Source organism: Bos grunniens, chromosome 9 (assembly GCF_055505025.1).
Source record: "Bos grunniens cultivar Pamir isolate PY7600 chromosome 9, Bosgru_T2T1.0, whole genome shotgun sequence".
NCBI classification, from domain to species: Eukaryota; Metazoa; Chordata; class Mammalia; order Artiodactyla; family Bovidae; genus Bos; species Bos grunniens.
Genome location: NC_141173.1, coordinates 30,951,942 through 31,240,299, shown reverse-complemented (window position 1 = coordinate 31,240,299; position 288,358 = coordinate 30,951,942). Strand labels below are relative to the sequence as shown.

The following is a 288,358-nucleotide window of genomic DNA, read 5'->3' as shown; positions in this document are numbered from 1 at the left end:
TTCATTTTTCTCATTAGCTTTATTGAACTTAAATCAAGCTACCAGAGAATATCCACAATGAATTCGTTTGAGGCCTTTTTTTGAACATGTCTTTATACTGCAGATAATGTTTGTTATCTTTCAGATAAAGTGCTATATTGGTAGAAATTAATTTTGAGAATAATAAGTATTACTAGTATACACTTAATTAATTCCTAAGGTACAGATTCTTCCTACCAAGAATGAGGTACAAGTCATTATCTTTTATCAAATCATTATATCTTTATGTTTTTTACTTTGTTTTTAAAATCATTTTTATATAAAAGTAATATCACTGAGAAATCCATAACTTAGAATTAGTGTACACCAAAAGATATAATGGAATTCAGAAACAGTTTCAGTTACTTCTTTTTAATGACTAGTGCCTTATATGAATAATCATTTCCAGGGTAGGATTTGTGAAACTAGCTATCAGGTGGGAACTTGATAGAGAACATCTTATACTAAAATAATATAATTGCTAAAATATCTAGCTAAAAAAATCTTGCTAGAAAGCAGTTTTACTTGAAAAATATCTGGAACAACAGAAATGAGTAAATTCAGGGGGACATCATAATAGAAGGCTTGAAATCACGTGTCCTGAGCCATCAGAGATTTATGGTACTGGGATAAAATTTTTTTTATGGGTTCAAAAATATGTATAGAATTCAGATTTTAAAAATAGTGAAATACTAAAGAACTGGTCCAGAATATAGGTATACTATACTAATTTAGACACATACATCTTTTCACCTTTTAGGTTTTAAATTGAGTCATTTGTTGCCATATTAGCTGATAAATACATCCTAAACACCAGTTTTTCACTTAGCTCATTTATCTTGAAGATAGCTTAAAAATATCATTAGGCACACACACACACATATACACAAATATGGACAGATAAAGTTTGTCTAATGCTCCCTCTTTTTCTTTTACAAATTTAACTCTTTCCCCGCTGCAGTATTTTTGTGGTTGTCGGCATTGTAATCCCCCACCACCGCCTCACTTGTTCTTAGTTTACTTCAGGAGTGATGAGAACAGTTAACCTATATATTGAAGGTGCCATTTCCACACTCAATGACCAATAAAGCCTCTAGGGAAGAGGATGCAGTCACCAGACTACAATTAATTAGTGTTGTTTTGACACATTTTTAGGACAAAATGACAAATCACCAGAGACAGGGTGCGAAGAAATATATTCAGTTTGACTGAACAATCATGACTCACCAGGCTATAAACATGGAACAATTTTATTTTCCAATAAATTCTACAGATTCTGGTCTGTTATCCATCGCTCACCTCTCTCCTACTGAATGGGAGTCATTTTTCCTGATAGTTCAATCTGATTCTATATATTTTTTCTGTTACCTTTGGTTATTAAAAGTGTCATTCCTGTCCTTAAGACTCGGTTCTCTTCCTTTTAAAACTAAGTATTACCATGATTGTTTAGCCTCAGTCAAATTGTTTACCTTAACCTTTTGCATTGTTTCCCAGAAGCACAGAAGATTCATACACCTTCACCATGCTGTCTCTGCACCCCTTGGCTCACCTTTGTCAGCTGTTCCCACTCCTTCTATGTCCTGACAGAGTCCAGCACATCTGCTCAGTAATGGGAGACAACCACTCACGAGTCCTTGAATTACAATAGGAGGGTTGATCAGCCCCAATTTTGTAAGAATGGTCTGTCTCTACTGAAAACAAGGAGCCTGTTTTTTAAGAAAAATATAAATAAATGCAAAAACACAGCCCTGTTTTTAGAAAAGGTTACCAAATAAATTTAGTTTTTCTGGTTCTAGGATCTCTCAGGAATCACAAACCAACAAAAAGCCTATTAAGAAAATTTCTCAGAAGTCTCTATTTTTGACACAATCAAATAATATCGTTTCTGTAATTTCTGCAGGATTCTTACCCTCATTTAAAAGAAAAATATTTTGCAACCCAATGATAATAATATATTGCTGCTGCAGATGTTTAGTTGCTAATTTGTGTCCGACTCCTTTGTGAATCCATCAACTGTAGCCTGCCAGACTCCTCTGTCCATGGGATTTTCCAGACAAGAACACTAGAGTGGATTGCCATTTCCTTCTCCAAGAGAACTTCCCAACACAGGGATAGAACCCATGTCTCCTACTTGGCAGGCAAATTGTTTACCATTGAGCCACCTGGGAAGTGCAATGATATTCTACAGGTAACTTTTAAGGCTATCTTGTAGTCAGTACACATTTAATTCTAAGATTAAGACCAGTAATTCTGAGGATATTTATACAGTATCCTCAGACATTGAGGAGAAATTAAATACATTTTTATTAAAATTATAATTAACAAAAAATAATGAAAAAATTTAGTAAATGTTAAATTCAAAATGATATTTTCTAATTACCATGCTTCCTATGTTTCAATTCATTGAAGAGCCACTGATTATATTCTGCAGGGAATTAGAAAACAATAGAAAGCACCATCCCTAAATGCCAAAACTTCTAATGCAGTTCATAAGTATCTGTAGAGCATCCTTCTGAACAAATTAGATTCATTGATTCTACTCAAATCCAACAGGGTGAATTACTAAGAAGTCAACTAATGTTAGTCACTTTTATTTTTTTTCAGTTTCACCCAAGAAAATAACTAGCTTTGCATATCTTAATGAGCAAACTTGGTCTTACTATATCACTGACTAGGGGTATAATAGAGAGATAACAATTGTCAGAGGTAAAGTCTATGTTTCCTGATGATTGGGAAGCATTTAGAATGGTGGTTGATGTTTTGAGTGGGAGAAAATGAAGTTGAGGACAATAAAATATTTGAGGTTTTCCAAAAGTTGAGAAGTCTGACTTCATGCAAAGGGTTGGAGTCATCCAAAGACTTATCCACACACCTATTGATGTTGGTATGTTGATAGTAAGAAAGCTCAAACAACTGGAGTCTAGAAGACTTCCTCTTTAGGTACCTTTCTCTTATGTAGTTTCAATATGGTCTCTTTAGAATGGTTGCTTCCGGGTAGCTGAATTGCTTACTTTCAAAAGCACAAGTTCTGAAAGGCAAGGAAAGAGACAGAGAGGTCAAGCAAGAGGTATATACCTTTTACCACGTACCATGACGGAGAAGGCAATGGCACCCCACTCCAGTACTTTTGCCTAGAAAATCCCATGGACGAGGAGCCTGGTAGGCTGCAGTCCATGGGGTCACTAGCGACTTCACTTTCACTTTTCACTTTCATGCATTGGAGAAGGAAATGGCAACCCATTCCAGTGTTCTTGCCTGGAGAATCCCAGGGACGGGGAAGCCTGGTGGGCTGCCGTCTATGGAGTCACACAGAGTTGGACACGACTAAAGCGACTTAGCAGTAGCATGTACCATGAATGCCATTCTCAACTCATGCTAATAATGAGCAGCAAGTTTCTAAGCTCAGGCTACATTCCTATATTCAGGAGGAGGGAAATTAGGTTCCACTTTTTAATAGGAGAATGCCAAATAATTTATAGAAATATTTTTAATCCTCTACAGCTTATAGGAAGAAGGTGATGATAATGATTGTACTTTAGGAATATCACAATTTATGTCTATGCACATTCAAACCGCAGGCTTAGAATTTTATTTGGCATAGGGAAAATTACCTTCATTATGTATTTAATCATCATCTCTATTGAAATAACATATAAAATGGAGACCTGACTTGCAAATTCCTTGAACACACAAAATCAGTTGAGAAACCTAATTTAGCTTATCTTGCAACATAAGCAAAAGTTAATGTGTGTTATTTCTTGTAAATGCCTCTGAAAATTATAAACAGCACCTCAATTGTTTTCCAAAAATGTCATAACCTTTTAGCCAACCTCTTGTCATTGGAAAAACCCTAATGCTACAACCAATCATTACAAAGATTAAAGAGGTTTCACGTTTCCACCATATAAGCTGTCCTATAGCAACACGCCTCTGAGCTTCATCCCACTGCTTATCTGAAGGCTCCCAGTTCATGAACTGTTCTTCTATGTCCATTAAACTCTTATCAGATACAATTATCTTGATTTTTCAAGTTTCTGGGATTTGACATCTTCATATGATCATTTTTACTTTTGTTTTTATTTCCTTCTTTTCATAACACTGGTATCCTGGATCTGCCATCCAGATTTCTTATCTTTTCCACTATATTTGCCATCATACTTTTTTTCCTCAGTGCTTCAAGATATGTTTTGCACTTGATATTTCAGAACTCAAAATTTTCTTTACCTTGAACTATTTCATTTAATTGTTTCTTAAGGAATTATGTTTCAGGTTCCTAAAAGTCCTTTTAATTCTACTTGGATCGGAAACACAGAAGTCATTCTAATATCTTTTCTTTATTTCACTGGATGTACATAGTTTGTTCTACCTAAATTTCCTCACTCTAACAGATGGACCCTTAATGTGATGCCTTTTTCCTCTGTAGGGTCACAGACCAAAGACTTTGTTGGGTTCCATCTTAAATGGAGTTTAGCTCCCAAGTTTTGGAAGGTGATGTGTTCTCTAATCCAAGGCATTGTTAGTTTAGATGCAGCAGACTACTGTTGTCCTGCTAAGGTACGTACAGCACGTCTCATTGCCCCTTTGTCTCCTCATACTCTCAGAATTTGAGTCATGAGAACACGCAGCCACTCTACTCCTTCTTGTTCTCTTGGGAGAACGAGAGAGAGAGAGGGCACGTTCATGGGGTAAGTGTGGGGTGAGGCCAACTCTACTCAAAAGGAGTCTGCAGATCTCTGTGGGTCAAACTTTCTGGGGTTTAATTTTCTGTCTTTTATTCCAGAACACCCTTAAAACTAATCTTCAGGTGTACTTTTCATAGAGTACGCAAGCCATTCTTTTTCTTTTCTTCTTTCAAGGTTTAACCTTAAAAGATCAGATAAAACAAAAATATTCATTTTACATTTAAATCCATTATGTATCCACAAGGAAAGAGTTCTTGGCACAACAAACCTTCTTAGTATCCACCTTTCTCAATCCCAATGTCAGGAATCTTAACTTTCAGCTGTGAACAAGTTACCTGTAAATTCCAGTTGCCAGTTAAAATGAAATTGCACCATTGTAACATGTGCTTCCTTTAGGCTGTCTACACTACTGAGTTCATATTCTTCCTAACAGCCTGTTATTGAACATTTCTTTCCATTGTTAACCTAACAATTTTAGCTTTTTTAGCAATTTAACTATTTTGTTGGCACAATGGCTTTCAAAAGGACCAGCCATTTTCTTTTCATGACTTAAAATCATATCTTGAATATGGAAAAATAGAGCAAACCTAAAAAAATTCAAAGCAGTAATTTCCTCATAATTGCTTAAAAATTATTTGTGTATGAAAAATACAAATCGCTCTGTAAATTTCTTTTCATAACTTCAAATTATATCAGAAAAGATGTTGTAAATAGTGGCTAAAGAAGATGGAAAATTCAACATTAATTTCGTTATACAAACAGCAAGTAAAAAAAGTAAAGAGAGAAAAATTAAAGGAGAATTAGAAGAGGTCCTATCAATTCCCTTTCTAAAAAGTTAAAATCATATATGTTTCAATAACAACAACAATAACAAAACAGTGAGAGGGGAAGCCCAGCTACTGATATTTCACGTCTCTTCTATCCAAAAAAGGAAACCAGTCTAGAGGGAAATTATAATTAAAAGCTTTACTTTTATTAAAAGTCTATGACAACTAAAACAAAGAAAGCTGTTGCTATAGAATGCCAAATCATAGGGAAGGATTTTAATATCAAGCTGGCCCAAGGCAGAGTTATCCTTGCATGGGATTTACTCCAAGATAAGAATGATAAATAATTGAAAATAATCACTTTTTTAATGCTTGGGAATAAATCTGTGGTTAATATAGATTGTGGAGAAAAATGTCCATAAACTTAGTTCATTTTGTTTAAATTTTATTCTGAGATTTCATGTTCACTTCCAGTTATAATGTTCCTTAATATTATTTTGCCTAGCTTATTTTCATAAAGGATTATTATGTACTTAAAAGGGCAATTCATGTGAAGGAGTGCTATTGGTTTCTGATGGTTAACTACACCTTTTGAATGAACCCTGGTGATCCAGATTATGTGAATAAAAGGACAGGTAAAGAGTCCCAAGTGCTGAATTTGAAATGCAAACAAAAACCAAACAAGAATCAATTTATTTACACAGTGTTTATTCAGCAACTATTGTGAACTCAGTAGTGCTGAGCATTAGCAATTCAAAACATGCTTCCTTTCAGTGAACATCATCAGTGTCTACTCTGAAGGTTAAATTATAAGTAATATAAAATTCAAGTGTAGATCTGCAGCTTAATTATTTTAAGCAGATTCCTATATTGAAAAGAGTGGGTGAGAATATTATCTTTTAATATTAAACTTTTATTTTTGGACTAACTTCAGAGTAATAGAAAAGTTGCAAAATAGTACAGAGTTCCTCTATCTCCTTCATCCAGCTTCTCCGAAATTAACCTATTATATAATCAACCACAGTTCATTTGTCAAAATTAAAAAAAGATTAACATTAATAGAAAATGAATTCTAATAATGAAATTACAGATTTTATCCATATTGTACCAGTTTTTCCATTCTTTCTCTTCTAGGATTTAATCCAGGATATCATGACATTTAATCATCGTGTCTCCTTAGTCTCCTCTGGTCTGTGATGGTTTCTCAGGCTTTCTTTCATTTCACTACCTTACACTTTTGAAGATTACCAGTCAGACATTTTTTTAGAAAGTTCATCAGTTTGACTTTGTGATACATTTCTCATGATTACATACTTAGAGGTGAGGTACCTTTCTCATCTCATTATATGGTAGGGGAGAAAATTTGCTTTCCCAAAATGTGTGTCTTTTTGTGTTGTTGTTCCAGTCTTATTGAGATATAATTGGCATACTGCGCTGCATAAGTTGAAGGTGTACAGCATAAACTTGACTTACATACATCATGGGATGTTACCACAATATTTGTAGTGAATATCCATCATCCCATATTAATACAAAATAAAAAGAAAACAAACATTTTCTTCAAGATGAGAATTCTTAGGAATTACTCTCTTAACAACTTTTGTATATAATATAAAGTAATTTTAACTATGGGCTTTCCAGGTGGCTCAATGGCTTTCCAGGTGGCAGGCAAACTCCTGCCTGCCAATGCAGGAGACATGGGTTCAATCTCCGGATCAGAAAGATTCCCTGGAGAAGGAAATGGCAACCTACCCCAGTATTCTTGCCTGGGAAATGACATGGACAGAAGAGCCTAGTGGGCTACAGACCACAGGGTCAAAAAAGAGTCAGAAATGACTTAGTGACTAAACAACAGTGATAATTATATTTATCTGCTAACTGGAGGTTTCTATCTTTTGACTACCTTGATCCAGTTTTCCCCTTGCCCCAAACCCACCTTTGGTACCGCATATCTGATCTCTTTTTCTGTTGGTTTAATTGTGTGTTTGTTTCTGAAGTGTAACTGACCTACAATACTATGTTAATTCCTACAATACAACATAGTAATTCAATATTTCTATACATTTCAAAATGATCACCACAGTAAGTCCAGTTACCATTTATCATCATACAGAACTATTATATAATTATTGACTGTATTCCCCACACTGTGTATTTCATCCCCATGGCTCATTCCTTTGTAATATTCAGCCTCTGATAATTTTCACATAAAAGTCCAGCTTCCTGAATTTTTTTTGAGAAATTAGAAGATGCTATGCTGTCAGCCTACTGGGCTACAGTCAGCAGGAGCTGGGTGCTTAATGCCTCCTTTTGTGCTTTCCAGGATGCATTATTTTCTAGAGCTTCCCTCATGCTAGGGCTCACAGTCAGTGCCATTCGATAAACTCATGAGCTATTTGCTTTATTAATTTTCCCAAATGGCCCCGGTGGACATTTGAGCTTCTGATCTTCATCTGACATTCACCTATGACTGTCTTTTGGATAACAAAGTTTGAGAAGAGCTTGTGTGTCTTTCTGACTCATTTCCTTCATAAATTTGAAATTAGCAGTCATTCTTAGGATAGAGGACACTTTTTAGTATTATCAGAGACTTGGCAGCCAACAGTCTGAGTTATGTTCATCTGTCCTCAGCGTAATGACATATGGCACATTCAGCTTCTAAGTCCTACATTGGGTCTCTCAGCACTAACGCATCTTATTTATAAACCTGACCTTCCTATCTACACAGAAATTCCTATCAACCCTTTAAAGTCACCTTTTGTAAAAACTTTTGACTATTGTCAAATGCTTTGATTATTTTAAGTGCTGTACCTTTGAAAATGTAATCTCTGCAATAATGTCTTTGGTAAGATAACCAAATTTTAATAATTTTACTTTTAATCTATTTTAAAGGCAGTACTTGCTCTTAAGTTTAGAACTTGATAGAATAATCCAGTGCTTAACGTCCTGTTCAGTTGTAAAACCCCTGGATTTTGCCAAGTGCGCCTTGCTCTTTAATACATGAAATCTTCCACCCTCCAGATTCTCCAAAATATATGCTCTAACTGTGAAAGACATTGAATATCATTTTTCTTTCACCTCAAACAGTAGGAGAATTATAGGGTTTAGCACAGGATTAACACCTCTGGTAGAGGTCATACCTGAAAATTAAAATACCATTGTTCATTGTTCTGCCTTATACATTGCTACTGAAGCTGCAGAGAAGTTCTCATTACTTCTCTTCAAAAACACTGTAAATTTTGTTAATGCCTGCATCCTGCCATGAATGTCAATGCACTATTTGATGTTTTTACACTCTGAATTTTCCCTTTCCTACAATAAAGGGCAAATGATCAAGTACTGACCTACATATTATTACCCCATCTATGCCTCCTTTCTTTAGGAAATGGCCTGTGTATATATAAGAACTAATCTCTAAAATATTTCTGCCCTCACTATTTTTACAAAAGTCACTGATTAAGAAATGAGCTGTGACAGACATTGTAATTAGATTAAATCACTAATCAGTAGCAAACTGCTTTGTGTCCAACAACACTGTCTCATTTGACTGTTTGTATCCAAGGACATTGTCTGAGTTGATAATTTTAACTTCAATCTAAAATGTCTGCCTGCTAATTCTAAGAATAGCAAAGACTCTACATAAGTACACTCAATAGTCTATCTAAATTAAACAATTTAAGTCTTTGACTTTAGTCTCAGTTTCATTCAAGTCCCCAAGAAAACAGAAGGGGACCCTCTCATATTCAATACAGGGTGGTAATTCCAGATTTGCAAAGGACAGTTCCAAAACAAATATTTTTGCAGTTATTTTTCCTCATCCACATTAAGGGTCTAAAGATTTGGGGTAAAGAATGACATACACTTTGAATTCCACCATGGAGAAAAGATGGATTCTCTGGTGGCTCAGTGGTAAAGAATCCACCTGCCAATCCAGGAGATACAGATTCGATCCCTGGGTCAGGAAGATCCCTGGAGAAGGAAATGGCAACCCACTCCAGTATTCTTGCCTGGAGAATCCCATAGACAGAGGAACCTGGAGGGCTACAGTCCATGGGTTTGCAAGAGTTGGACACAACTTAGTGACTAAACCTCCACCAGTTAGAACACATTCCAAGCCCAGTGGCACCAAGGTCAGGCCATTTAGCCCTGGAAAATTTATAAATGTTCACCCCTTATGTCTACTTCTTCTGCCATTGTTCTTTCTCCATGCATATTTAAGCCAAGGGAGCCAGAAGCAGCCTTTTGAATGGGAAGGAGAGATGGGCATATAGAGGAGAAACTATCCAATCTTTTCCACTTTAGGGGGGTAGTCTTCAGAAGTCCCAAACTAGAGAAGGAGAAAAGACACAAAACTTTTATAAAGCTACAGCCATTTGACCATTATTCCATATTAGACATAGTAATTACTGAATTAAAACTTGTTTTTTTTAAATAAAGACCATAAAATATTTTTGATTACCTAAAAATAACCAGAAATACAATGAGACTTACGCTAAGTTTCATCTAAGTTGCTGAAAAACTAAGCAACTCTTCAAGGTGAGTCTGAACCACCAGGACACTGATTTAGGGTGATTTATGATTACTGTTACCACTTCTGCTTCTTCCAAAGGACAGTGACAACTGTCATCTGAAACACCCCCTCATGTGGCAAAGTCACACCTAAGTGTCTGTCAAGTTTGGGATCAGCTATGTGTGGCGTGACCTGCATTGTGACAATGGCCCCGCAGGGAGGGTTGCCAGATTTAGCAAATAAAATAGAGGACTTCTGGTTAAATGTGAATTACAGAAAAGTAAGGAATATCTACTTTAAGTATAAGTGTATGCCAAAACACATCACAGGATGCACTTAAACTAACAAAAAAATCATATGTTTATCTGGAAATCAAATTTAAGTGGTGTCTCGTAGTTTTATCTGACAACCATAACAGGGCCTCTTGTAGTAACTAGAAAAAAGCAAGGAACAGATTCCTGAATGGCTCTCCTATGAAAGGCTGTGAGTGGTTGGGGTTAGAAGAGGTGTTCAGGAAAGGAGCAGAGATCGGGAAAGGGGGAAAAAAATAGAAATCGGGGAAATCGTGAGAAATGGTTAAGGGAAATAGCATTGTCCCAAGATGTCTAAGGTAAATGTGACACCATTTAAAACATAACATTTCTTTAAAATAAAGAAGATTAGTAAATGCTGGTGAAGGCCGGGATGATAAGACCTGGCCTCTACCCAGCCTAATATATTGTCCTATACGTTTTATAAATTTTCATTCTATTTATAGAAATAATGGAAACAAGGGTTTTCATAGACCTGTGATAGATGGGTCCTGTCAATATTCTGGTTTTCACTGCCTGTCAATGTCATGCTTACTCTTCCTTGTTTTTTGAACTGTGAATTTTGTGTGACTGAAGTTCAGCTTGTGATTCGCTATAAGCCCTGTTTCATTTATTTATTTATTTAAACCTTCTCTCAAGATTTTTCTTCGCTCAATTAGTTAAATTTTTGGTCCTGTGTGCATATCTTTTAACTTCTACTTATTGAACTTTATAAAAATCACAGGTACATTGCCATTTTGTAAATTATATTTCTATTAAGTAAATAAAGCCAGCAGGAAACAAACTTGCAGTCAAATTTAAAATTTAATACTTAAATTGTGTGTTACTTTGATTTACAGTCAAGAACATATTTCTTTATCCATGCACCTGTAAATCAACATTATGGAGACAGCTATCCAAGCATAAGAACAACTGAATATGTATAAGCCAAATTGTGTTTGTAAATATGTAGATTGAGGTAGTAAACACCTTTAACACCAGTTAGAAATCTGTCGCTGATTATACACAGGGCAGAAAGCAAGTATCATATTTTTAGTAAATAGCTTAAGAATCTTGGAAATATGAGCAGTCCAAGCAAAGTTTCCATTCCATACTGATAGACTGGATAGAATCTTTGATTACAGATACAGAGACATGCATGCAGGTATATAGTCATATTTACAATATGTTGCAAACTTGCAAAAATAATTATTGACACTTATAAGGCTCTGAAAATTTTCATCCGTAATTGAACTTTTAGAATATCATCCAAGAACACTGTCCTTTTCACCCTGTCTTATTTAAAATAATAATGAATGGGGTTATCAGATAAAATATATTTTTTAGTATTCAGTGACAAATAATAGCTTAACATATTTTTTGTTCCAGTTTAACAGTATCTTGGAACAACTGATTCAGGCTTCAAAAAATATTTTATGGCTTAAGGGCTAAAGATCATCAAGCTCATGCCTGCCGCTCTTGACTCATGCTCAGGTTTGTCTCCACCAGCCAGCCCTTATTTCAATTCAATGTCTTTTTCACAAAGGACTTTAACACCTCTAAGTCGATGGCATGGCTCATCAGCTCACAATGCTAAACTGCTCATTTTTTCCAAAGAAACATCAAGAAAGTTCCTTTCTTTACTTGTAAACAATTTCATTAAAAAATAATGATCATCTACAGTGAAGAATGGGCTTCCCTGGTAGCTCAGACAGTAAAGCATCTGCCTGCAATGCAGGAGACCCGGGTTCGATCCCTGGGTCCGGAAGACCCCCTGGAGAAGGAAATGGTAACCCACTTCAGTACTCTTGCCTGAAAATGCTATGGAAACAGGAGCCTGGTAGGCTACAGTCCATGGGGTAGCAAAGACTAGGACACAACTGAGCGACTTCATTTTCTTTTCTTTCTTTCTCTACAGTGAAGAATGGGCTTCCCTGATAGCTCAGTTGGTAAAGAATCCACCTGCAATGCTGGAGATCCTGGTTTGATTTCCAGGTCAGGAAGATCTGCTGGAGAAGGGATAGACTACCCACTCCAGTGTTCTTGGGCTTCCCTTGTGGTTCAGCTGGTAAAGAATCCTTATGCAACACAGGAGACCTGGATGTGATCCCTGGGTTGGGAAGATCCCCTGGAGAAGGGAAAGGCTACCCACTCCATTATCCTGGTCTGGAGAATTCTGTGGAATGTATAGTCCATGGGGTCACAAAGAGTTGGACATGACTAGTGACTTTCACTTCACAGTGAAAAATATCACAGTGAAATAATGAACATTCTCTTGTCAAAGTCACATGGAACTTTGTGCATTTGAGGATGGAGAGTAGTATGGAGGGGCATACACCAAGGGAGTAAGGAGAGAGGGGCAAAGAAGACTGTTAACTGTTTTTAATGTATTTTTTACTTTATAACAATAAGGATATTTTAATTTTAATAAAACAATTAAGAAAAACATGTGGAAATAAAGACAGGGTAAAATAAAAGGAGCAGGGAATTTTCTCAGTCTATGAGTCCTCTTAAGAGAAAGTTTGAGAAGATTTGCAGAAACTCGGTGAAATACAAGATTTTCTCAATCTAGTTACAGAAAGGATTTTCTAGAGTAGCAAGGCTGAGATATTTGGACCCCACTTCCTTGCATTAGTTATATTTCCAAATCTCTAAAATAATTTGTAAAATTCAAAATCTTTAGAGAGTAGCCATGATGCAGGTGTAAGAAGTTCCTGGGTTTAACCTCTTCCTATAGGCACATCATGGAGAAGGAAATGGCAACCCACTCCAGTGTTCTTGCCTGGAGAATCCCATGGACGGAGAAGCCTGGTAGACTGCAGTCCATGGGGTCACACAGAGTCGGACACGACTGAAGCAACTTAGCAGCAGCAGCAGCATAGGCACATCAAAATTACAATTACATACAGAGCAACAATTGATGAGAATGACCTGATGTCTAGCATAAAAGATATTCCAAAACTAAAGATTAAAAAAAGGAGCCCAAATGAGATGAGCAAGAGGGACATAGACGGGGTATAGACAAGACCTATAGCCCCAGATGGACAATGCATAAATGGGAGAATAATTGCCAAGGTTCTCTGTAAGAAGTAAGGGATCCAAGCTCCACATTGGGTCCCCCAACTCTGGGATCTTGCACCAAGAAGATGAGCTCCCAGAACATTTGACTTTGAAGGAGAAGCAGGGCTTACTTTTGGGAGACCCACAAGGCTTTAGTAAATAAAGACTAAATTCTGAAAGAATGCACATAAAATGTCACCCACTCCAAGACCCAAGGCAGAAGCAGTAATGTGAAAGAAGCCTGGGTCAAACCCACAAAAAATACTTCTAAAATTTATATAGAAACACGAAAAACCCTGAATAGCCCAAAGGATCCTGAGAAAGAACAAAGTTATAAACATCACTGTCCTTGATCAAACTATATTACTGCTGCTGCTAAGTCACTTCAGTCGTGTCCGACTCTGTGTGACCCCATAGACGTCAGCCCACCAGGCTCTCCTGCCCCTGGGATTCTCCAGGAAAGAACACTGGAGTGGGTTGCCATTTCCTTCTCCAATGCATGAAAGTGAAAAAGTGAAAGTGAAGTCGCTCAGTCATGTCCGACTCTTAGCGACCCCCATGGACTGCAGCCTACCAGGCTCCTCCATCCATGGGATTTTCCAGACAAGAGTACTGGAGTGGGGTGCCATTGCCTTCTCCGAACTATACTACAAACCTACAGAAATCAAAATAGTATGCTACTGAAACAAAAACCAACCAAACAAAAAAGACATATTGGCCAATGAAACAGAATAAAGAGCCTAGCAATAAACCCAAACACTTGTGGTCAATTAATCTATTACAAAGGAGGCAAGAATATACAATGGAGAAAAGACAGCCTCTTTAGTAAATGATGTTGGAAATACTTGACAGCTACATGCAAAAGAATCAAACTAGGCTACTTTCTCAAACCATATACAAATAAACTCAAAATGGATTAAACCCTTAAATGAATGTAGTATCTGAAATAATAAAACTGCTAGAAGAAAACATAGGCAGTACACTCTTTAGTATTGCTTTTTGGATAAGAATCCCCAAGCACAGGAAATAAAGCAAAAATAAACAAATAGGACTATATCAAACTAAAAAGTTTCACACAGGAAAAAAAAAAAAAGATACAAACAAAATGAAATGATCATCTACTAAATGGGAGAAGATATATGCAAAGGGTATATTAGATAAAGGGTTAATACTCAAAATATACATGTAAGTCATAAATATCAAAAAGAAATTATACAACTCAACATCAAATAAACAAACAACCCAAATAAAGAAGAAGCAGAGGACCTGCGTAGACTTTTTTCCAGAGAAGACATACAGATGGTCAACAGGCACATGAAAAAATGCTCAACATCACTAATCATCAGGGAAAAGTCATAACCAGAATGAGACATGACTTCCCATTTGTCATAACAGGAATAACCGAAAGATAATACAAAAAAAAAGTGATGAGAATGTGAAGAAATGAGAATCCATGTGTGCTGTTGGGCAAATGTAAACTGGTGTAGCCATTGTGGAAAAAAAGTATGGAGATTCCTCAAAAAATTAAACATAAAACTACCATCAGTTCAGTTCAGTTCAGTCGCTCAGTCGTGTCCGATTCTTTGCAACCCCATGAACTGCAGCACACCAGGCCTCCCTGTCCATCACCAACTCCCGGAGTTCACCCAAACTCACGTCCACCAAGTCGGTGATGCCATCCAGCCATCTCATCCTCTGTCGTCCCCTTCTCCTCCTGCCCCCAATCCCTCCCAGCATCAGGGTCTTTTCCAATGAGTCAACTCTTCACATGAGGTGGCCAAAGTTTGGAGTTTCAGCTTTAGCTTCAGTCCTTCCAAAGAACACCCAGGACTGATCTCCTTTAGAAGGGACTGGTTGGATCTCCTTGCAGTCCAAGGGACTCTCAAGAGTCTTCTCCAACACCACAGCAAAAGCATCAGTTCTTCAGTGCTCAGCTTTCTTCACAGTCCAACTCTCACATCCGTACATGACCACTAGAAAAAACATAGCCTTGACTAGACGGACCTTTGTTGACAAAGTAATGTCTCTGCTTTTTAATATGCTATCTAGGTTGGTCATAACTTTCCTTCCAAGGAGTAAGCGTCTTTTAATTTCATGGCTGCAGTCACCATCTGCAGTGATTTTGGAGCCCAAAATAATAAAGTCTGACACTGTTTCCACTGTTTGCCCATCTATTTGCCATGAAATGATGGGACCAGATGCCATGATCTTTGTTTTCTGAATGTTGAGCTTTAAGGTAACTTTTTCACTCTCCTCTTTCACTTTTATCAAGAGGGTTTTTAGCTCCTCTTCACTTTCTGCCATAAGGGTGGTGTCATCTGCATACCTGAGGTTATTGATATTTCTCCAAGCAAACTTGATTCCAGCTTGTGCTTCTTCTAGCCCTGTGTTTCTCATGATGTACTCTGCATATAAGTTAAATAATCAGGGTTACAATATACAGCCTTGACACACTCCTTTTCCTATTTGGAACCAGTCTGTTGTTCCATGTCCAGTTCTAACTCTTGCTTCCTGATCTGAACTACCATAGCATCTGGAAATTCTACTTCTCAGTATTTACCCAAAGAAAACAAAAACCCCTATGTTCATTAGAGGATTAGTCACAATAGCCAAGATATGTTGTTCAGTCACTCAGTCATCTCCAACTCTTTGTGATGCCATGGATTGCAGCAAACCAGGCTTGCCTGTCCTTCACCATTTCCCGGGGCTTGCTCAAACTCATGTCAGTGATGCCATCCAGCCATTTCATCCTCAGCTGTCCCTCTCTCCTACCTTCAATTTTTCCCAGCATCAGGGTCTTTTCTAAAGAGTCAGCTCTTCACATTAGGTGGCCAAAGTATTGGATCTTCAGCTTTAGCATGAGTCCTTCCAGTGAATTTTCAGGGTTGATTTCCTTTAGGATTGACTGGTTTGATCTCCTTGCTGTCCAGGGGATTCTCAAGAGTCTTTGCCAACACCACAGTTCAAAAGCATCAATTATTTGGTGTTCAGCCTTCTTTATGGTCCAACTCTCACATCCATACATGACTACTTGAAAAACCGTAGCTTCGAATAGATGGACCTTTGTAGGCAAAGTAATGTCTTTTATTTTTAATATGCTGTCTAGGTTTGCCATAGCTTTTCTCCCAAGGAGTAAGTGTCTTTTAATTTCATGGTTGCAGTAACCATTTGCAGGGATTTTGGAGGCCAAGAAAAGAAAAATCTGTCTCTATTTCCCCATCTATTTGCCATGAAATGATGGGACTGGATGCCATGACCTTAGTTTTTTGAATGTTGAGTTTTAAGCCAGTGTTTTCACTCTTCTCTTTCACATTCATCAAGAGGCTTTTTAGTTCCTCTTCACTTTCTGCTATAAGGATGGTGTCATCTGCATATCTCAAGTTATTGATGTTTCCCCTGGAAATCTTGATTCCAGTTTCTGCTTCATCCAGCCTGGCATTTCCCATGATATTTCACATATGTTAAATATGCAAATTTAAATTCAAATTCCCTGGCATTTCACATATAAGTTAAATAAGCAGAGTGACAATATACAGCCTTGATGTACTCCTCTCCCAATTTGGAACCAGTCCGTTGTTCCATGTATGTTACTAACTGTAGCTTCTTAATCTTCATACAGGTTTCTCAGGAGACAGGAAAAGTGGTCTGGTATTCCCATTTCTTTAAGAATTTTCCAAAGTTTGTTGTGATCCACACAGTTGAAGGGTTTAGCATAGTAAATGAAGCAGAAGTCAATATTTATCTGGAATTCTCTTGCTTTTTTTATCATCCAACAGATGTTGGCAATTTGATCTCTTGTTGCTCTGCCTTTTCTAAATTCAAGTTGTATCTGGAAGTTCGTGGTTCATGTACCTGTTGAAGCCTGGCTTGGAGAATTTTGAGTATTATTTTGCTAGCACATGAAATGAGCACAATTTGTGGTAGTTTGAACATTCCTTGGCATTGCCCTTTTTGGGGACTGGAATGGAAACTGATCTTTTCCAGCCCTGTGGCCACTGCTGAGTTTTCCATATTTTGGCATATTGAGTGCAGTACTTTAACAGTATCATCTTTTAAGATGCTGGAATTCCATTACCTCCACTAACTTTGTTCATAACTACTTCCTAAGGTCCATTTGACTTCTCACTACAAGATATCTGGCTCTATATGAGTGATCACAACATCATGGTTATCTGGGTCATGATGATTTTTTTTGTACAGTTCTTCTGTGTATTCTTGCCACCTCTACTTAATATCTTCTGCTTCTGTTAGGTCCATATCATTTCTGTCCTTTATCGAGCCCATCTTTGCATGAAATGTTCCCTTGGTATCTCTGATTTTCTTGAAGAGATCTCTAGTCTTTCCCATTCTATTGTTTTCTTCTATTTCTTAGCATTGTTCACTAGGAAGGCTTTCTTATCTCTCCTTGCTATTCTTTGGAACTCTGAGCTCAGATGGATATATCTTTCCTTTACTCCTTTGCCCTTCACTTTTCTTTTCTCCACTATTTTTAAGATCGCCTCAGATAACCATTTTGCCTTTTTGCATTTGTTTTTCTTGGAGATGGTTTCGATCACCACCTTCCATACAATGTTAAGAACCTCTGTCCATAGGTCTTCAGGCACTCTGTCTATAAGATCTAATCCCTTGAATCTACTTGTCACTTCCACTGTAAAATCATAAGGGATTTGGTTTAGGTCATACCTGAAATGGTCTAGTGGTTTTCCCTACTTTCTTCAATTTAAGTCTGAATTTTCCAATAGGGAGTTCATGATCTGAGCCACAGTCAGCTCCTGGTCTTGTTTTTGCTGACTCTATAGAGCTTTTCCATCTTTGGCTGCAAAGAATATAATCAGTCTGATTTCAGTATTCACCATCTGCTGATGTCTATGTGTAGAGTCATCTCTTGTGTGCTGAAAGAAGGTATTTACTATGATCAGTGTGTTTTCTTGGCAAAACTCTGTTAGCCTTTGCCCAGCTTCATTTTGTACTCCAAGATCAAGCTTTTCTATTATTCCAGGTATCTCTTGACTTCCTACTTTTGCATTCCAGTCCCCTATGATGAAAAGGACATCTTTTTTGGGTGTTAGTTCTAGAAGGTCTTGTGGGTCTTCATAGAACCGTTCAACTTCAGTTCTTTGGCATTAGTGGTTGGGGCATAGACTTGGATTACTGTGATATTGAATGGTTTGCCTTAGAAACGAATAGAGATCATTCTGTCATTTTTTTAGAGTGCATCCAAGTACTACATTTTGGACTCTTTTGTTGACTATGAGGGCTACTCCATTTCTTCTAAGGGATTCTTGCCCTCAGTAGTAGACATAATAGTCTTCTGAATTAAATTACCCATTCCAGTCCATTTTAGTTCACTGATTCTTAAAATGTTGATGTTCTTGCCATCTCCCATTTGACCACTTCCAATTTACCTTGATTCATGGACCTAACATTCCAGGTTCCTATGCAATATTGTTCTTTACAGAACTGGACTTTATTTTTACCACCAGACATATCCACAACTGGGTATTATTTCTGCTTTGGCTTAGACTCTTCATTCCTTCTGGAACTATTTCTCCACTCTTTAGTGGCATATTGGATAGCTATCGACCTTGGGAATTCATCTTTCAGTGTCATATCATTTTGCCTTTTTGTACTGTTCACGAGGTTCTCAAAGCAAAAATACTGAGGTGGCTTGCCATTCCCTTTTCCAGTCAACCACATTTTGTTAAGATATGAAAGCAATCTACTTGTCCATTGACAGATGAGTGGGTAAAAAATGATGTGATATATATAATATTACTCAATCATAAAAAAAATGAAGTCTTAATTGTGAGAAAATGGATGGGCCTAGCTTAGAGAAACAGAGACAAACACTACTCAGGTTTAAGGAATTTTTCTTGGAAATTATAGGGTTTTGTGGTTAACTCTTAATGCATTACATTTTTTTCCCATAGAATATACAGAAATAGGCTACTGCATAAAATTTCCACACAGAATGTCAATTCCCAGAAATATATTTATGGTATTATGTGGAGGGAAAATTTCTCTGTATATTTCTAACTTGCTATCCTATTGTAATCAGTTTTCATTATAGCTCTCTTTCATTTGAGATATACAAGTTTTGTAACCTTCGTTAATTATTATGATGATCTTGAATCATAGATAGTCTGTTTGTGTGTGAATGTGTAATGGGATTGGGTAGGGGAAGCCCTCAGACACTTCTATATTGTTAATAAGAAAATTCATGGTCACTGTAATTTCAGTGACATTTATGTGTCTAAGAAATCAGGAAAAACTAAGTGCTTGACAGAAGTTGATGCCACTGCTTTGTCCTTTACATTTACTTTCTGTTTCCTCTCCCTCCTATTTGCCTCACCTGAACTCGAAGCTGCCCCAAAGCCTTTTTACTGCAAAGGCCATCCACCTGTGTTGTGATGTCAGACACTTTTGTTGAAAAGAGCAAATGCTTCAGACCCATTTTTGAACATTCAGATCATAGCTATACTGATTTTAAGTAGTCTTAAGCCATTTTTTTTCCACAGATGGCTCATAAATCTATAATCTATTTAAAAGGGCCAGATAAGCTCTGTTACTCACAAATAATACTGGCTTCTGTGTTCTTGTGAGTGCTAAAGGTTCATGTGACAGTTAAACAATCTGTTGAGACAATTGAAAATGAATTGATTTTAAGTGGAAAAAAAGACAAATATTGTATGATTCTATTGATATATGAAATCTAAGAAAAAACAATTGAATAAATACAACAAAATACAACTCAACTCAGATATCAGAACAAAGAGGTGGTGGCTGAAGGGCAGAGTGTTGAGGTGATGCATAAAACAGGTGAGGGAGATAGAGAGGTATGAACCTCCAGTTACAAATTAAATGAACATAGAATAAAGATTACAAAATGTGGAATATAGTCAATAACACAGCAATAGCTTTCATGGTGACAGTAACTACACTTACTTTGGTGATAATTTTGTTTATATATGGAATTACTATGTTGTGCACCAGGAACCGACATAGTGTTCTAGGTTAATTTTACTTCAAGAACAAAAACAAACAAACAAAAACTCAAAGAAAAGGAATCATGGTGTTGGCAGAGGGGATATGCAGATGACACCACCCTTATGGCAGAAAGCGAAGAGGAACTAAAAAGCCTCTTGATGAAAGTAAAAGAGGAGAGTGAAAAAGTTGGCTTAAAACTCAACTTTCAGAAAGCTAAGATCATTGCATCTGGTTCCATCACTTCATGGGAAATAGATGGGGAAACAGTGGAAACAGTGTCAGACTTTATATTTGGGGGCTCCAAAATCACTGCAGATGGTGACTGCAGCCATGAAATTAAAAGATGCTTACTCCTTGGAAGGAAAGTTATGACCAACCTAGACAGCATATTGAAAAGCAGAGATATTACTTTCCCAACAAAGGTCCGTCTAGTCAAGGCTATGGTTTTTCCTGTGGTCATGTATGGATGTGAAAGTTGGACTGTGGAGAAAGCTGAGCACCAAAGAATTGATGCTTTTGAACTGTGGTGTTTGAGAAGACTCTTGAGAGTCCCTTGGACTGCAAGGAGGTCCAACCAGTCCATTCTGAAGGAGATCAGTCCTGGGTGTTCATTGGAAGGATTGATGCTGAAGCTGAAACTCCAATACTTTAGCCACCTCATGCGAAGAGTTGACTCATTGGAAAAGACCTTGATACTTGGAGGGATTGGGGGCAGGAGGAGAAGGGGACAACAGAGGATGAGGTGGCTGAATGGCATCACCGACTCGATTGACATGAGTTTGGGTGAGCTCTGGGAGTTGGTAAGGGACAGGGAGGCCTGGCGTGCTGAGATTTATGGGGTCGCAAAGTGTCAGACACGACTGAGCGACTGAACTGAACTGAACTGAACCCAAAGGTACGAACTTTAAGTTGTAAGAGGAATAAGTACCAGGCATGTAATGTAAGAAGTTTTTTTTTGCTTTTGCTTTTATTTTGGAATTTTATGAGATGATGGATGTTCACTAAACTTACAGTGATTTTCATTTCATGATGTATGTAATCAAATCATTAAGTTGTACACCTTAAACTTACAAAGTACATATATCAATTATATCTCAATAAAATTGGAAGAGACAGATTTAAAATCTCCTTTGTGGAAATAATAATTCAGTGAAAGGTGACTAAAACCACATTGTATATTTTAATACTTATTGATCTCTACTTGCTCTATTTCTTATTGTAGATTTTAATCTATTCCAAAGGGAAGCTCTCTCACAAGTATGACTGCCTGGATCCAATAACATCTGTACATATTGTTACCTAATTTCTTTGTTCATTGCAAAGCACAGAAAAGAGAAGAAAGGATTATATAAATAAATACTGTGTGATCCATGGCAAGAGTATAATATAAGAATTAAAAATCATTTCTTCCACTTCATATTACATACAGTTTTCCTCTTATCCTGGGCTTCCCTGATGGCTAAGTTGGTAAAGAATCCACCTGCAATGCAGGAGACCCCAGTTTGATTCCTGGGTGAGGAAGATCCCCTTGAGAAGGGCTAGGCTAGCCACTCCAGTATTCTTGGACTTCCCTTGAGGCTCAGCTGGTAAAGAATCTGCCTGCAATGCGGGAGACCTGGATTTGATCTCTGCGTTGGGAAGATCCCCTGGAAAAGGGAAAGGCTACCCAATCCAGTATTCCTGCCTGGAGAATTCCATGGATAGTCCATGGGGGTCACAAAGAGTCAGACACAACTGAGCAACTGTCAGTTTCACTTTCCTCTTCTCCTAATGTATAACAGCTTAGATTACTGAGCATCATATATTATAGTTTTTTTTTAATATCAAATCTGAATTTGATTCATTGTGTACCAGTAAGTGATTAACCTAAAAAACTAGCTTGTGTAAGATTAACTTCAATATGTGAAATATCCAGTGGAATGGAGGAGAAGTTGCAAAGCTATTTTTTGCAAAGTTCAATTTCAGTCAACATCATGAAGCTGATTGGGTTTTCAAAACAAGAAACAGATTCTTTTACAGACAGTTCAATTCTCAGCTGAGCCTTAATGGGCAGTAAGAAGTAGCTTTTAAAAGAAGCTGCCAGGAGCAAATTAATGAATACAAATAAACAAATCATCAAACAAACATAGGCTTATATGTCACTTCTCCTTGTTATTCTACTGAATATTCCCACTGAAATGAAACATTGTTCAGTATCCTCTAAATCAAATTTCAGGCTTCATGATAGTATAGCAGGAAGTTAAAGCTTAATCTATGATACAGAAATGTAGCTGAAGAGTAAAGAAACAGATATGAGAAGAATTCATTTCTTTGAGGACAAGAAATGTCCACGAGGGAAAAAAAAATGAGGGAACTGTGTTTAGGCAAATACATTCAATTTAAGAACAACATGCTAGGGAGTGAATTAAGATCATGCTGATTATATCATAGCAGTCTCTATCTTATCCCCCATAAAGTAACTTCCAATCAGTAGGCTACACTAGCCAAAAACAGAAAAATAAGGAAGAAACAATTGAGCTAGGACAGAGAGAATGCAAGACACCAAAAGGATATTTTCAGTTTTGCCAGCAACTGGAGATAGGGTTCTCTGCGCAGGTATTAAAATACTTTCTAGAGGTACAGAGCCAGAACTAATAACTATTAAGGAGGCAGCCCCAAGTTATCCCAAGGTTATTACTGTAGACAGCCTTCGAGGTGTGGTCTGAAAGATATTAAAAATAATCTACTGCTACAATCCTCACATCCAACTGAAAGCAATTAGGTACCATCAAGAATGGATAAGGGATTGCCTACAATCCAGCAATTCTGCCTCCCCCTATACTTTCTGACATACCTTTTCACCAATGTTCACAAAGAGATACTCAAAAACATGCTCATAGTAGTAACTTTTACAACAGAAAACTTAGGAGACAACACACACACACACACATACACACACACACACACACATATATATATATTTCATAATAAAATCAGAGAAGGCAATGCTTCCCTTTCACTTTTCACTTTCATGCATTGGAGAAGAAAATGGCAACCCACTCCAGTGTTCTTGCCTGGAGAATCCCAGGGACGGGGGAGCTTGGTGGGCTGTTGTCCATGGGGTCACACAGAGTCGGACAGGACTGAAGTGACTCAGCAGCAGCAGCAGCATAATAAAATATTTATAGTATTAAAAATGAATTTAAATAAGATAAGTAAAATACATATACCAAAAATATAAAAAGATCCTCCCAGAATATTTCTAAGAAGGACAAGAAAAGATACAATCCTGGAGGCCCAGGTGAAGGTGGTAATAAAGCAATGTTTCTCTAGACCAAGTTAAAGAGACATGACAGGCTATGAGTACACCGTACCCAAAACATTCCTGGTGGTGACTTTAGTGTCACTTTTCCTCCTTATCTGATCATGTCTCATATGATCTTGATTCTCATACTTTGGTTTTTCCAAAACTTGAGTTATGTGCACACTCAGTTCTTTTTACAAAACATTCTCTTTCTCCAGTTTCCCTAAAGTTTATTTTTGTTATTAGTTCAAGTGTCATCCATTCAGAGTTTGCTCGAACAACCAAAATTAGATTCCTAGTTATCAACCCTCCTATTATTCTGTTTTATCTTCTCTGAGTTTACCTATGTTGTGTATTTATCCAGCCCACTACTGCTGCGCCCCCCAACCCCGGGTATCCCTGACAACTACTGGAATTTAAGTTCTATGGGAACATGGATACTATCTCATTCACTGCTACATTTTCAGGCTCCAAAATATTGCCTGGCATAGAGAAGGCCCTCACAAAATATTTTTAAAACATTTTTAAGTCAATTCACTCAAAAGTGTAAATAAGGAAACTGCACTTTCAAAGTTTCTCCTAGAGATTCTGACAATCACTTAAAAACAAGTTACCAGGAGGAGGAGCTAAGATGGCAGAGGAGTAGGATGGGGAGAACACTTTCTCCCCCACAAATTCATCAAAAAAAAAACATTTAAACGCCAAGTAAATTCCACAAAACAACTTCTGAATGCCGGCAGAGGACATCAGGCACCCAGAAAAGCAGCCCAAGTCTTCGAAAGGAGGTAGGAAAAAATATAAAAGACAAAAAAAGAGACAAAAGAGGGAGGGACGGAGTTCCGTCCTGGGAAGGGAGTCTTAAAAAGAGAGAAGTTTCCAAACACCAGGAAACCTTCTCACTGCTGAATCTGTGCCAAGCTTTGGAAGCACAGAGGGCAACATAACAGGGAGGAAAAATATATAAACAATTAAAACCTGCAGATTGTGAGCCCTATGGTAACTCTCCCAGCAGAGAAGCAGAGCAGATGCCTGCACACGCCATTAGCAAGTGGGGGCTGGGCAGGGAGGCGCGGCACGGGCTGCAATGCTTAGAGTAAGGATCTGACCTGAAAACCCTGAGCGCTATCTGAGCGAAATAATTTGGGCTAGCAAACCAGACTGGGATATCTACCATGTGAAGAGCCAGCCCTAACCTAAGACACCGCTAGGCCTGCACATGGAACAAAGGACTGAACAGAGATAGCCAGCTGCAGACCATCCCACTCCGGTGACAGGCAGCCAGAGCTAGAAGGGGACAATTGCAGCCCCAGAGACACATTATCTATAAAACTGTAAGCAGGCTTTTTTGCTAACTAAAACTTCTTGGGGATCTGGACGGTCAACATCTGCCTGAGAAGGTGCGCCGGTTGTACACCTAGATAACCGAGCGGTGGGGAGGCGATAAGTCGCAGCAATCATGCTCGCCAAACACCTCATCACCTGAGCTGCTCGGACCTGGGAAGGGCACAAAACGCAGGCCCAACCGAGTCTGTGCCTCTGAGGACTACCCGAGTGCCTGAACCTGAGCAGCTTGGACCTGGGAGGTGCAGGCAGCCCAGGGCCGGCCATGGATGGTTCCCGGCGGAGCAACCTAGAGCCTGAGCAGTGTGGGCAGGGAGGCTACACGTGCCATGAGCGGGGGCAGACCCAGTGTGACTGAGGCACTGTGAGCACATGCCAGTGTTATTTGTTTGCAGCATCCCTCCCTACCTCCCCTCAGCGCGACTGACCAAGTGAGCCTAAAAAAAAAAAAAGTGTCCTCCACCCTATTCTTTTTTAAAGCAAACTTCATATATATTTTTGATAATTTTATTGACCTTGTTTTTTTTTTCTTCTTTTCTTTAACATTGTATTTTTGAAATTCCAAACTCTACTCTAGATTTTTAATTTTAGCTTTTTGGTATTTGTTATCAATTTTGTACCTATAGTTGTTTTTATAATTTCTGTGACACTTTTTTTTCCCCTCTGTTTCTTTCTCTTCTTCTTTTATATAACATTGTATACCTGAAATTCCAAACTACTCTAGATTTTTAACTTCTGCTTTTTGGTATTAGTTATCAATTTTGTACCTATATTTTCTTTATAATTTTCTCAACCTTGTTTGTTTTTGTCTGTTTGTTTTTCCTCTCTTTCTTTTCCTTCTTCTTTTCTTTAACATCATATTTTTGAAATTCCAAACTCTACTCTAGATTTTTAATTTTTGCTTTTATGTATTTGTTACCAATTTTTGTACCTTTAAGAACCCAATCTTCAGTACCCATTTTTCACTAGGGAGTGAGATTACTGGCTTGACTGCTCTCTCTCCCTTTAGACTCTCCTTTTTCTCCACCAGGTCGCCTGTGTCTCCTCCATAACCCCTCTCTACTCTACCCAACTCTGTGAATTTCTGTGTGTTCCAGATGGTGGAGAACACTTAGGGAACTGATTACTGGCTGGATCTGTATCCCTCCTTTTCATTCCCCTCTTTTATCCCCCTGGCCACCTCTGTCTCCTTCCTCCTTCTTCTCTTCTCTGTATAACTCCGCTAACATCTCTGAGCAGCCCAGTTGTGGAGTGCACATAAGGAAGTGATTACTGGCTAGCCCACTCTCTCCTCTATTGATCCCACCTCATCTCATTCGGGTCACCTCTAACTCCCTCCTCCCTCTTCTCTTCTCCATGTAATGCTGTGAACCTCTCTGGGTGACCCTCACGGTAGAGAAACTTTTCATCTTTAACCTAGATGTTTTATCAATGGTGCTGTATAGAAGGAGAAGTTTTGAAACTACTGTAAAAATAAGACCAATAACTGGAAGCAGGAGGCTTAAGTCCAAACCCTGACTCCAGGGAACTCCTGACTCCAAGGAACATTAATTGACAGGAGCTCATCAAACGCCTCCATACCTACACTGAAACCAAGCACCACACAAGGGCCAACAAGTTCCAGGGCAAGACATACCAAGCAAATTCTCCAGCAACAAAGGAACACAGCCCTGAGCTCTAAGATACAGGCTGCCCAAAGTCACCCCAAAACCATAGACATCTCAAAACTCATTACTGGACACTTCATTGCACTCCAGAGAGAAGAAATCCAGCTCCACCCACCAGAACACCAACACAAGCTTCCCTAACCAAAAAATCTTGACAAGCCACCGGTACAAACCCACACACAGTGAGGAAACACCAAAATAAAGAGAACTCTACAAACTGCCAGAATACAGAAAGGACACCCCAAAATCAGCAATTTAAACAAGATGAAGAGACAGAGGAATACCCAGCAAATAAAGGAACAGGATAAATGCCCACTAAACCAAACAAAAGAGGAAGAGATAGGGAATCTACCTGATCAAGAATTTCAAATAATGATAGTGAAATTGATCCAAAATCTTGAAATCAAAATGGAATCACAGATAAATAGCCTGGAGACAGGGATTGAGAAGATGCAAGAAAGGTTTAACAAGGACCTAGAAGAAATAAAAAAGAGTCAATATATAATGAATAATGCAATAAATGAAATTAAAAACAATCTGGAGGCAACAAATAGTAGAATAACAGAGGCAGAAGATAGGATTAGTGAATTAGAAGATAGAATGGTAGAAATAAATGAATCAGAGAAGATAAAAGAAAAACAAATTAAAAGAAAATGAGGACAATCTCAGAGACCTCCAGGACAATATTAAACGCTACAACATTCGAATCATAGGGGTCCCAGAAGAAGAAGACAGAAAGACCATGAGAAAATACTTGAGGAGATAATAGTTGAAAACTTCCCTAAAATGCGGAAGGAAATAATCACCCAAGTCCAAGAAACCCAGAGAGTCCCAAACAGGATAAACCCAAGGTGAAACACCCCAAGACACATATTAATCAAATTAACAAAGATCAAATACAAAGAACAAATATTAAAAGCAGCAAGGGAAAAACAACAAATAACACACAAGGGAATTCCCATAAGGATAACAGTTGATCTTTCTATAGAAACTCCTCAAGACAGGAGGGAATGGCAAGACATACTTAAAGTGATGAAAGAAAATAATCTACAGCCCAGATTATTGTACCCAGCAAGGATCTCATTCAAATATGAAGGAGAAATCAAAAGCTTTTCAGACAAGCAAAAGCTGAGAGAATTCTGCACCACCAAACCAGCTCTCCAACAAATACTAAAGGATATTCTCTAGACAGGAAACACAAAAACGGTGTATAAACTCGAACCCAAAACAATAAAATAAATAACAATGGGGTCATACTTATCAGTAATTACCTTAAACATAAATGGGTTGAATGCCCCAACCAAAAGACAAAGACTGGTTGAATGGATACAAAAACAAGACCCCTACATATGTTGTCTACAAGAGACCCACCTCACAACAGGGGACACATACAGACTGAAAGTGAAGGGCAGGAAAAAGATTTTCCATGCAAATAGGGACCAAAAGAAAGCAGGAGTAGCAATACTCATATCAGATAAAATAGACTTTAAAACAAAGGCTGTGAAAGAGACAAAGATGGTCACTACATAATGATCAAAGGATCAATCCAAGAAGAAGATATAACAATTATAAATATATATGCACCCAACACGGGAGCACCGCAATATGTAAGACAAATGCTAACAAGTATGAAAGGAGAAATTAACAATAACACAATAATAGTGGGAGACTTTAATACCCCACTCACACCTATGGATAGATCAACTAAACAGAAAATTAACAAGGAAACACAAACTTTAAACGATACAATAGACCAGTTAGACCTAATTGTTATCTATAGGACATTTCATCCCAAAACAATGAACTTCACCTTTTTCTCAAGCGCACATGGAACCTTCTCCAGGATAGATCACATCCCGGGCCATAAAGCTAGCCTTGGTTAATTCAAACAAATAGAAATCATTCCAAGCATCTTTTCTGACCACAATGCAGTAAGATTAGATCTCAATTACAGGAGGAAAACTATTAAAAATTCCAACATATGGAGGCTGAACAACACGCTGTGAATAACCAACAAATCACAGAAGAAATCAAAAAAGAAATCAAAATTTGCATAGGAAACGAATGAAAATGAAAACACAACAACCCAAAACCTGTGGGACACTGTAAAAGCAGTCCTAAGGGGAAAGTTCATAGCAATACAGGCATACCTCAAGAAACAAGAAAAAAGTCAAATAAATAACCTAACTCTACACCTAAAGCAACTAGAAAAGGAAGAAATTAAGAACCCCAGGGTTAGTAGAAGAAGGAAAGAAATCTTAAAAATTAGAGCAGAAATAAATGCAAAAGAAACAAAAGAGGCCATAGCAAAAATCAACAAAGCCAAAAGCTGGTTCTTTGAAAGGATAAATAAAATTGACACACCATTAGCCAGACTTATCAAGAAACAAAGGGAGAAAAATCAAATCAATAAAATTAGAATGAAAATGGAGAGATCACAACAGACAACACAGAAATACAAAGGATCATAAGAGACTACTATCAACAATTATATGCCAATAAAATGGACAACATGGAAGAAATGGAAAAATTCTTAGAAAAGTACAACTTTGCAAAACTGGACCAGGAAGAAATAGAAAATCTTAACAGACCCATCACAAACACAGAAATTGAAACTGTCATAAAAAGACTTCCAGCAAACAAAAGCCCAGGTCCAGACGGCTTTACAGCTGAATTCTACCAAAAATTTAGAGAAGAGCTACCACCTATCCTGCTCAAACTCTTCCAGAAAATTGCAGAGGAAGGTAAACTTCCAAACTCATTCTATGAGGCCACCATCACCCTAATACCAAAACCTGACAAAGATCCCACAAAAAAAGAAAACTACAGGCCAATATCACTAATGAACATAGATGCAAAAATCCTTAACAAAATTCTAGCAATCAGAATCCAACAACACTTTAAAAAGATCATACACCATGACCAAGTGGGCTTTATCCCAGGGATGCAAGGATTCTTCAATATCCACAAATCAATCAATGTAATACACCACATTAACAAATTGAAAAATAAAAACCATATGATTATCTCAATAGATGCAGAGAAAGCCTTTGACAAAATTCAACATCCATTTATGATAAGAACTCTCCAGAAAGCAGGAATAGAAGGAACATACCTCAACATAATAAAAGCTATATATGACAAACCCACAGCAAACATTATCCTCAATGGTGAAAAATTGAAAGCATTTCCTCTAAAGTCAGGAACAAGACAAGGGTGCCCACTTTCACCATTACTATTCAACATAGTTTTGGAAGTTTTGGCCACAGCAATCAGAGCAGAAAAAGAAATAAAAGGAATCCAGATTGGAAAAGAAGAAGTAAAACTCTCACTATTTGCAGATGACCTGATCCTCTACATAGAAAACCCTAAAGACTCCACCAGAAAATTACTAGAACTAATCAATGATTATAGTAAAGTTGCAGGATATAAAATCAACACACAGAAATCCCTTGCATTCCTATACACTAATAATGAGAAAACAGAAAGAGAAATTAAGGAAACAATTCCATTCACCATTGCAACGGAAAGAATAAAATACTTAGGAATATATCTACGCAAAGAAACTAAAGACCTATATATAGAAAACTATAAATCACTGGTGAAAGAAATCAAAGAGGACACTAATAGATGGAGAAATATACAATGTTCATGGAATGGAAGAATCAATATAGTGAAAATGAGTACACTACCCCAAGCAATTTATAGATTCAATGCAATCCCTATCAAGCTACCAACGGTATTCTTCACAGAGCTAGAACAAATAATTTCACAATTTGTATGGAAATACAAAAAACCTCTAACAGCCAAAGCTATCTTGAGAAAGAAGAATGGAACTAGAGGAATCAACCTACCTGACTTCAGGCTCTACTGCAAAGCCACAGTTATCAAGACAGTATGGTACTGGCACAAAGACAGAAATATAGATCAATGGAACAAAATAGAAAGCCCAGAGATAAATCCACACACGTATGGACACCTTATCTTTGACAAAGGAGGCAAGAATATACAATGGATGAAAGACAATCTCTTTAACGAGTGGTGCTGGGAAATCTGGTCAACCACTTGTAAAAGAATGAACCTAGAACACTTTCTAACACCATACACAAAAATAAACTCAAAATGGATTAAAGATCTAAATGTAAGACCAGAAACTATAAAACTCCTAGAGGAGAACATAGGCAAAACACTCTCTGACATACATCACAGCAGGATCCTCTATGACGCACCTCCCAGAATATTGAAAATAAAAGCAAAAATAAACAAATGGGACCTAATTAAACTTAAAAGCTTCTGCACATCAAAGGAAACTATTAGCAAGATGAAAAGATAGGCTTCAGAATGGGAGAATGTAATAGCAAATGAAGCAACTGACAAACAACTAATCTCAAAAATATACAAGCAACTCCTACAACTCAACTCCAGAAAAATAAATGACCCAATCAAAAAATGGGCCAAAGAACTAAATAGACATTCCTCCAAAGAAGACATAACAGATGGCTAACAAACACATGAAAAGATGCTCAACATCACTCATTATTAGAGAAATGCAAATCAAAACCACTATGAGGTACCATTTCACGCCAGTCAGAATGGCTGTGATCCAAAAGTCTACAAGCAATAAATGCTGGAGAGGGTGTGGAGACAAGGGAACTCTCTTACACTGTTGGTGGGAATGCAAACTAGTACAGCCACTATGGAGAAGAGTGTGGAGATTCCTTAAAAAACTGGAAATAGAACTGCCTTATGATCCAGCAATCCCACTGCTGGGCATACACACTGAGAAACCAGAAGGGAAAGAGCCACGTGTACCCCCAATGTTCATCGCAGCACTGTTTATAATAGCCAGGACATGGAAGCAATCTAGACGTCCATCAGCAGATGAATGGATACGAAAGCTGTGGTACATATACACAATGGAGTACCACTCAGCCATTAAAAAGAATACATTTGAATCAGTTCTAACGAGGTGGATGAAACTGGAGCCTATTATACAGAGTGAAGTAAGCCAGAAAGTAAAACACCAATACAGTATACTAACGCATATATATGGAATTTAGAAAGATGGTAACAATAACCCTGTGTATGAGACAGCAAGAGAGACACTGATGTATAGAACAGTCTTATGGACTCTGTGGGAGAGGGAGAGGGTGGGAAGATTTGGGAGAATGGCATTGAAACATGTATAATATCATGTATGAAACGAGTTGCCAGTCCAGGTTCAATGCACGGTACTGGATGCTTGGGGCTGGTGCACTGGGATGACCCAGAGGGATGGTGTGAGGAGGGAGGAGAGAGGAGGGTTCAGGATGGGGAACACATGTATACCTGTGGTGGATTCATTCCAATATTTGGCAAAACTAATACAATATTGTAAAGTTTAAAAATAAAATTAAAAAATTAAAAAAAAAAAAAAAAAACAAGTTACCAAAAACATATTTCCTCTACTATCACTTGTCTTTCTGACTTTTAGAAAGATTCCCTGTTGAGGGTTCTAACAAAATGAAACTAAATCCCCCTAACCTACTAATACTCCCTGGCAAACTTCTGATCTTAACAATCAAGATAATCCTATTATAGTGTAAAGAGGCAAGTCTCAAGACCAAGTATTATCTCTATTCTTGTCTGTGAAATAAATACGTATTGGGAATGAAAATGGAGGGGAACTGATACAAAAGCAGCGATCTCTTAATTCATATGATTCACTTCCCTCTTCTACTTTAACCAAGTTCTGACTCATAATTAGCTCTTAAGAAGATGGTTATTTCGATTTGCTGCATACTTTCAAATTCATTTTAATTCCCTCGATGTCTTGGATGTATTCTATTTTGCTTTATATATTTGAAAAATGAGAATCTACCTGTAGGTAATGCAATAAAATATACCTGTGTACTATGCTTTGTGATAACATACTCTATTTTTGTTGACATCACCAACTCAATGGACATGAGTCTGAGCAAGCTCTGGGAGTTGGTGATGGACAGGGAAGCCTGGTAAGTGACAGTCCTCGGGATCGCAAAGAGTCAGATATGACTGAGCAACTGAACTGAACTGACTCTAATTTTCAACATGTATAGGATTTGAAATAAAAGTTTTCCCTCTGAAAAAAACACCACCTATATCATCTCTCATGACACTGTAATCTGACTTTTCAAAGCATTTGTATGGCTTGCCAGGCTTCAGAGAAAATACTTCTTGTATCAGTAAAATATTCTCTCTCTATATTAAATATTTAATAGACAAAGGGTGAAAGTAGAAAATTGTCACTGAGACTAGAACTTATGACAAAGTTAAAAGATTAGGATTTCAGCTTTACTGTATAATCAGTTAATAATAATATTAATGGCAATATGAATATTAATAAAAGGTAGAACTTATACCTGATATGACATAGGCACTAGCTTTACATATTAAACTTATACCTAATAGTCACTCCACAGGTATAGGTACTATTATTTTCCCAGTTTACAAATGAGAGTGCTGTGATACAAACAAGTTGAGTAGTTGGTCCTGAGTCACAAAGCTAATAAATTTAGGATTCATACCCAAGCTTTATATATCCGGAGAAGGCAATGGCACCCCACTCCAGTACTCTTGCCTGGAAAATCCCATGGATGGAGGACCTGGTAGGCTGCAGTCCATGGGGTCGCTGAAGGTCAGACGCGACTTCCTTTTCACTTTTCACTTTCATGCATTGGAGAAGGAAATGGCAACCCACTCCAGTGTTCTTGCCTGGAGAATCCCAGGGATGGGGAAGCCTGGTGGGCTGCCATCTATGGGGTCACACAGAGTCGGACCCAACTGAAGCGACTTAGCAGCAACACTTATTTATAGCCAATTATTACGCTGAAAGACCATTTGCAAATATTCTTATTTTACAATGCAGTAATTATAATCACAATATGTGATTTTAAATATATTGTTATTAATATTGATATAGACTTTTGAATATTTATATTGACATAGACCCAGATAATCACGATGGTGTGATCACTCACACTCACCTAGAGTCAGACATCCTGGAATGTGAAGTCAAGTGGCCCTTAGGAAGCATCACTATGAAACAAAGCTAGTGGAGGTGAAGGAATTCCAGTTGAGCTATTTCAAATCCTGAAAGATGATGCTGTGAAAGTGCTGCACTCAATATGCCAGCAAATTTGGAAAACTCAGCAGTGGCCACAGGACTGGAAAAGGTCAGTTTTCATTCCAATCCCAAAGAAAGGCAATGCCAAAGAATGGTCAAGCTACCGCACAATTGCACTCATCTCACATGCTAGTAAAGTAATGCTCAAAATTCTCCAAGCCAGGCTTCAGCAATATGTGAACCGTGAACTTCCAGATATTCAAGCTGTTTTAAAAAGGCAGAGGAACCATAGATCAAATTGCCAACATCCACTAGATCATGGAAAAAGCAAGAGAGTTCCAGAAAAACATCTATTTCTGCTTTATTGACTATGCCAAAGCCTTTGACTGTGTGGATCACAATAAACAGTGGAAAATTCTGAAAGAGATGGGAATACCAGACCACCTGACCTGCCTCTTGAGAAACCAGTATGCAGGTCAGGAAGCAACAGTTAGAACTGGACATGGAACAACAGACTAGTTCCAAATAGGAAAAGGAGTATGTCAAGGCTGTATATTGTCACTCTGCTTATTTAACTTCTATGCAGAGTACATCATGAGAAACACAGGGCTGGAGGAAGCACAAGCTGGAATCAAGATTGCCAGGAGATGCAGATGACATCACCCTTATGGCAGAAAGTGAAGAAGAACTAAAGAGCCTCTTGATTAAAGTGAAAGAGGAGAGTTAAAAAGTTGACTTAAAGCTCCACATTCAGAAAACTAAGATCATGGCATCCGGTCCCATCAACTCATGGCAAACAATGGGAAAACAGTGGAAACAGTGGCTGATTTTATTTTCGGGGGCTCCCAAATCACTGCAGATGGTGACTGCAGCCATGAAATTAAAAGACACTTACTCCTTGGAAGGAAAGTTATGACATACCTAGACAGCATATTAAAAAACAGACATCATTTTGTCAACAAAGTTCCATCTAGTCGAGGCTATAGTTTTTCCAGTGGTCATGTATGGATGTGAGAGTTGCACTATTAAAGAAAGCTGAGCACCGAAGAATTGATGCTTTTGAACTGTGGTGTTGGAGAAGACTCTTGAGAGTCACTTGAACTGCAAGGAGATCCAACCAGTCCATCCTAAAGGAAATCAACACTGAATATTCATTGGAAGGACTGATGTTGAAGCTGAAACTCCAATACTTTGGCCACCTGATGCGAAGAGCTGACTCATTTGAAAAGACTCTAATGCTAGGAAAGATTGAGGGCAGGAGGAGAAGGGGACGACAGAGGATGAGAGGGTTGGATGGCATCACCGACTCAATGGACATGGGTTTGGATGGCCCCCTGGAGTTGGTGATGTACAGGGAGGCCTGGTGTGCTGCAGTTCATGGGGTCTCAAAGAGTCGGACACAATGAAATACTGAACTAAACTGAGACTTTTGAACAATTATCTTTTTGCATACACACACATTGCCTAATTGTTTCTCTCAAAACATAGCAATTATTAACAGCAGTCTCTGTTTATTTACTGAAGCCTTTTTTAGGTAAATATCATCATTGCCACACAGAGTTTAAAATTCAAGGAGGGTTACATCCTGAAAGGTGCAATGCAGGGAGAGGAGGTTTAAGAATATTTAAGAGATTTTAATTTCTGCTTGTGAGATTTTGGAAATTACCATCAGCTGTGAAGTATGACTCATATCTGAGCATTCTAAAAAATAATTTTTTTCTCTTTCGAAAAGAAATCCTTTTAACAAGGCTGAGAGGAAGCATATAACTATTTAAGACATAGTATTTGTTTTTTCCTTTCAATGCATTTGACCTCTAGCCTTGCACTTGAGGATGATGGTGGTTATTATTGAAGAGAATGAGAATCAAGTAGTGAACACAAGTGTCCTGCAAGGAAACAGACTTCATCTGAGTGGCAAAAAAAAAAAAAAAAGAGAGTGACTGTGGTGCTTGGCAACCATCTTATGGGTAAAAAATGGGCAAACAAATATTAAATTCCTTTATATTCACTGGAATTTACCTCTGGATTTTATTTAGCCTCATACAGAGAATATCTTTCAAGTCCATATCTTTGCTCACAATAATTTTACCACTGTTTCCTTCTGACCTTGGCAATGCTATATTTAGTCACAAGAGTGATGGGTAAAGGAAAATGTTTATTTTGCCTTTTATGATAGGGGAAATAGGTTTCTTATAGATATATATAAAAATATAAAGCCTAGGGTATCTAAAATTAATTATATTAGTGAGTTGTATAAATGTTTATTTTATTCAATACTTTCTATTTGTATGTTTATCTATACTGTATTACTTACATCATCCCTACATTGTACACTGTCTACAGGTGGTAAGTAAAAATATTTTATTCTTGCAAATTATTTCTTCAATCCTCTCTTTAGTGGAAGAAGTAGGAGAAATATATGATCAAATGTAATAACCTGCTGTTTTTATGATGACCCAACCTCTCTGCTTCTGGTCTAAGGCACTTATAGTTTCTAAGAATATTGATTGCTTTATGACTTCTGTCTTGTCTTATTTCACCCTCCCACAGAAATGTATTACCTGAGGACAGGGATATCTCAAGCTTTTTTGTTTCCCTTTAAATATCCATCATAATGTTTTCCACATTATGAGAACAAAATGAATGACTAAAGTTAGTATGAAAAGAATGAATAAAAAGTGTTTTAAACAGTATTCTACAAAATTGTGCTTTTAAAAACACTCTAGAACTTTCTGACACATTTCTTTTCTGTAAAATTTTATCTTTCTGTGTGATTTCTACTTTGGGCAGAATCTGTATTCCTATTTTAATTATCTCTTAAGCCCAGATTCAACCTTCTTCTTACTATTAACAAAATTAGAAATTATCAAATATATTCATCCCTCCTAAGTTATAAAACTCACCAACTTGATGGACATGAGTTTGAGCAAGCTCCGAGAGTTGGTGATGGACAGGAAAGCTTGGCATGCTGCAGTCCATGGGGTCGCAAAGAGTCAGACATGACTGAGTGACTAAACTGAAGTTAGAAAAGTAAAAGATAAAAAATTTAAAAAATACATAAAAATTGTAAAGGGAAGAAAAACAAGATAACATAGCATGGTGGCTAAGAATCAAACAAAACTGCATTTAAATTCCGTGTAGCAACTTACAAGCTAAGTGACCTTGGACAAGTAAACCAGCCTAATTCTCGGTTTCCAACTACAAGAAAGGGAAACAATATATATTTCATAATGGTCATTTTGAGGGTTAGACATCAAATGCAACCAGTATGGTGCTTGGGATACTACAAGCATTAACTTATTGGTATTCAATACCATTAATATTGTATTTTATTATCATTATTAATTATAAAAATTTTATCAATATTTTTGGTCATAAAATATCAATAAGTTGATTAGTATATTAACTGATTGATAATATAAGTATCAATAACAATATAATAATTGTCAATAACAACAATGAAAATATAATGTAAACCAGGGCCAAATCTAAAAATTAAGAGACTCCCTCTGGAAATTTAGCTGTCTGAGCATCTCCTAATGGGTGAGAAGGAGGACTTTCTTCCGCCTGCATTCAAGATGTCATCAAAGGAAATAACTGTGTTCCCATCTAAAATGATTCCCATGTAAACATTGTGAGAATCTAGCTTAGATAACATTTAGAGAAAGAAACTGAACACATACAAAAGGTAACTGATGATAACAAAAGATCTTGCTCTATAATGTAATTGTTTTCATCTACAGAGCTCCAGTACTGGGGGGAGCCAGTACTGGAGAGGCCACACAGAAGAGCTCCCTGCTGCTGTTACATGGCAACTAACTGTCTGAGCTGCGTTTGTGAGAATATGTTTTAAAGTGAGCATGCTTCTCATTTAAAAAAAAAATATTTTCAAAAGAAATATATATGAGATTACTTATTATCAGTGACCCAGTTTTTCTGAACAATAAATCAAGTGGTGGTCTCAGGTTTTCTTTGTTTAGGATTGTTCTGGAAATCTGGAGAAAATATCGTCCTCATATAAAGTTAGACTTATGGAACGGAGAGACGTCTACTTCTTTTGCTAATTTTTGCTCTCCCCATGAAAATAAAATGATTTTTACCACCAAAGGAAAGACAAAAATCATAATTTCAACTAAGAGCCCTGCGTGCTGAAAATGAACAGTATGTGTTAAAGATTTGTGTTTAAAGTTCAATGCTCTCTGAATCAAGTCAGTGACAATTTATCTAGTTTGCAATGCTTTCTTATTTCTCTCGGTGCTGATGCACAGTTTCAAAACTTATTTCTGTCTTTTTTATTTAACAATGACCAGTTGTCAAAATATTACCTTGCAAATCAAGGCAAGAAATAAAAGACCATTCATTTGACCAGACTCTCTTCTTCATACTCGCCTCCCCGACTCTTCAATCTTCTAAAGATTTAAATAGAATGAATTGAACTAAATGAGTTCTTGAGTACTGTTTTTTATTATTATTTTTGTATTTTCTTGGATCTAGAGCCAAGTATCACTCAGAATAAAAAAGTCTGGCAATGCCTTGAGATTAGATTGATATGCAAGGACTAGAGGCAAAGTGAAAAGGCCGTCTTTCTCAAATGACAGACTGCAGATGCTTCAAAAAGATGTTTATTTCCAAGAGGCAGCCTTCTATGCACAAAATTATTATCATCCTTGAATTCAATTTACCACAGGTTGAACTACAAGGACAGTTTGGTATTCTCATAATTATCTGACTTAAACACTGACAAACTTTGATTTGAAGAGGTCTTTTTTTCTTTTTTTCCCCTGAATTCAGTAGATTCTAAATACGCACAATACAATGACAGAGCAAGTATTTCGGCCAATATTCTATGCAAGCATTAGTATTGTTATAAATTTTAATATGTCATGTTAAGATGCATACTGAGATTTAGAAGGAAAGTAAATCACACCTTAAGAATCATAAAATATATAAAGCAGTTGTAGACTGTGGGAGTTATGGTATCTGGAGAGAAACGTCTGGACTCCCATGGTTTCTTCTGGCCAGACCACTGAGTCTCAGTTTTGAACCATGATAAATACCGGACTACTGGATTTACTCTGTGAGTCCTGCATGTGAGATTGCAGCTCCCACTTACGTGCTCCTCTGGTCTCTTCTTGTTTAAGTATGTATACTCTGTCCATCTGGAGGAACTTTCATAAATAAGGGCAATAACCACAGGCTGTCAGGATTAGAAAGCTGACTGGGAGAGAGCATGTGAGAGACTCAGAAGTGATTTCAGGTCACTAAAGAAAAAAACTACAAAGAGAAAAAGGGGAAATAAGTTTTTCTTTCCTAAAAGTAGAAGAATTTTAAAGTTAATCCCTGATTTGTTAGGAAAAGGAAAGATAACTCTATAGAACTCTGACTGTTAATAATTACAGAGTAACTTTCAGATTTCTGCAAAGTGGGAAAGATGCCCACTTTGATTTCATCAAAAGCATTAGAAAAAGCAATTTCTTGAGGCATCAAGAATGAGAAACTTCTCACCTTCCTCTCCCCTTCTCAGCAAGGCAATGATTCTCACAGGACCAACAGTGGTGACACTGGAGGAAAAAGGAGACGGACAGCTTTGTATCACTGACTGTATCAATGTTAAGCATGATTTTCTGATTAAACATTAGTGTCATACTCTGCCAATAAAGTTTACAAGAAATGCTCATGAGATAAGGCACTATTAGTAACTTGTTTAGGGTCAAACAGTTTTCTCAGATTTAAAATACACTGAAGAAATGAAGGTATTTAATAAAAATTTTATCCAGGGCCTGTTGCTAATGCAAGAGTAGTTATGAGGTCATACACATAAGTCACTTTAATTTCTCATTTAAGAATATTTAGATCAAGCTGAAAAGGTTTTTTTTTTTTTTTCTCAAAAGATTTTGGACAATATTTTTAAAACTAATATTACATAGAACCTAAGCTGCAAGGTATTCTTCCTCAAGACTCTATAGAACTCCCATGGTTCTATAGGGTTGAAGGGTTGAAGACCTTTCATTCTTCCCCAAAATGCATTCTGGGGCAAATTCAGTTTGAGAAAGGTACACACTCAATTTCCCCACCTAGATTATAATAGAAACTTAAATATGCTTACAAAGAAATACTTTTCTTGCATTTCTATATAGTAACAATGAAAAATCAGAAAGAACAATTAAGGAATCAATCCCATTCACCACTGCAACCAAAAGAATTAAATATCTAGGAATAAACTTACTTAAGGAGACAAAAGAACTGTACAGAGAAAATTATAAGACACTGATGAAAGAAATCAGATGACATAAACAGATGGAGAGATAGTCCATGTTCCTGGGTAGGAAGAATCAATATTGTGAAAATGAATATACTACCAAATGCAATCTACAGATTTAATGCAACCCCTATCAAATTACCAATGGCATTTTTCACAGAACTAGAACAAAAAATTTCACAATTAATATGGAAACACAAAGACCCCAAATAGCCAAAGCAGTCTCAAGAAAGAAGAATGGAGCTGGAGGAATCAACCTTCCTGACTTCAGGTTATCCTACAAAACTACAGTCATCAAGACAGTATTGTACTGCCACAAAAACAGAAATATAGACTAATGGAACAAGATGGAAAGCCCAGGAATAAACCCATGTACCTATGGGTACCTTATTTTTGACATAGGAGGCAAGAATATACAATGGGGCAAAGACAGCCTCTTCAATAAATGGTGCTGGGAAAACTGGACAGGTACATGTAAAAGAATGAAATCAGAACACTTTCTAACACCATACACAAAAAGAAACTCAAAATGGATTAAAGACCTAAATGGAAGACCATACACTATGAAACTCTTAGAGGAAAACATAGGCAGAACACTCAATGACATAAATTAAAGCAAGATCCTTTATGACCCACCTCCTAGAGTAATGGAAATAAAAACAGAAGGAAACAAATGGGACCTGATGAAATGTAAAAGCTTTTACACAGCAAAGGACACTACAAGCAAGGAGAAAAGACAACCCTCAGAATGGGAGAAAACAATAGCAAATGAAACAACTGACAAAGGATGAATTTCCAAAATATACAAGCAGCTCATACAACTCAATACCAGAAAACCAAACAACCCAATCAAAAAGTGGGAAAAAGACTTAGACATTTCTCCAAAGAGGACATACAGATGGTTAACAAACACATGAAAAGATTCTCAACATTGCTCATTATTAGAGAAATGAAAACCAAAACTACAATGAGATATCACCTCACACAGGTCAGAATGAAGTTCAGTTCAGTTCAGTTTAGTCACTCAGTCGTGACCGACTCTTTGCGACCCCATGAATTACAGCACGCCAGGCCTCCCTGTCCATCACTAACTCCTGAAGTTCACTCAAACTCATGTTCATCGAGTTGGTGATGCCATCCAGCCATCTCATCCTCTGTCATCCCCTTCTCCTCCTGCCTCCAAACCCTCCCAGCATCAGAGTTTTTTCCAATGAGTCAACTATTTGCATCAGGTGGCCAAAGTATTGGAGTTTCAGCTTTAGCATCAGTCTTTCCAATGAACATGCAGGACTGATCTCCTTTAGAATGGACTGGTTGGATCTCCTTGCAGTCCAAGGGACTCTCAAGAGTCTTATCCAACACCACAGTTCAAAAGCATCAATTCTTCAGCACTTAGCTTTCTTCACAGTCCAACTCTCACATCCATACATGACTACTGGAAAAACCATAGCCTTGACTAGACGGATCTTTGTTGGCAAAGTAATGTCTCTGCTTTTGAATATGCTAACTAGGTTAGTCATAACTTTCCTTCCAAGGAGTAAGCGTCTTTTAATTTCATGGCTGCATGGTCCTCATCAAAAAGTCTACAAACAATAAATGCCGGAAAGGGTGTGGAGAAAAGGGAATACTCTTGCACTGTTGGTGGGAATGTAAATTGATACAGTCACTACAGAAGACGGTATGGAGATTCCTTTAAAAACTAGGAATAAAACCAATATATGACCCAGAAATCCCACTCCAAGTCATGTACCCTGAGGAAACCAAAATTGAAAGAGATACATGTATCCCATTATTCATCGCAGCACTATTTACAATAGCTAGAACATGGAAGCAACCTAGATGTCCATCGACAGAGGAATGGATAAAGAAGCTGTGGTATGTATACACAATAGAATATTACTCAGCCATAAAAAGGAACACATTTGAGTCAGGTCTAATGAGGTGGATGAACCTAGAACTTATTATACAGAGTGAAGTGAGCCAGGAAGAGAAAGACAAATACCATATTCTAAAACATACAGGCAGAATTAGAAAAATGGTACTGAAGAATTTACTTACAGGGCAACAGTGGAGAAACAGACATAGAGAATATACTTATGGACATGGGGAGAAGGGAGGAGATGGTGAGATGTATGGAAAGAGTAACATAGAAACTTACATTACCATATATAAAATAGATAGCCAATGGGAATTTGCTGTGTAGCTCAGGAAACTCAAACAGGGGCTCTGTAAACTAGAGGGGTGGGATGGGTAGGGAAAGAGGACAGAACATCAAAAGGGAGGGGATATATGTATACCTATGGCCTATTCATTTTGAGGTTTGACAGAAAACAACAAAATTCTGTAAAGCAATAAAAAATAAATTATTTTTTTAAAGAAATGCTTTTAATATAGAAATTTCCAAGTCTTTTCAATATGAAATCTTCACACTTTTCTCAACAATCATAAACACCTACTGGTGTCTCTTAGTACTGATAAACCACAGAATATATTATTAAAATGCTATTTTAGAATAGGTAAAAAAAATTGTTGACCTGTGAATATGAAGAAGTTACTCAGTCCACAGAAAACTGAGAGGCTGTCTCATTTCTCTCGCCAACACCGTCCATCTCTTCAGGTTGAATCCCTGGTTGCTGGAGTTGGACTCCGACAAGTGGTGTCCAGAACAGAGGACACTGAAGATCTCCCTTCAGCTAATTTTAAACAACTGCCCACTAAAGCACAGCCGAGAGGAGCTGCCTCACATCCGGGGTCAGGGGCAGAAGCCAGGAGGACCCCATGCCCGAAGGGCGGCAGCCAAGAGGAGTTACCCCACTGGTAACTGGTCAGGGGGAGCGGCTGAGAGTGCCAGACTGTGACCGCGCAAGAATGGCCGAGAGGAGCTACCCAAGTCTGAGGTTGGGGGTGGCGGCTGGGAGGAGCTACCCCACACCCGAGGCCAGGGGCGGCAGCCAGGAGGAGCAACCCCATGCCCGAGACCAGGGGTGGCGGCCAAGAGGACCAACCCCACGTCCAAGGAGCGGTGGCTGCACGGGCACAGGAGGGCCTAGAGGAGCTATCCCACACTGAAGGTCAAGAAGGACGGTGGTGAGGAGATACCTCTCATCCAAGGTAAGGAGCAATGGCTGCTCTTTGCTGGAGCAGCCTTGAAGAGATACCCCACGCCCAAGGTAAGAGAAACCCAAGTAAGACGGTAGGTATTGCAAGAGGGCATCAGAGGGCCCACACACTGAAACCATACTCACAGGAAACTAGTCAATCTAATCACACTAGGACCACAGCCTTGTCTAACTCAATGAAACTAAGCCATGCCTGTGGGGCAACCCAAGATGGGCGGATCATGGAGGAGAGATCTGACAGAATGTGGTCCACTGGAGAAGGGAATGGCAAACCACTTCAGTATTCTTGCCTTGAGAACCCCATGAACACTATGAAAAGACAAAATGATAGGATACTGAAAGAGGAACTCCCCAGATCAGTAGTTGCCCAATATGCTACTGGAGATCAGTGGAGAAATAACTCCAGAAAGAATGAAGGGATGGAGCCAAAGCAAAAAGAATACCCAGCTGTGGATGTGACTGGTGATAGAAGCAAGGTCCAATGCTATAAAGAGCAATATTGCATAGGAACCTGGAATGTCAGGTCCATGAATCAAGGCAAATTGGAAGTGGTCAAACAAGAGATGGCAAGAGTGAATGTTGACATTCCAGGAATCAGCGAACTAAAATGGACTGGAATGGGTGAATTTAACTCAGATGACCATTATATCTACTATTGCAGGCAGGAATCCCTCAGAAGAAATGGAGTAGCCATCATGGTCAACAAAAGAGTCTGAAATGCAGTATTTGGATGCAATCTCAAAAACGACAGAATGATCTCTGTTCGTTTCCAAGGCAAACCATTCAATATCACAGTAATCCAAGTCTATGCCCCAACCAGTAATGCTGAAGAAGCTAAAATTGAATGGTTCTATGAAGACCTTCAAGACCTTTTGGAACTAACACCCAAAAAAGATGTTCTTTTCATGATAGGGGACTGGAATGCAAAAGTAGGAAGTCAAGAAACACCTGAAGTAACAGGCAAATTTGGCCTTGGAATATGGAATGAAGCAGGGCAAAGACTAATAGAGTTTTGCCAAGAAAATGCACTGGTCATAGCAAACACCCTCTTCCAGCAACACGAGAGAAGACTCTACACGTGGACATCACCAGATGGTCAACACTGAAATCATATTGATTATATTCTTTGCAGCCAAAGATGGAGAAGCTCTATACAGTCAACAAAAACAAGACCCGGAGCTGACTGTGGCTCAGATCATGAACTCCTTATTGCCAAATTCAGACTTAAATTGAAGAAAGTAGGGGAAACCACTAGACCATTCAGGTATGACCTAAATCAAATCCCTTATATTTATACAGTGGAGGTGAGAAATAGATTTAAGGGCCTAGATCTGATAGATAGAGTGACTGATGAACTATGGAATGAGGTTCGTGACACTGTACGGGAGACAGGAATCAAGACCATCCCCATGGAAAAGAAATGCAAAAAAGCAAAATGGCTGTCTAGGGAGGCCTTACAAATAGCTGTGAAAAGAAGAGAAGTGAAAAGCAAAGGAGAAAAGGAAAGATATAAATATCTGAATGCAGAGTTCCAAACAATAGCGAGAAGAGATAAGAAAGCCTTCCTCCGTGATCAATACAAAGAAATAGAGGAAAACAAAGAATGGGAAAGACTAGAGATCTCTTCAAGAAAATTAGAGACACCAAGGAAACATTTCATGCAAAGATGGGCTCGATAAAGGACAGAAATGGTATGGGCCTAACAGAAGCAGAAGATATCAAGAAGAGGTGGCAAGAACACAGAAGAACTGTACAAAAAAGATCTTCATGACCCAGATAATCACGATGGTGTGATCACTCATCTAGAGCCAGACATCCTGGAATGTGAAGTCAAGTGGGCCTTAGAAAGTATCACTATGAACAAAGCTAGTGGAGGTGATGGAATTCCAGTTGAGCTATTTCAAATCCTGAAAGATGATGCTGTGAAAGTGCTGCACTCAATATGCCAGCAAATTTGGAAAACTCAGCAGTGGCCACAGGACTGGAAAAGGTCAGTTTTCATTCCAATCCCAAAGAAAGGCAATGCCAATGCCCAAACTACTGCACAATTGCACTCATCTCACATGCTCCTAAAGTAATGCTCAAAATTTTCCAAGCCAGGCTTCAGCAATACATGAACCATGAACTTCCTGATGTTCAAGCTGGTTTTAGAAAAGGCAGAGGAACCAGAGATCAAATTGCCAACATCCGCTGGATCATCGAAAAAGCAAGAGAATTCCAGAAAAACATCTATTTCTGCTTTATTGACTATGCCAAAGCCTTTGACTGTGTGGATCACAACAAACTGTGGGAAATGCTGAAAGAGATGGGAATACCAGACCACCTGATCTGCCTCTTGAGAAACCAGCATGCAGGTCAGGAAGCAACAGTTAGAACTGGACATGGAACAACAGACTAGTTCCAAATAGGAAAAAGAGTACGTCAAGGCTGTATATTGTCACCCTGCTTATTTAACTTCTATGCAGAGTACATCATGAGAAACGCTGGACTGGAAGAAACACAAGCTGGAACCAAGATTGCCGGGAGAAATATCAATAATCTCAGATATGCAGATGACACCACCCTTATGGCAGAAAGTGAAGAGGAACTCAAAAGCCTCTTGATGAAAGTGAAAGTAGAGAGTGAAAAAGTTGGCTTAAAGCTCAACATTCAGAAAACTAAGATCATGGCATCTGGTCCATCACTTCATGGGAAATAGATGGGGAAACAGTGGAAACAGTGTCAGACTTTATTTTTCTGGGCTCCAAAATCACTGCAGATGGTGACTGCAGCCATGAAATTAAAAGACGCCTATTCCTTGGAAGGAAAGTTATGACCAACCTAGATAGCATATCAAAAGCAGAGACATTACTTTGCCAACAAAGGTCCGTCTAGTCATGGCTATGGTTTTTCCTGTGGTCATGTATGGATGTGAGAGTTGGACTATGAAGAAGGCTGAGCGCCGAAGAATTGATACTTTTGAACTGTGGTGTTGGAGAAGACTCTTGAGAGTCCCTTGGACTGCAAGGAGATCCAACCAGTCCATTCTGAAGGAGATCAGCCCTGGGATTTCTTTGGAAGGAATGATGCTAAAGCTGAAACTCCAGTACTTTGGCCACCTCATGAGAAGTGTTGACTCATTGGAAAAGACTCTGATGCTGGGAGGGATTTGGGGCAGGAGGAGAAGGGGACAACAGAGGATGAGTTGGCTGGATGGCATCACTGACTTGATGGACGTGAGTCTGAGTGAACTCCGGGAGTTGGTGACGGACAGGGAGGCCTGGTGTGCTGCAATTCATGGGGTCACAAAGAGTCGGACATGACTGAGTTACTGAACTGAACTGATTAGTTTGAAAATAAATTTAAAACTAAAAGCAATTTTTGCTTCATTGATAATTTCTGATTATATTTAAAATTACCAGACATACTTTCCTTTAGAATCAAGTTAAACCTTATTCTGACAAGTTCTTTTAATTTTTTCTCGAGCTCTACTATTTTATTAAAGCATCTTTGTGTATTTATTGATTAGCTATATTCCCAAGTTTAAAAGTTTATTTGATTGAACTTAGTCAACAGTTTATATCAATTCTACCTAAAATAGATTTTACTCAACACTTCATCTCAATTTAAACTCTTCATTTATTCATTTACCAACATGGTTAGTTATTTTGATTACAAGAAAATCAGAGTTTGACTATCCACCATGAGAAGAGAAATAACACTGGTCACTGACGCTCAAAAATAACAACAAAAGTCATATTATTTTGCATAAACCTTCTCTAATATGAAGTTTTTCTAGACAGAGCAGCTAGCAAGTAGACATGCATATGTTTTAATCCCTTTGCCCTTCAGTTTAATTTAAACAGTCACAATAAAAGATGCTTTTCTAAGTCACATGTCTGATAATCAGTCTGAGAGGAGGTAAGAATGAACCATAACTTTAAAATGGATTAGTTCTCAACATCCAAACTTTCTCTATTTATAATGAGAAATTATGGCATTTTGCTTTCATATTTGAGAACTGCAGGAGAAGAGAAGCGAAAGAAGGTAAATTGATCTTCATTAACCTACCCACAGAGCCAGCTGCTTTAATTTGAAATATTCATTGCATATGTGTGCAATAACCATGGCTAGACCAAATGTATTTCAGGAGATACAGCTACTTACTATGTGCATGAAGTTCTGCCAATCTACTCTATTTGAAAGTAGGACATAATTAAAATGTAATCACTTAGTTTCACTGGAACTTCTGTTTAAGCTTAAGAGTCAGAATTAAAATCACATTAAGAGGTACTTCTACAAAAGCAGGAGAGATTTGTCTTCCTTTTAAACCAGGCTTTTAGCTTATTCTTCAGTGTTGCTTTTTCCATGACATTTTTTTTTTCAACAAAAAGATGGTACAAAGGATGAATGGACTCACAGGGATGTATGATATATTAGGCATGGATATTACTTATGCCCATTTTCAGGCACTTTTCAATTAAGGTTTTCCTTTGTAAAAGTTAAGGAATATCTCTATAACCTAATTTATATTAGTTATAGAAGACGCTGCTGCTGCTGCTAAGTCGCTTCAGTCGTGTCCGACTTTGTGCGACACCATATACGACAGCCCACTAGGCTCCTCTGTCCCTGGGATTCTCCAGGCAAGAACACTGGAGTAGGTTGCCATTTCCTTCTCAAGTGGATGAAAGTGAAAAGTAAAAGTGAAGTCGTTCAGTTGTGCCTGACTCTTAGCGACCCCATGGACCGCAGCCTACCAGGCTCCGTCCGTGGGATTTTCCAGGCAAGAGTCCTGGAGTGGGTTGCCATTGCCTTCTCCGATAGAAGACACTTAGCTACTGAGAATAGTAGAGTAGTATATTTACAATTCTAGGGAATTCGTCTGAGAAAAGTCAAAAGAATATTTAAAACTTCAAATTCTGTGAGTAAGTCAACCCTTCACAACATCTGGGTAGAATAATTTGCAAATGATATAAATTAAATACTATAAATATACATGATAAAAAGATACAATATTAACTATTAATCCAAGTAATAGCTGTATAGTACATCCTGGAACTTTTGAAAAAACTTTGTGAGGATCCCTATCTTAATTTCAGGAAATTTATTCACTTGGAGATCTCTTCAAGAAAATTAGAGATACCAAGGGAACATTTCATGCAAAGATGGGCTCGATAAAGGACAGAAATGTTATGGACCTAACAGAAGCAGAAGATATTAAGAAGAGGTGACAAGAATACACAGAAGAACTGTACAAAAAAGATCTTCATGACCCAGATAATCACGATGGTGTGATCACTCATCTAGAGCCAGACATCCTGGAATGTGAAGTCAAGTGGGCCTTAGAAAGTATCACTACGAACAAAGCTAGTGGAGGTGATGGAATTCCAGTTGAGCTATTTCAAATCCTGAAAGATGATGCTGTGAAAGTGCTGCACTCAATATGCCAGCAAATTTGGAAAACTCAGCAGTGGCCACAGGACTGGAAAAGGTCAGTTTTCATTGCAATCCCAAAGAAAGGCAATGCCAAAGAATGCTCAAACTACCACAAAATTGCACTCATCTCACATGCTAGTAAAGTAATGCTCAAAATTTTCCAAGTCAGGTTTCAGCAATATGTGAACCGTGAACTTCCTGATGTTCAAGCTGGTTTTAGAAAAGGCAGAGGAACCAGAGATCAAATTGCCAACATCCGCTGGATCATCAAAAAAGCGAGAGAGTTCCAGAAAAACATCTATTTCTGCTTTATTGACTATGCCAAAGCCTTTAACTGTGTGGATCACAACAAACTGTGGGAAATTCTGAAAGAGATGGGAATATCAGACCACCTGATCTGCCCCTTGAGAAATTTGTTTGCAGGTCAGGAAGCAACAGTTAGAACTGGACATGGAACAACAGACTGGTTCCAAATAGGAAAAGGAGTACGTCAAGGCTGTATATTGTCACCCTGCTTATTTAACTTATATGCAGAGTACATCATGAGAAACACTGGACTGGAAGAAACACAAGCTGGAATCAAGATTGCCGGGAGAGATGTCAATAACCTCAGATATGCAGATGACACCACCCTTATGGCAGAAAGTGAAGAGGAACTAAAAAGCCTCTTGATGAAAGTGAAAGAGGAGAGTGAAAAAGTTGGCTTAAAGCCCAACATTCAGAAAACTAAGATCATGGCATCTGGTCCCATCACTTCATGGGAAATAGATGGGGAAACAGTGGAAACAGTGTCAGACTTTATTTTCTGGGGCTCCAAAATCACTGCAGATGGTGACTGCAGCCATGAAATTAAAAGACGCCTATTCCTTGGAAGGAAAGTTATGTCCAACCTAGGTAGCATATTCAAAAGCAGAGACATTACTTTGCCAACAAAGGTCCATCTAGTCATGGCTATGGTTTTTCCTGTGGTCATGTATGGATGTGAGAGTTGGACTATGAAGAAGACTGAGCGCCAAAGAATTGATGCTTTTGAACTGTGGTGTTGGAGAAGACTCTTGAGAGTCCCTTGGACTGCAAGGAGATCCAACCAGTCCATTCTGAAGGAGATCAGCCCTGGGGTTTCCTTGGAAGGAATGATGCTAAAGCTGAAACTCCAGTACTTTGGCCACCTCATGAGAAGTGTTGACTCACTGGAAAAGACTCTGATGCTGGGAGGGATTTGGGGCAGGAGGAGAAGGGGACAACAGAGGATGAGTTGGCTGGATGGCATCACTGACTTGATGGACGTGAATCTGAGTGAACTCCGGGAATTGGTGATGGATAGGGAGGCCTGGCATGCTACAATTCATGGGGTCGCAAAGAGTCGGACACGACTGAGCGACTGAACTGAACTGAACTGAAGAGAATATGATTCATATTATTTTATAAGAAGAGTCCTCTCAACGTTACTAGGATTAAAATATCTATCAACATCAAATTTATAGTCAACAGCCAAAATGCAGTAACACGAACTGGACCTTTTCCTTCTACCCTAAACAACTAAAAATACAAACAAACAAACAAACAAAAAAACAAAATAAACACACATGTATATAGAAAACAATGATTTTTTTCAGGCAGCACAGGACTAAAAATTCGTTGAAAGAAGAATAACAAACAAGCTGATTCACATGATTGCACTAGTTTACTGGTGCTAATGAAAGCAATGTCCCAGCTGAAGCTCAGGGTGGGCAAAACTACAGCAGAGCCTAATGGTTTTAGTATGGATTTAGTTAAATTTAAAAATACAGAAACTAAAGGATACACAGTTAAGAATTGAGCCAGTTTGTCACTACATATAAACAGGACCCTTCAGAGCCTTTACTAAGATCGTTATTTTGTTGTTGTTCTTTAGTCACTAAAGTCATGTCCAGCTCTCTTGCGACCCCATGAGTGAGCTTCCCTCAGGTGGCTCAGAAGGTAAAGAATCTGACTGCAACGTGGGAGACCCTGGTTTGATCTCTGGGTTGGCAAGATCCCCTGTAGAAGGGAATGGCTAACTATTCCAGTATCCCTGCTTGGAGAATTCCATGGACAGAGGAATCTGGCATGCTACACTCCATGAGGTTGCAAAGAGTCGGACACGACTGAGTGACTAACACCCACCCATTGACTGTAGCCTACCAGACTCCTCTGTCCATGGGTTTTCTCAGGCAAGAATACTGGAGTGGGTTGCCATTTCCTTCTCCAGGGATCGAACCTGCATCTCTTGCCTGGCAGGCGGATTCTTTATCACTGAGCCACCAGGGAAACTCAAGATGGTTATTAGAATTAGTGATAAAAGAACTATTTACCAGCCTCTTTAATTAGGGGTTTTTTTGTTGTTGTTGTTGTGGGTTTTTTTTTCTTGTTTGTTTGTATAATGTAAGGTTCACAATTAGTATCCACTTGCACATGACTGAGAAATTCAAAGGATGGACAAACGTTCAACCTATGGAATTGAATTAAAGGAGGAATAAAAGTCGGACACGACTGAGCGACTTTCCTTTCACTTTTCACTTTCATGCATTGGAGAAGGAAATGGCAACCCACTCCAGTGTTCTTGTCTGGAGAATCCCAGGGATGGCGGAGCCTGGTGGGCTGCCATCTATGGGGTGGCACAAAGTCAGTCACTACTGAAGCGATTTAGCAGCAGCAGCAGCAGCATACCATATTTATAAGGAAAATTAGAACTGTCTCCCTACCACTCTGATCTGAAATAGAATGCCTCCATTGAGGGAACAGAAATGTTGTCAGTGCAAGCTATCTTAAAAGTCTGGCAGTTTCTGAATTGGGTGAACCAGCTTAAGGTCTGTGGCTACACATCAGTCAAGTAAGAGGTCCCAAAGTATCCTTTCTAGATTTCTGCTGCTTTGGAAGGTAAGCCAGACAAACCACATTCTCCAAACTCAAGATTTTACTACTGCATAGTATGAGTAATACAGGCTCTGAAATCCTGGCAGGTTTACCATATGATTAGAAAATGTGGCAAGCCAAGAATTTTTTCCTGCAGGAAGAAGGCATTTTCTGTCACTGTTTTCTCTTAGAGAGGTAATAACTCTCAGTCATATCTGAGGTGGGTATATGAAAACCTAATCTTGCAGTAGTCTATGGATGGTTACATTGATTTAGATAAATAAATGTATTAGTTTGGGCTCTTAAGCCTCATCCTGAGCAAGTAAATTAGTGGCATTTATGCAGTAAATGTAATTCTAAGAAAAAAATTAAAAATAAGTTGGATTGTCAAAAGAGAAGTTTGAGGGAAATGAAACAGAAAATGTGATAATTAAAAAAGCTCTTTGCCTTTCACAGAACCCTCCTATCTCTACTGTTCCTCCTCCCTTGCATTGCTTTATTTTTTCCTGCCCCATACTGACTTTGGTGAAGGGTGAGGTGATGAGTTTTTAAATCAGTAGCTCCCTCCACCAGTAAATTTCCCTGTAAAGAAGATTGAGGTACAACTTCATTACCTGTTCTGCTTACGCTCACAGGCTTTGAAGCCTTGTGGCCCAATATGATCCATTTCCTGTCTTTGCCCATTTCCACCTTCAAGCATCACATATGATCCAAAGACCATTTAGCTAGGGAAGCAGACATGATGGAAACTTGATCAGAGAATAACTGAGAATTACATAAAAGATTTCAACCCTGTGTGAACACAATGGGATGGAGAGTCACTATACTAATCTCTTGCGAAAAGGCAAACAAACAAATGACTAAGCTGATGAATAAAGGGAAATGAAAGTGTCATATAACTTACTTTTTTCTTATCTCAGTGGGAGGAAAATCAGTCTCTCCAATTTGGTTAATTTTTGAAAAGCTACCCAGGACCCACAATCAGCTACACACATTCAATACCAGCTGGTATTAGTCACTTAAAGCTTTCTTTTCCTTGTGCCCAGAACTTTGCTGAAGAACCCAAAACATGTTTTCAGTTTATAAGCCCATGAATGAGAGGTAGCCTGGCTCCTGTATACAGTTCTGCAAACAGCACACTTTGCTACTTTGATAGAGTAATATGAATGTCAGGGTCCAGATCTCCCATCAAGGGAAATAGTAGCTGAGGGAAGCTGACTATCCATGCACGCATGCTTAGTCACTCAGTTGTGTCCGACTCTCTCTGACACCATGGAATGTAGCTCACCAGGCTCCTCTGTCCAAGGGGATTCTCCAGGCAAGAATACTGGAGTGGGTTGCTATGCCCTCCTCCAGGGGATCTTCCTAACCCAGAAATTGAACCCAGGTCTCCTGCACAGCAGGTGGATGCCTTACCACCTGAGCCACCAGAGAAGCTCAAGAATACTAGCGTGGGCAACCTATTTCTTCTCCTGGGGAATCTTCCTGACCCACAACGCTCTATGAGATGATCCCTTGCAATGGCTTTGATTCCACGTCCCTGAAGAACTCTGCTGAGTCCCCACTCCTTTCTGTTTTTATTCCTGCAGGGAGACTCTCTGGATGAGTGTTCATTAGAGCTGAGAAATCTCAGGTTAAAAACTGTGTTACCGTATGACTCTGATAACATTTTGACATAGCATGACATGGCAGGGTGGCTCAACAAATAGAAGGACTGCATCTTCATTAATTTTTGATAATGACAACGCAAAAGTAACTATAAATGATCCAAGTGCTTAAGCCTTAAATTTGACACAAAAACATTTTGGTAACTGGCTTTAGGATGATGTAGAAAAGGAAAAAATCTAATTTAAAGACAATCAAATCTGGCATTATAGAAAGAAACTGTGAAAAAAATATTGATCTACTATCACTTGATTAATTGGGGGATATAAGGTCTGCAGACCCAGAGTATATAAACAAAATGAAATCCAGTTTTTCATTGAAATTTGGTTGACAGTTATTTAATATAATAGTATAAATAGTAATTTATACCAGATGCAAAAAAAAGTACTATAGGGTAAGCGTGTCCTCAACACCTAAACAAACACATATAAATTAAACACTGGAAGTTTAATTTGTACCTTTCAATGGATGTCTCACAATAAATCTGACACTAGATGATGGCTGTAGGTGTCTTTGTATTTCAATTTTGGGAAAAATTATTGGAGTAGAACTGGAATAGATAGAATAATTTTTTAAAGGCACTAAATCAACATATAATGCTACTTTGGGACTTCACAGGTGGTTTAGTGGTTAAAAATCCACCTGCCAAGCAGGAGACGCCTACTTAGCAGGAGATAAGGGCTCATTACCTGGTTTGGGAAGATCCCCTGGAGAAGGAAGTGGCAACACACTCCAGTATTCTCACCTGGGAAATCCCATGGACAGAGGAGACTTATGGGCCACAAAGAGTCCATAGAGTCACGAAGAGTCAAGATACAACTTGAATGACCTTACAGCTGCAGCAACACCTGCTGCTGCTGCTGCTGCTAAGTCACTTCAGTCGTGTCTGACTCTGTGCGACCCCACAGACGGCGGCCCAGCAGGCTCCCTGTCCCTGGGATTCTCCAGGCAAGAACACTGGAGTGGGTTGCCGTTTCCTTCTCCAATGCATGAAAGTGAAAAGTGAAAGTGAAGTCGCTCAGTCGTGTCCGACTCTTAGCGACCCCATGGACTGCAGCCTACCAGGCTTCTCCATCCATGGGATTTTCCAGGCAAGAGTACTGGAGTGGGGTACCATTGCCTTCTCTGAGCAGCAACAGCAATACTACTTATATGATTGGCTAAACCTTAAGAGATATTTACTACACCTTTCAAGGAAACCTCTTAATCAAAATTTTAGATTATCAATCTCAAAAGTTAAATACTCTTTGGGCTTGGATAGAGTAAGACTTTATAAGGAACTACCAAATAATTACTTTACTAGAGTGTGAGATGAGTGCACGCTAGTAAAGTAATGTTCAAAATTCTCCAAGCCAGGCTTCAGCAATACGTGAAACGTGAACTTCCAGATGTTCAAGCTGGTTTTAGAAAAGGCAGAGGATCCAGAGATCAAATTGCCAACATCTTCTGGATCTTTAAAAAAGCAAGAGAGCTCCAGAAAAACACCTACTTATGCTTTATTAACTATGCCAAAGCCTTTGACTCTGTAGATCACAATAAACTGTGGAAAATTCTGAAAGGGATGGGAATACCAGACCACTTGACCTGCCTCTTGAGAAACCTGTATGCAGGTCAGAAAGCAACAGTTAGAACTGGACATGGAACAACAGACTGGTTCCAAATAGGAAAAGAAGTACATCAAGGCTGTATATTGTCACCCTGCTTATTTAACTTCTATGCAGAGTACATCATGAGAAACGCTGGGCTGGACTCAAGATTGCCGGGAGAAATATCAATGACCTCAGATATGCAGATGACACCACCCTTATGGCAGAAAGTGAAGAGGAACTAAAGAGTCTCTTAATGAAAGTGAAAGAGGGGAGTGAAAAAGTTGGCTTAAAGCTCAATATTCAGAAAACGAAGATAATGGTGTCTGGTCCCATCACTTCATGGGAAATAGATGGGAAAACAGTGGAAACTGAGAGACTTTATTTTTAGGGGCTCCAAAATCACTGCAGATGGTGATTGCAGCCATGAAATTAAAAGATACTTACTCCTTGGAAGGAAAGTTATGACCAACCTAGACAGCATATTAAATAGCAGAGACATTACTTTGCTGACAAATGTCCATCTAGTCAAGGCTATGGTTTTTCCAGTAGTTATGTATGGATGTGAGAGTTGGACTATAAAGAAAGCTGAGCACAGAAGAATTGATGCTTTTGAACTATGGTGTTGGAGAAGACTCTTGAGAATACCTTGGACTGCAAGGAGATCCAACCAGTCCACCCTAAAGGAGATCAGTCCTGGGTGTTCATTGGAAGGACTGATGCTGAGGCTGAAACTCCAATACTTTGGCCACCTGATGTGAAGATCTAACTCATTTGAAAAGACCCTGATGCTGGGAAAGATTGAGGGCAGGAGGATAAGGGGATGACAGAGGATGAGATGGTTGGATGGCATCACCAACTCAATGGACATGGGTTTGGGTGGACCCTGGGAGTTGGTGATGGACAGAGAGGCCTGGCGTGCTGCAGCTCATGGTGTCACAAACAGTTGGACACGACTGAGCAACTGAATTGAACTGAACTGTACCAAATAATATTTAGATATTAAAAGAGATCAGTTCTGGGTGTTCTTTGGAAGGACTGATGCTAAGGCTGAAACTCCAATACTTTGGCCACCTCATTCGAAGAGTTGACTCATTGGAAAAGACCCTGATGCTGGGAGGGATTGGGGGCAGGAGAAGAAGGGACTGACAGAGGATGAGATGGCTGGATGGCATCACCGACTCAATGGACAAGAGTTTGGGTGAACTCCAGGAGTTGGTGATGGACAGGGAGGCCTAGCATGCTGCAATTCATGGGTTGCAAAGAGTCGGACACGACTGAGCGACTGAACTGAACTGAACTGAATCATTTGACATTACAATAATGTGTAAAATTAATGTATGAGTAAGAGAAATATTTGTGCATTGCTAACTAAGAATATGATTCAACCATTCACCATTCGTATGATATATTCAAAGTTTGGGCTTCCCTTGTGGCTCAGATGAAAAAGAATCTGTTTGCAATGCAGGAGACCCAGGTTCAATCCCTGGGTTGGGAAGATCCCCTGGAAAAGAGAAAGGCTACCCACTCTAGTATTCTTGCCTGGAGAATTCCATAGACAGAGGAGCCTGGTGGGCTATAGTCTATGGGATCACAAAGAGTTGGACATGACTGAATGACTCACACCTTCACTCCAAGTTTCATTCAAGGTTTATTCCTTCAAAGCAAATGTGTTAATTTTTTAAAAAATCAGTAATTCTGTTTTTCTACAGTGACACTGAACAATATATTCATGACATAGGTATAGTCATGGATTGTTTTGTCATATCACAAATAGGAATAAATATAAAAGAAAGGAAAGGAAAAGGGATAGTCTTCATTAAAATTAAAAATAAGGCCTCATCAAAAAACATAATTAAGAAAATGAATAGGCAAACCAAAGACTGGAGAAAACATTCCCAAAAGATATACTTGACATATTTTTCTGGGACATACCAAGAAACCTTACAAGTCATAATAATATGAAGCTTAAAAAAATAGTCAAGAATTGGAATATATACTTTCAGAGGAAGATAAACAAATGATTGATGATTACATGAAAAGATAGTCAATATCACTAGAAAAATGTGTATTAAAACTCACATTGAAATATCATTACACAAACAGTGAAATTACTAAAATGAAAACAATTAACAGCTCCAAGTGTTGAAAGAACGGGGAGTAACTGAAAATCTTCTGTGTTGATAACAGGAGTGTAAAATGGCACAATCACTTTCGAAAAAGGTTTGGTAGTTTCTTTAAAAAAATTAAGCATATGTCTACCATAAGACTCAACAATTCCACTCCTAAATATTTACTAAAGACAAATGAAAGCATACATCCACAGAAAAAGACTTTCACAAGGGCTCTTTTATCATCATAATAATTTTTTAACACTGATTTGATCATTTGGATAAATGAGGTGTTGTGCGTGTGCTAAGTCACTTTAGTCGTGTCTGACTCTTTCCGAACCTATGGACTATAGCCCACCAGACTTCTCTGTCAATGGGATTTCTCAAGAAAGAATACTTGAGTGGTTGCCATTTCCCAACACAAACTTCTACTCAATGGGAAACACCTATTTAAAACCAGTTGTTTCAGAAGATAGAGTTCCCTACCCTGACCTAAACAAAATAGAAAACAGTATTGAAGATACTCTGGGCTCCAATCTCAATTTAAAATTTTATGTTACAAAGATTTTCCAAATACATGATTGAAAGGCCCTTTTAGTTTGGTTCATATATGTTAATTTTAATTTTCTAAATGCATTTCACCAACCAATAATGTAAGAAGGAAGAAAATATATCCTTCAGAAAACAAAGGCACATAAGAAAATAATAAAAATAAAAGGAAATGGTTAATAATGTGTGCTGTGTGCTTAGTCACTCAGTTGTCTGACTCTTTTGCAACTCATTGGATTGTGGCCCACTAGTCGCCTCAGTCCATGGGATTTCCAGGCAAGAATACTGGAGCGGGTTGTCATTTCCTTCTCCAGGGAATCTTCCCAACCCAGAGATTGAACTCACATCTCTTGTGCCTCCTGCATTGCAGGTGGATTCTTTACCTGCTGAGCTGTAATAATACTCTATTTTTAATATTTATTGTCTCTCCTCTTCCACAGACTTGTGAGCTTTTATTCTTTCTCCTTCTGGGAAAAAGATAGTTGGAATAGTTGGAAAGACAATTATGTTTTCCAAAATATTCTCTGGAGAGTGATAGTCTGTCCTTGGTCACAGGAGCTGTAGTTAATTTTCCAGGAGTGATGATGACACATCACTGTACTAGATTATGCTGGCCTGGCAGTCTCAGTTTAAGTAATTCACTATGTGTCATTTCCATTCCAAGGAGTAGCAGTGTTTCCTCTCCCTCAGCCAAAAGCCTCCTCGGGAGGGAGCTACTTCTGACTTGCCAAAGGTTTAGCAGCTTCAGGCATTCTCCAGGGAATTGCCTAATGACCTCATTACCACAAGTGATATTTAATGGTGACAAAGTCATCGATCCAGAGATGTGTTACAAGTTGTATACTCATCGGGTAGAGATAAAGCAAACACACCTCTGTCATTCAACATGACCATAAATTTGGGTGACCAACTCTTCATTCCTGCACAAGAAACAGTTTCATCATTAATTCTGCAGAACAGATAGATGGGCAATGTGGAGATTAAACTAGTCTATTTTCCCATAAGTGCTAGTTATCTTTCCCCAATAAGAGGAAGAATTAATATTTATTGAAAGCCTAGCCCCATTGCTAAGCATCTACTATAAATTATCTCATCAATTTTCCCCTTTACAAATGAAGAAACATACCTAAGAAGTTTAAAGTTGTCTGAGGTCACACAGTTAATAGGTACTAGAGCCCAGGAATTAACCTTAGGACTATTTGATGTTCAAACTCTCCAAAACCAACTACTGCATTTTCTCCCTGCCCCTTTAAATTACATGGGAGAAGATCTTCATGAGTGAGCCCCTTACGGAGCAAATAAAAACACACATTTGAAGGAATACTTTATCAGGGAATCCATTTAGAAGTGTTGACTGAAAATTTTCTTTCTTTTTTTTTTTTTTTTGGTCAGTTTTATTTTTTATTTATTTATTTTTTAATTTTATTTTATTTTTAAAACTTTACAATATTGTATTAGTTTTGCCAAATATCGAAATGAATCCGCCACAGGTATACCCACGTTCCCCATCCTGAACCCTCCTCCCTCCCCTACTCTCCCTCTGGGTCGTCCCAGTGCACCAGCCCCAAGCATCCAGTACCGTGCCTTGAACCTGGACTGGCGACTCGTTTCATACATGATATTATACATGTTTCAATGCTATTCTCCCAAGTCTCCCCACCCTCTCCCTCTCCCACAGAGTCCATAAAACTGATCTATACATCGGTGCCTCTTTTGCTGTCTTGTACACAGGGTTATTGTTACCATCTTTCTAAATTCCATATATATGCGTTAGTATACTGTATTGGTGTTTTTCTTTCTGGCTTACTTCACTCTGTATAACAGGCTCCAGTTTCATCCACCTCGTTAGAACTGATTCAAATGTATTCTTTTTAATGGCTGAGTAATACTCCATTGTGTATATGTACCACAGCTTTCTTATCCATTCATCTGCTGATGGGCATCTAGGTTGCTTTCATGTCCTGGCTTTTATAAACAGTGCTGCGATGAACATTGGGGCACACGTGTCTCTTTCCCTTCTGGTTTCCTCAGTGTGTATGCCCAGCAGTGGGATTGCTGGATCATAAGGCAGTTCTATTTCCAGTTTTTTAAGGAATCTCCACACTCTTCTCCATAGTGGCTGTACTAGTTTGCATTCCCACCAACCAGTGTAAGCGAGTTCCCTTTTCTCCACACCCTCTCCAGCATTTATTGCTTGTAGACTTATGGATTGCAGCCATTCTGACTGGCGTGAAATGGTACCTCATAGTGGTTTTGATTTGCATTTCTCTAATAATGAGTGATGTTGAGCATCTTTTCATGTGTTTGTTAGCCGTCTGTATGTCTTCTTTGGAGAAATGTCTATTTAGTTCTTTGGCCCATTTTTTGATTGGGTCATTTATTTTTCTGGAGTTGAGCTGTAGGAGTTGCTTGTATATTTTTGAGATTAGTTGTTTGTCCGTTTCTTCATTTGCTATTATTTTCTCCCATTCTGAAGCTTGCCTTTTCACCTTGCTAATAGTTCCCTTAGTTGTGCAGAAGCTTTTAAGTTTAATTAGGTCCCATTTGTTTATTTTTGCTTTTATTTCCAATATTCTGGGAGGTGGGTCATAGAGGATCCTGCTGTGATGTATGTCGGAGAGTGTTTTGCCTATGTTCTCCTCTAGGAGTTTTATAGTTTCTGGTCTCATGTTTAGATCTTTAATCCATTTTGAGTTTATTTTTGTGTATGGTGTTAGAAAGTGTTCTAGTTTCATTCTTTTACAAGTGGTTGACCAGTTTTCCCAGCACCACTTGTTAAAGAGATTGTCTTTAATCCATTGTATATTCTTGCCTCCTTTGTCAAAGATAAGGTGTCCATATGTGTGTGGATTTAACTCTGGGCTTTCTATTTTGTTCCATTGATCAATATTTCTGTCTTTGTGCCAGTACCATACTGTCTTGATAACTGTGGCTTTGTAATAGAGCCTGAAGTCAGGTAGGTTGATTCCTCTGGTTCCATTCTTGTTTCTCAAGATAGCTTTGGCTATTCGAGGTTTTTTGTATTTCCATACAGATTGTGAAATTATTTGTTCTAGCTCTGTGAAGAATACCACTGGTAGCTTGATAGGGATTGCATTGAATCTATAAATTGCTTTGCAAGTCAGAAGAGCCTAATCTTTGCTACCTGCAAAAAATGACAGCAAACAAAGGGTATACACATTCAGAAACTAAGATGCAGCTCTTCAAAATGGGAATGCTGCAGTAAAAAATGCTAAATGTGCAAACAGCTAAAACTAAAGAGGAGAAAACATTGCACCATAAAAACTAAAAGAAAAGAACAGCTTCTGAAAATCAGTTAACAATGCTGCTCAGACATCAACGATATTTAACTATAGAGTACAGACTAGATCCATTATGCTACTGACAGACTTGTGCTTTAAAATTCATTAAACTCAAAGGACTCAAACTCATGGGAATCAACATTCACAGTGATATCAAAGGAAATGAGCAAATTGCAAACGAAAAAGACAATTTAGCAATATTAACTACTGACTTTCTGACAGAAAGTTAATCTGACAAATTAACAGAAAAATAGAGCTGTTACTGCAAACATCTAGATGAAAAGTAAAAAATTCAATTAATAAATTTTTTGTCTATATGATGCCTGACACTAGGTTTAATAAGCTGATGTATCAGTTCATCAAAAACAAAAGAAAAAGAGGGGAAAGCATGCTTTTTTTTATTTCCTTATGGAAAAGCATGCTATAAAGGATTGGTAATAACAAAACAGACTTGAAGAAAGTATGGTTGCAACAAATTTGACAATACAGGGTCTTAGGAAACAATTTAGTTTTCTAAATTTCAGTTATTTTCCCAAAGACTCAGTGATCTAGGACTCAGGGTTTATTTCCACTAATTCTGCTTAAATTTTGTCTAAAGAGTTACTAATCCCAAGATATTCATTAAAAATTGTTTGTAGTATAAAATCACAAAGGGCCTTGGGTAACTACAAGGAAAGACAAAAAGATTAGACATTTTGATGTCTAAGGTCTGTCAGAGCAAAAATTGCACCAAACACTCAAACGAGTAAGGGAGAATTTCTTCAAGTTTGCTGTAGTAAGAGAGACCACAACCAAAATCTGAACTCAACCCGGCTAAAGCAAACAGTGGGAGGATTTTTAAACCCTGGGTAAAAATCAGGTCCTATGTGTTTGCTAATCTCTTAACCTAAAGGAAAAAAACAACAACTTTGCATCTTCATGACAGGAGCTAGTTTTAGAACTTCCAGTAAGGTGCCCACCAGAAGTTAGGCTCTTACCCTCCCACAAAGCTAGAAGATAAATAAAACTGGCAAGAGGCTTAAATATATCTCAAAAGGGCAGATAAATAATTTTTAATTATAAGTTTAATTTTAAAATCTTTTAATTTTTTTAATTTATTTATTTTACTTTACAATATTTTATTGGTTTTGCCATACATTGACTTGAATCCACCATGGGTATACATGTGTTCCCCATCCTGAACCCTCCTCCCACCTCCCTCCCCATCCCATCCCTCTGGGTCATCCCAGTGCACCAGTCCCGAGCACCCTGTATCATGCATCAAACCTGGACTGGTGATTCGTTTCACATATGATAATATACATGTTTCAATGCCATTCTCCCATATCATCCCACCCTCGCCCTCTCCCACAGAGTCCAAAAGACTTTTCAATACTTGTGTATCTCTTTTGCTATCTCGCATACAGGGTTATCGTTATGATCTTTCTAAATTCATATATATGCGTTAGTATACTGTATTGGTGTTTTTCTTTCTGGCTTACTTCACTCTGTATAATAGGCTCTAGTTTCATCCACCTCATTAGAACTGATTCAAATGTATTCTTTTTAATGGCCGAGTAATATTCCATTGTGTATATGTACCAAAGCTTTCTTATCCATTCATCTGCTGATGGGCATCTAGGTTGCTTCCATGTCCTGGCTATTATAAACAGTGCTGCGATGAACATTGGGGCCCACGTGTCTCTTTCAATTCTGGTTTTCTCAGTGTGTATGCCCAGTAGTGGGATTGCTGGGTCATATAGCAGTTCTATTTCCAGTTTTTAAGGAATCTCCACGCTGTTCTCCACAGTGGCTGCACTATTTTGCATTCCCACCAACAGTGTAAGAGGGTTCCCTTTTCTCCACACCCTCTCCAGCATTTATCGCTTGAAGACTTTTGGATCGCAGCCATTCTGACTGGCGTGAAATGGTACCTCATAGTGGTTTTGATTTGCATTTCTTTGATAATGAGTGATGTTGAGCATCTTTTCATGTGTTTGTTAGCCATCTGTATGTCTTCTTTGGAGAAATGTCTATTTAGTTCTTTGGCCCATTTTTTTTATTGGGTCTTTTATTTTTCTGGAGTTGAGCTGTAGGAGTTGCTTGTATATTTTTGAGATTATCTTTGTTGCTCAATTTGCTATTATTTTCTCCCATTCTGAAGGCTGCCTTTTCACCTTGCTTAGAGTTTCCTTTGTTGTGCAGAAGCTTTTAATTTTAATTAGGTCCCATTTGTTCATTTTTGCTTTTATTTCCAATATTCTGGGAGGTGGGTCATAGAGGATTCTGCTGTGGTTTATGTCGGAGAGTGTTTTGCCTATGTTCTCCTCTAGGAGTTTTATAGTTTCTGGTCTCATGTTTAGATCTTTAATCCATTTTGAGTTTATTTTTAGAAAGTGTTCTAGTTTCATTCTTTTACAAGTGGTTGACCAGTTTTCCCAGCACCACTTGTTAAAGAGATTGTCTTTAATCCATTGTATATTCTTGCCTCCTTTGTCAAAGATAAGGTGTCCATAGGTGCGTGGATTTATCTCTGGGCTTTCTATTTTGTTCCATTGATCTATATTTCTGTCTTTGTGCCAGTACCATACTGTCTTGATGACTGTGACTTTGTAAGAAAGCATGAAGTCAGGCAGGTTGATTCCTCCAGTTCCATTCTTGTTTCTCAAGATAGCTTTGGCTATTCAAGGTTTTTTGTATTTCCATACAAATTGTGAAATTATTTGTTCTAGTTTTTTGAAAAATACCATTGGTAGCTTGATAGGGATTGTTGAATCTATAGATTTCTTTGGGTAGTATACTCATTTTCACTATATTGATTCTTCCTATCCATGAACACAGTATATTTCTCCATCTATTTGTGTCATCTTTGATTTCTTTCACCAGTGTTTTATAGTTTTCTATATATAAGTCATTTGTTTCTTTAGATAGATTTATTCCCAAGTATTTTATTCTTTTCATTTCATTGGTGAATAGAATTGTTTCCTTAATTTGTCTTTCTGTTTTCTCATTGTTAGTGTATAGGAGGAATACAAGGGATTTCTGTGTGTTAATTTTATATCCTGCAATTTTACTATATTCAATGATTAGCTCTAGTAATTTTCTGTGTAGTTTTCTTTTTTTGTGGCATCTTTGTCAGGTTTTGGTATTAAGGTGATGGTGGCCTCATAGAATTTAATTTTTAAAAATGTTATTTTATTTTTTCTTTAAAAAGCTTTTAATTTTTTATAAAATTTCAGAAGGTTACTTTCCATTTACAGTTATTACAAAATATTGGCCATATTCTCCCTGTTGTACAGTACATCTTTGAGCCTATCTTACCCTAAAAGTTTGTGTCTCCCACTCTCCTATTTTTATATTGCCCCATCTCCCTTGTCTCCATTGGTAACCACTAGTTTGTTCTCTATGAGTCTTTTCTGTTAGAGTCACTAGTTTGTTGAATTTTTTAGATTTTAAATACAAGTGATATCATACAGTATTTATCTTTCTCTGTCTGACTTATTTCACTTCGCATAATGCCCTCTAAGTCCAACCATGTTGCCTCAAATGACAAAACTTTCATTCTTTTCCTGGTGAGTAGTATTGCATTGTACATATATATATATATATATATATATATATATGCCAAATATTCTTTACCCATTCATCTGTTGATGGGCATTTAGGTTGCTTCCATATCTTATCAATAGCAAACAATGCTACTATGAACATTGGAATGCATTCATCTTTTAAAACTAGTGTTTTTGTTTCCTTTGGATATATATCAAGAGGTGGAATAGCTGGGTCATATAGTAATTTGATTTAGTCTTTTGAGAAACCTCTATACTGTTTTCTACAGTGGCTCCACCAACTAATATTCGCACTAGGGTAAAAGTGTTCCATTTTTTTTTTCCTACTTTTTTTTTTTCCCTTGCCCACATTTGTTATTTGTGTGTGTGTGTGTGTGTGTGTTAATGATAGCCATTCTGACATGTATAAGGTGATATGTCATTGTATTTCCCTGATGTTTAGAATTGTAGAGCATCTTTTTATGTGCCTGTTGGCCATATGCATTTCCTCTTTCAAAAAACCATCTATTCAGCTCTTCTGCCATTTTCTTAATCAGTTGTTTATTTTTTGAACTCTGAAAACTATGAAATACTGATAAAAGAAATTGGAGATAACATAAACATATGGAAAGATATACTCTGTTCTTAGACTGAAAGAATCAATACTGCTAAAACATACCTAATGGAATTTACAGATTCAATGCAATCTCTATCAAAATACCAGTGTCATTGTTCACAGAACTAGAAAAAAGAATTTTAAAATGTATATGGAAACACAAAAGACCCTGAATAATCAAACCAATCTTGACAAAGAAGAACAGAGCTAGAGGAATCATGCACCCTGGCTTCAGACTATACAACAAAGCTACAGTAATTAAAACATTATGGTACTGGCACAAAAACAAGACACAGATCAATGGGACAGGATACAGAACCCAGAAACAAGTTTTCTAAGCTAAATGTGTAACTAAATCAAACTTGGGTCCATTCACCATATACAGTAAATCCAATCTACTCACACTGAGTTGTGGTGAACAGAACTGCAGCATTTATTGCAGGGCACCAAGCCCAGAGTCTGGGACAGCTCATGCTCAAAAAGTCAACACTTCTCACTGGATTTCAGCAAAGCATTTTAAAAAGCAAGGTAAGGTAGGGGAGTCCCATGATCTATTAAAGCTCATGCATCATTGGTTAATCATGAGATCATAGGGCAGTGTCACAGGGGTTAACATCATCAATTTTTAGGCTCCAGTAGGCCTGGGTGTTATGGGCTCATGGTCATCAAGCAGCTAACGTGTTCCATTTGGTGGGGGTCAGATACTATTATCTAGGTACTTCAGAGAGGAGTTTAAACAGAGGATATGGGGGAGAGGCCTCTCCTGAGATGGCCTCATGGTATCCTACAATTTCTCTAAGCAAAGGGAATTGAAGGCTTAGAGTCAGGAAGCAGCCTGTTGAGTCAAGCTGATGAACATTTAGTCTATCTTAGTAAGTCCTAGAGCTAGAAACTCTCCTATAAAGTACAAGGATCTAGTAAGATCATTGCATCTGGTTCCATCACTTCATGGCAAATAGGAGAAGAAGTGGAAGTAGTGACAGATTTTATTTTCTTGGGCTTCAAAATCACTGAGGATGGTGACTGCAGTCACAAAATTAATTAAAGACACTTGCTTCCTAGAAGAAAAGCTATGACAAATATAGACAGCATATTAAAAAGCAGAGGCATCACTTTGTTGACAAAAGTCTGTATAGTCAAAGCTATGGTTTTTCAAGTAGTCATGTATGGTTGTGAGAGATGGATCATAAAGAAGGATGAGAGCCAAAGAATTGATGCTTTTGAATTGTGGCTGGAGAAGACTCTTAAGAGTCCGTTAGATAACAAGGAGATCAAACCAGTCAATCCTAAAGAAAATCAACCCTCATTTGCTACTCATTTGAAGGACTGATGCTGAAATCAAGGCTCTAATATTTTGGCTACCTGATGCAAAGAGCTGACTTTGAATTGGAAATGACTCTAATGCTGGGAAAGATTGAGGGAAAGAGGAGAAGGGGGTGGCAGACAGATGGTTAGATAGCATCACTGACTCAATGGACATAAGTTTGAACAAACTCCAGGAGATAGTGAAGGACAGGGAGGCCTGGCCTGCTGCAGCCCATGGGGTCGCAAAGAGTTGGACACAACTTAGCAACTGAACAACAACGAGATAAGTTATAATCACTGGTCTCTGATCAGGGAGACATCCTAACAACCAATGTTCCCCAATGATAGGCTCTAAAGCCTCTAAGAAGGCAATGATGATATTGACTATGTTTTAAATTTTGGGTTGGGTCAACAGCATGAAAATGCATTTTCAAAAAGTGACCAGTTATCAGTGGCATTAATGTGTGTTTCAGTTTCACCTCTGGTCTTATTTTCTATTTCCTGCTCTAACTATTGCTAGTCTCTTCCTACATTTACTCTTACTTCCACTCTAGCTTTGGTATTTGCATTTGAATCCTTTGATCTGAGATATGAAACTAATCACAGAAAGCTTCCATTGTTCCTTCTCTTTGTCCACTCCTACAATAAACCATATGACTGTGTGAATTGATTCCAAGGACTAACCATTACACCAAGGCTACAATGAGTGCAAATAATTTCTATCGAAATATGAAATCAGAAATTGGTTTTGTGGGTTGATGGGTAAGCAGAGTTCATGAACAGAAGGATAAGTTTAATGACAAGCAAAAGCAATTTGGGCTGACACCTGGCAAATGTACTGTGTGTTTATTTGAATGATCACATCTGTGGCCAGAAATTAAAGCCCCAATATAAAACTGATAGCATTAATGCCAACTGAGAAAGAGGTTTTTAGCAATGTATTAGCATCATAGTTGACCCTCAAAATACATGTATGGTAATGAAATTGGAATAACACTAAGAGACCAGCATATTTTCAACCTGAAATAGTATTGTCTTAGTTAAGTGACAGAGATGGCCAACACACATCATCATCATTTTCATTTCTCATCATTGCCAGGATTCTCCCTATTCACTCTACCTTAATAATTTTCATCTAGTATTAAAGACCATAGTATCATTCCATATAAAAGAGGTAAATGCCAAAATCTTTTCTGTAACCTGCTCTCTTTAGTCACTTGCTTTAGTCTCTTTACTTTAAGTCTACAAATATATTCAGAATTCCCATCTTTAAAACTTTTACTTAAGCATGTTACCTACCTACAAACTGCTATCTTGCTTATCTTCTTGATTTTACAACTAAAATTCTTAAAATGTATACCCCACTTATTGCCTACCCCATCTCTACCATGCACACTCTTTAATCCACTGCTTCAGAAGTTGGTCTCCGTTATTCTAGCAAACCTTTCTAAGAGCTCACCAGTGACTTCTGATCCTGAAATGCAATGACCTTTTTTCTCAGATCTTATCTCTTTGAGCTAGCATTTGGCAAAGCTGACCAGTCACCTCTTCCTTATAAATATCTACTATTAGAAGAAAACTTCCATATTTGAAGTACTATCACTTGCAGTATCCAATTTTGTTCTACTTTGAAAGACTTCAAAATCACACAACTAATGACTGTTTGTTGATTCTTGGTCCAGTGCTACTGTCGTTACATCATGCTGTTGAGATAGCATGGTTCAGTGACTAAGACCCCCCAAGCTCTGTAATCAGAACAAATTCCTCATTCTATTAACTCATTTTAGCTTAAATTTTCACAGTATTCTTATATGTGAAATGGAAATAGCCATGCCCACATCCTAAGATTATGGTTGGGATTATCATAAAACATAAAGACAAATAAAGACCCCTAAATAAGTTCTATCATACATAATACATAGTAGATATGGCTATTTTCATCTCCAAACCATAATCTACATTCTCAGCAATTTAGGCAAATAGTAACTGTCTCTTTGTGCTTAGAGAAAAACCAGAGATTAAGCAGAATTGGAGTTTATAAGAGTTTGCACTCTGACTACTCTTCACTTTTCTCTCCACTTTTGTGACTCTACACTATCCATATTCCCTCCTACTGTTTGCTTACACCATTCCACTTAGGCTTTTTCTAGTGAATCTAATTCCTTCTTCTTATATTAGGCCATAGCCTAGCATCAGTCCTCCAGTGTCTGTTATTCTCCATGCAATGTCTCTTATAGGTATCTAAAACTTCTCATTGTCCTGCTGCAACTACAGCTTTGTACTCCTCCTAAACTTCAATTTTATATCACTAACTGCTGGCTGTAAATCTCTGCTATACAGCCAATGTCTCAAACAAACCTATAACCTAACCTTAATCAGATTCATCTTTAATACTTGACTATTTTTACACTGAGACCAGGCCTGATGCCCTAGAGGAGTTTCAAACTCAGCACTCACAAATCCATCATCCTACCTTCTCATAAACTTGTAATTTTTTTCATATTCCCCAGGTCCCAGATGAGTCCACCTCGACCTGACTTCTAAAGCCAGAAACTATATGGTTGTCTACTATCCCTGCCTCTCCTCAACTCCTCTATGTTACTTCCTTAATTTCAATTTCATCCCCCTAAACTTAACTCCAGTGTTCAACATTTCATACCTGAAGTGCTAAATAAACAGAAACAAAACTCCTTTAAATCACCTTATCTGATACCCATTCTTCTGACTTCAAACCTGTCTTGCACCCTCGCCATTTGCAACATATCTACTCTGCACCAGCAAATTGATAATGTGCACATTTCATGTCATTGTCCATCAAACAGCTCATATTTATCTCTCCATTGCTTCATGATGGAGCAAGACATTGAGCATGTGTTCAAGAACATGCTTCATGAACAGAGTTCTTCTATCTCCAAAGTAAAATTCTTGCAACCAGACTCCCCTGCCATTGTCTCCAGCCAATAAGCAGTGCCACACGCCTTTCATATCTTTCATAACTATGCTTTCATACATGCTGTTCATTTGCTCAGACTGGACTTCCCCACATTCCCCACATTGTGTATAGAAAAAGCCTAGTAATCCTTCAAATTTTTGCTATAACAATGACTCCCTCACTTCAAAGCACTCACTATAAGCCTGGCCCTTTGTGTATTCAATTAACCTATTAGATTCTCACCACAATCTGTTGAAATAGGCCCTGTCATTATTCTCATCTTATAAATGTGAATACACAAACTTTGACACAGAGAGATTAAATAACTCACTACATATTGGTAGGGTTAAGATTCTGTTTTTTTTTCAGCTTGATCCCAAAGTTATCTGAACTATGCTTGCCCCACAGCGTTGATCCTGTCTCCAGGAAAGCTGTTCACTCCACCCCCACCTCCACTATGTCCCGTTCCCAACCATTTATCATTTCCTTTTTTGTAGCCTTCTGTACCTTGCCTGTGCTCACACTTTCTATAAAATAACAATAATAGCTACAAATACTTATATATGTCTGGCAACTTCCAAAGTGATTTTACAGTGTAATATTTTTCAATCCTCACAGTAACCATATGAGAAGGAGTCTCTCATGATACCCAATTTTCAAACAGAAAAACTGAGGTATAGAAAAGTAATTTGTCCTAAGAAACACATAATCATAGTCCAGTGGGCATTTTGAGAAGAGAGCTGTCTTTTTATCATTTTATCCCCAGAATGTAGAAAATACATGTGCCTGGAAGGGACTTCCACATATATTTATCAAATTGGCTATGCTTGCTTGTCCCTGTCTACTAACCCTACCTGCCTCTGCAACTTCATTTCACAACACACATATAATTCATGTATTGAGCATATACTCTGTGTTCAGTACTCTACAAGCATTTCACAAACAGTATCAAATTTAAAATTTAAATTCCATTTTATAATAAGGAGGCACAGACTCAAAAGAGATTTTTATACCACCCAACATGGTTCTGGAGCCCCAAACACACCCCAAATGTGTTTCTGGGCTTGAATGTTCTCCAATGACTTAGGACGTTTCAGACCCAGGTATCATCAGGGATAATTTTCTAATTCTTTGATTTTCATCACCCATTCTTCAATTCTCTTCAATTCAACCAAAGGTTAATGCCTTGTTAAAACTCTTTTAATATTCATTATTTTTGTTATTTACCAAAATACAATATGAGATGAGCCTCATTGTTATTATGCTCATTTTATTTATGTCTTTCTTCTAGAACTCAAGTTTAAGCCTCCTTAATGCAGGAATCGTGTATAAACATCATTTTATCCATATAACTTTTCATAATGCCTTGTAAATATTATCTGCTTATAATGACAGGGCATTAGATATAGATGGTACCTAAGAGTTTTAATTCTCCTATAATCACTTTGAACACTGGGAATGTGATGCAATTTAAATATTTACATCAGGAAAAATGGTAAATCGATGTAATTAATTCATAAGACTTTTATGAGAGGAAAATGTAAATAAGATATTTGACAGAGTACAAGGTTTAGCAGAGCTAGGTTGTCAAATAGATAACTTCTTCTCTCTTTTTTTTTTTTTTTTGCTCTGTGGAGATGCCATATATATTTCTGGTAAGTTCTAATTTTTCTCTGCAATATTTAGATAACTTTTTGAGATATCAATTAATGCATACTCTTTTAGTGAACATAACCACAAATAAGCATGTTCATGGAATCATTATATAAAGCTTTGCATCTTCAGTGAATAAAAATTTCCCTTCATATGCCCTTTCTTAGATAGTTATTTTTGGAAGAAAAAATTCAGACTCAGTAATGCCTAGTATTATCTGAGGAACAATCTTATAAAGATTTAAATGAGTTAAAGGATGTCACTGAAATCATCAAAATTTTAGGTAGCTAAGTGATGTCCAAACACAATGGCCTTATAACAGATGAGAGCAGCATAAAAATACTTTCCATTTCTCTTAGTTTTAAAATAAAAGAATAGGTCTATTATCATGAGAAATAAAAAGGTTCTAGCATGAAAAGACTATAAGAATGCACCTCTAGAAAACTAAATCTCCCTGAGAATTCAATCAGAAAGAAAAACTGCTTGTAAATCATTTTAAATTTGCATTCATGATTTTGACTTAAAAAAACCTTCAGCTTCATCTATAAGAAATATGTAATTAAGAAACTATATTCTTCAATACTCTAAAATGATACTATTAATCAATTCACCATTTTTAAAGAAAGACTTTCTTTCCTCATAATTATAAAATTTGTGCTAAATTTCTAACTAGCTTAAAAGAGTGGCCATTGAATTTTTACAGCTGGAATCAATAGATTTTAAGTACTAACAGAATGCATGTGTTTGGGATGTGAATATCCCCGGTTATGAGGTGCTATCTAGTGAATAAATTACATTATGAAAGATGGATAGTTTGAATTTTAATAAATAATAAGAATGTTGGAATTTTAACCTAAGAAGAAAGTAGGAATAAAGTAAATAGTTAGATAAAATAGAATTCACATGATTAAACTACAGTCTGCTAGTACCTTGAGAAGTTTGAAAATATATCTGGCACATCATTGGTAGTTTTGTTATTTTAATAATGAGTATTCAGTTTCGATAGTACTGATATGCGACACAAGTCAACTTTTGAGAGTTCTTTCATTGCTATTTTAGGGGATTTGGGTTGTCTTTAATCTACAGTACACGAAATATGTGGCACACTGAATTTGGGGAGAACAGGGAAAGCATATTTATTTGATGATATATAGCATATGGAAATGTGCTCTTCATTTGAAAAATTTATTGAAGCTTGTCAGTAGCTGACTTCTTTTGTTTATAGCCTACCTAACCTGTTGGGAAAGGGGTTTAACGGCCAGCCTGAGCAGATAAAGAATATACAAAAGTTCAGCCTGACTGGAGCTTAGAGTTATAATCAGTTCTGGCACACCACAGTGTCTTTTTGACATTGAGACTCAAAAAAATGATCCTCCAAAGTAGACTGAAAAAAATTATCTCTATCCATTTCTGAAGTGTTTGAAATGCTACCAACGTGTTCACTTTATTTTTTGTTTTGAGCTTTTTTCTTCAAATGCTGTTCCCTCAAAAAGCAATTTTGGGGCCTTCATTAGCCCCATTTTCATGATCCCATCTGTTTATCTATATTGTGCTTAATTCTGATTTTAAATCCAAAGTCAGTTGACTGTTTTTCTGATTGTTCATTTAAACCATGTAATAAAGTTCTGTAGAAATTGTTTTAAAATCAGATATTATTTTTAGTCCAGATATTCTCAGCTTATATAAACAGAAGAAATATGTGTATAAATATATATATATATATTTATTTATATACACACTTACATATGCACATATTTAAGTAAAATGGGATTTTTAATATTCAGTTTGAGATTAACATTTTAATTTTGAATTTAAAAAAATAGATGAGAAATGCAGGAAACAGATTTAATGGGAGCTTAGAATAATGTATGAGAAATTTCAAAGTTGTCATAAAAAGTGTGTCTTTAAACCTTCTAGCATCTTCTCTGCCATTTAGAGCACTGCTCATCAATATTTCATTTTGATCAAATCATAGAATTTTTCATCCCCAAGTAACATCAGAAACTTACAACTAAGAGTGCCACTTCTTGAATTACCAAAATATTCTAATGGCATATAAAATGAATGAATTCAAAGAGCAGAATAAAAAGATGTTTCTTTATAGTGAAGTCTTGTTTTCCAGAAATTCTTTAGTTTTATCTGTAAATTGTTCTCTTTAAGTCAAAGAAAATCTGCCTGTATCATGGCACACTACATGACTTTTTGTTTCCAAGATGTTCAGAAGAAGATTCAAGTAAAATTTTACTGAACATTTAACTTTAACTTCATATGAGTAAATTATGAGTAATAATAGGTACACTTCAAATTACTAAATTGCTATGAAATTTTAAAAATAAATTTTAGATTTAATTTTATTTTCTGTCTCCTTGAAAATTCACTGGTATTGAACTTTCAAAGTTTGGGACATACTTCCTCATTAAATTCAGCTTAGCAGTTCTCCCTAACATCAAAAGAATATTGCATTGCCTATATAGCTAACAATTACTACAAGTGAATCTATATTCATATTCAATATAGAAAATTATAAATAATGACATTTATATTTACTCTAGACATCCAGGTTCTTCAACATGAAAGTGTGTCAAGGGTTCACAGTACTTTCATAGACATAGCAGGCTGAGGGAGACACCAAGCAGAGCTGATTCTATATTATTAAATAATTCAAACAGTGCCCTCAGTCCCACCTCACCCAGGGTATCTCATTTCAAAATGAAGTGAAGTGAAGTGAAATGAAAACGGATCAGTCATGTCTGACTCTTTGCAACCCCAATGGGGTATACAGCCCATGGAATTCTCCAGGCCAGAATACTGGAGTGGGTGGTCTTTCTCTTCTCCAGGGGATCTTCCCAACCCAGAGATCGAACCCAGGTCTCCCGCATTGCAGGCAGATTCTTTACCAGCTGAGCCAACAGGGAAGCCCAAAATATCACTGCTGAAATTTCACCTTCATATTCATTTATCATTAACAAACTCTCCTGTCAACTGTAAATATACTCAGGAGATTTATGTATCACTTATAAGGTAACATTTAAATCAATTCCTTTTTTAGAAAAGAGTTCTGGCCATTTCAGAGGCTAGCCACAACCACTACTAGCCAGCAAGTATTAGCTAAAAAATTAAAATATCCTCTGGAGCACAGACCTGCCTGTGTTTTGAATTGGGCACAAGTGGTTAACAAAAAATCATTCATGAAGAAAAGGAGCTGGAAAGACAGCAAATTAAACTTCACCTAATACTGGCAAATAACCCTCCTGCCAATGCAGGAGAGAGAAGAGACATGAGTTCAATCCCTGGGTTGGGAAGATCCCCTGGCGGAGGAAATGGCAACCAGCTCCAGTACTTTGCCTGAAGAATCCCATGGACAGAGGAGCCTGCTGGGCTACAGTCCAGAGATTGCAAACAGTTGGACACAACTGAAGTGATTTAACATGCATAGCACACAAAGATCCTTGCAGTCAGATTTAATTATTTATATATATATATATATAAATTATATATTGTGTAATATTTGCCATGTTGCTTTCTTTTCAAGAATTTTGCTAAAGAATAATCTATTAATTTTGTAAAAATGATATACATTCTGTATTAGATTTGGAATGCCATAGTAAATCACAAAGAAAAGTGAACATTAAGAGAACATTATCTCATATATGGGCTTCCCTGGTGGCTCAGAGGTTAAAGCGTCTGCCTCAATGCCAGATACCCGGGTTCGATCCCTGGGTCAGGAAGATCCTCTGGAGAAGGAAATGGTAACCCACTCCAGTACTCTTGCCTGGAAAATCCCGTGGACGGAGGAGCCTGGCAGGCTACAGTCCATGGGGTCACAAAGAGTTGGACATGACTGAGCGATTTCACTTCACTTCACTTATCTCATATATATCTTTATGTATATACCGAGCTAGAAACAAATTGAAAATAAATTTTTAAATTTATAAATAGTACTGTGTTATATAGACATTAATTTCACTTGAGATTCATAGGTGAAAAATCTGAAGTGAAGCTAAGAAAACTGATAAACTTCAGATAGCATTTTAGATAAAATAATAATTTTTAGCAAAAGAATTTCTCCTAAAGATCCAAATAGTTTAATAGCAATTAGTAAATGAAATCTTTGTGTTTTAACACTATTTTTCAATTCTGGACATTATTAATATATCCTCCACTTAGAAAAAGAGATGAAGAAATGTAGCTACCACCCAAATATATTGTTTATTGTATTTAGTCTTCAAATGCTCTTCCAACAATTTTTTAAATCTACTTCAATCACGCTCTCACTCCACCCACACCACTGAAGCTATATTAATGATCTTCACATTGCTAAATCCCATATTTAATTAATTGTCATTTTTTACATGAATCAACAGCAGCATTTAATGCAATCAATCCTTCCCTCCTAGAAACACTTCATTCAGTTGTTTTCAGGAACACCAGACTTCATAAATGGTTCTTTTCTGTCTTCTGCGCTTGTTCCTTCACTTTGACCTTTTAACATTGTAGAGTTCTAAGACTCAAGTGTTTGGACCTCCCTCTGTTTACATGCATTTCCACTTACATAGCTGTAAAACCAGTTATATATGTGCTTTCTAATAACTCATGCCCTGTGCCTTTAAACTCATGTATCAAATTGTTTACTTGGACTACCATGCATCTAGATGTCTAGTAGATACTTCCAATATGACATGCCTCAAACTGAACTTTCAACAGACAAGAAAAACCAATAAATAATAAATAAGTAAATAAATAAAGCTTGTGTTCCATTTGTTTTTCTTTAACATCCTCTCTTATAGACAGCATTAATTCCATCAAAAAAGTCCCACCAGGTCTATATATATAATATATCCAAAATTTGACTTCTTCCACCATGTCTACTGTTACTGCTTTCCTATGATCTACCATAATCTCTTGCCTGGATTAGCAAAATCACTTTCAGTCATTTTATGGAAAAGACATTGCGGATGTTATAGCCTATCATTCTTTCATATTCTGGATGGTCTAGTACCTATAACTGAACCATAACTGCTCTCATTTCTTCAATGTAGAAACTGCTCAGTTATCTTCTGGCACTGACTGAACTGTTCCTCATTCGTTTTGTCATTAAGTGACTTGTTTCATTCAACCTGGCTGCCTAAAGAGCTCTTTGTAAATGCAATTCAATAACTTTAAAAGGATATGTCTCAATGTTGATCATTTTATACCAACATGTCCTAGAATAATGAGTTCCTTTGATTTTCAAATTCACTTCTCTCTTTATTTCAGAGAAATTATTTTTTTTTCTTTATCAGTTTTATTTATTTTTTTTAATTTTATTTTATTTTTAAACTTTACATAATTGTATTAGTTTTGCCAAATATCAAAATGAATCCATCACAGGTATACATATTTCAGAGAAATTATTAAATCATATTTTTTTAAATAGCATCTCTTAGTTTTTTGTGTTCTCTCTCTTGGGGACTCTGCTAACAGTTTTTTTGGCACCTCTATCTTCTTTTTAACTACTGTAACCTCTTTGTCTCTTTTTCTCATTTACTCGCATTATACCACACTTTTACTCTGAACTTGAAACTCAGTCTTGAGCAATATATAGTCTATTGCATTATACATATATTGTATATGATTGCGTGCAGGCTCAGTTGGGTCTGACTCTTTGTGACTCCATGGACTGTAGCCTGACAGGGCCCTCTGTCCATGGATTCTTTTGGCAAGTATACTGGAGTAGGTTGCCATTTCCTCTTCCAGGGGATCTCCCCAACTCAGGGATCGAACACACATCTCTTGTGTCCCAGCATTGGCAGGTGGATTCTTTACCACTACCGCCTCCTGGGGAGCCCATCAAGTCTTTTTGATATATCACATCAATGAATTATTATACTAAAATAAGTTTTGTAACTTCTATAGAAAAAGTCACAAGTATTTTTTTCTTTTCTTTGAAAAAAATACTTTTCAAAGTATTGTCTGTTTGCCCTTTGGGATTTTTGTTGGACTTTCCCCCCACACCCCCCCTTAGAAAGTTCATTTAATTGCCAGACTATCTATTTTCTTTCTCATGCTTAATATTAGCAGTTTAGCCCAAATAATCTATTTTCTCCTATGTAATTAGGGTGAATTTTCCTTGACAATGGTCACACTTTACCTGGTCACTTGTTGACAGTCTCTCTTGAGCTACAGTTTGAGAACTGGAGTTTTGCTAATATATGTACATTTGGTATATCAAAGGTATGGGCAGATTAGAGATAAAAAGCTGTATTGTTTAAGGCCAAATATTTTTTGAACAGCCAGGTCCCTGCACTCTCTTTTGAAACTTTGTTAAGTGTCTTTAGCAGAATTCATTTCACGCGGTTCAAGTGTATATTTTTCTGGAGGAAGGCGCCACATGGATTTTCGATCATTCTCATGGAACACAGCGGCCCCTGGTGGTTGTTCCTGCCTCTGCTGAGAGCCTGAGAACCAGCTGGTAGCACAAAGGTTCTGTTCTTAAGGACTTTTTCTCAAGTTTTCTCTAGGCTGCCTAATTATCCTCTCAATCTGCTTTTCTAAATATTTTTAGAATGGTTTCAATTCATCCTCTTTGCTCTTTATGGCATTTGAGAAACAGAGACAGGGATGAGGATTAAACTGTTTCGTACCAAAATCAGTTATTTTTAAAATTTATAAGGTTGAATCACTTTGCACATCTGGATTCTGCTAGTGAATTCATTGCTGGTTATGCCAGAGAATGGTGGCTGTCTACTCTCATTATATCTTCTTCATTTCTTCCCTAGTAGTAGAACATTTGCTCTATTACTGTATATATGGCTTCTTAGAATGGAAATTACATATGCCAGCATCTGCCATAGCTAAGTTAGGCATGTGACTAAGTTTTGGTTAATAAAATATAAGAATAGATATTTTCTGGCACATTTTACTAAACTTCCCTAAAAGATAGCAGACATGCTCCCTTTGCTATATTCTCTCCTCTTCATCCTGCTGCTGGCCTAATACAAGGAGATGATGGATAGAAATCTAGTCACCAGTTTTGAGCCCAAGAAAAACATCACATTTTATGGATGAAGGAATCAAAAGCTGAAATAAGCCTGGGTCCTGCCAGTTCCATGGACTCACCTAAATTCTCTCACATGGGAAAAACAAACAGCACATTGTTAAATCAACTACAGTTTGGGGCTTTTTATCACATAGAGTTAAATGTAATTCTAAGCAATATGCTAATTTTACTCATTTCTGTTCGTTGTTCTGGAACAGAAGTATTAGAAAAGGGAAGACTCTGTGATCCAACTTTGTCCCTCTATTATTATCTAGCGCCTAGTTTTTTAAGCCAACTTTTGTGTGGTGACTTGTTATTTTTAAAGTATTTCATATATACATGTAAATTTAAATTTACATATACTGTTTACATACATAATTTTTGCTACGTTTTCAGATTTTTTGACATTGTTTGCCATAGTATTCCTTTACTATGTTTTAATCTCTTCTAGTCTGCATTTCTGTACCTTTTTTATTCCTAATATTTTATTTGTGTTTTTTCATCGCAAAATTTATCTATTTTATATTTTTTGAAGAATAAACTTTTGGCTTTTTTCATACTATTTTAATTTTGTTTCCTGTTTCATTCATTTGTTCTTCCTTTTATTGTCTTCTTTCTTCTGCTTCTTTAGACTTACTTGACTCTTTTATCTTTAATTTCTTAATTTAGATTCCTAGTTCATTAATTTTTAGCCCTTTTTAATTTATAATTAGAATTTAATTATAATTCTAAAAATTAGAATTTTCTTTAAGATATCAATACTCTTCTAACTACACATTTTGATATGTTCTAGCTTACTTACTATTTACTTTAGCTCTTTTACTTACTACATATTTTGATATGTTCTATCTTACTATTTAGTTAACATTATTTTAAATTTCATTATGATTTCTCCTTTTACCTATGAGTAGTTTAGAAATGTATGTTTTACATTCAAATATAAGGAGAGGGTCAAATTTATATCGTGTCAATGATTTCTAAACTAACTGCATTATACTAAGAAATCATGGTCTAGTGTTACTCTAATGTAATTAAAATATGTTTATACTTGATTTGTAACCAGGCAAATGGTCATTTTTGTTCATGTTTGTCCTGTTATATAATTGTTACATGTTGCTATTGTTCAATCACGAAGTCATGTCTGGCTTTCTGAGACTGCATGGACTGTATCACACCAGGCTCCTCTGTCCTCCACTATCTCCCAGAATTTGTTCAGATTCATGTCCATTGAGTCTGTGATGCTATCTTACCATCTAATCCTATGCTGCCCTCTTCTCCTTTTGCCTTCAAGCTTTCCCAGCATCAGGGTCTTTTCCAGTGAGTCGGCTCTTTGCATCTGGTGGCCAAAGTACTGGAGCTTCAGCTTCAGCATCAGTCCTTCCAATGAATTTTCAGGGTTGATTTCCTTTAGGATGGACTGGTTCGATCTTCCTGCAATCCAAGGGACTCTCAAGAGTCTGCTCCAAGCACCACGATTCAAAAGTATTAATTCTTTGGTGCTCAGCCTTCTTTATGGACCAACTCTCACATCCATGAATGACTACTGAAAAAACAATAGTTTTGACTATTGAGACCTTTGTAGCCAAAGTGATATCCCTGCTTCTTAATATGCTGTGTAGGAGAAGGCAATGGCACCCCACTCCAGTATTCTTGCCTGGAAAATCCCGTGGACAGAGGAGCCTGGTAGGCTGTAGTCCATGAGGTCGCTAAGAGTCGGACACGACTGAGCAACTTCAGTTTCACTTTTCACTTTCATGCATTGGAGAAGGAAATGGCAGCCCACTCCAGTGTTCTTGCCTGGAGAATCCCAGGGATGGGGGAGCCTGGTGGGCTGCCGTCTATGGGGTTACACAGAGTCAGACACGACTGAAGTGAATTAGCAGCAGCAGCAGCAGGTTTCATCACAGACTTTCTTTAAAGGAGCAAGCATCTTTGAATTTCATGGCTACAGCCACCATTTACAGTGATTTTGGAGCCCAATAAAATAAAATCTGTCACTGCTTCCACTTTTTCCCCTTCTATTTGCCATGAAGTGAGAAGACTGGATGCTGTGGTCTTAGTTTTTGAATGCCAAGTTTCAAGTCAGATTTTTACTCTCCTCTTTCACCCTATCAAGAGGCTCTTTAGTTCCTCTTCACTTTCTGCTATTAGAGTGGTATCATCTGCATATCTAAGGTTATTGATATTTCTCCTGACAATCTGAATTTCAGCTTGTGATTCATCCAGCATTTGTGACATCATGTGACATTCATCCAGCTTGTTACATCATGCCCAGCATTTTGCATGATGTACTCTGCATACACGTTAAATAAGCAGGTTGACAATATACAGCCTTGTCATACCCCTTTCACAATTTGGAACCAGGCAGTTGTTCCATGTCCAATTCTGTTGCTTCTTGAACCACATACAGGTTTCTCAGAAGACAGATAAGGTGGTCTGGTACTCCCATCTCTTTAAGAATTTTTCAGTTTATTGTGATCCACACAAAGGCTTTAGCGTCATCAATGAAGCAGAAGTACATGTTTTTTTCTGAAACTCCCTTGCTTTCTTCATAATGGTAGGTTCTGTATAAGTAGGGTTTTCATAGGACCAATTGGTCTATGCGTATCTTAGTTATGCTTATTGTCCCAATTATAATCCTTTACAGGACCCCTCTCACTCACAAAAGTTTACCATAAGTTTTTGGCTGTAAACATTATACTATTATAAAATCTAGCATAAATTAAAACTTATCAATTGTGAAATTCAAGTCTTCCATATCAAAACTAAATTTTTTTTCCATTTGATCTGATAAATTAGAGAGATTTGTTGAAATCTCCACTATGGTGATGTATTTATCACTTTCTTCCTGCAGTTCTATTGATTTTGGCTTTATTTATGCTAAATATATTTTTTTAGATACATAGATGTTTACAATTGTCATAGCTTCCAAGTGCATTGAATCTTTTCTTTTTTCATTGATTGCTTTCTCTTACTAACTCATTTTTTAAATAGATATTTCAGCTAAAAAAAATAATAATAGCCACAAAACTTTATCTTAGTTTGTATTTTCTTATTTTTCCTTTTTTTACTTTCATAGTTCTGTTTTATGTTTTACACAAGGCAAGTCTAAAAAAGGATACCTATGTACTTAAGAATACCTATGTATTTTTACTCTATAAGAGACAGAGATAAAAACTGAAAACAAGGTTCAGTTCAGTTCAGTTCAATCGCTCAGTCGTGTCCAACTCTTTGCGACCCCATGAATCGCAGCACGCCAGGCCCCCCTGTCCATCACCAACTCCCGGAGTTCACTCAGACTCACGTCCACCGAGTCAGTGATGCCATCCAGCCATCTCATCCTCTGTCGTCCCCTTCTCCTCCTGCCCCCAATCCCTCCCAACATCAGAGTCTTTTCCAATGAGTCAACTCTTCGCATGAGGTGGCCAAAGTACTGGAGTTTCAGTTTTAGCATCATTCCTTCCAAAGAACACCCAGGACTGATCTCCTTTAGAATAGACTGGATTGATCTCCTTGCAGTCCAAGGGACTCTCAAGAGTCTTCTCCAACACCACAGTTCAAAAGCATCAGTTCTTTGGCGCTCAGCTTTCTTCACAGTCCAACTCTCACACCCATACATGACCACAGGAAAAACCATAGCCTTGACTAGACGGACCTTTGTTGGCAAAGTAATGTCTCTGCTTTTCAATACGTTATCTAGGCTGGTCATAACTTTCCTTCCAAGGAGTAAGCGTCTTTTAATTTCATGGCTGCAATCACCATCTTCAGTGATTCTGGAGCCCCCCAAAATAAAGTCTGACACTGTTTCCACTATTTCCCCATCTATTTGCCATGAAGTGATGGGACCAGATGCCATGATCTTTGTTTTCTTAAAACAAGGTCAGCTGATTCAAAAATCCCTTGTTGTCTTCAATAATAATCATAAACATTGATTCAGTGCCTGAGACAGGTACTATATTAAGATATATATATATATTAAGATATATATATTATATATATTTAGATATATATATTCCCTGCTATTTCCATTAAATGCTAGTGCTTAAGATCATATATGGCTTTAGTATGTGATAGATGTTTTAATATAAATGAAACAATAAATAGAAAACCAAGGGAATCATTTGAAGGTGTTTTCTTTTCTTCTGCCAGATAAATGCTGCACTATGAAATCAGACTGAAGGAAAAGTTAATGGATTTTAAATCTAGGTTAGATGTACACATGATTTCTTCCATTTCCAGTTATTGTTGGTGAGCACTTTAGGTCAGCCTGTCTGTACTTCGGCACCTCTTAGATAGGAATAACATGAGTATGTTGCTATTTTTGAAACTGCTAATAGTGATAGGGATGGTCCTCTGGTGTGACAGTCATCAGAAATTCAACTACTTTATTTTAACCTACAATCTCAGTCATTTATGAAACTGCTGGTTTGATATCAGAGCCTCAAATGATACTTCTTAGGAAACTGCTCCAAAGGCTAGATCCCATGGAACTAGAAGCATTCTTTTCTTTTTCCTTTCTTTCTTTCTTTCTTTCTTTTTTTTTTTTTTTTTTGAACTTTTATGTTTAGATTAGGTCTGGTTTGTAATTGGAAGACCTTAAAGTCTCCTAGATTGACCTTTTTCAGCAGTCACGTAGAATATGACAGCACAAGGTCCATTTGAATATCTTTGATACTTACTTACCTTCATCTGACTTTCTGTTTGCAGCCCCTCAAACTTAATTTTTATTGAATGGATTGTTTTTTTTTTTTTTTAATGGGGGAAAATTCTGTACAGTATAATGGAATTATGTCCTTACTTACTTTGCTTCTCTCTGGAAAACAGTTGTCACATTTACTTATCAACAACACAGCTGCTACCCCACATGACTGCTGGGTGACAAGCTCTCAGTGCAGGCTGACTGTCCCCTAGACCCTAAAGTCCCTTCTGTCCCAGGCCAGGAGGCTACAGGACTTCACAAGCTCATTACTGAGGCTGTTGGGTTAGGTTCCTACTTGAACTTTACCTTACTCCCTTATTCAACAGACTTTATTCTTTGAGTACCCTGTGTGAGCTAAGTGTTTTTCACCATCTAGTAGGAAGACAGGCAAGGGATATAGTAAGTTTAAAAAACTAGAGAAGTATAACATCAGAGACAATAAGTAATATAAAGAGAATCCTCTAATATACCAGTTTTCTTGTTACCGAGTTCCTTACTTATTATCCATGCTCATCTCTGGTATCTCCACTGTAGGAAGTCACTACCAGTAACTGGCTTAGTCCCATTTTTAGTTTGCTGCACTTGAACCAATATTCTCCTTCACTCCTGCTCTCAGATGCCTTTAACAGTAATCTTTGTTAGGACAGTGACCATGTCTGTCTTGCTTAACCCAGTGTTCTCAGCAGCTAGCACAGTGCCAGCTAGCACATGGTTCCATGTTTAATAAATATATACTAAGTATATAATCAAAGAATAACCTTAGAAATCACATGAACCCTTGCTAAGCACTCATATCCCATCTTCTCCCCACGCCACATCACCACATTATTATATCAGTTCAGTCAGTTCAGTCGCTCAGTCGTGTCCGACTCTGCAACCCCATGGACTGCAGCACGCCAGGCCTCCCTGTCCATCACCAACTCCCGGAGTTTACTGAAACTCATGTCCATTGAGTCGGTGATGCCATCCAACCATCTCATCCTCTGTCGTCCCCTTCTCTTGCTGCCTTCAATCTTTCCCAGCATCAGGGTCTTTTCAAATGAATCAGTTCTTCGCATCAGGTGGCCAAAGTATTGGAGTTTCAGCTTCAGCATCAGTCCTTCCAATTCAGGACTGATTTCCTTTATTCCTTTAGGATATATTCTCATATCACATATTTCTATTTTGGCTCACATACCTTTGTGGCCACACTTGCCACTCCCTGGCATGCTCCCTCTTTTCCATTCTCTGACTCAGTGGCTCCTTTGGGATTCCCATTTTTCATCCACTAACCTGACTCTGACATGTTCCTTAAAGATTCAAAGCTGTGCGAACACAAAACCTGCCATGGAAGAGAGCCAGATCTTCCGGAAGAAGATTGCATACTAGTGGGTATTTGACAGTGCTGCCTTTGTAAATAATAAGTGATTTGACATTCAAGACTATTTAAGAAGTGTACAGTCAGCTGCCAGGGAGGTTTAATTATCACAAAGGTTACGGCTGTGCTGCACATATTTTTTTAAGATACCATATCTAATTGTTAGGCAGTTAGATTATACTTTTTTCAGACTGTTGGGGTTTTTTGGTTTAATGAGACACTGCACTGCATCTTCACAGATCACTGACCATTGTTTGAAGCATTGTGATGATAAATGCAGTTAAAGTTATTGAGCTTGAGTTTAAATAAATTATACAGAGGTCAAAGAACACATACTTGGTGTTTCATAAAGAGACAGAACCAGTGACTCACAGCTTCCAAGAGAAAGAAAAATGTTTTTTTAAAAACTCATTCCAAGAGAAAGAAAAACATTTTTAAAAAACTCATACTCTGCATCTCACTGCTGGGTTTTTCTATAGGCATTCATTGTTATGTTAAAATAAATAATTTTTGTAAACGATCCCTGAAACTTCTCTATAGGTTATATGAAAATTTTCACATCTTTTATTTAATTGGGTTGGGACTAAGTAATAGTACTAAAATTAAGCTGACCAAACACTCTGAATTATAAGGTTAAACAGTAAGAATTTTCTATTTATTTTCAAGTAGGTAGAAAACAAAACTCATCACTGAAACATGCTTATATAAATGATGTTGCTTTCTATAGATTTTTAAAAAATATTATCGTTTTGTGAAAATTGTGAAAATCAGTCATTTTTATAAACCTTGTTTTGGTATCCTCCTAATTTACATATTAAGCACATTTAAAATTAGATAATGACATTTAAATAAACAATATCTTCATAAAATAAAAGTGGGTGAGTTGGTAATTGAGCTCCAACTATTTACCAGACACTGTATTCAGTTCAGTTCAGTTCAGTCGCTCAGTCGTGTCCTACTCTTTGCAACCCCATGAATCGCAGCACGCCAGGCCTCCCTGTCCATCACCAACTCCCGGAGTTCACTCAGACTCATGTCCACCGAGTCAGTGATGCCATCCAGCCATCTCATCCTCTGTCATCCCCTTCTCCTCCTGCCCCCAATCCCTCCCAGCATCAGAATCTTTTCCAATGAGTCAACTCTTCGCATGAGGTGGCCAAAGTACTGGACTTTCAGCTTTAGCATCATTCCTTCCAAAGAACACCCAAGGCTGATCTCCTTCAGAATGGACTGGTTGTATCTCCTTGCAGTCCAAGGGACTCTCAAAAGTCTTCTCCAACACCACAGTTCAAAAGCATCAATTCTTTGGTGCTCAGCTTTCTTCACAGTCCAACTCTCACATCCATACATGACCACTGGAAAAACCATAGCCTTGACAAGACAGACCTTAGTTGGCAAAGTAATGTCTTTGCTTTTGAATATGCTATCTAGGTTGGTCATAACTTTCCTTCCAAGGAGTAAGCGTCTTTTAATTTCATGGCTGCAGTCACCATCTGCAGTGATTTTGGAGCCCCCAAAAATAAAGTCTCACACTGTTTCCACTGTTTCCCCATCTATTTCCCATGAAGTGATGGGACCAGATGCCATGATCTTCGTTTTCTCAATGTTGAGCTTTAAGCACTGTATTAGAAGCTCCCATATGTGATCCTGTTTAGCCTGTACCACAACTTTATCATATCAGCACAATTATCTGTATTAAGAAGCAGAAAAGAAGCTTCAAATTATACAGCTAGTAAAAGGGATTCCGATGACTTAAATAATAAAGAATGGGTTCCTTTTACTTGATCACATTCTCTAAATTTCAAATTTTACTTAATGCTACATTTAGGAAATCTCAGATATATCTATCTAAACAAGATATGTTATAATGTTTATTTAAGTAACATAAATATTGTAATAATTAGTGGCACCATTACAGTCTGTTTTCTTACAAGATATTAATATATAAATACACACATATTATACCTGATTTATCAAAATGTTACCTAGAAATTTGTGTTAGATGCTATAAACTCTGTCATTTAACTCCTTTCACTGAGTCCTCTATAAACTAGGCTAAAAGTTAAAACGATGAATTCTGTAGTACCCCTTACTAGTCTTAGTCATATGACACAGTTCTTGCTAAAGAAACATAAGTACGACAGTGAAGGTTCTGCGTTTTCTACTTCCCTTTTGATCTTGCTTGGAACAGATACATGAGGCTGGACTTGCAGCCATCATCACTAGGATGATAGCCCTGGAAATCAAAAGGAGCCTGATTTCCACAACAGCTTATTCAGAAATGGACAGAATCAGCCATCAGACTGGAGAAACATGGGGTTGCCTTGTCATCAAGCCTGGAATTACGCAATGTTGCAAGGGGACCCTGCCCCTATCCTGAACTTTAAGCTCCTCGTAACAAATATCTTTAAGATTTTTCTACAGAAATGGTATGTGGTAAAGACAGTCTAAAGAATAGTTATTGCTGGCCAATAAAAGTCACTATGAATAGCCCAAGAGCAATCAGGAGACTAAAACCATCTAAGTCTTTACCAATAAAATAATTACCATTGAAATTTCTTATCTAATTTTAATTTCTCAGTTGTTACTTACAGAAATATTTGTACAACTTTGGAAAGAGACATATACCTGTTCAGAATGTTAGAGACCCTCAGACTCCAAACTATCTCCCAAACAGAACAAAATATTCTAATAAGACTTTCTAACTCCAGGTACAATTCAGTCTACCATTCTAAGATTATTAGAGCATCAAATATTCCCTCTAATTCCCTAACAGAACTTAGTTACACAAATTTTTAGAGTGTCATTGCATCAGCACACAAATTATTTCATCTTTATTCCCATTATGTTTAAGCATTTTTGCTTCTGACACCTCAGAACGTTCTCTCAACTGTCTTAGTAAATCAGTCTTCCATTTTCATATGGTTCTAAACTCTACAGGTTTAGGTTAAAAAAAAAACTAAGATCATGGCATCCAGCCCCATCACTTCATGATGAATAGAAGGGGAAAAAAAAAAGAAAGAGTAACAGACTTTATTTTCTTGGGCTCCAGAATCACTGCTATGGTAACTGCAACCATGAAATTAAAAGATGCTTGCTCCGTGGGGAAAAAAGCTATGACAGACCTAGACAGCATATTAAAAAGCAGAGATCACTTTACTAACAAAGGTCAATATAGTCAAAGCCGTGGCTTTTCCGTATGTTCATATCCATTTTCCAAATGTTTTTTTTTTTTTTTTTTTAATGTACGGATGTGAGATTTGGACCATAAAGAAGGCTGAGCACCTTCTTTCTTTCAAACTGTGGTGTTAAAAAAGACACCACAGGACTCTCTCAAGGACTTGAAAGTCCCTTGGACAGCAAGGAGATGAAACCAGTCAATCCTAAAGGAAATCAACCCTGAAAATTCATTGGAAGGACTGATGCTGAAGCTGAAGCTCCAATACTTTGGCCACTTAATGCAAAGAGCTGACTCAATGGAAAAGACCCTGATGCTGGGAAAAAGTAAGGTCAGGAGGAGAAGGAGGTGACAGAGGATGAGATGGTTGGATGGTATCATCAACTGAAGGGATAAGAATTTGAGCAAACTCTTGGAGACAGTGAAGGACAGGGAAGCCTGGGATGCTGCAGTCCACGGGGTTGCAAAAAGTCAGACACCGACTGAGCAACTGAACACCAAAAAACTGTATAGAGAGTGAGGAAATGGAAGAAGACGGGACAAAGAAGAGGGAAGAAGAGAGGAGTCAGCTGGTCAACCAAAGGACTTTTAAGAAACAGGATTAGATATTCTAAGTGAAGGTAAGAGCTAAGTTTCATGATGAAGTTAATGTCATACATATTGGAGAGACATATGTGTGCTTAGTTGTTCAGTCATGTCCAACTCTTTGTGACCACATGGACTGCAGCCCTCCAGGCTCCTCTGTCCATGGGGATTCTCCAGGCAAGAATTCTGGAGTGGGTTGCTATGCCCTCCTTCAGGGGATAATCCTAACCCAGGGATTGAACACAGATCTTCCGCATTGCAGATGGATTCTTTACCGACTGAGCCACCAGGTAAGCCCAAGAATACTGGAGTGGGTGGCCTATTCCTTCTCCAGGGGATCTTCCCAACCCAGGAATCAAACCCAGGTCTTCTGCATTGCAGACAGATTCTTTACCATCTGAGCCACCAGAGAAGTCCATTTAGCTCCCTGAATGATTACAAATTTAAAATGCACATGTATATATATTTTTGTGAAGTAAACTAAAACACAGATATCACAGCTATTGTTTCAGAGGATTCTAGATTTGAAAAAATGCATTAACTGACCCAGAAATAATTTGTTTGGAAAAGTTGCTTTAGAGTTACTTTGAGTAAAAGAGGTGTGAACTGAAATGTTTCAAATTCAAGACTAACTCTGTGGCTGAAAAGATAAGATTCAACATCTTCTGGAAGTCCCTTATATAAATTGGTGAGCTAAGTAAGTTAGACGTTTTTAAAGAGATCAATTGAATAGATGGCTAAAGTGTCATCTGTAATTTTATGTATTCATTATGAGTGACTTGAAGATATAGGTTAAAAGAGTATTTTCTTTAATGTGCATAATGGAATTTCTAATATTATTATGACACAGTCCTTCAGGATGTGCCTGGGTTGAAATGCCTAGACAGTCTTAAGCTGCCAAAGAATGTTAGATCACTGCAAAGGTACCTAAAAGATCAGATATATTTCTCCCTGGGGGTCAGAAAGGAAAATAAGTTTTGTCTTTTTTCTAAATACTTCTTATAATAAAAATGTACCTTATAATAAAAATGAATGACAGATTATCTTTGAGTTACAATTAGAGCTTACATTCAAAGAGAATATGCATGATAACTACTAAAAAGCATAAAAGATAATACTGCTCTAACTATATTAATAATGGATTATTGCTTAAAGAATTCATCTAAAACTTTAGAAATCCAGATTTTAACTGAAAGATAAAAGGAAAATCTTTAGGTCTGCTGCTACCTACTTTGAATGCACTTTTAAAGGAATTAGGAACATTCTCTATTGCTGTTATAGATTATTAACAAGAATGAGAACCATTTGATTAATTCCATATTCCTCTTCACTTCATATTAAAAACAACAACAAAAAATAATGAGAAAGAGAATTTTAAAATATGAAAGAATTTTTAAACAGATTTTCAAAGTAAGGCAGTGCTTACTTTGAAAATAAGTAAAGGGAAATAGCTTTAAGACAATTACAATCCAAGAATTACGCACAACTCTTCTAATACTTGAGAGTATTTCCCTTTGTAAAAGAGAAAGGATCAGAGAAGCAATACTTGATGTAAAAGAAAGTATAGCTTTTTTCTTCAAATGCTTTTTAAAACCACTAGAACTGGTATAATTCAATAATTTGTATTTCTGAAAGGTTAACCTTTTCAGTATCTTGTAATTAATCTGATTTTTCTGTCTCATTTCTGTTTGGTCCATACTTTATGTATCACTATAGCAAAATTCAGATTGAGTTCCTACATTATTCTAAAATGTCTTTCCTAATATAAGTATCTTAGAAAGCAGTTTACCAGTAGAAAGTCCCGAGGCTATTCCCTCATGTATATAATTCTCTTACGTATCAAATAGGACCTCAACTGGGTTTTAGAGGCTTCCTTTCTCTTTTTGCTGTAACAATACAGTTTTTGCTCTCCAAAGTAGGAGACCATTTTCCTTCTCCTGCCCTTGCCAGTGTTTATCAATTCCTGCAGCTTCAGATGCCATTACTTGAACTAGGGGGAAAAGACAGAACTCTGCACTACTTCATAAAATGAAAATATCCTTCCTTCAGAACTACCTCTGTTAACTATGAGCAAGGCTTTACTGAAGGAACAATAAGAGAATCAAAAGATGGTCTGGCAGAGGTGAGAGACTCATACAACTGAGCATTTCATAGTGTACATTCTTAGCGGCTGTTCAATAAATGGACCAATTAGTGAAAATTAGGAAAATGTCCCACTCCTGCACTGAAAAAAGAGGATAAAACTGTTTGTAAAATCCAAACTCAAAACATATTTTATTATAGAAAACACGGTACTAAATTGTGGCTAAATGCTACTCATATTATAGTACTTTTTAAACAAATTTTTATATAATACTCTTAGCTTCTATAAGCCATTATCTGAGTTTTAAATAAAGAATAAGCATATGCTATATGCCAACCCTATTAGTCAGGGTTCCCCAAAGAACAGAACTAATAGAGTTTTACACACACACACACACACAAATATATATACAGTTCTCTCTATATAGAGAGAGAGTGAAAAAGCTGGCTTAAAACTCAACATTCAAAAACTAAGATCATGGAATCTCAGCCCATCACTTCATGGCAAATATATGGCAAAAAAAAAAAAAAAAATGGAAGCTGACAGATTTTATTTTCTTGGGCTCCAAAATCACTGCAGACAGTGACTGCAGCCACAAAATTAAAGACACTTGTCCCCTGAAGAAAAGCTATGACAAATCTAGACAGCATATTAAAAAGCAGAGATATCACCTTGCTGAAAAAGCTCCATATAGTCAAATCTATGCTTTTTCCAGTAATCATGCATTTGAGTGTTGGGCCATAAAGAAGGCTAAGCACCGTAGAACTGATGCTTTCAAACTGTGGTGCTAGAGAAGACACCTAAGAGTCCCTTGGGCTGCAAGGAGATCAAACCAGTCAATCCTAAAGGAAATCAACCCTGAATATTCATTGGAAGGGCTGATGCTGAAGCTGAAGCTCCAATACTTTGGCCACATGATGCAAAGAGCTGACGTTAGAAAAGACCCTGATGCTGGGAAAGATTGAGGGCAGGAGGGAAGAGGGATAACAGAGAATGAGATGGTTGGATGGCATCACTGACACAATGGACATGAGTCTGAGCAAACTCCAGGAGATGGTGAAGGACAGGGAAGCCTGGCATGTCGCAATTCATGGGGTCACAAAGAGTTGGACATGACTTAGCAACTGAACAACAGCAACAAGAGATTGATTGATTAACTCTTTATATTGGCTCATGTGTTTATGGAGTCTGGCAACTCCCAAATCTGCAGAGCCAGAGCCAATGTACTAGTTTGAATCCCATGCCTGGCATGTTAATGTAGAACCAGGAAGAACCAATACCCCAGCTTGAAGGTCATCAGGAAGGGGGATTCTCATGAGAGGGTCAGCCTTATGTACTTGTCAAGCCTTCAACTGATCATCAGAGACTCAGCCACTTTATGGAGGGCAATATGCTTTATTCAGTATACCAAATGGTACATTTATCTCATCCAAAAACACTCTCACAGAAGTATCCAGAATTTTTGCCCAAATTTTGAATACTATATGGCCCAATCATGATGGTGTGATCACTCACCTAGGGCCAGACATCCTGGAATGTGAAGTCAAGTGGGCCTTTGTTTCACTACAAACAAAATTAGTGGAAGTAATGGAATTCCAGTTCAGCTATTTCAAATTCTACAAGATGATGCTGTGAAAGTGCTGCACTTAATATGCCAGCAAATTTGGAAAACTCAGCAGTAGCCACAGGACTGGAAAAGGTCAGTTTTCATTTCAATCCCAAAGAAAGGAAATGCCAAAGAATGTTCAAACTACTACACAGCTGCATTCATCTCACATGCTAGCAAAGTAATGCTCAAAATTCTCCAAGCCAGGCTTCAACAGTACATGAACCATGAACTTCCAGATGTCCAAGCTGGATTTAGAAAAGGCAGAGGAACCAGAGATCGAATTGTCAACATCCATTGGATCATTGCAAAAGCAAGAGAGTTCCAGAAAAACATTTACTTCTTCTTTATTAATTATGCCAAATCATTTGATTGTGTAGATAACAACAAACTGTGGACATTCTGAAAGAGATGGGAATACCAGACCACCTGACCTGCCTCCTAAGAAATCTGTATGCAGATCAGGAAGCAACAGTTAGAACTGGATAACAGACTGGCTCCAAATTGGTAAAGGAATACGTCAAGGCTGTGTATTGTTACACTGCTTATTTAACCTATATGCAGAGTACATCATGCGAAATCTTGGGCTGGATGAAGCACAAGCTAGAATCAAGATTGCCTAGAGAAGTATCAATAACCTTGGATACACAGATGACACCACCCTTACGCATGCAGAAAGTGAAAAGGAACTGACGAGCCTCTTGATGAAAGTGAAAGAGGAGAGTGAAAAAGCTGGCTTAAAATTCAACATTCAAAAAACGAAGATCATGGTATCTTGTCCCATCACTTTATGCAAATAGATGGGGAAACAACTGAAACAGTGACAGACTTTATTTTCTTGGGCTCCAAAATCACTGCAGATGGTGACTGCAATCATGAAATTAAAAGACGCTTGCTCCTTGGAAGAAAAGCTATGACCAATCTAGGCAGCATATTAAATAATAGAGACATTACTTTGCCAACAAACGTCCATCTAGTCAAAGCTATGGTTTTTCCAGTAGTCATGTATGGATATGAGTGTTGGACTATAAAGAAAGCTGAACACTGAAGAATTGATGCTTTCGAACCGTGGTGTTGGAGAAGACTCTTGAGAGTCCCTTGAACTGCAAGGAGATCAATCCAGTTCATTCTAAAGGAAATCAGTCCTGAATATTCATTGGAAGGACTGATGTTGAAACTGAAACTCCAATACTTTGGCCACCTGATGTGAAGAACTGACTTATTGGAAAAGACCCTGATGCTGGGAAAGACTGAAGGTGGGAGGAGAAGGGGATGACAAAGGATGAGATAGTTGGACGACATCACCAACTTGATGGACACACGTTTGAGCAAGCTCTGGGAGTTGGTGATGGACAGGGAAGCCTGGTGTGCTGCAGTCCATGGGATCACAAAGAGTCAGACACAACTGAATGACAACTGAACTGATGGCCCAATCAAGTTGACACATAAAATTAATGATCACACCTACTAAATGATAAGTCATAAACTTAGTTTCTGGAATGTTCCATTTCTGTGTGAAGAACAATAGTGAAAGTGTCAAAAGATATAGTATGGATTCTCTGTTCATTAAATACAATGTATATTATTTTGGGAAAAGATAAATTTTTCTCTGAAAGTGTCAGTGTTTCATTTGTGAAATGCATGATAGTTTAGCTAAACTGTGTCAATGGAACAACTAAAAGTCCAAAAGAAATTCCTGAGTTCAATTTCTCTCATTTTAATATCTGTAAAAATGTTGTGATCAATCATATAGAAAGAGCCAATGAAAAAAATAATTCAGCTTCCAATCAGATTAGAAGTTTTAAGCCTTGCAATAAAGGTATGTGTGCTTCCCAGGTGATGCAGTGTTAAAGAATCCACCTGCCAATGCAGGAGATGTGGGTTTGATCCTTTGGTCAGAAAAATCCCCTGGAGTACAAAGTGGCAACCCGTTCCAGTATTCTTGCATGGAAAATTTCTTGGATAGAGGAGCTTGGTGGGCTACAAACCATATGATTGCAGGGAGTCGGACATGACTGGGAAACTAAGCACAGCACATAAAGGTGTGTAAACATGTCAAATAGTAGAATATAATATTCAGATATACTATTTAAGCCATCTAGGTGGACATTACCTTTGGAGTAAATGGAAGAATTAGATAATAACATGATCATAATCAGAGAGGTGAGTCATCATACAACTATAAGACAATTGCACATTAAGAAACATCAGTTTCCTATATTTGATAAGTGTGCACTGTCTGGTTCAATAGTCTCATTTGTTAGGCAATATCAAACAGCAAAAAAGGGATTTCCAGATATTATTTAGAATGAAAAATGTTTCTTTGGTGGGCATGAATCTTTAAAAAACATTTTAAAATAAACTTTACACAGAGAAAAGTGCATGGATATATTTAAGTTCACAGATATTAATTGTGCCATTTGATGAGTTGTTTGTTACCACTTGTAATCACCCATGTAACCACCATCCCAGTCAAGATGCAGGCAATTTTATCACACCTTAAAGTTTCTTTTTGACCCCTTTTAGTTAAACTTCACTGCCAAAGGAAACTAGTATTTTGATATCTATAGTGATAAATTAGTTTTACCTTGCTTAGCCTTTGGTGTGTTTATGTGTGTGTGTGCTCAGTCACTCAGTTGTGTCCAACTCTTTTGTGACTCCACAGACTGTACCCCACCAGACTCATATCTGTGGAACATTTTAGGCAAAAATCCTGGAGTGGTTTGCCATTTCCTTCTCCAGGGGTATCTTCATAACCCAGGAATGAAAACTGTCTCTTGTGTCTCCTACATCAGTAGGATGATTCTTTACCATGGCACCACCTGAGAAGCCCTACTTTAGAACCTGAAGTAAATTAAATCATATGATATATACACCCCTACAGCTTCTTTTACTTGGTATAATGCCTGTCAGATTCAACGATGTTGTTGAGAATATCAGCAGTCATTTCTATTGCTGAATGGCATTTTATTTTATGAATCTGCTATGATTTGTTTATCTACTTTTCTATTAATTGACATTCAGGCTATTTTGGAGATGTCTCATCTTTTTTTCAACAAGGCCTTTAATCTACATATTGACTGAATGAAAACTATGTCTTAACCTAGCAAAACAGAGTCACTGCCTTTAGGATTCCTTGAGCATGATATGGTGTAAACTATAATTCTGGTCTTTGTGATAAAATTTGTTAAACCCAGAACTGTATATATACTACAACTGTTTGTAATAAACTGATAAATCCAGGTCTTTGTGAAGCTCCTGTGACCTGGGTCATCTAAGCCAAATTGAGAGCATTTTAAAGCATATCTCCCATCTTTCCTCCCATCAATCTCTTTTTAATCTCTTAAAATTTCTTTTAACTTGACCTCTAATATCTCTAGATCTGGTGGTTTTAGATGCTTCTAAAGCATCCTAAATATATCTAGGGAAAAGTTGTATGTCTTCAAGTAGAGATAGCATTTCCTCCTGAGAGGTAACAAGCACTCTAATTTTGGATACTGGCAATAATTCTCAGATGTTTAATGATTTGGGGCTGCTCTATATTTGATATTAAAGATATAAGCATACCTGTTCTAGTATTTATTCCCCAATATAGAATATAAAATGCTTTCTATTTTGTTACATTATATAATCATAGTATTTTAAAGGTGTATGAGAATATTGTGGCTATAGTAGGAGCTACCACATTATTTCCAGCCCCTGCCACAGTGTAGTAATCATGGAGTTGGGGAGGAATTGATCCATACACCCAGATCCAAGTGAGGACCTGGATAATACAAACCAGTCAATTATAGTAAATATTGGGTCAGCCAAAAAGTTCATTTGGGTTTTCCAGACTATCTTAGGCAAAAATCTCAATGAATGTTTTGACCAACCCAGTGTATATGTATGTATGTACAGTAAAAGCTATTAACTTGTCTCAAACAACAATAACTGTTTCAGGAGTTGACAGCTGACACATAACACAAATTGGACTAGTCAGAGTGAGGCACGGTGTTTTTGATGATGAGGGGAAGAAATGCAAACAAGGAGGCAGGTAACTCGGGCTTCTGCTGGGAGCCGCTCTAAAACTTTGATGGGAACCAACACACTGAAGCTACAGGTGGAATATCTGAACAAAACAGTTCCTATTGACATTTTAAGCCTCTGAATAAGCCCTCGCCTAAGCCCTCACTTACATGAATAGAAATTTCCCTTTGTGACTTAAGTCAGTTTAAGTCTTCTGTTATTTGAAGTTGAAAGTATTTTAATTTATACAAGAACCTTAATACACATCATCTGGTGAAGCCCTGGTTCGGAAGAGTTCACCTAATGACTTACAGGCACAGTGAAGACCGCAACTCAGACGCTGAGACCGTCATTCCTGTAGACGTTCACTAACTTTCCTCATTAGGTACAAATCCTCATTTTCATCGCTAAATAACTGTCATTCTCTTTAAAACTTAGATATGTTAACTTCAGATCCCCATGAAAACAGTTTTATTATTTGTTCTTGGAAAGAAATTTTAAAACACTGAAATAAATATCCATATAAAAATGAAGCCCTTACTATTTCCCTCAAAGCTATTCTATTACTAAATGTTAGTTAAGTATTTAATATAACCGGGTCCTATTCAAGAAAATGGAAACAAAATATCGCTCACAGTCTGATTGTTAAAGAAAGTAAATGAATAGATAATTAAGGCAGGCATGTTAGGTACTATATAAGAAAGAGAATTGCAAAAAGTGCTAAAAAAGTTCTGTCGGCTAAACTGTAAAAATTGGGAAAAGCCTGAAGAAGAGTGGTTTTCTTAGAGGGCTGGAAAAGGCACACCATGCATGAAGCTAAGCACAAATATGAAACTGTATTTGCTGTATGAAGGGATATAGAAGACCACAGTGAAATAAAATCTATGATTACTTATTAATTAACTATACCCTATACATTTAATCTAAAAAAATACCAGGAATACAAAATACAATAAAAAATTACTTATAATCTCACAGTTCTGTATGAGGCTAGAGATGAGATTAGGAAATAATAAATGAAACTTCCCTGGCAGTCCAGTGGCTAAGACTCTGCACTCCCAATTCAGGGGGCCCAGGTTTGAGCCCTTTTCAGGGAACTAGATCCCACATGCTACAACTAAGAGTTTATGTGCTACAACTAAAGATCTCACGTGCTACAATGAAGATCAAAGATCCTGCGTGCTGCAACTAAGATCCGGCAAAGCCAGATAAATAATAAAAAAAAAAAGAAAGGAAAGAAAAATAAAGCAATGGAATAGTCAGGAATGGTGCAACTCTAAACAGTGTGACCACAAAGGAACGTAAAGACTCACAAGTCAAGGACTGTCTACCTCACTGATCTGCCACAGCGCTCCTAAATGTATTTTCAAAACAAAGCCCTGGCAGAATAAAACCTTTTATCAATGAAGAATAATCACTTTATTAAAGCAACAAGAAGCAGAGACTCTCAGAGCCTGAAGGAAAGGATCACAGGAGATGGTCCACGCAGAATACAAAGGACAGCAAAGTCTTGTGGTCCTGGAGGATGGGATCACCAAAAGGGAACAGGAGAACAAAGGAATCCAAGTCATTTGTTACTATTCCTAGTAGGTAATCATGGAAAGATATGGGTGGAAAGTGGTTGGCTCACACAGTTGAATAAAGAAAAATTTAAGGGAATACAAAAGTTTTAGTGGGTAAAGTGAAAGTGAAGTCACTCAGTCATGTCCGACTCTTTGAGACCCCATGGACTGTAGCCTATCAGGCTCCTCCGTCCATGGGATTTTCCAGGCAAGAGTGCTGGAGTGGACTGCCATTTCCTTAGTGGGTAAAGCATAGATAAAAATATCTCCTTTACATTTTTCAGGAAATGATCAAGAACAGAAGAATGTAAAAGCAACTTTGTCTCTTTTTATCCACATCATTTCCGGTTACATGAAACAAGATTAAATAGACTCCTATATTTTTAAATAAAGAATACAAAAAGTAAATGATACAGCTGATGCAGAAAAATCACCAATGGAAAAATGAGTCTTTAACTGAAAAAGGCTTGTTAAGGTTGAGGGTTGGCCCATCCATCCTACCCGAGATGATTTACAGCCAGTCAGATCTCATCTGCAATTCCAAAACTGCAGACTTCTGTTTTCTAATCTGAATAAGAAGTAAACTTCATCATAGATTTTGGAAGAAAATCATTGTTTTGGATTAAAGTTTCTTAATTATATTCACAGACCTACAGCTGATGAAAGCTTAGCGGCTAGAAGACTATACTGGTAAGAATAATAATAGCTCACTGAGTGATTACTCTATGCCGGGCTTTGTTCTAAATTATTTACTTTTATTTTTTCATCTTATTCTTTCAACAAGACTATGAATTAGGATATTTTATCTCATATTTATAAGATGGGTTTCATCGGGCAGAGTGCCTCTGGTCCAAGGCCACATAGTGAGTAACACAACTGAACAAGAGCCAAGAAGGCAGATCCACCCTATTCTCTGCCTGCCTGTTAGGTGGAGATTTTCTGTGCTTTTTCTTCTTTAATCTGCATTTTGCTACTGCTGCTGCTAAGTCGCTTCAGTTGTGTACGACTCTGTGCGACCCCATAGACAGCAGCCCACAAGGCTCCCCCATCCCTGGGATTCTCCAGGCAAGAACGCTGGAGTGGGTTGCCATTTCCTTCTCCAATGCATGAAAGTGAAAAGTGAAAGGGAAGTCGCTCAGTCGTATCCGACTATTAGCAACCCCATGGACTGCAGCCCACCAGGCTCCTCCGTCCATGGGATTTTCCAGGCAAGAGTACTGGAGTAGGGTGCCATTGCCTTCTCCGAATCTACATTTTAACATCACAGGAAAAATAACAATTGTGAATGTGTTTAGGGTGTATTAACTGTATATTTGTGTGGACCCAGGAATCAAGAAATTTGAGTGTGTGACCTCGTCCTGCCTGTGACCTACTGTGCTCTCTTTACGTATGTCCTTCATACTCTTCTGTCATGTTTTCTAAAAAAAATGTAATATACTTAAAAATAGTGATGCACTAGGATTTTAGAACTATGCTAGATAAACTTATCTAGTTTCTTAACTTTCAGAGTTTAAACTCAAGTGTATCTTTCATATTTTTTCCACCCCTTTCTGACATACCTCAAGTAATCATAGGGCCCCATGTTTTTGAGACTAAATCACAAGTCCCTTTATTCCTTTACAACCACATCTGATTTGATTTAACGTGATTTTATCTAATTTCAGAGCAGACACGTGTCTTTTTGTGAGTGTCTTCTGATGTAATTAAGAAGCATCCTCCACACGCCAGATCCTGAATTAAAATATAACAGAATCACATTACCCTTTGACAACTTGAGTATAATTCTAGGAGATAAAGAAACATCATTCCACCAGAAGTTTCTATGGGATCTGCAGTATTCCAGGGGTACTCTTACATTTGGAGTGTAAATGCCACCAGGATAAGAAAATATTGGTGGACTCTTGAAAGGATGTGATTGTATTTTCTTCAAGGGAAACATGAAGGACTCATACATGCCTTGATGAGATGATTAATTACTGCCTCAGAAAATATAACAATATTTCATTAGGAAAAGTGCCAGGGGGAGATGCATATTAAACACATGGGGCTGCTCATGGATGATTCCATTTAAATATTCTATCCAACCATCACATCACACTGCATGTCTCCCTTTTTGTCCACTGGAACAGAGGTTTGGTAGATACAGAATTTTATTAAGGAAGCTACAACTCATTTCCATGTGTATGTTTTTTTCTTGGAGTTCAGGACATCCGCCCACTTTAGGGCAGAGGGTATTTCTTGTGTTGATTTGTTTGGTGCCCGAGGAGGGGCATGACTTTATGCTTTTCTTTCTGGGCGTTTCGTGCCAAGCTTTCCCTCTGAATTTTGATGCTTTGAGTCTTCCCTCAGAAGACTCGTGACTCCCAGGTATGCTTTCCAAATTCTTGCTCCAAATATGCTGTTTGTATTCAGTAGCTGCCTGGGGTTATGTTTCTCCACAAAGTGTGACTTGTTCTTAGACTCTTGTTGTTGTTTGCTTATAGGCACTCATCAGAACAGAAGTGTTACAGAGGCTTCTGAGATGCTGCAGTGTTCATGGCTCGGGGCTAAAACATGACAGATGTGTGTTGGGTGCCTGTCACCTAAGGTCTCATTTATAGCTAGTGGCAGCCTCCACAGCTTCTGACTTCCCTCCTGCATTCATCTGAATTAATGAAATGTCAGTCCCCAACATGTAAATACAAGCTTTGAAACCTAGATTTAAGTTACCAGAGAGGCACTTTTTATCATCTTCACAGATGTTCATTGGCAAATGACTGCAATTTTTAGCAGCAGAAAATAAAATCCTATATACAAAACCACAAGCTCATTCATTTCTACCATCATATATGCTTCTGAAATGTTTAATATCTTTTCTCCACCTATCCTAAACCTAGCTTACTTTTCATAATGATAATTAGTATTTCTTAACAAATTCAAACGTATCAATTACTTTCCCTACTGGATTCTGAACAAGTCCAATCCTTGAGTCCTATAGCTTGACCCTGTATTTTTTACATTCACTATTTTATACTTATACAGTGTTACATTTAAGTAACTAAGGAATGGGACTCTTTCCCTGGTAAAAACAAAAGTATGAAATTAGGTATTCTATCTTCTACCTCTTCAGTATTCTCTGTAGTACTTGGCATGGAAATATAGAAAACTCTCAGTTTATGTGAAATCTATCTTACTGGAAAATTTTAAAGATTTTTATTTTCACACCCAGAATCAGTGATGGTTTTTGAGAAGAGAAATTTTCATAAATTTGTTATAAATATAAATTGTTACAAACTTTCACAGAGGCAATTTGCCGTTATCTGTCAATATTTTTAAGTGTGTATGCAGACAAATCAGGAATTCCACTTCAAGGAATCTAGTCTGTGAATATTATCACTCAAGCGAATAAAGATATATTGCAGCATTTTGCAATACAGCATTACTTTTATTAGTAATAAAAATGAGGTCAAACTGAACATTCATCAGTATGAGACTGGTTAAATGATACCACAGACCACAAAGCAATGCTCTAAAAAATAAAGTAAATATAGATATACCAAGAGAAACAAAGGTCATATATACTGTTAAAGAAAAGACATCAAAATACATAAATAAGCAACAAAGAAACAAAAATATATAAAAACCCCAAATTACAGAATAATACATACAACAATCTGCTCTAGTAGCACAAACACATGTGCTTGGGGAAGCTATGGGTATGCATATCAGAAAGAGATGGAAAGAGGAGTCATTTTTACTTTGACTAATATTTTGGATCTTTATTTAATAAATGATTTGTTGAATGCCTATTAAATTCCAGACCTATGTGTGATTATTTCATTTTAATGCTTTCAACACTGCACTTCTTTAGTCATTTGAAAATATTTGTTTTTTTTTTTTAATACAGGTTTTCTAACCATAAATATTATCATGGTTCATCATAGAACTTGTGCTTTTAAGGGTGGTGCAATTTGTTTATAAAGGTCAAACAAAATGGTAAAATTACATTCAAACAAGTTAGTGCTGTGGGCATATAAAATTCATTAAACTTATCAAGACTGCACTATACGGTATCCCTAAAATAAAATCCTATGTCAAGATGCAAATTTCACATATGGATGCATATGAATTTTTACAGGAGTTAGTGAAAAGAATGTGGTGGCTTTCTAGCTGTTGCTGCTGCTCCTTAGTTACTTCAGCCGTGTCCCACTCTGTGCGACCCTATGGACTGTAGCCAGCCAGGCTTCTCTCTCCATGGAATTCTCCATGCAAGTGTACTGGAATGGGTTGTCATGCCCTGCTCCAGGGGATCTTCCCAACCCAGGGATTGAACCCAGGTCTCCTGCATTGCAGGCAGATTCTTTACCACTGAGGTAAAGCTTCCCATCAGGGAAGCTTGGCCTTTTAGCTAGACCATAATAAAAAGGAACTGCCTTAAAAGTTGACCCATACTTCTCCTGAGCATTATATGCAACCATGTGGCCATCATTTCAGTCATGTCTGACTCTTTGCAACACTATGGACTGTAGCCCGCCAGGCTCCTCTGTCCATGGGAATCTCTAGGAAAGAATACTGAAGTGTGCTGCCATGCCCTCCTCCAGGGATCCTCCCAACCCAGAGATCGAACCTGCATCTCTTATGTTTTCACATTAGCAGCGGGTTCTTTACCACTAGCACCAATTAGAGGTACGTGGAACCATAGTTCCTCTAATTGGACATGACTATAACATCACTTTGTTCTTAATTATGGATGAAAGTCATATACTGCAAAAATAAATAGCATAACAGTTTGGAACAGACTGACTCAAAGCCTTTCTCAACCACTTAGTGATATGATTACTTAAAATCACTCTTTCATTTTCTCCATGAGCAAATAGAGATATTAAACATAAGTTACCTCATATGGTTGTGTAATTACTCAATAGTTAATGCGTTTAAGGCATTGATAGACAGTAGGCAACAAATAAATGTCATCTTCCAGTACCATTACTTATAATAATTTTGATGATAGAATTTAGAATGTGTGATTCTTTTAGCGAAGTAAATTCTATAGAGGATCTATTCATATTTCTGTAATATTATTCCACTAGTTTTAACAGTTTCCTATTGCTGCTGTAACAAATTACCCTAAACTTAGTGGCTTAAAGTAACACAAATTTATTTTAGAGTTTGGAAGTTCAAAAGTCTAAAATGAGTCTTCAGGGCTGCATTCCTTATCCTGGCACTAGGAGATAATCAATTTCTTTGCCTTTCCCACCTTTCAGAGAGCAGTTACATTCCTTGAACTGGGGCCTCTTCCTCCATCTTTAAAGTCAGCAATGGCTGGTCAAATCTTTCTGAAGTTACAGCACTCTGATGTGTCACTTCTATAGTCAAATCTTCCTCTTCCATCCCCTAATTAGGATGCTTGTAATTCCTTTGGGCCCACTTGGATAATTCAAAATAAGTTCCTCATCTCAAGATCCTTAACTTAGTCACATCTTCAAAATCCTTTATACCATGTACAGTAACCTTCACTGGTCCTGGGATTTGACACTGGCATCACTGTGGAGCCACTGTTCAGCCTCCTACAATGAGCAAATAAATCCAGGCCTGAACTGAGTAAATTCTTGAAATTTCTGTCTCTATAGCAATGAATGTGTAACAGGTCACATCATCAACTTGTAGCTGCAAAGGACATGAGTGACAAAACACTCTCTTTCACTGCCCTTAAGAAACTCTAGGAGACAAAGAAACAAACAATATATATAGGACCATGTATTCTGGTGGAGAACTAAACAGATTTGGTTAGAGAAAGCTTCAGAGAATAGATGACCCTTGAAAGGAGGAACGACTAGAGGAATATAGAGGCTTTAGCAGATAAACCGTGGAGGAAGAAGATTGCAGGCTAAGGGAAAGAAAGAAGTATATACAAGGCAGATAAGATTTAAGCACATGAGATATTCAGGGAAAAGTAATAGTTCAATCTGGCTAGAGCAGAAAGTTCTGGTTAAGAAGTGTGAGAGACAAGGCTTGAAGATTTAAGATTAAAAATGCATATGATTATATTAGTTAACCTGATAAATAATGCAATGATAAAGCATTTTTATTTGGAATTTAATAGATTTTATAACCCCACAAAATTTATTTTTTCCTTTTAGTTTTTTTTCCAAAAGAACTTTGGAAGTGAATCCACTGAACACCACTGCAGGAAAACGACCCTAATCTAGTGCTTCTCAAAGGATATTCCTGACCCAGCAGCATCACCACCACCAGGAAACTTGTTAGAAATGCAAATACTCAGGCCCCACCTCAGACCTACTTAATCAGAAACTGTGGAGGTGGGCCTAACAAACTGTTTAAAGGAGATTTCCTGGTGATTCTGATGCTTTGTTAATAAGTGAGAACTACTGCTCTAATCCGATGTAGTTGTAGTTGCACAGCAAAGAATGCTCAGCCCTAGAGAGTTTAAAGTCCCCTTGTTCCCATAGATCAGAGTTTTACCTTGGGCAATGTCAAATCTTAGGCACCCCATGATTCAAATTTTTCTGCCACTTGATTAATGCTTCCTATTGCTCCACAGTGACACCCATTTCCAGCACTGGCCTCATAGCAACAGGATATGCAGTTGCTCTCCCTGAATAGGTTTTATTAGCTTATGCTTAAATTCTGTATCACTTGGTAATATTTATAGATTGAATGGCCATTAGTTCAGTTCAGTTCAGTTGCTCAGTCGTGTCCATCTCTTTGTGACCCCATGAATCGCAGCACGCCAGGCCTCCCTGTCCATCACCAACTCCCGGAGTTCACTCAGACTCACGTCCATCGAGTCAGTGATGCCATCCAGCCATCTCATCCTCTGTCGTCCCCTTCTCCTCCTGCCCCCAATTCCTCCCAGCATCAGGGTCTTTTCCAATGAGTCAAATCTTCCCATCAGATGGCCAAAGTATTGGAGTTTCAGCTTTAGCATCAGTCCTTCCAATGAACACCCAGGACTGATCTCCTTTAGGATGGACTGGTTGGATCTCCTTGCAGTCCAAGGGACTCTCAAGAATCTTCTCTAACACCACAGTTCAGAAACATCAGTTCTTTGGTGCTCAACTTTCTTCACAGTCCAACTCTCACATCCATACATGACCACTGGAAAAACCATAGCCTTGACCTCATTAATACTACTTCTGTTCCTACTTCAAGACAAATGGCAGATCAAACTATTGTCTCCACAAGACATCTCTTTTCTATCTTTCATCCAAGAAATGGTTCTAAAAAGCCCCAGGATTCTTCTCTGGAGGCCGTCTTATCTTTCTGAACCACTCTGGAAATAATATAGCATCCTAGGGTACTAACATACTATTCGAGGAGAAAGGCAAGTTAGTCTAACAAGGAGGATGAGGTGGCCAAATTTTAGAAAAGAGGAAAGAAATCTAAATTTGAGCTTAAAAAGATAACTGGTAAAGATTAGAAAAATATAAGAAAGAAAGGTGATAATGGACAAAAAAATTATTGGGGTTAATTCTTTGGCAGTTGTGGACTGTTTACTAAGAAAGGGAATATGATAAGGAAGGCACAACTTGATTTGGAAAGCCAAAATTGAAAAGGAAAGCCTTTTGGGAATTTTCAAGTTTTTATTTGTTAGAATCACTGGTGTTCTGCCTTTCCAATTATATACAAGCTGAACAGAGGAAAAGCAATTCTTCCTTAGCCATTTATGAGAATGTCTTGTCACCAGTGTGATTTCCCCTCCAGCTGTCACAAGCTGAGAGGATATATTCCCTCTGTGTAAATTTAAGAAGCCTGATGGTCACATGAGCGGATGACAGTAAATAACACTGCCACCTGCACTTAAATGGAATTTCCGATGTCTTGTTTTTCATTGCTGTCAGTAGTGTATCTCTCCTTAAAGACAATATTTCATCAAACTTATAATGAAAATAATAATGTGGCCATGGTTTATTTATAGCATACATTTCTATTGGTTGGGTTGAGTTTTTGTTGTCATATTAATCAAAGACAAAACTGACTTTAGTGTAGCTCTTGAAACTCTTCAAAAATACTTTTCCAACATAAATACTTTTAACCGCATAGAAAGAGCCACACTTTGAACACCCTCTCCAAATTTTCAGTATGACACCAGTTAAAATAATGCATTTTCTTTTATTAACAATTTTGGTAAGAAACAAAATGTCCAGGAAAACCAAGATAGTATGGCTATATCTACCCAGATGAAATTACAATCTCTCCCAAAGCAACTTTCAGAAAGGAGTAAAATGATCAAGAAAACTAAAACTAATCACAGCTCTTATTCATATAGGTGGGAAGAATGAATATTTGAGAGATGAGATCCCTTTTAATTGAAAATGACTTTGGTTTCCATAATCACAGGCCTTTTTATCAAACCTAGTATGTTAATAAGCATGCTATCTTAATGAGATAAAAAGTTAAAAAATGGCATAATGTATGCTCAACACTGATTTCATATTCATAATCCATGTCACAAATTCATATTGGATAGGTATGTGACAGAATTGATGAGATTTACTGGTCATGAAAATGATTGATAAAGAAGGAAAAAAGTATATTGTTAGCACAGGGGGAAAGCGCACAAATTTAAGTTCCAGCAGTTATTAGTTGCATGAAGTTATTTAAACCCTGTTAGTCAAGGTCTTCATCTACAAAATGGGTATAATAGTACTTACCTAAGGGGTTGCTATGAAGATTAATAAATTAGCATTTACAAAGTCTGCAATAAGATCTAGCATATAATAAGAGTTAGGTATGTATTTATTAAATGAAATAAATAATTAAAAAGACCATATGAGTTGGGGAAAATGGTCATTCTCATTTTAAATTATTTAAAATGGTGCCTCTGATAATTAAGCACTGTTATCCATAAATAAAAAAACATTATTTATTAGACAATTAGTGCATGCAATAAGAACAAGTTTAATGTTAATAATAATTTGAGAGTTAGGTGCTGACTTCATGAATTTAAAGAATTAAGGAAATGTGAAAGCAAAAGCAGAAAATGTTACATATTTAGCAGGACTAGCTTTGCATTCTCTATAACAGAGCCTTCTTCAAGGTGAAAATCAAGTTCAAAGTATATTACATTTACATGACAAACAGCAGAGTAAACAACAAAACAAACAAATGTCCAAGGTAGGACAAAGGAGATAATGTTAACTCACAAAGGGCAAAATATAAATAAATATCTAAGTAAGAAGATAAATTATAAATTATTTATGTAAGAACTTACATATAAAGATGACCCAAATTGAAAAGCTGAAATGAACATTTGCACAATTCTCCATTTTACATTAATGTAAAGAAGTTACCTACCACAAATCTAACTAGTTACCATAGTTACTATAAAACTTTATTAAAATCACTGTGGTTATATAGTTTGGTGGGAGAGAATAAGCAGCTAGGTAGAGTTTTCTAATTAATATTTAAATTATATCATACTATGAGAAACACAATGAATTAACACATACAAAAAAATATTTCTCTCACTAAAAGCCAACTAACTCTGTAAGTAGTACATTTACTTCATTTGTGAGCACCAGAATTTTAATTGCAAAGTCAGCCCAAATAGAAATGTCTAGTGAATGCTGGAGGAGAAGGCAATGGCACCCCACTCTAGTACTCCTTCCTGGAAAATCCCATGGACGAAGGAGCCTGGTGGGCTGCCGTCTATGGGGTCACACAGAGTCAGACACAACTGAAGTGACGCAGCAGCAGCAGCAGCAGCAGTGAATGCTGGAAGGGTGTCTTTGACTTGGAACTCTGAAAAGCAGCAGAAGTGACTATTTAAAAATAATTAGTTCTGGACTTCCCTGGTGGTACAGCAGATGAGAATCCACCTGCCAATGCAGGGGACATATGTTAGATTGCTAGTCTGGGAAGATTCCACATGCCACGGAGCAGCTAAAGCCCATGTACCACAACTACTGAGCCTGTACTCTAGAGCCCACAGGCCACAACTACTGAGCCACACGCGGCAACTACTAAAGCCCATGCACCTAGAGCCTGTGCTCCTCCGCAACAAGAGATGCCACTGCAATGAGAAGCTCATGCACGGCAAAGAAGAACAGTCACTGCTCACTGCAACTAGAGAAGGCCCTCGAGCAGTAACAAAGACCAAGTGCAACCAAAGAAACAATTTTTTTTTAAAGAATAATTAGTTCTTCCAGTATGGCTGCAAGTATGGAGAGTCTATCTGTTGGACCCTCCAGGAATTGATGTTATCATAGGCTTAAAAAGGACAATGGAATTTAGGGTCTGGGCAAGTGTAGTTGAAGCAATAGATAACAGACCCTAAAAAGAAGAAAGGGAAGCTTCTACATTTGAAAAAATAATTCTCCTCAATCTGTACTTGGAAAATATTTGATCTAGTGGAATGGAAGAATTTTTCCCTGACATTTTGGCATTGTTGAGGTATTTTCTAGAGTAGTGGTTCTTTACCCATTGTGTCACACTGGTCTGGGTTGCTATGAACACATAATACATGTACTGGAATGTTTTAACCATCATGCAATATTTCTTTTAACACTGAGGATACAAGTTACTATGATGATTTCCTTCAGACAAAACACTTTGTTCAAGAAAAATAAAGCCTAAGTTTAGGTCAGTACAAAAAGGAACATGTGTGTTTAGGGTTACATTCAGGGAAGTAACAGTTCTACTCAAACAGCAATTTGAAGGGTACCCAATGAAGAAAGTGATCGTTATTGATCCTGTTAGTCCATCAAAAACATGTATTTGGCTTCTGTTTACTTCCAGACAGGCATTTTTATAGGCTGTAGGGTGAAAACACAGTGCAACATAAAAAATCGTGACTTTCTTGAAACTATTCCTGTCTCATTTATAATTGTTTTAAATTATGTATGATATTATTATCCTATATTGTGGTGAAAAGTTTCATAAATTCAAGTATTCAAATACTTCCCCCAAATACAGAAAGGATGAAAACCAATTAGAAAGAGGCCATGTGATTTCCAAAAAATATTATTAAGTAGAGAAAGAATACTATTTTATGCTTATAATAAATATGATTGTCTTTTATATAACACTATATACATTTGGTCTGTTAAGATTAAGACTTGTTGTTGTTGTTCAGTCGCTCAGTCATGTAAGACTCTTTGAGACCCCATGGACTGCAGCACACTAGGCCACCCTGTCCTTCACCATCTCCCGGACCTTGCTCAAACTCATGTCCATTGACTTGGTGATGCCATCCAAACATCTCGTCCTCTGTCATCCCCTTCTCCTCCTGCCTTCAGTCTTTCCCAGCATCAGGGTCTTTTCCAATGAGTAAGCTCTTCACATCACAGGGCCAAAGTTGGAGCTTCAGCTTCAACAACAGTCCTTCCAATGAATATTCAGAACTGATTTCTTTTAGGATTGATTGGTTCTTTCTCCTTGAAGTCCAAGGGACTCTCAAGAGTCTTCTCCAACACCACAGTTCAAAAGCATCAAATCTTCGATGCTGAGCCTTCCTTATGGTCCAACTCCAACATCCATACATGACTACTGGAAAAACCACAGCTTTGGCTAAACGGACCTTTGTTGGCAAAGTGGTATCTCTGCTTTTTAATATGCTGTCTAGGTTAATCATAGCTTTTCTTCCAAGGAGCAAGTGTCTTTTAATTTCATGGCTGCAGTCACCATCTGCAGTGATTTTGGAGCCCACGAAAATAAAGTCTGTCACTGCTTACATTGTTTCCACATCTATTTGCATAAAGTGATGAGACCAGATGCCATGATCTTCATTTTTTGAATGTTGAGTTTTAAGCCAGTTCTTTCACTTTCCTCTTTCACCTTCATCAAGAGGCTCTTTAATTCCTTTTCACTTTCTGCCATAAGGGTGGTGTCATCTGCATATATTAGGTTATTGATATTTGTCCCAGAAATCTTGATTCCAGTTTGTGCTTCATCCAGCCTGGCATTTCGCATAATGTACTCTGCATGTAAATTAAATAAGCAGGATGACAATATACAGACTTGACATACTTCCTTCCCAATTCAGAACCAGCCCATTGCTATATCTCTGGTTTTAACTGTTGCTTCTTGACCTGTATATGTGTTTCTCAGGAGGCAGGTAAGGTGGTCTGGTATCTCCATATCTTGAAGAATTTTCCAGTTTGCTGTGATCCACACAGTCAAAGACTTTAGCATGGTCAATGAAACAGTAGTATGTATTTTTTCTGGAATTCACTTGCTTTTTCTATGATCCACCAGATGTTGACAACTTGATCTCTGGTTCCTCTGCCTTTTCTAAATCCAGCTTGAACATCTGGAAGTTCTCGGTTCGTGTACTGTTGAAGCCTAACTTGGAGAATTTTGACCATTACTTTGCTAGCACGTGAAATGAGTGTGATTAAGATTAAGATAGCATCTCTCAAATTTACAGTTTACTTATATGGTGGCCCTAATAGCACAATAATCCTTTAAATCTTGGTTCTCTGAAAATTGAGCTATGGTAAAATATGCCATTCCTCCTTCTTATTAATGAGCAGATTGAAGAAATGGGAAAAGCAGGAAGAATCATCATCCATCAGCAGTGGTCTATGTCAGGCACCCCCAACTCTTGGGTCACAGACTGGTAGTGGTCAGTCACCTGTTAGGAACCAGGCTGCAAAGCAGGAGTTGAGCAGCCAGCGAGTGTGCAAAGCTTCATCTGTATTTACAACCACTCTCATTACACCTGGACTCCACCCCAGTCAGTGGAAAAACTGTCTCAAGAAACCGATGAGTGTGCATGCATGCTTGGTTGCTTCAGTCGTGTCCAACTCTGTGACCCCATGGACTGTAGCCCGCCAGGCTCCCCTGTCCATGGGGATGCTCTAGGCAAGAACACTGGAGTGGATTGCCATGCCCTCCTCAGGGGATCTTCCTGACCCAGTTATTGAGTCCGTGTCTCTTATGCACAAAACTGGCCCCAGGTGCCAAAAAGATGGGCGATTGCTGGCCTAAATGACTACAAATGAACCTACTGAAAGCAGCATCAAGGCTAAGGCAAAAAAAATCCCAGTAAATATATGTCAAAACCTGAAATTTCAGTTGTTCATCATGCAAGGTTATTTGCACACTAAGTCATTTTATATCTTTCAATATGCAATTTAGCCACAATGGAAAATTAAAGCAGTTATTGATTTAATTTGCAGTGTTTTTGTTTTGGTTGAGGTAAGACCAGCAACATCTGATTCTATAACATAATAGATCTGTCACTGAATCAATATTTCAGTAAGGATATGAGAAAGTGGGAATCCTCAAACTTCTATGGCTAAAGTTAAAGATGTATCGGTGTATATGTATATGAACTTCATTGACATTTAACAGTGTTTTAAAATGTATTTCTGAACACCATAGAAAGTAGACATAAAAGTAATACAACACCACTTCTGATGAGAAGTAAATGCTCATGGAAACAGAAGAAAATACAGTTAAGATACTACTCTTGTGCTCATAATAGCTTTGTGACCAGCCATGAAACTGAACCTATTAGTGTGCTTTTATAAATAAAGATTAAAAATGAACTTCTTGTAAGGTCTGTTGTAAGAATGAACATTATCTAGACTACCTCAATGTATAAACCAGTAGCTGATGATTAATGTTATAACACTGTATTTCAGGTTCTAATGATCTTTATTACCATAATTCTGAAGAGCAATATGAACATTAAGAACCATTAGTAGAAATATTTTTTAATTGCTCCCTTTCTATTTATTTAATATAGATTGAAGTCTGGTGTTTTTTGTTTTTTTTTTAATTTTCATTTCCCATCACCACATTCAAGCTGGTGCTTCCAACTAGGTGCTTTAAACACTATGGAGTTTCTATGAACTGTTTTAGAGTTCTATCTTAGCTTTTGGTCAAATGGAGTGAGTCTATTCTACACTGAGTGATTGTACTTCTCCTGGGTACATATGTTGAAGCCCTAACCCTCAATGTGCAGGTATTTGCAGGTGGAGTCTTTGGGAGGTAATCCGATTGAGAAGAGTGGTGCACTGAGGAAAGGCTATGGAAAACACAGCAAGAAGGTGGCTGTCTTCAGGCCAGGCACAGAGCTCACAAAGAACCTAAGTCTGCCAGCACCTTGATTTTTGACTTCCCAGGCTTTAGAACTGTTAGAAATAAATACTTGTGAAATCACCCAGTCTATGGTATTTAGTTATAACGTCTTATCTGCCTAAGATAGAGTTCTAAAACCATTCATAGAAACTCCACAGTTTTTAAAGGTAATCGTTTTGGTGGAAGCATCAACTTGAATTTAAAAGGACAGAATCAGTATGAAATGAAAAGACATCTTTGGATGCCAAGCTCCTATGGACAAAAGCAAGCATAAAAAATTATTCAGCTACAAATGGGGGACTCTATTTTATGGAAAATGAATGATAATTTAGAAGATGAAACCACGACTCCAGTGGACAAAGCCAGGAGACATAGGGACTCATTCTCAGTGACTACTGTAGGTCTTGTGCTTCCCCTTTTCAGATAAGAATGTCTACTGAAGTTATCCTATGCTGACTCACCATAATATGTAGGGTATATATATATGGAAGAGAGTGGTACAGGTGGTATTACTTGTCTCTCTAGTTCATAGGACTTCAGATCAAGAAGGAACTTTTTGAAACATTGTAGCCAATGATCTGAATTCAAAGATGTTCATTTGCACTTGGATTTGACTGAGATGAGATTTTGTATCTCAAGCCCTAGCTTATTCTAGTAGAATGAGGCACTGGGGAGATCTTGAGAGGGAATCAGTGAGTCACAGAAATGGAAGAACTGCAAGTAAGTTTTCGTCATTTTAAAACACGGCCGAGACATGTTTTGGGCATTCCTCTCATCAGGACATGGGGTACCTATCCCACCATACTGAATCTTCTCTCTCTACTAAGCAGTAGAAACACAGGCATACCTCAGAGAGATTGCAGGTTTTGTTCCAGACCACCACAATAGAGTGAGTCACAAAAATGTTTTATTGCTCAGCAAGAATACCTGATGTGTGTCTTCTGGTAACTATGCAGTTCACCAGTTCCATTTAGAGGGTAAAAGTGGCTGTTTTGTAATGTGGGTTATAATCTCAGCCATTTGAAGTCAACTCTGAAAATGACCAGATCTTCAGCAGACCTGACAAGCATCACTTGATTCAAATGCCTTTTGAATGATGCTTCAGCTGTTGAAGTAGAGATTACACTAGATAAAATGACTTGATTTTGACCCAGCATATTTTACAAAGACAACCATTCTCTGCATTCTTTAAGTGGGCTCAGTATATGCCTGAAAAAAAAAAATGAATTCTAATTGATGTAGTACATCCCTCAATACATTTCAAAGAAAATAGGCATTGAGAGAATTCCGGTAAGCAACATCAGAGTTTCTTCATTACTCAAAGCATCCTCCAAAACAAAAAATAATACTCCTAAGACTCATACGTTACTAATTATTGGATACATTAGCTAATGTATAAAAATATGGGATTGCTGAAATACTTGGTATATAATGCACTAAACACTATCAGAACTAACTCCTCTTCTATTCCTTCTTCCTTCTTTTAGATGGCATTTTCTATCCCTTCTTCCTTCTTTCAACATCAGACATCATCTTCTTGCATTTCATTTATAGCATGATCTTCCCTAAAATATCACTGATTGTCTTATGCAGTGATACAAATTGTTAGGAAATACGTACCTGGTGCAATTTTCTAGTAAGTTTCATCATTTTGGACATGTATGAAGTTGAATGTTTTAACATAATGCTGAATTTTGAAATCACCCAAGAAACAACCATAAAAAAACTGCATTAAGGCAACAATTTAGACATATTTCCCAATCACACTGAAATGTTCACTAAACACTCAAGTAAACAAAAAGCAAAACAAAAAAGTAACAGAATAGAATAAAACCATACCAAAATAAAATAAAATTTGGGTGGCTGTTAATCTCAAACAAATTAATCAGTGACCCTTTTCTCAATCTGTGGAAATGTCTTGGAGGGTGATGGGCATAAAACAGTACTGGAGCCACACATATTCAAAGGATACCATCTTTTAGTCACTGAAACTACCTAGGAAGCTCAACCTCCTGGATCACTGGTGTGATTATACTAAAAAGAAGACATACAGATAGCCAAGAGGCACATGAAAAGATGTTCAACATTGCTAATTACTAGAGAAATGCAAATCAAAACTACAGTGAGATATCACTTCAACCCCATCCAAAATGACTATCATCAAAAAATCCATGCACAATAAATGCTGGAGAGGGTATGGAGAGAACAGAACACTCCTGCATTGTTGGTGGGGATGTAAATTGGTACAGCCACTATGGAGAACAGTATGGAGGTTCCTGAAAAAACTAAAAACAGAGCCATCATGACCCTGAAATCCCACTCCTGGACATATATCCAGAGAAAAATAGGGTCTGAAAGTATATATACACCCCAGTGTTCATTGCAGCACTGTTTACAATAGCCAAGACATGGAAGTAGCCTAAATGTTCATCAACAAAGGAATGGATAATGAGATGTTGAACATACATACAATGGAATAGTATTCAACCATTAGAAAGAATGAAATAATGCCATTTGCAGCAACATGGACAGATGTAGAGATTGTCACACTGAATGAAGTCAGTCAGAAAAAGAGAAATATTGTACGACATCATTTTCAAGCAGAATCTAAAAAGAAATGATACAAATAAACTTATTTGCAAATCAGAAACAGACTCACTTATGGTTACCAAGGGGGAAAGGTGGGGGAGGGGATAATTTAAAATGGATAATCAGCAAGGACCTAAAGGCAATGGCACCCCACTCCAGTATTCTTGCCTGGAAAATCCCATGGACGGAGGAGCCTGGTAGGCTGCAGTCCATGGGGTCGCTAAGAGTCGGACACGACTGAGTGACTTCACTTTCACTTTTCACTTTCATGCATTGGAGAAGGAAATGGCAACCCACTCCAGTGTTCTTGCCTGGAGAATCCCAGGGACGGGGGAGCCTGGTGGGCTGTCATCTCTGGGGTCACACAGAGTCAGACATGACTGAAGCGACTTAGCAGCAGCGGTACAGCACAGGGAATTCTGCTCAATATTCTGTAACAACCTAGATGGGAAAACAATTTGAAAGAGAATGTATACATATATATGTTTTGTAAAAAGCCTGAAACTTGATGCTGAAATATTTGCATTTGAAACAATTATTTCAAGAAATTCCACTCCCAGAAATTTAGTAATGCAGAGGAAGACTCTCATTCTTGTAAGAGGTTTTTTTTTTTTCTGAAAAGCTAAAATTTGGAATCTGTTTTTAATTTAGCAACCTAAATACCTTATACATATGAAGACTCTAAATTTTAAAAGTTGATGTTTTTATACTTTTCAAAGTTTCAAAATTTTTTTTATAAATTTTTAAATTACATCATAGGTTCTATTCATAAGAGAAACATGCATGGATTTAATACAATTAAAAAAAATTGAGTCTGTGTGTTTGTGTATTTGGAGGCAGGTACAGTAGGGAACACTTAGAAGGAATACAACTGCAGTGGTTAAGACAGAACTTTGGTTTTAATAGGCAAAGAGGAGAAAACGGAGTAATAGGCAGTTACAGTCAATTTCTTCCACTGGGCTTATTTTATAATTCTGGTTACAAAAGCTAATATTGAGGCCTGTAACTGAGCAAAGCCTTACTCTGCTCAGGAGTTTGTTTGTTTGTTTTTTAACATGTCTTATAGTCCTCTATGTAGTTTTGGTAAAAAAAGAAAGAAAAATCTATCAAAGGTTTTTAATTAGCTGGGAATCTGGGTTCAATCCCACTAGAAACTCTGAGGAACCATAAAGAGTAAGCTCCAGAACTGATCCACCATAGGATGGGAACTGTTATCCACTGACTTCTGAGCCCTGTTGGTAAGGTTTGTCACTGAGGGAGTTAAATCCCCTGCACTTAATAGATTATGCATGCCCTGAGGAGTGGTCTTTATGGTGTCTGACAGAGAAAAGCCTATGCCCCACCTTTTTTTTTAAATTAAAGTACAGTGACTTGCAATATTAGTTTCAGATTTATAGCACAGTAATTTGATGTTTTTATAGATTATACTCCATATAGAATTATTGAAAATATTTACTATATTCCCCATGTTGAACATTACATCATTGTAACTTATTGAGTTTATACCTAGTAGTTGGTATCTCTTAATTCTCTTCACCTATTTTGCTCTTTTTCTCTCCCTTCCACCCCTCTCCCCTTTGGTAACCACTAGTCTGTTCTCTATCTGTGAGTCTGTTTCTGTTTTGTTATATTTGTTCGCTTATTTTTTAGATGCCACATGGACATGAAAACATGTAATATTTTTCTGTCTTTGTCTGACTTACTTCACTAAGCACAATACCTTCCAGGTTCACTCATGTTTTTGCTAGTGGTAAAATTTCAGGGTTCCCCCCTCCTCTTTTTTATGGCTGAGTATTGAATAGGAGAAGATATTTGAAAATGATATATCTGATAAGGGAGTTAATATCCAAAACAAATTTAAAAACTCACACAAATCAATATCAAACAATTCAATTAAAAAATAATAGGCATTTTTCCACAGAAGACATACAGACGGCCAACAGGCACATGAAAAGATGCTGAACATCATTAATCACCAGAGGAAAACTGCAAGATGGTGGAGTAGGAAGACCCTGAGCTCACCTTCTCTCATGGGTAAACCAACATTATAGCTATTTACTGAGAAACTATTGATTAGGAAGACTGGAAAATACCTTCTATAACTAAAAATATAAAGAAGAAGCCAAAAGGTGGGCAGAAGGGGTAGAGGTGTAATATAGTGGAGACCCATACCCCTGGGGTGGGCAACCCACAAACAGGTGATTAACTAAAATTGCAGATGTTCTCCTCAACGTGAGAGAGGGGTCTAAGCTTCACACTGGGTTCCCCAAGCCAAATGTCCTGTGCCTGGAAGACATACTCTCAGAACATTTGGCTTTCAAAGGCTTTTTTGGGGGAGATTCAAGGTGTAACACGGAGCTGTAACACTGGTCCATCCGTCGCTTCAAGTATTTGTTGCAGCAAGACAGAACTGAGGAAATTACAAACTCCCCCAACAAAAGGATTGTGGGAAATAAAGACTCCACACTTAAAACAATGCACAAAAATATTTCATACAGAGACCCAGGGCAAAAGGAGCAATTTGAAAGGAACCTGGATCAGCCCCACCTGATGATTTGGAGAATCTCATAGAGAGTCAGAAGGCAACTGAGGATCACACTGGGATAAAGATACTGGCAGCAGCCATTTTGGGGAGCTTATTCTAGCACGTGGACATTGATACTGGCAAGCACCATTCTGAAACCCTCCCTCTAGCATGTTATCCTCAGGACCCAGCCCTACCCTCATCCACCAGCCTGTAGGCACCAGTACTGGGAAGCCTCATGCCAAGTAACTAACCAAGTGGGGAACAGCCCCATCTACTACCAAGCAGGGTGCCTTATAAACCCCTGGGTCCGTAGCCTCCCCTAGACACGGCCCTGCCTACCAGAGGGTCCAGAATCTAGCCCCGTACACCAAGGTGTAGATACAGATCTGGGAACCCCAGGATGCTGAAGGCAGAAACCCTAGGACCTGACTGCACCCACTAGTGAGCAGGCACAAGCCCCAGGACAACCACAGCTCTGAAGGCTGCAATGGCGGGACCTACCCAACTCACCAGCAGGCCAGCAGCAATGCTGGGAACCACTGCGCCCCAGTTCCCCCATCAACAGGCCAAAACTAGCTCAGAGATACTTGGATTCATTAGCCACCCTTCTCTGGGATCCAGTGGCACTCAGGAGAAGCCCAGCACCAGTTTTTGGAACCCCTTGAGTCAACAGGAATTGGCCCCACCCACGAGCTGATACTAGATCCAGGAAGCCTGGCCACGAAACCACCACCCATGAGCACCTCTAGAGCATATAGCTCTGGCGACTAGAGACGGAGTGTGCAACTGAGATTCACAGGATGCCTCCTACAAAAGGTCATTTCTCCAAGGTTGGAAAATGTAACCAACCTACCAAATACAGAGAAGTGAAAACAGCAAAGTAGGCAAAATGAGCAACATGTGCTAAACAAAAGAACAAGGCAAAACCCCATAAGAACCTCGTGAAGTGGAAACAAACGATCAAAACACAAACAGTTATGAGATATTATCTCATACCTGACAAAATGGACACAATCAAAAGACCACAAATGACAAATGTTGGTGAGGATGCGTAGGAAAGGGAGTCCTTTGCACACTGCTAGTATTAATAGAAATGTAAATTGGAGCAGCCTTTGTGGAAAATAGTATAAAGTTTCCTCAAAAAACTAAAAATAGAACTACTTTAAGATCCAGTCATTCCAGTTCTGGGTATATAGCCAAATAAAACAATAACACTAATTTTAAAAACATACTTGCACCCCAATGTTGTTCATATTAGCATTGTTTATAATTGGTTTTTCCGGAAATTATGTGTGGATGTGAGCATAAAGAAAGCTGAGCACCGAAGAATTGATGCTTTTGAATTGTGGTGTTGGACAAGACTCTTGAGAGTCCCTTGGACTGCAAGGAGATCCAACCTGTCTATTCTAAAGGAAATCAGTCCTGAATATTCATTGGAAGGACAGATGCTGAAGCTGAAACTCCAATACTTTGGCCATCTGATGCAAAGAACTGATTCACTGGAAAAGACCTTGATGCTGGGAAAGATTGAAGGCAGGAAGGGAAGGGGACTACAGAGAATGAGATGGTTGGATGATATTACCAACTCAATGGACATGAATTTGAGCAAGCTTCAGGAGTTGGTGATGGACAGGGAAGCCTGGCATGCTGTAGTCCATGGGGTTGCAGAGTTGGACATGATTGAGCGACTGAACTGAAGATGTGGAAGCAACCTGTGTGTGTTAGTCACTCAGTTAAATTTAACTCTTTGCAATCCCATGGAGTGTAGCCCACCAGCCTCCTCTGTCCATGGAATTCAAGACAAGAGTACTGGAGTGGATTGCTATTCCCTTCTTCAGATCTTCCCAACCCAGGGATCTCCCACGTGGAAACAACCCAAGTGCCCACAAACAGATGAGTGGATGAAGATGTATGTGTACATAAACGCATGCATACACACTGTAATACTACTCAACTATAAAAAAGAATGACATTTTGCCATTTGAAACAACATAGATGAACCCAGAGGGTATTATGCTTAGTAAAATAACTTGGGCAGAGAAAGAAAAATACTATATGTTATTACTTACATGTGAAATCTAAAAAAAAAAAACCTCGTTAATAGACCAAAACAGAAACAGACTCACAGATAATAGAGTCAAACTGGTGGTTACCAGTGGGATGGTGAGGGAGATAAGGGTAGGAATTTATGAGGTTAATAAATTTATGAATTTAACTACTATGTATAAAATGGATGTGAGAGTTGGACTGTGAAGAAAGCTGAGCACGGAAGAATTGATGCTTTTGAACTGTGGTGTTGGAGAAGACTCTTGAGAGTCCCTTGGACTGCAAGGAGATCCAACCAGTCCATTCTGAAGGAGATCAGCCCTGAGGTTTCTTTGGAAGGAATGATGCTAAAGCTGAAACTTCAGTACTCTGGACACCTTATGCAAAGAGTTGACTCATTGGAAAAGACTCTGATGCTGGGAGGGATTGGGGGCAGGAGGAGAAGGGGACGACAGAGGGTGAGATGGCTGGATGGCATCACTGACTCGATGGACATGAGTCTGAATGAACTCCGGGAGTTGGTGATGGACAGGGAGGCCTGGTGTGCTGCGATTCATGGGGCTGCAAAGATTTGGACAGGACTGAATGACTGAACTGAACTGATTAAATAAATTTAAATAAGGATACACTGTTCAGCATAGGGATTACAGCCGATATTTTATTATAACTTTAAATGTAGTATAATCTCTAAAAATTTGAATCATTATGTGGTATACCTAAAACTAAAATAACATTACAAATCCACTATACCTTAATAAAAAATAAGGTATGCTGAAGACAGAAACCCCAGGACCTGACTTCACCCACTAGTGGGTAGGGACAAGCCTACCTGTCCCTAACAATGAGAGCCCTGCAGGATGCCATGGATTGTCTCTAATCAACAGGGAAATTCAAATCAAAACTACAGTGAGACATCATTTCACACCTGTCAGGATGTGTGCTTAGGCACTCAGTCATGTCTGACTCTATGACCCCATGGACTATAGCTCTCAGGGCTCCTCTGTCGAGGCAAGAATATTGAAATGGGTTGTTGTGCCCTCCAGGGGATCTTCCCAAACGAAGGATTGAATCCAGGTTTCCCACATTGCAGGTGGATTCTTTACCATATGAGCCACTAGGGAAGCCCAAGAACACTGGAGTGAGTAGCCTATCCCTTCTCCAGGGGATCTTCCCAACCCAGGTCTCCCACATTGCAGGTGGATTCATTACTGTCTGAGCCACCAGGGAAACCCAAGAACACTGGAGTGGGTAGCCTATTCCTTCTCCAGGGGATCTTCTGACCCAGGGCTTGAACAGGGGTCTCCTGCATTGCAGTGGATTCTTTACCAGCTGAGCTACTAGCCCTGTCATAATGACAATCATCAAAAAAGACAACAAATAACAAGTGTTGGCAAGGATGTGGAGAAAAGGAAACCCTAGTACATTGGTAGCAATGAAAAACAGTGTGGCAATTTCCCAAAATTTTAAAAATAAAACTACAATATGACCCAGAAATTCCACTCTTGAGTATACACCTCCCCCCAAAAAAACTAATTCAAAAGATATATGCACCCAATGTTCATAACAGTATTATTTACATAGCTAAGACGAGAAAGCAACCTAAGTGTCTATCAACAGATGAATGGATAAAGAAGACGTGGTGTATGTGTGTGTATATACATAAATACAAACACACACACATACACACACACATATATATGTATACAACTATTAATCTATATTCTTGACACAGGAGCTAACATACAGGGAATTGTATGTCACAGCTATGCTGAAATTAGGGGATGACCTGCAGTGCAGCACAGGCATCTGACATGTTTGTGTTTAGTTTTCCAACAATCATGCATATATACATTTGATTCAGTTTCAAAGTATGTTGGTTTTCAAATCACTCGTACCTGCTTTTAAATCCTGCTTTGGCATTTACCAATTTATATGACTTTGAACCCCCGGAATAGGAAATGACAACCCACTCCAGTATTCTTGCCTGGAAATTCCATAGTTAATCTTTCTAAATCTGTTTTATAATCTGTAAAATGGTGTTAACAATAATGAGTACTTCTTTAGAATTGTTGTAAAGAAGAAATTACGTGTTGTATGAACAACTCTTAATTGAGTGGAGATCAAACCAGTCAACCCTAAAGGAAATCAACCCTGAATATTCATTGGAAGGATTGATGCTGAAGCTGAAGCTACAATACTTTAGCCACCTGATGAGAAGAGCTGACTCACTGGAAAAGACCCTGATGCTGGGAAAGATTGAAGGCAAGAGGAGAAGGGGGCAACAGAGGATGAGATAGTTGGATGGCATCACTGATTCATGGACATGAGTCTGGGCAAACTTAAGGAGATAGTGAAGGACAGGAAAGCCTGGCATGCTGCAGGTCATGGGGCCTCAAAGAGTTGGACACAACTTGGCAACTGAACAACTTAGTTCAGTTACTAAGTCATGTCCGACTCTTTGTGACAACATGGACTGTAGCCTGCCAGCTCTGTACAAGGGGTTTCCCAGGCAAGAATAATGGAGTGGATTGCCATTTCCTTCTCCAGGAGATATTCCCAACTCAGGGACTGAACTCACTTCTCCTGCATTGGCAAACAGGGTCTTTACCACAGAGTCACCAGGGAAGTCCAGTTTACTGGCTGGGGGAGAATAAATACCCATCATTATTAACCGTAGGTATTAGGCCTGAGATGGATGTATCAGCTTTGAATTGGTCATATGTGGAGTCAAATATTAGTTTACTATATGTATGATTTTCAAAGAGTAATTTAATCCCTTTAGCTATATTTTATATATATATATATAGAATCCTTCTCAATTTCATCTATTAAAGTATATAATAAATATTAACTTCATAGGTTTGCTGTGAGAAACAATATTTTACAAGTAAAATAATATATGTAAATCACATAGTCTTGTCCACAGTGGACAGTGAGTAGATACTGGTTGCCTTTCTCTTTCCTCTTCTGCACTATTTACTAACTTCAATGTTTGTGCATTACAATGCTGGCCTCTAGTATTATAAACGTGTTAGTTTTTATTTTAATTTCAAATAGCTCACAGGCTAGCAGGACACAGATAAACATAAGAAAATATGTTACACAACTGTGTAATACCAGCTCTGGGAATTTGAAGTGGCTATCTTACCTAGGATGTCAAAGAAAACATCAAAGTTATTATTTTAGATCAACTAAGAAGGCATATAATTTTACTCCTTTCTTATCATGTTCTATTAGTTAATAAACACTTTTGTCTAATTATGCCTCTGCTGCTGCTAAGTCATTTCAGTCGTGTCCAACTCTGTGCGACCCCAGAGACGGCAGCCCACCAGACTCCCCTGTCCCTGGAATCCTCCTGGCAAGAACACTGGAGTGGGTTGCCATTTCCTTCTGCAATGAATGAAAGTGAAAAGTGAAAGTGAAGTCACTCAGTCATGTCCGACTCTTTGCAACCCCATGGACTACAGCCTACCAGGCTCCTCCATCCATGGGATTTTCCAGGCAAGAGTACTGGAGTGGGGTGCCATCGCCTCCCTAACCCTAATTATGCCTCAGGAGGAAGCAAAACATTTCATAGATGGAAAATCACTCTGGTCTTGGAGCCAGGGTCACTGGGTCCTAATGCTAGCTCTGACACTCATCAACTGAAGGAGAAAAATCTCTATGGACCTCAATCTTACCTGATAAGAGCCTTCTCAAACTCTCAACTTCCACACTGCATTCATTGTAAAACAAATTATAAAAATAAATGCATGAAAAGTCAGTTTGGACAGATGGATTATTTTCATATCCCTTAATTATCCTGGCAGAGAAGGTAATGTCAACCCACTCCATACTCTTGCCTGGAAAATCCCATGGACGGAAGAGCATGGTAGGCTGCAGTCCATGGGGTCACTAAGAGTTGGACACAACTGAAGCGACTTAGCAGCAGCAGTAGTTATCCTGGATGATCCAACAATAAACTACTGGAAATGTAAAGGTAAAGTTTGATAGCTTCACAAACTCAGCCTGTGAATGTTTTTCTAGAAGCTTTAATATTGAGGTCACATTATTAAATACCAAAGGGCATTTAAGCTAAAGACATTTTGGAAAGAAATTAGTTCAGCTGTCTCTCTCTTTAAAAAAAAAAAAAAGAAAGAAAAGTACTTTTATTTTTGCTTTTCACAACATTTGTCTGCATTGTGAATCTAGAACTATTTTATTTATTGTTGATATTTGTAATTTCTTTGCACAAATTCACTCCTAAATGAAATGCCTATCTTTTGATAAGTCTGCTTATAGCTAGATTTATAAATCACTTAGGTTTAGAGAGAAACTAGGTTTCTTAATCTCCTTTTGAAAGCTATCTTTATATAAAAAACTATTGATGAAATATTGACTCTTATTTTCCATAAATGAGAGATGAATGCCAGCCAAACAAAAAGCTAACACCAGGGTACCTTTGTTTGCACTTCCTTAAGTTTCTTTTTTCCTCAAGATGAATCATGTTTTTGAACTTTAGCTCTTTGCTTTTCATTTTTGAAATTCCGTGATGAATATGTTTACATGAGGTATAAAAGCATGATGTCTGTCTTTATATTAACAAGGGGTCAGAGAGAAGTATCCGAATGGCCAGAGAGAATAATCAGATTTCCCATGAGACTTCTGCCTTATACCATGGAATCTAGGCAAGCAATAGTAAATAAAATGTGCCTGAGTGCTTAGCTGTGTCCTATTCTCTTTGTGAACCTTTGGACTGTAGCTCAAGCCTCCTCTGTCCATGGGCTTTTAAAGGCAAGAATAGCGGATCTGGTTGCCATCTTCTTCTCCAGGGGCTCTTCCGGTCCCAGGGATTGAACCCTCATCTCCTGCATTGCAGGGGAATTCTTTACCTGCTGAGCCATCAAGGAAGCCCTTGAATAAAATGTGGTGAAAGCTAAAAAAAAAAAAAAAATTTACCTAGTCAACTTTCATCTCTAAAACAAAACTGTCTTCTTTCATCCCAGTGGGTCAGCTTTGAAGCAGCCAAGCTTTCCTCCAGAGGTTCCTGGTACTACCTCTGCTGCTCTTTGCTGATAAAATTTAAATTATCCTCCCTTCAAAACTACGTGGAGGCTTTCACTTCATGTGCACTGCAGTAAAGAAAATGTAGCTTGTTTCAGAGTTATGTTTTTACGTTGAGGAACTGTTTACATTAAAAAGAAGTATTTCTTGAGAAATAAGTACTTGGTTCCTTTCACTTTTAGGTGGTGAAAGGAAACCAATGGCATGATCATTATTAAAAGTAAAAGCACCTGTGAAGAATAAAGAAAACTAAATAAAAGGAAAGGAAAAGGAAAAGCCATGGCAGTATCAGCAACTACTCATGAAAAATTCTTTTTGAAAAAATTCATTAGGGGATAAAAGATCTGAAGAGACTGTCCTGACACATATTAAATAGAAAGAACTGTGTGAGAGGAGCTCCAAGTCTGAGTGTAGACACAGAGCAAACTTAGGAAATATATTTACAAGAAGAGAAAATTCAGAATATAAGTACGAGAAGAGTGTCATGAACACTTGAGCCACATGTGCTCACTTCTTTGGCTGCCTTCCTATCAGAGTTTTCATTCTGTCTGCTCATCAGGAAACCTGCCTCAGAGAACAGGATGGCTGATTACATTGTCTAAGGCTGTTATATCCTCCTATTATATCCTGCTGTGTTCTAATCTCCCAGTGGGTACCTGAGGTAGTAGTTGATCTTGGAAGTCAGCAGGGATTTGTGTAGATGTGTATATTTGAGATTCAGCCTCCTCTAACATGATGGTGGTATATGTTAAGTAGAAGAATTCATGCAGCTAGATTTGAAAGAGCAGTGCTCCTGGACAGACAAAGTGAATTTGTTTTAGAGTTAATGAATGATGAATTTGTTCTATGAAAATTTTTAGTAGCATTAGATTCACACTAAGAAGGAAAGTTTCAGAGGATCATTATGAAACTCACCTGGCTAGACTAAGTTGTTTCACCCTAATTGAGAAATCTCATTTGACATCTAGCCCTACATCAGGTCAAAATGCACAGAGTGCACAGAGCACAAATAAAAGCAATTAGACCTACTACCTTGGCCTTGATGGAGTCTGCCTCCTCTAGCATGCCTGATTAAATTCTATTTCAAAGGCAGGCTCTCATGCACTTACTGAACTCTTTGTCCTTGAAGTAGAGAGGGTTGTAAGGTCTATTTCTCAGGGGTCTGGGAAATGGGAAGAGTAATTCACTTCTGAAAAAGGAACAGTGCTTTCTCCCAGGTTGATCCTAAAGATTAACAGCACAACACATATACTGTTGCTTCACACTATTCCTTAAAAATCCTGGATACATATATAGGGATCTTTCAAAGTGATTTCCCAATACCACAGCTCTTCTTCTTTGCCAAATGGACAATTTTATTTTCTAAAATCCTTACCTGACTATACTAGACTCCCTAAATTTAGACCATAGAGTTTTCCTTAGAGAAGTAATGTTTTGCTCTTTAAGTGTTCAGGGATTTTTAAAAACCATTATTGCCACATTAATGGTATAATTCATTTAGTTTGCTATTATGCTTATTTTTCAAATTCAGTTTTATAGGCAGGGAATAGAGATTCAGTAACTTTTCCAGGGTTCTCCTAAATATTTCAAGGCTAAAGGTAAAAATATTCTTCTTGATGAAAACTTCTCTTTGAAAACAGGATTAAGTCATGATGTCTTCACATATTCTTTAATAAACACTTTTACTCATTTCAGTCTGATTTCTGCTTTCCTCCTCAATACACACACACACACACACACACTCTCTCTCACACTCTTCCTAACTCCTTCTACTAAGATTGCTCTTATCTTAATCTTATTATGTGATTTCTGACAAATGAAATATGCACAACCCTCTTTGGGGCTTTCTTGGCCTCTCAGTAATATTCAACCACTTGATCACTCACTTTTCTTGAAATTCTTTATTTTCTTGGTCTTTATGACTTCACAGTCTCCTGGCATTTATTCCATGTCTTGTAAGCTATCTCAGTACCCACTATCAAATTATGTCTGATATCTAATTATTGAAGTGTTAAAAACCTTATGACATTTCTCTACAATTGGTCCTTTGGTGATTTCATGTATTTCCATGATTTAAAAATAAGCGCAAGATCTTCCAGGTTCATCCATGATGTGAAAAGAATTTGGAAGCCATTGTCTCTTTCCTACAACAAGAAAAAGTTGAATAAACTGGAAGTCAACAATTTTTCTTGAACTCATGAGAAAGAGAAGGTTGTAAGACAAACTGCAAGCTCAAAATCTAGAGAGACGAAGACTTCTCTAGAAGGGTGGTCCAGTGACTAGGACTCTGTACGCCCAATGCACGGGGCTGGGGTTCAATTCCTGGTCAGGAAACTATACCCTACATGCCACAACTAGGAGTTCATATGCTGCAACTAAGACTCAGCACAGCCAAATGAATAAATATTTTTCAGAAAATCTAGAGAGACAAGTGAATCCAGAAAGTGTTAGCCAAGATCTGCTTATATAAACCACTGGAGCTGTAAACCAGTAGTAATAACTGATAGGGTATTCTTACAAATTGCTTGAGGCTAAGTGTGGACTAGCTTAAGAATGAGAAATTCCTAGGGGCCATAGTCATAGAGGGGTCACTATCATAAAAAGGCCACCACACTTTAATGGGTTTTATTTGCAGAAATCCTGCAAGATTCTCATGGTGAAGAGGTAACAAAGATCCCTTTGTGGCTTTGGCATGAGGAGGAGAACAGCCATTATGAAATAGGTACAAAATATCCTCTATAGCAAAGTGCCATTCTATAAAGAAAAGGACTTTACCAGAGTCTCATTCCACCTGGGGAAGAGTAGTTCTCCATCTCTAGCTGCCTCTTGCCTTCATGCCTCACCAAAAGGAGGGGAATGGGAAGCGAGAAATCCATGTGAAGGTACAGCCTAGGAGCACAGGTCCACCACAAGACTGAGATTTATTCTTTAGATTATAGAATATTTCCCATCACTAACACCTTACCACCACATCAACAGGACTCCAGTAAAATAAGTTGATTAAGAGATCTAGAAATGAAAGCATAGTGTCTCTCTGAGAAGTATGTAGAGAAGTCCAGTTTTTAAAAAAGCTACAAAAAAGGGTACTAGAGGAATCTGAAGTCCCTGCAGCTACTACAAACATTAAACACAGTCATACTCCCAGCCAAATTAACATAAAAACTTATACTAAAGGCCTATTTACCTTAGTTCCTACTACCTGATATATCATGTCTCAACAAAAAAATCACAAGGCATGGTAAAAGGAAAGAAAAAAAAAGCAGTCTGAAGTAATAACATAAGCAGTAGAAGCAGTCAGAAATGACACTGATGGAGTTATCAGACAGGAATTAAAATAACTAAGATTACTATGTTAGGGCTATAACAGAAAAAGGAGACAGCATCTAAGAACATATGCATAATGTAAGCAGAAAGGTGGAAACTCTAAAAGAAGTAAAAAAGAAATACTAGAAACTAAAAACACTGTGGCATCAATGAAGAATGTCTTTGCTGAGCTTACCAGTAGGCTGGGCACAGCCACAGAGAGAATCAACCACCTTGAGGATGTATCAATAGAAACTTCCCAAACTGAAACACAAAGGGAAAAAAAGGGGGAAAAATAGAATACCCTGGAGCTGTGAAACAATTACCAAAGTTACAGCATATTAGAACTTGAGTACTAGAAGAAGAGAGAATAAAGCAGAAGAAATGCTTGGAGAAATAATAGTCAAGAATTTTCCGAAATTAATGACAAATACAAAAACTCAGTCTTAGAAATCTCAGAGAACACCAAACAGGATAAGCACAAAACATCTGTGTCTAGGCATGTGATACTCAGAATGCAGAAAACTAAAGACAAAGAGAAAAATCTAGAAAAATGCCAGGGGTGGGTTGGGAGTGGAAGGGCACCTTACCATAGAGTAGCAAGGAAAACAATGACAGCTGACTTACTTCCAGCAAGAAAATGAAATAATGTGTATGACAGGAGAATGACATAATGTAAATGAATTTAGACTAGTTTAAAATGTATATTGCAAACACTACAGCAACTGTAAAAACATTAAAAAGAAGTATAATTACTACGTAAAGAGTGGAGTGGAAATATAACCATGTAAATGCTCAACTGAAACCAGAAGACAGAAAAATAAGAGGGATAAAAAAAGAAGAAAAAGGTAACAAACAGAAAAATGGATAGCAACATAGTAGATATTAACCCAGCTATATCTATAATCATTTTAAATGCAAATGATTGAAGTGCACAAGTCACAGATTGTCAGAATAGATTAAAAAACAACAACAATAATAAGACCCAGCTATATGTTGTCTTCAAGAAATCCTTTAAATTTAAACACTCAGGTTGAAAGCAAAAGGCAGAGAAGGATATACCATGCTAACATGCATCTAAAGAAAGCAGGTAAAGCCATGTTAATTTCAGATAAATCACACTGCAGAACAAGGAATATTTTCAAGGATAAACAAAATCATTACATCATAATCACAGAGGTCAAGTCTTTAGGAAGGCATAACAATTGTAAAGAATTTTAGAAAAATTATTGTGTGGGAACCAAAGTATGCTCACTATTTAAAATATTAAGCAATACAAAAATAAGGAAAGCTAAAATTACATAAAATCCCACTGCCCCCAAATTACCTGCACAACCCCAAAATTACCTGTGTAACTAGGAGGTTAGCTCCTGTGAATCTCATTTCAGATCTATGTAGGTAAATAGAGTAGATAGGAGTAGTGTAGTTTTAAAAAAGCAATAGACAAGATCATTAATCCTTTAATAAAAGTACAAGTTCTCCAAATTCCTGCTTATATTAGGAATAACATTATGTAAACATTAAGAATTTGGAATCGTTATATTTCAGTCACAATTTTCTAATACATGTTTAAATGACTCCTGCCTTAAAAATAAGATTATGCCTTGTACTCTTCTATCTACCTTTTCCCAACTACTTCAATTAATTAGTCATATGTTTTCCTCTTCAAATTTTATAATACTGATGTTATATTTTTAAATCCAAATTCCTCAAGTATGTTTGTCCACTTTCCATGCTTAAAAGCTCACTGTATTAATATCCTGTTGCTATATAACAAAGTGATACAAATTTGGCAGCTAGAAGCAACACACATTTATTATCGCATATTTTCCATCGGGTTAGAAGTCCAGGCATGGTCTAGCTAGCTCCTAAGCTCAGCGTCTCATGAAACTGGATTCCAGGCGCTGCCTGGCTGCTCCTCCTAGAGCTTATCCTCTTCCAACATCAAACAATTATTGGCAGAATTCAGTTACTTACGATTATAGGATCAAGGCCCCCATTTTCTTGTTAGCTGTTGACTACTAGCCACTTCTATTCATTGGCAGATCATAACATGTCTGTTTGCTTTCTTTTAGGCTACTAGGAGAGTCTGTCTCTGAAACTTCATGTTCTATAAAAGCCCCCTTGATGAAGTCAGATCCATACAAGGTAAGCTCTCTTTTGATTAAAACTTAACTCAACTAATTAATAACCTAATCAAGGAAGTGATATGTGATCATATTTTTTAGACCCATCCACACTCAAGAAGAGGAGATTTATATAAGGTATATAAATCAGGGCATAAGAATCTCAAAGGGCCATGTTAGAATTCTTCCTACTGTACTCATTACAAATCCAGTTCTATTCCTGAATTCCTCTTTGATACACTTATTACTTGGACTTCATCAATGAATAGTAATTACTTTAGAAAAGATCTTATGGGCTATAGTTACTGAGTTCTTACTTCTCTTAGGGTGTCTGCCAAATGTCATTTTTACTATGTGATAATTTAGCTATACTATAAATGACAGCTTATCTGGATAAATATTTTAGGTCATTTTTGTTTTCCCTTGGAATTTCATAGACTTCCTAGGTGGTACTGAAAACTGTGGAGAAATTTATGATATATATATTACTTCCTACTTCTCATCCTTTATGGAAGACAGAAAAAAATTTGATTCTTCCTAAATTGGATGTGAGAGTTGGACTGTGAAGAAAGCTGAGCGCCGAAGAATTGATGCTTTTCAACTGTGGTGTTGGAGAAGACTCTTGACAGTCCCTTGGACTGCAAGAAGATCCAACCAGTGCATTCTGAAGGAGATCAGTCCTGGGATTTCTTTGGAAGGAATGATGCTAAAGCTGAAACTCCAGTACTTTGGCCACCTCATGCAAAGAGTTGACCCATTGGAAAAGACTCTGATGCTGGGAGGGATTGTGGGGCAGGAGGAGAAGGGGACGACAGAGGATGAGATGGCTGGATGGCATCACTGACTCGATGGACATGAGTCTGAATGAACTCCGGGAGTTGGTGATGGACAGGGAGGCCTGGTGTGCTTCGATTCATGGGGTCACGAAGAGTTGGACACAACTGAGTGACTGAACTGAACTGAAATGTCTAAGAAAGTCTTTCTTCCTCAGAAGTTTGTAATTTACCTAAGATATTCTAATATGTCTTAATTTGGGAGACAATTTCCTCTTTTCTATATCTTAATACGGAGAAGGCAATGGCACCCCACTCCAGTACTCTTGCCTGGAAAATCCCATGGATGGAGGAGCCTGGTAGGCTGCAGTCCATGGGGTCGCTAGGAGTCAGACATGACTGAGCGACTTCACTTTCACTTTTCACTTTCATGCACTGGAGAAGGAAATGGCAACCCACTCCAGTGTTCTTGCCTGGAGAATCCCAGGGACGGGGGAGCCTGGTGAGCTGTGGACACAGAGTCGGACACGACTGAAGTGACTTAGCAGTAGCATATCTTAATAGTTTGTTTTTTTTTTTTTTCCCAATTAACTTTAATCTCTCCTTCAAAGACAGCAACTGTCCTTATATTAGCTCATCTTTGGCTTCTAAATTTCTCATCCATAATTTAAAAAATCTTTTTGTTTATTTTTCTCTGATGAATTTATTATTCTAAGTATTCCTCCCAGGGAAGAAATGCAATATTTCACTCTGTCTTTCCTGCCTCTTGTTGTTTCTAATTTATTGTAAATGTTATAAATGTTGATATTTTGAACTTGATTTGTTTTACCAGCTCTGAAATTTTCCATTTCATTTTATTTGATTGTTTAGTGCCTTGTCTTTGACCCACTGTTTTATTGATTTTGTATTTTTTATTAAGTTCTATATAACACAAAACATGCTTGGAAAGTTTTCCTCCTGTCTTTGGACAATATATTTTTGTGAGTGGGTACTTAATCTGCCGTGCACTGCTGCGGTCCATTGTGTAATTGCTGACCATCTTTTAAAAGCTTGTTGGTAATTAACATGCCTCTAATCTAAACACTAATATTGTCTGACATATTGAGGGTACATTGTTTTTGACACTCTCGTATTTTATCCAAACTACAGTTTGAGGAAAAATCTCATTTTCTGTTTGTTTATCTGTAGTCTGAGAGTTTGTAGTGATGAAAAGGGGAAGAGGACACATGAAAATAAAAGCACAGCTTCTAAGGAAACTGTTCTCTGTTTTATCTTTGAGATTCTTCTAAATGTTATACAAAGAGCACAAACCATACAACCAGGGGTATCTTCTGTCATAAAAACTGGCTCATTGGAAAAATCAATTTCCTAGAGACCGTTTTCAGTTCTGCTAAGATCCTACTCTCAATATTTCATTTTCACATTCTTAGTCTGCATCTCTCCAAACTGGGATTCTCAGTGAGAAAATCTCAGGGTTTTGTCATCTCACCTTCTGTTCTCATTTGCCCTTCTGGCATGGAGAATGAGATGGCAGTAGAATCAAGAACTATTTTGGTGACAAATTTTCTGCTTTTGTCATAATTTTTCAAAGTTTATAGCACAAGACTTTATCACTTCATATTTATTATATACTAGGGGAACTAAAGTCAGTGATGAAGATTCACTCAATTATCTTTACCCCAAAATTTTTATTAGTCTAATTCTGTTTTTAAGAGCAGAGTTAAAATATTTTCAAAAATCTATCACTTGTTCTAAAATTGTTGAATGCCTCTGTAGCCATAAGCAAAAGGAAGCACTTATGTGTTGATATTAAAATATCCCCAGGTCACAAAGTTATGTGAAAAAGGAAAAATACAAAACAGAGTATATACAATGGGCTTCGTGTGAAAAAAAAGGTGTTATAAGAATGGGGTATATGCTGATGTACTAAGATATTCATCTGTATCTCTGGAAAGATACAGTGATGGGTATGGGAGACTTTAGACTATATTATTATATTTTGCCTTTTGAATTTTTAAACATATGAATACTTTAGTTTTTTCAAAATTTAAATTAAAAATGCATTATCATTGTATAATATTCTGAAGGCTGTCAAAACTATAGTTGCCTTTCTTCCTCTTCAAATCAAAACTACAATGAGATCTTACCTCACACAGGTCAGAATGGCCCTCATCAAAAAGTCTACAAACAATAAATGCTGGAGAGGGTGTGGATAAAAGGGAACCCTCTTGCACTGTTGGTGGGAATGTAAATTGATACAGCCATTATGGAAGACAGTATGGAGATTTCTTTAAAAACTAGGAATAAAACCACCCTATGACCCAGCAATCCCACTCCTAGGTATATACCCTAAGGAAACCAAATTTGAAAGAGACACATGTATCCCATTGTTCATTGCAGCACTATTTACAATAGCTAGAACATGGAAGCAACCTAGAGGTCCACTGACAGATGAATGGGTAAAGAAGTCGTGGTTTATATACACAATGGAATATTACTCAGCCATAAAAAGGAACACATTTGAGTCAGTTTTAATGAGGTGGATGAACCTAGAACCTATTATACAGAGTGAAGTGAGTCAGAAAGAGAAAGATAAATACCACATTCTAACACATATATATATGGAATCTAGAAAAATGGTACTGAAGAATTTACTTACAGGGCAGCAATGGAGAAACAGACATAGAGAATAGACTTATGGACATGGGGAGAGGGGAGGAGAGGGTGAGATGTAGAGAAAGAGTAACATGAAAACTTACATTACCATATATAAAATAGATAGCCAATGGGAATTTCCTGTATGGCTCAGGAAACTCAAAACAGAGGCTCTGTATCAAACTAGAAGGGTGGAATGGGGAGGGAGCCTTAACAGGGAGGGGATATATGTACATCTATGGCTGATTCATGTTGAGGTTTGGCAGAAAACAGCAAAATTCTGTAAAGCAATTATCCTTCAATAAAAAATAAGCTATTAAAAAAAAAAAAACCCAATATGAACATCAGTTACTGCCTATCCTTATTTCCTGGGGAGACTAACAACACTTCTTCCTGAAAGGATACAAAGAGTAGTTTGCCCATGTATTAGTTTCCTAGGACTGCCATAACAAAAACCCATGAACTGGAGGGCTTAAAACAGAAATTTTTTGTGTCAAAGGGCAGGGGTTAAAGCTCAAAATTGAGCTGTTATCAGAACAGCTCAGAACACTGTAAGGGAATCCTTCATTGACTCTTCCTAGTTTCTGGTGCTTTGCTTTTGTATTGGCATCTCTTGGCTTGCCACTGCACAACTCCGACTCTGACTTTATCATCACATATTGTTCTCCGAGTATGTCTGTCTTCACGGAGCACCTTCTTGAAAAGACACCAGTCTTGTTGGAATAGAAGCCCACCCTTTAAGAATAGACCACATCTTAACTAATTAGATCTGCATTGAACCTATATCCAAATATGATCACATTCTGAGGTGCTGAGAGTTAGAACTTTAACATACTGGGGGATGATACAATTGCAGCTATAATAGCTAGACTGCAAAATCCTAGAAATATAATGATCCCTCTAACACTTGAGCAGTTCTGCTTTTGGTAGAACAGTGTCATGTATCATATGTATTAGATGTTGAAAAGATTTAAAATAAAACTTATGTAATACTTTAAAGGGATAAAGAAAATAATACATACCACACCCGAGTACATGCCAACCAGAACAAGAAAGAAAAAATTATTGTCACTTTGAAGGTTCTTACACATTCCTTCCTAAATCCATTCATCCTATCTTCCTTGATGAAACAAATATAATGGATCTAAGTCTTACATAACATTTTTTGTTTAATTTTGCACGGTTTTTTGAAGTTTACATCACTTGATTATGCTCTGTGTACCTCCTTGTTTCTTCTGCTTAAGATTATGCTTTTTTGTAAATTCAACTTTACTGGTGGATGTAACTCTAATGCCCTAATTTTTCACTATTCTATATAAGTATTTGACCATGTGAATATAAAAAATCCCATTTATTCATTTCACTGTTGAAAGATTTATGTGTTGATTTCCAAAGTTTTTAATATTACTACTTTAAATATTTTTGTACTTATCTCCAAGCACATGTATTGGAGTTGAATAAATGTCATAGACAGGAGTTGAATCAATGTTAGAAGAATGATTATGCTTAATTTTACTAAGTAATTCCAACTTGCTTTTCAAAGCAGTTATACCAGGGTATAATGATTTTGTTTTTTTCACATCATCACCATCAGTTGGAACTTCTGGCCTTTTAATATGTGCCTCTCAATTAAGTGTTATGTGCCATTTAATTGTGATCTTATTTTATACTTATTAGAAATTTTGGTATCTCTTTCTGTAAAGTTCATACTCAAATATTTTGCCCATTTTTTTATTTTACTGTTGATTTTTGTCCTATTAATTTCTTGACATTTTTTACATGTTCTTGGTTACCAGTCCTTTGTCAGATATGTTTGATACAATATTTTCTTCTAATTCATGAATTGTCTTCCTACTCTTTTTTATGATGCCTTTTAATTAAGATAGGTTCTTATCTTTGATGTCATTAAATTTATCAACATTTTCCTTATTTCTGCTATGTGTATATATGTATGTTTAAGAAAATTTTACCATGATGTTTTAAAAAAATATTCTGCCATATGGTTTGCAAAAGTCTGTAGCTTACCTTTCATGTCTAGATTCTTAAGACAACTGAAATTGATTTTTGGACATGAAAAGTAGGATTCTAATTTCATTTTTATTCCATCAAGATAATTATGTATCCTAATTTCATTTAATCAAAAATGTTCATCTATGTTTGCATAAATCAGTTACTATTTCTATAGATGCTTTTCTATATTCTTATTTCACTAGTAATTTGCCTGTACCTTCACCATTAAACCACTATATTAATTACTGTAGTAATAAAATAAATCTTGATATACAAAAAGGCAAATCTCCACAACTGTTCTACTTCATGATTAATTGGTTATTCTTTACTCTGTTCAGTCACATTGATTTTCAAATATGTTCATCAAATTATGCTCATGCACATAAACACACACATTATAACATAGAAGCCTGTTAATATTTCAATTAGAATTGTTTAAATCTATTAATATAATACTTTGACTTTTAATCAACTAACATGATATGTATCTCCATCTCTTGGTATTTTTTTAATGTTTTCAAAATTTCATTTTTTATCCATGAAGGGCATGCGTAACTTCTTTTAAAATACTCCCAGAGCATTTGTATTCTTTGTACTTTGTATCATAATTACTTGCATTCTCATGTACAGAAATGTGAGTGTTTTATAGATAATGATTATTCAAAAATCTTCCAAAATTCTCTGATTAAACTAATTATATTCCTCTCATCTGTTGATATATCAATTTCTCAGAAGGATGAGTTAAAATTTCCTACAGATAATTTAGGCATTTAAAAATATGTCATAATAGATCTCCCACCTGGCTAAAAATACAATTTAATTTTTGTGAGATTCACCTATGACTGTATTTCCCACCAGTCAGGAAGCAACAGTTAGAACTGGACATGGAACAACAGACTGGTTCCAAATAGGAAAAGGAGTACGTCAGGGCTGTATATTGTCACCCTGCTTATTTAACTTCTATGCAGAGTACATCTATGCCCTTAATCAGCACCAATGTTCATAACAGAAAATTTTTCTCTGGCTTTTCTTGGGGTAGTTAAACTCTTTTTAATTTGCCTAGAAATAGTTTGCCAGCCCAGAATTATGCTTCTTCCTAGGCTGGAAGACGCACAAGCTGGAATCAAGATTGCCGGGAGAAATATCAATAACCTCAGATATGCAGATGACACCACCCTTATGGCAGAAAGTGAAGAGGAACTAAAAAGACTCTTGATGAAAGTGAAAGAAGAGAGTAAAAAAATTGGCTTAAAGCTCAACATTCAGAAAACAAAAGTCATGGTATCTGGTCCCATCACTTCATGGGAAATAGATGCTGAAACAGTGGAAACAGTGTCAGACTTTATCTTTTTGGGCTCCAAAATCACTGCAGATGGTGACTGCAGCCATGAAATTAAGACGCTTACTTCTTGGAAGGACAGTTATGACCCACCTAGATAGCATATTGAAAAGCAGAGACATTACTTTGCTAACAAAGGTCTGTCTAGTCAAGGCTATGGTTTTTCCTGTGGTCATGTATGGATGTGAGAGTTGGACTATGAAGAAAGCTGAGCGCCGAAGAATTGATGCTTTTGAACTGTGGTTTTGGAGAAGACTCTTGAGAGTCCCTTGGACTGCAAGGAGATCCAACCAGTCCATTCTGAAGGAGATCAGTCCTGGGTGTTCTTTTGAAGGAATGATGCTAAAGCTGAAACTCCAGTACTTTGGCCACCTCATGCGAAGAGCTGACTCATTGGAAAAGACTCTGATGCTGGGAGGGATTGGGGGCAGGAGGAAAAGGGGACAACAGAGGATGAGATGGCTGGTTGGCATTACCGACTTGATGGACCTGAGTTTGAGTGAACTCCAGGAGATGGTAATGGACAGGGAGGCCTGGCGTGCTGCAATTCATGGGGTCGCAAAGAGTCAGACACGACGGAACAACTGAACTGAACTGAACTGAATTATGCATTTATAAACAATATGATTTAGTTTTGCCTAATTCATATAACTGTATTACACACTCTATAAAATGTTATATCTAGCTCCTTTCTCTCACCTTTTGTGTTGTTGAGTTTGTTTTTCGTAATTGCTATATGAGCTTCCCTGGTGGCTCGGTGGTAAAGCGTCTACCTACAATGAGGGAGACCGGATTCAATTCCTGGGTTGGGAAGATCCCCTGAGGAGGGAAACAGCAACCCACTCCAGTATTCCTGCCTGGAAAATCCCATGGATGGAGAAGCCTAGTAGACTACAATCAATGGGGTTGCGAAGAGTCAGATATGACTGAGCGACTTCACTTTCTTCCTTTCTAGTCTGTTGTATGACTAATCTATGACTTAGCCATTTGAGTATAAGAATATCTCTTACTTATAAAACAGAAAAAGAATCACAGATATAGAAAACAAACTTATGGTTACCAGTAGGGGGAGGGGAAGGGAGGGATAAATTGGGAGACTGGGATTGACATAAACATACTACTTTTTAAAAAATAGATAACTAATTAGGATCTACTGTATAGCAGAGAAAACTACTCAGTAATCTATAGTGACCTATAAGGGAAAAGAATCTTTAAAAGGAGGATGTATGTATATGCATAACTGATTCACTTTGCTGTAGAGTAGAAACTAACACAACACTGTAGATCAACTATATTCCAATAAAAATGTTAAAAAAAGAATATTTTCCAGGTCATCACAACACTGAAAATTCAGACTCCAATTATGGATTAAATACCAGTTTATTTTTGCTAGTTCTCAGGATAAGTTTTCTACGCCTTTAATTAGCACCAATGTTCATTACAGCACAATTCTCTCTGGCTTTTCTTGGGGTGGTTAAACTATTTCTTGTTTGCCTTTATACCAACAGTGAAGTCTGTTTCATGATTGCAGCTTTATAGGATGTCTCTTACTTAATGTCCTACCTTGTGTTTTTATTTCCTATCTCCTAAGACCTATAAAACCCAAATTTACTCAGTTTTGCAAATGCCTTCAAGGCAAACCCAGCTTGAGTGTCTAGCCTATATCTTTGAGTATGTACCTTTACTTAGTCTTTGGCCTGACTATTCCTTTATTTCTTATCAATAATCTGATATATGATATTCCTTTATTATATTGCTATATTATATTCTTTTATTCCTTAAGTAATATTCCTTTATTTCTTATTAGTAATCGGAAGCGTGGCGGCTGCGATGGACCACGCAGAAGCGCAGCCAAGAGGAGCCACCCCACACCCAAGGACAGGGGCAGTGACTAAGAGTGCCAGGCTGCCATAGCACAGGAGCTGCTGAGAGGAGCTATCCCACATCCGAGGTCAGAAGCGGCAGCTGAGACAAGCTACCTCATGTCCGAGGTTAGAGGCGGTGGCCAAGAGGAGCTACCCCACACCTGAGGAGCAGCGACTGAGCGGGAGCAGGAGGGCCAAGAAGAGCTACTCCACGTTCAAGGTCAGGAGGGGCGACCTCGTCCAAGGTAAGGAGCAGTGGCTGTGCTTTGCTGGAGCAGCCGTGAAGAGATACCCCACGTCCAAGGTAAAAGAAACCCAAGTAAGACTGTAGGTGTTGTGAGAGGGCATCAGAGGGCAGACACACTGAAACCATAATCACAGAAAACTGGCCAGTCTGATCACATGGACCACAGCCTTGTCTAACTCAATGAAACTAAGCCATGCCATGTGGGGACACCCAAGACGGATGGGTCATGGTGGAGAGGTCTGACAGAATGTGGTCCACTGGAGAAGGGAATGGCAAACCACTTCAGTATTCTTGCCTTGAGAACCCCATGAACAGTATGAAAAGGCAAAATGATAGGATACTGAAAGAGGAACTCCCCAGGTCGGTAACTGCCCAATATGCTACTGCAGATCAGTAGAGAAATAACTCCAGAAAGAATGAAGGGATGAAGCCAAAGCAAAAACAATACCCATTTGTGGATGTGACTGGTAATAGAAGCAAGGTCCAATGATGTAAAGGAACCTTGCATAGGAACCTGGAATATTAGGTCCATGAATCAAGGCAAATTGGAAGTACTCAAACAAAAGATGGCAAGAGTGAACGTCGACATTCTAGGAATCAGTGAACTAAAATGGACTGGAATGGGTGAATGTAACTCAGACGACCATTATATCTACTACTGTGGGCAGGAATCCCTTAAAAGAAGTGGAGTAGCCATCATGGTCAACAAAAGAGTCTGAAATGCAGTACTTGGATGCAATCTCAAAAACAACAGAATGATCTCTGTTCGTTTCCAAGGCAAACCATTCAATATCACAGTAACCCAAGTCCATGCCCCAACCAGTAATGCTGAAGAAGCTGAAGTTGAATGGTTCTATGAAGACCTACAAGACCTTTTAGAACTAACACCCAAAAAAGATGTCCTTTTCATGATAGGGGACTGGAATGCAAAAGTAGGAAGTCAAGAAACGCCTGGAGTAAAAGGCAAATTTGGCCTTGGAGTACAGAATGAAGCAGGGCAAAGGCTAATAGAGTTTTGCCAAGAAAATGGACTGGTCATAACAAACACCCTCTTCCAACAACACAAGAGAAGACTCTATACATGGACATCACCAGATGGTCAACACCGAAATCAGACTGATTATATTCTTTGCAGCCAAAGATGGAGAAGCTCTATACAGTCAGCAAAAACAAGACTGGGAGCTGACTGTGGCTCAAATCATGAACTCCTTATTGCCAAATTCAGACAGAAATTGAAGAAAGTAGGGAAAACCACTAGACCATTCAGGTATGACCTAAATCAAATCCCTTATGATTATACAGTGGAAGTGAGAAATAGATTTAAGGGACTAGATCTGATAGACAGAGTGCTTAATGAACTATGGACAGAATTTCATGACATTGTACAGGAGACAGGGATCAAGACCATCCCCATGGAAAAGAAATGCAAAAAAGCAAAATGGCTGTCTGGGGAGGCCTTACAAATAGCTTTGAAAAGAAGAGAAGTGAAAAGCAAAGGAGAAAAGGAAAGATATAAGCATCTGAATGCAGAGTTCCAAAGAATAGCAAGAAGAGATAAGAAAGCCTTCCTCAGTGGTCAATGCACAGAAATAGAGGAAGACAACAGAATGGGAAAGACTAGAGATCTCTTCAAGAAAATTAAAGATACCAAGGGAACATTTCATGTAAAGATGGGCTCGATAAGGACATAAATAGTATGGACCACACAGAAGCAAAATATATTAAGAGGTGGCAAGAATACACAGAAGAACTGTACAAAAAAGATCTTCATGACCCAGATAATCATGATGGTGTGATCACTGACCTAGAGCCAGATATCCTGGAATGTGAAGTCAAATGGGCCTTAGAAAGCATCACTATGAACAAAGCTAGTGGAGGTGATGGAATTCCAGTTGAGCTATTCCAAATACTGAAAGATGATGCTGTGGAAGTGCTGCACTCAATATGCCAGCAACTCTGGAAAACTCAGTAGTGGCCACAGGACTGGAAAAGGTCAGTTTTCATTCCAATCCCAAAGAAAGGCAATGCCAAAGAATGCTCAAACTACTGCACAATTGCACTCATCTCACACACTAGTAAAGTAATGCTCAAAATTCTCCAAGCCAGGCTTCAGCAATACGTGAACTGTGAACTTCCAGATGTTCAAGCTGGTTTTAGAAAAGGCAGAGGAACCAGAGATCAAGTTGCCAACATCCGCTGGATCATCAAAAAAGCAAGAGAATTCCAGAAAAACATCTCTTTCTGCTTTATTGACTATGCCAAAGCCTTTGACTGTGTGGATCACAATAAACTGTGGAAAATTCTGAAAGAGATGGGAATACCAGACCACCTGACCTACCTCTTGAGACACCTATATGCAAGTCAGGAAGCAACAGTTAGAATTGGACATGGAACAACAGACTGGTTCCAAATAGGAAAAGGATTATGTCAAGACCGTATATTAAATATAAATACAAGGCTGTGTATTAAATATAAAAGACAAATAATACTGTCTAAAGCTGTGATTCTCAGTTGTCATTCCAAATTATAACCATATAGGGTTTTAAAAAGATACAAATGGCCAAGTCCCATTAATACCCAGGGAGGCAGGAATGAGAAAAACTGATTAAAGCAGTGGTTCCCAACCATGGCTTAACATGATAATCATTTTTGAAGCTTTTAAGAAACAAATTTCCAGGCTGTATTCCAGGCCAATTAAATTGGAATCCCTGGGGGCCTGATCCATGCATCAGTACTTTTTAAAGCTCCCAGACTTCTCCAATATGCAGCCAGTTGAGAACTAGTGGTCTAAAATATCTGATTGGCTATGTATACTATAATATATAGGAAAAAGACTTAAACATTCTACATAGTAAATAATTATGTTTGCATTCCTTTTAAGTACATATTTCTCAGAATCTTACAAAATGAATCCTACAAAGGAAAGTTTAGTGATGGGTAGAAAATTTTAAATGAATGGTGTATTTAACTTGGAGAAACTTAAGAACATTTTTCTAATTGAGAAAGTAAATTTATTTATTTTACTCAATCAGAAGTGAATCTGTTATTAATTTAACACTACACAAGCATGTCTTCTTGCCCAAGTAAATGAGGAAAATACTGAATGTATTTCATTCATTCATAAAAAAACATTTTTATAATCCTATGTACTAGTCATTGGCTTAAATGCTGGAGACATACTAGTGAGAAAAATCAAACATGCCTACTCACTAGACACATAATCTAATGGGAAAACAATTTTAAAAATCTCACCAGTATCTGTGTAATGACAAGCCATAAAAAGGACTATGAAGGAAAGATTCACGGTGCTATAAGACATCTAATAGGAAAAAAAAAAAAAGAAGAAGTGGCACTATGCCAATCTTTACAAAAGTGGCTGTTTCCACTTCCTGTCTATTGGACCTTCTTAGAATTGAGATCATAATGTCAGGAAGAACAGTCAATACAGGGAGATCCATATGGAGAACAGCTACTGTCCATGGGACACAGTCTTGGTTAGGCGCCAGGCAACAGTCAACCTCTAATTGTCATTCACATGCATGAGCAATCTGGAAAAGTCACGCTGTCCCCTCTTTCCTCCAGTGTGGGGAATCAGGAACGGCTCCTCAGAAAGTTTACTTCTGAAGAGTGAGCCGCAATTATGGCATGTGCAAATGCCTCTGGAAGAAAGATTGCTTATCGTTAGGACCTATCTGCAAGTCATAATATTTTATTTGGGCAACTGGCTGGATTATGTGCAAATCTAATGACCATTACTTAACAAATATTTTGACTTACAAAACAATGGAAAATAAAATATATATTTTGCATAAAACATCACTATCAACAGGACACATACTGGTACTAAAGGGAAATACAGTATATGGTAAAAAAATGTTGTGACTACTAACTGACATAAATAGATCAAAATAAATTCTTAAATTCACTCTATAATTTTTATAACTAATCATCTCCACTAGAATATTATATTATTTTGTTAAACTATAAAAGATGCTCTTCTTTAAGGATCCATCAAAATTGTATGAGATCAATAAACTGTTCCTGCTTTTATGTTAGACTTGAAGTAAAATGAAGAGTCTTACCAGTTTCTGTGAAATACTTGAGTTGTATAAGTCCCAACACTCGAATACCCATGCCTACACTTAAATATTCAGTTTCAACTCAATGATTATGAATTATACTCACACTTATCGAAGCACGTCCCTGCATAAATATTTCGAAGTAAAGGGGAGCTGGAAGATGAGCGAAGCACTGTCATTATATTCAGCTCTCTGCCTGCAATTTAGAGACAAATGAATACTGAAGTGTTTTCCTGTCCCTGTATTGCCCTCTTTCCCGGCACTTGTCAAGATATGATTGAAAATAGTGATACAGTATTAAAGCTCAGAGAAAATCCTGACATGTGATGGATTAAAGCACAGAATTAGTCAGACTTTATGATTTTCAAACAGCTTCCGCAACCGTTTCTCTTTGATTCACCAGTGAGCTGAATTCAGCATGAATTTTTATCCTTTTCTACAGTGCTCAAATCCATTCATGATCTATCAGCTCTTTTCTAGAAAGCCTGTGCCCTCTCTTAAGCCTCACTGAGGTCTCCAACATCAGTAAGAAATTATAATTTCTTGAGTTAAGTACTCAGCTACACAGTAGTTCATGCTGCCCTCCTTTCTTTTAATGTGTCCCACTGGGTATTAATAGTGTTCAGATTTATTTTTCATAATTTAGAACTTGCTTTATGAAATATTAAAATGCTTATTAATGTTTGGAAAAGTGACAGAGGCACTAATATATATTGTAAGCAGCACACTGCTGTTCTTCAGCCTCATACTAATTACCTATACATATAAAAATGCTTAATTATATTTTGTCTTCATTGTTCAGAAGGCAAATAGGAAAAGGGACACAGAAACACATTTAAAGACTCTAAGGACAAGTTTTTATCCGAAACTGTCACCATTGGCTCAAACTGGTCAGGTCATATTTATGAGCACACAGTATGTATAATCATTTAAAAAGATTTCTCATATTCTCCCTGATACATAGAAAATAGTGAATTCCCATACATTGCTGAAAATCAAGATAAAAATCATACATTTCCAAACTATGAATCTTTTGTGTTTCTCAGTCACCATTATCATACTAGTTCAAGCACTTTTTTTCTCTCAAGAATGATAATGAATTCAAGTTGTTTCCTTCACCCTTCTGACTGAATCCTATAAGCCACATTTGCCAGATAAGTATCTAAAAGTATCAAAAAATACCCTCTGCCCATGGAGAATGGTTGTACATATATCGTATTCACTTAAGCTGATCTCACTTTTTGAATTAATTAAATTAAATTAATTAATTAAATTTTTGAATTAATCAAGAAGTAAAATTATTTTACAGAATCCTAAATGATAGCATCTGATATCCATATTTCTACAGTTACCAAACAGGAACTTTTGCCTTCTGACACCAGTCATCAATACAGTGGTCAACATCAGGCAAAATTAGGAATAAATTATGTCAATACCAAAGACTTATTTTGATTTGTTAATTTTGATTTTTAACTTTAGTAGCATTAAATTTCTAGAAATATGTTTTATAGGACTTTTGCAAATAAAGATGCTTTTGACCTACTTGCTACTTGATGATCTTTTCTGGAATTGAAGGTAACAGAAATGAGAAATCAAGTACAAGGCAAAATAAATTCCCTGTTACTGGAATTTCTGATATACTTCTGTTGCACCAATTTCACCGACAATGCCATTTTAATGAATTAATCACAGAGAAACAATTCAGCCCTGTACATTAACGTGGTTCAAGACCAAATTTGTGTTTCTCCTTTAGGTGACTTCCTTGTTTCTACCGTGAGAGTGCACCCTGCTTCTCCTATGACTGTGAGTAACACCAGGAAACTGTTTCATTCCTATGAGCCTCCATTTTCCAATCTGATAGAAATAATAAGATAGAAATAATAGCACCTACCTCAAAAGAAACAATTAGACAATTTTCATAAATCACTAATCACAATGTAATCCCTTAAGAAGTATTATCTCTTATTGCCTGGTTAAACATATAAAAAGCTGTAATTTCTGAAACGACTACATTTAATATTTTCAGGATCTAAAATCAAAGCTAGAGTTTAGAAAGTTATGTAAATTATGAAGGAAGGAATAGGAAGCAAGACATTGTAAACATTAATCAGATGAGTAGTTTCCACATCTGATAGAGCACAATGCTATCATTCAGACAACTTTCTATGTTTATGCTTCTTTTCATTATAAAATTTATTTATATCTCAGATGTTGTTTACTTTTAACTGGAGCACATAGATTAGGGTAAATGTTTTTTAGAAGAAGTATTTTATAAGGAAATTATAATATGCTATTTACCCAGAGAAGGTGGACAAGCTATCTTTGATTGTTTTTACTATGAATACATATATTGTGATCTTGACTGTGGGAGAGTGGAGTTCTGCGTGAACAGAAGGACACGGGGTATTTCAAACAGGTGGGTGACTAAGCGCAAGTCGACAGCAGGAAATTAATAGGAAATGATTTTCAGTGGAGGGTGTATACTGACTGATGCCTGTGCTTAACCTGCATTAGTTAATGGAGTGTCACCAAATGAATTATGGAATAAGAGAAGTATGGAATAAGTCAAGAGACTGTAAGAAATTCTTATTTACTCTTTGTGACTGAGTATTAAATTTTTGCTGGTGTGAAATCTACTGTGAATAATACATAAGTTACAAAACTTTGGCCCAGAAGGATTAAAATGCACCAAACTTTTTTGTCATTTATTTGCTTTCCTTTTTTTCTTAAGTCCTGAGGTTTTCATTGAGAAAAAGTTAAATAAGATCAAGAAATAGGATCTCTCTCCCTTTCCTTCCCTCCCTTCAATCTCTCTCTCTTTCTTCCTAAAAGATTAAAGAAGCACTGTTCCCTATTACAGATGAGTAAATTAAAAACAAGGTGACAGAATTCATAAATTAATAAAGAACACATATTAATATGTCCACTTCATATTTGTTAAGATGAGGTTGTAGGTATATAATTGAATACTAAGCTTATCAGAAATATCTGATAACAGGTCTTATGGGCTCCTGTGCAGTATATATGCATTGTGTTTATTTTTATTTTTCCTAATAAAAATATGTGAATTTAAAATACTGAGCCTTCTTAATTTACTTTTTGTTTTATTAAAATCCTCTCTAAATATATTGTGATAAATTTGTTATTACTTTTACTATCTGAGGTGGAATCTTTTAACGCCCAACATTATTTATTGAACTTTGGGAGAATCACAAACCACCTTTAAGAACCTAATGAAAGCTATTTCCAGAAAAGACACATACACTTACATACAACAGAGACACATATAGAGACATACATATTTTGCTACATTATCAAGGGGCTCGTACATATCTTGAAACTCATCCTTTCAAATTAGGGCCACAAATAAAGAAATCCTGATCAAGGCTATTTTAACCTGAGGCCACATAGTATTCATGGTTTTGAGAGTTTCCAGTGCTTGGAATCAAAAGACATAGTGTCCTCTCCAAATTCTACTCCTCATTTAACCTTAGTTGCCTCATTTATAAAATAAAAACAAGTGGTACCAAAGGTCTCTTCTAACATAAAATTATCTGGGTCTAGGCAGATGGGGAAACAGTGGAAACAGTGTCAGACTTTATTTATTTGAGTTTCAAAATCACCGCAGATGGTGACTGCAGTCATGAAATTAAAAAACCCTTGCTCCTTGGAAGGAAAGTTATGACCAACCTAGATAGCATATTGAAAAGCAGAGACATTACTTTGCCAACAAAGGTCCATCTAGTCAAGGCTATGGTTTTTCCATCGGTCATGTATGGATGTGAGAGTTGGACTGTGAAGAAAGCTGAGTGCTGAAGAATTGATGCTTTTGCTGTGGTTTTGGAGAAGACTCTTGAGAGTCCCTTGAACTGCAAGGAGACCCAACCAGTCCATCCTAAAGGAGATCAGTCCTGGGTGTTCATTGGAAGGACTGATGCTAAAGCTGAAACTCCAGTACTTTGGCCACCTCATGCGAAGAGTTGACTCATTGGAAAAGACTCTGATGCTGGGAGAGATTGGGGGCAGGAGGAGAAGGGGATGACAGAGAATGAGATGGCTGGATGGCATCACTGACTCAACAGACATGAGTTTGGGTAAACTCCGAGAGTTGGTGATGGACAGGGAGGCCTGGCGTGCTGCGATTCATGGGGTCACAAAGAGTCGGACATGACTGAGCAACTGAACTGAACTAAACTGAGGCAAAGAATAAGTTCCTTTAAGAAAAATAATACTGTTTGCAAGTTACAAAAAGAAAATCAATTACAAATATGAAGGTTTTTCATTTTCCTATAGCTTTTTAACAAAAGGAATCTTGAATAGAAAATGCATGTTCTATCTGAATTGTGTTGACATACGTGGCTTTATAGATTTTTGTGGTCTTATATACTGGGAAAAGAAAAGGTGAGTTAGTTCACAAGTCATATTTACATATGATGATATGAATTATGTTTTGCATATTTTCTATATCTTTTCCAAGGGTGGTTTAATAATATTAAGTAATTAATTGAAATAGAAATGTACTACTAAATCAAACATTTAGAGAAAAAAATTCAGTTTTACAAATGATACTATCATTTACAATAAGTGACTTAATGTTTAGAAGGAATTGATTGTCACTGACTATTCATACTGAACCAGCTTACACACTGACAAAGGAAAAATATGTACTCTACACCAACAAGGAGAAGGAAATGGCAACCCACTCCAGTATTCTTGCCTGGGAAATCCCATGCACAGAGGAACCTGGCAGCCTACAGTCCACGTGGTTGCAAGAGTCGGACACAACTGAGCGACTAAAGCAAACCAACCATATATCAGCAAATATACTTTTGTTGAGCTGGCTTAACTTTGAAGTTTAAAAAGTAAAGAGGGAACATATTCCTATGTGAAAACATCTTAATACCCATATTTTCCATCAGTAACTTCAAATGCAATTTTTTCAACATTTGGCTTAGAACATAAAGTCAGAAATAGAATCTAAAGCTCTGTCTCCAGAACAGAGAGGGAAACTACAGCAGCAAGGAAAACTAGAGAGGATGTAATAACACTTCTAAAAGTGTCAAGGAAAGGATGTATTCTACTTGCAAAAATGTCAAGGAATTTCCATGAGGTATAGAACATAGGAGGTCATACTGAAGGGAGGATTGACTATAAATTCTCATCCTATAAGAGAATATCTTGCTAAGAATTAGGTGGAGCACACTACCACAGAATCTGGCCTGTAAAACATAAGGAGGCATAACCAGAGTCAAGGGTGAGCAGTGAACTTGTGGGAAAGCTATCAATCCCAAGACTATTGTATAAAATATTTTCAAATCAAGATTCATGATTAAGGGGGTGAACAGAAACTTTTAGAGATGATAGATATATTCAAGGCATAGATTGTGGTGATGGTTTCACAGATATTTAGTTTCAGATTCATCACATTGTATACATTAAATATGTGCACCTTTTTGGATGGCAAATATACTTCAATACAGTGGTTAAATTAATAAAAGAAAATCCCTAGGATGACTGAGGAGTATGGAGACTATTCTCCGCTAGCCTACAAAAATTATCAAATTCTGTTTTAAGATTAAGCCTCTATGCCCATAATGTAAGCTAACTGGATGAAATGATGTGACTTCACTGTATTGATGAAAGTCATTTGATATGGAACATACAGCACACAATTTGTAGATACAGAATACAGTTTAGTAAACCAACTATAATAATTAACCATGAGTAATATTAAGTTTAATTATCAAAGACAATTTGTACTGGCAAATTACATTTTAAATGGATTTAAGTATACTAAGAGTAAACTTAAATTTTAACAACTTTTAGAATGAAGTGAAACTGTTAGTCACTCAGTCGTGTCTGACTTGCTGACCCCATGGACTTGTAGCTCGGAAAGTTCCTCTGTCCATGGAATTCTCCAGGCAAGAATACTGAAGTGGGTTGCCATTTCCTCCTCCAGGGGATCTTCCTGACCCAGGGATCAAACCCAGGTCCTCTGCATCGCAGGTGGATTCTTTACTGTCTGAACAACATGGGTAGCCCTTAGAATAAACGATTCTCACACAAATGCAAAATTCTAAAGTTCACATAATTGCTTCTAGTATTAAAATATTCCATTAGCAGTTAATTGCTGCTGTATGTGAAAACATATATTTCTTTGTTTTAAAAATTTTATACACTGCAGCTTCTCACTAATTCAAACTGACTCTTCTCTCAACTGCTTCCCACCTCTGTGATATAATTTTTAATTTGTTGTATAAATATAGTTGATTTTAATATTAATTTAAATAGATGATATTTTATTGCTATGACATTCACCATTTCCAATTAAGAGTGATAGCAGACAAATTAGCAGAGGCTGCAAAACTAAAATAAAAAGATTCTCAGAATCTTTAAATCTACTCAATACCTAGTAAATAATATACATAAATCCTTATTTCTTGAAAGTGAAAGTGAAGTCACTCAGTCGTGTCCGACCTCTTTGCAACCCCATGGACAGTAGCCTACCAGGCTCTGCCGTCCATGGGGTTTTCTAGGCAAGAATACTGGAGTGAGCTGTCATTTCCTACTCCAGGGGATCTTCCTGATCCAGGGACCAAACCCAGGTCTCCTGCATAGATGTGTCCCTTAAAAAAACCATTTTTTAACTTTCTGTCACTGTATTGCACTCATGAGTACATGGGTACTCAAAGATATTTGTTAAGGGTTAGTTTATAAAATGGAAGAGCATGTCTAAGGAAGGAAGTTCACCTCGGCTTCATAGGTATTTCCATCTACTTCTGCACTTTCCCATTTGTTTCATTTAAAGATGATAGATCATCTTCTATCTTCCATGTAGTCATGTCATTCTTTTTATCTTTATCAGTTCCTTTTGTAACTTTCAATAATATACTTACAATATGAGCCTAAGATTCTTACTAAAATAAGAATCTTAGGCGCATAGTCTTATCCTCTTCTGTCCTTTTTCCCTTTCCACTTGCCATGTTGTATCATCTATACTCAACAACTTCCACATTGTCAAGACTCATGTTATTTATCATTTATATTCTGCTCTGAAATGGTACATGCATCTGTGCTGTGTCAATACTTTAATTCTAAAAGCTAAAACTCAATAAAATCCTTATATTATTATGACCGTTTAAAAACTTCACTGTAGATCCAAGTAATGGTCTAAGTTTATATCTCCCTTTCTTGTTCCTTCTAGAGCTTCTAATTGCTTATTTATTCTGGCATTGTTGGTTTTATTGCAAAAATCACACAACTAAAATCAGAAAATGTTACAAGAGTAACTTGGTTGTCTTGGGGAACAGGACTGAGATAGTGCTAGGGACTGATGCTTTTCATTTTAAATTCTTATGGTTTCATTAAATATTCACTGTGCAGACTACCTGGATAAAAAGAAAACATTAATGCTTAAAAATGAAATCATACTCAAACCCCACTCAGAATTAAAGAAATTCAATCAAATTATTTTCAATTTATCAATTTTGCAAAAATATGAAAATTTTATGATTCCCAAGGTAAACCAGCATATAGGGAGCTTCTAGGAAACATATTCAAAATATCTTAACAACCAGTATAGTACAAGACACTAACCTCTCAGAACTGATGCCAGCCATAAAATAGTATGTGTTCCTCTGGTGCTTGCCAGCTGAATAGCAGTCAAGGGGGAGGGTGTCTTCATAGCTGCTGTTGAGGATGTGAGTTGAATACACATTGAATACAATCTTTCTGGAGGATGTTAGTCATCACCTTTTTTTTTTTTTTCAAAGTCATTAAAAACTTGGCTGAATTGAATAGTCATCTAAGAAAAACATTAAAAGTATATAGCTTTTTGTAGATCAATGGAACAAAATAGAAAGCCCAGAGATAAATCCACGCACATATGGACACCTTATCTTTGACAAAGGAGGCAAGAATATACAATGGATTAAAGACAATCTCTTTAACAAGTGGTGCTGGGAAATCTGGTCAACCACTTGTAAAAGAATGAAACTAGAACACTTTCTAACATCATACACAAAAATAAACTCAAAATGGATTAAAGATCTAAACATAAGACCAGAAACTATAAAACTCCTAGAGGAGAACATAGGCAAAACACTCTCCGACATACATCACAGCAGGATCCTCTATGACCCACTCCCCAGAATACTGGAAATAAAAGCAAAAATAAACAAATGGGACCTAATTAAACTTAAAAGCTTCTGCACATCAAAGGAAACTATTAGCAAGGTGAAAAGACAGCCTTCAGAATGGGAGAGAATAATAGCAAATGAAGCAACTGACAAACAACTAATCTCAAAAATATATAAGCAACTCCTACAGCTCAACTCCAGAAAAATAAATGACCCAATCAAAAAATGGGCCAAAGAACTGAATAGACCTTTCTCCAAAGAAGACATACAGATGGCTAACAAACACATGAAAAGATGCTCAACATCACTCATGATCAGAGAAATGCAAATCAAAACCAATATGAGGTACCATTTCACACCAGTCAGAATGCCTGCGATCCAAAAGTCTACAAGTAATAAATGCTGGAGAGGGTGTGGAGAAAAGGGAACCCTCTTACACTGTTGGTGGGAATGCAAACTAGTACAGCCACTATGGAGAACAGTGTGGAGATTCCTTAAAAAACTGGAACTAGAACTGCCTTATGATCCAGCACTCCCACTGCTGGGCATACACACTGAGGAAACCAGAAGGGAAAGAGACACGTGTACCCCAATGTTCATCGCAGCACTGTTTATAATAGCCAAGACATGGAAGCAACCTAGATGTCCATCAGCAGATGAATGGATAAGCAAGCTGTGGTACATATACACAATGGAGTATTACTCAGCCATTAAAAAGAATACATTTGAGTCAGTTCTAATGAGGTGGATGAAACTGGAACCTATTATACAGAGTGAAGTAAGCCAGAAGGAAAAACACCAATACAGTATACTAATGCATACATATGGAATTTAGAAAGATGGTAACAATAACCCTGCGTACGAGACAGCAAAAGAGACACTGATATATAGAACAGTCTTATGGACTCTGTGGGAGAGGGAGAGGGTGGGAAGATTTGGGAGAATGGCATTGAAACATGTATAATATCATTTATGAAACGAGTTGCCAGTCCAGGTTCGATGCACGATACTGGATGCTTGGGGCTAGTGCACTGGGACGACCCAGAGGGATGGTATGGGGAGGGAGGAGGGAGGAGGGTTCAGGATGGGGAACACATGTATACCTGTGGCGGATTCATTTTGATATTTGGCAAAACTAATACAATTTTGTAAAGTTTAAAAATAAAATAAAATTTAAAAAAAAAGAAGAAGAAATTTAAAAGAAAAGGAAAAAAAAAGTTAAAAAAAATAAATAAAATAAAAAGATTCTAAGAAAGCTGTAGTACATATACACAATGAAATATGCAGTTCAGTTTCTCAGTCATGTCCGACTCTTTGCAACCCCATGAATCACAGCATACCAGGCCTCCCTGTCCATCACCAACTCCCAGAATTCACTCAAACTCACGTCCATCGAGTCGGTGATGCCATCCAGCCATCTCATCCTCTGTTGTCCCCTTCTCCTCCTACCCCCAATCCCTCCCAGCATCAGAGTCTTTTCCAATGAGTCAACTCTTCACATAAGGTTGCCAAAGTACTGGAGTTTCATTAAAAAGAATACATTTGAGTCAGTTCTAATGAGGTAGATGAAACTGGAGCCTATTATACAGAGTGAAGTAAGTCAGAAAGAAAAACATCAATACAGTATATTAATGCATATATATTGAATTTAGAAAGATGGTAATGATGACCCTATATGCAAGACAGCAAAAGAGACACAGATGTATAGAACAGTCTTTTGGACTCTGTGGGAGAGGGCGAGGGTGGGATCATTTGGGAGAATAGCATTGAAACATGTATATTATCATATGTGAAACAGATCCCCAGTCCAGGTTCAATGCATGAGACAGGGTGCTTGGGGCTGGTGCACTGGGATGACCCTGAGGGATGGGATGGGTGGGGAGGTGGGAGGGGCATTCAGGATGGGGAACTGATGCACACCCGTGGCTGATTCATGTCAATATATGGCAAAAACCACTACAATATTATAAAGTAATTAGCCTCCAATTAAAATAAATAAATTTTTAAAAATAAAACAATAAAAAGATTCTGTCACAGCCTTTTTCCTAGTTTACACATACCATAAAGACATAGTTATCATTAGCAATAGAGGCACCACAATTTCAATCTCTGGCAAACATGAGAAACATCAACAAGAAGTACATTAGTTACCTGTATTAATTGCAACCAACTTAAATTTTGGACTGATAATCTCACTCTTTCCTCAAGTAGTTACTTTTCTAAAATATTACAATGCAAGTAACATAATCCTAAATTTTCCAGCCTCTGTGCCTCTATGCCTGTTAAATTTAAAACAAGATTCACATCAATCTGAGTGAAAGCTTTCATAGCAAACTTTGTGCTTGCTTAGTTGCTCAGTTATGTCCTACTCTTTGCAACCTCTGGACTGTATGCAGCCCATCAGACTCCTTAATCCATGGGATTTTTCAGGCAAGAATAGTGGAGTGAGTGGCCATTTCCTTCTCCATGGGATCTTCCCAACCCAGGGCTTGAAACTGTGTCTCCTGAATATCAGACAGATTCTTTACCCACTGAGCCATCAGATAAGCTCCAAATCAAACTTTCCTTTCAGCCAAATTGGAGATTGAGAAAATTTTCAGATCCTTCTCTTTAATTATGCATAAATGAAAACAAGTTACCATAACTACGGAAAATATGTGGATCCACAGACAGAAGAAGCAAGAAGAACCACAATCCTGCAGTGGCAAGAACTAAAATCATACCACAGAAAGTTAACCAAGATGAAAAAGCACAGGGTTTTGTGCCAGTTAAAGGGACAAGATAAAATCGCAGAAAACCAACCAAATGAAGTAGAGTTAGACAACCTTCCAGAAAAAGAATTCAGAATAAGGATAGTGAAAATAATCCAGGGTCTCCAAGGGAAAAAAAAAAAAAAAATGGAGGCAAAGATTAAGATGCAAGAAATGTTTACCAAAGACCTAGAAGAACTAAAGAATAAATAAATAGAGACGAGCAATACACCACCAGGAATCAAAAGCAGAATAACTGAGGCAGCAGAATGGATAAGTGACCTGGAGGACAGAATAGTGAAAATCACTGTTGCAGAACAGAAAAGGAAAAAAGAATGAAAAAAATGAAGACAGCCTAAGAGACCTCTGGTACAACATTAATGCACCAATATTTGCATTATAACGGTTTCAAAAGAAGAAGAGAAAGAGAAAGGATGCAAGAAAATACTTGATCCAAGGGAACATTTTATGCAAAGATGGGCACAATAAAGGACAGAAATGGTATGGACCTAACAGAAGCAGAAGATATTAAGAAGAGGTGGCAACAATACACAGAAGAACTAAACAAAAAAGATTTTCATGACTCAGATAACCACGATCATTCACCTAAAACCAGACATCCTGGAATGTGGAGTCAAGAGGGCCTTAGGAAGCATCACTACGAACAAAGTTAGTGGAGGTGATGAAATTCCAATTTAGCTATTTCAAATCCTAAAAAATATGCTGTGAAAGTGTTGCACTCAAAATGCCAGCAAATTTGGAAAATTCAGCAGTGGCCACAGGACTAACTTTCTTTGCCAATCCCAAAGAAAGGCAATACCAAAGAATGTTCAAACTATTGCACAATTACACTCATCTCACACATTAGTAATGATCAAAATTCTCCAAACCAGGCTTCAACAGTACATGAACCATGAAATTCCAGATGTTCAAGCTGGATTTTGAAAAGGCAGAGGAGCCAGAGATCAAATTGCCGACATATGTTGGATCATAGCAAGAGTTCAAGAAAAATATATACTTCTGCTTTATTATCTATCCCAAATCCTTTGACTGTGTGGATGACAACAAACTGTGGAAAATTCTTAAAAATATGGCAATACCAGACCACGTGACCTGCCTCCTGAGAAATATGTATACAGGTCAAGAAGCAACAGTTAGAACTAGACATGGAACAACAAACTGATTCCAAACCGGGAAAGCAGTACATCAAGGCTATATATTGTCACCCTGCTTATTTAACTTATATGCCGATTACATCATGAGAAATGCTGGGCTGGATGAAGCACAAGCTGGAAACAAGATTGCCAGGAGAAATATCAATAAACTCAGATATGCAGATGACAACATCCTTATGGCAGAAAGAAGAACTAAAGAGCCTCTTGATGAAAGTAAAAGAAGAGAATGAAAAAGTTGGCTTAAAGCTCAACATTCAGAAAACTAAGATCATGGTGTCTGGTCCCATCACTTCATGACAAATAGATGGGTAAACAGTAGAAACAGTGGCTGACTTTATCTTCTTGGGTCCAAAATCACTGCAGTTGGTGACTACAGCCTTGAAATTAAAAGATGCTTGTTGCTTGGAAGAAAAGTTATGACCAACCTAGACAGCATATTAAAAAGCAGAGACATTACTTTGCCAACAAAGGTCTATCTAGTCAAAGCTATGGTTTTTCCAGTAGTCATGTATGGATGTGAGAGTTGAACTATAAAGAAAGCTGACCGCCAAAGAATTGATGCTTTTGAACTGTGGTGTTGAAGAAGACTCTTGAGAGTCCCTTGGACTGCAAGAAGATCCAACCAGCTCATCCTAAAGGAAATCAGTCCTGAAAATTCATTGGAAGGACTGATGCTGAAACTCGAATACTAAGGCTACCTGATGTGAAGAACTGACTCATTGGAAAAGACCCTGATGCTGGGAAAGATTGAAGGCCAGAGGAGAAGGGAATGAAAGAGGATAAGATGGTTGGATGGCATCACCAACTTGATGGACATGAGTTTAAGTAAGCTCCGGGAGTTGGTGATGGACAGGGAAGTCTGGCGTGCTGCAGTCCATGGGGTCACAAAGAGTTGGACACGTCTGAGTGACTGAACTGAACTGAACAGCTGAAAACTTCCCCAATATGGGAAAGAAAACAGTCAACTACGTCCAGGAAGCACAGAGAGTCCCCAGCAGTATAAACCCAAGGAGGAACACACCAAGACACATGGCAATCAGAATGACAAAAATCAAAGACATAAAATGTTGAAAGCAACAAGGGTAAAATGACAAATAATATACAAGAGAACTCCAATCAGCTTATCACCTGATTTTTCCATAGAAACTCTACAAGCCATAAGGGAATGGCATAGTATTTTTAAAGTGATGAAAGGGAAGAACTATAACCAAGAATACTCTACCCCACAAGACTCTCATTCAAATTTGATGAATAAATCAAAAGCTTTCCAGATAAACATAAGAAGAGTCAGCATCACCAAACCAGCCTTACAACAAATACTAAAGGGATTTCTTTAGACAGGAAACACAAGAGAAGGGAAAGACTTACACAAAATAAACCCCAAACAATTAAGAAAATGGTAAAGGATCATACATAATTACCTTAACTGTAAATGGATTTAATGGACTGACCAAAAGACAAAGACTAGCTGAGTGGATGAGAACATGTGCATGTATGCACTTCCACTTCCCACACCACTCTACTTAACCCTCCAAATTGTAAGTAATTATTTTATATTGTTAGGTTAATCGTGTTTCCATTATGCCTTGCAATTGTAATTATCTTTTATTTTTGTCTGACTATGGATTGTGAAAACTGATAAATATCTTTTACTATTGTGATTATGTAACTATTATTCAATTAATACCACTGCATCATGATTAGTTAAGAGAAAACAATAGACTTTTATATCACTATATGTGATATATATGTAATATGTATATTACATGTAATATATATTATGTGTAATAGAAAAACTTGTAGCCACTTAAAAAAATCCAGATACATACAAAATTATCTTGGAATTTTTTGAAAACTATAAATGCTCATATATTGCTATTCTCCTCCAAAAAAAAAAATGTGGTTCCAAATAAAAGCCCATACTATGATAAGTCTGTCCCTCTGAAGTAAACAATGGAAAAGAGGAGAAAGAAAAAATATATATATTTTAAATGTGTATTTAGTGTTTTCACCAAGATTCAAGACAACATAGTATCTGTGAAATTAGCAACAGTTATGGTAAGAGAATAAACTGAGATCAGTAAAGATAGTATGAACATGAAAAACTGAGAGCTAATTTTAAATTTGTATTAGAGCTAATAAGCAGAATATTGAAGGCCTAAGAAAATAAAATTGATCAAGCACAAATACATTCTCAAAACACAAAATAAACAAAATATTAAAAATGAAAAATGGAGAGCAGATCCAATCCACTCATAATAGGAATTGCAAAGGAGAAAGCAGATTACTGAAAGTTGACAAGTCTGGATGTTCAGCCCAAGAGGCTGTACCAGGAATCAGAGCTGTGCACAAGAAAAGGTATAGTGTATCTTAAGATTCATTTCAGTAGAACCAAAATCTGCATCTCATATTAAAGTGGTTACAGAAGGTAGAGGAGGATTCAGACTTTCACAACTGAACAGGTATCAGGAAAGAACCAAATCCAAATTAGAGTTGTCAAAAACTGAGATCGCCTTGGGAACTATACAGTGTGTTACTGTAGCTGGGAAGTGTGAATCTTTCAAAAATTGCTGTGGATGAGTATGTGATCAGCTAGACAGCTGAGAGTCCTGAGACAGTTTGATTAGATTAAAAAGAAACACCACTAAAGATTTAAGAGGGAAGAAAAAAAAAGCTTCTGAACTAAACAAAGTTCTGAAAAGTCCCAAACTTCTGAAAGACCAGGCAAAATTGTGGAAATAAAGCAAAACAAAGATGTATTCTACAAACATTATAAACATTTAAAAATCTCAATGAAATTTGAGAATTGGGGGAGGAGGGATATAAATAATAAAACAGATTAAAAAATAATCAGCAGTCCACAGGCAGAATTCTTGTACTTCCTCCTCCCCCTCCTCCCTGTCCTCCTTTCTTTCTTTCTTTCATCCTCTGCCTGGCTGCATCTCCCCTCTCTCTCTGCTACATTAGCTCTGTTTAAGGCATTCTGACTGACTAATCTATATTCACTCAGAGTATTATTAACATCTCCCCTACTTAAAGTCAAACCTACTTACTTAGTCAGCTGATTTGATTATTTAATTATATCTGCAAAATCCCTTCACAACAACACACCTTGTTTAGTGCTTGACTGAATAACACAGGACCACAACCAGGCCAAGAAGACAAATCAAAAAAAGTCAACTAGACAGCAATAACAGAAAACACGACTTTCTACCTTTTTACCTGCTGTATAGCACAAGGAACTCTGCTCAATGTTAGGTGGCAGCCTGGATGGGAGGGGAGTTTGGGGGAGAATGGATACATGTATATATATGGCTGAGTTTCTATGCTGTACACGTGAAATTATCACAACATTGTTAATTGGCTATTGTTGCTAAGTCACGTCTCTGACTGCTACTGCTGCTGCTAAGCCGCTTCAGTCATGTCCGACTCTGTGCGACCCCATAGGCGGCAGCCCACCAGGCTCCGCCATCCCTGGGATTCTCCAGGCAAGAACACTGGACTGGGTTGCCATTTCCTTCTCCAGTGCATGGAAGCGAAAAGTGAAAGTGAAGCCGCTCAGTCGTGTCCAACTCTTAGCAACCCCATGGACTGCAGCCTACCAGGTTCCTCCATCCATGGGATTTCCTAGGCAGGAGTACTGGAGTGGGTTGCCATTTCCTTCTCCATAATTGGCTATACTCTAATATAAAATTAAAAATTTAAAAAGAAAAAAAGACTTTCCACCTTTTTCCTTTTAGCCCTCAACCTCCTTTTCCAACTAAAGGAGAAATCAGAATCAGTGGCTAGTGAGCTGAGGTAAGCAGAACTGAGGACCCATAAGACAAGGTTTTGAGAAGCTGACTGACTACATGTCAAACAACACATCACCATTGAACCTCAAGCAGTACAAATTTGTTGGAAGTTCCTGGTTTTTATTATTACACTAGACAGGTCACATTAACTACTAAAATTAGACCACTTTTGTGACTGAAAGTCATCATAAAATCTATAAATGGGAGTAATTTGAAAATGCTAGGACCCTACCAAAGATTTTATCTGTGATTAATAAAAAACTAGGCCACTAAACAGAGTTACAAAGAAAAAGTAAAGAAGGAATGGAATTGTTTCTTCTTGAACACCTTGAGATTTCTTTTGTTAAATTATAATAATCTATTTCTATGCTAAATCTTCTATGCTAGATCCCTTCATCTACTTCAGAGTAATATATCCAACTTCTTCAATATTTATAATCAGAGGTCCAATAATTATCATGCTGCTGCTAAGTCGCTTCAGTTGTGTCCGACTCTGTGCGACCCCAGAGACGGCAGCCCACCAGGCTCCCCTGTCCCTGGGGTTCTCCAGGCAAGAACACTGGAGTGGGTTGCCATTTCCTTCTCCAATGCATGAAAGTGAAAAGTGAAAGTGAAGTCGCTCAGTAGGGTCCAACTCTTAGCGACCCCATGAACTGCAGCCTACCAGGCTCCTCCGTCCATGGGATTTTCCAGACAAGAGTACTGGAGTGGGGTGCCATTGCCTTCTCCAAATAATTATCATACCTGAAACTAAATCCTTGATTATACTCCTAAATCTGGTGCATTCTAAGCCCTCCACTTCTAAAGAAATGATGTGAACCTCATCGGGCTTCTCAGTACAAACACTGTTAGCTTATCCTTTTGTACCTTATTCTCTCAAAATCCATATATAATACACAAGATTTCAAAAAAATTTTCTAAACCAAACTCTTACCAGCATGTATTTCATTCCCCTTTGTATTATTCTCCATCAAATCTAACCAGAAATATGATAATCATCTTCTAATAGCTCTTCTGTTTTCCTCACCCTCTATAAATCAATTTTGAACTTGGTAGTCAGAGCTCAGTATTTAAAACAGATCACAAAATCGAACAAACAACCAAAGAAAGCAAGGTTAAGGAAACAGAAGGTAAGGGGAAAAAAATGAACATGTAAAACAAATAATGAGATTAAATGGATCCAAGGGACAGTAATCAAAATGATAGACACCTTATCTTCGACAAAGGAGGCAAGAATATACAATGGATTAAAGACAATCTCTTTAACAAGTGGTGCTGGGAAATCTGGTCAACCACTTGTAAAAGAATGAAACTGGACCACTTTCTAACACCATACACAAAAATAAACTCAAAATGGATTAAAGATCTAAACTAAGACCAGAAACTATAAAACTCCTAGAGGAGAACATAGGCAAAACACTCTCCGACATACATCACAGCAGGATCCTCTATGACCCACCTCCCAGAATATTGGAAATAAAAGCAAAAATAAACAAATGGGACCTAATTAACCTTAAAAGCTTCTGCACATCAAAGGAAACTATTAGCAAGGTGAAAAGACAGCCTTCAGAATGGGAGAAAATAATAGCAAATGAAGCAACCGACAAACAACTAATCTCAAAAATATACAAGCAACTCCTACAGCTCAACTCCAGAAAAATAAACGACCCAATCAAAAAATGGGCCAAAGAACTAAATAGACATTTCTCCAAAAAAGACATACAGATGGCTAACAAACACATGAAAAGATGCTCAACATCACTCATTATCAGAGAAATGCAAATCAAAACCACTATGAGGTACCATTTCACACCAGTCAGAATGCCTGCGATCCAAAAGTCTACAAATAATAAATGCTGGAGAGGGTGTGGAGAAAAGGGAACTCTCTTACACTGTTGGTGGGAATGCAAACTAGTACAGCCACTATGGAGAACAGTGTGGAGATTCCTTAAAAAACTGGAAATAGAACTGCCTTATGATCCAGCAACCCCACTGCTGGGCATACACACTGAGGAAACCAGAAGGGAAAGAGACACGTGTACCCCAATGTTCATCGCAGCACTGTTTATAATAGCCAAGACATGGAAGCAACCTAGATGTCCATCAGCAGATGAATGGATAAGCAAGCTGTGGTACATATACACAATGGAGTATTACTCAGCCATTAAAAAGAATACATTTGAATCAGTTCTAATGAGGTGGATGAAACTGGAGCCTATTATACAGAGTGAAGTAAGCCAGAAGGAAAAACATAAATACAGTATACTAACGCACATATATGGAATTTAGAAAGATGGTAACAATAACCCCGTGTACGAGACAGCAAAAGAGACACTGATGTATAGAACAGTCTTATGGACTCTGTGGGAGAGGGAGAGGGTGGGAAGATTTGGGAGAATGGCAATGAACATGTAAAATATCATGTAGGAAACGAGTTGCCAGTCCAGGTTCGATGCATGATGCTGGATGCTTGGGGCTGGTGCACTGGGACGGCCCAGAGGGATGGTATGGGGAGGGAGGAGGGAGGAGGGTTCAGGATGGGGAACACATGTATACCTGTGGCGGATTCATTTTGATATTTGGCAAAACTAATACAATTATGTAAAGTTTAAAAATAAAATAAAATTGGAAGAATAAAAAAAAAAAATGATAGACATGTGATAAATACTGAGGATACTATAATAGAACAGGAAAAAAATCCTATATTTCAAAAAAATTTCTGAAATAAAGACTTGGAACTAAACATCAAATACACACACTGTGTACCTGGAAAAACTTACAAACAACAGTCAGTATCAAGATATATTCTAGCAAAATTACAGAATATTAATTTTAAATAGAAAAAATACTATAGGTTTTTAGCCATTAAGGCCAATTCACACACATGAGAAAGAAAATCAGATGAATATCAGATTTTTTGAAACACAAAACTTTATAATAGAAAAAAATTAGCATATTTAGGATACTCAAGGAACAGAAAGTATGCATCAACATTTTACATCCAGCCAAACTGACATCTTCACACAAACCTCACAAATAATCATTAAATTTAAAAGGTAGGGAATAATGTTCCTGAACTTATCTCTATGAAATCTACCAGAGACTACATTGCCAACAACTAAGAAATGACTAGAAAAATTTTACAAGTGACAGAATGCTACCTAATTTTATTTGCCCTAGTAATATAGGTAAGATACTTGCAAAATGAGAAGAAAGAAGGAGAGTATATGGCAAGTTAAATAAGCTCACTGATTGCTGTATAGTTATTAGCAACAGTATGCCTATTTGTTACTTTCAATTGATGCTCTGGCAAAGCATGAGTGAGTGAAAGTCACTCAGTAGTGTCCGACTCTTTGCGACCCCGTAGACTATACAGTCCATGGAATTCTCCAGGTTAGAATACTGGAGTGGGTAGCCTTTTCCTTCTCCAGAGGATCTTCCCAACCCAGGGATAAAACCCAGGTCTCCCACATTGCAGGCGAATTCTTTACCAGCTGAGCTATCAGAGCATAGGCAGTGGAAAGAAAAGATTAGTAAGAAATAGAAGAGACTGTTAATAGCCTCAATACTAGTTATATTAAACAACCAAGTGTCTCTAAATGAAGAAGACTGAAGGATGTTATACAAAAATCTTAGTGTAACTTTTTAAAAAAATCTATCAAAATAAAAAGACAAACTTTTCTAAACACCAAAAGATATAACAAGGGAGAGGGGAGGGCAAGTGAAAGCATACACAGGAAAGAAAATAAACTAATAAACTATACACACACAGGCTTCCCTGGTGGCTCAGCTGGTAAAGAATCTACCTGTAATGCAGGAAACCTGGGTTTGATCCCTGGGTTGGGAAGATCCCCTGGAGAAGGGAACAACTACCCATTCAAGTATTCTGGCCTAGAAAACTCCATGGACTGTATAGTCCACGGGGTCATAAAGAATAAGACACGACTGAGCTATTTTCACAGTATACACACACACATATATACATATACACACAAATATGTGCATATGAATAAATACTGATCAGTAAAATATACATAATTGGACACAAAACACCTACTAAAAGAAAAAGTAAATTTTCCCATAGGCTAACAAAACAAACCCTTGGACTGCAAGGAGATCCAACCAGTCCATCCTAAAGGATATCAGTCCTGGGCGTTCTTTGGAGGGAATGATGCTAAAGCTGAAACTCCAGTACTTTGGCCACCTCATGGGAAGAGTTGACTCATTGGAAAAGACCCTGATGCTGGGAGGGATTGGGGGCAGGAGGGGAAGGGGACGACAGAGGATGAGATGGCTGGATGGCATCACCAACTCGATGGACATGAGTTTGGGTAAATTCCGGGAGTTGGTGATGGACAGGGAGGCCTGGCATGCTGCGAGTCACAGGGCCACAGAGAGTCAGACATGACTGAGCAACTGAACTGAACTGAACAAAACAAAGTCCAATTCTATTATCTCTGGGTCAAAAAGATCCCCTAGAGAAGGGCATGACAACCCACTCCAGTGTACTTACCTGGAGAATCCTGTGTACAGAGGTCACAGCTCACAGCCCTGCTATCCACGAAATAAAATTTAGAATCCCAAATTAAACACTAAAAATGGCACACACATAAAAAGCCAAACTTATAAAACTAAGAGTACAATTCACCATGAAAATATAATTACTACTACAAGAGCAACAATTTTCATAGGGAAGAAACTGTAGGCAAGGGAAAAGTGAAAAATGCTTAAAAATTAATACCAGATACAGAACACTTCTGTCAGAGAATAGAAAAAGTTATAAAAGAACTTCACCACTCCTCAAGAGAGTGGGAAAGAAAAGTGGAGAACATAAATACCAGAGTTGTGAACTGGATAAATTCATTAATACCCAAGTCATTCCTGAGCACAAAAAAGAAGGAAAAACTTGAAAATTATTTTTATAAGACAAATATAACATTAACACAAAAACATGATAATATCAGACCAAAAAAAGGATCTTACTATAAATATTCCTCATGGATATTAAGGCAGAAATCTAAAATATCAGAAAAGTAAATGCAATAGCCTGTTAAAAATCAATATATATTAGTTTTGCCAAATATCGAATTGAATCTGCCACAGGTATACATGTGTTCCCCATCTTGAACCCTCCTCCAGTTTAAAAATAAAATAAAAAACTTTTAAAATTAAAAAAAAAGAAAAAAAATCAATATATATAGGCCATAGTGATTTATTCCAGGAATGAGAGTGGACCAACATTAAGAAAGCCATCAATTTAATCCATCACTGAAATAAACCTAAGATGAAAAGTCATATGAATATATCTGCAGATCTTGTAAGACACTTGACAACATTAAAAATCCTTTCGTGTTAAAAGCATTCGATAACATAGAAAGTACACTTAACATGTACTCACACCCAAACACACATAAGGCATTATTGTGCAGTATATGAGAAAATAGGCATTTCTGCAATGATAGCAGCAAAATAAATAAAGGATCTCTACTTTCTCCACTATATTTGAGCACTGAGTGGGAATAGCTGACAAGAGCAAGCAACTGGATAGAAGTATTTTAAAGGATGAGGTAAACCTATCTTTGTGTATGGGGAAGTAGTTGAATAGATAGAAATCATCCACTAAAAATATTAACAGAAAAATTCTTACAAAATGTAAGGGAACTGAGTAAAGAACAAGGACCTAAATCTAACACAGATAGAGAGCCTTCTCATGTAAAACTTTGAACTGATTAGAAAATACAGTGGAAGGAGAAACTCCATACATATGTGCTATGCTAATTCGCTTCAGTTGTGTCTGACTCTGCAACTCCATGGACTTGCAGCCCTCCAGGCTCCTCTGTCCATGGGATTCTCCAGGCAAGAATACTGGAGTGGATTGCCATGCCCTCCTCCAGGGGGTCTTCCCCACCCAGGGATTGAACCTGTATCTCTTATGTCTCCTGAATTGGCAGGCAGGTTCTTTACCACTAGCACCACTTGGGAAGCCCTCCATGTATCATAGCAAACAACAATAAAGGTTCAGAAACTGAGTACTGAAATAAAAAACATACACAAAGAGACTTTAATGAGTAGAAACACTCCACCATGGCATAAAGAATATTTAACATCACATACATTTCAATTCTAAATTTAAAAGTTTAATTTCAATAAAATTACCATCAGTGCATTTTTCCCTGGAGCTTACCAAGTACGTTATAAACCTCATAAGGAAGAATGCATAAGAAATTAGAGCCACAACAACCCTGAAAACAAGAGTTTATACATATAGACAACCAGAAACACAAAAAGCCAGTTAAAGAAAGTACATGAGTATACTTAGATTAAACTTAAAAATAGAGCTAATATGCTGCTGCTGCTAAGTCACTTCAGTCATGTCCGATTCTGTGCGACCCCATAGACGGCAGCCCATTAGACTCCTCTGTCCCTGGGATTCTCCAGGCAAGAATACTGGAGCGAGTTGCCATTTCCTTCTCCAATCCATGAAAGTGAAAAGTGAAAATGAAGTCGCTCAGTCGTGTCTGACTCTTTGCGACCCCATGGACTGCAGCCTACCAGGCTCCTCCGTCCATGGATTTTCCAGGCAAGAGTACCGGAGTGGGGTGCCATTATATGCTAATATGAGTCAAAAGAGTGGTTTCCTTTAACTGGGAGAAGGCAAAGAGGAATCCACCATGGAAATGAAAATTTTAAAAAATTTGTTGGAAGAGGAAAACATATCATATAGTAACACACATATATGGAATCTAGAAAAATGGTACTAATAAACCTACTTATAGGTCAGGAATAGAGACGCAGATGTAGAGAACATACTTGTGGACATAGGACTGGAAAGAGAAGGCAGGACAAATTGAGAGAGTAGCACTGACATATATATACTTGTGTGTTAAACAGCTAGTGGGAAACTGCTCTGGGATGACCTAAAGGAATGGGATGAAGGAGGTGGGAGGAGGGAGCCAGAGGGAAGAGATATACGTATGCTGCTGCTGCTGCTAAGTCGCTTCAGTCGTGTCCGACTCTGTGCAACCCCTGAGACGGCAACCCACCAGGCTCCCCTGTCCCTGGGATTCTCCAGGCAAGAACACTGGAGTGGGTTGCCATTTCCTTCTCCAATGCATGAAAGTGAAAAGTGAAAGTGAAGTCGCTCAGTCGTGTCTGACTCTTAGCAACCCCATGAACTGCAGCCTACCAGGCTCCTCCGTCCGTGGGATTTTCTAGGCAAAAGTACTGGAGTGGGGTGCCATTGCCGAGATATATGTATACATATAGCTAATTTCACATTTTTTTATGACAGAAATTAACACAATAATGTAAAGCATTTATACTCCAGTTAAATAAATAAGTAAAAACTTCCAAAAACATTTATGTACTGGGTTTTGTATAGACACAAGTTTTCACCTTAATTGGATAAATACCTAAGAGAGTGACTGCTGGATTATACAGTAAATCTATGTTGATCTTTATAAGAAATTTCCAAATAGTCTTCTAAAATGGCTGCACTATTTTGCATTCCTACTAGCGATGAATGAGGGTTTCTTTTAGGTTCCATCCTCACCAGCATCTGATGTGCTCAGTTTTTGGATTTAAGCCAGTCTAGTAGGGACGTCATATCATCACATTACTATCTTAACCTACAATTTCCTAGTGACAAGATAGTTAATATCTTTTCATATACTTATTTCCTTTATGTATATCTTCCTTTAGGATATGTATGTTCAGAGATTTGGCCTATTTTTTATTCAGGTTGTTTTCTTACTTTTTAGTTGCAAAAGCTCTTTGTATATTTTTGGATATAAATCCCTTATCAGATAGGCGTCTTGCAAATAGTTGAACCCAGTCTGTGACCTATTGTTTCGTTATCATAACAATGCCTGTTTAAGGGAAGAAGTTTTTAATTTTAATAAAATCCAACTTAATTTCTCTTTCATAGATTGTGCTTTTAGTGTTATATCCACAAATTTATTGCTAAACTCAAGGTTATTTACATTTGGGTCTCTTTATCTTCTATCTACAGTTTTACATTTTAACTTCAGTTCAGTTCAGTTGCTCAGTTGTGTCCAACTCTTTATGACCCCATGGACTGCAGCATGCCAGGCTTTCCTGTCCATCACCAACTCCTGGAGCTTGCTCAAACTCATGACCATCAAGTCGGTGATGCCATCCAACCATCTCATCCTCTGTCGTCCCCTTCTCCTCCTGCCTTCAATCTTTCCCAGCATCAGAGTCTTTTCCAATGAGTCAGTTCTTCACATCAGGTGGCTAAAGTATTGAAGTTTCAGCTTCAATATCAGTCCTTCCAATGAATATTCAAGTCTGATTTCCTTTAGAATGGACCTAAATGGTTGGACCTCCCTGAAGTCCAAGGGATTCTCAAGAGTCTTTGCCAACACCACAGTTTTCCAATGAGTCAGTTCTTCACATCAGGTGGCTAAAGTATTGAAGTTTCAGCTTCAATATCAGTCCTTCCAATGAATATTCAAGTCTGATTTCCTTTAGAATGGACCTAAATGGTTGGACCTCCCTGAAGTCCAAGGGATTCTCAAGAGTCTTTGCCAACACCACAGTTCAAAAGCATCAATTCTTCAGTGCTCAGCTTTCTGTACAGTCCAACTCTCACATCCATACCTGACTACTGGAAAAACCATAGCTTTGACTGGATAGACCTTTGTTGGCAAAGTGGTGTCTCTGCTTTTTAATATGCTGTCTAGGTTGGTCATAGCTTTTCTTCCAAGGAGCAAGTGTCTTTTAATTTAACTTCAGTTTCAAGTTAGTTTTTGTGAAATGTTAAAGTCTATATCAACATTAACTGTTCCATATATGAATACTCGGTTGTTCTAGTACCACTTATTGAAAAACATTTCCTTTATTGAGTTGTCTTTTCTACTCTGTAGAAGATCATTTGACTATATCTGAATAAATCTATTTCTGGGCTTTGTTTTGTTCCACTGATATGTTTGTCTGTTATTCGACTAATACCACACTATCATCAGTTCTGTTCAGTTCAGTTCAGTTCAGTCGCTCAGTCGTGTCTGACTCTTTGCGACCCCGTGAATCGCAGCACGCCAGGCCTCCCTGTCCATCACCATCTCCTGGAGTTCACTCAAACTCACGTCCATCGAGTCGGTGATGCCATCCAGCCATCTCATCCTCTGTCGTCCCCTAAACTGTAAAGGTAGTGTCAATCTTCCACTTTTGTTCTCCTTCAGTGTTATGTTGCCTATTTTGGGTCATTTTGCCTGTCCATAGAAACTTGAGAATAAGCTTGTATATAGCCACTAAATAACTGCTATGACTTGGATTAGAACTGTATTGAATCTACAGATCAAGTTGGGAACTTGAACAGGAAATAGTTCTCTGTGTAGAGATTCTTTGATTTCTTTCACCAGAGTTTTACAATTTTCCTAGTGAGATACTGAACACATTTTGTTAGATCCAGACCTAAATTTTTCATTTTTCATATTGTAAATGATATTATGTTCTTAATTTCAAATTCCAATTTTCATTGCTCATATATAGAAAGCAATTGACTTTGGTATATTAATCTTACATCCTTCAGCTTCCTCCTTGGGAGAAAAGTTATGACCAACCACCTAGATAGCATATTAAAAAGCAGAGACATTACTTTGCCAATACAGGTCTGTCTAGTCAAGGCTATGGATTTTCCAGTAGTCCTGTATGGATGTGAGAGTTGGACTATAAAGAAAACTGAGCACCGAAAAATTGATGCTTTTGAACTGTGGTGCTGGAGAAGACTCTTAAGAGTCCCTTGGACTGCAAGGAGACCCAACCATTCCATCCTAAAGGAAATTAGTCTTGATTATTCTTTGGAAGGACTGATGCTGAAGCTGAAGCTCTAATACTTTGGCCACGTGATGCAAAGAACTGACTCACTGGAAAAGACCCTGATGCTGGGAAAGATTGAAGCCAGGAGAAGGGGACAACAGAGGATGAGATGGTTGGATGGTATCACCAACTTGATGGACATGAGCTTGAGTAGGCTCTGGGAGTTGGTGACAGACAGGGAGGCCTGGTATACTTCAGTCCATGGGGTCACAAAGAGTTGGGCACGACTGAGTGACTGAACTGAACTGGGCAGTCTTTTTCCTCCGTTTAGATTCAATTTGAAAAAATTAGCTGTTTTGGGGTCTCAAACATGCCAGTTTTTGAACTGGAACTTATTGGCTCTTCTGATTTCAAGCCTTTGAACACAGACTGTAACTATAACATAAGCTTTCCTGGGTCTCCAGCTTGCCAACTGCAGATCATGGAACTTTTCAGTCTCCATAATCACATGAGCCAATCCCTTACACTAAATCATATATATATATATATATATATATATATATATATATGTATGTATATGTATATATACATATTAGTGTATATATTCGTGCTATTCAAAGAAATAGAACAAATAGGATAATTAGTTATATCCTATTTGTTCTATTTCTTTGAATAGCACTAATCTAGAAGGTTAATTGTTGATTCAGTCTTCTCAATCAACATGTATTTTGATTATCTTTCCTGTTTGTGAAGTGATAGTTTGTATCATCCAAGGAACTGGTCCATTTCATCGAAGTTATCAATTTGAGGGTATCAGTTCAGTTCAGTTCAGTCGCTCAGTCATGTCTGACTCTTTGCAACCCCATGAATCACAGCACGCCAGGCCTACCATACAATATTTCATTATTATTCTTTTAATGACCATCAGATCAGTAATGATAATCCCTTTCGTTTCTGATATTATTAATCTGTAACTTTCTCTTTTTTCTTAGTCAGCCTGGCTAGAGTTTTATCATTTTATTGATTTTTTAAAAGAACTAAGCCTTTGCATTCTAGACACATTAATTTCCCTATATTTGTTAACATTTTTCACAAGTAACTTTTGGGTTGTGTTATCCTTTGTCATTCTTATTTTTATTTAATGTGCATGTAGTTAAACATAAATCTTTTATGACTTCTGGGTTTCTTAAATAGTTTAATAGTCTCTCTTACTCTATCTCACCTCCCCAAGGTTATTCAAATATTTTTCAAGCTTTTTATAGCTTTTTGGTTTATATTTGACATTTACATTTATAGCCAGTCTTGCAGTTCCCCAAATGATTCCAAGATGCAATCTCTACTTTTTTGGACTCTATCCTTTTACTTTACTCTTTTAAAGTCTGTATCAGTGATTTCAAGGTGATTTTTCCATCCTGGTCTTTGTGATGAAGCAGTTACATCTCTTTCACTTAAAAACGAGGCAAACAATGAACCTCTGATGGTTAGAGGTTGAGATATATAAAATTTTATTTATAGTGGTTTTGGTATGCATACCACTCACAATAATACTGTTTAGTGGAAATATAATATTTACCTCTCCAGTGTCAAATTCTCCTTTCTTCCAGCAATAATACTGTAATTTTCTATTAAAGAATTTACTCCAATACAGCCAAGGTGGTTTAACTAAAGTTGACTTTACCCTGGGATCCCTAATTAGTTCTAAGTTAGTTAGTCCATCTCATCCTTTGGCTAAGGTGAGCAGGTCAGGGAAGGACATAGAGTAAATGAATTTTTTTTCTGACTTCTGGTAAGAGATTTACTTTTTTCCACTGACTTTCTGATGTGAAGTATAAGGCTTAGGTATTTTACTATAGTCATCCTATTATCAGATGAGGATGATGGCAACACACAGAAGAAGATCTGAAAGATAAGTCCTACTGACATCATTAGGGGAGCAGCAAGGGAGGAGGAGCCTAGTCCCTTGGCATTTTCATGAAGCAGAGACCCATATAACTAGGTATTTTTGTGAAAAAGAAAATAAAATTCACCTTGTACAAGATACCCTTATATTAGGCCTCAGGTACATGCAACCAAATCTAATGCATATTTTAAAATATAAGCATTATAAAAGCAATTAAAATGTGTTTAATTAACATTGAGATTGTACCCATTCTTTAACCTCAGCAGTGGACCCAGAAAATCTAGTAAGAGAGAGATAGGTTATAACTTAGTAAGGTCATACAATGTTTTCTTTCCTTTAGACTCAGGAAACTACCTAGTATTCCATATTTAAATAAACAAGGCATGTGGCGGATTTTGACAGAATACTCCAAAGAGCTATTGTGCTGTTATTGTTGTTATTATTTTTAATGAATAGCAAAACTTTATGTAGAGCATAACCAAATTTGATGACTATTAATAACATTCTCCCTGTATAATTAGCATAATAATGCTCTACCCTACAAAAATTGTATTAAAGTCACTAATTACTCATGAAAACTACTTTTCATTAGAGGTTTTAAAACTCATTGGTACTTTAATAAAATTCATTGAGCCTAGCCTTATAATGAAAAAGTTGTTACTGTGGTGCAAATGTTCAGTTTTTTTCTTTTTTCTTTTTGCCTGATATTAGGATAAATATGGATCATGTGTTAGGAATTCAACACTTTGGATATGCTGGATAATAAAATGAAGATTCACACTCAGTTCATAACAAAGTGGTCCTGGTAGAGGGACACTGACAGAGGGGTCCAAGGCAAAGGTCTGAACTTGTAATTTGTGTGTATAACTCCGTGTAGGTCTTTGTTCCTGCGTGGTAGTACAGTCTGCATCCTTGTTTCCCTCCCATCTACATTCTCCCGTCCCACAGACTCACATGATCATTTCTGTAGAAAACATCTCCAATTCCCAGCACTCCAGAGCAGGGTCTCTTACTTAGAATTCATAGAATATACTGTCTGTCTATACCACTCTTTTCATACACATGTGAAACCAGGAGTTAAGTTTAATATACAATTGTATCAAAGAATTAAACTTTTATGGATTTGTGTCATTTTGCCAATAAATTTTGGAGAAGGTAATGGCACCCCACTCCAGCACTCTTGCCCGGAAAATCCCATGGATAGAGGAGCCTGGTAGGCTGCAGTCCATGGGGTCACTAAGAGTCGAACAGGACTAAGCAACTTCCCTTTCATTTTCACTTTCATGCATTGGAGAAGGAAATGGCAACCCACTCCAGTGTTCTTGCCTGGAGAATCCCAGGGATGGGAGAGCCTGGTGGGCTTCCATCTATGGGGTCGCACAGAGTCGGACATGACTGAAGCTACTTAGCAGCAGCAGCCAATAAGTTTTAAGCATTAAGCATAATATGCATAGTTATTGAATATTAAATACATTTAAAAATATGTCTTTATTTCTTTGATATTACTGTATATTTCTGTACACAAAATACTCTATAAATGTTTTATTGAAATTAGTCTGTAGTCATTTCTAGCCTCTTCACTCCATCATATTTAACAGATTACTGACAATGTAAGACTGAAGCTGCACATTTATGATTTAAACCACTTCAAAACTGTTCTCAATGTTTTTTTGAAACAAGCAAATATGAACAGCTTCTTTATACTTCTGTGTATGTATATACATAAAGATCTTTTGAGCTAGGTTGACCAATTTCAATGGAAATGTAAGGGAAGAATTAAGGTAATTATTTAGTCTTGACTAGAATTTTAAAATAAGAGTTGAAGGATGAAATTCCAATATAGGGTAAGCACATTCTACTCTGTCTTTCCTATTGAATGCAGCTATAAAATCTGGACCAGAACAGCTATCTGATGTCTCTAGAATGTAAATAGTAACAAATGGGTGAGGAAAGAAGACCAGAATCAGTGATAAGCTTCCCATTTATTTTTCCCTAGAATCTCATCTCAATGATGTTCAAAACCGAAAGGAGTATTAGGGTGCAGATAGAAAGATCTCAGGAAGGAGGACTTTAGTCCTGATTTAAGAAGTGATAAAGAGAACCCCTAAAGCACAGAGTGTGGAAATACCTTCTCATCTTTGTCTGTAGCCTCTCAAACCTTAGCACACAGGCAATCCTATGGTGAGTTAGCAGTAGCATTGGGAACTGGACGTTGCAGGAACCAAAATTCTGAAGAGGAAACCCATCTTTCTGATTGGTAGAACTGTAATTTCATGAAGGTTGGTCACATGACCCATTGTTTTTGTCTCTTATCTTTCCAGATGTGAGTGCAGTCCTGGAAGCAAGTAGCAAACCATGGCCATGAAAACACTACTTCACTGTCTAAAAGACTGAAAAGGAAGCCTCAGAAAACTGCTATACTGGAGGGACTGCAGAGAGATAAAGATAGAGAAACTCAGGAAAACAAGTCCTTAAAGCTGTTTATGACTCCATGGGCTCAACTTCAAGGTGAATAATGTAGATCCGATCCAGCCTTTCAAAGAGTTTGAGAAGGGAACTTACAGATTGACACCCTAGACTCTAACCATGGTGTGGTGCACACATTTAAATTTGAATAGCACTGAATAGGCTTTTAGAACTGACCTGACAAACTATAGCACTTAGGTATGTTGGAATTTGTGCTCTGAACCTAACTACATTGATTGTCTGCTAAAACAAAATTATTAACATGTCATATAGACTTTACAATAGGATTCAGAACTTTGTAACATAATATTTAAAATGCCCAGATAGCAATCCATAATTACTAAGCATATGAAGAAAAACAATACAAAAAGCTCATAGAAAAAGACAATCAACTGATGGCAATGCAGAAGCAAGATATTGGATGTACTTGACAAAGACTTAAAAGTATCTATTACAAAGTGTTTCAATAGGCAACTGTGAACATTCTTGAAATGAGTGGGAAAATATAAATACCAAAGAAATAGATTAAAAGAAGAAAGAGAAATTTTGTAACTGAACTATATATTTATATATAATAGAAATTAAAAGCTCAATGGATAGGCTTAAAATTTAAATATAGATTACAGAAGAGTCAGTGAACCTAAAGAAAGATCCATGGAAACTGTCAAATCTGAAGAAAATACATTAAAAATAAATAAATATAGCCCCAAGGGCCTTGGGGCAACAACAAAAGGTCTAATATTTATGTTTTCAGAGTCCTAGAAGGAGAGAAGAAAGAATGTGGTGCTGAAAAATATTTTGAGTAATGACTAAAAATGTCCCAGATTAGGTGAAAGACAAGAGCTTACATATTCAAGAATCTAATCAAAGCTCAAATGGGATTAATTCAAAGAAATCCATGCATAAACACATAATAACCAAAAAAATCCATGCATAAACACAATAAACAAAAAATCTCTATAGCAGCCAAAGGAAATGGAACACGTACTACAGGGAAATAATTCAAATGACTGCATGTTTCTTGTTAGAAAACATGAACCGGAAAGAAGAAGGTACATGAAGGAAAAGAATTGTCAACCCATTTAATCTGTAAGCAGCCAAATATCCTTCAGGAATGAAGTTGAAAGAAAAGTCATTCTCAGATGACATAAAGTTATAAGAATCTATAACCAATGTACCTATTCTAGAATTACTGATAAATAAATTACTTTAGCTAAGAGAAATATTGCCAGAAGTAAACTTGGAAAAATCAAGAATAAAGATAAGCAACAGAAATAGTAAATATCTGTAAAAATAATTTTAAGTGAGTAAATAAAATAGATCATTCCTCACCTATTAGGCTCTTTAAAATATGTTTGACAGTTGAAAACAAATATAATAATATCTGATGAGATTTTCCATGTATGTATATGTAATATATGAGATGACTAAAGCACAAAGGAGAGATATAGTTAAAAAAAAAAAAAACCTACACAGTAGTAAAATCGTCATTCCACTTTCAGTGGTAGATAATTTATTCTGAGTAAGTCAAATGTTAAGTATGTATATTATAATCCCTACAGCAACCATTTAAGAAAATACAAGGATACACAGTCAAAAATACAATGAAAAAATTAAAATTCAACACTAAAAAATGTTCAAATAAACTGCAGAAAGTGGAATTTTTTTAAAAAAGGAAAACAAGGAAAAATACAGAAAAAAAATGACAGAACTAAAACCAAACATATTAAAGTTACATTAAATTGAAATGTCCGACAATACCAATTAGATAGATATTGCCCAAGTGTATGTGTTTTTATTTAACTTGTTAATATTTATATGTATACGTACATATACTGGAGAAGGAAATGGCAACCCACTCCAGTATTCTTGCCTGGAAAGTTCCATGGGCAGAAGAGTCTGGTAGGCTACAGTCCATGGGGTCACAAAGAGTCAGATACAACTGAACACACACACATATATATAAATCAAGAGAGAAAAATACTTCAGTGATCATATAATGATTCTTATGCTTTAATGATATTATATTTGTAATCTCTGAGATGGCTGGATGGCATCACCAACTCGACGGACATGAGTTTGAGTGAACTCCAGGAGTTGGTGATGGACAGGGAGGCCTGGCTTGCTGTAATTCATGGGGTCGTAAAGAGTCGGACACAACTGGGCAACTGAACTGAATCTCTACTTCTCTGATAAATAAGATCATGTACTTTGTTTCTATGAATCTAGAATATAATATTTTGGGGCTTGCTGGATACCATAGCATATGACGCCTGACTGATGGCTATCAGCTCACATACTGCATGCCATTTAAACACTCTGTGACAGGGAAGAAATTTCAGTTTGGGGATTTTTGCTGGGGCTTCTGTGGCTTTTGAATTATGAGGTACAAACTAACCACGTGTCTTTTTCTATAAAGCTGGTAATAAATTTCTCTTCTATCTGAGTTGTACGTAGCAACAAGAACATAAATGTAATACACTCTGACACAAGGGGTGGAGGTGGGGATAGACTCATTTCCCATTTTCCTTCTTCATTATGCATAGGAGCATTAACTGTTGTCCTGGATAAGTTCCAACTCTGGTAATTACTTTCTCCCCAAAATTCCCACAGTAGTTTTAATTGAGCGACTTGCTTTTTCCTTCTCATCTTAAATCATGTGCCTATGCCTATCTCTAACACCTGCAGAAATACATCTGCTCTGAGGTAAAATTCAAGAGACTATAGATGTAGCCATTTTCATAGAAAAAGCATTTTATTTTCTTTCTGGATGAAAAAAAGCTGAGAAAATTTAAAGAAAAAAGCTCCTCTTCTTCAATGTAAAGGCAAATGATTAAAGAGATCAGTTATGAATATTTTATATCCTTTAGTCTTCCTAATACACTAAAAATAGCAAAGCAGTAGACTTGTTAACATCTGATATTTTTCTAATACCTGAGAAAAAATATTAGATCTCTATTTCTCATTCTCAGTGTCAAAGACTTATCCCCACTAGTAGAAACACTGACCAGCCACCCACTTACGAATTTTCAGAAATGATTTTTCAGAAAGCTACTTTTTTCTGAGCATCAGAAAAAGTAACTGAAGTCTAAATGTCAATGCTGAGTATAACGTACTTTAATAAAGAAACGAGGCATTATTATAACTAAATACAATAGCCCATTTTTGAGGATGGATTAGATCAGCAAGTCCCAAACTTATCTGATAAGAATTGCGACACTTGCTTAAAATACAGATTTCCAGGCCTCTCTTGGCAATGAGAGGAAAAGAAAAGTTAAATAAGAAAATTTGACCTCAAAAACCCTGCATTATCCTTCCCAATCCAAAGTCTTCATGTCTGTTCCCCAACTACCAGCCCTTATAAGGCTCCTTCATCTCAAGATTGGCTACAGAAAGGAATCATCAGACAAGATTTTAAAATACTGATACCTGATCTGCAAAAGATTCTGATTTGCTAATTTTGAGAAGAAGAGTAGGCATTTGGTATTTTCAAACTTCTCTAGATAATTCTAATGTGCACCCAAAGTTGAGAACTGAACAAGGATCATTTCTAGAATAATCCAGAACAACAACAGCAAAAAAATACTCCTGCCCTGGCTTTCTGACTACACTAGAGCAGCACATTGGGTTCCACAGAGATGCAATGATTAAGTAGAAAGAATAATAAGCTCAAAAATGACACAAATCTGGGTATTAATCCCAGATCCATCAGTTTTAATATGATATATTGCCATTTAAAAGACAATTCACCTGAGTCTCAGTTTTCCAGTTATGTAACAGGGAAAATAATGCCCATGAACAAATAGATGAACCTCTTGCCTGCCATATTCAACTTTCTCTTCTGCCTTAGCCATCCCTTTCCACAAGCCCAGGAAGTCACTGTTTTTTGAGTCAGGTGACCCTCTCTATCTACGTAGAAGAGTTCTTCTTATGCTTATTAATCATTAACCATGCCAGCTTTTATTCTCAAAGGTACTCTGGTTTGGAATATTAACCTAAGTAGTCATCTTTCCTATATACAATATTTTTCACTCATTACTTAAAATTGACTTCCCTGAGACAGAAAAGTGACCTATAGAGAATCAAACTTACCAGTTCTGATTGTAACTTTAAATAAAAGACGGAGTATATAAGGCATATAGGTTATCTATACTTCACAGCAAATTACCTGAAAACTTAGTGACTTGAAACAACACACATTATGTCATAGTTACTACAGGTCAGCAATCCAGGGATGATCTGTTTCAAGGTCCCACCAAGTTGTTCTCACCAAGTGAGCAAGAAATAACAACTATTCTAGACATACTGGTAAGACAATTGTATATCAGAGGATGGGAAATACAATAAAAATTCAAAGAACTTCTGCCGCTGAAATTTCTCAGGGTCTGGTGGTATGCAGCATATTGAAAGAGTGAACAAAAAAATGGAAAATACATTTCAGGCAGAATATATATATATATATATATACACACAAATACACATATATTATATATATATTTATATATATATATAAATATATTTATATAAATATATATAAATATATTTATAAATTTATAAATATATAAATATATATTTATATAATAAAAATAAAATATAAATATATATATTTATATAAATTTATATAAATTTATATTTATATAAAATATAAATATATATTTATATAAATATATTTATATAAATATATATATATTTCAGGGTAAATCAGTTAGCTATAAGCTGGTAGAAGGTCTATTAGGGCATGAGTAGTCAACTAGGTGAAACAAACAAAAAAAGTTTAAATTTTCCAGAAAACCTTGACAATTTATCTATGAAACAAATATGACAGCTCTGTGTTATAAACCCTCCCAAGCCTTTTTATCAACACCTCATCCCTAGTGAGGTCTTCTTTTAATTTCTCACCATGAAGCTCCACACCTAGGCAACTTCCTGCTTTTCAAAAGTTCCCACTGAGTTTTAGACAGTCCATGCCATGAAATCCATGTTGTTTTTTCTCTTTACTTTCCTTAAGTTAATTCAAATGCCTTTTTGCTTCTGTAATCAGAATCTTCACTAAAACAATTTAACTGAGTTACAGCAAAGTTTAAATGAAACAGTGCAGACAAATCAAATAGAACTTCATTAGGACTCATAAACAGATGTTGATCTGAGTCATGACTACAATGATTGAAAGAACTAAACTAACTGAAGCATATGTGGAAGCAAGGGAATAGGTGGTTAAACCGTCTCAAAACCACATCTCACAAGGAATGGCTAAAGGAACCAAAGTGTTTAGTGAGGACAAGAGAGTTCTCAGAAGGTGTCTGCCTTTTTTTCCCCCCAGATGTTGAAAGCCTATCATATACAAATGACTTCACATACATAAAAGCAGAATGCTGTGTGGAGTGAAGAGGATGGGCAGAAGTGTTTTAAGGGGCAAGACCTTATTCACCATTAAAAGAACTCAACTGTAAGAAGCTTTGTTGGGAATGCAGAAGATTTAAAGCAAACAATATTTAAAATCTTTCTAATTCTAAACATATAAATTTGTGAAATAAAAGAAGAAATTTGATCTTTCTGGGCCTTAGTTTCCTCTTGCATAAAACAGCTAGGATAGTAACAGTCGAATCTACCTGCAGTTGTTGGAAAAGTCCAATGAGACTTTGGAAGACTATAAAATATTCTATAAGATTATAAAATATAAACTGAAAAATCCTACCAAGACTAATTAAAGTCTCCACAAAAATATGTTAACTTTAATTTTAAGTAAATATTTATTGAACCTTTATTATGTATCAGGCATTCCTTGAAGTTCTTAAAATGCATTAATAAACAAAACAAGGTAAAAATATATTTTCATATGAAATGTCATATATGACAAAAACAATTCTTAATAATCTGGGGAATCTTGAGTCTTGAGCATGAGCTCAAGACTCAACCATCTTACAAAATCATGGGGAAATAAAAAGAGAAATTGTACTCATCTCACACACTGGTAAAGTAATGCTCAAAATTCTCCAAGCCAGGCTTCAACAGTATGTAAACCGTGAACTTCCAGATGTTCAAGCTGCATTTAGAAAAGGCAGAGGAACCAGAGATCAAATTGCCAACATGCGCTGAATCAACGAAAAAGCAAGAGAGCTCCAGAAAAACATCTACTGCTTTATTGACTATGCCAAAGCCTTTGACTGTGTGGATCACAACAAACAGTGGAAAATGATTAAGAGATGGGAATACCAGACCACCTGACCTGCCTCTTGAGAAATGTGTATTCAGGTCAGGAAGCAACAGTTAGAACTGGACATAGAACAACAGACTGGCTCCAAATCGGGAAAGGAGTATGTCAAGGCTGTATAAGCTCACCCTACTTATTTAACTTCTATACAGAGTACATCATGCGAAATGCTTGGCTGGATGAAGCACAGGCTGGAATCAACATTGCCAGGAGAAATATCAGTAACCTCAGATATACAGATGACACCACCCTTATAGCAGAAAGTAAAGAGAAACTAAAGAGCCTCTTGATGAAAGTAAAAGGGGAGAGTGAAAACGTTAGCTCAAATCTCAACATTCAGAAAACTAAGATCATGGCATCTGGTCCCACCACTTCATGGCAAATTGATGGGGAAACAATGGAAACAGTAACAGACTTTATTTGGGGGGGCTCCAAAATCACTGCAGATGGTTACTGCAGCAATGAAATTAAAAGACGCTTGCTCCTTGGAAGAAAGGCTATGATCAAACTAGATAGCATATTAAAAAGCAAAGACATTACTTTCCCAACAAAGGTCCATGTAAGTCAAAGCTATAGTTTTTCCAGTAGTTATATTTGGATGTCAGAGTTGGATCATAAAGCAACCTGAAGGCTGAAGATTTGATGCTATTGAATTGTGATGTTGGAAAAGACTCTTAAGAGTCCCTTGGACTGCAAGGAGATCAAACCAGTCAATTCTAAAGGAAATCAGTCCTGAATATTCATTGGAAGGACTGATGCTGAAACTGCAGCTCCAGTACTTTGGCCACCTGATGCAAAGGACTGACTCATTGGAAAAGACCCTGATGCTGGGAAAGACTGAAGGCAAGTGGAGAAGGGGAAGACAAAGGATGAGATGGTTGGATGGTATCACCAACTTGATGGACATGAGTTTGAGTAAGCGCTGGGAGTCGGTGAAGGACAGGAAAGCCTGGCATGCTGCAGTCCATGGGGTGGCAAAGAGTCAGACACAACTGAGCAACTGAACTGAGCAGTTCTTGGGGTTCTCGCAGCAATGATAATGCAGTGGGTTGCCATTTCCTCCTCCAGTGATCCATGTTTTGTCATAACTCTTCACTATGACCCATTGTCTTGGGTGGCCCTACATGGCATGGCTCATAGCTTGACTGAGTTACACAAGCCCCTTTGCCAGGTCAAGGCATTGCTCCATGAAGGGCATTAACAAGAGTAGCTCTCCCATTTGACCTTCTCAGTAGCCCCCCTCCTGTTTTATCCCCAGAGTTTGAGGTCTCTCAACACTACTAAGGTAGTGCTTAGGACCTGCTTCCCTAACCATGGATAATCTGATAATTGGGTAACTGACACTATTCTTGCCATCCAACTCTCCTGTGAGAATTATTCTTTTGACCAGGTATGTTCTGAGATGCTCCTTAGGAACCAGGCACTGGGTTCTAGGCACAAGAGATACAACAATAAATAAGACATTATTCTATCTTAGGATATTTTCAGTCTAAAGAGGATATAGATAGATAATTTATGTATAGATATACAGAGATCTCTATATATATTTACAGATCTATAAATATAGATATTTATATGTCAAGTATTTGTGTGTATGTGTGTATATATATATTTAAAATATGTGTGTATAGGAAATTGACAACTTTCCATGTTAAACCAAATCAAAGGTAGATATCAGAATCAACTAGAAATTTTTCAAAATATATCCTTATACATTCTAATTTAGTAAGTCTAAATAAATGAAATTTGGAAATTAATTGATAGGTATATTGGATTCCAAATCATTGTACCAACAAGAGAATTAGATTAAAAAATAAAATTAACTGACAAAGTTTTCTCTTCAACCCTCCCATCCCATTTATAACAAAAACCTTTAGTTTTGTGTGGCTGAATTAAACAATGCACATGATTTAGTATTTATTTCATGCTCATTTGTAACACTGACCTTCACTTAAAATTTTTTAATATTTTTTAATATTTAATTACTCATAAAAATCCCATTCTTTCCCAAATCATTCCTAATATAAGAGCCTGTTTAATCAGAGAGCTAGAACTATTTTATTTCAAATCAACTTGAATAACTATAATAGTGGGTGACAAAGTCTTTGATAACTTTGCTGAGTATAATGTTTTTAAGTGAAAAGAGATATAGAGCCTTTACTATCTTTCTCTTTCCATTCACATTTTCAAGAACAGTATGTAGCTGTGTTTAGCTTTCCTGAAAGGTATAAAGGCCTCTTGTACTGCTTCATTATTGTTACTATCTCACTAAAAGAAGCTGACAGTTCTCTTAACCTTCCCCTTCTATTCTCAGGCACTCCGCAATGCCCAGGTTATTTTCATTCCAATAGAAACTACACCACTTTTGATTTGAGCTGTTCTCCCTATAGAAGAATGAAGCCAAACTAACTAGACTGCTTCTGTTGTTCTCTTGGGTGATACTTAATCACCAGCAGGTTCATTTACTATTATTATTATTTAGGTCAATATAAGCAACATGGCATCACACAATGGACATCAAAGCCACAATTTTTTCCAAGGAAAAGTTCAGATTTTAAAGGCTATTTAGCACCCAAAGGTGGATAAGCAAAACAAAGAATTGGACATGACTGAGCCCACACACATGCACACACACACAAAGACAGAAGGATAAATCAGCTAAATATTTCTGAACATCGGGAAGCAGAATATTACAGTGGAAAGAAATGAGCTGTGGAGAGAGACCAAACTGGCTTTGAATCCTGGCTCCAACATTTTCACTGTAGCTTTAGACTACCATGACTGACAATTTGCCTCATCCTTAACTATAATAAGATTTTAATACCAGTCATTCAGGGATCTTGAAATGATAAGTAAAGATGTATCATGAGCTCCTAATATAGTTTCATATAGTCACAAAATGAATGAACATGTGCATGAGAAAACATTTATCCTTTAGTCAAAGTGCATTTATTATGAAAACCAACTAAATAAAACATGATGTGAAGCACTACAAAACCATTCAAAGGCACTAGTAATAAAGGCCTTTTAGTTATTCATCTAGTATTTTGTCTAGTCTCTATTTGGAATGACTGATAGAATCATTAAATGCATAGGTTATGTTGTTCCTATCATGGGTGAGATTATAGGTATTTAATGAGTCAGAGAGTCATCTTTTCTGAAGTTGACCTTCAGACTGCCACCCATACAATCATCTCTTCCTTTACTTTCCCACCCCCATCCTCATTTACTGGAGTAATACATTTCCAAAGGATTGCAAAGGAAGGTATGTAGGGGAGGGGAGGCAGGAGAGGGAGAAAGAGGAAAAGAAAAAGAAGAGAAGGAAGACACAAACTTAAAAAAAACTAAAGAGTCTCGTTCAACCTGATTTAAGAGCTAGCTATAACTCTCCTTAATGAATTAGATTTGGTTTTGTTAACAAAACAAATAAAATTTTGTTTTGGTTCTAAATAAGTGGTTACTGGAAGATGACTTTAATAAATTTAGGGGAAAAAATCCTAACCTTGTAATTTTTTTTTTTTTTTTTTGCTATAAATTCAACTTTGGCTTCTTTCTTAATTAGGCAAGAAATGCATGATCCACTCTATTTATAACATGTTCAAGTAATATCCATGCGTGTACCAAAACATGAAACTAGTCTGCTATGTCCACCTGCTTCCTATTCTTTTCTATTGTCTACAGTAATACACTGCACTATAATACAAATACAAAATATGTGCAACATGAATAGATGGATCAGTGCATGAGTGATTAGACATTTGCAGTCTAGCACCCTTGGGTTTAAATCCAGCCCTTCCCCCAGCTGTGACATTTTATGTATGACTAAACTGGCACCCCACTTCAGTACTCTTGCCTGGCAAATCCCATGGACAGAGGAGCCTGGTGGGCCACAATCCATGGGGTCGCTAAGAGTCGGACATGACAGAGCAACTTCCCTTTCTTTCACTTTTCACTTTCATGCATTGGAGAAGGAAATGGCAACCCACTCCAGTGTTCTTGCCTGGAGTATCCCAGGGACAGGGGAGCCTGGTGGGCTGCCGTCTATGGGGTCGCACAGAGTCAGACACGACTGAAGTGACTTTGCAGCAGCAGCAGCAAACTTCCCTATCTCAGTTTCATCATCTGTGAAGAATATAATAATGATACTTTCTTACAGGGTCACTGTGAGAATTTAATTAGGTAAGTTATTCAGTTTTCTTAGCATAATGTGTGTCATAAAATAAACACACAATAAATTGAGCTGTTATTGTTCTTCGTATCTTCATTTGTTTTGTTAATTCTTTTGTTTTCTTAAAATGAACTAATGCAATTCATTAATATATGCCATCTTTAATTTTCATTTATATTATGTTTTAGTAGATAAATTTTTTAGAGCAGTTTTAGGTTCACAGCAAAATTGAGAGGAAGGTATAAAGATTTCCCATATGCTCCCTTATCCCTATATATACAGAACAGCTCTCATTATCAACATCCTCTACCTGAATAGTATACATTTGTCACAACTGAACAAATGTATTATTGATGATGAACTGACCTTAATACAAACTCATCATCCAAAGACTGTAGTTTCTATTAGGATGTACTCTTGGTATTGTATATTTTATGGTTTAGACAAATTTATAATGGCGTGTATCCATCCCTACAGTTTCATTAAGAGTAGTTTCTCTATTTTTTAAGATGTGACTGCTTACTGATACTCTGGAAACATCTTTCATTTAATAAGAATATTTCTTGCTTATATTTTCATTAATGCTACTAGCTTCAGAATTTTGTGATACTTCCCTTTATTAACCTGATGTTTTGCTGAACCAAGCCAACTTTTCTGTATATAAAGTGATGGTCACTCTGCTGAAGTGTTCAAGCATCAATACAGGTATATCAATCACACTCTTCTTAGAGAAGAAACAAGGGAGAAATTACAAAGAGCAGTGATGAAGTCTAATCATTGAGCAGAAGAATGAACAGAAAAAATGCCAACAAAATATGTTCAATGCACACATCAAAATGAAGAGATATAGACACAGAGAAAACCCATATAATATTGCAGAGTGAGAAAAGTAACAGGAGTACCTGTGACACTAGAATATTCTTCTCTTGACACACACTGTAGCAAGACAGGCTTAAAGATTTACACAAATTCTGATCTGGTCTGGCACGAAAGCAATGAGAGGCTCATGGGAAGAACTACCCCCTTGGCTATCTGCCAGGATGCCTGAAATGTCACCATTAGAGTTTTTATATTTATATTCTTTATTAAAATGCAATGCCCATTGAAGGGAACACATTATGAGTTATTATCAGCCTACATCTAAGAGAAAATGATTAAAGCTACCAATTAAAGCTAAAGAGAGCAAGGCACTTTTGGAGAAGGAACATTTCTGGTGTGAAAAGTTATGTTTGAATTCAAGGGAAACTCAAACTAAAAATAAAAGATGAAGGAAATTGTACCTACGACTAATGTGCAAACAGTCCACACAGGCAAAACTTCTTTCATTTAAGAAAATGACCTACATATACCTAAGCTTTCCAGAACAGTAGTATAATAGCCCATCTTCAATGATAAAAGAAAAAAAAAAAAAAAAGTCAGAGACTCTAGGGTAGAATAACCTGCAAGGACTGCCGCAGCTACAGACTCTCTGATTTATGGCAATGTTAGGAATTGGGGCTGTCTCCTTCTGAAGTACTATAGCATGCTATAAAAGGGCACTCTGAATCACAAGGCATAAAACAGCATGCCGAGGGAGGGATATTCCAAGTCAAAAATAATGGTGATAAATCAGAAAGAGTGAATGTGGCTATATGGTTTTATTTTGTTGAATAAGGTCTTTGCTACAATTTTTAGTACACTGTGTTGGAAAGTAAAGCCATGACAATCACACACAACTACAGGGATTTCCCTATTTAATAAGTATTCTCAAAAACGATATACTATCCTGCACTCAAGTATTTCAGAAATTAATATAGTCAAGATACATATATATATGTATAACCACATTTGTTTCTTTGATAAAGTAATAGAAATTCATTCTTATTTTTTAAATTAACTAGTTTACCTGTAGATAAATAGAGATGTAACATAGCAAAGATGTAACAAAGCTCTGTTTTAATTATTAATGCCTAGTGGGCCAGACCTTATGTGTGTGTATTTTAAGTTTTAAATCTTCAAAATGAAAAACAAATTTTTTAAAAAAGATCTAAGTTGATTTAGTTATTGAATCAATCAATCCCTGGTGGCTCAGAGGGTAAAGTGTCTGCTGGCAATGCAGGAGACCTGGGTTCGATCCCTGGGTCAGGAAGATCCCCTGGAGAAGGAAATGGCAACCCACTCCAGTACTCTTGCCTGGAAAATCCCATGGACAGAGAAGCTTGGCAGACTACAGTCCATGGGATTGCAAAGAGTCGGACATGACTGAGCGACTTCACTCCTTGAACAGTAATTTCCTCAAAGAACATCCTGTAATCTGGTTTAGAATTGAATAAATTTTAAAATAGTAAAATTTCTTGGATTTCAAAGGAGTTCAATAGGTCCAGTTATATGATTAGTTGCTTGTGAACATATTTAAAAACTGTATGCATGAATAATTAGATTGCCATCTGTGTGTCTTGCAGTGTGTTTCATCCTAAGTTAACATTCTTGGGTGCCGGGTCTTTAAAATTTCCTCTTTTGAGTATGTATAAGTGATTTTGAAGTCCATGACATAGGATAATTTACAGCTTGTCTTTGGAACAAATTATCATGTCTTGATTCTCATTGACTTAAGCCAAATGCTACTGCGGCTTCATATTCTCTCAAAATAACTCTCATGTTTGACGTTCCTGTGTAGAAAATCACCCTCTCCCACCACATAAATAATTTAAACAAATATAAACCAATTAAACAAAGTTAAACAAATATAAACCAATTGCTGGTACTTATAAGGGCTATAAAGAGACTGGAAAGAGGAATAATTTTTAGTCTTAATCCAAGATTTAAGATACATTGAAAACAGAATTTTGAATGACATTGTTTATTATCTTACCACCTACTCTATATAAAAAAAAGCAAACAATGATGTGCAAAACTGATTTAGTGTTCTAATTAGTGGACAACTGTCCATCTATTAAGATAGAAAACCCAAATCAAAATGGAAAAGGTAATGATTTTATGGTGCAACGATATACAAAATTACCAGTGATTACTAATGGAAAGTGATTCATGTAGAAGCTTTTAAAATATGTTCATGTTTGCTATTTGAGGCATCATGAAGGAATCTGGTTGATTATTTTTTTACAAATATCAGCATAATAATAACTTTTTCCTTATAAACAAAAAAAGGAAGGTAGTATAATTAAAAAACAAAAACCTATACCCTGAAGAATCAAATGAACCTAAATTTCAACCCAAGCATCAGTTAAAAAAAAATGAAGTATAGTTGATTTATAAGGTTTCAGATGTACAGAAAATTCATTCAGTTATATATACATACATATGAGTCATACATATATATATATATATGAGTTATACATACATATGTATAATTTTTCATTATTTTCCATTATAGGTTATTACATTAGATCTTTGTTGTCTATTTTATACATAGCAGTGTGTATCTGTTAGTCCCAAATTCCTAATTTATCCCTCCGCCATTCCCCTTTGGTAATTGTAAGATTTTTCTACAAGCATCACTTTTCATTAGTCATGTAACCTTAGAAAACTATTTAACTCTTATTAAGTGCTAGTTTCCCCACCTACAAAATGGATTTAAGTTTGGTGTGAGTATTAAATTAGGTAGTTTATACAAAGTGTTTGCACTGAGGGAGCATTCAATACATTATTTTTTAAAGAAAAGCAAGTGGTATCTGATTTAAGTGTTTTCCCCTCCCTGGTGGAAATAATAACTCCATATTATTACTCATCATAGACATTTGTGGAATATCCAAGACTGAAGTACAATTTAGGGCTACAAGTCAAGTCTACAGCCTAGAGCCTTAGCTTCAGAAGTAACTGATTCATCAACCTATCTTTGATAATACTTTTAAAGTATATAACCTAACTGGCCAGATAAGCCAACAATTATATAGACTAAAAGATAATCAGAAATTAATTCACAAACTAAGCATGTATTTTAGTTCAAATTTCAAAGTCTAATTACATCTGTACTAAAATATAAGAAACCACTTAATCACAATGTTGATCAAAATACATAAAAATGAACTATGTCTCCTTTTCATGTATATAAAATGAAGTCTCATGAATATTCAATATACTTATAAAATAAACCATTATTTTATCTATCAGTACATCTTTAAAGAAACTTGTGATATTTATTTATTTAGAAACCATAACTTAGGAAATTAGTAGCATAGGTTAAGAGAAAATTTAATTCATTAATCCATCAATTTTTTATTATTCTGCTATCACTTTTGATATTAGCTAGCTTTTGATCTTCAGTCATTATATAAAATACATACTGCTTTGTACTGAACTATAAAATATAACATATATTTTTGAAGTAGAATTTCACAACTCACTGTAAATAACAAATCCTACTTCATGCTTTACTTACCTTTTCTAAATTTTTAAACTACCTCTGTCAAACAGAATCTCCTGGTTTAACATGATGATCAAAACAATTTTTCTCCAACTTGTTTACAAATCACTTGCTTTTCTTTCTATCCCATCTTCAAAAATTGAGAGTTACCATCTTTTTAAAATATAGATAAAGAAAAACAAGATACAGATCACTTGACCATAAACTGTCCAGAACAAATGAGTTCATCAACATGAATCAATTAGAGATCAAAAGGAGGTTGCAGAGAAGGAGTAACGGCCTGGCACTTTGCTAAGTACTACAATATGGAGCCATTACAAGAATTAAGTCCAGTGATAAGCTGAAACTGCATATTGTACATCTTTATCTAATATTCAGAATAACCATTTAGTGCCAAATCAAAAGGAGGCTCTGAACTGAAAATACACCAAATAAGTAAGCTTTTGTTGTATAAACTGCAATCAAATGCTGAATACATCGCTGCTTATCAGGTTGAAAAATAAAGGTTGCTAAAATGAGCAAAATTTCAATGTCCTCTCTCTACATGATTCAAGGAGACATAAATTATTATAGATATATAAAATCTTTGATCACATTAAGGCAACATATTATTTTGAAAGTGTTAGAAGCAATTTATTAGCTTTTCAAAATATGCCTTAGACTTTGAGGTTGTATTTTAAACAAAACCCCAATCACAATTTGCTAATATGGTCCTTACTAGCATCTGAGATGAGTGCAATTGTGCAGTAGTTTGAGCATTCTTTGGCATTGCCTTTCTTTGAGATTGGAATGAAAACTGCCCTTTTCCAGTCCTGTGGCCACTGCTGAGTTTTCCAAATTTGCTGGCATATTGAGTGCAGCACTTTCACAGCATCATCTTTCAGGATTTGAAATAGCTCAACTGGAATTCCATCACCTCCACTAGCTTTGTTCGTAGTGGTGCTTTCTAAGGCCCACTTGACTTCACATTCCAGGATGTCTGGCTCTAGGTGAGTGATCACATCATCGTGATTATCTGGGTCATGAAGATCTTTTTTGTACAGTTCTTCTGTGTATTCTTGCCACCTCTTGATACCTTCTGCTTCTGTTAGGTCCATACCATTTCTGTCCTTTATCGAGCCCATCTTTCCATGAAATGTTCCCTTGGTATCTCTAATTTTCTTGAAGAAATCTCTAGTCTTTCCCATTTTGTTGTTTTCCTCTATTTCTTTGCATTGACCACTGAGGAAGGCTTTCTTATCTCTTTTTGCTATTCTTTGGAACTCTGCATTCAGATCTTATACCTTTCCTTTTCTCCTTTGCTTTTCACTTCTCTTCTTTTCACAGCTATTTGTAAGGCCTCCCCAGACAGCCATTTTGCTTTTTTTGCATTTCTTTTCCATGGGGATGGTCTTGATCCCTGTTTCCTGTACTCATCTGACATGCTAGTAAAGTAATGCTCAAAATTCTCCAAGCCAGGCTTCAGCAATATGTGAACTGTGAACTTCCTGATGTTCGAGCTGGTTTTAGAAAAGTCAGAGGAACCAGAGATCAAATTGCCAACATCCGCTGGATCATGGAAAAAGCAAGAGAGTTCTAGAAAAACATCTATTTCTGCTTTATTGACTATGCCAAAGTCTTTGACTGTGTGGATCACAATAAACTGTGGGAAATTCTGAGACATGGGAATACCAGACCACCTGACCTACCTCTTGAGAAATCTGTATGCAGGTCAGAAAGCAACAGTTAGAACTGGACGTGGAACAACAGACTGGTTACAAATAGGAAAAGGAGGACATCAAGGCTGTATATGGTCGCCCTGCTTATTTAACTTCTATGCAGAGTACATCATGAGAAACCCTGGACTGGAAGAAGCACAAGCTGGAATCAAGATTTCCGGGAGAAATATCAAGAACCTCAGATATGCAGATGACACCACCCTTATGGCAGAAAGTGAAGAGGAACTCAAAAGCCACTTGATGAAAATGAAAGTGGAGAGTGAAAAAGTTGGCTTAAAGTTCAACATTCAGAAAACGAAGATCATGGCATCCGGTCCCATCACTTCATGGGAAATAGATGGGGAAACAGTGGAAACAGTGTCAGACTTTATTTTTTGGGGTTCCAAAATCACTGCAGATGGTGACTGCAACCATGAAATTAAAAGACGCTTACTCCTTGGAAGGAAAGTTATGACCAACCTAGATAGCATATTCAAAAGCAGAGACATTACTTTGCCAACAAACGTCCATCTAGTCAAGGCTGTTGTTTTTCCTGTGGTCATGTATGGATGTGAGGGTTGGACTTGAAGAAGGCTGAGTGCCAAAGAATTGATGCTTTTGAACTGTGGTGCTGGAGAAGACTCTTGAGAGTCCTTTGGACTGCAAGGAGATCCAACCAGTCCATTCTGAAGGAGATCAGCCCTGGGTGTTCATTGGAAGGACTGATGCTAAGGCTGAAACTCCTACTTTGGCCACCTCATGCGAAGAGTTGACTCATTGGAAAAGACTCTGATGCTGGGAGGGATTGGGGGCAGGAGGAGAAGGGGATGACAGAGGATGAGATGGCTGGATGGCATCACTGACTCAATGGACGTGAGTCTGGGTGAACTCCAGGAGTTGGTGATGGACAGGGAGGCCTGGCGTGCTGCGATTCATGGGGTCGAAATGAGTAGGAATCGACTGAGCGACTGAACTGAATATGGTCTTACTATTCAACATATTATCGACAGTGCATAATATCTTATGCTAGTAATAAAAAGATATCAGTTCAATAAAATAGATTTATAAGTTAGTCATTTCCTATTGTTTAAAATTACTTTACTGATAACCTATCTCCTCCTAAATGCATCTGTGATGGCCTACGTACCATAAAACTGGAAGCAACACAATAAAGTATTAAAAAGTACAACTTGCAGGAATGACTGGCTTAGGAAAGCTATAAGAATTGAGTTAAAAACTAAATTCTGGAACTCTTATTTTGAAGAGTTAAAAAAGTAAACATTGTTGTCAGTAACAAATTAGGAAGAAGAATCCTAACTCCTGTTACAGAATAAAACTGCATATGTTCATTGAATTTACAAAAATTAAAAAAGAAACAAGAACTAACATATTGTGTGTGTGTGTGTATATATTACTTTACTAAACACATTAGAAAGTGCTGGAAAAAGAGGCAATTCTATGGATTAAGTCTGAGATAAGTAATAGGAAGAGAGTCTAGATACGAAATCTCTAAATTCCTTATAATTCAAGGATAATTAAAAGTTAATGTTTCATTTCATCTAGTCTGACAGCAGATTAAAGGTAGAAATATCCTCACTGGGAACTTACCAAGAACCCAAGGTACAAGTACTCTGTGTACTGTTTGAAAGAAAATGTGTCAGATGCCAAGCATTTGTAAAATCTCAGTTAAGTACAGTTCAGTAACTCAGCCGTGTCCAACACTTCATGACATCATAGATTGCAGCAAGCCAGGTTTCCCTGTCCATCAAAAACTCCAGAGCTTGTTCAAACTTATGTCCATCGAGTCAGTGAAGCCATCCAACCATCTCATCATCAGTCATTCCTTTGTCCTCCTGCCTTTAATCTTTCCCAGCATCAGGGTCTTTTCAAATGAGTTAGCTCTTCACATCAGGTGGTCAAAGTATTGGAGTTTCAGTTTCAGCATCATCCTTCCAATGAATATTCAGGACCGATTTCCCTTAGGATTGACTGGTTGGAGCTCCTTGAGTCCAAAGGACCCTGAAGAGTCCTCTGCAACACAACAGTTCAAAAGCATCAATTCTTCAGTGTTCAGCCTTCTTTATGGTCCAACTATCACATTAACTTCAGTGCTTTTGGAGCCCAAGAAAATAAAGTCTGTCACTGTTTCCATTGTTTCCCCACCTATTTGCCATGAAGTGATGGGACTGGATACCATGATTTTAGTTTTTTGAATGTTGAGTTTTAAGCCAGCTTTTTCACTCTCCTCTTTCACTTTCATCAAGAGGATTTTTAGCACTTCTTCGCTTTCTGCCATAAGGGTAGTGCCATCTCCATGTATGAGGTTACTGATATTTCTCCTGGCAATCTTGATTGTGCTTGTGCTTCATCCAACCTGTCATTTTGCATGATGTATTCTTCATATAAGTTAAATAAGCAGGGTGACAATATACAGACTTGATGTATTCCTTTCCCAATTTGGAACGAGTCTATTTTTCCATGTCCAGTTCTAATTGTTGCTTCTTGACCTGCATACTGATTTCTCAGGAGGCAGGTCAGGTGGTCTGGTATTCCCATCTCTTGAAGAATGTTCCATAGTTTGTTGTGATCCACAAAGGCTTTGGTGTAATCAATGAAGTACAAGTTTTTCTGGAACTGTCCTGCTTTTTCTGTGATCCAACAGATGTTGGCAATTTGATCTCTGGTTCCTCTGCCTTTTCAAAATCCAGTTTGAACATCTGGAAGTTCATGGTTCACGTACTATTGAAGCTTAGCTTGGAGAATTTTGAACATTACTTTGCTAGCATATGAGATGAGTGCAATTGTGCTGTAGTTTGAGCATTCTTTGACATTTCCTTTTTGGGGGATTGGAATGAAAACTGCCCTTTTCCAGTCCTGTGGCCACTGCTCAGTATTCCAAATTTGCTGGCATATTGAGTGCAGCACTTTCACAGAATCGTCTTTTAGGATTTGAAATAGCTCAGCTGGAATTCCATCGCCTCCACTAGCTTTGTTCGTAGTGATGCTTCCTAAGGCCCACTGGACTTCACAGTCCAGGATGTCTGGCTCGAGGTGAGTGATCACACCATCGTGGTTACCTGGGTCATAAATATCTTTCATGTATAGTTCTTCTGTGTATTCTTGCCATGTTTTGTTAATATCTTATGCTTCTGTTTAGATCAAATCAGTCACTCAGTCGTGTCCGACTCTTTGTGACCCCATGAATCGCAGCACACCAGGCCTCCCTGTTAGGTCCTGTTAAGTCCGTGCTTCTGTTAGGTCCGTACCATTTTTGTCTTTTATTGTGTCCATCTTTGCATGAAATGTTCCCTTGGTAGTTCTAATATCTTGGAGAGTTCTCCTCTTTCCCATTCTATTGTTTTCCTCTATTCCTTTACATTGACCATTGAGGAAGGCTTTCTTATATCTTTCCTTGCTGTTCTTTGGAACTCTGCATTCAGATGGATATATCTTTCTTTTTCTTCTTTGCTTATAGCTTCTCGTCTTTTCTCAGCTATTTGTAAGGCCTCCTTAGACAACCATTTTGCTTTTTTGCATTTGTTTTTCTTGGGATTAGTTTTGATCACTGCCTCCTGTACAATGTTATGAACCTCCGTTCATAGTTCTTTAGGCACTCTATCAGACCTATCCCTTGAATCTATTTATCAATTCTACTGTATAATCATAGGGGATTTGATTTAGGTCATACCTGAATGGTCTAGTTGTTTTCCTTACTTTCTTCAATTTAAGTCTGAATTTTGCAATAAGGAGACAAATTTTGATTTTATGAAGTTAAGTGTCCACTTGAGTTTTGTATAGGTATAGCTACATTAAACTCAGTTGCAGGAATCGCTTTAGACAGGGTCTATATTTTGTCCCCTGCAAAATAATTAGAGCTGTTCATATTGTCAGCTAAAATATCAAAGTTCTATCATTTTTACTAAAAGTCATTAAATATTATCTCTCCCCCTGAGAAATGAAAATATGGGCTCTGTTATATCTGGACCCTCATCTTCTCCTGACACAAAGAATAAATGTCCATTCCCCAGGCCAAGACCAATCTTTTCACACGTGCCTGTGGATTTCATTCTCTCCTCTTTTCTCTAGGACTATACTATTATCATTTTTTCCTTTCTATTCCTAAGTATCCTTTCATTTTTATTGTTTTAGTTTTTCTACTGGTTTTGAACTAGAATATTCAACTAGTTCTAGTTACTCTAATTTTTTTTTTAATTTTCTCTTTGCCCACACCTCCCTTCAGTTACAGATTCCTCTCACTATTTTCTTTTTGTAGGCAGGTTTGAGATTGATGTTGGGAAAATAAGTAAGGAGTACATTCATCTAAAGACTTCTGTTTTTATTTATGAGTTCAGGAAAGAAATGGTCAGAATTTTGAAAACAGTTGATAAATTTGAAACAAGCATCATGAAGACAACAAAATGGACTTACTAGCAATACATTCTGAGGTTTTTGAGATATTAGAGTGGCCATAGCTTTTACCCACTCTCTCATTCTAATTATTATATATGTTGAGAACTTGATGTCTTTGATAAAGAATAAGACAAGTGAAAAGAAACCACTTAATTACCCTGTAATTTTGCTGATGAAAACTAATTCTGAAACTTGTGATCTCAATAAGTACCTCATATCTATTTTAACTTATACTTCCATATTTGAACTTATTTAAATACCAACCAAGTGGTTATTACTGATAAGCTTTTGAATTTCTAAAATTTTTATGACTGGCTTGAATAAATATTCCTTCACAGTTTTAGTTCCACAAGATTTTAAATGAAAAATTCAACTTTGTGTAATTAGGTCATTTTAAAACGTGTGACTTTGTGTTCAAAACGCAAGAATATGAAGACTGTGCTTTCTGGATTGAGATGTAGTCACACTCAGAACCAGAAGAAGGGGATGAGGAGGAGAAAACAGCAGATGTAGATTGAGGATTCAATGCAAAAGAAAGTTAGACAGTAGACCTCCCTAGTGGTCCAGGTTGTAAAGTAATTAGCCTCCAAATAAAATTAATTAATTAATTATAATAAATAAATAATAAATATGAATTATACTCCAATAAAATTAAAATACATATATTAAAAAAAAATCCACCTGCCAATGCAGGGGACATGGGGTTGATCCCTGGTCCAGGAAGATCGCACATGCCTCAGGGTAACTGAGACTGTGCACCACAAATATTGAGCCTGGGCTCTAGAGCCGGGGAGGCACAACCACTGAAGCCATGCAGCCTAGAGCCTGAGCTCTGCAACATGAAGAGCCACCTTGATGAGAGGGCCACACACTCAACTAGAGAGTAGCCGCCACTTACCAAGGCTAGAGAAAGCCTGCACACAGAAACGAAGGACCAGAGTAGCCACAAAAAAAATTTTTTTTTAATTTTAAGATTAAAAAAAAATTTTTTTAAAGAAAGATACAGGGTGATTGGTAGGATCTACACAAGCTCCAGTCTCTGATTCCAGTTTGTTCTTGACATAAATCCCAACCTGAGGAAACTATAAATTTCTTCTTTAAAACCTCCTTTTTAGTTAAGCTTATTAAACTTTTTCTTTCCAAATTATTTGCAAAAATAAGATTTTCAAAACAGTTGCTTCTATAAGCTATCTCTACTTGCTCGTCTCATATCATTCAAAGGACTAGAGTCTACCTTTCTCCTCTACTGCTTAAGCAATATCAAAAGGAGCATCTTCTATTATAGTGCATCAAAAATGATGCCACATTTTAGTTTCCTTCATAAGTGGACCATAATATTCTTTCACATGCTTTTATTTAACTTGGAGTTTCTCCTCACACTATTCTTTCTTCTTTTCCTGAAACCTGCAAACATGTTCCTTTCTGAGGCTCTGAGGAGGAACACTCTACTCTCCTGAAACCCAGCTACACACACATAAGTGCACAGGCACTGCTGTCTTGACACAATTAATGCCTGTTCACTCTAAAGTTCTCAGTTTTACTATCACTTCCATGTTAAGACCATCTCTGACTCTATCTATAAATTAAATTTCCTTGTTTTACTCTCATAGCATGCTATACTTTTTCATGGAGATAATCACAATTTGTAATCATTTAATGTCTGTCCAAACCCCTACTCATTCAAAAAGCTATGAATCCCTTTAAAAAGCTATGGACTCCTTCCCCGAGGAAGGATATTATATTTAATTTATTTAACCCTGTATGTTCTATGCTTTTCCCCTATTTTATACTTAAAACATGGCAATTGTTATCCTGTCCTTCACTGTCGCCTGGATAAACAGCAACACTTCCTGTCTAATTTAAATACAGTTTTATGTTTATTTATGGCTTCCCTGGTAGCTCAGAGGTTAAAAGTGTCTGCCTGCAATGCAGGAGACCTGGGTTCGATCCCTGGGTCGGGAAGATCCCCTGGAGAAGGAAATGGCAACACACTCCAGTATTCTTGCCTGGAGAATCACCATGGATGGAGGAGCCTGGTGGGCTACAGTCCAGGGGGTCACAAAGAGTTGGACACAACTGAACGACTTCACTTTATGTTTATTAGCCAAGAGATTGTCAGTACTGATCTATTCTTTAGTCATAAGGGGAGTATTTGAGTATCCAGATCACAAACGGAAAATAGTTTTCTTCTTGTATGTCAATGGTTATCTACTAGTATTGACTGCCTATAATGCAATCTTGAGATGAACTCAAGCTGAGGTTAGGTTCAACAGGAAAGAGTACTGAGATAGATAAACTCTTCCTGCTATGAACAAAGGAAAGATCAGTGGGGTGTACTTCTTAATTTTCATATTTGACATCTTTGGCCTAGTAAAATTATATTACCGTGGTGCTAACTACATATCCGGAGAAGGCAATGGCACCCCACTCCAGTACTTTTGCTGAGAAAATCCCATGGACGGAGGAGCCTGGTAGGCTGCAGTCCATGGGGTCGCTAGAGTCGGACACGACTGAGCGACTTCACTTTTCACTTTCATGCATTGGAGAAGGAAATGGCAACCCACTCCAGTGTTCTTGCCTGGAGAATCCCAGGGTCGGGGGAGCCTGGTGGGCTGCCGTCTCTGGGGTCGCACAGAGTCAGACACGACTGAAGTGACAGCAGCAGCAGCAGCAGCAACTACATATCTAGTTGATTAGCTGTCTTAACTGAATTACTAACGAGACTGAGTTTCAAGATCTTAGTATTTTACTAGTTTGAGAGAAACACAGGCATGAATTTCAATTTCCAGATTTAGTCTAAATGCTTCAACAGCCTGAATCCATTCAAAAGGCCTCTTTGAGTAACTCAGTGGGTGGATACTAGTTTGAATATCCTATTACTAAATCTAGGCTCAGGAGAACGTAATGGCCTCTGTAACTCTGGCTCTGAAGTTCCTTAACCTCACAAGTTTCATTTGCCCATCTGGAACATGAACATTATAAAACCTTACATGAATAACTATTCAAAGAAACTACATAATATTTTTAAAGTTACACTTAATTACATTTTTGTGGAAGCAAATTTTTAATATAGATTTAATCTTGGTGTGATGAAGTAAGTGGCAAAACATCAAAAAATGATAGCTTAGACACAATTTCTAAAAATAAATAACCACTTTGATTTGAAGCAGTAATGTATGTTAGTAAAGAGAAGACTCAGCCTTGGATTTGATTCCAGAAAAGATCTTAATAGTCTCATTTGGAATTAATATCACTTAACTCTTAGAAAGTAGAACTCAGTAATTCAGGTTTCATTATGTAAACATCTCTGGCATTCCATTTACTTTATGGGCATAAACAGCTGGCAAAGCAATAGAAGAACAGGATTATCTGAATATTAATTCTTGGGTTAATTCTTGAAATGGCTTAAGGACAGAAGTAAATGTTTCAATCTGTTGTGTACTATTTGAAATTAGGATTTTTCTTCTTGGAAAAAAAAATACAATACCTTTAAAATCTATTGGAGTTCATTATTATGATTTGTATACAAATGAACAACATCAAGAAAGTGAGCAAACATAGGCATCAGTCAGCCCTGCTCCCAGGTTACAGTCTTGACATCATTGTTAAATAATCCCTATACCCTTCGGTACTCTTGGTTCAAGCACCTCAGTTTCTATCTGTTCCTAGGTCCCTTTAGTACCATAATCCCAAGAACTTCTTAAATTCCCATCTATAATTTCAGAGGGGACCTATAATAAACTGATTATATAAATTTTCACTCCGTTCTCCATTTTATACATTATCCAGACCAGCTTCCACATTTCTTAACCAAAATCCCTTGCATAGGATTAAAAACTATTCCAGGCTAAGTCTTAACTCTAATTAAATCCAGCTCACTACCTATTTCAGGCTTCCCAGGTGGCACTAGCAGTAAAGAACCCACCTGCCAATCCTGGAGTTGTACTAGATGCAGGTTCGATCCCTGGGTCAGAAAGATCCCCCGGAGGAGGGCATGGCGACCCACTCCAGTATTCTTGCCTGGAGAATCCCACAGTCAGAGAAGCCTGGCGGATTACAGTCCATAGGGTCACACAGAGTTGGACAAGACTGAAGCGACTTAGCATGCATGCACGTCTACTTCATACCTGTGTGCACTATGCAGTTAGGCTGCCCATAAATTTATAACCACAAACATGATGTGGACCCTGGGGCAGGAGTAAATCTACTACCATTTCCTATCTTCTCAAAGATCCAACACCTCTTCTTTCATCCTCACCTCAGACCATGACTTGCTTCCAATTTTACTGAAACACACAAATAACAAGAGTCCTTTTTTCTATTCAAAAACTTAAATTCAAGAACTGTATCTGTCTGCTTACATTCGCCTTTCTTATTAGATGAACCATTTGTGCCCCTATTTAAAATCAATCGCTCTATTGTCCACTAGATTGTGTTCCTTTTACCAAAGGAAAGACAGTACATCACTCTGGCAACTTTCTCCTATTTTCCCACAAAATAAATGATTTTTTCAACTACATTTTTCTTATCCACAAATGCCAGGGTCCAGCCCCAGCAGGATCCAGGGGTACCATCAGGATGACGGCATAGATGATAAGGAAAGTAAAAAAAGGAAGAGAAAGAGGCTTGATCTTCCTTGGTTTACACAGAAAGCAATAAAGCTCCTGTGTTCCAAGGAGTCATCCTGAAAGAAGAACAGAGAAAGAAAAGGAAAAAAGAATGACATGGGGAGACCAAGCTTCAGTGAGCGAGGCCCATAACTTTATTTTCAAAAGGAACTTTTATACCTTGACTTGTACATAGAGGCAAATGAAAGATGCAAAGTCATACAGAGTCAGCCCAAACATTACATCTGTTTTGTCTTTATCGAAACCAGGATTTTTTCTGCATACCTTTCCCACAAACAATGTTGTGTAAAATATCTTCTGGCCTTGGAGGACTGTGGACATTTTATGACCCTTTTTTGATAAAGGCTGATCAGCCAGAAAACTTGTTTTCCCTTAAAGTGTTTCTTCTTTATTTCTCCCAGCCTCAGAAAGTACTAAAGAGAATTACATTCTCACGGAGCAAAGGTGCAGTGAGTTACAACAAAGAAAGAACCAATCAGCTCAAAGGTCTGATGTGGTTAATTCCAAGGCTGCTACTTGTTTTTCTTACATTCCAACTATGTTAACCAATGCACTCCCAGGTGCACAATGGATAAGGGATATGGGAACTTGGCAGCAAGCATTGGCCCAGTAATGAAGCCCTTTACCAGTACTATCTATTCTAATAATTTTCATCCCTTAAAGGACTCTATGCTTATTAGGACTTTTAGAATGTTTTGGCTGCCCGTGCCTTTCAAGGTCAGGGAGTTGTGAACAATCATGTGTGTTAATTGCAAGAGTATGGATAAACCTGTCAGGCAAGCTAGAATGCCAACAGAGGGGCTAAAAGAGAAATATTCCTTTCATGCCCAGGAGACTTATTAATTAGAGCCCTAAGTTGACTTTTTCCAGAGAAAGGTGATCGGGGATAGCCCCCTGTTAATGTCAGAAGAGTTGGTGAAAGGCACAAAATAGTAAGACAGACAGATTCTGGTTTTGGGGTAGATGCTCAAGCAGATTCACGGGGTCGTTTGAGGCCTGATCCGCTTTTGCCTGTCAGGTTCTCTTCCGCATGACCTTTGTCATGGGTGGGATCTCCCGTGGTGGCTCCCGGCACACGAACATTACTTTTATCATCTTAAAAAAGTAAAATACACAAACAAAATTGCTTGACCCACATCCCCATCTAACTACAACACTTTTCTCCACCCACTTTTATAGCAAACCTTCTTGAAATATATATCACTATTTGCTGCCTCCTCCCACTCTCTCTTGAACTTATCCCAAGCTTTTACCTTACCACTCTTTGAGGCTTTCACCTCACCACTACCAGCACCACTCTTGACAATGTGCCCAAAGAATTCCATATTGCTAAATCTAATGATCAATTACCAGTCCTCTTATTACCTGATAGATCAGCAAAGTGTAATATAACCAATGACACTGACCACTCTTCAGTCTTCTTTGCTAGACCCTCTTCATCTACCTAATATCTTAGTGCTAGAGTGTATGTGAACTCAAGCTTCTATACTCACTCCCTACATGGGCTCAGCTAGTGCTGTATTTTTAAATTTCATCTATAAATTATTTCCAAATTTACAGCTCTATTAAATACCTTTACCTTGAACCCTAGGCCAGCGGTTCCAATTATCTACTTGACTTATCCACCTGCACATCTAATAGGCACCCCACATTTTAACTGTCTGATACCAAACTCCCAGTGTTCTCACCAAAACATGATTCTCCTAACAACCTTCTACTCCTCAAGTAGTAGCAACTCCAACTGACCAATTGATCGGGCCAAAAGCCCAGAATCATATTTGACTCATTTTTTAATGTCACAGCCCAATCAACACATTAGCTAATCCTACTAATCTACCTTCAAAACATCACCTTAATCTCTGTATTTTTCTTGAGGCCATTTCTGCATGATGAAGGAATAATCATCTCTAATCAAAACTAGTGCAAAAGCAGATAATATGGTTTGTCTGTCTTCTACTATTATCTCCCTTGCTCACTTGGTTCCAGCCACACTAACTTCCTAGATGACAATGAAACAGGAGAGGGCAGACTTCTGCTCAGCGCCTTTGCCCTTGCTGTTTCCTCTGCCTAGCCTGTTCTTCCCTGAGATATCCACATGCCTCATTTCCATTTACTCCTTCAGATATTTCTTCAAATATCTCTTCTTGGTAAGGCCTTTCCTATCTATTATTATATCCCATCATCCCACTATGTATCCTTAGTAAACATTTTATATGTGTATATATGATATATATTTGATATATGAGTAAATTCAATATGGTATGTCAGAGACAAGCATTATTTTTCAAAGCCAGATACATTAATTAATCAAAGCATCAGCCACTGAAATGGTCAATCACATTCCTTTGGCATCTTTTACTGTTCTTCTTGACCTGACAACTTAATTACATAAACAAAATTTTCTTTGTAAATAATAATGAATATAATAATATGTGATTAATAAAGATACTGCATTTTGTTTAGAAGAAAAACATAATATGTCTGAGATAATGAAATTAATACAATTTAGATTTTATAAGGTTTTATAAGGTTTTATAAGGTTTTTTAATATATAATATATATATTATATATAGTATATAATAAGGTTTCAATCAGAGTCTAATTGAGATTTTTCATCTTTAAAAGAATGTAAGCTTTAAGAAGAAAACAATATATTATTTTCTTCTACAGTTTCTTATCAGTTCAGTTCAGTCGCTCAGTCGTGTCCAACTCTTTGCGACCCCATGAACCGCAGCACGCCAGGCCTCCCTGTCCATCACCAACTCCCGGAGTTCACTCAGACTCACGTCCATCGAGTCAGTGATGCCATCCAGCCATCTCATCCTCTGTCGTCCCCTTCTCATCCTGCCCCCAATCCCTCCCAGCATCAGAGTCTTCTCCAATGAGTCAACTCTTTGCATGAGGTGGCCAAAATACTGGAGTTTCAGCTTTAGCATCATTCCTTGCAAAGAACACCCAGGGTTGATCGTTATTCCTATTGTTCTTTGGTCTCATCTGACTCTTTTGTGACCCCATGGCCTACCAGACTCCTCTGTCTGTGGTATTTCCCAGGCAAGAACACTGGCTGCTGCTGCTGCTAAGTCGCTTCAGTTGTGTCCGACTCTGTGCCACCCCACAGACTGCAGCCCACCGAGGCTTCCCATCCCTGGGATTCTCCAGGCAAGAACACTGGAGTGGGTTGCTATTTTCTTCCCCAAGGGAGCTTCCCAACCTAGGGATCAAACCCACATCTCCAGCTTTGCAGGTGGATTCTTTACCACTGAGCCACCAGGGAAGTCTCCCTAGGACTGGATTATTTTGATCAAATTAAATAAAATTGGTACCAAATCAAAAGTTTTGGTAGTGGCAAACACTACTTTCCAAAATGTCTTTGATGATTTATGAAAGCAAATAACATCATTAAATTTAAGAAAAAAAAAATGCAAGGGTTGACCTGAATGAAGTCTTTAAGGCTACATTTGCCAGCCACATCAGTGATCTAAAATAGTCCTCTCAAATTTTATTATTCATTAGAATCACATGAATGCCTGGCTAAAATGTAGATGACTATAAACCTCATCCCCAAGTTTTTGACTCAGTAAATCTGGCATGAGGCCTGGTAACTTGCATTTTTATCAGTTCTCCAGGGTATATTAGCTCAGAAACCACACTTTGAAAATCACTGGCTTAAACTACCTTACAAACTTACTAAAAGATAATCTCTTTCCAGAAAACAAGCAAACCAAAAAACCTCCCACTTTGTCCATGCTAAGACTAAGGAGATGCTATTCAACTTTTTGTTCACTGGTTGGTGTTAGAGTGTCCTTTTGCCGTGTATGGTATTTAGACCACTCTTAACAATGACACCACTAAAACAAAGGAGTTTTAGGGCAACACAGCTTTAGGACATGTATCCAATAATATTGCAATGTCCTAGATTATGCAGCTACTGTCATAATGTGTGCGTGTGCTCCCTGTGTAGTCTTATGAGTCTCTACTGTGTTACTACTGAAAACAGAAATCCAGGATAAAATGAACAGAAGTTTTAGAGTGTCATGAAGAATTACATCAAAATCAAAGCAATAGCACTTCAGAGAGTCTGATTATGTGGCGTTATTCTTGATTTGCTAACTAGATGTGCAGCTGAATCTTATAAAATCCAATTGCCAACATAGAGAACAAGCCCTTAATTTCTCCCTCATAGCCTCTACTTTCCACTGACATTTTGCTCTTAAAATATGTCTTCCGACTTAATCTAGATGATTTTACAACCACCATCATTTCTCTTCACACCCTTTTCAAGATTAAAGGGCCTATGCACAGAGATAGAAATATAAAACTGTGCTGGGTACTACTGACTGGAAAGTAGTCAGTGTGTGTGATTCACTGTAAGGTAGAGCTTGAGTGAGAAAAATGAGACTCTGGCACATACAAGGTTTATCTCTTTCTTTTATTTACAGTTCTTGGTAAGCAGGCAACTGAGAAGACAGCTCCTAAAATGAGCACAGTGCATCATAGATAGCTATCATGACTGAGCCTACTCCAAAGGTAACATTTGTTTCCGCTATTGCTCTTAATCCTAGCTTAAGCCACTTCTTTCACTGTACTCCCATCCACTGCAGTCTGTTAGAAGATAATACAATATCATTTTATTTTTCTAAACTCGAATTTTAAAGGTAATAACCTAAGGTATCTGTATTCAAAACAATGATAGCATTCTCGTCTATAAATTTTATATAGTAACATATACAAGTACTAAGATTTTCCAAATACGTAGTGCTTTTTCATCAAAAGTGATGACAGAAGACGAACATTAAAGTGACTGCTATACAATCCCCTGAGATATAATGGCACACAGTTATGAAGATGAACACCTTCGTCTGGGCTTGCAAAATGTTAATACATATCTTCTGTGGTAGTTAAATTTCTAAATTTAATTCTGAATCTATTTTTTAAATTAATGTCTTGATTGTTGTTATAAAATTAATGCCTGGAGTATAATCAGGGGGAAAAAACTCAAAACCAGAATTTGCATAGAAATAAAGGACTGAATGTGATCTACATGTTATTCTGACTGTACAGAATTACTGAGCATATGATGTGCTAGAAGAACACCATAGTTTTACAAAACTCAGATGCTACCATGACTTTTACTCACAAAAGAAAGGGTATCCTACATGAGAAAATTAAAAGTATTGATTTAATAACCATGCCAAGATAATCATGAGTTTGGCACACTTTATCTTTCTCTATGGTGTGACATTAAAAATAAAATCCAAGACCTAAATGGAGTATCTTAATGTGTGGAAGTTAATGAAAATTAAGATACTGAAATTGAGAATAAAATTTTCTTTGACGTATATGACAAAACGCCTTTGATCGTCAGCTCCTATCTAGTGAGCTTCTCCATTCCTTGGGAATAAGTGAAAAAATAAATCCATGAACCTCGTGAAAAATACCAATAATAAAATCTCAGATGGTTTAAAGCAAACAAAAGCAGACTAAGATTTCAATCACTATTTACTGTATCATAAGAAGGAAATACAGTACCATAAAATTAAAAAAAATAACTTTTTCATGAAAAGAAAAAACAAAGTTTACCTTCCAGTTATTTCCCATTAATAACAGAAAGTAAAATCTCTGCCATGATTCTAAACAAAGTTGTTATATCCAGAATGGCTGCTTATGTCCAAAGCAGTGGAAAGCAACACAGCAAAGGACTACTGGGGACTCATTTATCCCTTTGTATGTATGTGTTTTTTTGATATTCCACTTCATTTTGTAAATGACTGAGGATGCTTTCACAGTTACAGTGTAACAAGATAAAAAGTGGATGGGAAAATAAGGGCATGAAAAAATAAAGACTGGAAGATAATAGGAAGTAGGAAAAGATATAGAGACACACAAGATGATATAGATAATGGTAATCTATAATAGTTATAGACACAGATATTGATAGAAGACAATGACACTCCAGTGTTCTTGCCTGGAAAATCCCATGGATAGAGGAGCCTGGTGGGCTACTACAGTTCATGAGGTCACAGTCAGATATGACTGATCATGCACAAACTACTGTGTTACAATATAACCATCATAAACTCCTACAGTTACCAAAAGTGGGTAACAAATTCGCCTGTAGGCTTAAATTTTTTGAGGAAAATTACATTTTCTAAAATTGTCAATATTATGCAACCAGTAATGATAAAAGTAAATGAATGTATTTGAACCACGACTTCACTTTCTCTTTTCACGTTCATGCGTTGGAGAAGGAAATGGCAACCCACTCCAGTGTTCTTGCCTGGAGAATCCCAGGGATGGGGAAGCCTGGTGGGCTGCTGTCTATGGGGTCACACAGAGTTGGACATGACTGAAGTGACTTAGCAGAGCATAGCATAATTTCTCATTTGTTTCTTATATTCTTCAGATTTCTCTACAGTCCTCCCCTAAAAGTTCCCAAAATTTATATTTGGCAACTGAAAGACAACAGTGGAATTTTAAGTCCTCCCAAGTACATCATGAGGAATGCTGGGCTGGATGAAGCACAAGCTGGAATCAAGATTGCCGGGAGAAATATCAGTAACCTCAATTATGCAGATGACACCACCCTTATGGCAGAAAGTGAAGAAGAACTAAAGAGCCTCTTGATGAAAGTGAAAGAGGAAAGTGAAAAAGCTGGCTTAAAACTCAACATTCAGAAAACTAAGATCATGGCATTCTGGTCCCATCACTTCATGGGAAATTGGTGGAGAAACAGTGGAAACAGTGATAAACTATTTTCTTGGGCTCCAAAATCACTACAGATGGTGACTGCAGCCATGAAATTAAAAGACTCCCGCTCCTTAGAAGAAAGGCTATGACCAACCTAGACAGAATATTAAAAAGCAGAAACATTATTTTGCCAACAAAAGTCTATCTAGTCAAAGCTATGATTTTTCTAGTAGTCATGTATGGATGTGAGAGTTGGATTATAAAGAAAGCTGAATGCTGAAGAATTGATGCTTTTGAACTGTGGTGCTGGAGAAGATTCTTGAGAGTCCCTTGGACTGCAAGAAGATCCAACCAGTCCATCCTAAAGAAAATCAGTCCTGAACTCATTGGAAGGACTGATGTTGAAACTGAAACTCCAATACTTTGGCCACCTGATGCAAAGAACTTACTCATTGGAAAAGACCCTGATACTGGAAAGACTGAAGACAGAAGGAGAAAGGGACAATAGAGGATGAGATGTTGGATGGTATCACTGACTCAATGGACATGAATTTGAGTGAGCTCCAGGACTTGGTGAAGGACAGGGAAGCCTGGCATGCTGCAGTCCATGGGGTCACACAGAGTCAGACATGACTGAGAGACTGAACTGACTGATTGATTTCCAAGGAAAAATACTGCTTACAGGGCTTCCCTGGTGGTTTAGTGGTAAAGAATCCACCTGCCAATACAGGAGGTATGGGTTCAATCTCCAATCCAGGAAGATTCTCACATGCTATAGAGCAGCTAAGCCTGTTTGCCACAACTATTGAGCCTGTGCTTTAGAGCCCAGGCACCAAAACTATTGAGTCCATGTGCCCTAAAGCCTGTGCTCCCAACAAGAGAAGCCACTGCAATGAGCAGCCTGCACACCGCAGCTAGAGAGTGGCTCTCACATGCCACAGCTAGAGAAAAGCCTGTGCAGCAATTAAGACCCTACACAGCCAAAATATAAATTAAGACCTTAATATATTGTTTTCTATACCTTTCTCATATCATCACTATTCATTTATGTACATTTCAAGTTATCATTACTCTCCAGAGGAAATCACAAATTATGTTTAATATATTTTTTCATAGGAAAGGAAAAAAACTGTCCATTTTGCATTAATAGTAAAAACAAAAAGAGTCAGATTAAAGACTGACTGCTAATGGGGTCAGGAGCCAGGGACTAAGCTGAGTAACACTGCTGCTTTTCCAGCTTTTATCTAAAGTACATGCTGGGAGGCTTTATCCACCCATTTAATCTCTTAAACTTTTAAATCTAATTTCTTCTTTTAAATCCTCTTTTCTTCTTTTGTTTTGTCTCCTAACCCTTGAAATACTCTTAGATAAGCTCTTAGATTCAGTTGAAATAATCCCTATTGATTCTGGTATTTCTCATAAAGTTTGAGAGCATGAAAACAAACTTAGATCACAAGCTGAAATAAATGTCACTGATCTAATAAAAACAATAAATGCATTTAATATTTAAGCCAACAATAGATATTTTCAGCAGAAAGTATACATTCACTAACAGCAAACCTCCATAACGTTTACTAAATGTGTAGCTAATCCTTATATACCCCTACATGGCAGGTGCCACCATCCCCATTTTATAGGTAAGGGAATTGACAAGAGATTGATTAAACAGTTTGTTCAAAGTCACATAGCTAGTGAGGAATGTAGCTGCGATTCTAATTCTAGCAGTCTGCTGCAGTCAATGCTGGAAGCTCTAAAGTGCATCTCCTAAGAGGAAACTCTTAAAAGTCTGATCACCCTCTTCCATAAGCAACTTCCTAATCTTTATTGTCTGCTTGCTCATACACAGCTGCTCGTACTCCTTATTAGCAGTTTAATGTTACCAAATAAAGCATTTAACATTTACACAAAGGAGAACATTTTTGTTAGACATTACACAGGACTGGGTTCTGATAGATTTTTATAGATGGAAATGGGAGAAGGGCACTGCTAATGGAAGCAACAGAAACATCACTTTGCCAACAAAGGTCCATAAGTCAAAGCTACAGTTTCTTCAGTAGTCATGTATAGATGTGAGAGTTGGACCAAAAAGAAGGCTGAGCACTGAAGAACTGATGCTTTCAAACTGTGGTGCTGGAGAAGACTCTTGAGAGTCCCTTAGACAGCAAAGAGATCAAACCAATCAATTCTAAAGGAAATTAACCCTTACTATTCATTGGAAGAACTGATGCTGAAGCTCTAATACTTTGGCCACCTGATGCAAAGAGCCAACTCATTGGAAAAGACCTTGATGCTGGGAAAGATTGAGGGCAGGAGGAGGGGGTGACAGAGGATGAGATGGTTGGATGGCATCATCAATTCAATGGACATGAGTCTGAGAAAACTCCAGATGATGGTGAAGGACAAGGAGGTCTGGCGCACTACAGTCCATAGCATCACAAAGAGTTGGACATGACTGAGTGACTAAACAACAACAGAAGAAGCATCAAGAGCAGGACAAAGTAGCAGAAAGATACAAGCAGACTCTGGAGCGGCAGCTGCTGAGCATGGCTCCAGTGTGCAGTGCTAGGAGAGGTACGGCCAGATGATGGGAGCCCTGAATCTCAAGAAAGAACACAAGTGCAAGTCATAAAAGACTGTGGAATCAGAGAGTGATATGAGACATGTGAGTTATTGCAGGAGTGATAAAAATTATTAGGGAAGGCTGAAGGCCAGAGGTGGAAAGACCAACTAGGAAGCTATTACAGTTATCCAAATTATTGGAAAAGAGAGTATGGGTCAGGTCAGTGACAATGTTAAGAGAAAGGAAGACATGAATGCAAGAGAAACTGTGGAAGTAGAACTGACTTTTCTTGGTAGTTTCTTAGACTTGGTTTCCAAAACAGAGAAAATAAAATTTAAAATTAATTCTAAAATGCCAAGACTAGTTGGTAGAAAAAAATATGGAGCCATTAACCCAGCAAAAGACATAAAAGAAAATGCTTATCGGTAATATGTTTGATTGTGGACATGACTAATGTGAGATGGTAGGACAAAATCTATGTATAGTTACTTATCAAATATTTATTGAGTGTTGAACTCTACAGAGATTGAAGGGGTAGATGTATACTTTAGAGTTGTCAATATAGATGATAGTTGAAACTGGCAATAAATGACACAGCAGAGAAAAAGGAAAAGAAAACAACATAGAAAAGGAAATCTAAGAAGCGATTCTCAAATATATATATTTAGAAGTAAAAGGAGTTAGGAAAGAAATGTCAAAGGGTTAGCACAATCATACAGACACAAAAGAATATATTTTCTTAAAGATTTATAAAACTGAGCTTCTGTAACAAGGTCCTTAATTTCCAGAATACCCATAGGGGGTCTGTTTCCATAGTAGCCTGACTATGCTCTACTATGGATATTACAAAAACTATGTGAAATCACGGCTCTAATCACATAAACAGTGATTTTTTAAAAATGAAGTCAATAAAGCTATCTTGTGAACTATTTAAAAAGAAGATAATGATGTAGAAAAATATGCGAAATGAGAAGAAACTACTTAATTTTATAACTAGGTAACTTTTTAAAAGAGAGATTCCAGAAGTGTATAAAAGTTATGTTGCCAGGCAGTGAACAGGCAGCGAGAAAATGTGAATATGGAATGTACACTTATGGAAGTGAAAGCAAAGAGTAGGTTTACTGAGAGATATTACATGGTAAAATATACCATTGTAAGCATTTGTTATACTGTTATTTACTTTAATTGCTGTTGGTAGCCAGCATGTGAACCCTGTTCTGTGTTTGTGGGATATCCCACATTGTACACATTTTGGTGGGGACTTGCAAAGTGTGAGTCATAGTCCCTTAACCCCCACCCTAGCAGCGAGGGTGAGAACACACGACTGGGGTTTGTCTTTGCACACACTCCTGCCCACAATTGATTATGGAATGTGCCACACAGACAAGTAGAGAGAACAATTTTTCTGAGGAACACCTGCAACATCCTATTTCTAGAAGCCACAGAACCAAGTGCCAGCAAACGGCAGCTAGTGCATAGCCGTGGTGATAACCGCACTTCTCAGGCCACTTCTAAAAAATTTGGGTGGAGTCCTGGCTGTGCTGTTCATTTTCGTTCTTTTCTGACTTTTGACTCTGCTTTTGTAGCCTTCCAGACAGTTTGGAAACTACTTGATATGCATTAAATACATAACTTAACTGTGTCAATCAGATAGAATTTATTTATGTTTCTTACAGCTAAGAATATTGTATAAGATGTCATACGTCATAAGAGTATGACAAAAGATCAAGGAATTCTGTCCCTAGGAATTTTAGCCCTCTTTCTTGAGAATATTTGAAAAGTTTCAATATGGTATATAGGCTGAATAAGAAGCAAGTGAAAAAATAAGGGATTCATTTTATGGAGTAATGAAAATCCACAGGGACTTAAGAAGTTTGAGAACAAACAGTAGGTTCATAAAAACAAAAGAGATTAGAGGACAATTTAACAGTTCAGTGTAGCAGAAGTCAGAAGTTATGATTCCATGCTTTCCATGCAACTACAAGGAATCAACCTGACTTTGCCACTAGCTGCTCACACTTAAGGAGCTATGCTAACAGAAAAGAGAGAGTCCATATCTGTGTGTGAGTGCCACTGCCTCCCATTTAAATCTTGAGACAGCATTTCCTCAGCATCTGGATTCTAGTACAGCCTGTGGTTCTCCCTGACTGACTCGATACCACCCGATTTACTTTATATTCCTTTTAAATGTTTATATCCAAGTAATACTTGCATATAGTAAAAACTGAAAAAGAAATGAAAAGCATACAGTGAAAAACAGTTTTCTGCTTCAATCTTCAACAGCTTTACTCTTGTTCCCCAGAGGGAAATATCTCTACTTCTAGTTTTAATTCTTCTCAAGTAAATTAAAAACAAAAGACCTTGAAAATCCCCCACTATGAACACTGTATACAAAAGGCACCATTATTGTTAATATTCTGGGAGCAGAAATCTTGAAAAATACATATAAATAGAATTGCCCTGTGGTTACATGATGGTGCAAACTTTAAACTTTGTTTCTTCTAAAACAAGATCCCTGTCTCTGGTGATATGGGTGTATTTGCTTGTCTGTTCTTCTGTTTTGAAGTCTATTTCTTTGACACAGAACTTAGTCTTTGAGCTTAGAGACAGTAGGAAGTAGAAATGGCTGTCTATGTACAGTCTTAAGAAATCAAAGCAATGCAAAAATCAAACTGTACAGTTATTTATATTTTATTTGCCTAAATATCTACATGCTTTTAATCACAAATGACTGATCAATTTTTTAAAACTGAATACTTAAAAAGTACTTATCTTCCCCCAAATAAAAACATAAAAAAATTAAATTTGGTTTCAATTTATACAAATTAAGAACTCATGTAAATAATTATTTAGAATTTTAAAATTGCAAAGCCAACTGACTTCAACTACCTAATATAGGACATGTAGATATTTATTATCAGAATATTTTAAATTTTAAAAAATATATCTTAGGGTTAGGGCTAAAAATGTTATCTATTTCATCCTTCTATCCAGTGGAGAAACTTTGCTGGAATATTTTTAATTCTAATTGTTAGAAAATTCTTATTTTCAGCCAATGTGCTTTCTAGAATGTTTCCTCTTTTGTCAAAGTTATGCTGGTGGCAAAAATATAGCTTAAGTATTCTTCATTCTCCAGAAGCTTAAAATATTAAATAAAACATCTCTCCTAGCTAATATTCACAACTTTAATTACTTTTCATATGAAGCCCAAACCTGTTTGTCAGTCTCTTAAAATCTGAATTGAACACACTATTCTAGGCATTTTTTCATTGGTTTAAGCATTTCACAGGATCAGAATGTCCCATTTCTAGTAATGTATCCTAACCAAGTATTAGCGCTTTTTTTGTATATTTGTTTGTTTTTTGGCAAATGTGGTATCATATTGACCCTGTGGTCTTCCAAAGTCCTAAGTGGTTTTTATATTCACAGGTCTCAAATCAGGTCCCCCTTTAGACCATTATATCTGTCTAAGGTCTATACCTATGATTCAGTGGGGAAAATAGTGTGTTCCCTGCATAGTTTCATTTAACATTGTTTTCATACATCATTCATTTATGTATGCACAGCACAATCCAAACAAAAATGATTTCTAAGACCACAGAATACGTTACCAGATTGCTATGGGCTTGACATAATGAGGCTGTCAACAATTTTTTACTCAAGTGAAATAAATAGCCCTAGATAATAATTATGTATTTATTTAGTGTTATTATTTCTCAAGGCATTTTTCAATCACTGGTTTATAGCACATCATGTAATACAGGCAAGAAAAGTTTTTGTTTTGATAGGACTTACCACATGTGAAAACATACTGGTTTTACCTTAATATGAAATTTTGAAAATTGTTCCAGGAAAGGGAGCTCCCCTCTTGATAGTACATGTAGATAACTTTGTATTGTGGTAGCTTTCCAGCCTGAGTTTATGTATGTCTCATTTTTCTATTTTCATTCTATATGCCCTACCAATCACCACCTTTATGTCAGTATCTTTATTTGAGTGGTCATAATTTCTCCCCATAATGTCATGACTTCCTTTGGGGAAATAACATGGGTACTTACAGTGAATGCCAATTGGGTATAGGAAAATTTGGGCTTTTCTGGCTTAGCTTCAAAATAAAACAGGGGAAACAAATGATTATTGACCATCCCCTGTCGTGCAGGCACTATGCTGAGATATTCCGGAGATATGATCTCATTGTAGTCTTTCAAGGTCCTATCAGGGACATTCAGGTATGACCTAAATCAACCCGTATGATTATACACTAGAAATGAGGAATAGATTTAAGGGCCTAGATCTGATAGATAGACTGCCCAATGAACTATGGAATGAGGTTCGTGACATTGTACAGGAGACACGGATCAAGACCATCCCCATGGAAAAGAAATGCAAAAAAGCAAAATGGCTGTCTGGGAAGGCCTTACAAATAGCTGTGAAAAGAAGAGAAGCGAAAAGCAAAGGAGAAAGGAAAGATATAAACATCTGAATGCAGAGTTCCAAAGAATAGCAAGGAGAGATAAGAAAGCCTTCTTCAGCGATCAATGCAAAGAAATAGAGGAAAACAACAAAATGGGAAAGACTAGAGATCTCTTCAAGAAAATCAGAGATACCAAGGGAACATTTCATGCAAAGATGGGCTCGATAAAGGACAGAAATAGTATGGACCTAACAGAAGCGGAAGATATTAAGAAGAGGTGGCAAGAATACACAGAAGAACTGTACAAAAAAGAGCTTCATGACACAGATAATCACGATGGTGTGATCACTGACCTAGAGCCAGACATCCTGGAATGTGAAGTCAGGTGGGCCTTAGAAAGCATCACTACGAACAAAGCTAGTGGAGGTGATGGAATTCCAGTTGAGCTATTCCAAATCCTGAAAGATGATGCTGTGAAAGTGCTGCACTCAATATGCCAGCAAATTTGGAAAACTCAGCAGTGGCCACAGGACTGGAAAAGGGCAGTTTTCATTCCAATCCCAAAGAAAGGCAATGCCAAAGAATGCTCAAACTACCACACAATTGCACTCATCTCACACGCTAGTAAAGTAATGCTCAAAATTCTCCAAGCCAGGTTTCAGCAATAGGTGAACCGTGAACTTCCTGATGTTCAAGCTGGTTTTAGAAAAGGCAGAGGAACCAGAAATCAAATTGCCAACATCTGCTGGATCATCGAAAAAGCAAGAGAGTTCCAGAAAAACATCTATTTCTGCTTTATTGACTATGCCAAAGCCTTTGACTGTGTGGATCACAATCAACTGTGGAAAATTCTGAAAGAGATGGGAATACCAGACCACCTGACCTGCCTCTTGAGAAATCTGTATGCAGGTCAGGAAGCAACAGTTAGAACTAGACAAGGAACAACAGACTGGTTCCAAATAGGAAAAGGAGTACATCAAGGCTGTATATTGTCACCCTGTTTATTTAACTTCTATGCAGAGTACATCATGAGAAACGCTGGGCTGGAAGAAGCACAAGCTGGAATCAAGATTGCCGGGAGAAATATCAATAACCTCAGATATGCAGATGACACCACCCTTACGGCAGAAAGTGAAGAGGACCTAAAAAGCCTCTTGATGAAAATGAAAGTGGAGAGTGAAAAAGTTGGCTTAAAGCTCAACATTCAGAAAACTAAGATCATGGCATCTGGTCCCATCACTTCAAGGCAGATAGATGTGGAAACAGTGGAAACAGTGTCAGACTTTATTTTTCTGGGCTCCAAAATCACTGCAGATGGTGACTGCAGCCATGAAATTAAAAGATGCTTGCTCCTTGGAAGGAAAGTTATGACCAACCTAGATAGCATATTCAAAAGCAGGGACATTACTTTGCCAACAAATGTTCATCAAGTCAAGGCTATGGTTTTTCCTGTGGTCATGTATGGATGTGAGAGTTGGACTATGAAGAAGGCTGAGTGCCGAAGAATTGATGCTTTTGAACTGTGGTGTTGGAGAAGACTCTTGAGAGTCCCTTGGACTGCAAGGAGATCCAACCAGTCCATTCTGAAGGAGATCAGCCCTGGGATTTCTTTGGAAGGAATGATGCTAAAGCTGAAACTCCAGGACTTTGGCCACCTCATGCGAAGAGTTGACTCATTGGAAAAGACTCTGATGCTGGGAGGGATTGGAGGCAAGAGGAGAAGGGGACAACAGAGGATGAGATGGCTGGATGGCATCACTGACTCAATGGACATGAGTCTGAGTGAACTCCAGGAGTTGGTGATGGACAGGGAGGCCTGGCATGCTGTGATTCATGGGGTCGCAAAGAGTCGGACACGACTGAGCGACTGATCTGATCGGATCTGATCAGGGACATATTATTTTTGTTTCATAAATGAAGAAAACTGACAGAGCTAAGACTCAAAGAGGTTATTTGGCCCAATATGAGAATGTGATTCAGCAGTTCAAACAGACTTCTCTGATTCTGTATCCATTTTCTTTCCTCTGAAGAAGCTTAGGTGAGATTCACTACATTTAGTAGGTGAATTAGGAATACTTTTAAGCATCAAAAAACAAAAAACAAGTATGGTATACCCTCTTTAGATATCCAGCATAAAGAGATTCTGAATAGACATTAGAACTCCAATTTCCATATACAATAGGGCCAAAGAGCTTTAAATGTGAGCACAGTTTTAACAATATTTCATGTGAAGAAAAAACAGACTGATATTACATTATATTTCCTTGTACAAAGTTAAGTCGAACAAAATTCACAAATTTAGTTCTATGGCCTACAAGAGAGACTTTATGAGTAATTAAGAGACCCCAGAAGACTTTGAAGAATCCAGATACACTGAGATAGCAGAGAGTTACATAAGGCATCTGCTGCATAACCATCACTAGCTTGTAAATGTGACAATCTTACCCTGCATGTTTCCATCTGTCTGTGCCAATTTCAAGATGAACATCTTATCCATCTAACTCATCCTTTCATCTTCCAACTGTTTGATTTTCTTTGCAAAGATGAAGTAATAAGGTGATATTTTATGTTGTCTTTTGCCTTTCATGGCCTCAAAAAAATAGCTCAGTTTGTTCGAATTTTCCATATCTTGAAGGAAAGTCTAACAAGGCTTTTGTTGTGGATGGAGTTCCTTTTCACAGATGGCTGGCTTGCTTACCAGCTGTAGTTTGATAGTTATTACAGTTAATTTACCTAGAAAATGAAGGCTTTACTCTGCAGCACAAGGGTATTTTACATTTAGCTGAAAAATCCAATGCCCTTCTAATTGCACTGGCACACTCAGACTGCCATGCCTGACCTTACATATAAATCTCTGACTTTAGAAGCGTAGGCAGTACCCTGGGTTTAGAAACCCCAACACTACACACTTGCAATCAGGAGTCATATTAAGAGCTTTATTTCTTCATAATAATAGTTGCAAGTTTACAGGATGCATTCAGGAGAAGACCATTTCCGTCTTTGGAATAGAAATCAGAACACCAAACCCTGACTCATTACCAGAAAGAGAATAATATGTAATCTATTTTATTGTATGGCAAAATCCCCCCGTATCTTCACAGCTTGCTTTCAAGTCCCTCGACTCAAGGAGCCTAGGGTACCATGGTGAGGGTCACCTGATAAAAGTGAACTCAGTTATTGTTTTACCTTGCTCAATTTTCAGTCAAAGAAAAATTTTGTTTCTGCCATTACTATGATGCAATTGTACTAATACAGCATGTTGTCAGGACTGTCAATGAAAGTAGATGAAGAAGCTGCCTAAACTGGATGTTTGGAGGAACATCAAGAAAACCCCATGACTCAAAACAAATTTCCCACCCAGATGGTATGCTGTACCTTAAGAATGCTATTAACTTCTGTGGTTTTTTTTTCTTTGAAGTGTGTTTATATTCCCAGGGCGAACCACATGTTTAAAATATTAATGTGATGTTAGATCTTTTCAGATTGTCTTTTTCCTAATATGAGAAACTCAGAGTTAGGAGTCTTTTATACTCACATGGAAATAAACTTGTGTATAATTATTAAGTGAAAAAGATAAACAGAAAATGACATGTATATACATGTGTGTGTGTGTGTGTGTATGATCACAACTATTTAAGACAATAACAGAAACAAATTGAAGGGAAATACAACAAAATAGTAGCAATCATTGTTACCAGAAGTTTAGATTCTATCTTTATGGATTCTGTATTTTCCAAATGCTTTACATATTTTTTAACTAAATTTTAAATTAACAGAAGGCTCTTGATAGAAAATAGTATGCATTTCACATTGTCAAAAAAGGTAAAGTGAAACCCTGGCACTAAGAACTGGCTCTTAACGCACCCTTGCCCCTCCTCTTACAAACTGCCTGCTGGTTCTCTGACAGTTGTTAGCATCCAAGAGGGCCTCCCACTTGAATTGCAGTTTTGTCAGTAATGTGTTCCCCTGACCTTGGTCAGCTCTCATGCTCTACAGAGTTACGTGAAGACTTCTCTGTCACTCTTCCCAAGTCTGTGAGTGCTTCGTTTCTACATGTCACTATCACAGTCCTCTTTAAGAATGAATCATATTTTGTTGTATCATCCTGTCCTTTTATTTAAGAAAAGATTTTCCCAAGGAAAGGTATTTGAATATCTTTCTACAAACATCGATCCACTCTTTTCTAGGAGATTCATCTGTGGAATTTTGTATACCCCATCTAGAAATTCCCCCTTAACACATTATAGCATTGTTCTTTTTCACAATACTATGACATTCTGAAATCGTACATCAGCATGATTTTTTATTTTGTCCCTTCAGCTTTTCTTCCCTAAGGGAAATAGATGTAAGTTTCTCTTATTAGAGGGTTTCCCAGATGGCACAGTGGTAAAGTGCCAAGGCAGAAGACACAAGATTCATGGGTTTGATCCTTGGGTCAGGAAGATCCCCTGGAGTAGGAAATGACAACCCACTCCAGTATTCTTGCCTGGAAGATTTAATGGACAAAGGAGCCTGGCAGACTACCATCCATGGGTCACAAATAGTCAAACACAAATGAGCGACTGAGTGCACACACACATCTCTTATTAGGGGCATTACAGTGTAAGTCAGTTACAGTCTCATAAAATACTGTGTTCCATGCTGGGTTGTTTCCCAAACTAGTGAGCTACTTTTGTTCCATCCGTCTGCCTATAAATTGGTTAAATATTAACAATAAATTAAAAATAAAAGGTGACGTCACAGGTAGTAAGGCAAATTCCTTAAAATCCTTAATGTACAAATCAAAGAAGTCTGTTCAGAATTGAATGTCAATAAAATTTTAGAATATCATGCCTTGTTAGAAAGTCATTGTTAGCCAGTGAAACCACATAAATTAGGTATTTAATTCAAGGAACTTCTTATTTAGATTTAAAAGGAGAAGAAGAAAAAAATCTATGAATGGCTATGATTTAAAAGAAATCATACTGAGCATGGATTAAGATTTGTCACATCTCTCCTGAAGGCTCATAAAGTAACTGATGAGTAATATATTTAGCAATTTTCTGAAACCTTGAGGGTGTAAAATACCAATATAACCAAAAATCTTATTTTCAGGGAGAAAATAGATTTCTTTGAAGATTTCATTAAAATTAGGAGAGCAAGGGTGAATTGTATTAAAGTAAGACTATGAATTTAAAAGCAGGCACTGTCATCTGGAGTTTGGGGTCAGCATCTCAATTTCTCATCTGATTTGTATTAGTCTTTTCAGATGTAGAAAGATTGTGAGGTTAGCTGGGGCTATATCTTGCAGTTGCTCTGCTTTACTAAGGAGGTTGGTGCAGCAAAGCTGAGAGCGGCTTCAGGTCCTTTGGGTAAAATCGATCCACTGGTTTCACACCACATTATCCTCTTTCAAAGCTGAGTAATGGATTTGCAAGTGGATTTAAGAAAATTAAGAGGAAACAGAATAATTCCTCATTGTGATTTATTATGTCTTTCTCTATTAACATATCTCAGGAAATATTAAGCATTGTACTTACTTTTACTAATGGCTGGAAATGTTTGCTGATTTTCAGAAGTAAAGCTACTTCTATTTCCATTTTATGACATAGTTTCTACTCACAGATAAATATTTATGAATATTTTCATGATATGATTTTCAGTTTAGTTCAGTTCAGTCACTCAATCAAGTCCGACTCCTTACGACCCCATAAATTGTAGCACGCCAGGCCTCCCTGTCCATTACCAACTCCCGGAGTTCACTCAAACTCACATCCATCGAGTTGGTGATGCCACCCAGCCATCTCATCCTCTGTTGTCCCCTTCTCCTCCTTCCCCCAATCCCTCCCAGCATCAGAGTCTTTTCCAATGAGTCAACTCTTCGCATGAGGTGGCCAAAGATCTCCTTTAGAATGGGCTAGTTGGATCTCCTTGCAGTCCAAGGGACTCTCAAGAGTCTTCTCCAACACCACAGTTCAAAAACATCAATTCTTCGGTGCTCAGCCTTCTTCACAGTCCAACTCTCACATCCATACATGACTACTGAAAAACCATACCCTTGACTAGATGGACTTTTGTTGGCAAAGTAATGTCTCTGCTTTTCAATATGCTATCTAGGTTGGTCATAACTTTCCTTCCAAGGAGTAAGCGTCTTTTAATTTCATGGCTGCAATCACCATCTGCGGTGATTTTGGAGCCCCCAAAAATAAAGTCTGACACTGTTTCCACTGTTTCCCCATCTATTTCCCATGAAGTGATGGGACCAGATGCCATGATCTTCGTTTTCTGAATGTTGAGTTTTAAGCCAACTTTATCACTCTCCTCTTTCACTTTCATCAAGAGGCTTTTTAATTCCTCTTCACTTTCTGCCCTAAGGGTGGTGTCATCTGCATATCTGAGGTTATTGATATTTCTCCCGGCAATCTTGATTCCAGCTTGTGCTTCTTCCAGCCCAGCGTTTCTCATGATGTACTCTGCATAGAAGTTAAATACGCAGTGTGATAATATACAGCCTTGATGTACTCCTTTTCCTATTTGGAACCAGTCTGTTGTTCCATGTCCAGTTCTAACTGTTGCTTCCTGACCTGCATATCGGTTTCTCAAGAGGCAGGTCAGGTGTTCTGGTATTCCCATCTCTTTCAGAATTTTCCACAGTTGATTGTGATCCACACAGTCAAAGGCTTTGGCATAGTCAATAAAGCAGAAATAGATGTTTTTCTAGAACTCTCTTGCTTTTTCCATGAGCCAGCGGATGTTAGCAATTTGATCTCTGGTTCCTCTGCCTTTTCTAAAACCAGCTTGAACATCAGGAAGTTCACGGTTCACATATTGCTGAAGCCTGGCTTGGAGAATTTTGAGCATTACTTTACTAGCATGTGAGATGAGTGCAATTGTGCAGTAGTTTGAGCATTCTTTGGCATTGCCTTTCTTTGGGATTGGAATGAAAACTGCCCTTTTCCAGTCCTGTGGCCACTGCTGAGTTTTCCAAATTTGCTGGCATATTGAGTGCAGCACTTTCACAGCATCATCTTTCAGGATTTGAAATAGCTCAACTGGAATTCCATCACCTCCACTAGCTTTGTTCGTAGTGATGCTTCCTAAGGCCCACTTGACTTCACATTCCAGGATGTCTGGCTCTAGGTGAGTGATCACACCATTGTGATTATCTTGGTCATGAACATCTTTTTTGTACAGTTCTTCTGTGTATTCTTGCCACCTCTTCTTGATATCTTCTGCTTATGTTAGGTCCATACCATTTCTGTCCTTATCGAGCCCATCTTTGCATGAAATGTTCCCTTGGTATCTCTAATTTTCTTGAAGAGATCTCTAGTCTTTCCCATTCTGTTGTTTTCCTCTATTTCTTTGCATTGATCGCTGAGGAAGGCTTATGATCTTAACATTGGCAAATATACTTAATAGAAGATAAAAAATACTCTAGGTAAATTAGACATCAAAACGATGATATTAGACTTTGAAATATACTCTCGATTTAAACATAGGGTCTGTGTTATTCCCTATGATGATACATGAAGGCTAACAGTTGGTATCAGTTCTCAGGCATAATTGATAATTGTGATATTTGTTTTTCTTTTTCCATTTTAAAAGGGATATGGGATTATATTTTCATTATTTTCCCTTTTGTTATATAAAACTTTCCTGCTTTGAAATAACTACCCAACTCAGCATGGCTAGGTGAAAAGTAAAGGATGCAGGGAATCAGTTACTCATTTGATTCTTGTTATACCTAATAATTGCTTTGAATTCTTCATACTGCCACAGTTTTCCTCTGGTTTGATTGTCCAGGAATCAAGTAAATACTATCTAGAGATATATGGTATCTATCCCCCTTTACTGACTTTGTCCCCAAATCAAATTTGTGTTAAAAAGCAGGTGTTATCTATTATGTATGCCTCTTCCCTTCACTGAAATCACTTCTTGTGTTCCTGGGTAACATAAATTAAGACTAAGACCTTCAGGACACAATACTTATCATGACCAAGTCTGACCCAAAAAGCAAGATGCTAACAAAAGATTTCATATGCTTCTAAATTAATATAAGGAATCAAGTTTTCTCCTGCCATCTACAACTTCCCCCAGTCTCAACATCATATCATAAAAAATCCATCTCCATAGACAAGTAGGGGAAAAGTGAAGAAGAAACTAGCAGTGGGAAGAAAATGATTCATCAGGCTTGCATTCTATTTTTTCCTTACATGGGAATAGGGAAACACCCCCAGAAAAGGGAGGTGACCTTTTCAAATTCTTTTCTAAGCATGTCAATGACAGGACTCCAGTCCAAAATACTAGTAGTATTTCCTAAAAAGTTTATGGATAGAATGCTTCTAGCAGGATGTACCAGTTCTGTATAGGATTACCTATGGAAAAATACAAATAAACAAATAATAAAGAAAACCCTGGAATCTATGAATAAAGGGAAATAACATGTAAGCAACATAATAAATATATATATATATAGACAGAAGGACCATAACTGAACAGTCCACTTTGTATATATAATGTAACCACACACATCACTCTGAGAGGTCATATGCTAAATCTTGGCCAGATCATGCAACTGAAAAGGGACCTGGGGAGTGACTTCAGTCCTCTTCATGCTTCACTCTTCTTTGAGATTACTGTATCCTGCTGCTGCTGCTAAGTCGCTTCATTCGTGCCCGACTCTGTGCGACCCCATAGACGGCAGCCCACTGGGCTCCCCCGTCCCTGGGATCCTCCAGGCAAGAACACTGGGGTGGGTACTGTATCCTGCAGTTATTAGTAAAGCTGACACAAGATTATAATCTTACTGTTAAGAGTTTGATTTAAAATTGGATCTGTTGTTATCTCATCAAGAGATAACTTATGGCTTTCCCTTTCATCCTTAGAGGTCTCTGAACCTATATTGTCCATGTGAGTTTTGACATTTTATGATTCTCAACATTTACCCATGACTTCACCCTCAATTCATCCAACTAAAATTCTGGAATTTACCAGACATTCTGGCACCCTACTTTAAAACCCCAAATTCCCAATTTCTGGATTTTTATTTACTAGAGCCTGAAAAACATGTATCTTTGCATTTTACCAACAAACCTACATTTGTTGAGAATTCTGGCTAAGCTAAGGTCCTAAACTATGTCTGTTTATACAGATACTCTAATGAAATTAGAACAAAGAAGAAAATAGTCATCCAAACTTTACTGCCTTTCATAGCACACTTCCACTGCAATAAGGACAAATCTTTCTGTCCCTAGTATTTCTACTTTTATTTTTATATTAGAGTTTGATGCAATTAGTATACTAACTGATAATTTTATATCAGAGGTAAGCTTAGTAAATCAAATATTAGTCATTTTTAATGTTAATAGTATACTGATACATTCAAATTTAGATACTCAATTATTCATAAAGCATTTTTTCCTACCATGTGGCAGATGTAGTACTATGCTAAAAGCTATGGCAAATACAAAATACTATCATGATTCTTTCTTGGAAAAGTAATACACAGAAAGAGTAAATCCAATAGCCAAGTTATTAAAATAAGATGTGACAAATGTTAGATTAAGTGTTGAGTACTATGGAAACACAGAGAAAGAAGTGATGACCCAGAAAGAAGAGTCAATAAGATTCCTCTCAAAGGGTGGCTACTGGTCTGAGACTTGAAGACCAAAGTGGAAGTCAGGTCATCAGGTGTAGAAGGATGGAAAGGATATTTCTCTGAGAGGATAGAGCATGCATACAAGAAGAGCAGGAAAGATGGTGCTTGTTCAGAAACAGGTAAAGGAGTGTATGGAGTGATTGGAAGACAAAGGATGTGTTGGACTACCACCAGTCTCTTGCAGGATACCATTTTAGAAGCTGTTGCAGTAGCTCTGGCTTGAGATTTTGATGAGCTCAATTAAGGCAGTGGCAGATAATTTAGAAAAGAAAAAAAAGAAAAGAGAAAAACAGGAGATACTCAGTAGATGTATTGAGTATGATATGAAAGTAAAGTGAAAGTCATGTCTGACTCTTTGAAACCCTATACAGTCCATGGAATTCTCTAGGCCAGAATACTGGAGTGAGTAGCCTTTCCATTCTCCAGGGGATCTTCCCAACCCAGAGATCAAACCCAGGTTTCTCACATTGCAGGCAGATTCTTTACCAGCTGAGCCATCCGGGAAGCCCAAGAGTACTGGAGTGGGTACCCTATCCCTTCTCCAGGGGATCTTCCTGATCCAGGAATCATACTGGGGTCTCCTGCATTACAGGAAGATTTTTACCAGCTGAGCTACCAGGGAAGCCTGAGTATGATATGAGTAAAAAATAAAGGAATAATATCTATACAATGGAATCACTAGTCATAAAAAAGAATGAAATAATGCCATTTGCATCATCATACTAAGAGATTATCATACTAAGTAAGCAAGATAAAGACAAATATATAATATTACATATATGTGGAATCTTTAAAAAATTATACAAATGAACTTATTTACAAAACAGAAGCAGACTCACAGACTTTGAAAACAAACATATGGTTACCAAAGGGGAGAGGTATGTGTTAGTCACTCAGTTGTGTCTGACTCTTTGCAACTCCATGGAGTATAGCATGCCAGACTCCTCTCTCCATGGAATTCTCCAGGCAATACTGGAGTGAGGAGCCATTCCCTTCTCCAGGGATCTTCCCAACCCAGGAATTAAACTTAGGTGTCCTGCACTGCAGGCAGAGTCTTTACCATCCGAGCTATCAGGGAAACCCAAAGGGGAGAGGTGAGGGAGTGACAAATTTGGAGATTGGGATTAAAATATGCACACTACTCTATATAAATATGTAATCACAAGGACCTACTGTGCAGCACAGGGAACTCTACTCAATACTTTGTGATAACGGATATGGGAAAAGAACCTTGACAAGATATATGCCTATGTATAACTGAAACACTTTGCTACACACCTAAAACACCAAACTATAAACCGAGTATACTCCAGTGTGAAATAAAAACCTTTAAGAAGGAATCAAAAAGTATTTAAGAACAGAACATAAAGGAGGATTTGTAGGAATAGTGGGCCTCTAGGTCTTTTGGTTTAACAATCTGGTGATGCAATCAGCTTAAGGATTACAGGACCAAAAGCTGGTGTTTTGAGAGGCAGGCACACATCACGACTTCACCCCACCGAATTCCTCCCAGTTTTTGCAACAAACTAAATGTTCATATGCCTCTGAGTCGGGGATGTATTATCACACTTGACCCTTCTCAACAAACTTCCACAAGGTTTTCAGACACAGACCAAATATTATCTTGCAAATATTTCACAGGAGAGTAAGCATTTTATTGTCTATGTGTCTTCTTATATTACATACCTTTTTCACAAGTTATCATCATCATTTCTTAGCTTTTCTTCTTTCTCCGCTCAGACGGTAAGGTCTCCAGGGCAGAAGCCAAGCTCACTCCTTTAAACTTTGCACTTATCACAAAATAAGCACATGAGCATTCGTTTTTGTTTTTAGAGTTTTGTATACCTTTTTAAAGCTAATGTTAAGAGTACTAAAATTGATTAACTCCAAATTATGTTTTGTGTAATCAGAAAACTCTACATACATCCTAAGAATCAGATATAGGCGTGGTTATTCATCTTTGCCTATAAATGTGTCACATATTTTCTTGCATACATGTAAGAATACAGTTGATACACATTTACATACATTCACTAGCTAGGATAAAAACTGTACTAATACTACCAGTAATAATAATTCATTTGCTGCTTCTCCGAATGCCCAAAATATTTGCAAAGACAATTAGTTGCTGTTATTGGCGAAAGATATCTGAATTTTTATAATTCTATTCAGTCAGTGAATCACGAATCAATGAATTTGTCACTTGCTATTTTCCAGCTTGGTTGCTTTCATGCACCATCATTCCACCGATGCCAAATGTTAATGCAATTGACTGCTGGTATTGATACATACAAAATAAGCTCACTCTATTTTCAGTAGACCATGATTTTAAGAACTAAATTGCAAATTTTTTGGTCTAAACAGTTTTAATTTTCTTACTTTTTTAAAGTGTCCCTTTAGTTGACTACCTTTCTAAGTTATCTCACTAGGAACATGGTGTCTTTTTTTTTTTTTTTTTTTAATGGGCTCTGTTTCTTTTAACTACTTTCCAAAACTTCCAATAAAGTATAAAAACCCCATAGTGGACAAAAACTTTGCAATTTTTCACTGAGTTCAATATCAAATAAATCAAATTTTGAGGTCAGTCCTAAGGGCTACATGATGTGTCCACACTGGAACAAAGTAATAAGTGAAGCAAAAATATCAGCAGATCACAGAATTATACGCCTGGAGAACTAGGGAAAGGGGAACTTTACCTGAAATGCGTATAACTGGAATACTAGCTTTAATCACCACATTTATGTTAATTTCCACTGGAGATGGCCACCTAGGCTGCAAGTATTTTCCTACTCCTACCTGCTCAAAAAAGATTTGTGTTTTGAAACAATTTAACAGTCAACTCATGGCTGCTGTTTTGGGTTCCTTTATTTTTCTAAAAAGCCCTTCTTTTAGTGTTTGGGGATCTTTACTGTTTAAACATTCTGTCAAAAAGATTTTTTCAGAAAAGAAGTCAGCAGATACTCTGTAATTGCTCCCTCACTCATTTGAAAGTTAACAGGGAGTCTTGGGGATTTCCAACACTCTCAAGCACTATTACTTCTGAGTACATCAAATAGTATCCCCTTTTTACTGAGTTTCAATCTGAAAGAGAAATCTTGGATTTTAATATGTGATGTGCACTTGTACTGAAAATTTTTCTTTAAAACATCACTCAAACTTCAAAATTATAAATTGCTGGAAACCACTCTAGCAATACTGTTTTGAAGTAACCAAGGATTTCAGCGCATAAAAATGTTGGAAATTTCCATTATGAGGCCTCGTGTGTCTTCAAGTAGTTTTCCCTAGTGAAGCAGGATATTAGTGTGTTTAGAGGATTTTAACATGATGTAATTTCTTAAGAGATTCCCAGATAATCATAACTGACCCTAAACCAAAAAGCAAATTTCCCAAGGCAGGTGTTTATTATGGTACATCTCTCAGATTTAGGCCTGTCCAGTCAAAGTTCCAGCCTGGATGTTATGGGTGCCTCTGAAAGGCAGTGACCTTTGAGGATGTCACCGTGATAACATCAGGCTTCCCTTTGTAATGGATACCTCAAGGATGCTCCCAGAATGAAAAGTCATATTCTTGAAAAGCCTCTATTTTTCCCCTAGCAATGCCAGTCAGTTAGCATTAAGTTATTGTTAGACAAAAAAAAAAAAAAAACCTGTTAAATGGACAGCCGGTTTTACTTATCTAGGAATAAGAAGGAAAATAACTTTTCCTTTAACATACCAGAAGCCATGTGAAGCACTTTATATATTTAATCCAAGAATCCTAAAAAGAAGCCATAATTACTTCTATTTCTCACATAGAAATTCCAAATCATAGAAGTGCGTGCTCAGTTACTCAAGTGTGTCTGACTCTTTGCAACCCCATGGATTGTAACCCACCAGGGTCCTCTGTCTATGGAAATTTCCAGGCAAGAATACTGGAATGTGTTGCCATTTCATTACACCAGGAGAATCTTTCCACCTCACGGATTGAACCCATATCTTTTGTGGTCTTCTGCATTAGCAGACGGATTCTTTACCACTATATCACCTGGGAAGCAAGAATATTCTAAAAATTATAGTTGCTTTCTTTATACACTGTTTCACTTTCTAGTTTTGTGTTCATTCTTTAAATACTCTAAACGAAGAGAAATCCTTCAAAGACGTCACAGCTATTCACGTTACTCATCTATTATAATCATTTACTGCTTTTCATAAAAGGATGAAGACCAAACTCTTAAAGTGATCCTAAAGCTCTCTCTACTATCTCTCCATTCCTGTCTTCTGATTTCCAGATAACGCCTTCTGCTTCCAATTCTCCCAGTGTGCTGGCTCCTTCCTACCTTAGGGAGCATATGCTGTCCTTTACATTCAGGAAGATCTCTCCCATCATCTCCACTCCCAATTAAACAAGCTAAGCTACCCCACGCCCCTAAGCCCGAGGCCAGGGGCGGCATGCGGGAGGAGCTACCCCATGATCCCACGCCCAAGGCCAGGAGCAGTGGCCGGGAGGACCAACCCCACCTCCAAGGAGGCGTGGCTGTGTGGGCACAGGAGGGCCTAGAGGATCTATCCCACGTTGAAGGTCAGGAAGGGCAGTGGTGAGGAGATACCCCTTGTCCAAGGTAAGGAGCAATGGCTGCGCTTTGCTGGACCAGCCGTGAAGAGATACCCCACGCCCAAGGTAAGAGAAACCCAAGTAAGACGGTAGGTATTGCAAGACAGCATCAGAGGGCAAACACACTGAAACCATACTCACAGAAAACTAGTCAATCTAATCACACTAGGACCACAGCCTTGTCTAACTCAATGAAACTAAGCCATGCCCCTGAGGCAACCCAAGATGGGCGGGTCATGGTGGAGAGATCTGACAGAATGTGGTCCACTGGAGAAGGGAATGGCAAACCACTTGAGTATTCTTGCCTTGAGAACCCCATGAACAGTATGAAAAGGCAAAATGATAGTGTCACGCGAGTGTATGTTCTTTGATTCTTTGTCTCATCACAACAAAGATTTGGAGCAATGGACATTAAAGCCCTAGGCACATCACAGCTCTCCGGTCTTGGAAAAACTGTCTTACAGCTCTTAGGCAAATCAGTGTTACAGCTCCATTTTATTTAGAAGATAGCAGGAGAGAGAGAGAAAGAAAAGAGCACACACACGCAGGAGAGAGAGTCCCAGAGAAAGCGCTTTGGCTCCTCCTTTTATATGTTTTTTCCTCCACCTGGGCCTGCCCTATACAAATTGGGCTTAGCCAGGAATGCTGTTTGTGCTGTTTGTTCTGCCTGAAGTCTTCACTCTGGTCCTCGGACCTTCCTTTGACCTTCGTTGTCTTTTAGCCACCGCCATTTTGGACTCCTTTTCCCTATTCTACCTACCTAACAATAGGATACTGAAAGAGAAACTCCCCAGGTCAGTAGGGGCCCAATATGCTACTGAAGATCAGTGGAGAAATCACTCCAGAAAGAATGAAGGGATGGAGCCAAAGCAAAAAGAATACCCAGCTGTGGATGTGACTGGTGATAGAAGCAAGGTCCAATGCTATAAAGAGCAATATTGCATAGGAACCTGGATGTCAGGTCCATGAATCAAGGCAAATTGGAAGTGGTGAAACAAGAGATGGCAAGAGTGAATGTCGACATTCTAGGAATCAGTGAACTGAAATGGACTGGAATGGGTGAATTTAACTCAGACGACCATTATATCTACTACTGTGGGCAGGAATCCCTCAGAAGAAATGGAGTAGCCATCATGGTCAACAAAAGAGTCCGAAATGTAGTACTTGGATGCAATCTCAAAAACGACAGAATGATCTCTGTTCGTTTCCAAGGCAAACCATTCAATATCACAGTAATCCAAGTCTATGCCCCAACCAGTAACGCTGAAGAAGCTGAAGTTGAACGGTTTTATGAAGACCTACAAGACCTTTTAGAACTAACACCCAAAAAAGATGTCTTTTTCATTATAGGGGACTGGAATGCAAAAGTAGGAAGTCAAGAAACACCTGGAGTAATAGGTAAATTTGGCCTTGGAATACGGAATGAAGCAGGGCAAAGACTATTGCCAAGAAAATGCACTGGTCATAACAAACACCCTCTTCCAACAACACAAGAGAAGACTCTCTACATGGACATCAACAGATGGTCAACACTGAAGTCAGATTGATTATATTCTTTGCAGCCAAAGATGGAGAAACTCTATACAGTCAGCAAAAAACTAGACCAGGAGCTGACTGTGGCTCAGACCATGAACTCCTTATTGCCAAATTTAGACTTAAATTGAAGAAAGTAGGGAAAACCACTAGACCATTCAGGTATGACCTAAATCAAATCCCTTATGATTATACAGTGGAAGTGAGAAATAGATTTAAGGGCCTAGATCTGATAGATAGAGTGCCTGTGAACTATAGAATGAGGTTCGTGACATTGTACAGGAGACAGGGATCAAGACCATCCCCATGGAAAAGAAATGCAAAAAAGAAAAATGGCTGTCTGGGGAGGCCTTACAAATAGCTGTGAAAAGAAGAGAAGCGAAAAGCAAAGGAGAAAAGGAAAGATATAAGCATCTGAATGCAGAGTTCCAAAGAATAGCAAGAAGAGATAAGAAAGCCTTCCTCAGCGATCAATGCAAAGAAATAGAGGAAAACAACAGGATGGGAAAGACTAGGGATCTCTTCAAGAAAATCAGAGATACCAAAGAAACATTTCATGCAAAGATGGGCTTGATAAAGGACAGAGATGGTATGGACCTAACAGAAGCAGAATATATTAAGAAGAGATGGCAAGAATACACAGAAGAACTGTACAAAAAAGATCTTCACGACCCAGATAATCATGATGGTGTGATCACTGACCTAGAGCCAGACATCCTGGAATGTGAAGTCCAGTGGGCCTTAGGAAGCACCACTACGGACAAAGCTAGTGGAGGTGATGGAATTCCACTTGAGCTAATCCAAATCCTGAAAGATGTTGCTGTAAAAGTGCTGCACTCAATATGCCAGCAAATTTGGAAAACTCAGCAGTGGCCACAGGACTGGAAAAGGGCAGTTTTCATTCCAATCCCAAAGACAGGCAATGCCAAAGAATGCTCAAACTACCACACAATTGCACTCATCTCACACACTAGTAAAGTAATGCTCAAAATTCTCCAAGCCAGGCTTCAGCAATATGTGAACAGTGAACTTCCTGATGTTCAAGCTGGTTTTAGAAAAGGCAAAGGAACCAGAGGTGAAATTGCCAACATCCGCTGGCTCATGGAAAAAGCAAGAGAGTTCCAGAAAAACATCTATTTCTGCTTTACTGACTATGCCAAAGCCTTTGACTGTGGATCACAATCAACTGGAAAATTCTGAAAGAGATGGGAATACCAGACCACCTGATCTGCCTCTTGAGAAATCTGTATGCAGGTCAGGAAGCAACAGTTAGAACCGGACATGGAACAACAGACTGGTTCCAAATAGGAAAAGGAGTACGTCAAGACTGTATATTGTCACCCCGTTTATTTAACTTATATGCAGAGTACATCATGAGAAACGCTGGGCTGGAAGAAACACAAGCTGAAATCAAGATTGCCGGGAGAAATATCAATAACCTCAGATATGCAGATGACACCACCCTTATGGCAGAAAGTGAAGAGGAACTAAAAAGCCTCTTGATGAAGGTGAAAGTGGAGAGTGAAAAAGATGGCTTAAAGCTCAACATTCAGAAAACGAAGATCATGGCATCTGGTTCCATCACTTCATGGGAAATAGATGGGGAAACAGTGGAAACAGTGGCAGACTTTATTTGGGGGGGCTCCAAAATCACTGCAGATGGTGACTGCAGCCATGAAATTAAAAGACGCTTACTCCTTGGAAGGAAAGTTATGACCAACCTAGATAGCATATTCAAAAGCAGGGACATTACTTTGCCAACAAAGGTCCATCTAGTCAATGCTATGGTTTTTCCTGTGGTCATGTATGGATGTGAGGGTTGGACTGTGAAGAAGGCTGAGCACCGAAGAATTGATGCTTTTGAACTGTGGTGTTGGAGAAGACTCTTGAGAGTCCCTTGGACTGCAAGGAGATCCAACCAGTCCATTGTGAAGGAGATCAGCCCTGGGATTTCTTTGGAAGGAATGATGCTAAAGCTGAAACTCCAGGACTTTGGCCACCTCATGCGAAGAGTTGACTCATTGGAAAAGATTCTGATGCTGGGAGGGATTGGGGACAAGAGGAGAAGGGGACAACAGAGGATGAGATGGCTAGATGACATCACTGACTCGATGGATCTGAGTCTTAGTGAACTTCGGGAGTTGGTGATGGACAGGGAGGCCTGGCGTGCTGCGATTCATGGGGTCACAAAGAGTCGTACACGACTGAGCAACTGATCTTATGTGACCTGAATTATTGGAATAAGTCGTACTTCTTCAAGGTAGTTTGAAAATACAATTTCTGTAAGATGACTAAATTAATACTTTGATACAATGAGGTCACATACTAAACCTTGTTATATATCATTAAACAAGAATGCACTGAAAAATCCCCTATTTAGTCTCCAGAGTATGTATTCCCATTGCAATTAATTAACTTTTTAAGTCATATACTCTTCATGTCACCTAAAACCATAAGGTTTATTAAAAGGGCATGAGCTGTCTGCTTCATTTAGTGCTGTACCCACATGTCCTAGAAGAGTGTTGGCACATAGTAGGTGCTCAGTAAATATTTGTTAAATGACCATTCCACAGAACTAGTTTCCCATTTCACTGTAAAAAAAAAAAAAAAAAAACTTACATGAGTTTACTCTGAGTTAAAATTTCCAAAGATTTTTTTTTTCAATTTTCTTCTATATCTTAAAAGCACTTAGATGCCTTTCAGTGAAATTGGGAATTCACAAAGTTGTAACGTGCTAAAAAATAAAAGATTATTTCTCAATCTTGAGGCCCCAGATTTCATCTGCATCTGTATATATTAATAAAGATTATATAATTTAACTGACATTCAATATCATTTTGCTTCTTGACACTCTCATTTAATGTACATTTGTTGGTTATGATAAATATGTACTTTGAGAGGTTAAGAGGAAATTTGAGGTTGAGTAAAAAGAAATCCATCTACTAAAAACATAGCCTGATATTCATTCTACTACTAAAATTTTAGGAGATATAAATAACAATGAAATACATGTATTTGAGTTTCCATGTAAAAGAACAGCACATGTTCAGCTTTTATAGTTTCTGTTTTGGGTGACCCCTTTGCAGCATTAAACGCTGTTGTTAAGTCTTTCTTAAATCTCCTGAGTTTCAATGACATAAAGCTTTTCCTCCTAATCTCCCTCCTTTTTCTATAATTGTTCCCATCACTCAATTCTGGCTTCTCTTCAACTATGTTCCTTAACCAAGCATATATTAAAAGGTCACTATGTATGTTGTACTGAACTGCACACTGGAAATATGAGGAGAAAGACAAAAATAATCCTTCAGATCAGATCAGATCAGTCGCTCAGTCATGTCCGACTCTTTGCGACCCCACGAATCACAGCACGGCAGGCCTCCTTGTCCATCACCAACTCCCAGAGTTCACTCAGACTCACATCCATCGTGTCAGTGATGCCATCCAGCCATCTCATCCTCTGTCGTCCCCTTCTCCTTCTGCCCCCAATCCCTCCCAGCATCAGTCTTTTCCAATGAGTCAACTCTTCGCATGAGGTGGCCAAAAAGTCCTGGAGTTTCAGCTTTAGCATCATTCCTTCCAAAGAAATCCCAGGGCTGATCTCCTTCAGAATCCCCACGTAAATCTTACTCTTTTCGTCTCACTAAATTCCTTGAAGAGGATCAACATAATTTTTGCAGACATCAGTATGTCAGTAACTCCAAAATCTCTATATAGCAGACTGCTCTCCTAAACTCAAGGTTCACACAACTACTTGTGTAATGGGTTAACTATAAGTAGGTTATATAGTATAGGTATATATATATATATAGGTATATATATATAGGTAGGTTAACTATAGTATAGGTTAACTACCTATAGTCTCACAAACATCTCAGACTCAGCATGCCAAACTGAACTTATCATTCTTCTCCTAAAGCATATTCATACTCTCATTTCTAACTGTTCCTAGCTCCCAATGTCACAACCAAGGAACATCGAAATTCATTCTCACTTGCCCTCTCCTTTATTTTTCAAATGCAACTTATCCTCAAGTTCTACCTATCTGGTTAACCTCTCATTATAGCCTTTCTCACTGTCACTGACCTAATACAATATTTACCTAATAACTGGTCTTCTCTTTTTCATTCATCTCCAGTCCACTTATCACACTGCTACCAAGTGGTATTTCTAAAAATTCAAACACAACCCAAAACCCACTGATCACTTTATATTTGCTAAGTTTTGTATCAGCTTATGTCCTGATCTGATCACAAGTTTCCTCTCCAACTTCCAACTCTTTATCTATCACATTATATAAAGTTCTCTCAATGAGTCAACACTGTAGATTTCTGTACTTTATAATGTCTTCTCTCTGTCAGAAATACCTTTCCCACCTTGCCCACCCGTCAAACTTAATCACTAGATTTCCAAATAGACAGCATTTCTATGAAGCCTTCACCAAGATCTTCAAAAAATGCTTCATCACCACAAATTTTTACAAATACAGAACCCAGTATTTTCTTCTGCAACTTAAATTTACACATTTAGCTCCTGTAACTAAATTCTGCTCAGTTCAGAATTTAGGACCTAGCATCATGAACCACAGCAGTGGCCAGGGACTGGAGAAGATCAGTTTTCATTCCAATCCCAAAGAAAGGCAATGCCAAAGAACGTTCAAACTACCACGCAATTGCACTCATCTCACATGCTAGCAAAGTAATGCTCAACATTCTCCAAGCCAGGCTTCAACAGTACGTGAACTGTGAACTTCCAGATGTTCAAGCTGGATTTAGAAAAGGTAGAGGAAGCAGAGATCAAATTGCCAACATCTGTTGGATCATCAAAAAAGCAAGAGAGTTTCAGAAAAACATTGGCTTTATTGATTACACCAAAGCCTTTGACTGTGTGGATCACAACAAACTGTGGGAAATTCATAAAGAGATGGGAATACCAGACCACCTGACCTCCCTCTTGAAAAATCTGGATGCAGGTCAAAAAGCAACAGTTAGAACTGGACATGGAACAACAGACTGGCTCCAAATCAGGAAAGGAGTACATCAAGGCTGTATATTGCCACCCTGCTTATTTAACTTATATGCAAAGTACACCATGCAAAATGCTGTGCTGGGTGAAGAACAAGATGGAATCAAGATTGCTGGGAGAAATATCAATAACCTCAGATATGCAGATGACACCACCCTTATGGCAGAAAGTGAAGAAGAACTAAAGAGCCTCTTGATGAAAGTGAAAGAGGAGAGTGAAAAAGTTGGCTTAAAACTCAACATTCAGAAAACTAAGATCATGGCACCTGGTCCCATCACTTCATGGCAAATAGATGGGGAAACAGTGGAAACAGTGAGAGACTATTTTTTTGGGCTCCAAAATCACTACAGATGGTGACTGCAGCCATGGAATTGAAAGACAATTTGAAAGAAAAGCTTCTTGAAAGAAAAGCTATGATCACCTAGACAGCATATTAAAAAGCAGAGACATTACTTTGCCAACAAAAGTCCATCTAGTCAAAGCTATGGTTTTTCCAGTAGTTATGTATGGATTGAGAGTTGGACTATAAAGAAAGCTGAGCACTGAAGAATTGATGCTTTCGAACTGTGGTGTTGGAGAAGACTGTTGAGAGTCCCTTGGACTGCAAGATCCAACCAGTCCATCCTACAGGAAATCAGTCCTGAATATTCATTGGAAGGACTGATGCTAAAGCTGAAACTCCAATACTTTGGCTACTTGATAAGAAGAACTGACTCATTTGAAAAGACCCTGATGCTGGGAAAGATTGAAGGCAGGAGAAGAAGGCAACAACAGAGGATGAAATGGTTGGATGGTATCACCAATGCAATGGACATGAGTTTGAGCAAGCTCCGAGATTTGGTGATGGACAGGGAAGCCTGGGGATTTTCCAGACAAGAGTGCTGGAGTGCATTGCCATTTCCTTCTCCAGGGGAATATTTATGCTAATTCAAACTAATATTTTGTTAACTATTATAAACCAGAAAAGAAGTCAAGGAAAAGGTTTTTATATTTGATCAGGAGGAGAAGAGGTCATCTTTGTGTATTATAGTGTATTAAATTTTGGTGTTTTTTTTTTTTTTTTCCTGAAATGCCACCTACTTTCTATCATAGTATTTGAATGGTTACCTCTAATCTCCCTTGGACAGACCTTAGGTTAGCCATTTTATTAAGACTTACTCTGTTCTTAATTGGAGAAGACAATGGCACCCCACTCCAGTACTGTTGCCCGGAAAATCCCATGGATGGAGGAGCCTGGTAGGCTGCAATCTATGGGGTCGCTAAGAGTCGGGCACGACTGAGCGACTTTACTTTCACTTTCCACTTTCATGCATTGGAGAAGGAAATGGCAACTCACTCCAGTGTTCTTTCCCGGAGAATCCCATGGACAGAGAAGCCTGGTAGGCTGCAGTCCATGGGGTCGCACAGAGTTGAACACGACTGAAGCAACTTAGTAGTAGTAGTAGTGTTCTTAATTGCTTATCCATATGTTCTTAGCCCCAATATGAGTCTGATTCCTTTTTTCTTCCAATTATATTGAGATATGATTATATTCCAATTATATTGAGATATGATTGACACACAGCACTGTAGAAGTTTAAAGTGTACAGCACAATGATCTGACTTACATGCATTATGAAATGATTACCATAATAAGTTTAACGAACATTCATCATCTCAGATACAAAATTAAAGAAACCAAAAAAAAATATTTTCCCTTGTGTTAAGAACTCAAGATTTACTTTCTAACTTTCATATGTGACATACAGCAGTGTCAGTTATATTTATCATGTCGTACATTACATCCCTGGCACTTGCTTACTTTATAACTGTAAGTTCGTACCTTTTGAGCACCTTGATCCAATTCCCCCTGCCCCTAACCCCAAGTCTGATTCTTGACTGCTGCATTACTTGACCTTATGTCATAGCAGAGGATATCATTGTTTGGCTACCCAAAATCCATCCCTTTCCCTTCTTTCTTTCAGACATGGAGGAGCTTGTGGAAAAGCTTCCTCAGTGGTAAAAGTAGATATCTAGAAAGCTTTGCTCCCCCTTCTTCTAATGGAGGTATAGATATATATATATATATATGAATATTTTTATGTAGGAGATAATTGTTTCTATCTGAACATTTTTTCAAGATTCAATTTTCTAGAAGATACAAATCATTTTCTGTTACTATAAATCACATTAGTCTTTTCCATAAAGATAATGACAGCATGGTTTTAAGAATCTTTAACTCCTATCTATAAAAGAATTGTGTGTTGGTTTTCTTGTCCAAAAGTTATAACTAGAATATTTTTGTTTTTGAAATTGATGTTGTTTGTATACAGAAAAAGTCATAGTGAGAAGTAATGATTTTCTACCCCCCAAAAAAGTGACTTTACCTCACTTTGGGAAAAGGAAAACTAGGAACCATGCTAATTACACTTTGGTTTGGAACCTACTTTTCTTGGAAAACTCAATAAAGGCAATCTTATTCTGGTATGGGTGAAAGGAACACAAAATGCTAAATGTATTAGTTAAACTTTGTACCCCTAAGCAAGAAAGTGATTTAATTCACAAATAATTACACCTACACTTTAAAAGATCCAGGGAATATGAGAAATAAGCTTTAGCTTCTGGTGTCTCATCCTAGAGGAGAAGGACCAGTGGGAAGCTGACCTTGCCCTAATGGACAGGAATAAGAGAATATGATGGAAAGACTATTATGAAGTGGAATTGTTGATACTGGTCAACACCACCTAACGTGGTTAGATGCCTCTGCAGGCTCAAACCTTTTCCTCTGTTGCCAGTCTCTCTTATGTCCAGTCCAATACATCTCTAGGGGAAGAGTTCCTAGAACCTGAGAACATCTTACCCTGGGAAAATAGGATGGGTAGATTGTTAAGGACACTTCCTTCCATGTGCATTGTGCTAACAAATTTACCTTTTTTCCTTTCTCAAAGGCAAAATATAGAGTGTGCTTTAACTAGTTAAAAAATCTGAATGGCTTAGGAAGGATTAAAATGGGCTATCCTTAACATTTCAGTATAATTTAGAAGTCTGTGCCACAATGTTGATAAAATGATGGTGAATTTCTAGGATACTGCTTAAATCCCAGGACAGTGATTTTTCAATGTTTTAAAATATAGGTGGAAAATCCCACTATAATTTCCCCAGGAAAGAGTCCCCAGGGATTCTCATGACTTTTTCAGTATCTTCCAAACTTCTTAGTATTGTCTGTTTACATATTTTGATTAATCAGATAAACTAACCTTGAATGTCCAACTTTCTGAAAGGAAATTTCAGTTAGTTCTAGTACTGTTTTAAGTAAAAGAACAAATATAGAAAATATACACCGAATAATAAACATTTCTTCTAAAAATTAACAGGGTTACAAAGGAAATCTGCTGTTAATAGAACTCTCCAAACCTAAGATTTAGTAATCCAGACAAGCATATTTTAGACTAGAGATCAGAGCACAGCTACTACAACATATAAAACTAAGTTTCATTATGTAAATCCATATTAAATATACTTTATCATAATAAAATCATTCTGATATAAATGAACAGCATTAAAAAAGGTATAAAAGAGTTACTATGCATTCAGAAAGAATTTAAGTTCAGTAGAAATCTGACAAATTTTTGTAACTTTAAATTGTCTGAGTGTATTACTAAGATACTTGAAATCTTTGTAATTCTGCTCTCATTTCTCTAGATCCCCTAAGAGCTGTCAGGTGCATCCTTGGAAACATCATTGCTTTTGTTTTCATCAGTTCTCATATTCTGGCATTTCCCCATTGCTTGTCAAAATAATTAATATCTGGAGTGGATGAGATAGGTATACTGCATTTTAATATAACTTTTTGAGGGAAACATTGTTAAAGGAACAGTCTATTAAAAGTGAGCTTCCTGTCTTTGACCTTTTGTTGCATTGCAAAACACTTCTGATCTACTTAAAAGAATTATAGACCCGGCTGTCATTTCTGTAGAGTTAACGAAAGGCTTATTTTCAAGAGACTATCTTGCCAAGTCTTAGAAAAGTTTAGAAATTAATTAATTTAAGGTCCATTTCACAGTCAATGAGAATACATATAACAAAACCATGCTATGGAATACAAGTGAAAGCTTATGAGAACTGAAGTGTCTATCTCTTTGAATTTTTGCTCATTTATCAATAAGCATACATAAGAAATTGTATATTCCTGCCAGCCACAAGTAGACTATCGATCACTGCACTGTGTGACCATGGAGTCAAAGCATCTTGGTAAGTCAGCTGATCTTTTTCACAATCCACTATAAGGCATGGAAGTTCACTTTCCCAGGGGTATGACAATTACCTGACATCTTGCATCCTTCCCTCCAGAAACAAGGTGGATTTAGCATTACATCATGCTCCACACCTGGAGTTTTTAGGCCCTGATGCCTCTGCCTTTAGCCTATGGTTAGTAACCTTTGTCCTTTTTGTTAAGTTATCTTCTGTAGTTATTTAAATCAACACAGAGTACACAGTCCCATTAAATGTGTAGACGTCAAAAGTACTAATCACAAATATTTGTAAAAAAGAATATGTACATCGAACCAGGACTGGCGACTCATTTCATACATGATGGATGCTTGGGGCTGGTGCACTGGGACGACCCAGAGGGAGGGTATGGGGAGGGAGGAGGGAGGAGGGTTCACGATGGGGAGCACGGGTATACCTGTGGCGGATTCATTTCAATGTTTGGCAAAACTAATACAATATTATAAAGTTTAAAAATAAAATAAAATCAACCAGAGATTGACCAAAAAATAAAAAAAAGAATATGTACAGTTTTCCTCCCAATATACTACATTTTTCAAATTCAATCTTGTACAAATTGAAAGTAATTAATGAAACGAGTTGCAAATGTCACACAAATTCTTAAGTGTGTGGAAGATCTTTTCTCCATTGGAAGATCCAATGATGCAAGGGTAAAAAACGTGCTTGATGCCTTTAAAAAACTCAATTTATACAGTCTGTAAAACTTTGCTTCAGAATTTCAGATACCAAAAAGAATGTTTTATAAGAACAACCTTAACCTCTAGAATAATTAAATATAATTCATGTGTCATTTTTTAAAGTAATTATTAGAGTGAAAAACAATGTATATGAAAGTGTCTATGAGAGTATCCAGCACAGAGCAGACACTAGGAAAATCAACATTCTCATTCCTTATCCCTCTCTTAACAAAATAATGTGGATAAAATATCTCAATATACAATATACAAAATACAATAGGCACTCTCTTCTTCAAATGGCAGCTTTCACACCCTGGACTTTTTTTTTTTTTTTTTTAATTTTGCTTACTGACAATCTTTAAAATTCCTGATTGGTACTACAAATGGCAATTACCTCAAAACAGACAATAATTTTATATGTGTTAATGAAAAGGTAAATCAATGTAGAATTCAAATCAGTATTCTTTTGGGAGTACATAATTTCATATTTCTGCACAACATCCCAAATAATAAACCTTCCAGTTGCCTGTTGATACCTAAAAATCTTTTAAGGGAAGCAAATCTTTTACTCCATAATTATAGATTAGACTTAGGTATGCAAATATAAATGGGCTTCCCTGGTGGCTCAGAGGTAAAAAATCCACCTGCCAATGCAGAAAACGTGAGTTTGATCTGTGGGTCAGAAGATCCCCTGGAGAAGGAAATGGCAACCTACTCTAGTCCTCTTGCCTGGAAAAATCCCATGGACAGAGGAGCCTGGTGGCCTACAGTCCATGGGGTGCCAAAGAATCAGACATGACTTAGAGACTAAACAAAAACAGCAAAATGCAAATACAATTTGAAAAGTGCAGCAATTTAGCTTCTATTGACCTCAAAGTTGAAGAGACTGATTTGTGATTCTCTCCAGAAATCAGTGTTGACAGAAGTGGGTGAGAAAAGAAGATTAAAGAATACTATGGCGGGGCGAGGAGGTGGGCAGGAAGAGTACTATGGAGTCAAGAGAAAGCAGGTGAGGAGATGAAGGGGAATGAACTACCAAGGGAAAACTTTGGTCTTATACCAACAACTTTCCTCTTGTGCCCTTCCACTCTCCTGTCTCTTTCCCTCCCTCTATCTTACATCTCAAACACTCCTTTCCTAATGAGGGTGACTGCCGTGTGCGTTTTCAGGATTGTGAAGTTCAAGGGACACCAAGCTAGACAGTTCTCCATGGATTCTTTTCAGGTGTTTTAGACAAAAGAGTTGGTCTAGGGGTAGGATTTAAGAGACTGAAAGAAAATAAACTGCAATTTCTCTTGTGTTTTTTCCCTAGCCCTGGAATGGCAGGAAGTGATTCCCCCTCCATCCCTCTTTTTAAAACCTTCACTACTATGGTAATATTTTTACATCTAGTCTTAATATATAGAATTCATACAAAAGTGAAGTCATAGACATTGTGTCCAACTTTATGTGACCGACCCTATGGATTGTAGCCCACCCGACCCCACTTGTCCATAGGATTTCCCAGGCATGAATACTGAAGCAGGTTGCCATGCCCTTCTCCAGGGGATCTTTCCAACTCAAGGATCGAACCTGTATCTCTTGCATCTCCTTCACTGGCAGGTGGGTTCTTTACCACTAGCACCACCAAGGAAGCCCTTATTTTTTAGGACTGTAACATAAATTTTATTGAACTTAAAAGCCAATTTCGTTTTATAATTCTCATTCTCTTCCTTTCCCAGTTAAAATAAGACAAAAATCACATTTATTCCTGTCACTTACAAGACATGGAATTTTATTTTATTTCCTCTCTGAATGCTCTTGCCCTTCCAGTATTCTTGCAGTTTGCTGAAGGAATATTTGCCACTACTGATTAGAATCGAATAACCAGTAGGTGGTAAAGTTGAGTAAAGTTCAGAAAACTGCACTGCAGACCCAAGCCAGCGATGCAAGGTGCAACAAATTTGCGGAACAGCATGGGCCTGTGTAATTTAGCATGACCTTTCTGGTTTTCTATGCGGGCGTGTGCTATTCATTGGCAATTAGAGGAGTTTGGTATGAACTGTGTGAGGCTTATTGAGTCTGAAGGTTTATACTGAATTTCTTGGCCTGACTGCATAGCAGCTACAAAGATTACTATCAAGAGATATTTACATTTTTTTCGATAAAAAAAATTATCTTAGATCCTAATCTCTCCTCTGCTTCTTTCTTTTTCTGCTCTTTTCCCTACTTACCACTACCACCTATGGTGGAGCCATTTAAATAATTTCCTGAAGATTAAAACTCCTTCAAGGGCATCTTAGTATTTTATATTTATGACAGAGATCTGTCCTTTTTAGTGATAAGAAAGATCATACCTAAAAATAACTAAATATTAAAAGCTATTGAAGGAAGGGAGAGATGAAGAAGAAAGAGAAAGAATGTATATATATTCAGACTTTTTTCTGTTCTAGGAAGGTAGATCATATATCTTGTGAACTGATGCTTGTAGGATAAAATATTTTGGATTAAATTTTATCTTAACATCTATAAATACAAGTTGACTGCTTTTTAGGGTTCTCTGTGACTGACCACATTTCATTTACTTAACATCAACAGTCTTACTTTAGCTATTCTTTTCTGTGGATATTCTCAAACTCTTTGGAATTTGAACTCATTTAAGCAATAATAACTTTTCCATTTGAAATTTGGGTATTAATTGCATTAACAACATTAATAGCAATTATTTTCTAGATTACATATTTTTAATTTTGAAAATAAATCAAGATTTTCTAAAGAATAATTATTCCTTCTCAAAAAGTTCAAAATAGGTAGACAGGAGCAACTCTGTGAAGAAGTCATTTGAATGAATTTACTATAATGTCTCTTTTCTATTATTCCAATTGAAAAAGTACAGTAATGCTGAGCCATTCAGAGAAATACTGTGCATAATATATTTAAGATGTTTCGTAAAGAGGGAAATAATTTTTTCTTTCCTTGATACTTCAGAAGTTGAGTCCAAAAGGACTACAGTTGTGACATGAATAATATTAGAAATGAAAATCTGTACAGTGAATTAATCTTTAAAGATGTTCAAATGATATTATAATGTACTGATACTGTGAAGGTAACATATATGCTAAAGAATTACGTGGCACTTTCCACCAATAAGTTAAATGAAAATTTGGATTACCGATTAAGATTCTATGTATGCTAACACATCTTTATTTAAATAGTTGAAATATTTAAATTTTTATTTCTAATATTACAGAAAAAAGTAGCAGCATCTATCATCCTGGAATTCTAGTGGTTCCTTTAATTTAACCTTGCCATCAAAAAATTAGAGACTAATTAGAATTCTGGAGCCTGGAAAGTATGATTCTTTTTCCCAAAGTAGAAATAAAAATACTCTTTTTCTAAGGTCAAATTATGAATATGGTTATTTCAACTGGTCATTCTACAATCCATTTGTATGCTGAAATTAAAGGAAAAAATCTTGATTTAGGGAATGGTAAAAATAAATTTGTAGATTCCACAGACTGTATCTAAGTTCATACTAAACTTTTATTACTAATTCAAGTAAAAAGCAATTGAGTTTTGAAATAAGTCATACAAAAAAATTTGGTCTACTTTAAATGTTTCTGGACTGATTTGGCAGGACATAAAATAGATGGGGAAATAGTGTCAGACTTTATTTTGGGGGGCTCCAAAATCACTGCAGATGGTGACTGCAGCCATGAAATTAAAAGACGCTTACTCCTTGGAAGGAAAGTTATGACCAACCTAGGTAGCATATTGAAAAGCAGAGACATTACTTTGCCAACAAAGGTCCATCTAGTCAAGGCTATGGTTTTTCCAGTGGTCATGTATGGATGTGAGAGTTGGACTGTGAAGAAAGCTGAGCGCCGAAGAATTGATGCTTTTGAACTGTGGTGTTGGAGAAGACTCTTGAGAGTCCCTTGGACTGCAAGGAGATCCAACCAGTCCATTCTGAAGGAGATCAGCCCTGGGATTTCTTTGGAAGGAAAGATGCTGAAGCTGAAACTCCAGTACTTTGGCCACCTCATGCGAAGAGTCGACTCATTGGAAAACACCCTGATGCTGGGAGGGATTGGGGGCAGGAAGAGAAGGGGATGACAGAGGATGAGATGGCTGAATGGCATCACCGACTTGATGGACATGAGTTTGGGTGAACTCCGGGAGTTGGTGATGGACAGAGAGGCCTGGCGTGCTGCAATTCATGGGGTTGCAAAGAATCAGACACGACTGAGTGACTGAACTGAACTGAACTGAATTGATCAACAATTCAACTTAATTGTTAAAGATAGTGAACAACAGAGTCTCAAGAAGCTACAGGCAGATACAGCCAGTTTTGTTTTTTTTTAATTGGGGGTTGGGGGTGTGGGGGTCATGAGAGGAGTGAATTCAGATGTAGAACTGTTAATTCCTCAGCTGCCTACCCAGACAGCCCTGCTTCAACAAGTTATACCCACTGTCACCGAGCAACATTCTTTCCTCAGCACCTGGAATAAGCTTTCAAGTAATAATAAATTAAGGCTTCACAGATGGCTCTAGTGGTAAAGAACTCATCAATGCAGGATATTGTACGAGAAATGGGTTTGACCCCTGGGTCAGAATGATCCCCTGAAGGAGGGCATGGCAACTCACTCCAGTATTCTTGCCTGGAGAGTCCCATGGACAGAGGAGCCTGGCAGGCTACAGTCCATAGAATCACAGTTGGACAAGATTGAAGCGACTTAGCACGCACACAAAATGAAGTGACAGTAAACTTCAGTAGAAAGAACACTGGTGTTGAAGCCATAAGGACTGCTCTTCACTTTCACCATTAAACAGCCTTACACTATTAGATAGTGTAAAGGACAACATCTCTTACCCACATGTTCTCTCTCAGGTCTAAAATGAAAGTTTAGACTAAATGACTATTAGAGATTTTGTGGTTCAAATTCCTGTGACTTGTCCTAACCATACTGTTCTACTCAATTCACCCTTGTCATTTGTAACAGTATTGGTTGGACAATATTAGAAATGAAGATAAAAATGAAATCAACTTAATTTTTATTAAAAAAATGAAACTAGAATTTCTATTACTGTTTTATTTTTATGTAAACAGTGCAGAGAGACAGAGCTACACAAGCAAAGGAAACAGAAAGAAACAAAGTGAAGTCGCTCAGTCGTGTCCGACTCTTTCCGACCCCGTGGACTGTAGCCCACCAGGCTCCTCCATCCACGGGATTTTCCAGGTAAGAGTACTGCAGAGGGTGCCATTTCCTTCTCCAGGGGACCTTCCTGACACAGGGATCAAACTCTGATCTCCCACATTGTGCTACTGCTACTGCTAAGTCGCTTCAGTCGTGTCCAACTCTGTGTGACCCCATAGATGGCAGCCCACGAGGCTCCCGTCCCTGGGATTCTCCAGGCAAGAACACTGGAGTGGGTTGCCATTTCCTTCTCCAACGCATGAAAGTGAAAAGTGAAAGTGAAGTCCCTCAGTCGTGTCCGACTCTTAGTGACCCCCTGGACTGCAGCCTACTAGGCTCCTCCATCCATGGGGTTTTCCAGGCAAGAGTACTGCAGTGGGGTGCCATTTCCTTCTCCAGGGGACCTTCCCGACACAGGGGTCAAACCCTGATCTCCCACATTGTAGGCAGACGCTTTTACTGTTTGAACCACCAGGGAAGTCTCAAAGGAAACAGAGGCAGCACTTAAAAGTTAATTTTCTATATTTCTTCCTCATAATTTCTAGAAATTAAGTATCTTCAAGGTCTAGTCTATAACCATGCTCAAGAGAAAAATCAACATATAAAAGGATCTTTGTAACTGTGTAACAATTTATAAGACAATTTATAAAAATTATTGGATATAAACTATTCATATACAACTGATTTTTAATACAGATGATTGATCAAATGTGCACTTCAGTTTTTAATCCGAATTTTCCTAAAAATATTAAACTAAAATATAGACAGTCATAACTTTTATTAGGTTCAGTGTGTTCCTCATTATGTATTCCTACTAAAGACTTGAGTAGTATTTAGTTATGAGACTTAGGGTACTTAAACGAGCTCCATTAATCTAGGTCTGTGAACTGATGAGAACATTCTCACACCATCATTTCAAAGTGTCCTCTTATTGCTAACACTAGTTGTTTCATTACAGTTAGAATTAAAGACTAAGGAAGCTTGTTTAAGTGAGCTTAATGTGATTTTTTTCACACCCAAAGACTGCTAATTTGCCAGTGCAAATATATGGCTAAGTACAGCAGTTATTCATCATTTTGACTCTCCTGGAAAATGAGACCATTTTGTGTTCATGCTTTCAAAAAGCACAGAAAGCATCATTTAATATCTTTTTCCCTTCTTGGACCTCCAGATACATTGAGATACTAAAGAGACACAGTCTTGTAGCTTTAGAATATGCAGTGGTTTATAAAAAAACAATTTTGCAACTGTTTCATCAGAAATGAGGAACAACCTATTAATAAGTCAATCACTGACATGAAAAGAAATTAGGAGTTATCTTCATAATAAGCACACAGACACTGAATCTAAAGAACAATGAGTATTAAACAATGAAACTATATAAATATTTAATTTCTCTATTTCTTGGAGTGGTAGAACTCTTAAGACTCAGTTAATATATAAAGACTCAGGAAAGCTATACCTTTTGTTGTTGCTGTCTTTCATAACATCTCATCTTTTAAAGAGTGAAATCAGCAGGTACTATCTATTGGATGCCAGATGCTTATGTTGTTTGTTTGCTAATGTTAAAAGGTAAATTAGGTTGAAAAAAGGAAAGGGACTAATCTTTACTGAGCTTCCAGTGTGAGCCTCTCCCTGTACTGTGTTCTAAATGCAACCATTTACTTTGAGTTCATCAAAGTACTGTGAGGAAGGATTTGGTCTTTAAATTCATAGGTCAGAGCTCTTACAATCATGAGGAATCAAAATGGCTTTGACTGATTATATGCTGACAGCAGGAATAATTTAGAAATGTCTTTTACACCACGTCCTGCAGTTCATGGGGTCACAAAGAGCTGGACTTGACTTAGTAACTGAGCAACCTACACCATAGGCTCAAAATTCTAATGGGGAAGGTTTGGAAGAAAATAACAGGACCACATTAATTGTAACTTGTAGCCATTCTACTTAGTTCTCCTTCACAACATGGGATTAGCCACTTTATTCCTTAGTTGTAATGAATTTTTCAGATCTTTTTTTTAAAAAAATGGCTATCTAAACCAGGTGAATACACCTGATAATTATAGTCAGAATACTAACTCCTAGTGTAAGCACACCAGGTGGGTACTTACCTTCATCCATCTTGCCTTAATAAAGAAACAGTAATTTTGTTTGGTTCTACCAAAAATGCAACCATAAAATCAGTCTCTTTATTCAAAGACATCACATCCCTGGAGAATAAAGGTAGGGTGAAGGCTATATGGGAAGAAACCAAATTAATTGTTTGAATTAATTTGATTTAGTGGCTTGACTAGTTCATATATTTATTGGTTCATTCATCAGTAAGTATGGATGGAGTCCTACTCTGTACCAAGCACTCTGCTAACTTCTAGATAACAAGTGTGCATAAACTAATCATGTTCTTTTAGAGTTCAGAATCTACAAGAGACATAAACACTGAATAAGCAACTCTCAAAAACTTAATCTGTGATAAGTGCTACAAAGGAAAATAAAAGGCCTATGAAAGGAATAGTCTGCAGACTGTGGGTAGACATAGCCTGAGTCAGAAATGAATAAATCAGGCATATATGTGATTTGATGTCATAGAATAATTTTTAAAGCATGACTGAATTTTGTATTTCATAAGAACATGTTTTTCTTTTTGGAGAGTTTGGTAGAAAAAGCCACTTCACTTAGCAATTCTTTTTGTCTCTTACTGGTCTTCCTTCATATGAGTTTGCCATTTGTCTTTTTAAAATTGTTTTCCTCAAAATCTAACAACTTAAGATTTCCCAAAGCATTTTACAGGGCAAGAAGATGATATAAATTAGTCACTTTGTAATATAATTCTAAGAAATACTGCCAATACCAGCAGAAATATATGTTTTGGAAATTATTTTATGGCTCAGTAAAAATTAGTTTCTACCTGGAATTACATACATCATTCATAACTTACCCGTAAGATAAGATGTGTTAGTATTTCCAGGGTAGATGCTGAGCTTATGTTTAGGTAACTAATATCTTTAAACAAGAATAATAATAATAATAAAGTATCTCATAAATTAACACTTATTTGGAAAATTTATATGATTACATGCTTTTAACCAAAGGAGCATACTCAGTGTAACAGTATGACCTAAATCAAATCCCTTAAGATTATACAATGGAAGTGACAAATAGATTCAAGGGATTAGATCTGATAGAGTGCCTGAAGAACTATGGACAGAGGTTTGTGAAATTATACAGGAGGCAGTGACCAAAACTATCCCCAAGAAAAAGGAATGCAAAAAAGCAAAATGGTTGTCTAAGGAGGCCTTACAAATAGCTGAGAAAAGAAGGGAAGCTAAAGGCAAAGGAGAAAAGAAAAGATACACCCATTTGAATGCAAAATTCCAAACAATAGAGATAAGAAAGACTTCCTTGGTGATCAATGCAAAGAAATAGAGGAAAACAATAAAATGGGAAAGACTAGAGATGTCTTCAAGAAAATTAGAGATACCAAGGGAATATTTTTTTAAATTAATTTATTTTAATTGTAAGCAAATTACTTTACAATACTGTAGTGGTTTTTGCCAAACATTGACATGAATCAGCCACGGGTACACATGTGTTCCCCATTCAGATCTCCCCTCCCACCTCTCTCCCCATCCATCCCTCAGGGTCACCCTAGTACACCAGCTGCAAGCACCCTGTCTCATGCATTGAACCCGGACCAGTGATCCGCTTCACATATGATAACATACACGTTTCAACACTATCCTCTCAAATCATCCCACTTTCACCTTCTCCCACAGGGTCCAAAAGACTGTTCTTTATATCTGTGTCTCTTTTGCTGTCTTGCATACAGGGTTATCATTACCATCTTTCTAAATTCCATATATATGTGTTAATATACTGTATTGGTGTTTTTCTTTCTGACTTAATTCACTCTGTATAATAGGCTCCAGTTTCATCCACCTCATTAGAACTGATTCAAATGCATTCTTTTTAATGGCTGAGTAATATTCCATTGTGTATATGTACCTCAGCTTTCTTATCCATTCGTCTGCTGATAGACATCTATGTTGCTTCCATGTCCTGTCTATTGTAAACAGTGCTGCAATGAACATTGGGGTACATGTGTCTCTTTCAGTTCTGGTTTCCTCGGTGTGTATGCCCAGCAGTGGGATTGCTGGGTCATATTGAAGTTCTATTTCAAGGTTTTTAAGGAATCTCCACACTGTTCTCCATAGTGGCTGTACTAGTTTGCATTCCCACCAACAGTGTAAGAGGGTTCCTTTTTCTCCACACTCTCTCCAGCATTTATTGTTTGTAGACTTTTGATTGGAGAAGACAATGGCACCCCACTCCAGTACTCTTGCCTGGAAAAATCCCATGGACAGAGGAGCCCTGGAGGCTGCAGTCCATGGGGTCGCTAAGAATCAGACACAACTGAGCGATTTCACTTTCACTTTTCGCTTTCATACACTGGAGAAGGAAATGGCAACCCACTCCAGTGTTCTTGCCTGGAGAATCCCAGGGACAGCGGAGTCTGGTGGGCTGCCATCTATGGGGTCGCACAGAGTTGGACACGACTGAAGCAACTTAGCAGCAGCAGCAACAACAGCAGCCTTTTTGATAGCTACCATTCTGACCAGTGTGAGATGGTATCTCGTTATGGTTCTGATTTGCATTTCTCTGATAATGAGTGATGTTGAGCATCTTTTCATGTGTTTGTTAGCCATCTGTATGTCTTCTTGTCTGTTTAGTTCTTTGGCCCATTTTTTGATTGGGTCATTTATTTTTCTGGCATTGAGCTGCAGGAGCTGCTTGTATATTTTTTAGATTAATTCTTTGTCAGTTGCTTCATTTGCTATTATTTTCTCCCATTCTGAAGGCTCTCTTTTCACCCAAGGGAACATTTCATGCAAAGATGGGCTCAATAAAGGACAGAAATGGTATAACCCAACAGAAGCTGAAGATATTAAGAAGAGGCGGCAAAAAAAACACAATATCTATACAAAATAGATCTTCATAACCCAGATAACCATGATGGTGTGATCACTCACCTAGACCCAGACATCCTGGAATGCAAAGTCAGTGGGCCTTAGGAAGAATCACTATGAACAAAGCTAGTGGATGTGACGGAATTCCAGTTGAGCTATTTCAAACACTAAAATATGATGTTGTTAAAGTGTTGCATTCAATATGCCAGCAAATTTGGAAAACTCAGCAGTGGCCACAGGACTGAAAAATGTCAGTTTTCATTCCAATCCCAAAGAAAGGCAATGCCAAATAATATTCAAACTACCACACAATTGCACTCATCTCACATTGCTAGCAAAGTAATTTTCAAAATTCTCCAAGCCAAGCTTCAACTGTACATGAACCATGAACTTCCAGATGTTCAAGCTGGATTTAGAAAAGGAAGAGGATGCAGAGATCAAATTGCCAATATCCATTGGATCATAGGAAAAGTAAGAGAGTCCCAGAAAAACTTCTACTTCATTGACTATGCCAAAGCCTTCGTGGATCACAACAAACTGTAGAACATGCTTCAAGAGATGGGAATACCAGACCACCTGACCTGCCTCCTGAGAAATCTGTATGGAGGTCAAGAAGCAACAGTTAGACCTGGACATGGAACAACAGACTGCTTCACAATTGGGAAAGGAGTACATCGAGGCTGTATATTGTCACCCTGCTTATTTAACTTATATGCAGAGTACATCATGAAAAATGCCAAACTGGATGAAGCACAAGCTGGAATCAAGATTGCCAGGAGAAATATCAATCACCTCAGATATGCAGATGACACCACCCTTATGGCAGAAAGTGAAGAAGAACTAAAGAGCCTCTTGATGAAAGTGAAAGACAAGAGTGATAAAGCTGGCTTAAAACTCAACAGTCAAAAAACAAAGATCATGGCATTCAGTCCCTTCACTTCATGGCAAATAGATGGGGAAACAGTGGAAACACTGACAAACTTTATTTTGGGGGGCTCCAAAATCACTGCCGATAGTGACTGCAGCCATGAAATTAAAAAATGCTTGATCCTTGGAAGAAAAGCTATGACCAACCCAGATTGCATATTAAAGAGCAGAGACATTACTTTGCCCACAAAAGTCCTTCTAGTCAAAGCTATGGTTTCCAGTAGTCATATATGGATGTGACAGTTGGACCATGAAAAAAGCTAAGCACCTAATAATTGATTCTGTTGAACTGGGGTGTTGGAGAAGACTCTTGAGACTCCTTGGACTGAAAGGAGATCCAGCCAGTCAATCCTAAATGAAATCAGTCCCCAATATTCATTGGAAGGATTGATGCTGAAGCTGAAACTCCAATACTTTGGCCACTTGATGCAAAGAACTGACTCATTGGAAAAGACCCTGATGCTGGGAAAGATTGAAGACAGGAGAAGGAGATGGCAGAGAATGAGATGGTTGGATGGCATCACCAATTCGATGGACATGAGTTTGATATACAGTTTGATTTGTCATTGTTGTTTAGTTGTATCCAACTCTTTAGTTGAGTCCAAACCCATGGACTGTAACCTGTGAGATTCCTCCCTCCATGGGATTTTCCAGGCAAGAATATTCCAGTGGGTTGCCATTTCCTTCTCCAGGGGATCTTCCTGATCCAGGGATTTAACCTGCATCTGTTGCATTGCAGGCAGATTCTTTAGCACCATATCTCCTGGGAAGCACACAGTTTGATTACTCAGTCTTAAAGATCTTGATTTTTCATATGAGCAAATTGCGAATATTTCAAGTGTGTGTTTAAGTATGTGTGTATGTGTGTGTGTGTGTGTGTGTGTGTGTATTTAATAGAATTCTCTATAATCACATTTAGTGTAATGACTGAATATTTTATTTCATTACCTCCATTTTATTTCATTTATACTTATTAGCTAATTTCAGCATTTTTTTCTCTTGATGAAAGTGAAAGTTGCTCAGTCATGTCCAACTCTGAGGCCCCATGGACTATAGAGGAATTCTCCAGGCCAGAATACTGGAGTGGGTAGCCATTCCCTTCTCCAGGGGATCTTCCCAACCCAGGAATCAAACCTAGGTCTCTCACATTGCAGGTGGATTCTTTACCAAGGTGGCTTTTATTTCAGACTCCTGGAATACAATTTCAAGGAGATTTTATTTCGGCATTATGCAAATGGTCAATATTAGACATACATAACTCTGTTTATCAAAAGATCAAGTAAAAATTCAATGTAAGTTATTTTTAAAGTGTGACATATATTTGATAAAATTTAACATGAAATTCTAATTGAAGCATTTCTATAAATCAGAAATATATTTTATAACATAAAAATGTCAAACCATACTCAAAGATTAAGGGCTCAAAGCATTACCTTCAAAAGTTAGAGTTCTTCCGTTTGACAGTGGATTTAATAACGCTACACTTCAGAATTGCTCAAGAGAAAAACGGAAGCCCTATACAGTCCATGGAATTCTCCAGGCCAGAATACTGGAGTGGTCAGAGTGTGGTACAGTCTTAATATGAGCCATGTTTTCAACTGCATTATTCTATTAGCATTTTTATACCTACAATCATGAGAGACATTGGTCTTTGGTTTGCTTTTTGTTCTTTCTCCAGTTTGGGTTTGAAACAAGTGGGCCCTGCAGCATCTTCAAATGAGTTCTTGCTAGCTGGCATAGTTCTGTGTAGGGCTTTCCAAATAGGGTAAGAGTTATAGTCAACACCCTCTCAACTCACCTGCTTGACCAGGTGCTCCTGGGCAGGGAACATCTGCAGGAACCTACCTGGTAACCCTGGCATCAAGTCACATTAGCTTCCTTAAAAGTTTGGCATCTGCTCTACCTTTGTGTATGTTCTGAAACATTTTATATACCATTAGAGCTGTTACTTGACTTTGAATAAAAAGTGACTGTATAACTATTTTATCCAGTGTTTTTCTTTGAGTAATGTTTCTGTAAGCTTTTATATTACTTCAATGATTTGGATTTTTTTTTATTTTGAAATATTTTTAGACACAGAAAATTTGCAAGAATTGTACAAAAAACACCCAAATAACATAAAAACCAGATTCAAATTTCAATGTTTTGCAGAATTTGCCTTACCTTTCTCGGTCATTTTTTATGGATCTTTGAGGACAGATTACATACATCAAGTACTTTACCCCTTTAATGCTTTAGCATATATTTCATAAGAACAAGAACATTCGCTTATGTCACCCGAAAAGAGTGAGCAATTTCAGAATATTTAACACTGACACACTATTTTAATCTGATCTATAGTCTTACTATTTCAACTGCCCCAAACCTTTATAGCACATTTTTATTTTGGTGCAGAGTCCAGTCAAGTAATAGGTGTTACACTTAGAATGCCCCTTTGTCTTCTTTATTCTTTATCTTTCATGGCATTGACACTTGTGAAGAAAATGACAATTACTTTACAAATTTCTTAATGTGTTCTTTTTTTTACTTTTCTTCACAATTTTATATTATGCAACTTGACTGGAATAACACATAAGTGAAGCCATGTTCTTCTCTGAATATAACATCCAGAGGCACATGATACTAGCTGCTTCTTACTGGGGATGTTAATTTTGATCATTTCTTGTTTGTCTTTTGTTTTCCAATGCATCTTTATTCATTAGTAAATAGTGTATTGAGACATACTTTGGGACTATGTAAATATGTTCCTCATTAAAATGTCCCATCTGCAGAATCTACTAATTCTTGCCTGAATTCTTATTATTTTTGTCATTTTGCTCTTATCATTCTCAAAACTTAAAAAACTGAGACCTTTTATTTGATCAGGAGATCAACGTATCTATGCTTTAGCTTCCTCATCTCCAGAATGATAAAGAATTGTATTTCTTATAGTTTCTGTAAAACTGAAACAAGACAGTGTAAATAAATTAACATAATGTCTAGTATAAAGTAGCATGCAGTAAATGTTAGTACCCTGATTTATTCTGTCCAGATAATTTCTTATTTATTTACTTTAAAATCCCTGCCACATTCAATGCATAATAAACACTCTAATCAGAGAAGGCAATGGCACCCCACTCCAGTACTCTTGCCTGGAAAATTCCATGGATGGAGGAGCCTGGTAGGCTGCAGTCCATGGGGTCGCTAAGAGTCGGACACGATGGAGCGACTTCACTTTCACTTTTCACTTTCATGCATTGGAGAAGGAAATGCCAATCCACTCCAATGTTCTTGCCTAGAGAATCCCAGGGACGGGGGAGCCTGGTGGGCTTCCGTCTACGGTGTTGCACAGAGTCAGACACGACTGAAGCGTGTTAGCAGCAGCAGTAGCAGCAAACACTCTAATAAATGATAATATTCTAATAAAATGATTTCTAGGTAAAAGTAATTCTACAAATCATGCAGTTTTATACCCTACATTAAGCACATTGTTGATATGACCATTTTACTGAGACAACTTCAACTTTTCCTGATCTGTGTCTTTCTGATTAGTAGACATGGGGTTTCCACCATTCTATAATGTAGGTATTATTAGAAGCATCAATACAAACGTCTTGGAAGTACATTTTATGTTTTAACTTTAGATATTTTTTTTTAAATTTCTGTCAGCCTTTCTAAAAAAAGACTCAGTAACACTTGCCTTGGTATATATTATTCCCAGTCTCAATACTTTCTGTTATTTATTTTTCCAAGGATAAAACTTCATTTGTGGCCCTTCAGAGTCCTGGTTATCAGAAATAAAAAGACTGAAAGAAATATGTGTAAAATATTGGTCTCACACACCATATTGGTCAGCAAACTTCAACAATGTAATAAAGGGCCATAAAGGGAACAAATGTTTTAAAGGTCCCAGAACCATTATAGGTGTCAAAGACTTTTGAGTCCCCTTTCAATTTGCCTTGAGCTCTATGCTAACATACCACACACACCAGTCAACACTGCACACATCTTTGAACCTTCACTCTTCTCTGGGTTTGTAAATATGAGTCATGACAAGCCTGAGGAAAATAGGTTTCTCCCCAACCTATGTGTCCCTTATCTTAATAATGATACCTGTTGGGAACAGAATGAATGCAATGTGTTCTCTTTCTAGTAAAAAAGTATTTTGGGGAGTGACATCAGCAAAATGGTGGCATAGGAATGTCTAGTGCTGGTTCCCCTGCCACTCTGCCCCCCCCCAACTAAACATAAATCTGAACAATATCTTCACATGAAAATATCCTCACAAGAACCAAGGATCCCATGTGAGGGATTACAGTACCTGAATGAAGCACAGAAATAAGAAAAGATTCATTAAGGAGGGTAGGAAAGATAGATTCATATTACCCCCATCATCCCTCCCTCAAGCCCTGGCAGCCCAGCTCACAGAAAAACACACACTGTCTGGGAAAAGGAGAGCGAAGTGGGCACTGCACTTCACCACAGACCCTGGTCTGCCCCACATCAGGAAGGCTCCCATGGCCTTAGGCTCATCTGAGCATCAGACTGGCCCCCACAATGTAGACTGCAGATCAGGCCCCTCAGATCCAGGCTCCTGACTCACTCCAGTGACAGCCGGTCCCCTTAGACATCACGGGCACTGTGCTCCTGGCTTGCTCTGGTCCCAGATGGGACTCCAGTGGTCCCTGCATCTGGTTGGCCCCTCTGGATCCAAAATCTAGGTCTACCTGCCCCAGAGTCAAGCAACAAGTCTACTCACCTACATACTCACTCACCACACCTGCCCACCAAAGGACTCCAGCAGCAAGCCCTCCCTCAAACACCACTAGACTGCCCACCTACAATCTCTGGACTGGCTGATGGTGAAGGTTTTGTCTGCTGAAGCCAGTCTGTAAAAACCAAAAGAGGTGTCCACTCCCTCAAATGCTCTATAAAGTTGTAGGATCCAAGATCAACATACAAAAATCAGTTGTGCCTCTACACACTAATATGAAGACTCTTAATCGTTTGGACAGTAAGGAGATCAAAGCAGTCAATCTTAACCGAAATCAAAGACGCATATTCACTGGAAGTACTGATGCTGAAGCTGAAGCTCCAATACTTTGGCCACCTGATGTGAAGAACTGACTCATTGGAAAAGACCCTGATGCTGGAAAAGATTGAAAGCAGAAAGAGAAGGGGGCAACAGAGTATGAGATGGTTGGATGCAATCACCAACTCTATGGACATAAGTTTGAGTCAACTCTGGGAAATAGTGAAGACCAGGGAAGCCTGCTGTGCTGCAGTCCATGCAAAGAGTCAGATACAACTTAGCAACTGAACAACAACAATGAACTATTTTAAAAGAAATAAAGAAAAAAATCCTATTCACAATAGCATCAAAAATAATGAAATACTTAGGAATAAATTTAACCAAGGAAGGCAAAGTCTACAGATAGAATATACTTGTAGAATCACAAAAGATCCAAATAGCCAAAGCAATCCTGAAAAAGAAGAACAAAGCTGGAGACATCACACTTTCTGATTTCAAATTTTACTATAAAGCTATAGTAATCAAAACAGTATCATATCAGTATACAAACACAGACACAGAGACTAACTAGAGAGTATTGAGAACCCAGAAGTAAACTCTCACATATAAAGTCAACTATTTGACAAAGGAGCCAAGGAATACTCAAAGGGGAAAGAGTAAGTCTCTTCAGTAAATAGTACTGGGAAACCAGATAACCATATGTAAAAGAATGAAACTGGACCACTCTTTTACACTAGTTACAAAAATCAACTTGAAATGGGATTAAAACCTTAAGTTTAAGACCCAAAATTGTAAAACTACTAGAAGAAAACATAGGGAAAAATTCCTTGACATAAGACTTGGCAAGAGTTTTTTGGTATGACACTTAAAGCATAAGCAACAAAAGGAGAAATAAAAAAGTGGGAATACTAAACTAAAAAGCCCCTGAACAGCAAAAAAAAATAAAAAAGCAATCAGCAAAATAAAAAAGCCAACTTTTAGAATAGGAGAAAATATTTACGTTATTTAGCTAATAAGGGGTTAATATCCAAGGTGGTCAACACCGAAATCAGATTGATTATATTCTTTGCAGCCAAAGATGGAGAAGCTCTATGCTGCTGCTGCTGCTGCTGCTAAGTCGCTCCAGTCGTGTCCAACTCTGTGCGACCCCATAGACGGCAGCCCACCAGGCTCCCCCGTCCCTGGGATTCTCCAGGCAAGAACACTGGAGTGGGTTGCCATTTCCTTCTCCAATGTATGAAAGGGAAAAGTGAAAGTGAAGTTGCTCAGTCATGTCCGACTCTTAGCGACCCCCTGGACTGCAGCCTACCAGGCTCCTCCATCCATGGAATTTTCCAGGCAAGAGTACTGGAGTGGGGTGCCATTGCCTTCTCCAGGAGAAACTCTATACAGTCAGCAAAAACAAGACCGGGAGCTGACTGTGGCTTAGATCATGAACTCCTTATTACCAAATTCAGACTTAAATTGAAGAAAGTAGGGAAAACCACTAGACCATTCAGGTATGACCTAAATCAAATCCCTTATGATTATACAGTGGAAGTGAGAAATAGATTTAAGGGACTAGATCTGATAGAGTGCCTGATGAACTACTGACGGAGGTTCGTGACATTGTACAGGAGACAGGGAGCAAGACCATCCCCATGGAAAAGAAATGCAATAAATCGTATTGGCTGCCTGAGAAGGCCTGACAAATAGCTGTGAAAAGAAGAGAAGCAAAAAGCAAAGGAGAAAAGGAAAGATATAGCATCTGAATGCAGAGTTCCAAATAGCAAGGAGAGATAAGAAAGTCTTCCTGAGCGATCAATGCAAAGAAATAGAGGAAAACAACAGATCAATGCAAAGAAATAGAGGAAAACACAGAATGGAAAAGACTAGAGATCTCTTCAAGAAAATTAGAGATACCAAGGGAACATTTCATGCAAACATGGACTTGATAAAGGACAGAAATGGTATGGACCTAACAGAAGCAGAAGATATTAAGAACAGGTGGCAAGAAAACACAGAAGAACTATACAAAAAAGATATTCATGACCCAGATAATCACAATGTTGTGATCACTCACCTAGGGCCAGACATCCTGGAATGTGAAGTCAAGTGGGCCTTAGAAAGCATCACTACAAACAAGGCAGGTGGAGGTGATGGAATTCCAGTTGCGCTGTTTCAAATCCTGAAAGATGACGCTGTGAAAGTGCTACACTCAATATACCAGCAAGTTTGGAAAACTCAGCAGTGGCCACAGGACTGGAAAAGGTCAGTTTTCATTCCAATCCCAAAGACAGGCAATGCCAAAGAATGCTCAAACTACCGCACAATTGCACTCTTCTCACACGCTAGTAAAGTAATGCTCAAAATTCTCCAAGCCAGGCTTCAGCAATATGTGAACCGTGAACTTCCAGATGTTCAATCTGGTTTTGAAAAGGCAGAGGAACCACACATCAAATTGCCAACATCTGCTGGATCATGGAAAAAGCAAGAGAGTTCCAGAAAAACCTCTATTTCTTCTTTATTGACTATGCCAAAGCCTTTGACTGTGTGGATCACAATAAACTGTGGAAAATTCTGAAAGACATGGGAATACAGGACCACCTGATCTGCCTCTTGAGAAACCGATATGCAGGTCAGGAAACAACAGTTAGAACTGGACATGGAACAACAGACTGGTTCCAAATAGGAAAAGGAGTACGTCAAGGCTGTATATTGTCACCCTGCTTATTTAACTTATATGCAGAGTACATCATGAGAAATGCTGGGCTGGAAGAAACACAAGCTGGAATCAAGATTGCCAGGAGAAATATCAATAACCTCAGATATGCAGATGACACCACCCTTATGGCAGAAAGTGAAGAGGAACTAAAAAGCCTCTTGATGAAGGTGAAAGTGGAGAGTGAAAAAGATGGCTTAAAGCTCAACATTCAGAAAACGAAGATCATGGTATCTGGTCCCATCACTTCATGGGAAATAGATGGGGAAACAGTGGAAACAGTGGCAGACTTTATTTTTCTGGGCTCCAAAATCACTGCAGATGGTGACCACAGCCATGAAATTAAAAGACGCTTACTCCTTGGTAGGAAACTTATGACCAACCTAGATAGCATATTAAAAAGCAGAGACATTACTTTGCCAACAAAGGTCCGTCTAGTCAAGGCTATAGTTTTTCCAGTAGTCATGTATGGATGTGAGAGTTGGACTGTGAAGAAAGCTGAGTGCCGAAGAATTGATGCTTTTGAACTGTGGTGTTGGAGAAGACTCTTGCGAGTTCCTTGGACTGCAAGGAGATCCAACCAGTCTATCCTAAAGGAGACCAGTCCTGGGTGTTCATTGGAAGGACTGATGCTGAGGCTGAAACTCCAATACCTCAGCCAACTCATGGGAAGAGTTGACTCATTGGAAAAGACCCTGATGTTGGGAGGGATTGGGGGCAGGAGAAGAAGGGGACGACAGAGGATGAGATGGCTGGATGGCATCACCAACTTGATGGACATGAGTTTGGGTGAACTCCGGGAGTTGGTGATGGACTGGGAACCTGGTGTGCTGCGATTCATGGGGTCGCAAAGAGTCGGACATGACTGAGCAACTGAACTGAACTGATCCAAAATATATAAACTCATACAATAGCTATATATATATATATATATATATATATATATATATATATAATTTTTAAATGGGCAAAGTACTTAAATAGGTATTTTTTTGAAGAAGATATACAAATGGCCAACAGATATCTAAAAAGAAGCTCAATCACTAATCAGGGAAATGCAAATTAAAACCGTAAGATATCATATGACATCTGTTAAACTGGCTATTATCAAAAAGACACAAAAGTCCAAAACTGTGGAGAAAAAGTAACTTTTTTGCACTGTTGGTATGAATGTAAGTTGGTTCAACCATTATGGAAAAGAGTATGAATGTTCCTCAAAAATAATAAAACCTTTGCATGATCCAGCAATCTCACTTCTGAGTATATTTCCAAAGAAAATGAAATCACTACATTGAAAAGGCTATCTGCAACCTCATGTTCCCTGCAGCATTATTCACAAGAGCCAAAATGTGGAAACCACCTAAGCATCCATTGATGAAGAATGGATCAAGAAAATTTCAGTGTGGAATTGATAAGACACTGATAATCTGGTTGAAAGGAGGTTGTCCTTTGAGGTAACATATCAGAATGTCTGTGTGAGAAGGAGCCCCTCTTATGTTTCTTTTAATAGGATATCTTAGGAAGGCATCTGCTGAAATGGTCCCAGGGGCATGTATTTCTTTTACTTTTAGCAATTTTAGCTTCTGTTTTTTAATGTGTAAGATAGTAAATTTTATTTATTTCCAAAGGTATTGAGATATTGACAAGTAACATATTTGCTGTTGCTGTACAATGTGATACTTTGCCAGAAGTGCTTATTGTAAAATGATTACCACAATAAAGTTAGCTAACACCTCCACCTCATCATATGACCACCATTTCCTGTGTTTGGTGATAAATTTAAGCTCTACTCTGAACAACTTTCAAATATATGGCACAATATTGCTAATTATAGTTACATGCTGTATGTTAGATTCCCAGAACTTATTCATCTAATTGCTTGAAGTTTGTACTCTTAGAAAAACAGCTGGAGCCAAGATGGCGGAGGAGTAGGATGGGGAGAACACTTTCTCCCCCACAAATTCATCAAAAGAGCATTTAAACGTCGAGTAAATTCCACAAAACAACTTCTGAATGCCGGCAGAGGACATCAGGGACCCAGAAAAGCAATCCAACTCTTCGAAAGGAGGTAGGAAAAAATATAAAAGACAAAAAAAGAGACAAAAGAGGGAGGGACGGAGTTCCGTCCCGGGAAGGGAGTCTTAAAAAGAGAGAAGTTTCCAAACACCAGGAAACCTTCTCACTGCCGAATCTGTGCCGAGCTTTGGAAGCACAGAGGGCAACATAACAGGAAGAAAAAATAAATAAACAATTAAAACTCGAAGATTGCGAGTCCTACGGTAACTCCCCCAGCGGAGAAGCAGCGCAGACGCCTGCACACGCCATTAGCAAGCGGGGGCTGGGCAGGGAGGCGCAGCGCGGGCTGCATCGCTTAGAGTAAGAATCTGGCCTGAATACCCTGAGCACTATCTGAGCGAAATAATTTGGGCTAGCAAACCAGACTGTGGGATATCTACCACGCGAAAAGCCAGCCCCAACCTAAGACACCGCCAGGCCCGCGCACGGAACAAAGAATTGAACAGAGATAGCCGGCTGCAGACCTTCCCCCCCGGTGACAGGCAGCCAGAGCCGGAAGGGGGCAATCGCAGCCCCAGAGAGACATTATCTATAAAACTGTAAGCAGGCTTCTTTGCTAACTAAAACTTTTTGGGGGTCTGGACGGTTAACATCTGCCTGAGAAGGTGCGCCGGTTTTACACCCAGATAACCGAGTGGCGGGGAGGCGATAAGTCACAGCATTGGCGCTCGCCAAACACCTCATCACTTGAGCTGCTCGGACCTGGGAAGAGCACAAAACTCAGGCCTAAATGAGTCTGCGCCTCTGAGGACTACCCGAGTGCCTGAACCTGAGCGGCTTGGACCTGGGAGGTACATGCAACCCAGGGCCAGCCTCGGATTGTTCCTGGCGGAACAACCTAGAGCCCGAGCAGTGTGGGCAGGGAGGCTACACGCGCCGTGAGCGGGGGCAGACCCAGTGTGGCTGAGGCACTGCGAGCGCACGCCAGTGTTATTTGTTTGCAGCATCCATCCCTCCCTCCCCACAGCGCGACTGAACAAAGAGAAGAAATACAGCTCCACCCATCAGAACACCGACACAAGCTGCCCTAACCAGGAAGCCTTGACAAGCCACCTGTACAAACCCACACACAGCGAGGAAAAGCCACAATAAAGACAACTCCACAAATTGCCAGAATACAGAAAGGACACCCCAAACTCAGCAATTTAAACAAGATGAAGAGACAGAGGAATAGCCAGCAGATAAAGGAACAGGATAAATGCCCACCAAACCAAACAAAAGAGGAAGAGATAGGGAATCTACCTGATAAAGAATTCCGAATAATGATAGTGAAATTGATCCAAAATCTTGAAATTAAAATGGAATCACAGATAAATAGCTTGGAGACAAGGATTGACAAGATGCAAGAAAGGTTTAACAAGGACCTAGAAGAAATAAAAAAGAGTCAATATATAATGAATAATGCAATAAATGAAATTAAAAACACTCTGGAGGCAACAAATAGTAGAATAACAGAGGCAGAAGATAGGATTAGTGAATTAGAAGATAGAATGGTAGAAATAAATGAATCAGAGAGAATAAAAGAAAAACAAATTAAAAGAAATGAGGACAATCTCAGAGACCTCCAGGACAATATTAAACGCTACAACATTCGAATCATAGGGGTTCCAGAAGAAGAAGACAAAAAGAAAGACCATGAGAAAATACTTGAGGAGATAATAGTTGAAAACTTCCCTAAACTGGGGAAGGAAATAATCACCCAAGTCCAAGAAACCCAGAGAATCCCAAACAGGATAAACCCAAGGCGAAACACCCCAAGACACATATTAATCAAATTAACAAAGATCAAACACAAAGAACAAATATTAAAAGCAGCAAGGGAAAAACAACAAATAACACACAAGGGAATTCCCATAAGGATAACAGCTGATCTTTCAATAGAAACTCTTCAAGCCAGGAGGGAATGGCAAGACATACTTAAAATGATAAAAGAAAATAACCTACAGCCCAGATTATTGTACCCAGCAAGGATTTCATTCAAGTATGAAGGAGAAATCAAAAGCTTCTCAGACAAGCAAAAGCTGAGAGAATTCTGCACCACCAAACCAGCTCTACAACAAATACTAAAGGATATTCTCTAGACAGGAAACACAAAAATGGTGTATAAATTCGAATCCCAAACAATAAAGTAAATGGCAACGGGATCATACTTATCAGTAATTACCTTAAACGTAAATGGGTTGAATGCCCCAACCAAAAGACAAAGACTGGCTGAATGGATACAAAAACAAGACCCCTACATATGTTGTCTACAGGAGACCCACCTCAAAACAGGGGACACATACAGACTGAAAGTGAAGGGCTGGAAAAATATTTTCCATGCAAATAGGGACCAAAAGAAAGCAGGAGTAGCAATACTCATATCAGATAAAATAGACTTTAAAACAAAGGCTGTGAAAAGAGACAAAGAAGGTCACTACATAATGATCAAAGGATCAATCCAAGAAGAAGATATAACAATTATAAATATATATGCACCCAACACGGGAGCACCACAGTATGTAAGACAAATGCTAATAAGTATGAAAGGAGAAATTAACAATAACACAATAATAGTGGGAGACTTTAATACCCCACTTACACCTATGGATAGATCAACTAAACAGAAAATTAACAAGGAAACACAAACTTTAAACGATACAATAGACCAGTTAGACCTAATTGATATCTATAGGACATTTCATCCCAAAACAATGAACTTCACCTTTTTCTCAAGCGCACATGGAACCTTCTCCAGGATAGATCACATCCTGGGCCATAAAGCTAGCCTTGGTAAATTCAAAAAAATAGAAATCATTCCAAGCATCTTTTCTGACCACAATGCAGTAAGATTAGATCTCAATTACAGGAGAAAAACTATTAAAAATTCCAACATATGGAGGTTGAACAACACCCTGCTGAATAACCAACAAATCACAGAAGAAATCAAAAAAGAAATCAAAATTTGCATAGAAATGAATGAAAATGAAAACACAACAACCCAAAACCTGTGGGACACAGTAAAAGCAGTCCTAAGGGGAAAGTTCATGGCAATACAGGCACACCTCAAGAAACAAGAAAAAAGTCAAATAAATAACCTAACTCTACACCTAAAGCAACTAGAAAAGGAAGAAATGAAGAACCCCAGGGTTAGTAGAAGGAAAGAAATCTTAAAAATTAGAGCAGAAATAAATGCAAAAGAAACAAAAGAGACCATAGCAAAAATCAACAAAGCCAAAAGCTGGTTCTTTGAAAGGATAAATAAAATTGATAAACCATTAGCCAGACTCATCAAGAAACAAAGGGAGAAAAATCAAATCAATAAAATTAGAAACGAAAATGGAGAGATCACAACAGACAACACAGAAATACAAAAGATCATAAGAGACTATTATCAACAATTATATGCCAATAAAATGGACAACGAGGAAGAAATGGACAAATTCTTAGAAAAGTACAACTTTCCAAAACTCGACCAGGAAGAAATAGAAAACCTTAACAGACCCATCACAAGCACGGAAATTGAAACTGTAATCAAAAATCTTCCAGCAAACAAAAGCCCAGGTCCAGACGGCTTCACAGCTGAATTCTACCAAAAATTTAGAGAAGAGCTAACACCTATCCTGCTCAAACTCTTCCAGAAAATTGCAGAGGAAGGTAAACTTCCAAACTCATTCTATGAGGCCACCATCACCCTAATACCAAAACCTGACAAAGATATCACAAAAAAAGAAAACTACAGGCCAATATCACTGATGAACATAGATGCAAAAATCCTAAACAAAATTCTAGCAATCAGAATCCAACAACACATTAAAAAGATCATACACCATGACCAAGTGGGCTTTATCCCAGGGATGCAAGGATTCTTCAATATCCGCAAATCAATCAATGTAATACACCACATTAACAAATTGAAATACAAAAACCATATGATTATCTCAATAGATGCAGAGAAAGCCTTTGACAAAATTCAACACCCATTTATGATAAAAACTCTCCAGAAAGCAGGAATAGAAGGAACATACCTCAACATAATAAAAGCTATATATGACAAACCCACAGCAAACATTATCCTCAATGGTGAAAAATTGAAAGCATTTCCTCTAAAGTCAGGAACAAGACAAGGGTGCCCACTTTCACCATTACTATTCAACATAGTTTTGGAAGTTTTGGCCACAGCAATCAGAGCAGAAAAAGAAATAAAAGGAATCCAAATTGGAAAAGAAGAAGTAAAACTCTCACTATTTGCAGATGACATGATCCTCTATATAGAAAACCCTAAAGACTCCACCAGAAAATTACTAGAACTAATCAATGATTATAGTAAAGTTGCAGGATATAAAATCAACACACAGAAATCCCTTGCATTCCTATACACTAATAATGAGAAAACAGAAAGAGAAATTAAGGAAACAATTCCATTCACTATTGCAACAAAAAGAATAAAATACTTAGGAATATATCTACCTAAAGAAACTAAAGACCTATATATAGAAAACTATAAAACACTGGTGAAAGAAATCAAAGAGGACACTAATAGATGGAGAAATATACCATGTTCATGGATTGGAAGAATCAATATAGTGAAAATGAGTATACTACCCAAAGCAATTTATAGATTCAATGCAATCCCTATCAAGCTACCAACAGTATTCTTCACAGAGCTAGAACAAATAATTTCACAATTTGTATGGAAATACAAAAAACCTCGAATAGCCAAAGCGATCTTGAGAAAGAAAAATGGAACTGGAGGAATCAAGCTACCTGACTTCAGGCTCTACTACAAAGCCACAGTTATCAAGACAGTATGGTACTGGCACAAAGACAGAAATATAGATCAATGGAACAAAATAGAAAGCCCAGAGATAAATCCACACACATATGGACACCTTATCTTTGACAAAGGAGGCAAGAATATACAATGGATTAAAGACAATCTCTTTAACAAGTGGTGCTGGGAAATCTGGTCAACCACTTGTAAAAGAATGAAACTAGAACACTTTCTAACACCATATACAAAAATAAACTCCAAATGGATTAAAGATCTCAACGTAAGACCAGAAACTATAAAACTCCTAGAGGAGAACATAGGCATAACACTCTCTGACATACATCACAGCAGGATCCTCTATGACCCACCTCCCAGAATATTGGAAATAAAAGCAAAAATAAACAAATGGGACCTAATTAAACTTAAAAGCTTCTGCACATCAAAGGAAACTATCAGCAAGGTGAAAAGACAGCCTTCAGAATGGGAGAAAATAATAGCAAATGAAGCAACTGACAAACAACTAATCTCAAAAATATACAAGCAACTCCTACAGCTCAACTCTAGAAAACTAAATGACCCAATCAAAAAATGGGCCAAAGATCTAAATAGACATTTCTCCAAAGAAGACATACAGATGGCTAACAAATACATGAAAAGATGCTCAACATCACTCATTATCAGAGAAATGCAAATCAAAACCACTATGAGATACCATTTCACACCAGTCAGAATGGCTGCAATCCAAAAGTCTACAAATAATAAATGTTGGAGAGGGTGTGGAGAAAAGGGAACCCTCTTACACTGTTGGTGGGAATGCAAACTAGTACAGCCACTATGGAGAACAGTGTGGAGATTCCTTAAAAAACTGGAAATAGAACTGCCTTATGATCCAGCAATCCCACTGCTGGGCATACACACTGAGGAAACCAGAAGGGAAAGAGACACGTGTACCCCAATGTTCATCGCAGCACTGTTTATAATAGCCAGGACATGGAAACAACCTAGATGTCCATCAGCAGATGAATGGATAAGAAAGCTGTGGTACATATACACAATGGAGTATTACTCAGCCATTAAAAAGAATACATTTGAGTCAGTTCTAATGAGGTGGATGAAACTGGAGCCTATTATACAGAGTGAAGTAAGCCAGAAGGACAAACACCAATACAGTATACTAACGCATATATATGGAATTTAGAAAGATGGTAACGATAACCCTGTATACGAGACAGCAAAAGAGACACTGATGTATAGAACAGTCTTATGGACTCTGTGGGAGAGGGAGAGGGTGGGAAGATTTGGGAGAATGGCATTGAAACATGTGAAATGTCATGTATGAAACGAGATGCCAGTCCAGGTTCAATGCACGATGCTGGATGCTTGGGGCTGGTGCACTGGGATGACCCAGAGGGATGGTATGGGGAGGGAGGAGGGAGGAGGGTTCAGGATGGGGAACACATGTATAATAATTTTTTTTAATTAAATTTGAATAAAAAAAAAAAAGAGAGAGAAAAAAAAAAAGAAAAGAAAAACAGCTCCCCTTTCCCCCCATGACCCAACCCCTGGTAACGGCCAATGTACCCTGGATCTATGAGCTTGGCTTTATTTAGATTCCACATATAAATGATATCATATGTATTTGTCCTTCTCTGTCTGACTTATCTCACTTTGCATGATGCCCTCAAGATCCATCCATGCTCTTACAAATGGCAGGCTTTTCTTCATTTATATGGCTGTATGGCTAACAAAAACTGAAGATATTAAGAGATGACAAGAATACACAGAAGAACTGTACAAAAAGATCTTAATGACCCAGATGACCAGAATGGTGTGATCACTCACCTAGAGCCAGGTATCCTGGAATGTGAAGTCAAGTGGGCCTTAGGAAGCATCACTAAGAACAAAGCTAGTGGAGTTGATGGAATTCCAGTTGAGCTATTTCAAATCCTAAAAGGTGATGCTGTGAAAGTGCTGCACTCAATATGTGTGCAAATTTGGAAAACTCAGCAGTGGCCACAGGACTGGGAAAGGTCAGTTTTCATTCCAATCCCAAAGAAGGGCAATGCCAAAGAATGCTCAAACTACCACATAAACTGCACTGATCTCACACGCTAGCAAAGTAATGCTCAAATTTCTCCAAGCAAGGCTACAACAGTACATGAACTGAGAACTTGCAGAGGTTCAAGCTGGATTTAGAAAAGGCAGAGGAAGCAGAGATCAAATTGCCAACATCTGTTGGATCATAGCAGTGAATAAATAGCAACAGATCATAGCCAAAGCAAGAGTTCCAGAAAAATATCTACTTCTACTTTATTTATTTATTCTGCTTTATTGACTACAACAAAGACTTTAACTGTGTGGATCACAACAAACTGTGGAAAATTCGTAAAGAGATGGGAATACTAAACCACCTTATCTGCCTCCTAAGAAATTTGTATGAAGGTCAAGAAGCAACAGCTAGAACTGAACATGGAACAATGGACTGTATTGAAATTGGGAAAGCAGTACATCAAGGCTGTATATTGTCACCTTGCTTATTTATCTTATGTGCAGAGTACATCATGAGGAATGCTGGACTAGATGAAGCACAAGCTGGAATCAAGATTGCCAGGAGAAATAACAATAACCTCAGGTATACAGATGACAACACCCTTATGGTAGAAAGTGAAGAGGAACTAAAGAGCCTCTTGATGAAAGTGAAAGAGGAGAGTGAAAAAGTTGGCTTAAAGCTCAATGTTGAGAAAACTAAGATCATGGTATCTGGTCCCATCACTTCATGGGAAATAGATGGGGAAACAGTGACAGACTTTATTTTTGGGGACTCCAAAATCACTGCAAATGGTGACTGCAGCCATGAAATTAATACGCTTACTCCTTGGAAGAAAAGTTATCACCAACTTAGACAGCATATAAAAAGCAGAGACATTACTTTGCCAACAAAGGTCTGTCTAGTTAAGGCTATGGTTTTTCCAGTAGTTATGCATGAATGTGAGAGTTGGACTATAAAGAAAGCTGAGCACCGAAGAATTGACACTTTTGAACTGTGCTGTTGGAGAAGACTCTTAGAGTCCCTTCTACTGCAAGGAGATCCAACCAGTCCATCCTAAAGGAGATCAGTCCTGAATACTCATTGGAAGGACTGATGTTGAAGCTGAAACTCTAATATTTCAGCCACCTGATATGAAGAACTGACTCATTTGAAAAGACCCTGATACTGGGGAAGATTGAAGGCAGGAGGAGAAGGGGACGACAGAGGATGAGATGGTTGAATGGCAACACCGACTCAATGGACATGAGTTTGAGTAAACTCCAGGAGTTGGTGATGGACAGGGAGGCCTGGCGTGCTGCAGACCATGAGGTCTCAAAGAGTCAGACATGACTGAACGACTGAAGTGACTCTCTCTGTGTGTGTACATATATATAAAATCACATTTTCTTTGTGCGTTCCACAGATACCTCAGTATAATGCCATAATTTCACTCCATCAATGGATACTTGAGTATGCTTAAACTATATATATATATGTATATGTATATATAAAACTTCTTTTACTCCCTTATCCCTGCTAGCTATAAAGAGGAAAGGGAAACCAAGGAGGTTGCACTAAATTACATCTTAAAATAACAGAATTCTTCCCTGTGCAACAATAGGACAAAACTCAAGCCCGTCCTACAAGTGCAAATTAAGGGAGACAAACGAAAATGAGACTAATTCAGTCTAATGTGCACACACATTAAATCTATATCTTTTACCTAGTGATAGGAACGACTTAAACAGACACTAGTTCAGCACATGTTACTTTCTACTCCAATACATTTCCTTAAAAGAATAGCAAAACATTCAGTACTTCTCAATATACATAACTCTACAGTAGTCAAGTTAGTATTCTGGTCCTTAAGTTTTCAGCAGTCAGCTTCCTTTACAGTTCCAGGTTCCAACAGTACAAATGCAAATAGTTTACTGGCAACCTGCTAAAAATTTTCCGTGGCCTTTGCCCTAAGAAAGCAAAGTCATTCACTTTAGCCTTTGCTCCAGAATATCACAAGCTGGAAATCAATGCCTCCCCAGGTGGAATGAACTATTGCTTTGTCTCTATCCTTCAGGAGGAATAATGCAGCTCCCACAAAATCCATGGGAGTTAAATATTTGCTAAAAATAACACTGGTATTTGGAATTCATTATTAGGAACTTGTTCTAATGGATTTCTCAGACTGTTCCTTGGATAAACATTCTCACTACCCCCTGATGAGCAGGAGAAATGGAACAACTCTTACCTTGGCATGATTAACCTGACTTTTAAGTTGACAACATGTTTTGTGCCATATCTCTTTTTCAACTTTGAAGCTAACAAACCTTTCCCATAAAAAACCCAAGAATCCTATACATTTTACCGCTTTAACATGATTATCATATCACTTCACTTGATTATCAAGAGTGAGATTTGCATACATAACTCTGGAATAATCTACAGAAACTAGAAAATGCTATACAAATATGTTAGCATCTGCATTGCTATCACCATCAACCTTAACATTGTGTCATTTTTTTCTCCAAAATTTCCCTGTGAATCACTATTTTCTCTCCTGTATATAATCACCATGCTTCTAGACACTCATTGCCTTAGGCATGAATCTCACATAATTGTCTTAGGCATGAATCTCACATATTTGTCTAAGTCCATGATCTCCCAGTCCCTAATCATTCACTACAAAGCCACTGATTTATCTTGCTTAAAAAAAATTCATTCACTATGTTTGAAATATTCTAATTCAAGTCAATATCCACCTATTGAAAACATTATATGTATAAACATTTGCTACAGAGAAAGCAAAGATAAACAAGACAGGAAAACAAATGTATACACACAATATTATAGTCCTACTACTACTAATACTAAGTCACTTCAGTCGTGTCCGACTCTGTGCGACCCCACAGACAGCAGCCCACCAGGCTCCCCTCATCCCTAGGATTCTCCAGGCAAGAACACTGGAGTGGGTTGCCATTTCCTTCTCCAATATTATAGTCCTAGGCAGAGCTAATAGGTGACAGAGCAGAATTTAAACACAGTGCTATAGAAACTCAGAGATGAGAAAGCTTACTTAGTTAAGCAGATTTGGAAAGGCTTAATCGAGGTGGTAAGGTATGGAGGTAGCTTCACAAAAAAAAAAAAAAAGATGAGTTTTTAAAGGTAGAGGTAGGTAGGGAAAGCTAGAGGAGGAGAAAATTGTGAGCAGAAACACTCAAGAAGAAGAGTGCATGTTGTATCTTGCAAACAGCAACTGAATGATTATACCAAGAATGTAGAGTGTGTGAGAGGCAGGGCTTCCTATATCCATTTCCACTGTAGATATAGAGATCATAGTGTCCTCAGGCCATCTGTCATTAAGCATCCAAATTAGACATCACAGGGGGAGAACTGAAATATGGAGGAAAAATTACTCTTTTTTTAGGTTTTTCTTTTGGGGCGAGGGGCTGGCCACAAGGCACATGGGATCTCAGCTCCCAGACCAGGGATGAAATCTGCACATCCTTCATCGGAAACCAAAGTCTTAACTGCTGGACCACCAGGAAAGTCCCTAGCATTCCTTGACTCATAAGGAGTCAAGGACCTGTCACTTGAGGTTTTTGTGTTGTTGTTTTAATATTACCAGGCCAAAATTGTTAACTTATCTTAAAATAGAACAAAGCAGTTTCCAAGAGAGAGACCCTCGGTTCTTTTTGAAGAAAACAGTGACTCAGATAACTAATAAGGAAAAAGTTTGGGGTAGTTATCTTCCTTATACCTAACATAGGCATAATGTAAAAAAAGAAATACTTTCCTCCTAAAATCAGAAACAAGCAAGGTTATCTGCTCTCAGTAAGCATTAGTTAGTAAACATTAACTGGAGTAAGATTTAAAAAAAAAAAAAAAACCATATAGATTAAAAGGAAGTTAAACTGTTTCTCTTCCCAGACAATATGATTATTTACATTATAAATTCTAGAGGATATACAAAAAAGTTAGTAGAACTGATAACTGATTTAGCAAGGTCTCAGGATGCAAGGTAGATATTTAAAATCAACTGTTTTTCCATATACTAGCAACAAACAAAAATTAAAATTTAACACACAATATAACAGAATACCAAAGCAATATGAAAAATATAAATTTCACAAAATATATGCAATGCCTGTACTCTGAAAACTAAAACCATGCTGCGAGAATTTAAAGACACGAATAAATGGAGAGATACACTGTGTCCATAAATTACAACATTTACTCTGCTAAGGTGGTTTATCAGTTGATAGACTGATCTCTCAATTAAATGTAATCCCAAAACACCAGTAAATATTTTGTTTTAGAAATTAACAAGCTAATTCTAAAATTTACATCAAAATGCAGAGGACCTACACCTAGAATATCCAGAACAATTTTGAAAAATAAGTTGGAGGGCTAAAATACCTGTTTCAAGATGTCATAAAAAGTTACAGTAACTAAGGATAGACATAGAGATCAATGAAAAAAAGAGGGTTCATTAAAAACATTAACATACATGACCAACTGATTTTAAATACAGGTGCTCAAGTAACTCAGTGGAAAAAGGATAGTCTTTTCAACAAATGGTGTTGGAACAATTGGACATGAATATGCAAACATGAACTTCAATTCATATTTCCTAACAGAAAAATTAACCCTAAATGTATCACAGACCCAATTGTGCGAGCTCTAACTATAAAATTTCTGGGAGACGACATAGAAGAAAACCTTTGTTTTTACCTCCAGTTAGTCAAATATTTTTAAATAAGATAAACAAATCACAAGCCGTAGAAGACTATAGATAACTTTGACTTCATCAAATTTAACAACTTTCTTCTTCGAAAACTCATTAAGGAAAAAGAAACCATAGGCATAGGAAAAAATTTGCAAAATTCATGTGATAGTCTGTATCCAAAATATGTCAAAAACAACAAAAAGCCTCTTATAACTCAGTAATCTAAAGTACAGAGAAGAGTCTAGTATCCATCGTCCAGATTTGAAAATTATCAGTGTTTTGCTAATCCTATTTCATCTCTCTTCCCACATTCTTCATGCAGTCTTAAGCACCATATCATTTCCCTAAAAATATTTCAGTAGGTATTTCAAGTGATAAGGACTTCTTAGCGTAACCACATGTCATTGTCACCTCAAACAAAATCTATGCCAAGTCCTTAATATCATCCAATAGCTAGTAAGTTTTGCTTTGTTTCTTGATTTGGAGGAAATGATAGAGGGTTTCTGTGATAATGAAAATAATCTAGTAGAGAAAACAATGATGATGTAAGACAGACAAAATAATATTGTTGGAGCAACATACTGGAGCAGTCAATAGAGACATGGGATCCAGTGAACAAGTAGAGGAATGAGCTTTAGATAAGAACATGGATAGTTCACCTATGGTAATAAATGAGAAGGCATGATATTTGTTGTGATTAGAGATGATGGGTACCTTGACAAATAGTGTAGTAAGAGTGAGTGAAATTTGTCTTCCATTTGCATCTATTTTTAGTGAATAAGATTTGAGTCATTGCAGAATGGACTGGATGGTGCTGGGGAATGACCAAGATAAAACTGTCAAATAGCATCCAAGAAATTAAGAAAGTGAATAACAAGGAGCAACCACTATGATTTTAAGAGCACACTTGAGAGCTGTAGACGTATACTTAGAATGAGACTAATCAACTTAATTGGGCGTTTTCCTTTACCACATTCAGCTCCATAATGGTGGGGCTATCCAAGAATATTACAGATTTACGTGGATCTCTAATCCCAATAGTCAGATAAAATGCATTTTGAATAATGCAACACCAAATCTGAGTCTAAAGAATGAGTAGAGATATAGCTCAGTCAGTAAAGAATCTGCCTGCAGTGCAGGAGACCCGGGTTCGATCCCTGGGTTGGGAAGATCCCCTGGAGAAGGAAATGGCAACCCACTCCAGTATCCTTGCCTGGAAAATGTCATTGACAGAGGAGCCTGGTGGGCTGCAGTCCATGGGGTCGCAAAGAGTTGGGCACCACTGAGCGACTAACACTAATCAGAAAAATAAAAGCAGTAAAAGGAAGGGTCAAACTCAAAGCATTAGTCACTCAGTCATGTCTGACCCTGCGACCCCATGGATTGTAGCTTGCCAGGCTCCTCTGTCCATGGGGATTCTCCAGGCAAGAATACTGGGTTGCCATTCCCTTCTCCAGGGGATCTTCCCAATTCAGGGATCAAATCCCGGTCTCCCGCACTGCAGGTGGATTCTTTACCATCTGAGCCACCAGGTGGCACTAAAAATACACAAAGGAACAGAGGTGAGAAGTGAGTTTAAATAAAGTACAGCAGTTTGTGCTGAAGATTAAAATGTAAAAGAGTGGAAGGGTAACACATCTAGCTATAGAGGGATATAGATCATGGAAAGCTTTAAACAGAGCTTAGTTTTATTCTGTAGGTAATGAAAGCGTAATGAATGATCTTAAGCAGATGACACCACCCTTATGGCAGAAAGTGAAGAGGAACTAAAAGGCCTCTTGATGAAGGTGAAAGTGGAGAGTGAAAAAGTTGGCTTAAAGCTCAACATTCAGAAAATGAAGATCATGGTATCTGGTCCCATCACTTCATGGGAAATAGATGGGGAAACAGTGGAAACAGTGGCAGACTTTATTTTGGGGGGCTCCAAAATCACTGCAGATGGTGACTGCAGCCATGAAATTAAAAGACGCTTACTCCTTGGAAGGAAAGTTATGACCAACCTAGATAGCATATTGAAAAGCAGAGACATTACTTTGCCAACAAAGGTCCGTCTAGTCAAGACTATGGTTTTTCCAGTGGTCATGTATGGATGTGAGAGTTGGACTGTGAAGAAGGCTGAGCGCCGAAGAATTGATGCTTTTGTACTGTGGTGTTGGAGAAGACTCTTGAGAATCCCTTGGACTGCAAGGAGATCCAACCAGTCCATTCTGAAGGATATCAGCCCTGGGATTTCTTTGGAAGGAATGATGCTAAAGCTGAAACTCCAGTACTTTGGCCACCTCATGCGAAGAGTTGACTCATTGGAAAAGACTCTGATGCTGGGAGGGACTGGGGGCAGGAGGAGAAGGGGATGACAGAGGATGAGATGGCTGGATGGCATCACTGACTCGATGGATGTGAGTTTGAGTGAACTCTGGGAATTGGTGATGGACAGGGAGGCCTGGCATGCTGCGGCACATGGGGTTGCAAAGAGTCAGACACGACTGAGTGACTGAACTGAACTGAACTGAAGCGTGAAAGTAAAAAAGTTTAATTGTAGAGTTTGAATAAAACATTAAAATAAAATACCACACATGTAAAGATTTGAGGAAGACACATGCAGAGTCAAGAAACCACAAATTGAGTAATTTGCAGCAGTTCAGGCAAGGGGGTCTGAACCAGAGCATGGAAAGAGGTAAGAAATAAAAGGAAACCAATTAAACAAATACTTCAGAGTCTAATTAGCAGGATTTAACATTACAATATGTTGGTTGTGGGCAATAAATATTAGAACTTTTAATTTTTATCTTAAAACATAAAAAATAGGCTTTCCTTATATTTAAAACATGAGTAATACACAGAAATAATATCTAACTTAACTAATTTGGGAGTACTTGATTAGTATATTTTACTAAGTAAGAAGACCGAGAGTTTAAACGCATTAATTCACTAGGTATAAGTAGGAAGCAGGAGGGGAAAGGAATATGAAGGACTATGGTTTCTACTTGAGTGATGAGATGCCTTTGCGCTGTTGTTGTTACCAAATGTGACTGAAATCAACAGATCAGAAGCCAGTTTTAGGGAGAATAGATTTCTGGAGAAGGAAATGGCAACCCACTCCAGTATTCTTGCCTGGAGAATCCCTGGCGGACTACAGTCTATGGGGTCACAGAGAGTCAGACACGACTGAGCGACTAACACACACACACACAAAATAGATTTAATTTTGAATGTACGTGGAGGTATCTGAAGGACACCTTAGTAGAGCTTTCCTGATAGTTGAATTAATAGACTTAAAGTTCAGAAACAATATGTAGATTTGGAAACTATAAGGTAAGTGGAAGAATAGTGGGTGGGGTTAATAACAGTGTCTGGTTGCAGAGGTGGTAGTATCGTCGGTGATAAGTGGTGCATGAAAGAGAAGATGCTCAAGGTGGAAACAAAACAGAAATAGAGACCCATGAAGAGAACTAGAAGAGATGGATACACAAATGTAAAATGTAGAATACTTTAAGGAGTATCTGATCAGTGTACTCAATGCAGGAAAAGGCCAATGAAAATAAGAAGTATCAATGGGTTTTTTGCAACTGGTATATTTACATCCTTTATGACAGCAGCAATGAAAGGACAGTAATTGGTAGCAGAAAGAAAACTAGTTGGCCGAGAAGTGACTGGGAGTAACAAAAGGGAGAGAGTAAATATAGACCTTTTCAGGGCATTTTGGATGAACAGGGGAAGAGAAAGATTAATTCTACACATGCCTCCTTCATCATCTTGCCATTAAATATCCATGACCATAAGTCCTACTCATCTTTAACTGGATTATTGAAATAATACTATCTCCTAGCAATGAAAAAAATGAAGAACATAGAGAAACAGTATCAATGATAGCAATAATAAAAACAACAAAAATATTTAACATTTAATTCTCATTAGGGCAACTCATTTAGGTAGGCCAGTTCTTCCACTTTGGTAGATGAACAAACTGAAGAGTGTAATGAAGTTATTTGTTGAAAGTTACACTGACAGTATCATAGAAATGATTGCTGAATACCCTGAGATCAAACCATGTGTAACACAGAGTCAGCTTGGTTCACCTTGCTTCCCAGAATCTAAAGATGGGACTGAAGGCCCAGGGATTTTACCAGAGCCATCTCTGGCTGAAATCTATAAAGTCTACTGAATTTTTAGTCTTGATTCTATGTCATGAAGTTGTTCTTTCCTGTCCACTGTGTGTGCTGTGCTAAGTCACTTCAGTAGTGTCTGACTCTGTGTGACCCTATGGACTGCAGCCCGCCAGGCTCCTCTGTCCACAGGATTCTTCAGGCACGAATACTGGAGAGGGTTTCTGGGCCCTTCTCCAGGGGACCTTCCCAACCCGGGGATCGAACCCATGTCTCTTACATCTACCTGCATTGGCAGGTGGGTTCTTTACCACTCAGTGCCACCTGGGAAGCCCTTCTGTCCTCTAGGTACTAGCTGCTGCTGCTGCTGCTAAGTCACTTCAGTCGTGTCCGACTCTGTGTGACCCCAGAGATGGCAACCCACCAGGCTCCCCCATCCCTGGGATTCTCCAGGCAAGAACACTGGAGTGGGTTGCCATTTCCTTCTCCAGTGCATGAAAGTGAAAAGTGAAAGTGAAGTCCCTCAGTCGTGTCCGACTCTTAGCGACCCCATGGACCACAGCCTACCAGGCTCCTCTGCCCATGGGATTTTCCAGGCAAGAATACTGGAGTGGGGTGCCATTGCCTTCTCCGAGGTACTAGCTAAAAAGGAGGAATTCAATCCCTCCTCTCTAGCTTTCACAAAAAAGGAATTCCATTTCATGTGTTGAAAGCCCATACTTTAGAGAAAATTCAGCCAAGTGGAGAGCAAGAAGTTCAGGAAAGAGAACAGCTTCACATTCGGTATCATTTTTTGTTATGCTCCTTTGGAAAATTCTTCCATGTTGTTTGATTCCATCTCTCTCCTGCTCCTCTCATTGGTACTCTCAAAATTCAAAACGCTGGCATATATATTGTTTTACACAGAATAATTTTGCTCTAGCATTAAAACAACAAAACTCCTTCAGTCCTGTTTCCCTGGTATCTTTCTTTCCAATCTCAGTTTATCAAAATCATTTATCTGTATTTATTTTCGTAGGCAAAGAAAGTTCCTTTCCTAAAAGGAACTCTATTTCCAGTGAATAAAAATATACCTTTTCCCCATTCAGCTATATATATAAAAGGTTTTGGGTATGCATGTTTTGATCTATGATCACAACTGATTAAGCCAGTTGTTTTTGCTGACTATAGCCATATTTAAAAATTAACTACAAACGTAACTTCAAAATAGCTAAAGCAAAGCTGAAAACATGCCAAAACTCATGGTTGACAACTTAATTATTTTCTAATTTAATACATGTTTGATGTTATTTCCAATGAATGATTTAGTACAAAAATGAATTTTGCAAGAATCCATAAGTTCATAATTTGAATAGAAATATACTTAACATAAGCTGCACTGTAAGAAAGCAAAAATTAAAACAATAGCATTTTAAAATTGTGAATCACTATTTTGTACACCTGAAACTTTTATAATATAGTACATCAACTATACCTCGATAAAATAATAAAAAATAATAAACTTTGGATGAAAAAAATTTTACTAAAAGAGAAAGTACTTGTTAAGTAAATAACAGTATTCTCTCAGTTGATTATTACATTTTTCATCATATCACATAAAGAATAGAAATGGAAAAATTATAATATACCTTCAAGGCTGAGTTAAATTACAATCTACATGAAGGCAGGCATTGTACTGACAAAGTTTCAAGGAAGTTAAATAACATTCCCTAGTCACACAACTATCAGATCAGATCAGATCAGTCACTCAGTCATGTCCGACTCTTTGTGACCACATGAATCGCAGCATGCCAGGCCTCCCTGTCCATGTTGTTCTAAATACCACACCTAACTTGGACATTAATGACAGTATGAGAATTAGAATATTCTACTAAAATTCTCATTTACCTACCCACTTAACAAATTGCCTTCTTAAAGCTTCTAAGAGTCAGCTTAGCTGCACTTTAGTAGCATTTTTCAGGGTCCTTGACAGTGCTAAATCTTATATCAAGAGAGAGTACTTCCGTATCAATAAACTACTTATTTAAACTTAATGTTCTATTCTTTCTTGACTCAGTTATCCCCAGAATCCAAGTGCACACATATTCTCTAGACTCCTGCTGGTACATGTTGGCTAAGTCCTTCCTCTTACAGAGTAAGTCCTCTGTCACCCTGCTTCGGTTATGTTGATACCTGATAAGCAGAGAAGTGGAGGAGAATGCTATCTTCAAGAAGAGGTGGGGTGCTAGGTTTCAAAAAGGAAGAGGGGTCACATCCAAAGCTTCAGCGTGTTCAGGGAATGAGAAGTTTCAAAGTTTCCAATTGTGTGGACCCAGATATCCCCATCAGAAATATTAAGATTCCACATCTTTCCAAAAAAGACTTGACCTTGGTATGGAAGACTTGCAGGGTTGAAAAGAAAGCAGTCTCTGAAGATCTGTTTCCCTTATAGTCAAGTCCTAGGCCTGATTCTCAGTGTATTCTGTGCTCCATCTGCAGAAAATGTATCTACTCTTATGCTAAGTCATTTCAGTCGTGTCCGACTCTGTGTGACTCCATAGACGGCAGCCCACCAGGCTCCCCCATCCCTGGGATTCTCCAGGCAAGAACACTGGAGTGGGTTGCCATTTCCTTCTCCAATGCATGAAAGTGAAAAGTGAAAGTGAAGTCACTCAGTCGTGTCTGACTCTTAGCGACCCCATGGACTGCAGCCTACCAGGCTCCTCCGTCCATGGGATTTTCTAGGCAAGAGTACTGGAGTGGGGTGCCATCGCCTTCTCTGATCTACTCCTATAGAGTTTACCATTTACCTTCACTCAACAGTGAATGATAAACCTGAGAATCATTATTACCCTTAACATATATACCCCTCACTTTTTGAAATATTGAAATTCCCTTTTCTGATTCAACTTCCTACTCCTACAGTTGGACCTACTAATCTGCTCTAAACTCAACATAATTTAATGCTGAGACTACTATCCCTTCCTGATTTCATTTCCTTCCCTATCCAGTCTAAATTCCACTTCTTCTCTTACAAACATTCACAAATCCCAGGTCTTTCCCATATTGAAGCACACCAACATTTCTAATCAGTCCTGGAGAACCACAATGTTTGTTTTTGTTTTTGTTTTTTCCCCTCCAGACTATTGCACATGTTGGAGAATATTCACATAACAGTAGAGATCAGCTACAATAAAATTGTGGTTTTCATCTTCCATAATCCTCAGGGTTTTCTATCTACCATTGTACTCATCAATTTCTCATTGTCAATAGAATAAAGTTGCTTCAAGCCAAATCCAACATGATTAAGCCTTCATTCTCAATATATAATTAAACTTCCTTCTTTGTTTAAAAAAAAAAGGCAAAAATCTGAGTCATGTGATATTTTCTCCTTCAGTTTCAGCTTGCCTCCTAGGTGTAATCTATAACATCAGTCCCATCTTCCTAAGTGAGGAAAAATGTTTCTGTTCTTCTGCACACCACCACCTCCATCTATGATTTTTATTTAGGAGCTTCCCAACAATAACATTAATAGCTATTACCTACTGAATATTAATGAAGTGCCAGGCATTAGAATAAACACTTTAACTGTAAAATTTAATCTTCACCATAATCCTAAATTGGGTTTCCCTGATAGCTCAGTTGGTCAAGAATCCACCTGCAATGCAGGAAACCCTGGTTCAATTCCTGGGTCAGGATGATCCACTGGAGAAGGGATAGGCTACCCACTCCAGTATTGTTGGGTTTTCCTTGTGGCTCAGCTAGTAAAGAATCCACCCACAATGCAGGAGACCTGAGTTCAACCTCTGGCTTGGGAAGATCCCCTGGTAGAAGGGAAAGGCTACCCACTCCAGTATTCTGATCAGGCTCCTTAACAAAATAACATAGTTTATCTCTAGTTTCTCCTTTCCAATCCATTCATTTATCCTCTACAGTCTGCCTTATTCTCTTATCACTAATAAAACTGTGATCAGTCATTTCCTTGAAAACCAGTAGTCTCCTGTCAATCCAATCCTGTTCAACCTCTCTGTGTATTTGATTCATCTCTCATTCATCTCATTCTACAGTCTTCTTTTCTTAACTCATGGTATCATTCTCTTTGGCTTTCTTCTTACTTGCAAAGTCCTCTAATTCTCAGTATTATTTATTGCTCCTTTTTTTTTGCTAAAATATTGGCCTCCTTGCCCTTCTTCCCCATTATCCCTCCCCTGAATGCACCCAATACAAACAATTTAAAGAGCTGAGCACTATCCTGAAGAAGCTCATTAGCCAGTTCACTGAGCCATACTATACATAATACTCCAAATACATTTACAGAACTTGTAGTGACCAGATATAAATTATTGTACAAAGCATTATGGTACATTAAGTGTTTGAAGAAGCACAGGATAGAAGATTCAATTGTTAAGGTAATTCATTAAGGTAGATTTCTCAGAGGAGCTATGTGTTGAAGCTGAGGAAAATGACTTCTCTCTCTCATGTACTTAACTTGGAAAAGATGATCATTCATTTTCCCACATCCTCAAAGAGAGCCAAAGAAAACAAGTCAGCAAGCTGCTTTAGTAATCAATCCTGTGTGCTTAATGATCCTTCAGCTATTTAAATTCAGTCATCCATGAATTCATGAAAAAAAATGTCTGGTTAAATTCAAATTCATAGACTTTACCATCACTTTGTACATGATCCACATCATGACTAATTAAGTAAAACTGTCTCTGCTTTTATCAAATGCTGGAATGGATAAATTTGAAGATGCTGAATGTTCTTTTCATAAACGACTTATTAATATGCTCAAAGTCACTCTATGGATTCCATTGCCCCCCTCCTCCAGACCCCACAGCCACTTCGTTATTACCATCCAGCGTTGGTGTCACACAGGGTTAGTTCAATGCCTTCCATGACCTTTTATTAGCAATGCAACCTTCTGCTTAATACTTGAGTCTTTGTTTGTTCATATATATGGTAAAGATAGTGATATACACATAAAATAATTAGAAGAGATTGTTGTAAGAATCAGTGAGATAATTTGTGTGAAAGATCTTGACCTAAAGAGAGTATTCCAAGAAGAGGCCCCCTTCTGCTTCTTCCATTTTCATCACAAACCAGGACTATCTTTTTTTGCCTATTTTATGCTTCATTTATAGTGAATAAGGCATTAGTTTTGAAAAAAATTCGTCATCAAGTTTTCCGTTTGTTGGTATTATGAATGTGCAGCAATACACTCTGCACCTCTAACATACTGTGTTTGGCATTCCCAAGAAGACTTAAATACATATATCTTCTGCTGAAGTCACTGTGTGCTATCACTGTAAGAGTTATGATAGAAATAATTATAAAGATATTGCCCATCTATCACCTTGATGGCTCTGCATACTTTCCTGTTGCTTATTCTCTCCTTTCCATTCTATTTAAAGAAATATTATATGGTTCTTCTTACTATAAGAAGGTAGTGAAAATTAGAAATCCAAGTAGGAAAATATGCAAGGGAAATTATGTGAATGAGAATTCAAAGGACATTAAAATTTGAAAAAAAAATGTTGGAGTCCCTAGATGGGAAAGCATCTGCCTGCAACCCAGGAGACCCAGATTCAATCCCTGAGTTGGGAAGATCACCTGGAGAAGGAAATGGCAACCCACTCCAGTATTCTTGCCTGGGAAGTTCCATGGACGGAGGAGCCTGGTGGCCTACAGTCCATGGGGTCGCAAAAAGTCAGACACGACTGAGCAACTTCACATAGTAAAGTTAATGTCTCTAACATGCAGTAAGAATAAGATCTTATGGAGAAGGCTTAAAATCTTGGTAGCCACTGAGACTTTAAGGTAGGCCAAGGTTAATTTAATGATAATGTATAGTGCTTCTTGGGGAAAAAAAAATGTACTTTTCTCCTTGTCCACTAAAAATGACTATATAGGATACACTGAAGAAATGGAGATGTCTATTTTTCTAGAAGATAAAGAAATGGATTTGAAGGAGATCAATAATGCTTGAAGAGCAGAGGAAATATGTAAAATTATAAAATCAAGTCCATTTGGGGTTCATCCTAAAGGTGAATAAATAGCAAATATTAGGAAAAATCTTTGTTAGCTATATTTCATGTCTCCTTATAAACTGGTAGTGCTGCTGCTGCTGCTAAGTCGCTTCAGTCGTGTCCGACTCTGTGCAACCCCATGGACTGCAGCCTACCAGGCTTCTCCGTCCATGGGATTCTCCAGGCAAGAACACAAGTGGATTGCCATTTCCTTCTCCAATGCATGAAAGTGGAAAGTGAAAGTGAAGTCGCTCAGTCATGTCTGACTCTTAGCAACCCCATGGACTGCAGCCTACCAGGCTCCTCCATCCATGGGATTTTCCGGGCAACAGTACTAAAGTGGGGTGCCATTGCCTTCTCCCATAAATTGGTGAGGGAGCTACAATAAATAAGCATAGCTCTATATGAAAAACACCTTTAAAAACAATAATGAAAGTCTTATTTTCAGACAGCAGCAGTGTTAAAGAATGTGCTAGAATCTTTTTCTGACCTATTTTGTGTCATAGTTTTCATTTACTGCCTCTAAATGGTATGTCTCCTTCAGCAATTTCTAAATTTTTAAAGTTAAGATTGCTTTGCATTTAAGATGCTTTGGCAAGGACTCTAATGAGAATTTTAAATCTGAGCAAAGTCTCTTGAAGTTCTAAATGAGACCGTCAAAGAGAACATTCACCAGATGGAACCAGTGACTGATCTAAAGCCTGGAGTCTTACTTTTAATCTCTTGTTTCCCAGCAAAGAGAAATTTTACAGAATCTTCTCTCTTCTTAAAGACTTAAACTAAAATACATAGTTAAAATAGAGGCAGTATACTTTAGGTATATTTACAGAATAGAAAGTAAAAAAATCTGGCACCACATCCCAATCAAGAGACAGGATGTTCTCAAGAGAATGTGGATACTTCCAGTTGGGGTCCCTGATCTGTTCCTACTCCTGGGTTCATTTGTCATCGCTGGATAGAGGGCAGTCTCCAGAGCTCCCATGCTCTGAGGTGATGGCCTGTGTCTGAACTTAAAATTGCTCACCAAGGTCTAGAATTACCTTGATTCCTTGTGACAGCACTAGATGGCATTTCTTAGCTCCTTCCCACCCAGGCAGGGTTTATCTTCACTCTCTCCTTTCCCCATGTACTTGGAGAAGGCAATGGCACCCCACTCCAGTACTCTTGCCTGGAAAATCCTATGGATGGAGGAGCCTGGTAGGCTGCAGTCCATGGGGTTGCTAAGAGTCAGGCACGACTGAGGGACTTCACTTTCACTTTTCACTTTCATGCATTGGAGAAGGAAATGGCAACCCACTCCAGTATTCTTGCCTGGAGAATCCCAGGGACAGAGAAGCCTAGTGGGCTGCCGTCTATTGGGTCGCACAGAGTCGGACACAACTGAAGCAACTTAGCAGCAGCAGCAGAGAGGATGTTGAGAATTAAAAAATGCACAAAATAGTCCAATGACGAGGAAATTGTGAAATACAGACAGTAGCTGTCTGAGATAATTTCACAAGTAAAATTGGTTTATAGGTTTTTAGCAGTCCTAGCGAGAACAATGATACCTCCATCATTAATATCTGTGATGGTTAATTTTATGTTATCTTTGCTATGCCATAGTACTCAGATATTTGGTCAAATACATATCAGCACATTTCTGTGAAGGCATATTTTTAGATGAGATTAACATTTAAATCAGTAGAATGAGCAAAGTAAATTACCATCCATAATGTGGAAAGTCAAATCAGTTGAAGGCCTTAAGAAAAAGAACAGCCTACCCTGAAGAAAAGGGAGTTCTGCTATCAGACTGCCTTTCAGTTCAGTTTGCATCAACTTTTCCCTGGGTCTCTAGCCTGCTGGCCAACCTTACAAATTTTGAACTTTCCAGCACCTACAATCACAGAAACCAGTTCCTTAAAACTCTTCTTTCTGCCTTCCTCATCCCTATGTGTGTGTTAATTAGCCAATGTCAATCAAATGGCATCTTTCATTTTGGAATTAATATACTTGTCACAGAAATATGTTTAGACATTCTTCATGAGTCTTGCTACTGCTTTTTGTACCACAAGAGTATCTCATCTTTTCAATTGCAATTGTAAGTTAAAAAAAGAAGTTAAAATTTTAAAAAGCCTGCCCCTAACAGGTGCAAATGGGGAAATACATACACACACACAAACTTGATAGTAATCAGTCTATTTGAAAGTTGCTTATTAGACATCTGTTCATTTTGATCACTGTTAGGCATAAGGAATATAAAACGCAAAGGAAACACAGTTCCTGCCTATGGAAAGTCATGTTTTCCAAAAATAGCAGTAACAGCACCTTCTAACTTTCATTCTCTTTTTACTGTGATTTTGATATTCCTCCCATTGGGAGGCAGAGTCTATGTCTCCTTCCCCTGAACCTGTGTCAGCTTTTGCTTCAACAAATATAATATGTCAGAAGTGATATAAGTTTCAAGGTAGGGCCGTAACAATGCCATCATGTTCTTCTGCCTTGCTCTCAAGACCTGTGCTCTGGGGAAAGCCAGATGCCATGTAAGTAGTCCAACAACTCTCACATTTCTTTGCTGAGGCCAAAATAGTTCTTATAGAGAGACCACAGAGAAACATCCTAAGAAAATATGAGGAGATAGAGAAACTCAAACAGTTCCCATCTGCTGCAGCCCCCCTGTGTTTCAGCTCCACCCACTGACTGACTAATCTCCATGACAGATTATTATGAACTGAATTGTGTAACCCTTACCCAACCTTCATATGTTGATGCCCTAAACCCCAAAGTGACTTTTAAGGAGAAAGGGCCCTTAAGAAGGTAATTAAGGCCAAATGAAGTCACAAGGGTGGAGCTATAATCCAACAGAACCAGTGTCCTTAGAAGAGGAGGAAAAGGCACCAGAGATCTCTCTCTCCACGTGTATACAGACCATGTGAGGACACAGTGAGAAGCCAATCTTATGTAAGCCAGGAAAAGAGGCCTGACAAGAAACCAACTCTGCAAGCACCCTGATCTTAAACTTGTTATAGCAGCCTGAGCAGAGTCCATCAGAAACTTTGGGCCAGAACCATACAGTCAAGCCCTCCCCAAATTCCTGACCCACAAAAACCATGCAAGGCAATAAAATGATGATCCTTATTTTAAGTCACTAAGCTTTGGTATGATTTGTTATGCAGTTACAGATAATTGGGACGCTGTCCTTGAGGCACTCAGGGAGATAAAACATAACTAATTATACATCAAAATGTAATACCGGTTATATATGAAATTCTAAGAGCTAGGAAGTAAGCAAAGGGAGAGCAGAAGATATTTTTGAGCTGGAAGTTTTTAAATAGTACATCATTAATCAGAGGTACACTTAGGATGATAAAAGCTTAAACAAGTTTGAACTAGAAGATAGTAGGTTTCGCTGAAGGAGATATCACTCAGATATACTATGAACTGAATTATGTCCTCCAAATTTCATATGTTGAAGCTTTAACCCCCATGACATGTATTACAGATAGGGATTGTTAAGGAGGTGATTGAGGTTAAGTGAGACCATGAGTACGGAGTCCTGATCCAGTAGAACTAGTACCCTTATAAGAAGAGGAAGCCACCTAAGCTCTCCAAGCCAAGAAAAGGGAGCTCATGAGAACCTGATCATTCTGGCACCCTGATCTTAGGCTTCCAGCTTCCAGAACCATGAGAAAACAAATTTCTTTGGTTTAAGCCAACCAGTCTATGGAATTTTGTTATGGCAATTTAGCTTACTAGTACAGGTACTTTATATGTTTTTCAGGACTTAATTAGATTAGGCATCAAGCCCTTTGTATATGTGGAGAAAAATAAAAGCATGTGTATCATTTATCTGATCCACACATTAGTCTATGAACAACTTCAAAGTAGGAGTTGTGTTCCCTAAAGTATCGCCAGCACCCAGATCATGATGATGGCCTGTATCTGAGCCGCACCAAGTGCTAAAGGAAAGGAGATAAAGGGGACAAAGGAGGATTTAGAAAGCTGAAGGTTTTTTTTATTTGAAAGCCATAGACCTGCAGTACAAAGAGTTACTTGTCAAACATGACACAAATCTCTAAAATATTGGCTTCTGTAGCCTGGCACATCTGAAGTAGTTTTCAACTTTGTTTTAGTTGGATCCTTTATGATGTCCAGGAAGAATTAGCACACACAGTACCTGAAATTGTCATTTCCACATGAGCTACAATAGGAAAGACAAATGTGGCTGTTCCTCCAGCAAAGCCAAGTTTGGCAATCTACGTATACTTCCCTTCAATCTAAATAATTACACCTTTTAATCACATTGACAATAATATGGTATTATCACTCAAAAAGAACTTAACAGACCATGGAATTATAATAACATAAACCCTCCTTCTATCAAATGTGAAGCAAGGACATGGTAGATTGGAAGCATGAGGGGGTATCATTAACTTATAAGTAGTAACTTACAACTATGATTTTTATTCAAAAGACTTCTAACCCACTAGAAAAATGTTAATATTTTCACATACTCTAAAGGAGGGAAACAAGTTCCTCACTCAGAATTTTCTGAGAAGCCAAGTAAGTGTTACAGTGTCAATATCCTATGTTATACATATGTCATGAACTGTCAGGAAGTATGTATAGTGTGCAGGATGCTGGACCCTGAGTGGCAATGACTGCCAGTAAAAGCCCCCTGGTTGTGGGAATGACCACAGCACGGCTCTCAACTGGGTTGCCTAGGTTTCAGTTTGAAGCTATTTGCTCTGCTACAGTGAGGTGCTGCTGCTGCTAAGTCACTTCAGTTGTGTCCGGCAATGTGTGACCCCAGAGACGGCAGCCCACCGGGCTCCCTTGTCCCTGGGATTCTCCAGGCAAGAACACTGGAGTGGGTTGCCATTTCCTTCTCCAATGCATGAAAGTGAAAAGTGAAAGTGAAGTCGCTCAGTCGTGTCCGACTCCTAGCAACCCCACGGACTGCAGCCCACCAGGCTCCTCTGTCCACCGGGTTTGCCAGGCAAGAGTACTGGAGTCCCTTAATTATTCTAACACTGAGCTAAAGTCGGCTGTACACATAAAAACTAGATGACAGGTAGATGGAGAGAATGAACGGGAAAACAAAATGAAAGCAATGTTTTGTTCTGCTTTGAAGCAGGATTTAGGATATGATATTGGTGAGATTCCTAAAAACCATATAAATTTCTTCCTCATTCCTTTCCAGGTTCTGAATAAAGTCCTACATTTAAGAGACAAAAACTTAAATTCAAAGGCAATCTTTGACTTCCATGATATCAACCTGTGATTTTCTAAACACAGAAAAATCTTAACTTAGCCTTTCATTACAAAAAGCAATAGATGCTAGATTATAAAACTAATGCCCCAACTGATATAGATCCAAACACACATACACACACACACACACCATACACCCCACATTCATATACAATATAGTGCTGTGATTCAATAATTACACCAACTTCACCACACTACCGAATGTAGCTTTAAGTAGCTCAAAACTGAATTCTAAAATGTAGTATATTCCTGGAGAGTAATAACTCCCAAAGAAAAAACAAGAGCTCATACCTAAAGCAACAAGCTCCTCAGGAACTAAGTCTGGCCTCGGACCGTATCTTCTATCAGATTCAGTCAAGATGAATTCATCTCATAAGGTCCACACAGCTCATCAAGAAATGGCTAGAAAAAGGTGAAACTGTTTTCATCTTCCCATCATCAGAAAGTTCTGTAACATAATAAGCTCTGTATTCTTTACTCAAGTGTTTTGACTTGGTCACAGACTAATACACAATTTTGACGAAGTGTAAAATTAATTTGGAATGGAATAATTGATCCAATTCTTTTTATTCTAAGAAAAATTAAAAGAAAAAATGACTACTTTTACTTTATTAAGCAGGTGCGTGCTGACTTGCTTCAGTTCTGTCCATCTCGTACTTTGGCAGGTGGGCTCCATACCACTAGTGCCACCTGGGAAGCCCCTTATTAAGCAGGCACTTTGAGCTAATGAGTCTTCCCAGGTGGCGGGAGTGATAAAGAATTCACCTCACGATGCAGGAGACACAAGAGTAGGGAACCCTGGTTCGACCCCTGGGTGGGGAAGATCACCTGGAGAAAAATTAAAACCCACTCCAGTATTTCTGCCTGGGAAATTTCATGGACAGAGAAGCCTGGTGGGCTATAGTCCATGTGGTCGAAAGAGAGTCCAACATGCTAACGAGCATGCTTAACTACTAAGGCCCAAGGGAAAAAACAGATACGCCTAATGTGTAAACACAAAAAGTTACACATTGCCCCTTAGAACTAAATGCAAGAAACAGCATCAGGACAGTACGTGAACCGTGAACTTCCTGATGTTCAAGCTGGTTTTAGAAAAGGCAGAGGAACCAGAGATCAAATTGTCAACATCCACTGGATCATGGAAAAAGCAAGAGAGTTCCAGAAAATCATCTATTTCTGCTTTATTGACTATGCCAAAGCCTTTGACTGTGTGGATCACAATAAACTGTGGGAAATTCTGAAAGAGATGGGAATACCAGACCACCTGACCTGCCTCTTGAGAAATCTGTATGCAGGTCAGGAAGCAACACTTAGAACTGGACATGGAACAACAGACTGGTTCCAAATAGGAAAAGGAGTACGTCAAGGCTATATGTTGTCACCCTGCTTATTTAACTTCTATGCGGAGTACATCATGAGAAACGCTGGGCTGGAAGAGGCACAAGCCAGAATCAAGATTGCAGGGAGAAATATCAATAACCTCAGATATGCAGATGACACCACCCTTATGGCAGAAAGTGAACAGGAACTAAAAAGCCTCTTGATGAAAGTGAAAGAGGAGAGTGAAAAAGTTGGCTTAAAGCTCAAGATTCAGAAAACGAAGATCATGGCATCTGGTCCCATCACTTCATGGGAAATAGATGGGGAAACAGTGGAAACAGTGGCAGACTTTATTTTGGGGGGCTCCAAAATCACTGCAGATGGTGACTGCAACCATGAAATTAAAAGACGCTTACTCCTTGTAAGGAAAGTTATCACCAACCTAGATAGTATATTCAAAAGCAGAGACATTACTTTGCCAACAAAGGTCCATCTAGTCAAGGCTATGGTTTTTCCAGTGGTCATGTATGGATGTGAGAGTTGGACTGTGAAGAAAGCTGAGCACCAAAGAATTGATGCTTTTGAACTGTGGTGTTGGAGAAGACTCTTGAGAGTCCCTTGGACTGAAAGGAGATCCAACCAGTCCATTCTGAAGGAGATCAGCCCTGGGATCTCTTTGAAAGGAATGATGCTAAAGCTGAAACTCCAGTACTTTGGCTACCTCATGCAAAGAGTTGACTCATTGGAAAAGACTCTGATGCTGGGAGGGATTGTGGGCAGGAGGAGAAGGGGACGACAGAGGATGAGATGGCTGGATGGCATCACTGACTCAATGGACGTGAGTCTGAGTGAACTCCAGGAGTTGGTGATGGGCTGGGAGGCCTGGTGTGCTGCAATTCATGGGGTCACAAAGAGTCGGACACGACTGAGCGACTGAACTGAACTGAGGGCTTCCCTGGTGGCTCAGTGGTAAAGAATCTATCTCACAATCCAGGAGATTCAGGTTTGAGCCCTGATCTGAAAAGATCCCACATGTCTCAGAGTAAGTTAGCCTATGCACCATGACATTGAGTCTGTGCTCTAGAGCCACAACTACTGAAGCCTTCAAACCCTAGAGACTGTGCTCTACAAGAAGAAGCCACCGCAGCCAGATGCCTGAGCTCCACAGCTAGCAAGTAGCCCCTGCTCACCACTACAGAAAAGCTCACACAGCAACAAAGACCCAGCACAGTCAGAAATAAATAAACTTTTAAAAGCTCAAGAAATGAAATGCTAAAAAAAAAAAAAGAGCGTTAATTTACTTTTATCTCAGGCTAACAGGGCTATGTCCGGTGCTTCTTGGTCTGCAGTTGGCCACCCACAGTGAGTCTTCTAATTAAACCAATGCGGAACAAGCAAATACATTGCCTCCTATCTGTGTAAAACTCTTTAGGATACATTTCCCTTGGTCAGAAGGTGGAAATTCTTGGCAGAAGTGATTTTCTCTGCCTCTTCACAAGAAGAACACTTGGCTGGATGCAACTCCATGAAGTGTAACTCTGTGCACCTCTCAAGTTCTGTTGCAGGAAGAGGGACCCTTTCCAGGGCCTGACAGTAGGCTCTTGTCTATCACTCAGCAATGAACTGCCCAGGGAGACACATGTGCTAATAAAGTAAGAGAACGTTATGGAGAAGGGGCACCCAGGCAGAGAGTAGCAAGGTAAGGCAACCCAGGAGAAGTGCTCTGCAACGGGGCTCACAGTCCCAGCTTTAATGGTGATGGGAGCAGTTTCCGGGTTGTTTCTGGCCAATCGGGGTCCTTCCTGGCGGTTCATGCAATGCTCAATCAAGATGGATTCCAGCAAACTCTTTCCAGCTGGTGGTGACTTATGAGTTCCGTGTTTCCCACTAAGACCTCCAGTCATAAAATAACTCAGGCAAATGGTTACTATTGTGCCTGGCCAGGGTGGGCAGTTTCAGTCAGTGTGTTTCCCCTAACAACCAGGAAAGTTCGGGAAAGGTCAAAAGGAGATGCCACATGTCCTACCACCTCCCAGAATTCTTCTCGTTGAAATCAATCTTGGTTGAGCGATGCACGAGCCAGCAGGAAGGACCCTGAGTAAGAATGATTGGCCAGAGACAACCCAGAAACTAATTCCATCACTGTAAAACCAGGGGCTTTGAACCCCGTGGCTGAGAAGTCCTCCTAAATTCCATTAATCTGCTCATCTCTGTCTGGACACCCCTTCCCCAAAAAATCTCTTACTTTGTCAGAACACGTGTCTCCTTGGACAAGTCATTTCCAAGTGTTAGACAAGAGCCCACTCTTGGGCCCTGGAGAGGGTCCCGCTTCCTGCAACAGTTCCACCAGGGCTGCAGTCACTGCATTTGTCCCAAGAGCACCAGCCTGTAGCTTTTCAGTTGTCTTTTGACAAGTCCATTTGCATACCCGTTTATACTCCTGAGCTTTGTATTCAGAATGATAACCTGCACCCGCATGCAACAAGACAAAGCCCCCTGGCTTCTCTTTATGGGACTCCTTTGCTTCCAACTCTTCAGCTATTATTTTAACAGCCAAAACCTGAGAATATCTGGAAGGCAGCCCTTCTCCAGAACCCATCTCCTTCTTCATGGTCAATCTACCATCTTCTATTTGGAAAAGAGTATATTCTCATCCAAAAGTAACCTGTGGCGGATTCATTTTGATATTTGGCAAAACTAATACAATTATGTAAAGTTTAAAAATAAAATAAAATTTAAAAAAAAGAAAAAAAGGAAAAAAAAGTAACTGCAGGAAAGGAACTTTCCCACATCAGCCCCAAGCCCTCACAGCACCGGAAGCAGAAAACCTGAAATCTTTCAATGATAGAAAACCTAATATCATCTGGTGGAATCTCTAAGATAACTGAGAGAAAGTAACCTTCCAGAGATAAAAAGTGGAACAGATCACTTAATGGAGTGGGACCTGCCAAAATGGAGAAAACCTCTATGAATCACTGGGTTTACCAGTGTTGGCAGTATGCAGAAGGCTGATTTGATTTTTCGCCTGTACTTTAGGCCACACATTCTTAAAACTTTATTCCTACTTATTATTCCCTAATAATTATTCAGTGCTGGTAGAATAATTTGTTGTGACC

At 37.7% G+C, this 288,358-nt stretch overlaps 1 long non-coding RNA gene across 1 annotated transcript; it reads right to left on the bottom strand.

The window, feature by feature from the left end:
- Positions 1–113,266: 113,266 nt before the first annotated feature.
- LOC147365746 (uncharacterized) lies at positions 113,267–284,363 on the bottom strand. The gene is made up of 4 exons (XR_015132339.1): positions 284,214–284,363; positions 148,928–149,020; positions 141,438–141,527; positions 113,267–113,759 (listed from the first exon to the last, which is right to left on the bottom strand). It is a non-coding gene; the product is annotated as an uncharacterized LOC147365746 (long non-coding RNA).
- Positions 284,364–288,358: the final 3,995 nt, after the last annotated feature.